At 42.0% G+C, this 288358-nt stretch overlaps 6 protein-coding genes and 1 long non-coding RNA gene across 16 annotated transcripts; 4 read left to right on the forward strand and 3 right to left on the reverse strand.

Annotated features, from left to right (window-relative positions):
• Window positions 1-3900: 3900 nt before the first annotated feature.
• On the reverse strand, window positions 3901-19905 carry SETD4 (SET domain containing 4). The gene is given in 12 exon segments (XM_084843727.1): window positions 3901-4047; window positions 4049-4162; window positions 6309-6432; window positions 6562-6642; window positions 8825-8906; window positions 9745-9919; window positions 10252-10681; window positions 14463-14551; window positions 16788-16825; window positions 17566-17661; window positions 18921-19026; window positions 19722-19905. Coding segments are annotated over 11 exon segments (1359 nt in total). The 5' UTR covers window positions 18994-19026; window positions 19722-19905; the 3' UTR covers window positions 3901-3990.
• Window positions 19906-20038: 133 nt separating this feature from the next.
• Window positions 20039-33343, forward strand: LOC146349879 (carbonyl reductase [NADPH] 1-like). The gene is made up of 4 exons (XM_084843728.1): window positions 20039-20104; window positions 21876-22166; window positions 26361-26468; window positions 31722-33343. The coding sequence occupies exons 2-4, from the start codon at window positions 21881-21883 to the stop codon at window positions 32156-32158; spliced, it is 831 nt and encodes a 276-aa protein (XP_084699854.1). The 5' UTR covers window positions 20039-20104; window positions 21876-21880; the 3' UTR covers window positions 32159-33343.
• A 20770-nt stretch (window positions 33344-54113) lies between these two features.
• Window positions 54114-147621, forward strand: DOP1B (DOP1 leucine zipper like protein B). 8 transcript variants are annotated; one of them, XM_084843729.1, is made up of 38 exons: window positions 54114-54330; window positions 61555-61725; window positions 75480-75661; window positions 76236-76406; window positions 77454-77643; window positions 78109-78177; window positions 81007-81105; window positions 82999-83122; window positions 85595-85704; window positions 86153-86267; window positions 92339-92459; window positions 93612-93731; window positions 94968-95073; window positions 95530-95721; window positions 97189-97879; window positions 98741-99012; window positions 100706-100858; window positions 101886-101986; window positions 102664-102854; window positions 107937-109563; window positions 110370-110481; window positions 111574-111759; window positions 113169-113294; window positions 114207-114341; window positions 116435-116490; window positions 118187-118291; window positions 118369-118435; window positions 119317-119461; window positions 122027-122109; window positions 122526-122635; window positions 123389-123535; window positions 125342-125403; window positions 125627-125755; window positions 130497-130633; window positions 130869-130924; window positions 137227-137382; window positions 139467-139596; window positions 144109-147621. In XM_084843729.1, exons 2-38 carry the CDS (start codon window positions 61588-61590, stop codon window positions 144364-144366), a joined length of 6972 nt encoding a protein of 2323 aa, XP_084699855.1. In that variant the 5' UTR covers window positions 54114-54330; window positions 61555-61587; the 3' UTR covers window positions 144367-147621. The 8 variants fall into 8 exon arrangements, with proteins under 8 accessions (XP_084699855.1, XP_084699858.1, XP_084699859.1 ...); XM_084843732.1 differs by having other exon boundaries at window positions 107940-109563; XM_084843730.1 differs by having other exon boundaries at window positions 54239-54327.
• Window positions 147622-148027: 406 nt separating this feature from the next.
• On the reverse strand, window positions 148028-159604 carry LOC146349881 (uncharacterized). The gene is made up of 3 exons (XR_014789122.1): window positions 159231-159604; window positions 157562-157636; window positions 148028-149187 (listed from the first exon to the last, which is right to left on the reverse strand). It is a non-coding gene; the product is annotated as an uncharacterized LOC146349881 (long non-coding RNA).
• Window positions 159591-199624, forward strand: MORC3 (MORC family CW-type zinc finger 3). Its single transcript, XM_084843739.1, has 17 exons — window positions 159591-159717; window positions 166312-166384; window positions 169124-169256; window positions 169898-170112; window positions 171768-171915; window positions 173068-173218; window positions 174788-174919; window positions 175303-175422; window positions 177377-177474; window positions 181430-181531; window positions 181639-181761; window positions 181863-181931; window positions 183203-183245; window positions 191938-192101; window positions 192250-193114; window positions 195826-195989; window positions 196665-199624. Exons 1-17 carry the CDS (start codon window positions 159676-159678, stop codon window positions 196816-196818), a joined length of 2796 nt encoding a protein of 931 aa, XP_084699865.1. The 5' UTR covers window positions 159591-159675; the 3' UTR covers window positions 196819-199624.
• A 2849-nt stretch (window positions 199625-202473) lies between these two features.
• CHAF1B (chromatin assembly factor 1 subunit B) lies at window positions 202474-216937 on the forward strand. 3 transcript variants are annotated; one of them, XM_084843740.1, is made up of 15 exons: window positions 202474-202578; window positions 203842-203946; window positions 204790-204915; window positions 205632-205764; window positions 206630-206747; window positions 208487-208590; window positions 209122-209218; window positions 209833-209917; window positions 210849-210942; window positions 211108-211177; window positions 211265-211356; window positions 212293-212449; window positions 213322-213738; window positions 215572-215666; window positions 216043-216937. In XM_084843740.1, the coding sequence occupies exons 3-15, from the start codon at window positions 204790-204792 to the stop codon at window positions 216123-216125; spliced, it is 1671 nt and encodes a 556-aa protein (XP_084699866.1). In that variant the 5' UTR covers window positions 202474-202578; window positions 203842-203946; the 3' UTR covers window positions 216126-216937. The 3 variants fall into 3 exon arrangements, with proteins under 3 accessions (XP_084699866.1, XP_084699868.1, XP_084699867.1); XM_084843742.1 differs by having other exon boundaries at window positions 212296-212449; XM_084843741.1 differs by lacking the exon at window positions 202474-202578 and adding an exon at window positions 202715-202895.
• Window positions 216938-232656: 15719 nt separating this feature from the next.
• On the reverse strand, window positions 232657-233364 carry CLDN14 (claudin 14). The gene has a single exon (XM_084841720.1). The coding sequence runs from the start codon at window positions 233362-233364 to the stop codon at window positions 232657-232659; it is 708 nt and encodes a 235-aa protein (XP_084697846.1).
• Between the last annotated feature and the right edge of the window lie 54994 nt (window positions 233365-288358).

Consider the following 288358-nt stretch of genomic DNA (forward strand, 5'->3'; position numbering starts at 1 on the left):
TTTAATAACAAACATGTAGGGATCCAGGCAGCGGAGCATGGTGGCTCTGATGTGAGTGGGGTGGTGAATCCACTCTGGGTTTCAATCAGAACCAGCTTCCACACCTTGGATAGTTCCTTTAGAGTTCTGACTGGTTCTGACTGAAAACCAGAGTGGATTCACCATCCCACTGACATCGCAGCCACCAGCCTCCATTGGTTCCAGGGGCCTTTACAATCATGAGTTCAAAGAAATCTTGGAGGTCATGTAGCCCAACCCCTGATCCACACAGGATCTGCAGTGCACGATGCAACTACAGCATCTCTGACATCCACCCTCTACTTAAATGCCTCCAGCCAAGGAGAACTCACCACCTCCTGAGGCAGCCTGTTCCACTCTCACACAGCTCTTACCATTAGGAAGTTTTTCCTAACATTTTCCTAAAATTTTCCAAAGTCTGCTTCCTTGCAACATCCATCCATGGGTTCTGATCCTGCCCTGTGGAGCAATGTGGAACAAGGGCAGGCCTCCAGATACTTGAAGGAGGTAGCAGTATTCTTTCCCTGTTAGAGGAGGGATGGGCAACTTGCAGTGCTCCAGATGTTTCACCCTATAACTTCCATCAGCTCTAGGAAGCATAACCAATGGTGAGGGATGATGGGCACATTGTAGGCCAAAACATCTGGAAGGCCACAGCCCAAGGCAGGTGGAAGAGCAAGTTTCTGCTCCCTGTAGGGGAAAATTAATTCTGCTCTCTGGTCAGACAGAGACATGCCCAATCCCATTGTATCAACCGATCGGATGACAAAGCACCGACTGCTACTAAGATGGACTTTTTGCCCAGAATCATGTAGCCTCAGTCCTGCTTATGTCTTGTTCTTCAGCCACCCAGTCTGACCTCGATGACAGTCTGGACAGACAGACACATACACATACACACACACACACACAAGCATTCATCTCTCTCCCCACCCCCCACCCCTACTCTCTAGAATTCCAATTTGACCAGCACTCTAAACCACTAACCAGGTCAGGGATTTTATTCAGTATATGACAAAATTCAGGCAGTCTACATTTAGCCTGCTTTTATGCTTATCAAACTATCTTAAGATTCTCTTGGCTGCACATTTCAACCATAAAATGCTAGGAATTTGTGTGCACTATTAGCACAAAAGCAAAAATCGCCCCAGGTGCTGTGAAGCATAGCCTATGTTTACAATCCTTGTAACAAGTCCGGCCTGCATTTATTTTGCAATTACATAAGCTCGGCATGTTTTACTTTGCCGCAATGCTAACATTTTCTTCCATTCTCCCTCTTTATCATCATCTCCATCTATGCTCGTAGATGCACCATGCTGGAAATTACTTCATATAATTCACGCTGTAAGGGAGTGCCTTTCTTCTACACAGCTTCATATTTCTAAGGAGTATTTCACTTCTAAGAACAGTGAATCCTTGAAGAAATCACTTACAGATCTTTCCCCTTAGTGAGTGTCATCTTTTGACATTTCATTCATAATGTACTTAAAAGCTTTAATTAACAGAGTTTGAAAGTTGATACTATCTTATCTTTTCCTGAATAGACAGGTCTAAAAGCACTAACCCATGATGAATGATTCCCACATTTTATAGCTGAAGCTGGGAAACTAAAAACCAGTCTAATGATAGCTGTAAAATGATATCAAGGGAGCTTCAGAGATCACTACATTCCACTTTTTTTTATGAGTACCTTACTATTAATAACTGGAAAAAATAAAACACAGCGTCCTCCATTGGCATTATAACAGTACAGAAGGCATATATTATCTTTCTTGCAACAGTATTACATCTAACACAATTGTTACTCTCTTACATTTTGCTTTAGTCCATGATTTAAAATTGACAACATTATATATAAGATCACTCCTCTCATACTTTTTTAAATAAAGCATGGTTGGTAGCAAAAGCTAAAACCCATAAAAATATTTAGCTTTGCAATATGCTAGAAGTTGCCCTCTGATATCCTTTCTAGATGTATATGGGCAAGGGAATTATAAAAAGACTAGAATTGGATTTTGTTGGGGGATTTAAGCAATTATTTGTTAAACCACCTAAACAGATGAGAGACAAATCAGGTTGATTTCTTTTATAGTAACACTGAGCACAGTTCTGAATGAACTCCAGTGGTCAACATGCAAATTGCAAACCTGAAGAAAACATGAAAGAAAAATTGCCATGTACTTAATGATGCCCCTTCCCCAAAATTACTAAGGGAGCAATCCTATGCAGATAGTCGACCACCTCCAAACTTGGAGGCAACCAATGCAGGGTGGGCAAAGCGCGGAGGGGAACCTCTCCTCCGTGCTCCAGCCACCCTGCATTCGCACCTAGACAGCCAATTTTGGCTGTCTAGCCATGGGACTTCGGGGGGGGGGGGTTGCGGGGGGGGAGGCCAGATGACATATAGGAAGCATTGTACCAGCATTTCCATGCTCCCTGTCCCCAGGAACGCCCCTTTTTGCCCCACTCCATGCTGCTTTTCCGAACACAGAGCCCAGGGTGAACCGTGCCTCTTATGAGGTGGCTATGGCCATCTAGCTGCTGTCTAGCAGCCAGATTGCACCCTAATTCAATCTTGCTGATGTGCTTTTGATTTGGTTGGGGGGGTGGGGATAAAGGTGCAAATACACAAGGATTGCAACTTAGTAAACAGCCTGAGATTTCCTTTCCTTAGATGCAGCAGAGGCACATGAGGTCATTGGTGGTATGCAGCTACAATTGTGCTACAAGTGGTGAAACAGATCTGGTGACTTAGGGTGCAATCCAATGCATGTTTAGAAAAAAGTCCTACAACTCTCAGCATCCTTCCAGCCAGCTATGCTGGTTGGGGTATGCTAGGAATTGTAGGACATTTTTCTGTCTAAACATGCATAGGATTCCAGCTTTACTTAGAACTGTGGGACTCAGGAAGGGGGCAGGATCTCACAAGGAAGAAATAAAATTATCTTTGATCAGCTTTCTCTAGCTTGTTTTATCTGAACTACTCAATCAATTTCTCAGTCATGGTCCCCACAGGTCTTTTCTGCTCTCTATTAGCAACACAAGGCAATGAAGGGACAAAGTCTCCTGATGGTGAAAAAAATAGTTTTATTCTCTGAAGTAGCCCAACGCGTTTCGGCCCTGTATCATACAACTGGGCTTTCTTCAGGGGCAAAAGGAAAGCAGAAGGGGACGATAAAACACATTTAAGTATACATTTTGAAGGAAAATAGTAAAGTGAAAAATAATTGCATTAGCTACACTGCAATAACGCCTGAGTATACTTAATTGTTCTAAAAAATACATGCAGAGATCTCTAAAAGGTTCGTCTTCAAGATGAATCCCACCACTGGTGACATGTTTAATATGCAGTAGTTTATATACATATATATCGAAATATTTGCTGACCTTTCTGATAGAAACATGTAGTAATATAAATAAGTCACATGCTGCATTCCTGTATTAAAATAGGGGGGATTGCAGGGAGGTGGGATATGCTTGAATATGAAGCCTCCCTCCCCTGACCAGTAGCATGCTAGACCAGAGGGTCCCTACAACACCATCCAGCTTTCCAGGGTTTCATGAGGTAAAATTATCAGGGATTCCAACACAAAAATTAACATACCTGCTCCCACAAGAACCAGCTTAGGATGTTGCTCAATCTCTGAGGTCTTTCTTGCTCCATCACTGTTCATAAAGGTTAAGCTGATGGGGACAAAAGGGCCTTCTCTGTTGAGGCATGGAGTGGCCTCTTCAGACAGGTACATCTGACCTCATCATTGCCACTATAAAACTGTCCTGTTCCAATAAGTATTTTCCCTTCAGTTAATTGGAACCTTTAGCTTTAGTTAAAGGACTTTTAGGATCGGTGGGTTTCTTTTTCCTGTCTCTGCTTTTACAGAGCTCCCTTACTCTAGAAAGGTAGGAGATAATTATTTTTAGTAAATAAATAAAGCTTGTGGCTTCTGCTATGAAGGATGCACTGCCTATCAGTTATTCTATTTCAAGATGCAATTCTGTTCCAAGGAGATCAATCTGTTGTGGAAGGTAAACACTGAAGAATCTCAGATGACAGTTGCAAGATTCTTAGATCTTCTGTACGCAATGCCTCTACCAAACTTAGCTGACTTACAAGATGCATGCAATTCCTTTTTAAGAGAGACACCTGAAGAGTAAAACAGTAAAGAGATATTAATACAATTCCCAGTCTATTAAAATACATTCACCCAAAAAAGCAGACCTTAATGAACATTGGTGAAAATGAAAATGAGGGCCATGCACTTAAAATAATTTTAAAAGCCAAAATTCTGAACACACATTCTGCATATTATGAAAATTAAACAAATCTGCATATGTTTGTTAATTTTACGTGACTTATTCTGTGCCACAGGTAGGGTCAAAGCCTAATCAAAGCCCATCTCCCTGACCACTGTAAACCCTGCTCAACTGCCCTCTAACTTCTTTACTTTCACCATGTGCTGGTCTTCCATTTTCAGTTTTCTGTTCATTGCCATTAGAAACTGCTTCCTTTGAAAAGCAAAATGAAAGCCGATATATGTTGCTGTCCACTGCTGTAGCAAAAGGCTGCCCAAAGTAAGCACAAAGAACGTGTACAAAGTCAGGCTGGCCCAGAATTCCCTGTGGAGGAAAATGCGATGTGAACCCTGTTGTAAGCCCAACTTAAAAAACGAAAGCTGTCAGTATCGCTTTGCCTTATCAGAGGGAGCTCTTTTTCTTCTATACCAAGTAAGCCTCAAGTGATCAATCTCTGCCTAGTTTCACCAAACCACCTAATTACTTTTTCTCTGGGCCCAGCTTCTGCTTCTACTGTACAGTTTTGATTGTCTAATCTCATATTTAAAGCTAAAATAGGTATACATTTTTGAATAAGTATACTATGTATTGTGTGTCTGCATTTGGATATTTACACAGGCAGGTGTTGGAAGAAAACTGACACATTTTACATTACTACTACACTTTCACCAGCTAATAGATATATACACTGTAGTGGGTATGCCACAACTTGACAAGTATGGAATTTGGAACTGGGCACAGAATGTAACATCTTGAGAATATCAGGTTTCCTTAATCCATGTTTCTAGTTCTTAAGAGATTACATAGCTAGGCTTGATATAGCCACTGACTAGTGAAATCTCAGAAGCAAAAAATAAAGTGGAGGCAGTTCCTTTGGTAATTGTCTATATATATATACTGGGGCTGGGCTTCACTGTCTTGCAAAGCTCTTTGTCTCCCTCCAGAACTGGCAAGAGAAGAAGAAATGTAAAGCAAGCAGGAATGTGCAGATCTGCTTAATTCGCACTACTTATTTGGATCATAATGTTTAGCTTTCCTCAGTACTGAATTTAGGTCAGCATGGATTTTTTAAAAATTTCAGTTCAGAACTGGGGTGGGGAACCTGTGGCCACATACAAGCCCTTCGCCCAGTATCATGTGGGGTGGGTTGCACAGACACAGAGAGGACGCAATGCAATCCTGCAAACTCTGTCCAGTTTAGGCTCCGGCTCCACCTACCATCTTCTCTGACCCCACCCACCACTGACTGCATCCAATTGATTTTCCTCATGGGTCAATGGTACATTCAGAGGGAAAAGGTTCCCCACCACTGATTCATACCTGGCACTAGACCTACCTCACCAAATTACAGCTTCTTCCAAATTCCTGTAAATAGGCACCAAACTTTCATAGGCCCTTTTTGGGCAGGGGCACAGCACTGGGGAACGTTGCCTTGTAGGGGACCACATCACCTTTAATATTCAACACTGATAGATAGACACTGCTGCATTGTTGCCAACCTTTTCATTTCAGCGTCCCAATAACTTGAGCTCCATGACATACTTTATTAGTTGTCAAGTTACTGAAAATAATCTTATCCACTTCATACTTCTAGCAAAAGTACCACAAACTGTCGACCTTCGCTTCATCTGACATCCCTGTCCCTGATGAAGGGCACACTTTCGAGTAGCCCATCTATGCCTCCCAACTTTATGGTAAGAGCACGGAGAAGCAAGATTTATGGCTGCTCTACAATTCTGGATTTCCTTCTTCTGGAAGACTTCACAATGCCAAGCATCTTCTTTACAAATCGAACCCTCTTCCTTCTGGGGACTGGCTTTCAGTGGCTAGAGTGAATCTGGTATAATTGATGCCACTTTCAGGATTGCTTTTCAAACTTTGGGGATCTTAATGCTCTTCAATCTTAGTACCTCCACATTTTTTTTATGTGGTTCTCAATATACTCTGAACCACCCTCAGACCTTGTGCTACAGCAGACTGAAAAGTAAAATAAATACCTTCCGAAGGGTGTGCTGAGTTTCCTCTATCAATGACACACATATTTTTGTTGCAAGGTCCAAACTCTTCTTTTCATTCCTCTTTGAAATTACCTCACCAAGTAGAACTTTCTTCCAGGAAGTACTACAACAAAGAGGGTTGAACACATTTGTATGTATCTCATTTTTGAACAGACAATCACACAACGCCAACAATGGCATTTAAAATGGTACTTCTGCGAACGGTCCTTTTTGGCAAACATTTGAAACTTACAATTGGTCTGCTTCAAGACATAATAGTTTGAGTGCTGTAAGAAGCCTCCATGATGGCCCATCCCAACCAAATGTCAGATCACTAGAAATGAAAAAGAGTGAATAATGTTTTTAAAAATCTAAAACCAGAATATTTCATATACTGCTCACGAAGAAACCACAGTCTCCTCCTATCTATTCACATATCCAATACTCAGCAGCAGTGTTTAAAAAAAAGATGCCCTTTGAAACATTAATGGAGGGTAGGTCTATCAATGGCTAATGGCATGCCAACTAAATAGAACCTCCACATTTAGAGGCAGTATGCCTTGGAATACCATATCCTAGCCACATACAATGGGGAGGGCTATTGACTTCATGCTCTGCTTGTGGGCTTCCCCAAGTCACTTGACTAGCCACTTGTGGAAATAGGTTGCTGGGTTACATTTACTATTGAGATGATCCCACAAGGCTCTTATAACTTTTGAAGTTCTTACTCTATTTTAGCTGCTACTGAAGCCCTCCCACCTTACTCAAATTCCAAGGCAGAGAGAATAGGGGCACTAATTCAGCAAGGAAGGGGGAAATTGCCTCCTCCCCTATTTCTATTTCTCTCAAGAATACCTATGTCTGTGATTAAGAGTATTTAAAAAATGAGCCACAACAAAGGCTCTTAACTTGTACTGCTTTTTTGCAACTGAATGTTGAATATATCCAAGCCATGGTGTGGTTTGCTGAAATCTGGCTTATTGCTGTGCCCGAACCCATCCCAGCAAATAAACCATGGTTTGCTAACCGGCTATAAACCACAAATAGAGCCCACGGTTTGTTGTTGGAATCACGAAGTCTGGCTTGTTTAAACCATGGCTCATTGTGAAGTCTGAACCCAGAACTGTGGCTTATTCCTGGCTTCTTTGTACTGCTGCCCACCCTGAAACAGTGGCACCCAGCAAGAGCAGCCTGAAAATGAAACCGCTCTGAAGGCTGACACAATATGCAGGACAGAAACAACCCTGAAACAGGGAAAATAAGTCATGGTTTGTCTGCAAGACAAGTTACGTCTAAAGCAACAAAACATGGTTAACAGGGTTTCACTGCTGGTTCCAGGTTTTTGAGTGCTCTTGGGCATGCCATCCTCAATGGGTCCCCTCCCTCAGTGAGTCTTCCTTCTCACTGCCATTGTTGCCATCTGCTGTTGCTCCTCTTCCTTATAATTGCTATCACTTACTTGCTTAGCAGGCAAATAGCCAGTGAGCAAGTAGGAAGTAGCATCTACTGCTCCTCCTTCTCATCACCACCATTGTTTGGGCCAGAGTGAAAGGCAGGTGAGGTTGCAATGATGAAAAGGAAAAGCAAGTCCAGGGAGCTCTTGTCAGTGGCTCCCTGCTGAGGTGTGGTCCCTCAGCAGGTGCCCAGCCAGGCCTACCCTTGGCGCTAGCCCTGCACGGGTTAGTGTTATGTGCAAATGCAGCCAACATGAGATGCAGTGAGCAGTAACCAGTAAAGCAGCTAACAATTTTATAAAGAGAGAGAGAGTGTGTGCGTGTGTCCGTGCATACATGAGATGCATACACACACACACATGCACACACACATACCATCCATCGTTTTAGTACAAAATATCCACCAGTTGTGGTTTGGCATCTGACAGGGTTACGAACATAGCACGCAAATATGCATATACCTCACCATGTAAATTACCATGGTCCTCTGACCTGAGGATATATTACAAGCATGGACCCTGGTCCTACCATGAGCTCCATGGAGTTAGCAGAATCCATCCAGTCACAATCCCCTTGCAAAAGCCACAAACACTGTGGGGGTGTTTGGATGATAGCTTGGGGAGGAGAAGCCACTGTAGCTTCTCCCGCCAGCCCCCCACCGCGTATGTGACCATCATTTGCATAATTACTCGTGCCACAGTGCGGGTTGGTTTGTCCTCTCACAGTGTGGCGGCTTCATACCCACCCTACAATCTCTACTGCGCGTCTACTGCACCCTGCGTTGTAGGGTGGGTACAAAGCCACCCCCACCGCACGCCGGGTTCAGACGACGCATCAACCCATGCTGCAGCGCAGGGGATTATGCAATTGGCAGTCACGTATGCAGCACGCACAGAGGCAGGGGAGAAGCCATGATGGCTTCTTCTCCCTACATAATCATCTGAACCCAGACTACATGTAATTATTTTGGCACTACCATTATTTTTACCACAAACAGTTCCTCCAGGGGGAAGAAATTTTGGGTTTAAAACCAATACCTTTTAAAACATACTTGGAACTTACTCTAGAAGTTTGTGTTCTTGTAAAATGGAAAGTTTCATCTGCCTCTGCTTATCTTCTGGAAAAAGATATTTAAGCAAGGTATCTAAAAAAAAGAAAAATGTTTACAGCAAACAACAGTTGTAGTAACAAAGAGGAGCATTTTAAATATTTTCTTCTAGCACATTAATTATTGGGTAAAATCCAAAGTAATTATTATTAGTTAGTATTCTTAATGAATTTATACCCCATCTTCTTAGAAAAGCATGCAGGGCAACTTATATTAACATAGTAAAATTCAAACTAAAAACAAAACTGATTTACAAAACCCAACAGGACATCAAAGCAAGCTGCAATTTTAAAAGCAAATCACACAATAAAAGATTGGGAGCCCATCTCTAGCCAGCCCTGACCAGGGTTCCCTCTTGACCAAGGTATGATGAGGCCAAAGTAACATGAAACTGTAATTAAGGTTGGTGGGGCAGGGGAATTCTCATCAGAGAGGGATGGGGCTAGGGAAAAGAAGCATGCAACCCCATGGCCTCCTCACAATCTTGTAGCCGTGGTTAAGATGATGGGGAACATCCCTGTCGTTCTCACAGTAGGATAAGCCAAGTGTGGAAGATGCATAAAAGTGAAAGGGCCAGCAAAACTGCCACTACCAGTAGTTATAAGTAATAGTCTTGCCATCTCACTGTAATCTTGTCACATTTTGCTTCACTACGCCTTGCCCAGCTCTCTTCTGAAAGATGCCCCCAGCCCAAGACATCATGTAAGCCAACAGTGCAGGCCATGACAGTGCAGGGCTAGTTGCAGTCGTAGGCGGAACCCTTAAAAAGCAGTGGAATTCAACGCTCCTCCCAGTGAATGGTTGGCTGTCCCTGTCCTAAGCTTCCAGTTATTTTGCATCACCCATCAATGCCCAGATCAAACCACAGCCTTACCTGTCCCAACATACACACTGCTGTGCGGGTTGCAGATGGCAACAAAGCCATATTCTAGAAGCAGACGCTGATTATCATGAGGGCCGTAAGAGATAAATACTTCTTTGTATTTTTGACAGCGTGAAACTGCTTTTATTTCATAAGCCTTTGTCTTTTCATTAAATGCAGCTTTCACCTTGGAGGAGGTGGAGAAAGTACAAGCACATGAGAGGAAAAGCCTAAAAGATGTTAAAGCTATTTGGGAACTACTATTGCTCCCATTACTCAGGGCACTGTGGCATGGGGCTCTCTTCCCACACCTGGTTTCTTCTATCAAGTTTCCTTTGAGTCAGGTGGCTCATTGGAATTGGGCCAAGAATTCTTCTCTTAATTAGCAACTAGCCCCTTTCTCATTCCAGCAAGGCATGGGGGGGGGGGGACTCCTTTGCCTTCCTCCTTTGGCTAGCACTTCTTCATTCCAATGTCACACCCATATATATTCCAGAAGCCTGGCTTGAATGTTCTTACCTGGACAGCTGGATTGTGATTTAGCAGATCCAAGTATGGGGCTAAGGCATACGTATCCGGCTCTCTAGAAAAACAATCCCTCTGTGAATGTTTCATATATACTGCTCTTGTATTAATGGTGCACCAAGCCCACTGGAAGGCAGTATAGTTAAAGACAGACTTCACATTTTGAGGAAACAAAGGCTGCAAGGAAATGAAAAAAGGCTGGGATGAAACAAACAGCTCCTGGACCAGTTTTCTTTGCTCGTGGGCCTTTCTTCTTAAAGGCTCGGGGAAAAGGTCCACTGTTTCTTGCACCAAACAAATAGGACAGGTATATGTGTCAGGTAGGAGATCCAGGTATGGCTTCCACAAAGATTTCTTGTGAGCACACTTCTCTGCTACTAAAAATGTACACAGTGCTATCAAAGGAGAAATGGAGGGCTTCCATCTATTTAAAAAGGTAAAAGAAAGCATTAGAAGTGTAAAAATATTACCAAACAATATTTTTCATTGAACACTTGGGGTTGGATCCAGATTTAAGTGTGTGCAACCTGGCTGGGGAAAGCAGAGTTCCCCATGCCCTCCTCTCCATGGCAGCCCCACTCCCAAATGCCACACAGAGGGTTAGAAGACCCCTAAAATTAGGTGGTGACACCGTCTGTGAGCAGAGGGCATGGTGAAATCTGCTTTAGCCAACCCAGTTGCACATGCCTAAATCTCAATCAAGCCCCTGATGTTTTAAATTATGTATACCATTGCTGTCAGGGATTAATACAGAAGTCTGCTCACATGGAACAAACCTTGTAATAAATGTATTTATTACATTTCTATCCTGCCCAAGGACGCATATATAATCCTCCTCTTCTCCATTTTATCCTCACAACAACCCTGTGAAGTAGGCTAGGCTGAGAGTCAGTGACTGACCCAAGTCACTCAGTGAGCTTCATAGCTGTGTGGGGACTAGAACCCGGGTCTCCTCAGTCCTAGTCCAGCACTCTAACCACTACACCACACTGGCTCACACATGTTAGTCACTGTCATCAAAGGCAAACGCTAAGGGCATACTCCAAAGGAAGTAAATCCAACTGGAAGCCTGAAAAATTGTTATATCAATATATGGCAGCCCTACCCTAAAATATACCCAAACTGTACATGCAATTAAATTTGATAAATTATAACATCCCCTTTACCCCATAAATATTTTGTTGAAATATATTAACGATCCAGCCATAGTAGTACTTCAAGCCTTAATCTGTGTGAACACAACAGAAATTTTACAAGTACAAGAACAGGGAAGAAAAAAGCCCACAAATTCTGAAGGATGCTGGTTACCCCTTCTTATGGATTGTGAATATTGATACAACCATGATGTAAATAGATATAGGTGCTTTATGTTGTATTAATATTGTTTCAGGTATTTGTTTTATTGATTTGGAAAATTTCAATTTTGCAGTAAATGAAGACATTAAAGGTGCAATCCTATGCATGCTTAGACAGAAAAAGTCCCATGCTGGCTGGGGAACGCTTGGAATTGTAGGACGTTTTTATGTCTAAGCATGCATAGGATTGTGCCCTAAAACAATATAAAATTGGACTGAAATCAATGGTACTTAAATAAGCCTCTCAGGGTGCCATCCTATGGCTGCTAGTCAGCAGCTAGACAGCCATAGGGTAGGCCAGTTCCCGGGAACTGACCTCGGAGCCCGGGAACCGACCTCGGAGCCCGGGAACCGAGGTCGGATCCCAGAGAACTGACATCCACCCCCTTCCACGCCACCTCGTAGGCAGCGCAGATCGGCCCGTAAAAGCAGTGAAAACAGGGCGTTCCTGGTGATGGGCTGGGGTGGTCAGAAATGCCAGTACGACACATCCTATGTGTTGTCCGGCTGCTGCTTCCCACGCTCCAATGTCCCATGGCTAGACACCCGAAATCGGCTGTCTAGCTGCAAAAGCTGGGTGGGGGGAGCGAGGAGGAGATCTGCTCCTCACCAATCCTCCCGCCCTGCACTGGATAGGCAGTCACCCCTGGGGTTGCAGGCAACCGTTGATCCAGATAGGATTGCTCCCTCAGTCTTATTCATCTATTTGGGGTTTAAGATAACTTGTAATGCAATCCTAATGCATGTCTACTCAGAAATAAGACCACTGGATTTAACAGGACTTACTCCCAGGAAAGCGTGCATAGGATTGCAGCCTTAATTTGTTCTGAACTGCTCCTACATAAAACGTTTTCTTCTGCTTCTATTAGTTTTTATTTTAAAAAAACGTTTAGCATGCATGCTGATCTGGAGTTCTAGATTTTTAAAAACTGATTTTGATATTTAAACTTATATTTTTCCTGCTTCTTTTTCTGTTTCTTTATTAGTCATTATTATAAATTATGTGTGCAGTGTATTTTATGCATGTTTATTTGAACATTAGTCCCATCTAGTTTTCAGGGCTTACTCCCAAGTAAGTGTGCTTCATATTACCGCCTAAGTGTTTGATTTTCCAGTGAACAAGTGCTATTATTCTCCTAAGGACAGGACAGGGTGGGAGGGGGACTCTCCTGTTGATTCTCCTGGACCTCTCAGTGGCTTTCGATACCGTCGACCATGGCATCTTTCTGGATAGGTTGCCTGGGTTGGGAGTTAGGAGGCACTGCACTGCAGTGGTTCTGCTCCTACTTGGATGGCCGATTCCAGAAAGTGGTGCTGGGGGATTATTGCTCTGTGCCTTGACAATTATGCCATGGGGTTCCACAAGGCTCTATTTTATCCCCTATGCTGTTTAACGTCTACATGAAACTGCTGGGGGAGGTTATCCAGAGGGGTGGGCTGAGGTGCCATCAATATGCGGATGACACCCAGCTCTACCACTCCTTTTCATCAAACCCAGGCAAAGAAGTGGCTGCTCTGTATCAGTGCCTGGCCACAGTAATGGACTGGATGAGGGCCAATAAACTAAAACTCAATCCAGACAAGATGGAGGTACCGTTAGTGGGTGGTTTGTCTGCCCGGCTAGGTGATATTCAACCTGTTCTGGAGGGGGTTGCACTCCCCCTAAAGGATCATGTTCATAGTTCGGGGGTGCTCTTGGACCCAGAACTGTCACTTGAGGCACAGGTGAACTCAGTGGCACAGAGCACTTTTTATCAGCTTAGGCTGGTATACCAACTACGCCCTTATCTGGACAGAGATAGCCTAGCTACAGATATCCATGCTCTGATAACTTATCTGGATTACTGCAATGCATTATATGTGGGGCTGCCTTTGAAAACAGTCCAGAAACTTCAGCTAGTCCAAAATAGGGCAGCAAGATTATTAACAGGGAATGGCCAATGAGTTCACATTACGCTAGTACTTTTCAAGCTGCACTGGCTGCCAGTCCATTTCCAGGCCCGATGCAAAATGCTGGTATTAACATTCAAAGCTCTAAATGGCTTGGGGCCAGGTTATCTGAAGAATTGCCTCTTCCCATACGTGCCTGCCCGGACCCTAAGATCATCCTCAGAGGTCCTTCTACCGGAGCACCTGCCAAAGGAAGTGAGGCAGGTAGCTACTAGGAGGGCCTTTTCTGTTGTGGCATCCCAGCTGTGGAATGAGCTCCCTAGAGAGGTTCGCCTGGCACCTACATTGTACTCCTTCCGATGCCAGGTGAAGACCATTTTATTCTCCCAGTATTTTAGCATTTTAGCTTCCTAATGTTTTAGCTCTAGCATTTTAAATCTGTATTTTAAATCTCTGCAATCCTATTAGGTTCTATTCTGGTTGTATTGTTATACTTTTAAGGTTTTAAGCTTTCATATGTTTTATGCTGCACTCTGTGGTTTTAATTTTTGTGAACCGCCCAGAAAGCTTCAGCTATTGAGTGGTACAGAAATGAAATTAAATAAATAAATAGATAGATATATTTACCTTCAACATGTCATCAAATAACTGGCAGCAACTAGGGAAGGGGTAAGCAACTTGTGGCCCTCTAGATGTTGTTGGACTACAATTCCCATCATCCTTCAACATTGGCTATGCTGTCTAGGACTGATGGGTGATGCAGTTCAACAACATCTGGAGGACAAGTTGCCCACCCCTGACCTAAAGTAAAGGATGCAACCTGTGCAAACTTCAATACAGCTCTGTTGAAAGCAATGGAAATCATTAAGGAAAGGTAACACATCATAACAGTAATTTAAATGAGAGTTCTATGAATTCTCAATAGACAAGACTCAAGATTTTAAGTGACTATCAACTTACTTTGCAATATATTCCCCAAGGTAGCTGTTAAGTACAGTTTTAGTGGTGAGTAAGCATTCTTCAGGCAATGAAATAATCAACTCTTCTGCCTATGGAATATTAAAAAAACAAAAATAAACCTCAGAGAGAATATATTGATCGACATGGAATTTGTTTCCTTTTTGGAACCTTAGGGGTGAGATACCATAATGATAGATTACCATAAAGGAGGTATTCCATATTTCCAAATTTAATTCAAAAATAAATTAAAGATGGTCTTTTCTTGTAGCCACGAGTGCTAAGTTTTGTTTATTGAATGCTAAATTGAGGATTGAACAACTCTCACATAACCCATGGTCTATTTTAAGCATTGTTTAGCCCTCGCATAATCCATTCTTTCTGGGTTCCCACAACACAACAACCCATGAGCAGGGCTTGCATGTGCAACCTGGCACCAGTGGGTGCCACAGCTCGTCATGAATTAAAGTAGACATTTATACTAATTTAAACTGTTAAAATTATTTTCAAATAATTTGTTCTGATGTAATCAAACTGACCTTTGCAGGACTGGTGTTCAGCGAGTGCAGAGTCGCATTTATTTGTCCTTTCAAGATCCTCAAAAAGACATCTTGATTAGTTTTAAACTATGCAAATGCATTTCAGTTTAAATTTATAGTTGAGTAAAACCCAGAAAGTTAATGAACTATACAGTCTTTAAGTGATTAATAGGTCCTAATTTTGCATGCTTCTCTAGTTGTTTAAAAGATAAACGATATCAATTCAGATTTGAATATATGACTCTAGGGCCCAAACTCCCACATTGGGGCTGCTCACATGACACAACAGTCCACTATGGTCTATTTAACCCATGGTGAGGCTGCAGCATGAGTGGGGTGCATGTGGCTGCCATTTCAAATATGCAACCCTCACTTGGGGGTTGTTGTGTCATGCGAATCCAAAGAGCATGGGTTATGCAAGGGTTAAACAATGGCCACATAATTCATAGTCTGTTTTATTTAAGTGTTATTTAACCCACATTTGCCAGGTTCGCACAGCACGATAATCCACAAGCAGGGGTTGCATGTGCAACCCGGCACCCATAGGTGCCACGGCTCGTTGTGAGTTATATGTAAACTAGACATTTATACTAATTTAAACCACCATTTGTTCTGATGTTTGTAGCCCTTTATAGGATTGGTGTTTAGTGAATGCAGAGTCACTTTTATTCACTTTATTTACATATTTCTATCCTGTTCAAACCCGGTCATTATGGAGGAGCAAAAACATTGTACCACATCAAAAAACTACATCCACACCAGCCTATTGTAATGTGCTCTACACGGGGCTGCCTTTGAAGAGCATTCAGAAACTTCAACTTGTAAGAAAGCAGCCTCCTGAAACACGTAATACCTATATTGTAACTGTTGCACCGGCTGTCAGTGTGTTTCCAAGAAATTTAAAGTACTGGTATTGGCCTCTAAATCCCTAAATGATTTGGGAACAGGTTATCCAAAAGACTGCCTACATCCATACAAACCTGCACAGGTCTTCATTTTGGCCTCAGAGGCCCTGGTAATAGCCTCACTATCAAGATCTATTACAGTCTTCCCCAAACTGGTGTCCTTCAGATGTTTGGGACTTCAACTCCCATCAGCCCCAGCCACCATGGCCAATGGTCAGGAATGCTGGGAGTTGTAGTCCAAAATATCTGGTGGGCACCAGGTTGGGGAAGGCTGATCTGTTAGATTGGAGGGCACTTGAGACAGGGCCTTTTCAGTGGTGTCCTTACAACTTTGGAACTCTCTCCCAAGGGATATATATATGGGCCCTTCTTTATTATCTTTTAAACTTCTTTATTCCAATCCATTTTAATTGTTGTGCTGGGTTTTTACATTAATGCTGGTTTTAGTGTAATTCGTTTTTATTAAAATGCCATGCTGCGTTTCTTTTTAAATGCTGTTAGTTAGTTCTATAATTATAGTTACGATTACTTTTATGAAATTGTTCTTTAATTGTTATTGTTTTAAAGGATATATGTGTATTGTTTTAAGGTTCACCTTAAAAACAGCATAGAAATATGTAAATAAATAAATGTGACTCTGCATTCACTAAACACCAATCCTACAAAGGTCAGTTTGATTACAGAACAAATTATTTGAAAATTGTGGTTTAAATTAGTATGAATGTCTAGTTTACCCACCAGTTCAGAATTTGATTTGGTGCATCTAATATATACTCTATGAAGCAAGTTTTAAGGCCACTACAAAAGTGTTAATAATATGCGTGAGAATACCACAAGAAAATATAAATTTCTCAGTCCATATGCTCCTCCCTAGCAATACAAACCTGAAGGGCTTTTGTGGTCATCAATCCTCTTCCAGTCTCTAGAAGACAAAAGAAAAGGGTGAAATGAAGTCTACTACCACCACCTTCCCCAGAATCCTACAACTGAATGCTTAGACTAAAAAGACAGGATGGGGGAGAATAAAGAAATGGTTTAGAAGATGTATGGTAATCCTCAACTGCTTTGCTGAAGCTTGACTATTACCGATGGTGTTCTAGAATCAAGGACCTTCTTTAAACTTACCAAGGGCCTGAAGTCTGCAGCTGGCCAGCAAACGATATGATACTTACATAAAAATGAGTAATTGTCATAAAGTCATAGACATCTTTCCAGCTGCACATTCAAGCCAGATGCTTTAGAAACATCTGAATATAAGAGCAGACCCGCTGGATCAGACAGAAGGTCCATCTAATTCAGAATTCCACTCCCAACAGTTGCCAGCTAAATGCATATGGGAAGCCCACAAGCAGAACTTGAGGGCAACAGCATTCCCCTGGTATCCCCTAGGAGTTGGTATTCAGAGGAGATTCCATTTAGTTGTTGTGGGTGATAGCTAAACTTACAGTGAATCTCATTTGCCATTTTCTTCCCCTAGTTCAGAGAAATCCCTTTAGAGCGCTACTTGAGTTTCCATTCACAAACGTGGCTACCTCACTGCTCACTCCAGATCATTTTGAACTTCTATACCCACTGCCTAGGCGGTAACATTCTATAGACCACGTGGACTTATTCTTCTGCTAGTCAAAACACACCGTTTGTCAGAAAACTAATAAACATTACCTGAAAATTGTGCTGGCCTTAATTTATTATTGTTATAGCCTCTTTCTTTCAGCCACTTCTTAAGTAGTATGTATTCATGTTTGTGGCCAAGATTTACTGAACAAGGGGAAAAAAACAATTAATTACACTGAAATCTATCACTTTAAGGCATAATTTGCATCCATATTGATTTACAAAAAGGTATTTCATAACAACATAACTAATACACATGGAGAACACACCACAAACCAGAGACACTGAAACAGATGGATGCAATCTAAGCCCTTTGACATAGCAGAATAAACTGAATAACATGACAGCAGAACTGAACTCTTCATTACTAAAAGTGCACTCATATCAATGTTGCCTTCTCTGAGGAGAAAATAGATGATATGAATTCCTCCTTCCTATTCATGCCAACATACAGTGTCTAGATGTACAGATTACTCACTCAATTGGTCGTATATATATTTATGCACATGCACTCAAAAGGCAATGCATATTGGGATTTTTGTTTTTAAAAGACCACTGATCATTTGGGCAGCAATCCTGAGCACACTTACAAGGGAGTAAATCCCACTGAACACGACAAGACTTAGTTCTGAGTGAATATGTCTCAGATTGCCTTGTTATACTGTGTTGGCCTGTTGGTTTTAATCATAGTAATAAGGGTGGATTAATCATCTGCTAATATCCCACTCTTACACCAGTGTGTACCAGGACACTGGTATAATATTTCTTCAGCAACAATATGGTATCCTGGTTTGTAGATGTTGGCATGCTACATCCCAAATAATTATACATTGTCTCAGCACCATGTTAAGACAGGACTTGGAGGGAGCAATCCTGTGTCCCCTAGACAGCGTCTGGGGGACATAGGATTTTTCAGTTTCCTGGGTCCAAGCTCGAAGACAGGGCTCTGAGCCAGGAAACCACAGTCCCTGCCCCCTCCCCCTCATAGCCAGCGCCAACAGAACTGTGACGGCTGCTTCTCCACACTCATCTAATGCAGCGCAGAGATGGGGGCACTCCAGAGGGAGAGGAGGGGAAGAGACCAGGGCGGCATTCCTACGATCTTTCCATGGCCGCCCCAGCCTCCTTCCCTGTCCCTCCCTGAAGCCTCTGCTAGATGGGTGAAATCACCCATCTGGCTAAAATGCAAAGAGGGAGGAGCGAGGCATAGGATACTCGTAAGCCTCTAAGTTCGGTAGCTTACAAGTACCCACAGTGCTATCCTATGCATGGAATTGCACCCTAAAGATTTCCTTAGCTTGGAGGGGGGGGGCAGGGGGAGAGACCAGCTGTTTCAATTAATCATAATGTTCTGGAACTAATGCTTTTTTTTTTTTGGTAATTGTTGTTTTAAATCACATTACCACCACATAAGGAAAAAGTTCCAACTTGTTTTCTTCGTCTCTTTCGGCATGTTCGGCCTCTGCTTTTCTTCATGTTAACCAAAAGCCTTCACATTCTGTAGGCAACCTGAGCATGGTGACAGGAGAAACAAACATATTCCTTACAAAAGTTCTTTCCACTGCTGTGGATACAAAAATGTTTTACCCCCCTATTTTACAAATACATTGGGAAGGAACTTGCATACTCAAACATGACATATACTTTATTTTATTTATCTTTTACAATGGGAAAACCAAACATGCAAAGAAAAATGGAACATTTCATCCAAGTGAGTTCCTCACTGTTCAGTCACTGAACAGACCTGTTTTGGGGCACCCCCAACAGGGTTTTGTCCAAAGGCAAACTGAGTACTAGTTTCTGGGAAGCAACAACAGAAGATGCCTGTTATCTGCTTCTTTTCAACCCGTCTGCCGGCTTCCTTGAAGCATGCGGTTGGCTACACTGGAAAGCAGAATGCTGGACAAGGGAAGGAGTACATACTCCCAGGTTCAATCCCCGTTATCTTCCGGTAGGGCTAGAAAGGAATCCTGCCTGAATCCCTGGAGAGCTGCTGCCAATCAGTGTCAGCAACATTGGGCTAGATGGTTTGACTCAATATAAGGCTCAGTGGAGAGTTCTCTTCTTATGTTGTTAATGGTGTTTATGGGGGGCGGCAGGACATAAATAGGAGCCTTTCTATGCCATATAAGTCTTCAGTGACTACTCTCCATCTGACGCAAATCCGAATGTACTCAATGGAGCTTACTCGTTAGTCAACTTACATGGGACTGCAGCCTCTCTAGGGAATAAATCTCACGGAAAACAGTAGTGAGACTCCTAACAGGGTTAGGAGCGCGCTGTGAAATCCGTCTTCTTACTAGCGGCCGAGCTCACTCTTCAGCCTCCCTTACTGCAGGCGCAGTTCTTTCTGCCGCCGTCGCCCCCAATCCGAGCAGCTCTTCCTCCCGGATTGCAAGGAACAGGAAGAGACGACGGCTGCGTCCGTACAGCTCGGCCAGCCGCCTGTCGGCAGGGGGAAGTGTTTAAGTGAGACCCGCGTCCCATTGGGTAGGCTTGCCACTCCCGCCGTGACATCGCCTCTTCGGGCTTGGGGTGTTGAAACACGCGCCGCAGCGGACTTGCAGGGCTGCAGGAGCTAAAGCAGGTTTGCAGCGTTATTTATTTCAAAATCTCTTTCCTCTCCCCCGCGTCGTTCTTACTAGGGCCCAAACAAACAAATATGTGTCTAGCAGCTGTGTCTTTTCTTTTTCGTTTTTATTCTAGAGGAGGCACAGAGGCCCTGATCCGGATCGGGACCATAGCCTGGGGGTTGCGGGGAGAAGCTTTTAAGATCTGGATGGAGACTCCTGTACCTACTCTAGCGTAAAAAATGCGGGGGGAGAGAGAAATAGCTGCTAAGCACACATTTAAAGTGATGTCTGTTTTGGCCCCCAATCCTGCATTATAAGATTTAGGGTGCAATCCTATGCATGTTTAAACAGAAAAATGTCCTACAGCATGGCTGGCTGGGGAATGCTGGAAATTGCAGGACTTTTTTCTGTCTAAACATGCATAGGACTGCACCCTTAATTTTCTAACATGCCACTAGCGAATTATGTTTTAAATGCAGATTGGCGTTTTAAAAATTCAAACCCCGCCTCTTGCGTATTATTATTAATAATGATGCTAATGAGAATCTTGCTGATATTTTTGAATCATATGTTGAACAAGCTACATGATGATTATATCCTCTGTGTGGTTACTGACATAAGTATAGCCTACAAACCGGGAGCTCTCTATACTGCTGTAGCATTGTGTCGCTCCATCGTTGGTTCTTTTTCCCGCTGGTTTGAGCGTGTCATGAGCTGTTGGGGATTGGCTAATGTATGTACCGTAAACTGAGGAATTTAATTTATCCTCAGCTTTCCTTATACGTTTAAACAAATACGCACACACTTTTACTTGACTGATTGACTGCTTAGATTCAGATAAATAGATGTGCTTTAAGTTGACAAGTGCAAAGTAACAATTCTGGACAATTTTAGCCCAGTCCATACCATACAATCCTTATGCATTGAACTTCCCACTCTTTATCTTTAGACTACACTTCGAGCGAAATGAAAAAAAACTGGAGATAATTCATTCCCCTCTACCCTTTTCATTCTTCCTGTTTGTCTTCCATATTCAAGTGTTGTAACTTTCCATTTAGCCTGCCCCCAGTGAAAGGCAGTGGCTGCATCATCATGTAAGGGTACAATCCTATGCATGCTTAGACAAAAAAAAAGTCCTACATACAACTGCTGGGAGTTGTTGGACATTTTCAGGCTACACATGCATAGGATTGTGCCCTAAGTGTAGGATGGCTTAATCTTGGCTTCCTGTTGCACATTTGACCAATATGTTCTGATCAATCTCATGGCTTGATTGTGCTTTGCCTGCTAACCACTGTTATGTAATGAGTTCATTACTACCAGTGCAATAGCTGTCTTGGACACTGCATAGCGTCCAAAGTTCTATGTTGTTCAAGATTTGCTTCCTGCTTTTTCTGTTTAAAAAACTCTGAAGCAGCGGATAAGGGTAAACAATACTATCAACATGAAAATTTAAAAAAACACAATACATTGAATTATAAAGCAGCAGCACTAAAGCATATCCATTTAAAAGCAGCAGTCCATAAAAACAGCAAACCACTGAACATTAAAAGCTTGTTGAAATGAGAGTCTTCAATAGACAGGTTAGGAGCCAGTATCACACTGTTGCGCTTTTTCAGATACAAAAATACCTCAGAAAAAACTTATTTCTACTTCCTGATCAGAGGCAATGGAACAAACAGGTTATACAGCTTTCTATCAAATAATACTGCTCTTGCAATAAACAAATTATCATGTGATCCTTTTGATATTTCCTATTGAGTTACTTTGGTCTTCACTTGGCAGGAAGGATGTCGAGCACTCCAGTTGCCGTGGTGACCGGCGCCAACAAAGGCATTGGGTTGGCAATTGTGCGGGCTCTATGCAAGCAGTTCCCCGGGGACGTGTACCTGACATCCCGCGACATTGAAAGAGGCAAGGCAGCAGTGGCAAAGCTGCAGGAGGAAGGGCTGAAGCCGCTCTTCCACCAGCTGGACATCAACGATCTGCAGAGTATCCAAACCCTCCGCAATTTCCTGAAGGAGACGTACGGAGGATTAAATGTGCTGGTCAACAATGCAGGGATTGCTTTCAAAGGTAAAATGCTGCTGAGGAAGCATCTTGGAAACCTAAATGTTACGTGCTATTTAAAATGTTATCTTAAATAAGGATCTGATTCACTGGACATGATCCAGATTGGTCCCATAGCAAGGGGGAAAGCCCCCTAAATCCCATACTAGGGTCCCAAGACCAGATTAGGCCTCCTGGGCTGCTCTAGGGTAAAAATGAAGACATGGCTACTGTAAAGTAACATCTGCTTTGTCCGTTAGGGCACAATCCTATGCATGTTTAGATAGAGAAAAAGTCCTACAACTCTCAGCATTCACCAGCCATGGTGGTTGTGGCATGCTGGGAGTCGTAGAACTTTTTTCTGTCTAAACATGCATGGAGTTGCAGCCTAAGTTAGTTCCAGATTGAAGCCTTGGCCATTTTTTTTTTCTTGGTAAGGTGGACATATGTCCCTTCTTGGTACTTTGTATTGGGCTGATTCCGTGCTAAACCCAATGGCGGCTGGTATTCACTGTGGCTGGTGAAGTGGAGGGCAGGTCATCAGAGGCAAGGCCAACTACATCTAGTGTGCTACACATGTATTCCATTGCAAGGTCTAAGCACACTTACCAAGCAATGCTGTGCAAATTTACATAGTAGTAAATCCCGCTGAACTCAGTGGGGCTTACATCTGAGTGGAGATGTATAGGCTTGCACTGTAAAGCACTTAGGTACACTTAGGTTGCAGTCCTATACCCACTTACCTGGGAGTAAGCCTCATCCCATAATGTAAAAAGATACATGTCAGCTATGTTTGGGTCTTATGAGTTCCTCCTGATTTTTACTAGATGCAACTTTTGCTCAGATTTTGCTCAGATTTTGCTCATGTGCTGACACCAAATTTCTAATAAAGATAAAGTATGGGATACTTCCAGCAGAAAATTCACATACAACACAGCATATGTTCACACGTTAAGCTTATTGATTCACTGGAACTTCAGTTGATCTATAATGTGCAAGCAAAACCCACATTAACTAGGTTTCTGTTGTGCATTCCATCTCACTTTAACAGTATTAACGCATAGCTCAGATACCACAAGAGATCCTCAGATTGCTGTTGAGGCAGCAATCTTAATCATAATTACTTGGAAATAAGTTACTAGAAGGATAGAGAGTATTATATAAGGCACCACATATGTAAGTGGGTGTTCGGACAGTTTAGTTGAATGACCCAAAAGTGTCCAGAGTCCAAACCCAGGGATGAAGGGTTGCTCGCCTCTGCAGCTCAGCACTTGGAAGGGAAGAAGCCACAATTGAACAAGCAAAACAAACAGAAGAAAAAGCTGCTGCGCTCTGCTACCTGCCTCTCTGTCTGTCTCTTGCCACTGTGCAAGCTCACCCACTGATTGGCTCGTACAACCCCCACAACGCCCAGCCAGCATAACAGAGGGATGAGGGAGGCTCTCTCAGTGATTCCTCTGGCTCACGGCCAGGGAATGCAAGTGAGCAGGGCAGGGTTTATAGTGGATAGTTTGACAGGATGCCCTCAGTTCCCCAGACAAGGAAAAAACAGTCACACTGGGCACATTTGTGCAATTTGAAGAAGAGCCAGGGGAATATCTAGCCACCCATTCTGCTGGCAGACCAGTGCCTTCTAGCCACTGGGGAAATGTTCTGAGAATGCTAAGCCACCCCCTAGCTTGATACAACGTGACAGGGAGTTAGAAGAAAACCAGGTATGTTGCCGCACTGCTGCTCTGCTTTAATTCCCACCCCCATACACCCATATTCAACAGATCAAGGTCGTGGTGGGGGACTGGGGAGGCAGGTCACCCTCCTTGCCCCTGTTGATGGGCTGTGCTTGCCTGAACCATGACTTAGCACAGGAGTGAAAAGAAGGGATCCACTGGTAGATCTCTGGGTAATCTGCCATAGATCAACAAGGATTTTCAACTCCCATTAGTTTAACAATAGCAAATAAAATTATAAGTTTTTCTAAATCTCTGCCATGGCTGGTCTTGTGCTAATTGTTTACCTCTTAGCCTCCATGTTCCTTACCTGTAAAGTGTGAGTATTAATTGGTTGCCTTTGGCCATGTCTTTGTACAACTCTACTGGCCACTTTGACAGAGACTTTAAAAAAAAATAGAATCCTGATCTGGATTCTAAGATGTAGTAAGATGTAGATTTGGATTTGTAAATACAGTGTAGAGCTCCTTTGGTCCAGTAAATAATTGACTCCACTGCTCACACCCCACTAATTTGCACCTGGCTTTGATTAGTGCACCTTGGGGTTCTAGTAAAAAAAAAAAAAAGTAGATCCCACAAGCCTGAGGTCTACTTGAGTTTAGCATGAAACTCGGTGAGCCCAAGTAAAGGTTTGAGCTCAAGCACCCTTCCCCACCACCCCTTCCATGCAGCTGGGAGGAGGAATAAGCCAGGATTCAGTTTTACTTTCCCCAGTTCCTTGCTTGTCGTTACATACAAACCAGGAATCATGGGTTGGTTTAAAATCAATTTGTTAAACAAGACAATTACATAACACATGGTTTGAAGTTGGTTTGTTTAGCAGTTTTCTAGAGCAGGGGCAGGTGGGCAGGCAACGTTCAGGTTGCATGCTGGCCACTTTTGTGACACACACGCATGCACACACACACACACACGCCGCCGCCACCAAATTTGCCACCGAAATTCAGCGGGGGGGAACCAAAAAGGACTGACTTTTCCATGAGATAAGGAAAATAAATTGTGGTTTGCAGCCAAATTTTGGTGGCATGGCAAAAACAAAATCAGCCCTTTTTTTGCTGCTGTACTGCTGAATGTCAGCAGCAAATTTGGCAGGGGGGCACAAAAACAGCCACCATGCAATCTGTGTGTTGTGCCCCCTGCCCCCCACTCTAGTAAATTAGAGGTTGCAGCCTCCAGTGGGTTTTGGAGGGGGGATTAGCCCCCACACCCCCAGAAGTTGCCCACCCCTGGTCTGCAGTCTATTTTACTCCACAATTTCAGTGGTACCACAACTACAAACCAGGAATCAGGGAAAGTGAAACTGAATCATGGTTTATTCTTCCTCCCAGCGGGGAGGAGAGGGAATGCTTGTGCTTGAGGCTTTGCAAGGACTCACAAAGGCTCAAGTACGTAACACTAAATTATGGTATAGCATTGCATGTAAAGCAGGCCATTGTCCTGTTTAATTTTTAATTTTACTTTATTTTTAGGCTGCCTTTAATAGTAAAACCAACAAAATGTTTCTCATTTTGATTGCTCAGTTATCAAAACTATGAATACAGACTTAATCAGTGGCTAGGAAGTCATGTCTAAAGGAATTTGTAGTTCGTCTTTCTTGAAATCTAGACTTCCTTATTGAAGGGCCTTCACTTGGTTGCTCTTCGAACAAATGGATTCAGTGAGGAAATTGGGCAGATGTTATGGTATACTGTCCAGGAGAGACAGTGTGTTCGTGGTAAGCCAGTTTTGGAGGTTTTGGCACATTATATCCTTGATTGTCAACTATACTGACATTAGAGACCGTTGTTTAAATCCCTTTTAAAAGAAAATGAAATTTTGCAACTATAAGAGGAAATTGGGTTTTCTGCTACAAGGAACTAACCAGTAAGTGGGCTGGAAGGTTGCTTCTTTTTCAGTAAAGGCTGCTAAATGTAGGGGAAAGTATGTAGATTCCATTGTGGTGTATTGCCTGGGGGATTTGAAAATATGAAAAATGTATTCTCATAAGTCTATAATGTCATGTATTTTATATGCAAAGATTGCTATTTTAAGGATATGTTTTAATTTTAATAATTTTAACTACTAATTTTAATTAGAGATAACTGTATTTTCTGTAAGTTTACCCAAGTTTTGCTATTTGGTTTTGTGCTGCTATGGTCTAAGGACTAATACAATAAATGTTATTCAGTTCAATACACTTTCTTGAGATCTTTCAAGTTGGCACATGAGGTTATTCTAGATTCCATTCTCTTAAATTGGTACATGGTATGATATTATGCATGTCTATTCAAAAGCAAGTCCCATTTAGTTCAGTAGGGATTATTCTGGGTATAGGAATGCAGTTTAAAGTCTCAGCAAATCATTTATTAAGAACCAATCACTGGAAGCCATAGTTTGGCATAATTTGTGTCATTGGATAGAGTAGTGTGTGTGTGTGTGTGTGTTTTCAAAGTTTGTATTTGCTCATTATCAGTCCTGACTTCTGTTTGCTTTTTCTTTCCCATCTGGAAAAAAGTTGCAGATACAGCACCATTTGCTATACAAGCAGAAGTCACGGTGAAAACTAATTTTTTTGCAACTAGGGATGCTTGCAGAGACTTGCTACCACTGTTGAAACCTAATGGTAAGTGCACCACAGTGAATCCAGGCAAATGTTATACTATTGGGAAGCTAATTGTGCTTTTAGCTTCCTTTCATCTGTCAGGCAGAAACATTATGAACGGCTAGTAGGCAAAACCATAAGACAAGAAATCTCTCAAGCCTAGTGTTTCAAATTCAATAATACATTATTTTTCCGCTTCTAAACTTAAACACACTTACACTTCTGATACTAACTACATTCCTTTGGGAGAAATTGAAATGAATGGGAACTAGTTCCAAGTAAACTAACAAAAAGCAAATATATTTAAGGGTGCAATCCTATGAGGCTAGTCAGCCGCCTCTGAACTCAGTGCAGGGCAGGCAGATCATGGGGGCATGTTCTCCTCCGCACTCCAAATGCCCTGCATTTGCAGCTAGATGGCCAGTTTCGACTGTCTAGCCAGGGCACCTTGGAGCAGGGGGACGGCCGGACAGGGCATAGGAAGCGGAAGCGTTGTAACGGCGCTTCCGCCGTCCCCTCCCCACTCCCAGGAACGCCCCCTTTTTGGCCATTCTGCACTGCTCTTAAATGCGCGGAGCCGGGGATGAACCATGCTGCCTACGAGGCGGTGGGAAAGGGGGCTGGGAGTCAGTTTTCTGGGAAGCACTGGCTCCGAGCTCAGTTCCCAGAAAACAAAACATCCTATGGCTATCTAGGCACTGTCTAGCAGTCATAGGATTGCGCCCTATGACCGTTCTAGGAAGAAGATAGTAGGTACCCTGGTATTAGCTGATGGTGTTTAAAACAAAAATATGAAGACACAGCTTATTTAATATTATTTATTTTATTTACTAAATTTATTAATCGCCCATCTGCCTGGTCACCCAGCCACTCTGGGTGATGTAGAAAGCATATAATAAAACAGTGTAAAACAAAGAAATTCTACAATAAAAACATTTTCTAAAATACCCTAACCCACCCCAAATGCCTGCCTGAGCAACCACGTTTTTAATCCACGGCGGAAGCTCATTAAAGAGGGCGCATGGCGGAGTTCCCTAGGGAGGGAGTTCCACAGAGTGGGGACCACCACAGAAAAGGCCCACTCCCTCGTCCCCACCAGTCTAGCTGTCCTGGCTTATGGGACAGAGAGAAGGCCATCTGAGGCTGATCTTGTTAAGCGGCCTGTCTGGTGTTGCTGGAGGCACTCCTTAAGATAGGCTGGGCCGGAACCATATAGGGTTTTAAAGGTCAAAATCAACATCTTGAATTTGGCCCGGAAAACAACTGGTAACCAGTGCAGCTCCTTCAGCACTGGAGTGATGTGATCTCATCAGCGGCTGCCTTTAATCAGGCGAGCCGCTGCGTTCTGTACCAGCTGCAGCTTCTGAACTGTCTTTAAGGGTAACCCCACGTAGAGCGCATTACAGTAGTCTAAAAGAGAGGAGACCAGGGCATGTACTACCGATGGGAGCAGATGGTCGAGAAGGAAGGGGCGCAGCCGCCGTATCAGATGGAGTTGATACAGCACTGTCCGGCTCACAGCTGACACCTGAGCCTCCATGGACAGCTAGGAGTCCAAAATGACCCCCAGGCCGCGGACCTGGTCTTTCAAGGGTAACCGTACCCCATTCAACACCAGGTCAACATCCCCCAGCCTCCTCTTGTCTCCCACCAAAAGTACCTCGGTCTTGTCAGGGTTCAGCTTCAGCTTATTCCTCCCCATCCAGCCACTCACTGTCTCCAGACATTTGGACAGAGATTCTACGGCCAACCTTGGTGAAGATTTGAACAAGAGGTAGAGCTGTGTGTCATCCACGTATTGATGACACCGCACCCCAAACCTCCTGATGATAGCCCCCAGCAGCTTCACATAGATGTTAAATCACATCGGGGAGAGGATGGAACCCTGTGGCACCCCACAAGTGAGCGGCCACGGGTCCGAAACCTCCTCTCCCAGTGCTACCCTCTGGTACCTGCCGGAGAGGAAGGACTGGAACCACCACGATACGGTGTCTCCAATGCCCAACTCCTCCAGGTGGTCCAGGATACCGTGGTCAACGGTATCAAAAGCCACTGAGAGGTCGGGGAGAACAAGGAAGGAGCATTCACTCCTATCCAGAGCCCTCCTCATATCATCCACCAAGGCCGTTTTTGTCCCATGCCCAAGCCTGACTGAAATGGGTCTAGATAATCGGTTTCTTCCAAGTGTGCCTTCAACTGCATCGCCACCACCCGCTCAATCACCTTGCCCCAAAATGGCAGATTCAAGACTGGGCGAAAGTTGTTCAGAACTTGGGGATCCAAGGAGGACTTCTTTAAGAGCGGTCTTATCACTGCCTCCTTGAGGGCTGATGGCATCACTTCCTCCTCAAGGGAGGCGTTCACCACCGCCCTGATCCCCTCACCCAGTCTCTCTCTGCAGCCCATAATGAGCCAAGATGGGCAAGGATCAAGTAAGCAGGTAGTTGGCCTTCCAGATGAAAGCACCTTGTCCACTTCATCAGAAGGAAGAAGCTGGAACCGATCCCACAAAACCGGTTTGCCACAGGCCGCCTCTTGCTCACTAACTGTATCCACAGCGCACGGAGTAACACTCCTAATCTGATAAATTTTATCTGCAAAGTGCCTTGCCAAGGCCTCACAGGAGGCCTTAGAATGCTCCAGTGGCACCAGAGCCACTGGGCCGACCAGGCTCCGGACCACTTGGAGCAGCCTCCTGGGACAGCACTCTGCAGACGCAATAGAGGCAGCATAATATTCCTTTTTTGCTGCCTTCACCGCCACGTGATAGGCTGAAGATACACCTCTAGCCCATGTCTGATCGTCTTTGGAGCGAGACTTCCACCACTGGCGCTCTAGCCGTCTCACCTCCTGTTTCAGAGCTCGTAACTGCGGATTGAACCATGGTGCAGTCTGAGCCCTGTTCAGGGAAAGAGGATATTTCGGAGCCACCCGATCTAATGCCCCAGTGATTGCGGCATTCCAGCCACCCACCAGGGTCTCGACCGAGTGGCCATTGGCGTGCTCCAGAGAATCCCCAAGTGTGTTCAGGAATCCATTTGGATCCATAAGTCGTCAGAACATACGTTACCAGTTGGGATGGCTTTCTGCTAGCAGAGGTGACTCCCTGCTGGGAGTAACCTCAGCCAGTATTTTCCTTCTATAGTTTTACACTTGAACATGATATGTGATGTGATTGGTTACTGTATTCTTTTACTCCCACCTCTTCGTCTGTCCGTACCTCCCCTTCACATCACTACTTCTCCCTAGTGACCCGTATCCACCAAATAACTCCCAGATTTCACTCTAGCTAAGTTTATGAACCCCAGTTTTAACCACAAGATGACATACCTTTGTGCTGTCCAGCATAACCTAATTTTGGAAACACTATAGCTTGGTGTTTACTGAGCTTTGTGCTAGTTACGAGTTCTGTGTTTTCTGTATCTTTTCCTGTCTCTTGTCCTCAGAGTCACTCTTCTTTTTTAATTAGCCTGTTTTTCCATGAGGTCTTTCATGTATAAAGGCCCCTAACTTTGTCTGGTGAACTGGTTGTATCTTATTTTAATTTTATAGATATACTAGTGAATGGCTTCAGCTTCGTAGGTTTTGGAATAGTTTGATACAGCGAAGCAAATTTACAGTGAAGCAAACATACCTTCAAGCAAACATACGCTGCTGTCAGAGTTGAGCATGTTGTGCATGCCCTGTCTGAGTGAAGGCAGGCCTGCTGACACCCCTGTAGCTCCCTGAGGTAGGGTTCTGTCCACTCCATTCCCCTGAGGGGGAGCTGCTCCTCTACAGGGGGCAGCTGTATAACTTTCCCTCGGCCTACTAATCTCCCCTGGCTTCAAACTGCACAGACTGCAAAATTATGTGCTGTTTAGGGCAATCTGCCCCTAGTGACTAAAGATCTTACTGCAGGCTTCAATCACAGGGACTCATTTAAATGAATTAAAATTAATTAATTTAAAGTCAAAATAACCCTGAGGTGCTCATCCCTAGGATCCCCTTAATATGCATGCCTAGTGTCAGGTGTCTAGGTTTCAGAGTGTTGGTGCTATGGCATGGACTGACTGACAGATGTCCTCTTTTATTATTATACATTGACTCCCCTACAGTAAATTGACTCCCCTCCCCTTCTCATTGAAGAAGAATATACAATCTCTAGAGCAGATGAGGGGGGCGTTTTGCAGTGGCGAGGAGAGAATGGGAAAGGTCATTACATGAACAGACGTCTGCTTGCACAACATTGGAACTACAACTCCCCATGTGTTCCAGCTAGCATGGTTGGCCTGGGCATGCTGGAAGTTGTAGGAATTTTTTCTGTGCATTGGATTGCACCCTAAGCCATTCATCATGTTTCATGTGGAAGCAAAATCCCTTCAAGGCTACTAGTCAACCTTGCAGTCCCTGAGAGAAAATTCATTCTGAACTTTATCTGAATGGGTAGTGGGGTAGAGCCAGTGTAGTGTAGTGGTGAGAGTGACGGACTGGGAGCCGGGAGATCCGGGTTCTAGTCCCCACTTGGCCATGGAAGCTCACTGGGTGACTTTGGGCCAGTCACAGACTCTCAGCCCAACCTACCTCACAGGGTTGTTGTTGTGAGGATACAACGGTGAGGAGGAGGATAATGTAAGCCGCCTTGAGTTCCTTGCGAGAGGGAGAAAGGCGGGGTATAAATGCAATAAATAAATAAATAAAATAGTGGGGTGAGGGTATAATAGCTCATATCCAGAGGAGAGCCTTTTTAGTGGTGGCCCTTTATTTATAGAACTCCTACTCAAAGGACATACTTTTAGCCCCATCAGTGCTGGCTTTTAAATGGACATTAAAAACCCATTTATTCCAAGCTGCTTCTGGTTATGATTCCATGTTGAACTTTTTAATGGCTTAGAATGCTGCTGCTTTTAAACTCTTGCTCCTTTACATTTTATATGACATTTCTCACCAAACATCTTTTTGGAATGTTTTAACTGCAATTTTTGTACAATTTATGTTATTGGAATTAAGTTTTATTTTTATGTAAGCTGCCTTGAGAGAGCTTGGTCCTAAAAGGCAGCCTAGGAGTATTTGAGAGAATATAAGGCAGGGCTAGGCAACCTGTGGCCCTCCAGATGTTGTTGGACTGCAGTTTCCATCGGCCCTTACCACTGGCTATGCTGGCTAGAGCTGATGGGAGTTGCAGTCCAGCAACATTTAGAGAGCCACAAGTTGCCCACCCATGATATATGGCAACAACTATCACTGAGGCCATAAAATAGTTTCTGTTCCTGTAACTTCTTCTTCTTCTAATAGGCCGAGTGGTGAACATATCTAGCATGTGTGCTATTTCAGCACTGGCTAGATGCAGCCAGGACCTGCAGCAGAAGTTTCGGAGCAACACAATCACTGAAGAGGAGCTGGTGAAACTCATGGAAAAATTTGTAGAAGACACCAAGAAGGGGGTGCATGAGAAGGAGGGTTGGCCAAATACTGCTTACGGGGTGTCCAAAATCGGAGTGACGGTTTTGTCCAGAATTCAAGCGAGGATGCTGAATGAGACGAGGAAAGCCGATGGTATTCTCCTGAATGCCTGTTGCCCTGGGTGGGTCAGAACCGACATGGCAGGCCCCAAAGCCACCAAATCTCCAGATGAGGGAGCCGAGACTCCAGTTTATTTGGCCCTTTTGCCACCTGGTGCTGATGGGCCTCATGGCCAGCATGTTAGTGAAAAGAAAGTACAGAAATGGTAACTGTCCCATCATTCTTCTAGATATACACACTGGAAATTTTAGATACCTGGCTTGATCAAAATGGAGAAGAGGCTTCTTGACAGGGATCTGCTGTAACAGTTGTGCAAGAGAAGAGAAGACTGCCTATAGCAGGGACGAGGAGCGTGTGATCCTTCAGGTGTTCTTGGACAGCAACTCCCATCACGGTTATGTTGCCTTCGGGTGGTGGGAGTTACAGTCCAACAGCAACTGGTGGGCCACATGTTCTCCAGCTCTGGCATACAGCAATGGGAGAAAGTGATGCAGGATTGCCTATGTTTAAAAACGGTGTCTTTAAAATCATTCACTCTTGGAGATTTACAAAATGTGTATGCCTAACTCTCTTTTTTGGTCAAGATTATTTTCTACGATGTATGGATTAAGCTATTACAATCTTTACAGAAAATCTGAATATATGACGACCTTAAATAAAAGTGATTGTTTAAAGAAATATAATTTTGTCTGCTGCTGGGGAAGGGTTTGTGTGGTCTGTAAGCCTATTCACCCTTTTACACACACAAGCCCTGGAGTTGTTCACTCCCAGCGCTGGCATGGTGAAGCACGCTTCTTTCAAGGTCAAGAAAATACAAATGTGTGTTATAACAAACCCATGCATACCAAATGCATGAATACGGCTAAATTGTGCCATAAATTCTGTTAACTTGTACAATCTTGCAACAGTTCATGCAGAAACAGGAACTGCAATTTCTAAAGACCTACGGCCAAGCTATGCCCTAGGCTTAAATTGGCTACTTTTGTTTTAGAGATAAACCAGCAGTGTTCCCCCAGTTTCTGCTGTAAATTGCTCCCTCCTGGCTGCTTTTTGCCTCTCAAAGTTCTGTTTACTGCAAACAGCAATGTTAGGGGCAAATAGCAGCCCCTTAGTGGATGATTTTTTTCAGTAGAAAACTGATGCAGGGCCCCAATCAGGAGTACGTTCTGGATTTGGGGGCCTACAGATGTGTTTTCTCTAAAATACAAGCAGCCAGGCCAAGAATGCTTGTTTAAACATGTAACTAATGTCATGTTTGGCCCCTAGATTCCTATAAAGTAGCTGATTCCACTGATGCAAAGTCAGCTCCAGGTTTTGTCAAATTAGGGCTAAAATGGCAACAGTTTATATAGTTACAGTATGACAAGCCAATATTAAATACAGACCCATAGACAACACATTACATTTTAGTAAGCTTCTATTTTATTCTGAAAATAATTATGAATTACTTCACCCTTGACTACATGGACTTTGTTAATTACTAGTTAGTATTTCACCACACACTTTGCCTACACAAGTCAAATTCACATTTTGTGCCATAGCTCTTAAGCATGATTATCCAGCAGAACAAAGTTCAGTGGGTTTTACTCCCTAAGGACACAGTCTTATGCATGTTTAGACAGAAAAGAGCCCCACAACTTCCAGCCTGCCCCAGCCAGCCATGCTGGGAGTTGTAGGACTTTTTTCTGTCTAAACATGCATAGGATTGTGCCCTGAGGGTACATAGATTTTAGACTGTGTCAACATGCTAGGCTATATTTTCTTCTACAGCTTATGGGCTACTTTATCCATTCCTGCAACCTTCAGCAGCAGGCAAGGTTCTCAATCTCTAGGTGCTAGTAGCACTGACTCACCCTTGATTCACAAACTAGCAATCCTATACTAAACTAATTTATTTGGAAATTACCAGAAAGTTACTTGAAACTCCCCAAATTATTTGAAAGGAATAGAGAGTAATGCTATTACTTAAATGTGCTCTGGGTAATTCTAAACATACTTACTAAGAAGTTAGCCCCACTGTATTCTGTGGGATTTACTTCTGATGAAGCGTATTGCAGCAGTTTGGGGATTTGGATAGGAGAGCGTTAATGGAGCCAGAAGGACTGCTAAAGTTCCTTAATAGCCAGTGACCAAGGTAAATGGACCCGAATGGCTAAGAAATAGCAGGAGACACTTCTAGAAAGTGAGAGATGTTTTAGCAATAACATCCTCTTTGCCCACTTCCCCTTCACTGAGGAGAGGGAATGATTGAGGTCTGTAAGATAGAACAAAAGCTAAGAAGCAGATTGTGGAACAGCGACTAAGAGAGAGCTATTATTATTGTATTAATATTTACTGGATTTATCAGTCTCCTTTCTCTTTAAAAAAGACCCAAGGTGCATTACAACAAAATTATTGAAAACATACAAACAAACAGCTAAACCCATTTTACTAAAATATCAAAACTTAAGACAACTAAAACATCAGAAGAACCATAATCAAACCAACAGATATGTAACAAGCATAACCAGGGCCAGCATCAAGGGTAGGCATGCTTGAGCACCCGCCAAGGGCCCGCTGACAAGAGCCCCTTCAAGTTGTTCCTCTTCACCATCACAAGCAGCTTGTTCAGCTGCCTCTTGCTCTGGACCAGGCCAACAGTGGTGGGCAGGAGCAGGAGATGCCACTGTCCACTTGCTCTCTTATCTGTCAAGCAAGCAAGTAGTAGCAATTATGGGAAAGAAGATGAGAAACAATAGCAGCTGGTGACAACGGCACATGAACGAAGACTCACTGAGCGAGGGGGACCCATTGAGGGTGTCTTGCCCAAGGGGTGTCCAAAACCTGGAGCTGGTGCTGAACATAACAAACATGCCTAGAATGAGTTTTTGAGCTCTGGAAAGCGCCTTTTGGTGCTGCTTCTCTGGGGGTCTGATTCAGAGCAGTGGATTCCATGCTTTGCAGGAGTTGTATTCTGTCTCCACCTACACTCAATGTGTATAATTGTGAACCCAGTTATTACAAAATATCTGTGAAATATGACCTCTCCTTCCAAAGAGAACCAAAACCAGGCATGTTCTGACCCTGGAATGTATCAATGCTCGGGGAAGTAGGGAGTATAAAATAATATTGTGATGGGTTTGAGGTTAGGCTAAATGACTTTTCAGGTATCCCTTAAAGCCCAATGGCTCTGGTTGTAAAATGAGTCAGGATTTTACTGGGAAATCTCTCCTTTCCCTCTATGGAATGTAGTTTTACCAGATCTTGTCCAGAGATGTCCTGGGAGTTACCCAAATTAAAGGTTTTATTTATTTCATTTCTATACTGCCCTACAGCCGAAGCTCTCCGGGTGGTTCACAAAAATTAAAACTACAGAGTGCAGCATAAAACAATATAAAATATGAAAGCTGAAAACCACAACATAATAGTACAACCACAATAAAATCTAGCAGCAATGCAGAGATTTAAAATACAGATTTAAAACACCCGCGCTAAAAGATTAGGAAGCTAAAATGCTAAAATCCTGGGAGAATAAAAAGGTCTTCACCTGGTGCAGGAAGGAGTGCAATGCAAGCACCAAGCGAACTTCTCTAGGGAGCTCATTCCACAGCGGGGTTGACGAAGCAGGAAAGGCCCACTTCATAGTAAGGACCCCTGAGGTCCAGGCAGGCACATATGGGAGGAGGCGATCCTTCAGATAACCTGGCCCCAGGCCGTTTAGGGCTTTGAATATTAATACTAGCACTTTGAATCGGGCCTGGAAATGGACTGGCAGCCAGTGCAGCTTGAAAAGTACTGGCATAATGTTATCCCATTGGCCAGTCCCTGTTAATAATCTTGCTGCCCTATTTCGGACTAGCTGAAGTTTCCAGACTGTTTTCAAAGGCAGCCCCACATATAACACATTGCAGTAATCCAGACGAGAAGTTATCAGAGCATGGATAACTTTAGCTAGGCTGTCTCTGTCCAGGTAAGGATGTAGTTGGTATATCAGCCTAAGCTGATAAAAAGTGCTCTGTGCCACTGAGTTCACCTGTGCCTCAAGTGACAGTTCTGCTTGCAAGAGCACCCCCAAACTACAAACTGGATCCTTTAGATTACTAATCTTTTTGGCATACTAAACCAGGAGTAGGCAACATTTTTGGGCTCATGGGCACATTGGACAATTTGAGAAACTCCCATGGACACCACCACAAAATGCCTGCCAGGCATGGCTAGTCACAAAGAACAAGTAAACTGCCCAAAAGACTGAGTTCAAAGACTCAAGTGGGGTCTGAGCCCACAGGTTTCAGTGTCAACTGAGACCTATTTCACAGAAGGCAAACTCTTTTTCTCTCCACACACACCCTTCGGCCAGCCAGCTCATTTTCCCCCAATCCCTTTTTCTCTGACACTCTGGATCACCACTCATACACATGTTGTCTCATCCTGGCTCACCACTCACAGACTCTCTCTCTCCCTCTCTCCCTCTCTCTCTCTCTCTCTCTCTCTCTCTTTTGCACACACACATGCAAGCATCCCATGTATGTATGCATGCACACACATCACTCCCTTCTCACTGCAGGCACATGAAAACCACCCTCTTTTCCAGGATCCCTCTAAAATTCCCCCTAAACCCTTTCTCTCTCGCTGACTCACACATGCAGCCCCCATCCATGCAGACATGCAAGCATACAGCCCTCCCCAACTCCCCAGGTTGCTCCCTGCTAGCTTCCTGCTGCTCTCCCTCCCCCACTCTCCGCTAGCTTCCCTGATCCCCCAGCTGGCCTCCTGCTGCCCTTCCCAGCCTTTCCCCTGCTCTACCCAGCCCCCAAGGGGCCACCCTAGACTATCACTCTAGGCAGTTGTGCTAGATCTGGGTCTGAACAGAGGCAGAGAGCAGAACTTGTCTCTCCACAGGAAATCCTATGGCACTACAGGTTCTCCTACTCCAGAGGCAGACAACCAGTATTCTCCAGACTCCAGATGTTTGGAACTACAACTATAATCCCTGACCATTGGCCATTCTAGCTGGACTGATGGGAGTTGTGGTGCAAAGCATATGGAGGGCACCAGGTTGCCTGCCCATGCAGACATTTGATGAGGAGCAGGAATCTGTTGGTGCATTAATGTTGTAAGCCCCCATCTGCCTATATGCCACAGTGCAGCTAGGCCTGGGCCTTGGTGCTGAGATCCAGAGCCCCCAATGACCACCCAGAAAGTGGCAGGTGATGGGGGCAGCAGCAAACACACCTGACATCAGCATCCGGGCTCGCATGACCATGTTGGGCCACACTGGGGCAGATGTTGGTGATCGCTGCATCCTTATTAATTTTTTAAAAAAGACATTTTATAGTCAGAGGGCAGCCAGCCAGGCATGTACATAGTTACAGATGCTCACTTATTATTTTTACTTTAAAAACATATTATCCTTTTCTGCAACAAAACAGTGCTTATTCCCAAGTAAATTTGTTAAGCATCAGGGCAGCAGAACCAAACTCCCATTTTATTCCTGAAGTCATGGAGGTGCTATGATTTAAGTGAGTTTCAAATGTGAAACTGTATGTGCTCAGAATATTATTTGTTTTTATTGTTATAATGGTTGGCAAACAGGTTTTGTTTAGTTTTTAGCCCTAACATATCAGGAATGTAGAAGCAGATGTAAAGCATGGATTGAGGTGGGGAGAATGAAGCGTTAATTGTGTGCTTCACAACCAGAGTAATACACATGGCCATCTAAAAAGGACCCCCGTACGATCGTTAAGTCCAGGGTCTAGAATTACCTAGCTGCACCACTGCCTGTATATCTGTGTAAATAAGCCTTATGTCACTCCCAGAAGCCCCTGCCAGCATAGCCAACGGTCAAGAATGCTGGGAGTTGAAGTCTAAAACATCTGAAGATCTATCCCATACTTTTAAAGAAGGTCCACAAACCCTCAGGAGCAGCTTTTTGGGGATGCAGGGGGATGCAGTTACATAAGGAGCTGTATCTACAAGTAGTTTACTCATCTGCTCACCCAAAGTTCTTTCAGACATTCCTCCCAGCAAAGGTAGAAGTAATCTTCTCTCACCCTTGTAAAGATTGTGCCACCTTCTAATTCCTGTTTGTTGAATGGTTCTAATGTCTTTATTAGCATCCTGCAAGTATAACCCATCTCTAATTTTAAACTTAGACTCAGGTGAAAGGAAGCCAATGAAAGAGAAAAATGGGCCAGTTTTTCAAAACAAGACGTCCAGCTACCCCTGTTCTTCTGCTCTAGATAAGACAATTTTGCCAAATGGTGGTCATATGAATGAACATAGTAAGAACTGTACTGGGAAAGTGCTTCCCCTCTTATACCCCACTGCACTTCAGTAAAAGCTTTATTGGCTAGAATGTACATTTGACCTGGGCTGCAGTCCTAGCTACATTTACCATTTCTTTGTGAGCTCACTAGGGCTTAGTTCTAAATTGACATGTATAGGATTGCACTGTTATTTTCCTGTCCTAAATAGGTAATATTCTTGAATGTGAATGTGTGGAACTTGTGTGGAACCTCCATTCAGACTGTTTCATAAGCAGACAAAGGTGCGGAGATAACACCCAGAGGAAGAGTGAGCAGTGCCAGACTACCAGGTGCTCTTTCTCTTGTCTTCAGCTCTGTTCTCTGTTGGTTTCAAGTTCTCCTATAGGCTAGAAGGCAGGAGAGGCTGGTCTCCAGATGGTTAATCAGAACGGCCCTTGCACAGTATGGAAGAAGTGCAACACAAGGGCACAGGCTCAACAGCAGACACTACATAGGCTCTGCAGAGTCAATTCTTGTTCTCTTCCTTTAGATGAGCTTGCTTGTTTCTTTTGACAGTCTCTCGAGGAAGCTGGGTGGGTTTTTCCTTATCACGATTCTTCTGCAAGTTGCTGTTATTTTCACAGATTGGGCACCAGTTCAAATGCACAGGAGAAAGGAGAGGCATTAGGAACAAGTCAAGTTATGGAGGCTCCAAAACAACACTATTTAAACTGCTTACTCCAGAGAAATTTGTGGTTTCTTCTTATCAGTGGCCAGGAGAGAGAAAGAGGCCATGGCAAAGCCAGTGTGATGTAGTGGTTAGATTGTTCGACTTGTACTGGGGAAACCCAGGTTCAAGTCTCCACTCAGCCATGAATGCCACTGGATGACTTGGGGCTAGTCAGTGACTCTCAGCCTAACCTACCTCACAGGGTTGTTGTGAGGTTAAAATGGAGAGAAGGAGGATCATGAATGCTGCCTTTGGCTCCTGGGAGGAAAAGTTGGGATATGCATGTAACAAACAAGCAAATTAATTAATGAATAAAACCTTATGCCCTAGTAACTGTGTTAGTCCTTAAAGTGGCACAATATTGTTGCTTTCACTGCAACAGACTAACATGGTTACCTATCAGGAATTATTTCAGAAACACATTTTGGAAGCTCCACAAATGTTAATGTGCTATTCCAGAGTAAGTGCTTTTGTGTAGCTTAATAATGCTGATATGATGTTCTAAATCCAAACATAATGAGGGGATGTTCTAAATCCAAACAAGTGTGTGTGTGGGGGGGGTGAGAAGGTGGTGGTGATGGGTCTTCCAGAAGTGTTTTCCTTGTCCAATTGGTCTTCACTTAGCAGGAAGGATGTCAAGCGCTCCAGTCACCATGGTGACCAGCTCCCACAAAGGTATTGGGTTGGCCATTGTGCGGGCTCTATGCAAGCAGTTCCCTGGGGACGTATACCTGACATCCCGGACATCGAAGAGGCAAGGCAGCAGTGGCAAAGCTGCAGGAGGAAGGGCTGAAGCCGCTCTTCCACCAGCTGGACATCAACGATCTGCAGAGTATCCAAACCCTCTGCAATTTCTTGAAGGAGACGTACGGAGGATTAAATGTGCTAGTCAACAATGCAGGGATTGCTTTCAAAGGTAAAAATTGTGTTTCATTCCTTGAAAAACAGTATTTACATGATCAAATTTGTCTGGAAACATTACTGCACCATCTGATCTCAGAATCATTCCCCAATCCCTGATGAATGGGGAGTCACTGGTACTCAGGGTTGGAAATTCCAGATCAGGAAAACTTTCATCCATCTTATTTCATATATTCTAGAACTGAACCTAGCATGATAAAAGATGCTGAGCCCAGGTCATGGTGAGCTTTGGTAATAATTAAACCCTGGTTGAAGTAGTGTTTCAACATCAGGACTGCACTTTGGATAGTCTGTCATTTTAACAGTATAAATTGGATACAGTAAGTTAATATTTGCTATGTAGCTTGTAACCTTGATGGATATTACGTTCTCTCCTGCTGCTCAGGGCCATTTAATATACTGTAGTTTTCCTACACAGAAAAGACTTAAGAGTAGGAAAAAGTATGAGATCTGCACATAGACGGTCAGTTGTAACAACCATGCACATGGGATCATCATTATGTGTATACATATGCAATGGTCACATCTGATGAGTCTGATGTTTCTTCCCATATGGAAAATCTTTCACAATAGTAAAAGCATAATGCATGAAGCATCCTAAAGGAATTTCCTTATCGGCTTGGTAAAATTCTGTGAATACATTACAGAACACAGATGATGAATAACACTGCGTGTGTGTAATGTAAATTTGGCTTTTGTTTCCAGTAGAAACTAGAATCAGATCCCAGAGATTATGACAGGCAGTAGATCAATCCATCCAAAAAGATTCTGTGCAGTGCATATTTTGATGACCCGTTAGTTGCAGAGACAGAGGCAGTTGCATTTTGTCAGGGATATCTCTCAGTTCAAGATGCATAAACGTCCTGTGCAAGAAGCAACCAGAACATCCTCTAAATTCAGCTGCTCTGAATTACGGTAAATGAAGTGAATCCAGAGAGCTTGAAGGCCTTTTTCTTCCCATCTTCATTTAAAAAACAAATTTATGGGCAAGTAATCACACTCTTTTGACATAGTGTTGACAATTTAGATTCTTGAATGCAACCTTTTTTGAGTTTGCAACTGTAATAACTGTTTTCTGTGGGTATCAGATAAGGGCATGCTTCTGTAAAATTTGGCAGAACTGATGAATACAAGAAAAGGAAGTTCTGCAGTGGGATGGTGAGGAGGAAAAGAGAGTTTATCTCATGACTATTACTTGTGTTCTTCCTAGTAAGTTATAGGGAAGTCTGCAGTAATACGACACTCACACAACAGAATTTCTACTTACCCAGATTGTAATTGGAGTATATTATGTGCCTTAGATGATGTGTGTGCTGAACATATGCAATGGTATATCAATGTCTTTTTGAGTAACCGCAGCATCTTTGTTTTAATTTACTTTGCTTTCTAAAAAGTGACTGATGCCACACCATTTCATATACAAGCAGAGCTGAGAAGAGAGCTTCGGCTATTGGGCGGTATAGAAATGAAATAAATAAATAAATAAATATGACCCTGAACACAAAATTTTTTGCAACCAGAAATATTTGCAACAAGTTATTACCACACATAAAACCACAAGGTAAGCTCTGCATTCTCATCCTGTAGTAACAAAGGGTGAATACAGGCAACCCTTTTACTGCACAGTACTTGGGGGAGGGGGAAGCGTGACCATTTCTTAAACATCGGTTTTCAACATTTTAGAATCATGGTTTCAGCCATGTAAAGTTGAATTAAGTTGCTTGAGTTCATTCTCTCTTAAGTCTGGGCCTGTATTGGATTGAGTGTCTCCATTTCTAATGGGCCAGGCTGCATATAGCTATAGATGGCTGACATTCTCCAGGCACATAAAGTCTGCGCTCTTTGTCCAGTGGGGGATCTTCATGACAACAGAATGAGAAGTGCATTGCAGTATTACCTGGATTTTCACAGAATCAGCTTTGGTGCATCAGGGACACACGAAGCAAGATAAGCTAAGCGTAACATACCTTTAAAATCTGGTTTTCAGGGGTCACACAGAGCTTGAAAGGAATATACTTTTGGGTGGGGTGAGGGGAGTAGAACTGAACATCATCAAACTGGCAGGGGCTGCTCAACCAATGAGAGGGGCTTGTTTCCCACCCCTGTCCAGGCTCCCCCTTGCTACTACATTATTGAGAATGGAGAGCAACTACTTTCCCCATGTGTGCAGATTTCCCTGAAGAAGACAAAATCCCTGGTTCTCAAGTGTGGCATCTGAAGGCTCCCCCTGAGAGCTTCCCCCCATCCCAATTTCTCCGCATTCCAGCAATCTGCCACAGAGTTATTGCTCCCACCCTGTTTTTCCCCATGTGCGCACTTTTGCCTTGAGAGGCCAAAATCCCTGATTCTTGAGTACAGCATCTGAAGACTCCCATTGAGAGCAGCCCAACCCCCCAATTTTGTCCCATTCCAGCACTCTGCTGTGGAGTTATTGTTTCCAACACCGCTTTCTCCTCCTCCCTGCCCTCAATGAGAAGCGGGGGAGGAGAAGGGACTTTACATAACAACAGATAAATGACTTTACATCAGAGAAACTACAGAACATCAAAGAAGCACAGCATCCCAATAGTGATTTAAGAGAGCATCAGAGAAGCGAAAAAGTTCTTTAGGGCAAGTTACTGAAGTTAGCCTTTAACCCTTTCACTGCAGGGGAGTGAAATTTATTTCTTACTTCTGAGTAAACATTCACAGAAGGGGGGGATATGTGAAAGATTAAAAGCAGGCTACCTAAGGTGTATGAGTGCCCCCACTGCTGCAGTAATGTGAGGGGCTGCTGCTGCACTCCTGGGGACAATGGAAAAACTAGTTCCGCTGGGGAAACAAGACGGAATGGGGTATCCCACCCCCTTGACCATGTCACTGCCAGGACACAGAGACATGCCCAGGATTTAATGTGTGTGTGTATGGGGGGGGGGGGAACATGGCACACTGTGGTAAAATTGCCAGGGAGACTCTTTCATTAAAAAAAGTCAGATTAAAAGGAGTTTCAGAAAATGTGGCTTTTCAAAAGGAAAGCGGCTGGTTGGCAGCAGATTGGTGTCGACGTCATCTGCTGCGAAGGAATGCAGACTGCTCTACCTTTGCACTAAATAACTTGTGAAGACAGCCACCAGGTCTCAAACGTTACGCTACTTTAAATTATAGCAGCTCCTTCTGAAGAGCTCACAGATTGCAAGTGATGGTCTTAGCATTTTAGGTCAAATATAACTTGTTCCTAGGAGACACATTGGCCAGTTCCCCTGCTAAAAAAGGTGGGAAGGATTATGGAGTTTACTCTAGCTTTGTCATGGAGCTAAGATGGTGACCACTGTCACATCTACACAATGCAGCACAAAATGCATGGGACCACCGTCACATCCAGGAGACATAAAATTGTGCTCTGGTCATTCTTCACCTGTCACAGGGACATCTTGCAATGACAAGGCCTCATTACATGCATTTTATTAAGGCACAACAACAGGAGCCCTGTTCAGATGAACATTACCAAATGCATGAAGGGGCCAGAGGGCGCACACAGGGCTATAACCCACAGTGGCCAACCAGAGGCCTATGGGAAGCCCACAAGCAGGACCTGAGTGCAATAACACTGTCCTGCTTCTGTTCCCCAGCAACTGGTTTGGAGAGGCATACTGCCTCTGAAATTGGAGGCAATATATAGCCATCATAACTAGAATCTGTTGATAGCCTTATCCTTCATGAATTTGTCTAATCCCCTCTGAAAGCCATCCAAGTTGGCAACCATCACTACATCTTATGGAAGACCATTCCATAGCTTAACTCTGTGCTGTGTACTTCCATTTTGTCTGTCCGGAATCTCCCACCACTCAGCTTTGCTGGATGAATCTGGGTTCTAGCGGAGAAGGAGAAAAACTTCTCCCTATCCACCTTCTACACACCATGAATAATTTTATATACTTCTATCATGTCCCTCCCCTCTTATTATTAAACACCAGAACGCTATACGATTATGTCATTTTAGATTTCTGAGGGATAGCTTTTTATTTAGAATTTCCATGAGGTAGTAGAAAGATATCTATTCAAAGCATGCCAGCCATTTACTTGCTCACGTGTTCTTCATGATTTGCTAGCAATGTGGCTACTTTCCACCTGCTCTTAATCCAGTACTTTGCAGAGCATTGTTGACTCTGGAATGCCTTGCTGTCATTTGTCACAGGAAGGGTAGTGAAGGTATCCAGCATCTGGAGTGTTGTAGCACTTGCCAAATGCAGCCAGGTCCTGCAGCAGAAGTTTCGGAGCAACACAATCACTGAAGAGGAGCTGGTGAAACTCATGGAAAAATTTGTAGAAGACACCAAGGAGGGGGTGCATGAGAAGGAGGGTTGGCCAAATACTGTTTACGGGGTGTCCAAAATTGGAGTGACGGTTTTGTCCAGAATTCAAGCGAGGATGCTGAATGAGACGAGGAAAGTGATAGTATTCTCCTGAATGCCTGTTGCCCTGGGTGGGTCAGAACCGACATGGCAGGCCCCAAAGCCACCAAATCTCCAGATGAGGGAGCCGAGACTCCAGTTTATTTGGCCCTTTTGCCATCTGGTGCTGATGGCCCTCATGGCCAGTATGCTAGTGAAAAAACAGTTCATCCTTGGTGAGCTTGTTCCTGAGATAACTGGGATTATCTGCCATATTGCAGCTGGCTCTGAATGAGGAGGCTTACTGATAACAGGAAGATGCATGGGGATATTGTGTTTGGCTTTCCCCACTGCTCAGTAATCAGCTACCATCACAATGTAATTTTAAGCACTGTGCTCTCCATTCTGTTACCACTCCCCCACGCTTCCTGTGATCACTCTCATCTTGTTTCTCATCCTATCTCTAGTGCTGCCTCCAGCCCTAAGCAAAGAGCCAGTATGGTGTAGTGGTTAGAGTGGACTAGGGCTCAGGAAACCTGGGTTCTAGTCCCCAGTCAGCCATGAAGCTCACTGGGTGACTTTGGGCCAATCACTGACTCTCAGCCTAACCTAGCTCACAGGAAAAAATGGAGAGGAGGAGGCCCTTGAAGGAAAGGCACAATATAAATTTAACAATCAATCGAGAGTTGCTGAATATTAACTTTCTCAGGAATACATGCTCCAAACCCTAGATGTATAGGGGTTGGCTGTAATTATTCAATGTGGAGGCGCATGCAGCTCCATGCTAATACAGCTAAAATATAAAGAAAACTACCATATGAGAGCCTATGTTGAAAATCAGCTGCTGGCTAAATTTACCTTTAAAATATGCCCTACATTAAGCTTCTAACTCCTACCATTTTTGTTGCATCCCATCTGTGGTGAGGAAGAACAGCAAAAAGCTCCTTTTGCATCTCCACATATTACACCTGTCAAACTAATTAACATGTCAAACTACTATGTATAAGGAATTAAAGAAATACAATGCATTGACTAATGCAGATTTGGCTAATGTATTATATATGTATGGATATTAATCAGACAAATAATTGTTTGCTTATAATGTTTTGAGATTTGAGCCAATTTTGTGTGGCTGCTGTTGTAACAGCTCATTTACTCTGAGATACTTACATCATGAGGATATGATAGGATTATCTTTTTATGATATTATCTTTTCAAATATTCTTTGTTTCAAGGCAATCTAAGGAAAGAAGAAATACAATACGCTATTGTGCATCCATAAACTACTTACACTGAATAATCTAAAGCATTGGCAAGTACTCATCTGAAATTTGGACTTGATCCACCTCTGGATAAACATAAGTAAGGCCTGCTCAAGGATATTTACAGCCTCACAGAATTAAAGTTTAAAGCTATATCTGTATTTTCAACAGATATTCATAAGCAATCTGTTGTGGCGTCCCCCCATCACCACCCCCACTATGAAACTGTGACATCTTAGAAAACTCTTTTTCTCAGTATCCACTAGTGGATTAGATGTTGGTCTATTTACTCAAGTTTTATGGATGGATCTGTAACCCTTCTACAACAGAGTAGCTGCCACCATTTATAGCAGCCTTCCACAACCTGGCTGGGGAGGTCTGATCTATATAGTGGGAACGCGGGAGAGGGCCTTCTCGGTGGCTGCCCCAAGGCTCTGGAACTCCCTTCCCAGGGAGGCGAGAGTGGCACCCTCCTTGATATGTTTTCGCAGGCATGCAAAAACTTTTTTGTTCCAGCAGGCCTTTGGGGATAACTAGTCTGGACCTGGGAAAATGCGACGTATGGATACCATTTTTGTTGTTCTGGTTGTCTTTTAATGTTTTAATATCTTTACAATTTTAATATTGATGATTTAATTATATTTTTAACTTTTATACAGTTGTACTTATATTTCTATTTATAGGTTTTAATTGTAGCAGTTTTAACGTTGTAAGGCCGCCTTGAGTCCCAGTATTGGGAAAAAGGCGGGATATAAACAAATATAATAATAATAATAATAATAATAATAATAGTGAGGAATGGAGACTCTTAACAACAGAACTTGCTTTAGTTAAGGGTGCAATCCTATGCAGATAGGCAGCCACCTCCAAACTCGGAGGCGACCACCTATCCAATGCAGGGCAGGAGAAGCACAGAGGGGATCATTCCCTCCGCGCTCCTCCTGCTCTCCATTTTCAGCTAGACAGCTGCTTTTGGCTGTCTAGCTGCAGGACGGCAGAACGGGGGAGGAAGCTGCCGTATGACACATAGGATGTGTCATACAGGCATTTCCGCCCTCCACACCCTGGAACACCCCCCCAGAATGCCTCATTTCAGCCGCTCCGCACTCCTTTTGCAAGCATGGGGCTTCTCCGTGCTGCCTGCGAGGCAGCACAGAAGGGGGGTGTATGCCCAGGCCGTGGGCTGCTAAGGTTTGGAGGTGCCGAGATAAATGATAAGCCAGATCCAGGTTTGCTTACAAGGAGACTTTATTGAGTACTTACAGCACACAGGCGTACCCAATGGTTGGATCAGACAGCTTCTCTGAATCCAGAGCCATGGGGTAAAATGGGTTTTGTACCATACATGTCAACAGTAAGGCAGCATGACAGCAGCAAGTGTTAATTAGCGTTCATCTGCAACTTTCCCAGCATAGACTAACAGTACTTGTTCAGAAGGAAAACAGTCAGAACTTTCCCAGCACAGACACCTGTAGCTCGGCATAAACAAAGCCTCACTTCTCAGGCACATCCTAGGCCCTGATAAGATACTAGCCTTCGTTAGCATGGAATGTGCTGAGGCCGCACTATTGACCTTTGACTCATCTCACATGCTCAGAGGCCCACTAGCAAGGAAATTGCATTTATAATGAACCTAAAGAGAGCACTAGAGATCTCAAAGCCCCTCTAAAACTACAGGTCACTTGGTTACAGGCCTGGGGCCATTACAGGGGGAAGGTCAGTTCTCCAGGAACCAACCTTGGAGCACGGACTCCGAGACTGGTTCCTGGAAAATAAGATATCCTATGGCCATCTAGCTGCTGACTAGCGGCCATAGGATTGCTCCCTAAGTGATCTAATGCATTACTGAGTTATAATACAAAAAAGTACACATATAGGAAGTGGAAAGAAGGCCAAGCAACAAAGGAAGAGTACAGGCAGGTAGCACAGAATTGCAGGGATGACATCAGGAAGGGTAAAGCTGAGAACGAGCTGAGGTTAGCGAGGGATGCTAAAAGCAACAAAAAGGCTTTCTTCAGACACGTGCATAGTAAAAGACAGAGGAAAGAAATGGGGGTTCAGCTATTAAATAAGGATGGCAAAATGATAGGTGACAAAGAAAAGGTAGAAGCGCTCAATTCCTACTTTGGCTCAGTCTTCTCCCAAAAGAGGGTCTATGCCCCCCCCGGCAAAGGTGAAGTACAGGATGAAGGGGCAGGATTGCAGCTTGAGATCGATAGGCATATGGTCAAGGAACACCTAATTACTTTGAATGAGTTCAAATCTCCAGGGCCAGATGAACTGCATCCTAGAGTAATAAAGGAACTGGCAGAAGAATTCTCAGAGCCACTGTCTATTATCATTGAGAAATCATGGAGGACGGTTGAAGTGCCAGATGACTGGAGGAGGGCTAATGTTGTTCCTATCTTCAAAAAGGGTAAAAAGGAGGAACCTGGGAACTACAGACCAGTCAGTCTGATATCAATCCCTGGGAAAATTCTGGAGCAGATTATAAAGCAATCCATCTGGAAGCACCTTGACAACAATGCAGTGATTACTTGAAGCCAACATGGATTTGTCAAGAACAAATCCTGCCAGACGAATCTGATCTCATTTTTTGATCAGGCAACCTCCCTTGTGGACTGTGGGAATGCTGTAGACATAATATACCTCGACTTCAGCAAAGCTTTCGACAAAGTGCCCCATGATATCCTGATGAGCAAACTAGCTCAAAGTGGGCTTTATGAAACAACAATCAGGTGGATCCAGAATCGGACTCAAAGATTGCTTATCAATGGGATCTTCTCAAACTGGGGAGAGGTAACGAGTGGGGTACCAGAGGGCTCAGTCCTGGGCCCAGTGCTCTTCAACATTTTTATTAATGACTTGGAGGAGGAGGTGCAGGGAATGCTGATCCAATTTGCAGATGATACAAAATTGGACGGGATAGCTAATACTTTGGAAGACAGAAACAAACTTCAAAGTGATCTTGATAGACTGGAGCGCTGGGCAGAAAACAACAGAATTGAAATTTAATAGGGATAAATGCCAAATTCTGCACCTAGGAAAAAGAAACCAAATGCACAGTTACAAGATGGGGGATATGTGGCTTAACCACACTACAAGCGAGAAGGATCTTGGAATTGTTACCTATCACAAGCTGAATATCAGCCAACAATGTGATGTGGCTGCAAAAAAGGCAAAGGCTCTTTTGGGCTGCATTAATAGAAGCATAGCTTCTAAATCCCAGGAAGTGCTAGTCCCCCTCTACTCAGCACTGGTTAGGCCTCATCTGGAGTACTGTGCCCAGTTCTGGGCACCACACTTTAAGAAGGATGCAGACAAGCTGGAGAGGGTTCAGAGGAGAGCAACAAAGATGATCATGGGACTGGAAACAAAGCCTTATGAAGTGAGACTGAAAGAACTGGGCATGTTTAGCCTTGAGAAGAGAAGACTGAGGGGAGATAGGATAGCGCTCAAATACTTGAAAGGTTGTCACAGAGAGGAAGGCCAGCATCTCTTCTCGATCATCCCAGAATGCAGGACATGGAATAATGGGCTCAAGTTACAGGAAGCCATATTCCGGCTGAACATCAGGAAAAACTTCCTGACTGTTAGAGCAATACAACAATGGAACCAATTCCCTAGGGAGGTGGTGGGCTCTCCCACACTGGAGGCATTCAAGACGAGGCTGGACAGCTATCTGTCGGGGATGCCCTGACTTGGATTCCTGCATTGAGCGGGGGGTTGGACTCAGTGGTGTTGTAGGGCCCTTCCAACCCTACTATTCTATGTTTCTATCATTCTGTGAATAACTCTTCCAGTTTCTAATCTCTAACCATCTAACTCCTCCAAAGAGTTATCACACACTTTCCTAGTAACATGACCAAAAAGAAACAGGCATTAATGTGAGCTAAGATAAACGTGGTAGAATCCCTCCAGGATCAGTACAGAAAGGTTCACTTGAAGAGGAATCCTAACTCTTGGAGACAGCTGTCTAAGAGGGGTTAGAATGGGGCAGAGCTCCCCCTCTGTTGACAGAGAGAAGCTCCCTGGAGGCCGGGTTATGTCCACAGAAATGTCCATGGGCATAAATCTACCACTGGCAGTAGGTCCCGAAACAGGATTTGGGATGGGGTGGGGATGACATCCTTGTCCAGCAGGAATATCCCAAGGTCAGCCCTCCCTCTTTGCTAGATTGGAGCTGGCATAAGGAATCCCCTAACATTTGAACCAATGATGATGGTGGGAAATCAAGGGGGAAAACAGACAGCAAAAAAGGTGAGTCTAATCCCCCAAATACACGCACACTCCTCTTATCTCCCCAACCACATTGTACTGTTGACTAAGAATAAGGTTCATTATTTAACATACATAAAAGATGAAACAAAATCAGTCAAAGAAATAAAAAGAAGAATGTTGTTTTGGGTTTAATACTTGCTCTAGATTACATAGGCAGGTAGCATGTAGCTTCTTTGATTACAAGAAATCCCCAGCAAGAAGGTTCCTAGGGTTAAAAAAATATTCCTTTCCCTCTGCCTCTGCAGCAGATGTGCAAAATGAGATTCAATTAGCAATGCAGAGTCTTTATTAGCTCCAGCTGAAGATAATTTATCATGAAGTTTGATAAGGGGAATCTTGTCTGTGAATTCCCCAAGGACACAACATGATCCAGGAAGGAAGAACAATAGGGGAGAGCAAGGTTAAGCTTGTCACCATGCCATTCTAGGCCCCTTTAGTAATGCTGAAGTGTTGCTTTTCTGTGGTCATCTGGAAACAGGCTGATTACTGTGGTTCTATGAAGTATGAATATCATTTGCTCATTTTTAAAAGTGTATTCTTTGCTAGTACACTTGTACATTAGTGCAAAAATGAAATGCAAATTAAAAAGAACGTCAATTGCCTGCAGTTGAATAGTAACAGGGAAAAAGACTGCATTGCAGGACGTATCATGGTAGAGGGTAAGCAGGCAGTGCAAATTAAACTCCTGTTTGACAAGGAAGGGGGAGGTGGGTGCTCTCCCAAACAGCTGATCTGCTGAATTTTAACCTTTTTGAATGGATTGGACTCCACGGGTACAAGACAAGTAGTAGTGGTGGCAGTACAATACAGGGCAAGTGATGTAGAAAGGGGAGAGGCTTCACTAGTCTTATCGCCAACTGCATCACCGCTTTGCCAGCCCTCATATGAAAGGCCGATGCTGCAAGTGTGTTGAAAATTCAGAAAAATCACCACAAACCATGTCTTTACTAAGACCAGAAGGCAATAGGAAAAACTCTGGAATGGAACTGGTTGGCAAATACATGATCTGGATTCTCTGAATACCTGAGAGTGAATGATCAGTTTTGGAGAAAAGGGCTAGTGTGGAAGCACTATTAGCAGTGGGGTAGTGGAGCCAACGCTCACAGGGATGCAGTACCAGTACTTTTTGACTAGCAGGGATGATGACATAATCTGACACACACAGAGAGGCTTTCTACATGAGGCTTTCATTGTGAGCTCATGATTGCTCTCTCACGGTAGTTTGTGAGTCCTTTACAGGACCCTGTCATCCTCCAGAGCCTTTCCCGTGCTTTGCAACCATTATCACATTTTTTTTCCTAACAAGAAAAGTCTGGTATTGTTTAGAAATGGCGGAATGAGAGTCTTGTGTAATTGCACAATTCCGCTGTATCACAGCATCATCTAATGGTTGTATAATGAAACATATGGAAAGGCAGAGAAAGAAAAACCCTGGGAAAAAAGTGCGTGTAAAAGAGCTGACCTTAATCCTGCAAAGAATCCGGAAGCAGAAGGCTCAATAAGAATGTGGGATAAAAGCCTCATGTAGAAATGCCCAAAGAGAGTTTCCTGTTCTCTGTGAGTTTAGGTGCAATCCTAACAGTAGCTGGAGGAAAAAGAATTTTCCCAGTAACAATATATTGTTCCCTACTGCAATGCAAAGTATTTTGGGGTGCCTTGGTTTTCAATAGGGAATGAAGACCCATTAGCTTCACAAAAGATCTGTTCCTAGAGATGAAAACTACTGGAACTGGTTTGCTGATATAGATCAACAACGCTGTCTGAATTTTTGGACTCTCCTTGGGGTGGATTCAGTTATGTATAGTGTGGCAAAAAGTGGATAGAAATAATATTTCTCCCTTTCTTGTAATAGAAAGGGGATTATCTGGGATTATCTAATGAAGCTGAATAGTGGGAGATTCAGACAAAAATAAGTACTACTTTACCAAGTGGACATAGTTAATCTATAGCATTTGCTAGCAAGATACAGAGATGACCACCAACAATGGTTTTCATAAGGGATTATACAAATTCACAGAGGATCAGCTATCAATGTCTCATAGTCATGATCAGCGGTGCAGCTAAATAATTTTAGATCCTGGATTCAATCGTCTTATGGTCGCACCTCTTTAGATGGGCATGTGTAATATTTCCATTGTGAAGCACACAACTAACATGCCTCTTCAGCCCTCCAACTGCCATTCCATGCTTTACAGCTGCTTCTATATTCCTGATACATCTGAAGAAGAGTGTTGCCAACCCTGATATAAAATAATAGTTATCATAATCATGAGCAGGTTCAGGTTTGCATTTTAAACACACTTACATTATAGCACCATCATGACTCCACAAATAAAATTGAGTCTGCTTCTGTAGCCCTTATGAACTGCCACTGTCTGGATGGTCATTTGGGTGGGCCCTGGGTAGCCCTGGACTTTGACCCCAAGTTCCAGTCCTAGCTGCACCACTGGTCATGATAGCTATATACTACCTCCAGTAGCAAAGGCAAGATGCTTCTGTATACCACTTGCTGGGGAACAACAGCTGCAGAAGGCTATTGCCGTCACACCCAGCTTGCGAACTTCCGATGGGCATCTGGTTGGCCACTGTGGAAAACAGCCTGCTGAACTAGATATGCCCTAGGTCTGATCCAGCAGGTACCTTCTTACGTTCTTAAGGTACAGATCCCTACTGCTCCACCTGTGATGTGCATATATTTGAATAACATGGCCAAGACAAATGATGAGCCTCTTTTCTACACAAACATTGCCAGGACCTCAGGAAGGATAATGGTCATGTCAGAAGGGACCACATCACTAGCTCCGCTAATGTGTTTTCAGCATGTTACTGGAATGGAATAGTACTGAACCACAGAAATGTGTGAATTAGGCCAGCCAGATAACTACCTCTCCATGAGATTGCTGCACATTTAAGCTTTTTTCAGCAATTATGACACAGAAACATGGCACTAAATTTGGGGTGCCAATCTCTGTTGGAAGAAAAAGCTGCACAAGGAAGATTATGAAATTGTTACATAGGAACATATGAATATTGAGCCTATGAATGAGCATGGGCAGGTTAATGCGCTACATCTTAAAGAACAAGGCTATATACAATAACAGGGTCCCCAACCTTTTTGGACCTGTGGGCATATTTGGGAATTTGAGAAACTGCTGTGGGCACCACCACAAAATGGCTCCTATGATGTGGCTAGTCACATAATGGCTGCTCCGGGGGCCTGGCTACTCAGAAGTGAGCTGGGGGGGGTGATAAATAGTGAGGCTAGAGGCTGGGAGGGGGGAGGAAATAGCAAGCCAAAGGGGTAGAGAAAGAGCAAGGCTAGAGGCTAGGAGGGGCAGAAACCGGGAGCTAAAGAGGTGGAGTGGGAATAGCGAGGCTAGAGGATGGGAGAGGGGGGAAACAGCAAGCCAAAGGGGTAGAGAAAGAGCAAGGCTAGAGGCTAGGAGGGGCAGAAACCAGGAGCTAAAGAGGTGGAGTGGGAATAGCGAGGCTAGAGGCTGGGAGAGGGGGGAAATAGCAAGGCAAAGGGGTAGAGGGGAGAGAAAGAACAAGGCTAGAGGCTAGGTGGAGGAGAAAGAAGACTGCCCTAACATTTTCCAAGCTTTTTCTTAAAAATATTTTTTTGAAGGGGGCAGGAAGGGGAGAGCTTCGTGGGCACCACTGGAGGTCCCTGCTGGCACCGTGTTGGGGACCCCTGTACTATACAGTCAGGGCTGACCTCAAGGGTAGGAATGGTCAGGTACCTGCTGAGGGCCCACAGCCCAGCAGAGGCCCACTGACAAGAGCTCCTTGGAGTTGGTCTTCTGTTCCACCATTGCAAGCTGCTTGTTCACCTGCCGTTTGCTCTACCTTGATCCCTCTGTACCGTGCCACATACATTGATAGTGCCATATTAATAACAACGTAATTATTATTTATATGCTCCAGAACCGATCGCCCTTCACAGTGGGCCCGGAGACTGAACCAGGTGAGTTCTGTCTCAAATCAAGCTTCACTTCTCGTTACGCGCGTTGACGCTGCTTCCGATCTGACTTCAGCGGCTTGACGCCCGAGGTGACGGCAGTAACTTCTTCCACAACAACTCCGCCGGTTTGGCTGTGCGATCGACGCTTTGGCCGCAAGGTGGAACTAGAAAGACGCTCACGCGTACGCCATTGGGATGTACTATGTCGCCAGGGTGGGGTGGGTATGTCTTTGTGTCTGAACTCCAAGTAGGCCCACGCCCAAGTCACCGAATTCGTGATGGTGTTGAGAGACGGGGGAGGGAGAATGACGGCAGGAGGAAGTCCCTTGCAGAGGAAACGGATCCGTTATCATTCTTTGTCACCCCCCCTTCGAAGTGGTATATCCCCAGCTGGCTCCGGGCGGGGAGGAGTGAGGAGAAGAGGAGTGAGCGACACCTCCTGGCCTGGCCACCATGGTTACGGGATATTCCATTCTTTGCTCCCCCCCTTCCCTTTAGCCCCTGGCGCCTGCCTCGGCCCCGCCCAGTCCTGGGACACGTCGTCGCAGGAAGGTGGCTGCTGCAGTGGCGCCGTTCGTCTCGGCGGGAGCAGCCAGCAGGGCGCTCAGCCCGACCGTCTTCCTCAGGTGGTAAGTGGGGAAGATGGAGGGACAACGGCAGCTCCTGCTGCACTGAGGAAGCCCGGTCGGCAGCGCCTCCTGCTTGCTCCGCTCCCCGCCCCCTTTTCTAGTGAGGAGGCTGTGGGGTTTGCTGAGGGGCGGCGGTTTCTCCCCTCCGTTCACGCCGGGGGCGCTTTGCCCCGCTGTCCCGTGAGACGAACCTGCCTCCCGCCTCCCCTTCGGGCGCATTTCGGAGCGCAAGGCGGGAGGGAGAAACGAAGCCGTCCCTCCCTTGGCGATATGCGCGCTTCTTCCCAGTTGTCCCTGGGGAGGAAAAAGTGGACAGGTGGGGAAAGTGCTGGCTTCCTCCTTCCTCAACCCCAGATATATGTATACGCCTGAGTGTATAATGTGTACACGTGTGTGTGTGTGTTTGTTTCACGGTTTCTGCAATTCCACCGATTGTCTCCTGTCCAAAGGTGCTTCTGCAAGCTTCGTGTTGTACCAGCTGTTACGCTGATAACTGCTGCCTTGGGTTGTGTTTGCCATGTGGGAGCAGCAGCCTGTCAAAGGCCAGGAGAAAAGGCTCTTAACTGCATAATCGAGGCGGTCTCTTTCTCCGCCTTGCCTTATTTACACAACGTCGTGCGCCTCTATTGTTTAGTACCGCTGAAACGAAAGTGTGTGGGGTGGATTGGGGGGCGGGGGGAAGAGAGAGCTGAGAGAAATTCTGTTTTCAGCCCCAGTAAACAGGCTGTCTAGAACTGGTCTGACTTCTGCAGGGCAGTGCATCGCTTCCACACGTTTTGGTCTTTCCTTGTCCATAAGCCAAATGGAGAGAAGATGGCAGTGAAAATGTATTAAATATTTGGATGAATATTAAATTGCCTGTCTACCAGTGTAAAAGTCCCTTGGAGCATCAACCGAAAGCTGTATTTTAAAAACAACAGCCGGGTATCTTTTTCTTTTAAGTGCAGTTTGTTTTATTTTGCACTACTTAAAAGCCCCTAATAATTCTATGTTTCTTGTTTACTTTCAGAGTTGCAACAATTTTATTTATTTGATACATTAATATCTCGCCTTTTCTCCAAGGAGCTCAAGGCAGCATACATGATTTGCATCTGCGTTTTATTCTCACAAAAACTCTGTGAGGTAGGTTAGGCTAAGAGTCAGTGACCCAGTTCACATGACACAGTGGGTTATCGTGGGTTAAATAACCCAAGATCACCTGTGATATGTACCGTGTGTGGTTGCCTTTTTGAATATGCAACCCCTGATTGGAGCTTATGCTGTGTTGTGCGAACCTGGCCACCATGGGTTATTTGAGGGTTACACATTTCTCACATAACCCTTGATTAGTAGGAGGGTTAATGGGATAAATTGGCTGCCACACTGCCCAGCAAGCATGGTGGCTCATTGTAGGTTAAATAATCCCTGATGACCTGGCCATGTTGTGTGAACCAGCCCAGTGACTGGCCCAAAATCAGTCAGTGAGCTTCAGGGCGGAGTGGGGACTAGAACCTGGGTCTCCCAAGTCCCAGTCCAACACTCTGACTGCTACACCAAACTGGCTCTCAGTTATATAACCAACCCCCAGGGCACCATGCATATAATGGGCTGGAAAAGCTGGAATTGTTGGATGAAACAAAACATGGTTCCTGTCCCTTTAATTGTCATAAGAAAGGAAGAATTCCAGTAGGTGCAGCTTCTCATGGCATAGTGTTTTAATCTGATTCAAGAACCTGCATCTGATGAACACTTTCCCTTCTCTTTTCCTGTTTGAGGCAGAGGAACCATATTGAAGATGTAATCTGGCAATGGGTGAATTCCCAGGCTGCCAGTGAGTATTTAGGACATTAGTAATTAAGATGGTGAATGTTTAGAGGTTTCAAAGAACCATCAAGTCCATCATATTTTCAGTGGAAGGATATTTATTTATATATTGATTTATGTAGGCTTTCCTTTAGGTGACCCAACCAATGTAGTTTAATTGTCGAGCATGGATTTATTTTGTTGTAATTTATTATGTTGTATATAATACTTTCTAATACAATTATTAAAACAACTGTGAAATAAATTTTAAAAAACATGGATTTAGGGGCAGTTCCCAACATTCTTCTGCACACTTTTAATGTGGGGGTTTGTCTGTCCAATTGCCTGTCCTCAGAGCCCTTTGCCAGGAGCTCTTCTGCCTGTTCACTGGAGATATTAATAAGAAAATAATTGTTCAGAATTGCCTCTACAGCAGGGGTGGGATTTATTTTGTTTTTTATTAGAACTCAGATCGATCAGTCATATCATGGTGCAAACGATCTATACTTAAATTAGACAGATTCATGGAGGATAAGTCTTATCAATGGCTACTAGTCATGATGATGGCTATATATTGCCTGCAATATCAGTGGCAGTATCAAAACGTGCTCGTGTTTTGTTTGTGGGCTTCCCATAGGCATCTGATTGGCTACTGTGTGAACAGAATGCTGGACTTGATAGGCCTTCTTATGTTTTTAAAGAATTCTGAGCCCAGGAATTTATTTTGAGTAGCAGAACTGAATGCACCTCACAGACCTTCAGCACAAAAATCCACTCGTGGTTACCCCAAGTTTTCTTCATTTCAGTCGTATAATTTAGGGTGGTGGAAGAGTCATTTTGTTGCTACTGGTGTTAAAACATTGGGTGTCAGAAATCGATTGCAGCCAATCTACTGCGAATTACCCAAAATCTACAGATAGATAAAGATTACCTTCTGCTCTACAGTGCTTTGGAGTTTGCATAGGTCACCTGGAGTGCTGCTACATTCCTTCTCAGTCTTCAATCTAGCTTCTGGGACATCAGTCGCTAGGACTTCCAAATAGCTTTTGAAGAAACAGAGTTGACCCCGACATTCCTGTCTGCATCCACCCTTCCTTATTTCTGTCTTGAATACTTTAACTTGTGTGTGTATGTGTATGTATTTGTGTGTGTGTATGCACACTCTCATTGAGAGGTGTGCACCTGAACTCACGGATGCAATCTTAGAAGATATTTGTCAGATGCACAAGATGGCAATATAACATTTAAAAACAATCAATTTTAAAATATACACTATATAAGCTCTTTTTTGTAAGGGCTGTATTACCTTGCTTTCAGAAGGCAGACCGTGGAAGTTCATTCCATCCCTCTTTAAAGCAGTGGAGCAAAACATATAATGTTATGTCAGTGTGACTGGACTATTGAATTTGAGTGGGATACATGTGCCTGGCTCTCTTTCACCAAAATGTTCCAGATGGTACTGTTGTGAGGATATTCTAAATAAGGATTGCAAATATTCCTAGAAATATATACTATCGAAACTGACTGTTAGAACAGGATTATGCAGTATATCCTATTACTCTGTAGTAAGGCAGAAATCCAAGCCTTTGGGAAATGCTTGCCATAGCTTTCTAGAAGTGCCCAGATAAGGCAATTCTTAATGTATACTCAAGTGGTTAGATAATAAATTATACATTGATAAAAATCATCTCTTAGTATCTTATCTCTAGCTTCAGTAAAAGAGCGAATCTAAACCAAAACCAAGACAAAGAATTTCAGACAGAATGTATTACAGTAAAAAATATAATAGTGTATATCACTCGAGAATGTTAAGGAATTTTAAATATTAAATAATGGCTGATTTATTACCTTTATCAGTTCTTTCTCTACAATGTTCTGAGGTATTATATCATACCACCTTGAGAGGGCTTCTGCCCTGAACAGCAGCCAAGAAATATTTTAAATAAATAAACATAATAATAATAGCAGTTATTTAAATGTTTATCCTCAGTTTCTGCACTAACGCTCAAGGTGGGTGACAACAGCAATACTATAACATTACAACATTAAACATGCACTAATAAAAGCAGTTATATAAAAACAGAATAAGCCAGTCAAGCAAAAACAAGATCAGATGAAAACAGCAGCCAGCGAAAAACCATCAAACAGCATCATATAAAACAAATTGGCTCCATAGGCCAAAGATTTTCTGGACTAACTGCAGTTTCCAAGCATTTTCAGAGAGCACATATCTCCCCAACATAGAGCACTTCATGGTAATCTAATTGAGATGTAGCTAAGACATGTGTCACCTTGGCCCGATCTGAACATCCAGGCTCAGGAATATGGAGCACACCCAAACTGTGAACTTGTATCTTAAAGAGTGTAACCCCATTCAAAACAGGTTGGACTCCATTCCCCGATTTTCCATTCTGCTGACCAAGAACTCCTCTATCTTGTCTGGATTAGGCTTCTGTTTATTCGTTCTCATCCAATCTAGTACCATCTTCCTTAAACTGAGATGGAAAAGGAGAGAGAGAGCTGAGTGGTGTCTGCATATTTGTGGCACTGAATGCCAGATCTCCAAACAATCCCTCCTGTTGGTATTATGTAGGTTTTAAACAGCAGGGGGGCAAACTAAAACCCTATGGGGTTCCATAGGCCAGCAGCCAAGATGTTGAACAGGATCCCCCCCTCCCCTGCACCACCTTCTGCAACCACCCCTCAAAGAAGGACCAAAACCAATGCAAAATGGTGACCCCAAGTCCCATCCTGGCCAGGCATTCCTGGCCAAGCCACTGAGATGTCCAGCAGACAGGTTTAATGACTACTAAAAGATATACTTGTAAAAACACATAATGAAGTTGGCCAATATGCTTCCATACAGCCTTCGACTAAATAAAACTTTATTGTTCTCTCTTAATCTAAGAAAGCAGCTCTTACTGTTTAGATTTGGTTATGTTTTCATTGAAAGTTAATTGTTAACTTGGTTGCTCAGGCTTGGGCAAAATGTTCTGTGTCTGTTTACATGTGCCTCCATGAATTCAAAACATTTCAGTTTAACAATTGGGTGTCTAAAGTAATTAATGCATTGGTTTTACTTAATTTTTACAAAATTAGAACATAGTGAGATAGGTAATATATGGAATTTCTGAAGTTAAGCAAGTGGAGTGATATCTTTATTGAACAAACTAGTATGGTATAATTTATGTACACATGAAAAGGTTTACCTAGAGGTTCATCCAGAGTCCATTGAAATAAATGGCAAAAATACATAATAACATAAGAAGAGCCATGCTGGATCAGACCAGGTGTCCATCTAGTCTAGCATTCTGTTCAAACAGTGGACAACCAGGAAACCCACAAGCAGGACATGAGTGCAACAGTGCCCTCCCACCCAAGTTCACCAGCAGCTGGTATACATAGGCATACTGCCTCTGATACTGGAGGTAGCTCATAGCCATCAGGACGAGTAGTCATTGATAGCCTTCTCCTCCATGAATTTGTCTAGTCCCCTTTTAAAGCAATCCAAATTGGTGGCCATCTTGTAGAAGTGAATTCCATAGTTTAACTATGTGCTGTGTGAAGAAGTACTTCCTTTTATCTGTCCTGAATCTCCTGCCCGTCAGCTTCATGGGATGACCCTGGGTTCTAGTATTTTGAAAGAGTGAGAAAAATGTCTCCCTGTCCACATTCTCCACACCTTGCATAATTTTGTATGCCTCTATGATGTCTCCCTTTACTTGCCTTTTTTCTAAGCTAAATAATCCCAGATGTTGTAATCTTAGGGGAGATGCTCCAGCCCCTTGATCATTTCAGTTGCCCTTTTCTGAACTTTTTCCAACTCTACAATATCCTTTTTTAGGTATGGTGACCAGAGCTGCACACAGTATTCTAAGTGTGGTTGCACCATAAATTTGTATGACAGCAGTTTGATATTGGCAGTTTTATTTTCAATTCTTTTCCTAATTACACCTAACATGGTGTTTGCCTTTTTCACTACAACCACACAATGAGTTGACATTTTTATTGAGCTGTCCACCACAACCCCAAGTTCTCTGTCTTGGTCACCCCTAGCTCAGATCCCATCAGCTTGTACTCGAAGTTGGGATTTTTTGTCCCAACATGCATCAGTTTACACTTGCTTACATTGAACTGCATTTGCCATTTTGATGCCCATTCTCCCAGTTCGGAGAGATCTTTTTGGAGCTCATTTGATTTTAATAGTGAAGTGTTGTAGCATTAGACACTAATGGTTGTCTTATGGAATATAATTATGGATGTCCTTCCATTGCTACTGATAGTTTAGAAAGCAGAAGGGGAGGTCACAGGGGGCTCCAGGGAAGGGGAATCCATTCTGCCAGCGGTGTCTGTTCAGCTGGTGAATGGACACCATTGGATACAACCCATTGTCCGTTGCAGTTTTTACAATGAATAAATAAAAACCTCTCGACTTACCACAACAGAAGTTGACATTCCTATTGTTGTAACTTTTTTTGCTTTAGTTTAATAACTAAGGGTCCCATCCTATGGAGATAGTTAGCAGGCTCTGAAGTCGGAGGCTGCCAAGTATCCAGTGCAGGGTGGTCAAAGCACAGAGGCAATCCTTGCCTCCGTGCTTGAGCTGCCCTGCATTTTTGCTAGATGGGTGATTTCGCTTGTCTAGCCTCAGCGCTTCCAGGCGGGAGGGAAGGAGGCTGGGGCGAGCATAGGAAGCTGCATAATGCAGCTTCCCAAGGCCCCCCCCCTGCCCCCAGGACTGCCCCATTTTCCTCATCTCTGCTCTCCATTTCCTAGCACGGAGATGTAGCCAGAACCACGCTGGCTACCGGACGTGGGGGGAGCGTGGTTTCTGGGCTCTGGGGTTGGAGCCCTGTTTCTGACCATGGATTTCAGAAACTGCACAATCCTGTCCCCCCCTCCCCCAGATGCTGTCTAAGGGGTATAGGATTGCTTTCTAAGAATGATTTTTAATTAAAGTTAAGTTTCAAAACAAATTTCACTTTTCCTTTAAAAAAACTAAATATATACATGTCTGTAGAATTACTTTTACAACAGCTTTAGTTATTAACTGGTATTTTGTTCTAGAAAGTAGGGCATCCAAGCTTATGAAAATGAGTGCATTTTCTGTGTTTAATACGCTTATCACTTGAGTATTTTCAGTAAAATAATTGTTGAGTAAATCTAGACTTCCATGATTCTGTATGAAAGTACAGTGAATGATTTTTGCAGTTTCAGAGCATTCTGAGCATTCTACAGCCCCAAAGCTTTCGTGCTGCAACTTTTTTGTAGAGTTTAACTTTTTATGCAGGATCTCAAAATAACATATTTCTTACTGTTGACTTAGCATTTACTGCCTCTCATTAGGGATTTTTACATACAGTTTTAACAAAAAAAATGAGTTCAGTATGTCAAATGTCATTGAGATTCTTATCACAGTTCTTGTTTGTTTATGTGTTTTAGTTCCCCAGAAGATTTTGGCTATGAAAATTTAAAATGGACCCTGAGGAGCAGGAGTTGCTTGGTGATTACAGATACAGAAATTATACTTCAGCGATTGATAAAGCTTTGAGGAACTTTGAATCTTCAAGTGAATGGGCAGATCTTATATCTTCTCTTGGTAAACTTAACAAGGTACCATATCTGATTTTTAAAAATTATTTAGAAATCAAGTCTGTACAGTATCTAGCTGCTACTAGATAGGTCTGTAGCTTACATATTATTCTGACAGGCTTTTATGAGCAGATTGTAGATGGTATCAAATATGAAAAAGTTAATTGTAAAATAAAACATCTAATACGCTAGACTAAGGATGGAAATGCTAAAGTTTTCCGAAAAATACAAAAAAAGTTACAAAAAGTTAACGAGGATAGTAAGTTTCTTTGTATAAAAATTGTTCCTGCTAATATATTGAAAGAGCATTCTATATTTGGTTAGCTTCTAAATGTTTTCTTTCTATGCGGAGCAGCAGGATCTTAGTGGTGTTCCTTGGACTAGAACAATGAGCAGCAGGATCTTAGTGGTGTTCCTTGGACTAGAACAATGAGAATTGGACTAGAACAGAGTCCCAGTGGGACTCTGCTTTTAACCTCTACTGAGTAGAGGAGCAGGCACAGGCTAGTCTAGAACAATCACAAAGCTAGACACAAAAAGGGAGAAGAGGCTATGGAAGGACAAGACTCTCCAGTGGTGGTGACCTGCAAGGTGTGTGCAATGTTTGTTTTCTTGCCTGAGAACAACATGGCCTACACCTGCAACAAGTGCAAGTTGATCACGCTGCTGGAGGAAAAAGTAAGTGGACTGGAGCGGCGACTGTCAACCCTCCGGGGAATAAGAGAACACGAAGAGTTCTTGGACAGAATGGGGGAACTACAGCAGCAAAGGGCAGACCAGAAGCTTGAAGAGCAACAGCAAGATGAGGCAGTGGGAAATGCTGAGGTGAAGAAAAATGGAGTAGAGGATACTCCTTGGAAAACGGTGACAGTTAGGAGAAGAAGAACTAGACGCCACTCTGCACCAGTGGAAGCGGTGGAGCTGTGGAACCGATTCCAGGTACTTGCAGATGAGACTGGAGGACAGCCTGCAGAGGAAGAATCACAGGGGAACCTGCATGAGAGTGAGCAAGAGGCTGAAGGTCAGTCAAACAGAGGCGATGAAACCCAGGCCTACAAGAAGAAGAAGAGAAGAGTGGTAGTAGTGGGAGACTCCTTGCTGCGTGGGATCGAGACCCAAGTATGTCGCGAAGACCCGTGGACTCGCCAGGTATGTTGTCTCCCGGGAGGACAGATTAGAGACGTGACTGAAAGGTTGCCTGCACTCATAAAGCCCACTGACAGGTATCCCTTTCTTCTCATCCATGTGGGAACAAATGATACCGCCAAGCGGAGCTACGAAGAGATCACGTCAGACTTTGAAGCTTTGGGAAGGAAACTCAAGAACTTTGGGGCCCAGATAGTTTTCTCATCCATCCTTCCAGTAGTTAGAAGAGGGATAGAAAGGGAATGAAAAATACTCCGGGTGAATGACTGGCTACGAAGGTGGTGCCGACGAGAGAGATTTGGATTCTGGGACCACGGGCTATACTTCCTGGAAGATGGGCTGTTGGCTAGGGATGGGTTGCACCTCACAAAGGCTGGGAAGAATGTGTTTGGCCACAGCATGAAGAACTTCATCAGGAGGGCTTTAAACTGAATCCTACGGGGAAGGGAGATGTAATGTTGGGGGTAACAATGGACGTAGGCGCATGCACTGCAATGGAGAGAACAGCGCTGATAGCGCCCAATAATAGTCTTCAGACACATGTAGGAAGAAAGCCAGACTATGAAGCACATGGTCTTCGATGTCTATATACTAATGCCCAGAGTATGGGAAACAAACAGAACGAACTTGAACTCTTAATACAGGAGGGAAATTATGACTTGATAGGTATAACTGAGACTTGGTGGGATGACTCTCATGACTGGAATACAGCAGTTGAAGGATATAACTTGTTCAAAAAGAACAGGAGGAACAGAAAGGGAGGCGGGGTTGCACTGTATGTGAAAAATACATATCTCTGCACAGAAATACAGGAGGAGGAGCTTGGTAGCCCCATCGAGAGCATCTGGGTTGAAATAAATGGAGCAAAGAATAAAAGGAACCTGGTGGTCGGAGTCTACTACCGGCCACCCAATCAAGGAGAAGCCAAGGATGAAACTTTTGAAAAGCAAATAGCCAATGTTTTAAGGAAGCATGATGTAGTAGTAATGGGGGACTTCAATTTCCCCGATATTTGTTGGGAGACAAATTCTGCAAAACATGGCCCCTCCAGGAAATTCCTGACTTGTGTGGCGGATAACTTCCTCCTACAGAAAGTAGAGGAAGGAACTAGAGGATCGGCTATCCTTGACTTGATCCTAACCAACAGAGATGACTTAGTGGATAAAGTAGCAGTTACAGGAACTCTGGGGGAAAGCGACCATGTTGTACTTGAGTTCTTGGTTCTAAGGGAAGCAAAAGCCGAGTGTACTCAAACGCGTACCCTGGATTTTAGGAAAGCTGATTTTAATAAACTCAGAACAATGATCAGTAAGGTCCCATGGCAAGCAATGCTAGCGAGAAAAGGAGTCCAAGATGGGTGGGAACTTTTAAAAAAGGAAATTCTCAAGGCACAATCACAAACAATTCCAACAAGAAGAAAAGGTGGAAGACAACAGAAGAAGCCAATGTGGCTTCACAAAAAGCTTAGGGATGACCTGAAAACAAAAAAGGACACATATAGGAAGTGGAAAGAAGGCCAAGTAACAAAGGAAGAGTACAGGCAGGTAGCACAGAATTGCAGGGATGGCGTCAGGAAGGCTAAAGCGGAGAACGAGGTGAGGTTAGCGAGGGATGCTAAAAACAACAAAAAGGCTTTCTTCAGCTACGTGCATAGTAAAAGGCAGAGGAAAGAAATGGTTGTTCAGCTATTAAATAAGGATGGCAAAATGATAACAGATGACAAAGAAAAGGCAGAGGTGCTCAATTCCTACTTTGGCTCAATCTTCTCCCAAAAGAGGGTCTTTGACCCCCCTGGCAAAGGCGAAGTACAGGCTGAAGGGGCAGGATTGCAGCTTGAGATCGACAGGCATATGGTCAAGGAACACCTCATTACTTTGAATGAGTTCAAATCTCCAGGGCCAGATGAACTGCATCCTAGAGTCATAAAGGAACTGGCAGAAGAGCTCTCAGAACCGCTGTCTATTCTCTTTGAGAAATCATGGAGGACCGGGGAAGTGCCAGATGACTGGAGGAGGGCTAACGTTGTCCCTATCTTCAAAAAGGGTAAAAAGGAGGAACCTGGGAACTACAGACCAGTCAGTCTGACATCAATCCCTGGGAAAATTCTGGAGCAGATCATAAAGCAATCCATCTGGAAGCACCTTGACAACAATGCAGTGATTACTCGAAGCCAACATGGATTTGTCAAAAACAAGTCCTGCCAGACAAATCTGATCTCATTTTTTGATCAAGTCACCTCCCTTGTAGACCGTGGGAATGCTGTAGACATCATATACCTCGACTTCAGCAAAGCTTTCGACAAAGTGCCCCATGATATCCTGATGAGCAAACTTGCTCGAAGTGGGCTAGATGAAACAACGATCATGTGGATCCACAGTTGGCTACAGAATCGGACTCAAAGAGTGCTTATCAATGGGACCTTCTCAAGCTGGGGAGAGGTAACGAGTGGGGTACCGCAGGGCTCAGTCCTGGGCCCAGTGCTCTTCAATATTTTTATTAATGACTTGGAGGAGGAGGTGCAGGGAATGCTGATCAAATTTGCAGATGACACAAAATTGGGAGGGATAGCTAATACTTTGGAAGACAGAAACAAAATTCAAAGTGATCTGGATAGACTGGAGTGCTGGGCAGAAAACAACAGAATGGCATTTAATAGGGACAAATGCCAAGTTCTGCACCTAGGAAAAAGAAACCAAATGCACAGTTACAAGATGGGGGATACGTGGCTCAACCACACTACGAGCGAGAAGGATCTTGGAATTGTCGTCGATCACAAGCTGAATATGAGCCAACAATGTGATGTGGCTGCAAAAAAGGCAAATGCTATTTTGGGCTGCATTCATAGAAGCATCGCTTCCAAATCCCGGGAAGTACTAGTTCCCCTCTACTCAGCACTGGTTAGGCCTCATCTGGAGTACTGTGTCCAGTTCTGGGCACCACACTTTAAGAAGGATGCAGACAAGCTGGAGAGGGTTCAAAGGAGGGCAACAAAGATGATCAGGGGACTGGAAACAAAGCCCTATGAAGAGAGACTGAAAGAACTGGGCATGTTTAGCCTTGAGAAGAGAAGACTGAGGGGAGATATGATAGCGCTCTTCAAGTACTTGAAAGGTTGTCACAGAGAAGAAGGCCAGGATCTCTTCTTGATTATCCCAGAGTGCAGGACACGGAATAATGGGCTCAAGTTACAGGAAGCCAGATTCCGACTGAACATCAGGAAAAACTTCCTGAGTGTCAGAGCAATACGGCAATGGAACCAATTACCTGGGGAGGTGGTGGGCTCTCCCACACTGGAGGCCTTCAAGACGAGGCTGGACAGCCATTTGTCAGGGATGCTCTGACTTGGATTCCTGCATTGAGCAGGGGGTTGGACTCGATGGCCTTGTAGGCCCCTTCCAACCCTACTATTCTATGATTCTATGAATGCAGTCCTTTTGTGCTGGTTCTAAGGATAGAACAGATGGTTATCTCTTTAACAATATCTTGGTGGCTGAAGAATGAGTGATACCAGGATAGACCTTTTTAAGTAATACATTAGACTTTGAAAGCCACCTTTAAGAAGCTATTTCCATGCAGAAAAAATAAATTAAAATTATATCTAGAATATAATGATCTGTAGTAATGTCTTCAGTGTTACAGAAAAACCAGCAACTCATTGATCTTACACCTACCAGGAAACACATCACCAGCTGTCTGTCCTGTGTCATAGCTTTGTGTGTGTTAGTTTCCTAAATTTAGGCCCAAATGGAGAAGTGGAGCTAGAAAATAAAACATGCATGTGGCAGGGGAGATAGTTCATGTTTGAAACACAAAATTGATGTTTCAGCTTCATTTTTTTGGATACATTGTTCAATAAATATAAATGTTTGACCATTAGAAAAGAAACTTTCAATCATGCTTTTGAGTAATTGTAGAATTAGCTTTTATTTATTGAAATTTTAAAATTTAGATTTATATTTACTATGAGAAACTACTCCTGTGTCACTCTCATAACTGTGGGATATGCTCCCTCAAGATCTACAATTAGCTCCCAATGCGTTGGCTTTTTAGAAAGGCTGTGAAGGTGCATTTTAAATTATGTCACTTTAATTTTCTAATGTTTACTGGTTTTAATATTCTTATTTTTATTGTTTTAAATTGCTGTGCACTGCCTTCATGGCTTTTTAGCAAATAAGATGTATATACATGTTAATAGTAAAATAAATTAGGTACTTCCAAAAGGATTCAGATGCTGATGAATTTGGTCTGGTAGGTATCTTCTGAAATATTTGTCTTTATCTCTGGGAATTCTGGGTTTTTTCACAACTTTTTTGGTACTTTTTGTGTTGCATTTTGTCTGCTGTTTTCTATAGAAAACAGTCGCACAATAAGAATGGTTGGTCAGAGCTTCATGTGTGTTTCCACAAAAGTCCTATTAAACCTAAAGAAAAAAACTGAAGTTTTCCTAATGAGAAGTTAACCTTACTGTGGCCTGTGAGAGGAATGGATTATACAAGACTTCGAAAGTATTTCAGATCACCAAATACAAAGAGATCTTCCCTCTTGTGAGTAAATTGAGAGCTCCTGCCTTCCTACCTCAATGAGCAACGGGGGCTATAGACTTGCTAGTTAAAGAAACTTGTTCTCATTTATAGGTTGTGAAATATGCAGCAACATAGTAGGACTAGGAATTAGATTCCAGACCCCAGCTTTTCTATTCCATCAGCCCATATGCTACAGGTTTTTTTTATTCCCTTAATCTTCTTAGGCTGTGTTCAGGCAAGCAGCCTTGTCGCATTTTATTTCAGGTTTGTCCTTCACTCCCCCAGAATAAATTGTGTTTTCCCATACATGTGTACTTCCTCCCACTAGAATTAGAAGGTTGAAGTTTTCTTTTATTTATTAATAAATGCCAAATGTGTGCAATTATGCTTATAGATCCTAACAAACTAACAAACTGGATCCACTTTTTCTAGAAAAGTGCAAATGAGCTGAAGACCTTTCAGATGGGGTTGTAATGAGGCAGGTTTAGTTTCTGTTAAAGGAAATTAACACATAGGGTTAACAAGAAAGTTAGATGAATGGGTGTTGTGGTATAATAGTTTACACACATTTATGCTATTAAAATTTGTGAATTTGTACACAAAGAGTGACAAATTCAAAGATGCGGTCTGGACTGCACACCCTTTGTGCTTCCTCCTTGCATGAATAGCAACAGCAGCAGATAGTAAATAAAAATCTGCCAGTCTGAAGGCACTCTTAGCCTCATAGGAACTGCAGTAGAATGTTTAGATCACTGGTTTCCAAACTTGAGTCCCCAGATGTTGTTGGACTATATCTACCCTTGACCACTGGGCATGCTGATTGAGGAGGATGGAAGTTGTAATCCAACAACATTTGGGGGCCCTAGGTGGGGAACCACTGCTAGATGATTGGTTTTACCAGGTGTTTTGTAGTAAGATATCAAAACCTCAACATTTCAAAACAAACAATTTGCATGTACCTTGCTTTGGTTCAAGCAGTACACTCATTTTACAATAGCATATTTTTATCGTCTCAGTTGTCTATCAGTTTGGAAAGTGTTACTCCATGCTAAGAAGGTATAATAGTGTAGATGTGAGTGAATAAATCATTAGGCAGTTAGTACACCAGTGCTCTCGATCATTTTGAATTACATTATATGTCTTCATGCTAGTACGAAAGCTGGCAACATACTTAAGAGATGCAAAAGCTTAGGGGCAAAAGCCCTCCAAAATTGGGGGGCAGGGGACATTTTCTCAAAAAAAATCCTGGTGAAAAATGGGTATTATTGGCTTCTTTAACGCCCTCTCCCCATTTTTTCTGCTTTTTTCCCAGGCCTTCACCTCTCTAAGTATGCCAGCAGTAACATAAATACTATTGTAATCCAAATCAATATAATGGGAGGAATAAAAGTGTACCCTGCTGCTTTTGAAAATAGAAATTTGTGGGTTGTATTGGTTAGTTGTTGTTGATTATGGCATTGTTATTGTATCCAACATCCCTTGAGAGGCTCCGTCATTTTGTGTCTTGTGAGTGGAGTTTGATGGATGTGGATAGAGCTGCACCAATGTCTGTTAGCCATACCTGTTTTAGTAGGATCTGGAGGGTACATGCTGTAGATGTTTTGCAAAGTGCACAGTAGTGTAGACATCTGTGCCTGAATAAATCTAGACAACTGACTTGAAATGGTAGCACTCTTGAAATTCACTACTCATAATGAGATCTGATGTGCCATGAGTTATGTTGTTACTCTCTGCTGTGACAGCTTTGAAGAACAGTTGATCATTGATTTTTTTAATACTTTGTGATTGGACAATTGCATATAATAGAGCAAAACTCTCTCTTTGTATTTCATTGTGGCATACAAATTTTTAAATGAATATAGTGGGTCACAAGAAGTAATCAAATTAACATTATTTTATTTATTGAAATAGCGAGCCCTTTAGCAGTAATGCATATAAATTACACCTAGTTCAAACAAATTATAAGCAACTTGGAATAAAAAAAGTTACACTTGGACAAATAGAACATGAGTTAATGCAGTATGACTCAACAGAGAATTTCTTTGAACAGCATTTTCATTGTTTATGTAAACACACTTAACTACTAATCAAATACTGTGTTGTTGCTGGTACCGATAGCCAGCATTTAGTAGCCTCTTTAGGTTTGTGCAGAGCTGGTAATAAAACCAAACCATTTCTGTAGTAGTCCTCTGATGTGCTAATGACAAAAGATTGTACAAGGCTATTATTTATCCAAGGCAATGGCAGAAATATGTGCAGGCTGAACAATACATACAGTTTTTGTAATATTGAATGTTTCTGGCTAAAATAAATGTTTATTCCAGCTTCTTCCAAAGCATTTACTGATGAGCAGTAATCATCCATGACTCAGATATTTTGGAACTGAGGGTTAGTGTATGACAGAGCATCTGCCTTTTACTATTGGGGTGAAGCCTGTCTGTGATGTTAATTGAAATGGTCTCAGGTCAGTTTCACTTAGAGGTAATGCCAGTAACAGGACTTCAGTTGAATGTAGTAAAGAGTAAACAATATACAGTTTGTGGAAGGAGGAAAGGGTGAGAAGGGGATGAGTGGGGAAGGCAGAAGGGGCTGCTTGCCACTTGCAATTTTTATAAGTAATAGCATGAAATTTAATGCATATTTTCTTTAACTTGGGCAGCATATTTTTTTAAATCAACTAAAGAGGTGTCCCCAAGTAAATGTCAGTCCAATTGATTACATCTTGCAGCCCTGCTTTGTTTGTGGTAAAACATAGGCCTCTCTTTCTGTTGCCTTTCACACTTCTGCCATCTCCAGTGAGAGTATGTGTATAAGCCAGTTCCTGGTGTTTTTTAAAACTTTCTGTAAAAGTTCTACTACTGCCTTCCTGGCTGTTCTTTACAAAGGGCCTATATATGCTGACTATCTGTATTGGTGTGAGAATTGTGGTATTTTCTTCCTTTCTTTTTTAGCAGACAAGCATTCAGAGAGGTTTGGCCCTGAATAACAACTATATTACACAGGAAATACATGTAACTCCAGGTGAGGCAGTTGGTATTCTAAATCAGTGACTGGGTGCAGTAATGGACTAGATGAAGGCCAATACGTTAAGACTCAGTCCAGATAAGACTGAGATCTAAGCACTATTCAGGCATTATAAAAAGTGATGAAACTCACCAGAAAGGGAGCTATGTTGAGTAGCCTTGTTCCCTGACATCATGTCACCTCATAGCCCTGCTCATAGGCATCCATGTATATAGCACAAACGCCTGCAGTGGGGAACTCTTCTTACATACAGCTGTGTGCTAGGCTTCCGTGGGATTTGGAACCCTCCTTGATTGGGGTATATCAGCCTATCTGGACAGAGACAGCCTTGCTATAGTGACCCATGCCCTGGTAACCTCTCATTTGGATTATTGCAATGAAATCGTCCAGCAACTTCATCTGGCACAAAATATGGCAGAAAAGTTATTGACTAGAACTGGGTGGTATGATCCTAGTATGACAGTGCTTATCAAGTCCATTTCTGGCCACAGTTCAAGATGCTGGTATTAACTTTTAAAGGCCTAAATGGCTTGGGATCAGCCAATCAGATTACCTGAAGGATCACTTCCTCCCAAAAATATCTGCCCGGACCTTGAGACTGTCTTCTCAAGACCGTTCTCCAGGTGCTCTTCCCAAATGAGGTGCGGTGGGTGGCTACGAGAGAGAGGGCCTTTTCAGTGGTGGCATCCTGGTTGTGGAATGCCCTCCGCAGTGAGGCTTGCCTGGTGCCCATATTGTAGTCCTTTTGGTGCCAGGTGAAGACCTCTTTATTTTCCCAGATTTTTCCATCTTAAAACTTTTTGCTGATTTTTTCTATTAGATCTTTGGGTATTCTTGGAGTTCTAAGATCTATGATATTTTAGTATTACTGTGCACTTTGTCCTTCTGATTTTATTTTCTGCTGGTGGTTTTAAGCTGTATTAGATATTATGGTTCTGTGATCTTGTTTTGTATTCTGATTTTTATTAGAAACTGCCAGAAAACTTGTGTTATTAGGTGACATATAAATATTTTAAGTTTTTGAAAAATACCTCTGGGAGGCTGCAGTTTGAGCAGAGGAATGGCAAGGTGAAGGGACTGCTTAATTTCTCCTCTCCCACCCCTCTAAAAACTACAATAATGGGAGACTTGTGCTTATCGTAATAAATCACATGCTGAGCTTCTGAAATGTCCTATTAGTATTTCAGACCATGATTGGTCTTAATTAGATTTAATGGCATTAACTAAAATGTCAACAGGATAGTGGGGATTATACAGTTGACAGTCTTGACTGTGTAGCAGAATTTGGCAAGACTAAACTGTTGTGGTGGTGATGAGCAATGTACGTACCTAACTTCCCTAGAACATTTTTGTTTGTAAAAGTTGAAATCAGAATGTGTACTTTGAGTCCTCCTTGTATAATTGTTGCTGAAAAGATTTGCTGGAACTGAAGTACTCTATACTTGGTACAGATTGTTACCTGCTAATTTGATACTTGGGTGTGATGAAGGCAGAAAGGGCCTTTCTGCATAGTGTGCCCCCATCCTATTTTGCCTTTAGTACAGTGCTCTTGCATATCTGTCTTTCTATACCAGTACCACATCCTCTTATCTGAAGCTTACAGTTGGAAGTGGGGTTAGCTATATTGTTTGCTGGCTCCTCTTTTGTTTTTAAGTCTGCCAAGATGTGCAGTACAGCATCAAAGCCAGAGCTGAATTCTTCCTGCAAGGGCTGGAAAATGTTCTGTTTTGTTTGGCAATCAACCTTTAGTTGTCCTTAAAAAAAGCACGTATTTCCTTCTCTTGCTTGGATCTCCTAATGGTCTCCCATCCTGATTGCTAAGCAGGTCCACACCCCCTTTAGTGCACATAAACCTGATCTTGCCAGACAATTCTGTGGGTCTTGTCAGTAGCCAAGGTTAAACAGGCGTGAGTGTAATCTTAATTTGTATAAAACAAGGAAGCCTTGTGGCACATAAATAACCAGTTGTATTGTGGCATAAGTTTTTGTGGGCCAGAGCCCACTTTGTCAGATGCCTGGAGATCTAATTGGGAAGATAAAGGTTAGATACATATGTGCACCCTCAGAGGAGGAGCAGGAGGAGGAAGAGGTTTGTTTCCCCTTCCCCAAAGTGAGTCCAAAAAGTCAAGCAATGCAAGAAGGAGCTGTAGATGTTGGTCAGCAGCGTGCAGATCTCTGTTTTATTTATTTGTCTGAATATTGTTTGCATTTTCACCCTTAAACTTTGTTAAGTTTGGGTTGGTCTCAGCATGACAGAATGGTATTGCTCAAAGGCAGGTCATGCTGTATCACCTCTGCATGATGGTCCTACCATAGACAGAATATGTAAAGCTGCTTTAGTTTTATTTTACTTTACAATAAAATGTTAATAAGTGTGTTTGCTGTAAAATGTAGAATTCATCATCAAGGGTGGGGGTTAGTCAGAGGTGGAAACTATTTGTTAAGGGTGTGTGAATTGCTTTGACTAGTTTGCTAAAGTAAACTGACTAAAGTCCAAACCACAGCAGCTAATAGTAGCTTAATTTATGAACCATAATGCAAAATAATATCACATAGGTATAATATTTGAAATTTCACTCAAACAAGGTTATCTCTTGGATTTAACTTGTAAAATAAAAATTCTGAAAATTTTCCTAAGCATCCTCATTTGTACACAGCAGTACTGTAGCTGGCTGTATCTGTGCAAGAGCTGTATAACGGTGGCCCTCAAACTTGCATATGAACTGAACACATGTCCACTCTGAACAGGCATGTGCCAACACACACACTCCAGCATACACATGTGTAAGGATATTTTAATGCTGGTTGCACTGTGTCTATGCAGATTTGTTCCAGTGAACACACACATGCAGGTCTGTTTCAAAACAGTGATATTTGGTGTTATTAAACAGAAATCAAAGTGTACGTATAATCAATCATGGGGAATTAGATTGTTGCAATAATCATAGTATGGCACTTGTGCAAATTCTAATATGGATTCAGTCAGTTGGTATAAAATGAACAGTCTAAGGCATATTTAAAAAGTAAAGCATAGAGCAAAGTAGATAAGATACCATCTGCATAGAATTTGAAACGTGGGGAAAATAGGTCCAAAGATCCACTCTGTGGCTGAACCAGGGCTGCCTATGCACAGAAAACTAGGCTATGGACATGTGTTATGAGACCAGATTTGGAATGGTTTAGGCTAAGTTTATGAGAAAGTTGCAAGAGTTGAGGCTATGTAAATTGGGGGCATAAAGCTAACGGACAGAGAGAAGAAAGAAAGAGGTCTCAGAAAGAGGCCTTGCCAGATAGGAGAGAGAAAAAGAGTTCAAGCAGGTTTGTTTCTGACTGTGTGTGGTACATCAAGGCAAATCCTTACTTGTAGTCACTATGGCAAGAGAGAGGGGCAAAACAAAGTTGATATCTATACAACACCATACTAATTTCCAGCATCATTGCATTGTTCACTTCCTCTTAGGGAAGAAGGGCACTTACAGCTCTGACCATGGCATCTCTTCCTGACCACTTCTGGACGAATTGGCTGACCTAGTGGGATTAAAGAGGGACCATGGGAAAGTGGAGAAAGGAAGCCTAGCCATGATCCTTTCCACTGGATGATCAGGGCAAGGTTGCACTAAGGTGGCCAGGCTTCCGACCAAAAGCTGGTTCCAAAAATAGACAGAATTTCTGCACACTAGCACAAGCAGATGATAGGAAAGAGTACACAGATGCAAGTATCAACTTCAATGCATTACAAGTATTGGATGGCAGTATAATCTAAATTAACAAAGACTACAAACCCAGTATCTAATATATTAATATATAATGTATGAATAAAACGTGAGAGAGAAAAGAAGTCTCTCTCTCTCTCTCTCTCTCTCTCTCTCTCTCTAATTACAAAGTGAACAACTCAGTTAACTTAGACTAAATTGCTTGAAAGTCCTCTTCCTTTCTTCTCCATTTAGAGAGAGCCAATTCAAATGTCAACAAAGAACACACAGCTATTCACTGTTGTAAGTCAGGAGTGGATTTGTCCTTCGAATGCTGTATTTTAATTCTCTTAGCCACACCCCATGCTCGAAATATCCATAGCTCTTGATATGGGCATAGATTCCATATGTTACGGATATAGCCTAAGAGAACCTCTGCATTTTTAACACACAGTGATCATTGTAGGATCATATTAATGATGCTGCGAGTGTCAGACCAAAATGTAACAATGATAGGACAAGCCAAGACCATATAAATGTTTCAGCTCCCGGATTACATCTCCAGCAACTAGCAGTCCATAACCAACCCTTAATAAACATTCACCGAGGTGTCCAATAAATTTGTAAAAAAACGTTTCTGTTGTATTTGTCACATCCTTATCAAGTAATACCTTGGTTATGTAAAAAGACAGTCACAAATCAGCCATCCAGAATCTTGTCTTGTGAATGTGATATTCATCAACAAACAAGGGCTCCTTACTTATTCTTTGTCTGCTGCTTCCAGTTGGCCCCTACCCTCACAGAGAAAGAAAGAAAGCAGATTTTTCTATCCTGTACACTCAACTTGCATCAGCACATCTAGGGGATTGTCTTAATCATAATGCACAGGCATCCCAGCATAGCCATTTTCTGAGGAGCAGGATGATACCTGAAGATGTTTCTCATTAAGGGTGCAATTCCATGCTGGCTGGGGAGTGCTGGGAGTTGTAGGAATTTTTTCTGTCTAAACATGCATAGGATTGTGCCCTAAATTGTTTCATTTACTCCCAGGCAAGTGTGTGGTGGATTGCATCCCTCTATTAGAGCAGTTGCTCTTTCTGATGAGATTAACTTACTGAAGTATTTGTTATTATTAAGGCTGCTGATCTTGTAACTGATTCTGAATGATGGGTCAGGATTTAATTGTATGAAGAAGTTGCATATTAATTTATCGTTGCTGCCAAGATATTCCTAGGTACTCGGGGAGAGTTTTTATAATAGGTTGTTGAGTTCTACAGATCTATGAAATTCTCATAAGTGTAGTTCTTTTAAGAAGAAGCTGTGCTTCAATTTGTTTGCTGACTAAAGTTGATGTAAGTTATAACATTTAATTCCCACCAATGTTTTACAGGCTCTTCAGAGTAACTTGAAGTACTCCCTTTTACCAAGACGTCTGATTATCAGCAAAAGATTGTCTCAGTGTTTACATCCAGCTTTACCTAGTGGAGTGCATCTAAAAGCACTAGAGACCTATGAAATAATATTTAAAATTATTGGGACAAAATGGCTTGCAAACGACTTATTTCTGTACAGGTAAGCTTCCTATTAAAAAAAGGCTAACATTTGACTGAGGCTGCAGTCTTATATTTACTTACCTGGGAGTAAACTGTATTGAATTCAGTGGAATTTACATAAAGTAGACTGTGGCTACATTTGCACATCATGCTAAACATTACCAGTACAAGGATGAGCTTCACTATGCCTTGGGCTTGCATGCTCTTCTCCCCTCCCTGTTGTGCAGCTATGAGGAGGAGACCAGAAGCTTCTACTTCCGTTTTAGATTAATCACAGTTCAGCATTGTGTCTGAACCCTAATCTGTAGTTACGTTAACTATGATTTGATTAAACAAATCAACTTCATGAACTATAGTTAAGTTATCCATAGTTTGTCTAGGCTTGGATATCACAACAAACTGTGGTTAACCTAAAATGGAAGTGAAAGCTTCCAAACTCCTCATGGCTATACTGGAAGGGGAGCACATGAGCCCAAGGTTCACTGTAGCTCAGCTCATACTAAACTGGTTTGGCATTACATGTGAGTACAGCCAACAATGCTCCCCTTTAAAAAAAAAAATTACAACACACAAATCTGTCTCTCCCTCCCCAGCTCTGGCTTGTTTCCCTTGCTGGCAAATGCAGCAATGTCAGTGAGGCCTGTTCTCCTTGGTCTGTACGAGAAGTATTTTCTCCCACTCCACAAGTCCCTTCTGCCAAGTCTTCAAGCCTTCTTAATTGGACTTCTGCCTGGATTGGAGGAAGGATCAGACATCTATGACAGGTAGGTATCTCTTGTTTTTAGAAGAAATGAAATTGTATTTTAACACTTCCCTATCTAGTAGGAATCCCCCACTTCTAAAAGTCGCTCATTGGTGTAGAGCTAGGGTGAGGCTTGTCTTTCCAAGGCTTTTAGCGGTATAGGGGAAGATTAGCTACTGAAAGAAAAACAGGAAGGGCAGGGTCATATGGACTTGGAATTAAGATATCGTTTTCTGCATTTGTCAAGGGACATAGTAATTCAGCAGGAAGTGCTTGTTGCTGCAGAATTATAAGTGCAAATAATCAGGTGCTTTCAGGTACAAACTGGAAGGAAACTTTCTATGGAAATATCCATGCACCAAATGGCACAGCACAGAGGGCCCCTTCCAGCTCAGTATTTACAAGCTTTCCGAACGAGTATTTTTTATTTAAAAAAACTAATACCCTGCCTTATTTTTTTAAAATGAACTGACTATAATAAAAGATTGTACCAGATATAAAAGCCTATGCATCAGCTCACATAAAACAAGGTTCATGGTGGAGCAGCACTAATATAGCAAGCCAAGAATTAAAGTGATTAGCAAAAACAGCAATATAAAACCACAGTCAAAAGGGAACAGCATTAACGTCACACAACCTGCACACGCACATACACACACTCAACTACTCAAGTTTAATGTCCTCTTAAACAGCTATGCTTTAACCAAGCACCTAAAAGCATACAGTGCAGGGACTTGACAAATCTCACCTAGAACGGCATTCCGCAAGGTAGGTGCCCCCATTGAGAAGGCCCTGCTCCTCGTGACTGCCTGCCATATCTCAGATAGCTGAAGAATCTGGAGCAAGACCTTAGATGGTGATTGGAACATGCAGGAAGGAACATATGGTAGAAGGCAATCCCTAAGGTACCCAGGTTCTAAGTCATTTAAGGCTTTAAATGTTAAAACCAGCACCTTGAGCTGGAAACCCATTGGAAGCCAGTGAAGATCAAATAAAATAAGTGTAATATGTTCTGAATGTCTAGCTCCAGTCCACTTACCTCTGTTTCCCTCTTCTTCTTTTTTTACAGAACAGATGCTTTGCTTGTGAAGCTGTCCCTAGTTATTGGAAAAGAAGTGTTCTATTCAGCACTGTGGGGAAGTGTTCTAGTTAGCCCTTCTATAAGACTACCTGCCTCCCTTTTTGTTGTTAGTCATATCAACAGAGAATTATCTGGAAAACAGCAGAAGTATATGCTGGGCACTGATGCTAAGCTCATGGTATGTTACACAGCTGATCATGTGGGTTTTTTGTATGGGTTTGTAAATAAACAATGGAAGAAACATGGACAAATGACAGATTTAATCATATACTCAGGGAAAAGAATATACAGTTTTACCCTTTTTCTGACTTAGTGTTGGTCAGCAGCCCCAAATCTATATGTAGTGGGGACCGTGTGAAATTGGGGGAGGGTGAACTGTGGTGGTAATACTTCCCCCTGTTGATTGCTTTGGCAGGAGGCCTTGCCTTCCTTTTGCTGACATGCCTCCATTGAAAGCAGGGAGAATTTCAAAAACTATAAATATAGGAAATGTTTACATTAAAATTAGTAAAATATAAATCAAAATAATGGGCCCAATTTGCAGTGCCCCAGTACTATGGGGTTCTGTGCAGATGTCCCCTACAACTCTAGACTAGGGGCGAGAGACTATCTGCTAATGTCCTCCTTAAACCACTTGATTCAGGGATTGCACACAAGACAAGGATATGGTGGAGAAACTTACGTCTTGGGGACTCATACAAATGACAGCGAAGTAAGTAGTGTTCAATATCCTCAGCTTCACCAGACTCACAGATTCAGAGTTGTAAATGTATTGGGGTATTGCCAAACCTCCCCTCCAGATTAGCAGAGTGCATGCACTGGAATTTTAAAGCTGTGAATGATTTTCTTAAAGGAGCCACAGTAAGTGTTGTAAAGTATTGATCCAGACCAAATTTTGTTTCATATAATGGATATCAAATTGAGTATGACATTTGGGTGACGGTATATAAGTCCCATGGACTTGAGCACGCTCCAGGAGAGAGCGCAGGACAGGAAGGCCTGGCGTGCTATGGTCCATGGGGTCGCGAAGAGTCAGACACGACTGAACGACTGAAAAACAACAATATAAGTCCCACCGCTGAGAATATAGATGGATTCTTTCTTTGAACAACTGTTTAACTCTCTTGGAAGAGTAGGCACGTAAGACTTCTGTACTAATCCCATAAGTATGTAGGATATGTTTTACAGAATTTACCTAAGAACTTTGCATTGGAATTTGCAGTTCCAAGAAACATGTTTTTGGCAGATGGGATTCAGCAAAAACTTTTGTTTCATGGCTATTGGACACGGCAATGTCTCTTTAATAAGAGGTTGTCTAATTTGGCTAATGGCTGGTGGTGTGATACAGCTAATGCTTCTTTTAAAGATATGTTTTGGCAATGTCCAGTAGTTGCTTCTTTGGGGGAGGAGGTTATTACACAGGTAAATTTTGTTCTTGAACAGTCTTTAATACTCACTGATGTACACGCTCTTTTAAATTATTAACCTGCTTCATGGAGATTAACAAATGGTATCTGCACCCTTTTGACAGCTAAAAGACTAATATTACAGCATTGGAAAGATAAACAATTAACTCCCATAATGCAGTGGATTGACAACCTTACAGTCATTTCAGTATTTGAATGGGTGGAATATAGACATCATCTTCAAATGGATACTTATTTGGATATTTGGTCCACTTCTGTTGAAACCTATGTATAATTGATAGAAGGTTGCATGCATTTCATACAAATCCATGTATGTTTATTTAAAAAATGGGGGAAAACTAAAAAAAAGTTTTAAAATTATTATTTTTTAAAAAATGCAGGTACCCGCAGACCCCACGTTGGGGACCCATTTGCGGGGTGCCATTGGAGGTGTCCCAGGGCACCATGGCACCTGTGGGCACTGTGTTGAGAACCCCTGATATACATAGTCTTGCACGATAACATAACTAAAGCAAGCCCCCTGTGAAAGAGGCTGGCAGAGAGAGAGAGTCATCTTGTTAGTTGTATCTTTGCAATCCTGTTCTTACTATCAAATATTAGGCACCTACATTTGTACCCATGCAGCTTGCTCTGTTGTGGCCCAAATGACTTAGATGAGTCATCCACAGTATGTTCCATCTCTGCTCAGTTGTGTGTCATTTTCGAGCTTTGCACAGCTGTGCTGCACTGCATCCAGGAGTAGTAGCTGTTCCAGTTTAGTGGCAATGACTTGTGCTGTTATGAAATGTCTTGGGTCAGCTCATGACAACAGCATATTACAGCAAGTTATGACATACACTCGCAAAGTGGCTGCTGCATTCATCCCAAGCATTTATTGCTAGAGTGAAGACATGGTGGCAGGCTGTTAAAATGTAAGGCTTTGCAGAGGTAACCTTATTTTTTCTGTTTTCTGTGTAATACGTAGGAAACATTCGGTACTTAATAGAATGTAACTACTTATTAGTTGCAGTTCCCAACTCATATATTCTTTAATTGTCTTTCTTCCTTAATTAACAACGGTTGCAATTCTAAATCATGCTGGACTAGTTCCACAGGCTGTATTCCAGGGCGCTGTGTCTGCAAGTTAACTCTTCTCTGCCAAGCCTTTGTGTAACATGGGGTATGCAGGGTGCAAACACATTCACATAGTGAACTGTAATCACAGAACAGGCTCTAGAGAGGCAGGCTGATGTGTTCTTGGGGCCTTATCCAAGCTGTTTGTGTGAGGAAAATAGTTGCTCCACTAGGGTGGAACAGATGCTCTGTATCGTGATGATTGTGCACTCTAGGACCACACTCAAAATAACGGCTCTCGAGAGTGTACCAGTAGTAGCATCATAAGCTAATGATTTAAGCTACGGGTGTACAACTTGTGACCCTCCAGATGTTGTGGTGTACAACTCTTAGCCACCATAGCCAGTGGTGAGGGATGGTGGGAATTGCAGGCCAAAACATCTGAAGGGTCTCAAGTTGCCCACTCCCAATTTAAACATTTAACCATACTCCTTCACAGTGCAGGAGTTCCAACTGATACCTTGGGCTGCAGCGTACGTAGGAACCCAGATTAAGTAGATTAAGTTTTGATTAAGAATAAATTTAAAGAACAACAACAGACACCCTAGATTACAGGAACTTGACTTCTTCCCCACTTATGTGCACTATTAAAAAAAGAACTGTCAACATTTTGTCATTTTGCATTTGCCATCTAATTATTTAACTTAGTGGTTATGTTTTGAAATCCTACCTGTTTTGACATAGTTATTGCAAAACTAAAACTGTGAACAAATGTCCAGGAAGACCACCATCTTCTCGTGTCTCAGACTGAGTGGGGGGGAGTTTCCTTCTTTTTCTTCACTCGGATAGCAGGTAGTCAGTGTTCTGACTGTAATGTGGAAACAGAGATCGATGATATAAAACTATTAAAGTTTGTTTCCTGCCATAGTAAAGCTAAAGGCATGGAACCTTTTGCAATTTATTGCAAAAGAAATACATTGGCCTACTACGGGGTGACAGATCAACTTTGTGGCTTCATTGTAGCATCAAATGCAATTCTGCTGGTTTTACTCTTGTTACAGATCAAAGCTTTTTGTGTGTCAATGCTGGATTCGAATGTTCTCGTACAAAGAAACACTTTGGAAGTGGTTCTGTTCTTCTTTCCATTTTACTCATCTTTGGTAAGCAAATGACCTAATTTTAATTATTCGCATGTCAATCCTAAGGCTTGCTACATTGACAAATAAATACTAGAAAAATGTTACGTCAGTGTACCATCACAAGGCATGTTAGTGCCCTTGCAGGATTGCTGCTGCGGGATTTAGGGCTGGGGGATTCTTTTTTTTAATTGAGAAAGCAGTTGTTTACAGCATATCACTAACCCTAGTCGGTTTACCCCTACGTATCTATATCTGTTGGTGAGCGAGAGTTTTGTCAGAGAGAACAAATTGGCCTGGACTCTACTTTCCAAATGTTGTTTTGAGGGTTTGAAGGAGCCAAAATACACCCCATGCATCCACCAACTCTCTGGTCCCAGATCTATTTATGCAGTCCAAATCACACTGGTACTACAAGTAGAGAGAAGGCTCTTAGTCGTCTGGAGTTACTTGCTCCCTGGCCTGAATAATCCAAACTCATTCTCCTGAGGAAGGCGATATTTCTCCAATGTCATTGGTCATTCTAATAGGGGAAGGGATGGGAGGGAATTGCTGCCTGACTCCAAATATGCCCGTCGTCAGAGATTGAGAAACATCTATTCATTGAATCATCACATGGAAACTTATTGGACATAGAATTTTGTTCAATGTTGGCCGCCAGCCTGTAGCCAGATGACATTCGCATAAGCACACACAGGCAATTTTATGTGCTGAGAGGGCCTCTTGGGCCTGTGCAATAATCAGTACTCTTCATTTGCAGGAAATCATGGAATATATTATTTAATACTGTTGCAGAACCCAGAGTCAGAGAGACCACGGAGTGAAGGAAAAAGAGATTCTTTATTTAACGCGCGGGCTTAAGGCTGGAATCATTTCCAAAGAGCCAGAAGCCCCGATTTACATCAGCACATTGTTTTTATAGATATTGTGACACATAGGAAACGGCTCCTCCTCTCCCTCCCATGTGGGGTTGCAGTCTTCAACATTTCTTCTCCTAGCACCATTATTTATAATACAAGAACTGGGTTATAGGGTAGCCATGATAAGGAGAGAACAGAAGAGAACAGCAGAGAACAAGATATACAATTGTATGACCTTTGACAAGATAAGGAATTCCTGTGTCTCGTCAGCTTACAACAATATATTCAAGGGAGAAAGAGCTCAGCAAGAACATGAAGCATGAGACTGCATGAGGCTACTTAGTCTGACCCCCGATATGGCTGCTACAATACTTGATCTAATTAGCACTACTTTTACTTGCATTAATTACATCAGTGCCTCATGGTGAATTTCTTCCCTTTGGTTATCCTTCTTTGTACCAGTGTCTAGGATTGTTTGTTTTAAATACCAGAACACCACCACCGCGCGCGTGCGCATGCACGCGCGCACACACACACACACACACACACACACATATCAAACAAGCCCTTGGTCTGAATATGTGTGTTCTAGCTTTAAGTTTTTAAAAGGGGGAGGACACAAAACAGTAGCATATAAGCAGCTCACTGCTACGCCTAGTGCCTGAAACAGCATTTTCCTTTACCTACACGTGGCTAAATTGTACTACTGAGTAGGTCCATGCATAAAGGAAAAAGATGGCAAATGGCAATGTTCTTTTCCTTTTTATTTTGCAGTGTCCAGTTGGGAATGTTTAATAAATATTAACTACTGACTTTTCTTCAAGGAGAATGTAAAATAAAGCACACATTAAGGGCAGCCCGGGATTGGGATAAGGTGCATGTGTCACTAGCATATATTTTACCATGTTTCTTTCAAGACTTGAACGAATTACGGTACTGTAGTGAGAGGATCCTTTTGTTAATGTTGTATTGCCTCAGTGGTTTTGTTTCTATATTTCCTATCTTGTTTTTGTTTAAGGAAGCTTGCCTACAACTGAATTGTTTGTCCTTTTTTTAGGATCCCAGTGAAAGTGCTATTCCACTATCTAGGTCTGATGTTGTCCATCTTCTGTCAGCAGCTGCCCAAACTCTCTTAAGAAGAGATATGTCATTAAACAGAAGGTTATATGCATGGTTACTAGGTACTGTACAAATTGTAGTCACATCACTTTTGTGTGCATTTTTGCTATTTGAATCAAGTGGGCTCGAATTTACACTCTTAAAATATAACTTTAAAGTGCTGCAGGTTTTATCTGAGTTAATGGACAGCCTATTATACCATGAAATATCTTTGCAAATTTCTTGCTGTATGTCAGGATTTTAAAGTAGCACACTGTCAACCTCAAACAGTGGTGTGTAGTATATCGCTGATGGAATTGCTTTTCGCAACTAAAGCAGAGAGATGCCCTGACAGTATGTTCACAAAACAATTTCTGTGTGTGCAAAGGCTTCCCCAATTACTTCAATGAAAGAGGAGTACCACATGAACAGCCCTCTGTGTGGACAGAGCTGTACTCTCCAGTGCCATGCATGGAGCACCTTGCTTACACAGTAATTCTATGGAGACAATGGAAATTTTTCACCAGGAGTACCAAGTATGAAATCATAAATGAAGTCTTGTGTCTATATGTTAGGAGTTCTGTGAAACATCGAATAAGGTATAATAGAACTGGATAATGGATTATTCAGTTCATAAGTGATTTGTGTGTGGCAGGGGGTAGCCTGGCTTCAGGCACATTCTACAGCCAATTAAGACAAAATCATTTGCGTTCCGCCAATTAACCCTTGACTTTGGGATTAAGGTCTATACTGCACGTATCAGGAACTGGCCATAGATCAGCCCGTAGAGCACCTGCTTTGCATGAGAAAGGTCCCAAGTTCATTATCTGGCATATCCAGGTAGAACTGGGGAAGATTCCTGTGTGAAACCCTAGAGAGCTGGTGCCGGACCATATAGACAGTATGGAGCTTGCTGGGGCTGGTGGTCTCACTCAGTGTAGGGCAGCTTCCTATGAATATTTTTCCTATACAGATATCGCTTCTATGTAAGAGGAAAAAGGTATCAGTTATCATGTGACTTTTTCATAGCATGTGCAGAAAATCTGACATTTTGTTCAGGACAAGTAGGCATTCACATGACACTGTACATACAGTGTACATGCTTTTTTCTTATGTAGAAGTTATGACTATACAGAATAAAAACACTTGTGTTGTTGGCCCTACGTTGTCTTAAATCCAAGAATTCCATTTCAGATAGATCATGAGTTGAAGCCTTGGTATTGATTAGTCTTAAATGCATTAAATGTTCTAGTTTTTTATGGCTGTTTTATCTTGTCCTGAGTACTTGATATTGTATTTTATTCTTTTAAATATTGTATTATATTTTATGTTTTAACTGTTTGCATTTTTATTGTTTTAATCCACCCAGAGAATGTTGGTTATTGGGCTGATTAAAAATGTAGTAAATAAATATCTGGGAGATGCGGTGGGGAGGGAGGAAACTGACTGAAATCAAATTAACATAGTTACTTATGAGTTTGCTTCGGATCATAATTGTAGTCATCTAGTGCTCTACTGAGGGACCGCGGTGGCTTAGTGGTTAAGACGCTGAACTGCAGACTGGAGGACAGCAGTTCGAGACCCGAGTGCCACGTGACGGAGTGAGCTCCCGTCTTCATCTCGGTGTTCAGTCATGCCGGCCACATGACCACGGAAGCTTTGGACAGCGCTGGCTCTTCAGCTTAGAAATGGAGATGAGCACCACCCCCTAGAGTCGGACACGACTGGCTGGGGACACCTTTACCTTTACCTTTAGTGCTCTAGTACCAAAGTTTTCTGGCATTTGGAATCACCATTAAGCCTGCATGTCTAGCTTCTATATGTTTTTAAACAACTGGCGGGCATCTAGCTGATATGTTAATCTCAGTTCAAGCATCTGACTCATAAGGGTGGGTCTACTGTAAATCGTTGTGTGCACTGGAATCCCAAGTGATACTTGCACGTCTTTCTTGATGGTGTGTATGCCAATAAGCATTTTCTTCATATAATTTGTATAGCTCACAGGAAGCTAGCTCAAGTTGGACCTGTCTAGTAGCAAGTCACATTATGGGTTTCCATCCCTTCCAGTATAAAACAAGGCATATATGTGATTCTAGAGAAGACCAGAGAAAATTAGAGATTCTGACATGCTTGCTTTTTATAGATGAGTCCTACTGCCAAATGGAGTAAAGGAGTAATACCCAACTGTGCTAAGAGTAAACCAACGCTTGTGCAACGTAACTAGCACTTGGGGAAAAGCAGTGGTAAATTGCCATTTTTTTCCATTGCCCTAGCAAGTGCTAGTTCCATTGCGCAAGCTTTGGTTTATGCTAGCTGAGTGTCATTAGTGCTAACGCTGGGGTGCAGTTGGATACTACCCAGCGATTCCAGTTCCACAGCGTACATAGCTGATAGAGCAATGATGGCAAGGAGTGCTGCTAAGGTGTCAAGAGGGAAAAAGCCATTCAACTTTTGCCATAATTCCTTATGCCATTAATGTGAAAACATGCGATATTACATTCAATATCATATATAAACTTTTAATATTTTCAGTATTTATTATGTTTAATTTTTAGGTTCTGATATCAAAGGAGGTACTTTGGTACCAGATTCGTCTATTTCCATGTCTTCAGAAGACCATGCCCTCTATTTTTTTGGAAAATATTCCAAAGGTCTTTTAGTTGAGGTAGGTATGTGCAATATTCCTTAAAGAATGCAACCTGTATTGTGATAAATTCTCTGGTAACTGCTCAGCCTGTATTAATATAGCTTTCAAGATCTTGGTTGATGTAGTATAACACACTCCCTATGCCAAGTAACCTGCATTTTCCTAAAAAAAACCCAACTCGGCAACAGACTAGATAACACTAGACCACGCTCCACAGCTGCTATATGCTACTCTCTCTTCCTCTTAGCAGTATGGGCATAACAACAATGGCTCATATAACCCATGTTGAGCTGTGGTGCCCCCCCCCCCCCACACACACACAACACATAGTGGACTTTATTTGGAATGGCAGAGTGAATTTTTAAATGTTTAAATAAAATCAATTGCTTTCTGTGGGCAGTAATCACTGCTTCACAGGGGGAGACCACAAAATGAGTTCGGTAAATATTTTCATGTTGTTTAACAGGGATTGATTGAAATACTACGTCAGAAACTTTCAGAATCTGACTTGGAAGAACAGCATCATGCATATTTGAAACCATTCCGCATTCTCATAAGCCTACTTGACAAACCTGAGATAGGTAAGAGAGAAATCTCTAAAAAGAACAAATACGTAAGTATACAGGGCTACAGTGTAGTGGAATTCATGGCATGTTGACCTGGTTTGCACATAACAACTAAGTATGGGTTAAACAACCCATAGTTAGTCGAAGTCATGCCAGAGTGAGCATGCTGCCTCCCATGCACTCACCACTTCTGCTTTACATCCGCTTTTGTAAACAATCCAGAAATGCCAGTTCCTGAGTTGTTCATCTTGATATGCGAACCCGGAAATCTGGGTTGTTGAGGGAGGAACCACACAGAATTTTAACCCAGCAACAAACCATGGGTTCAAACTCTGGATTGTTTGTCCCTCAACAAAAGAAGTTCTGGATTTGGTTGTCACATGAAACAACACAGGGTTGGAGCATTCCTAGGTTGTTTGATAAAGAGGACACAAAGCAGAAGCAGTGAGCACATGGGAGGCAGCTCCCTCACTCTGGCATGACCCCGACTAACTATGGGTTGTTTAACCCATAATGAGTCATTACATGCAAGTCAGGTCATTGTAGTTTACTGATTCAAACAGCTGATTTCTAACTCATTGATAGACTGTATCCAAAGCATGCTCAGCGTCCTAAACAGAAGTGAAAAGTAGGGTGCCACAGGATTCTGTCTTTGGCCCAAATTCAAATCTTTATGATAACTCCAGTGAGGGAGTAGAGATGATGCTCATCAAACTTGCAGATGATACAAAACTAGATGAGATATGTAATACGGCAGATTAAGAAGGATATCAACAAACTGGAACGTGTCCAGAGGAGGGTGACAAAACTCATGAGGGGCCTAGAGATCAATTCCTATGGGGAAAGGTTGCAGGTGTTTCTATGTTTAGCCTGAAAAGAGATGATTAAGAGGCAATACAATAGCCATCTTCAAATATTTTAAGGGCTGTCACATAGAAAATGGAGCACATTTATTTTCTATTGCTCTAGAGAGTAGGAGCCAACCCACTGGGTTGAAATTACAAGACAGAGGATTTCAACTAAACATTTGGAAGAACTTCCTGATGGTACAGGTTGTTCAGTACTCGAACAGGCTGCCCCTGAAATTGGTGGGTTCCCCTTCATTAGAGGCTTTTAAGAACAGGCTGGATGTTCACCTATCAGCGATGCTGTTAACAGTGAATTTGCTGCATCGGCAGGGGGTTGTACTAGATTACCTTTGATGCCCCTTCCAACTTCGTGATACTATGAGTCCAGATAAAATTTTCTGTCCAGATCACTAGCCATGTGCTTCAGTATACCTACAAGATATGTAGTGAACACTTTATTACTGAACAGACCTTTGTTTTGTCTACATCAGCTTTATGGCCACACCTGTCTTCATAATGATTTATTGAATGATTTTAGCACTGCATTATGTCTTGAATGCCTGCCAGCCTTGGCTTCTTGGGTTGTTCTTGTGGCTGTCTCCTGTAGTTCTCTAAACGTTTAGATGAAATTGCTGAGCTCATCTTGCATTTGCTGAGTCTCTTGTGGCTTAACTGTAAGGTGCTTCATAATCCTGCCTTTTGCTGTTCTCTCTAATGAAATAGGGAAGTGGATCCCATTGCTAAAAGTGAGATGCTGATAATTCATTTCTGAAAGCCTGCTATATATCACTCTAGAAAAATGCTACCATCGTTTCATACACCAGTACAACATTTTAGTTAAAGAGAACCTCAGTCAACATCTTGGTTTTTAGTATAGTTGAAATTCTGATGAAACCTTGTTTGAAAGTGGTGTATATGCTTTAGCAAGCAAGATTTTATCTTAATTTTTGAAAACATATCGTGAAAAAAATAGGTTAAAGTCTAATGAAGATGTAATCCTCTGTTGTTTTCATAGCCTGACTGTGGATTTTGTAGGGGTTTTTTTATGGACTAACACGGCTACCTTTTACTTTTCAATCAGTCTCAAATCAAAGCTTATGAATTACCTGCTCTGAAGGAAGTGCTCAAAGGTGTGGAAATTTCCAAGAGCAACAGTCATATGAAGATTGTGAACCTTTATATGAAGATTCATATTACAGTAGTCCAGAATTGTTTTGTGCTTTCAGTGCTTCTTGTTCCTTTTTTCTCCATTACAAATTCTCAAATTGTGACATGATTTTGTAAGCAATTAACTTGCATAGCCCCTTTCATGGATCACTGCCTTGTGGCGAAGGGGCTTGCGTAACTCAGTGAAGCCATAAGCTATGCCGTGCAGGGCCACCCAAGACGGACAGGTCATGGCAGAGAGTTCTGACAAAATGTGGTCCACTGAAGAAGGAAATGGCAACCCACTCCAGTATTCTTGCCAAGAAAACCCCATGGAACATATCACAAGGCTAAAAGAGATGGTGCCAGAAGATGAGCCCCTCAGGTTGGAAGATGTCCAATATACTACTGGGGAAGAGCAGAGGGAATTTCCAAGTAGCGCCAGAAAGAGTGAAGCGGCTGGGCCAAAGTCGAAAGGACACTCAGCTGTGGATGTGTCTGGTGGTGAAAAGAAAGTCCGATGCTGTAAAGAACAATATTGTTTAGGAACCTGGAATGTAAGATCAGTGAATCAAGGTAAGCTGGAGGTGGTCAAACATGAGATGGCAAGACTGAAGATCGACATCTTGGGAATCAGCGAACTAAAATGGACAAGCATGGGCGAATTTAATGCAGGTGACCATCATATCTACTACTGTGGGCAAGAATCCCTTAGAAGAAATGGAGTAGCACTCATAGTCAACAAAAGGGTGGGAAAAGCAGTACTGGGGTACAATCTCAAAAACAATAGAATGATCTCAGTACGAATCCAAGGCAAACCATTCAACATCACAGTAATTCAAGTCTATGCCCCAACCACTGATGCCGAAGAAGCTGAGGTTGATCAGTTCTATGAAGACCTACAACACCTTCTAGAACTAACACCAAAAAAAGATGTCCTCTTCATCATAGGGGATTGGAATGCTAAAGTAGGACGTCAAGAAATCACCGGGATAACAGGCAAGCATGGCCTTGGCGTACAAAATGAAGCAGGACAAAGGCTCATAGAGTTTTGCCAAGAGAACACGCTGATCATAGCAAACACTCTTTTCCAACAGCACAAGAGGCGACTCTACACATGGACATCACCAGATGGTCAATATCGAAATCAGATTGATTATATCCTTTGCAGCCAAAGATGGAGAAGCTCCATACAGTCAGTACAAACAAGACGTGGAGCTGACTGTGGCTCAGGTCATGAGCTGCTTCTTGCAAAATTTCAGCTGAAATTGAAGAACATAGGGAAAACCACTAAACCATTCAGGTATGACCTAAATCATATTCCTTATGAATATACAGTGGAGGTGAGGAATAGATTGAAGGGATTAGACCTGATAGACAGAGTGCCTGAGGAACTATGGACAGAGGTCCGTAACATTGTTCAGGAGGCCGCAACTAAATCCATCCCAAAGAAAAAGAAATGCAAGAAAGCCAAGTAGCTGTCTGATGAGGCTTTACAAGGAGCTGAGGAAAGAAGGGAAGCGAAAAGCAAGGGAGAAAGGGGAAGATATATCCAACTGAATGCAGAGTTCCAGAGAATAGCAAGGAGAGACAAGAAGGCCTTCTTAAATGAACAATGCAAAGAAATCGAGGAAAACAATAGAATGGGAAAGATTAGAGATCTCTTCAAGAAAATCGGAGATCTCACGGGTACGTTTTGTACAAAGACGGGCATGATAAAGGACAAAGAAGGCAGGGACCTAACAGAAGCAGATGAGATTAAGAAGAGGTGGAAAGAATACACAGAAGAACTATACAGGAAAGATCTTAATGTCCCTGATAACCATGATAGTGCAGTCACTGAACTTGAGCCGGACATCCTAGAGAGTGAAATCAAGTGGGCCTTAGGAAGCATTACTAACAACAAAGCTAGCAGATATGACAGTATTCTAGCTGAGCTATTTAAAATCCTAAAAGATGATGCTGTTAAAGAGCTGCACTCAATATGCCAACAAATTTGGAACACTCAACAGTGGCCACTAGACTGGAAAAGGTCAGTTTACATTCCAATTCCAAAGAAGGGCAATGCCAAAGAGTGTTCAAACTACCGTACAATTGCGCTCATTTCACATGCCAGCAAGGTTAGGCTCGAACTCCTACAAGCTAGGCTTCAGCAGCACGTGAACTGAGAACTACCGGAAGTACAAGGTGGGTTTCGAAGAGGCAGAGGACCTAGAGATCAAATCGCCAACATTCGCTGGATCATGGAGAAAGCAAGAGAATTCCAGAAAAACGTCTATTTCTGCTTCATTGACTACGCTAAAGCCTTTGATTGTGTGGATCACAGCAAACTGTGGCAAATTCTTAAAGAGATGGGAGTACCAGACCACCTTACCTGTCTCCTGAGAAACCTGTACGAGGGACAAGAAGCAACAGTAAGAACCGGACATGGAACAACCGATTGGTTCAAAATTGGGAAAGGAGTACGACAAAGCTGTATATTGTCGCCCTACTTATTTAACTTATATGCAGAGTACATCATGAGAAACGCCGGGTTGGATGAATCACAGGTCGGAATTAAGATTGCTGGGAGAATTATCAACAACCTCAGATACGCAGACGATACCACCCTAATGTCAGAAAGCGAAGAGGATCTCAAGAGCCTCTTGTTGAGGGTGAAAGAGGAAAGTGCAAAAGCTGGTTTGAAACTCAACATTAAAAAAACGAAGATCATGGCATCTGGCCCCATCACTTCCTGGCATATAGAAGGGGAAGAAATGGAAGCAGTGACAGATTTTATTTTCTTGCGCTCCAAGATCACCGCTGATGGTGACTGTAGCCATGAAATTAAAAGACTCTTGCTCCTTGGGAGGAAAGCTATGGCAAACCTAGACAGCATAGTAAGAAGCAGAGACATCACCTTGCCGACAAAGGTCCATATAATCAAAGCTATGGTTTTCCCAGTAGCAACGTATGGCTGTGAGAGCTGGACTATAAGGAAGGCTGAGCACCGAACAATTGGTGCCTTCGAACTGTGGTGCTGGAGAAGACTCTTATGAGTCCCGTGGACTGCAAGGAGGTCAAACCAGTCAATCCTAAAGGAAATCAACCCTGACTGCTCATTGGAAGGACAGATACTGAAGCTGAAGCTCCAATATTTTGGCCACCTAATGCGAAGAGAAAACTCCCTGGAAAAGACCCTGATGCTGGGAAAGATTGAAGGCAAAAGGAGAAGGGGACGGCAGAGGATGGGATGGCTAGATAGCATGACCGATGCAATGAATATGAATTTGAGCACACTCCGGGAGAGAGCGGAGGACAGGAAGGCCTGGCGTGCTATGGTCCATTGGTCCCGAAGAGTCGGACACGACTTAATGACTGAACAACAAAAACAACAACTTGCATAGCACTATACAAACAAGCAAGGGCACATACTCATTATTTCACTCTTTTGATCTTCATGAATGCCGTGGGAGCTTTTTTTATGATATTAAGTGGACGTAGGTGACTTGGCTGCTTCTGTGTTTGGACTCTGGATGCCAGTGGAGTGATGCTGATAAATTGGTGCAGGGGAATGGGGGTAGGTTATTATAATGGTTGAAAGTCTGTATTGGACCATATGAGTACTTGCAGTGTCCAGGAAAAAGTATTGAGCTTTCTAAAGCAATTACAGCAAGACTTTCTGACATATAACATCGAAGAATCCTTATGTTGTTAAAACGAAGTTCCAGAATAATTGTTGATGGTGGCAAAAACAATCTGTGGTAGCTTAAAGGTGAAGTAGTTTATCGCTATGAGGATTCTAGGCAAGACCCTACATCAGTTGATTAATGAATTGAGACCATTTCTCATTGAAATAACAACTAGTGTAAAACTGAGCAATACAGAGCATTGAAGTTTTGGGATGCAAATTCTGATCACATTGTCCAGTTCTAAATCACACCAGTGAAACTAGAATAATGCTTGAGAGTTATCTGAGTAATATGTGGAACCACTATGTTGTACCAATATGTTGGGTTTATATTCTCTGTACTTAAATTACACAATAAAATCTTGTATTAATTGTAATCAGACTGTAATTACTGGATTAATTTATTTTTCCTTTTATTGCAGGGCCACCAGTTGTTGCTGATTTGTTTATTGAAGTGATTAGAGCTTTCTACAGTTATTGCAAGGATACACTGGGTTCTGATCTTAAACTCAGCTATAGTCAAACTGGCAATGCCCTTACAAGGTAAGCTATAAGCCTTTTATGTTCAAACTATTATTCCTCTTGCTAGATAAATAAAATTATTTGTGTTTATGGGTATCTTTCTGCTGATTTTCTGCTGACCACAATTATTACATTACTGACCAGAATTCTCTGCTTTTGAGTGCCAAGTTCTTAAGTGCATTTACGTGAAAGTAAATTCTTCTTGGTCCTGAACTGAGCTCGGCCCCATTCCTAACTAAGGCCCTGCCAGGCTCTTACTGATGTCACAGGGAAGATTTGCTCCTGGGCCTCTGTTAGATCATTAGTTGTATCCCAGCTGCAAGAGTCCTTTGTAGACATAGTTCTTGTGGATCCTGATGGCCTACTGTGGTCATCAGGATTCATGGGAAGTATATTTCCCATGGACTCTTGTGCGTGGGATGCTGTTGTAAGCATGTGCACTTTAATTTTTGAACCCCTAGTTCCAAGCTTTGGCACCATCTCATCTGAAAATAGATTTGTCAGGGTTCCCCTTATGACCTGGACCCCTTGAGCAACTCCTTAAGGATCTTTTGCCTCCTTAAGTGTCCCACCTTCCTTCTTTTACCTTCCCCTTTCCAATAAGGTGGGATTTAGGCTGTAGACGTGATTGACACTCTAGACACACGGTTTAACCACAACAATTTACTGGTAAATTAAAGCAAGCAAGTCACAACTAAAGATATTTACACAATAGAGTTAAGTGATACAAAAGGCATTAAGAGAAAATGAAAGTTGTAATACGCAAATTCTTTTACCCTAGCCGTACTTAGACTTCTCCAGGCTGCTTCTTCCTGCTCCTTCTTCAGGCTCTAGTCTCCCCAACTCTCTCTTACTGGCTCTCTCGCTCTCTTTTTATACCCTCCTCCCTCAAAACCAAGAGTACTGTTTCAAACCTGAGGAAATGAAACTTAACTGGGGAAATGAAACGACTCCTCTTAGGGATACAGCCGCCCCCAGCAAAAAACTCCAGGCCTCTAAGCCTGACCTTTTTCCCCTTTGCCTCTGTAGGCTTCAAACCTTCACAGGATTCATTTGATGTTTTTCTTGCTAGAATTATATTTTTTCTTTACAATATGAGTTGAGTATTTGCTCTTAGAACACTGCTTAATAGTTCAAAAATATATTTGATATATGGTTACTTTTTTGTTTTAGTGCAATCAAAGAAAACAAGAATGCATCTGAGATAGTTAAAACAGTTAATCTGTTGATCACATCCTTAAGCACAGATTTTATCTGGGATTATATGACCAGATGTTTTGAAGACTGCTTCAGGTAGCTATACATTTTATACTGTTGCTTTGCAGAGATGGAGTTGAACTGGGGGAGACTGAAGTCTGATGAATTAGGAGACCAAAAGTAAATTAACACTTGGTTGCTTTCCTCATTTTTTTTAAACTGTGGAAGCTTTTCTCATAAACACATGTGATCTTTTATTATTTTTTAGTTGTCATAATATGCAGTTTATTATTTTAAAATTCTGTATTTGTCAACTTGTCTTGTTGGTTCAGTTAGAAGTTAACTTAGTGATAGGTAGCCTTGATTCTGAAGGGGAGACCAAGGAAAATCAACTGTTTTGCTCCTAGCCTGCTCTCCGCCAAAATTAAGAGGAAAGCTGGCCTTATATTAAAATGCGTAATTTGCATAAAATATATGCACGTTTACATATAAACAGGATTTTTGAAGGATATAGATTGGGGGGAGGAGGTACATGAATACTGTCATATTTATTCCACTTTATAATCCTTTTCACCGATGCAATGAATATGAACTTGAGCACGCTCCGGGAGAGAGCGGAGGACAGGAAGGCCTGGCGTGCTATGGTCCGTGGGGTCACAAAGAGTCGGACACGACTGAACGACTGAACAACAACAAATAATCCTTTTAAAGTCTCTCTTTCCTCCAGAAGTCTAGATTTTGTTTACCACAAAGATTTTTAATGATAGCTGAAATACTCAGGGTGTTCAAATCTGTGCCAGATTCTATGGTTGTTTGAGAGTCCCTCAGCCCTGACTGTAGTACTGAATGTTACAACTGATTTGTTGTGGAAGGAAAACTGTATGAAAAATATACCTTTTTGAATTCTTTGATTAGCTAGTTAAAATAAATGTGGAAGTGTCTACTGTCACCCAACCAGAATTCAAATATCAGCTGAAATCCATATTTGCCTACCTCCCATGTTAAATGCACTGAACATCCAGAGTATAGTATTTCTAGAAATTAGTGACAAGCTTATCTATCTAGCAAAGACGTTATCTGGACTGGAAAATATCTAGAAAGGTTTATTTTTAAGAGAGGTCCAGTTTTATATTTTTCATTTTTACATGAAAAATGTAACTTTCTTTTGGAGGAACTTAATTCTACTTCTAAATTGTCTGCATTCTGCTATAATGTATATACTTGTATTTTTAGCTGCATTTCTACTAAAAGTGGCAAGCAACATAAAACAATCAATATTGTCAATTACTGGTGAAAGGTGTCTCAGAAACATGCTTTCCTTTTCATTGGCAGAAACACGTCTATGCAGACACAACTTATGGCTAAGAATGTTGCTACTCTGGCAACAGTTTCAGAACTCTGCACGCTACTGGTATTTCTTCTAGATGTGATACCACTGGTAAGTGAATGTTTTTGGTTTTGCATCTATAGCCATGCAAAAAAAAAAAGCTTAAAAAAACCCACATTTTTAATTGCCAAGGGTCATGTGTTTGCGTTTCCTTACTGTTGAGCTTCACCCATCTATAACAAAATGTGAGAAAGGCTTTGGTCAGCTTATCACACTTTTATGAGGAGATTTTGTGCCAGGAGATGGGCAGTTCTGAAATATTAGAAACCTAGAACTTCAGATGGAATATTCTAGAAACTCGTTTTTATATCCTTGATTGATACTGCCTAACTTAGCCTAACTTGGACAATGTTCTTTTATCATGCTTTGGGCTGAAATAAAGCAACTTCTCTAGGGTTTCTCTAAATTTAGGGAAATCCATCTTTAAAAGTGCATAGGAATCAATTTCTAAATGAATTGTGCCACATCCTTAACTATTTACTTACTTGAAATGCCTTGTTGTTGTAGGAGCTTTATTCCGAAGTACAGTCTCTGTATCTGCCACAGATGCTCAGCTGCATGGTGCAATCTCTTCTTGAAAACATGGAAACTCTTAGTTTACCAGAGCTCACCCATGCCTTAAGGACATGCTTCAAAGTGCTTAGCAAAGTGCAGATGCCTCCTGCCTACCTAGGTACTGAAACAGGAAGCTCAGACACTGTACGTATTAAAACGTGTATTATGACTAATTTTTAACATATTTCGTAAATGGACTGATCAGATCTTTAATGTGTTGATTTATTGAGGCTGCTCTGTAGTTTCTTGTGCTGTAATGGGACATTTCACACTACTTTTTTCCTTCATAAGAATTAAACTGGATATCAGTACTGTCTTCTTCAAAAGCATGTTTCTTGTGAGGTGTGAATAGTGATGTGGACGTTCAGTATGACTTCATGTGATGGCAGGCTGATGCTTGTGGTGGCTTCCTGGCACTTGGCATAACATGGAACCTTTTCATTCAGCCTCATACATTAGAAGGCGTATTGGTGCTCCAACACAGCATTTAGGCTATAATAATATTTCAATATATCGGAAATTATATAGTGAACTGTTTAACAAAGTCTCCTAAGTGTAGGTAATGAACTTGCCCCAGAAAATACATTTCACTTGCCAGTTGCCTTCTTGTACACCAGAATGCTTTTCCATTTCGATACTTGTTTCTAAATAAATGTGTCTGCGTACTATAACGATTAGTGTCAGGTTTTTCTTGTTGATGTTTTTTCTTTCGTTTTTTTTCTTTGTTAGTGGTCTCATATATGAAGAGAATTGATTTCAGAGTTAGAAATTAGATGGAAACAAACTGAGTCAGGTGGTGCGATCGTGAAATGTCATAGCTGCTTATGTATTTTGTTATAATGCAATTTCAACAATATTTACTTTATTGATATTATGATGGCATCATATACAAATCCATTTTTTACCACTTCATCAGTCTCTGGGCCAAAAGTTAGATGTGGCATTGGTCATGTAGTTTGGCATTGCACAGCTGTTTTTTAAATAAATAACCAGTGCAGGGACTAAGCTGGCTCAAGACAGTGTGTTGGGAGAGGCAGGCTTTAACCCTTTGCCCCTGCTGCAGTCTCAGTCTGAATCAGTCACATACATGCACACATATCATTGCATGCTCTTCACAATGGGAGGAAATCTTCCATTGGTGCCAATGGAAAATTCCCTTCCATTGCGAATAGCAGGTGTGGTGCGGAGGGGCATTCTGCCTTTAAAACAAACAAATGCCTTCACAACACCAAACTACATGACAAATGTCAAGTTTAGTTTGACCCTCTGACTACTTGATATTTCTGCTGTGTAATGCTAGAAGCCAAATAGGCTTTGGATTTTGAATAGTAAAATGTTAGTTCAAGACAGATTTAAAATCCAACTCCTCTCTACCGCTGTTGCATTCAGCTCACATATATGTAATGTTCCACTTTATTTATTTATTTATTTATTTCATTTAAAATTATTTCTAGGCCCCCTTTAAGGGTGGAATCATTAATGTATTGTTAACTGCACAGGCATTAAGGTATCTTAATTTATTCTTGCTTATGTTGTTTTTAAACACTGATCTATAAAGTAAACCCCCAAATTCACATTTAGAACCACACATAACTTGTTGAATTATTTCAGAGCCCTGTAAAGGAAGAGAACCAGGAACTGAGTTTAGAATCCAAAGTGATTCAGAATGAAGAGGACACTCCTTTTCCTCCAATCAAGTCTGAAGACAGCGGTATCGCTCTTAGTGCTTCATCCCCAGAGCTGTCCGAGCATCTGAGAATGCCTAGGATAATCCCTGAGAAGGATGATGTCTGGAAAAAGGGTGGGAGCATGCAGAAGACCTTGCACTGTATCCAGGAGTTGGTTGCGAAGTTTGCCAGTAAATACGTATTTGGGATTCATTTACAAGATTCCAGTAATGGCAGTGTTCCGACAGCACATGTAAGACAAGGGGAGAACAAAGGAAACCATTACCGAGCCTCTGAAAATACTGGCAAAAAAAAGCACTCGTGGAACTCAAAGCAAATCACTGTGCCTCAGTTTAAGCAGATGCTGTCAGACTTATTCACTGCCCGGGGATCACCATTTAAACAGAAAGGTCTGGAGCATCCATCTCCCTTGGATGACCTTGGTAGTCAAAAGGGGAAAGAGGAGGAAGAATGGGACATTGACCAAGTCATGCTTGACTTGGGAGATTTAAAAGAGGACTGCAGAGAGGCCTTTGCAGCACTGTGCTACCTCTTACTGGATTGTACTACATTCCCTGTCTATCTTTCTGAAGAAGAAACTGATCACCTCTATTTGTGTCTCTTTCAAGTGCCTGGTAAGAGGGACATTCCCAATGATCTAAAATGCAGGAACCTCCCCTTGCAGAAAATGTGAAGTAAGCATGTTTGGGGCAATTAGGAGACTTTCATGAGAACTGTGCACAATGTGTTATGCACATTTTAACTGTGTTACGTGTTAGGCTGTAAATTTGATAGGAGATGTTAGGCAGATTGATAGGTAACAGATCAAGCAGATGATGTATAAAATGTATCAATATGCCATAAAGGGCCTATCCCTGAAAGTGCTAATATTCTTAGGCTGCAATCCAATGCACTCCTAAGTGAGTGTAGGTCTCATTCAGCATAGTGACTCTTTCTTCTGAGTATACAAGCATGGGATTGTACTGTTTAGATGTACATTACAAATAGGACGAAACAAAGGCATATTCAGGTATGGATGTGAGATCTCTCTAATCGGCACTTCCCGTGCACAATTTGTCAATGGCTGTTTCAGATGAAAGATATGCAGTTGAGAAGGTATCGGCATGCTTGGAGGAACCAAAACATTTGCAGAACTAGATATAGATATGTTTTAAAAAACCTGAGGGGGTAAAAAATGCACAAAAAAGCCCAGAGAGAATTTAGCATGTCCAGTAGCTATAGAATGTTAACTGTCAATTGGAAAAATGGGAAGACTGGTTGTGGGGAAGGAGAAGGAATAGGTGGCTGGGTAGAACCCTGAACAAGAGTACTTCTGTTAGAAGATGAGGATACACTGCAACATTTTGCTGCAGCTCCCACTTAGATGTATTAAATAGTCAATATTTAACATGGGGACATCATTTTTTAAGTATTTCAGGAAATCAATTGTTTATCATTGCAAGAATATAGCTACACTGTTTGACTGCTTTCCTCAGGAGGCTGTGAATCCAGTTTCCCCCTGTGGCTCAAGTCCTTGATGACAATATGCTGCTGTGAAAATGACCGCTACATTCAAAATGTGTCCATCTCTGTACTGCTAGAAGTAATCAACCATTCCCAATCATTGGCATTAGTTCTCGAAGACAGAATAAAGCGGTATAAATTTCCTGGACAAAACCCCTTCTTCGGAAGACTGCAGATGGTCACAGTTCCTCCTATTGCTCCTGGAGTTCTAAAACTAATTTCAGAAAAAACGGACTTCTATCAGGTTTTGTACTTGTTTTTTCAATAAAAAATGCATGCAAAGCCATAATATGATGAACTTTGTTCAGATCCACATTGTCTGTGGGACCAATACATTTGTCCTATTTACCAGCATTGCCATTACGTTTCTGGTTGAATAGTGTTGCTTGTTACTATCTAGCTATTGCAATATACTTTCCTCACACCTGCTAAATCCAACAAAATGGCAGCTAAGCTGCTGGAGGAGCAGCAGTAGTGGTGCTGTAGGTACAGTGGACAGTACCAAACTCTATCCAGGGTGCCCTACGACCTGGTGCACTAACATTCATACTATCAGTGAAGATAGCTAGGCATTCCAGTGCCCAACAATGATAACAGAGAGCCATTGCAACTAGCTGAGAAAGAAAAGAGAAACAGTACAGTTGGCGCCAGATTCCCTTGCCAATGTTAATTCTGAAAAGCACTTCAAGACTTAAAGAACCTCCTCTGAACCTTAGTAGCAATATTTCGTATCAGTGCACATGCACGTGCTTACACACACACGTATATCTCACCGCCTTCTTCACTCGCTGCTGCTTCACCAAGCAGGCACTGGTCCCTTCCTTCCCTTGCTGTTTTTGTTTACTATTCTAATGATAAATAGCCCCCCTCCTTCCCTATCCCTTATTCGTTGTGTGTCATGTTTTAAATTTAGATTATAAGCCTGAGGGCAGCTTATCTTTGAAAGGCACTCTGGGAGCCTTTTTGGCTAAAGGATGGGGTATAAGTGCTGTAAATAAATATATAAATAAATATATACACAAATCCGTAAGCCCTATGTGCAGTGGTAGAAAGCAGAAAGCACTTCCACTTGCACATATTGGGGCATCTGATGTTATTATTTGTTTATTAACGTATTAGATACTTTGTTTGTTTGTTTATTTATTTATTAACATTTACATACCACCTTACCTGCTAAAAAGCCATCAGGGTAGCGTACAACAATTTAAAACAATAAAACCATAACACAATCAAGAGCACTAAAAACAGTAACAAAAAAAAATTGAAAAGGCTAAATGAAAAAGATGTGTCTTTACACCCTTTCTAAAGGCCAAGAGAGTAGGGGCCAATCATAGTTCTTGAGGGAGTGCATTTCATAGCTCGGGGCCAACACAAACTATTTTCACCAATTTCCCCCTACCTCTGTGCCATATCTCGTTCTGTTCTGGGTTCCTCGACACAAACTATTTTCACCAATTTCCCCCTACCTCTGTGCCATATCTCGTTCTGTTCTGGGTTCCCCAGCCCTCAGGGGCAGCTTTTCAGGGGTGGGGGTGGGGGTAGAGAACTTAAGTGAGCTGGGAGGATTGGTGAAAACAGCAAGATCCTGACTTACGAGTGGAAGTGCTTCCCACCAAGGCAAAGCCACCATAGCAAAATACATTAATAAATTACTATCTCTCAACTGCCCTTAAAAAAATCTACTTTCCAATCGTATTCATCTCTTAAATTATTCTGCCATCTGCTTTCAGGTTTACATTAATGTGAAATGTAAATGTTATCTGCTGCATGGCATAATTTGACTCAAAGTTAGTGTTTCTATTTTCACCTTTATTGCATGTATAAAATGGTGCTGTGTGACAGTAGAAAACATAAAATAGTTTCATTAATACAGAGCTTTCTTTATTCTGTGTTAAACCTGCCTGAAATGGTTTACTTGATTTTTAATTTTACTACAGAGAGTTGCTCAAGTGCTTTGGGATCAGCTAAACAAAGAGACAAGAGAGCATCACAACACATGCGTAGAGCTGTTCTACCGTCTGCATTGTCTGGCTCCATCGGCTAATATTTGTGAAGACATTATCTGCCTTGCATTGCTAGATCATGATAAAGTAAGTTTTATTGTTCTGAGATCAGTACCTTATTAAAGGTTGCATAGATTAGATTGTAAATCTAATACAAACTTTAGATTTAGTCTAATACAGTGTACAAACTTTCGGGAGCCTTACATCAATCCTACGATTTATGTCTATTTACTATTCCTGGTAAGTATGCTGAGGATTGTAGCTGTAGTCCTGTATACCTCCCAGAGTGACTTGTGGTAGTCTCTGCCTTTTAAAGCTTCAACTCAGTCTCATTCCTTCCCATAGTTCAAGGGATCACTCAACAAATAATCGTAGGTGCCAAGTACTGAATTCCATTAAAAGCTGTAAGAATTTTTTTGATGGCTCATTTCTTAGGATGATTGACATTTGCCAAACTCTACTCTTCTAAAAACTTTTTTAGTTCTATTCTAGGGCCTGACTAAGATAAAACCACTGTTTTCTTTCCCTCTTGGATGAGTGACTCTTACTCAAGAGTGACAGAAGTGGCAGGAAATCTTCCCCCTTATATCACACAGGTATCCATGCCAATGGATTGACAAGAAGCAGCTTTGCAGAAGTTCAAAATTTGGTTTAACTTTAGGTTGCTCTTATGGCAAAGTTTGAGAAGCCTTTTCTCAAACCACAGATTAAATCTTATGCTTTTCTGCTGGGTTTTGAAATAAGAATAGACTGCAAGTACTTGGATAATTAGGATACAACCAGCCTGCTTTCTAGAATAATAATGTACTTATTCTTCCAGAAATGAAGAAACCTCCTATTCACAATCATCTCAAACCAGCAGCATTTTCCAGCTAGACTTCATATTTCTCAAACTAGAAGGAACTAACTAGCTCTGACTGCTCCCACTTTACAAGTGACCTTAAAAACCAATTTTCTACTGAGGACCAGAAGGCAGTTTACCAAAATCTTTTTGTCTTCCATAATTATCAGTATATGTAGGTTGCAATGATAACGTGGAAAACTGTGTGGTTGAATATACTGTGCTACATTATGTACTTTTGTTCTTAACTGTTTGGGGTTTCTTTCCTGCTAGGGGACAAGGCTGGAGGCACTGTTCCGATTCTCTATCATGTGGCATTTGACCAGAGAAATTCAAGGCAGCAGAGTCACCTCCCACAATCGATCTTTTGACAGGTAATGCTATTCTTAATTTGTATAGTTTGATAAACTATATTTACTTTAGTCAATTGAGCTAAAAAGACTAAGAGTGAAGTCTGGTTGTGTCCATCTGCTGATGGAACAGCATCCATCAACAGAGTGGAAAGCTGCTCTCCGTGCAGCTCTCCACACCCCCACAAATCTGCTCCAGAGGGTTGGAGGACCCTCCAAAACAGATTTTGGAGGTGTGCAAGGGGGAAGAAAGTTTGATACTTTGATTAGAAGTCTCCTCTCACAACACTGGATGTCACCCAGTACTTTCACATGTACCAAAAATATACCCAAACCAAAAATAATGTCTTTAGCTTGCTTTCCCCTACAGCTCCGTACATTCAAAACCCATGTATTTGCACAATGGCTTTCAGTCCATTATTGCAGGTCTGGATTAGCCTTCTCCCCACATGATGTTACGGGCCATCTCCACCCCACCCACTCACATATATACATATGTATATATATGTATATACACATATATACATATATAGCACCATTCCTCCCTGCTAGTCCTTGAGAGAGACATTCAAGATGGCAGAAAATTTTTACTATTGATGGGAAAAGCAGTCTAAAACTTTATGTCCCTTTTAAACAATGCTCTAGTTTTCTACTTCAGCTCTTCCCTCTTGTATTAATAGTACTGTAATTTTTCCATGCAGGTCCCTTTTTGTTGTATTGGACAGCCTTAATCATTCAGATGGAGCAATTGGTGCTGCAGCGCAGGGTTGGTTGATACGAGCACTCTCACTTAATGATGTTGCACGAATTCTTGAACCTGTTCTGCTGCTTCTGCTTCATCCCAAGACACAGCGTACCTCTATTCACTGTGTCAAACAGAAAAACTCAGCAGGTAAGTTTATATTTAATAAGAGTCCTTCTGGATCAGACCAAGGATCCATCTTGTCCAGCATTCTTTTTCTCACAGCGGCCAACCAAATGCCTCTAGGAAGCCCACAACTCAGCCTTCAAAGCAATGGCCTCACCTGCCGTTGCTTGCCCTTGCCTCACCAACTTGTGGTATTTGGTGGCATACTGCCTTTGAGCCTGGAGGTTTCTTTAACTGTCATGGGTAATAGTCATTGATAAACACTGGCAGTTGGTGCCCACTGGGGCTGGTGGGGTGGAAGTAAAATATGTTCAAACCCCGCCTTTGGCAGAAGCTTACACTTTTAAATGTGGATCATAAATTGCTCAGGAGAATCCAGGGGCTGTATGAGAATTCTATCTTGCGTGTGAGAGAGTCTTCAGGTGATCTTTCAGGCCCCATTATTGTTAACAAAGGAGTGCGCCAGGGGTGTTTGCTTGCACCTCTTTTATTCAATCGATATCTTAATGATATGGTTCCCTACTTATCTAATCCAGACTTCTTCCCACCTCTTTTAAAAGACAGGAATATTTCAGTGTTATTATATGCAGATGACGCTGTTCTCCTGTCATACACCGAGGTGGGGATGCATAGGCTTTTAAGAGCCCTAAGCTCATATTGTGTGAGAGAAGCCCTTTAGGTCAATTACGAAAAAACTAAAATCTTAGTCTTTGGCAAAAGGAGGAAAAAATACCGATGGCAGCTGGATAACCACCTGCTTGATCAGGTCAACAAATATAAATACCTAGGAGTGACATTTCAAAGTTCAGGATCTTGGTCGCAGCACTTGAAAGCAATAGCCCAGAAAACTAATGTAACTAGTAATGCCATTCTTTGTTTTGCTGCTGGACCAGGTGGTAAGATGGTGGCCCCTTTAATAGAGTTCTACAAGGGCAAATTACTTCCCCAAATATTATATGGGGCACCTGCCTGGACCCATGCTAACATTGCTTCATTGGAGTCAGTGCAGCATAAATTTCTATCCAGAGTACTCGGGGTTCCCAGATCCACTTCTAAGGCCATTGTCCGACTAGAAACAGCTTGTCACTCAGTGGGAATGCTTGTCCAAAAAGCTGCCACTTTCTTCTGGTTAAAGATAGTGTTCCAACTGGCCTCCCCCTTGGTCTTATTAGCATATGAAGCTATGGGAAGGGGCTCATGGGCAGACAAGATATCTCTGAGTTGGGCTTTTCACAATCATATTTGCTTGCGAGGGGCTATGATAGAGCTAGGGATGAGATTTCACAGAGGTTACAGGATGTTGATAGTCAAACAACAATGGCTGTTGCTGCTGAAAGTCGCTCTAACAAGATCTATAAAAGCATCATGACCTCTCCAAGGAAGGCTCCCCCGTATTTGATTTCCATCACCTCACATGAATTGAGGTGGCTCATGACTAGGTGTAGACTGAACTCACTCCAATTGATGGAGGTGAAGGCACGTTATAGGACCCATCATGGCATGAGTGCAGATTGCCCAGCTGGTTGCCCCAAGGTAGAGGACATGGTACACTTTCTAGCAGAATGCCCATTGTATATCGATTTGAGGAAGCAATACCTTGAAGCCCCTATTAGCTGTGCTTGAGGATACTTCTGGTGCAAGCATAACTCGATTATTATTAGCTGGAACAGATCATTATACATCATATAGGACTGCTAAGTTTGTCACTCGAGCTCTGGAGAGGCGAAAGTCATTGACTGTTATAAAAAAAAACTAAATCTGTAAACATGGTAATAACATTCTGGCAGATATTGTTTTAGGATTTTAAAATGTTTTTAACTTGCTCTTGTTAGTTATTTTATTAATAATTTGTACTTCTGTCTCCCTTTTGGGTTGATGTGAGAATTCTATTTGTTTTGTGTGCGGATGGCCTGATTGGCTAAAAAGCAATAAACTGTATGTATGTATATGTTCAAGCTGCTTATTAATGTTTCTTATCTAAAAAATTCTAAGGATGCACTTCTACCTTAAATCTTCATATGTCTAAGTAAGATTATTGAATTTCAAAGCTTCTTATCAAGGTAAATGACTGTATCAACATACTTATACAAATCTTAGTCTTCCTTGATATATTATGGGTGTGTTTGTGACACAGAAATGTTTCCTTCATTGCATCGTGCCTAGTGAGCTTGTTTTCTTATTACAAATCTGTTGTATTTTACGATGCCGGGTGAGCTTTCTGGTTACTTTATCTGATGGCCTACCTAGCTTTGTTATGAAGCTAATTGTTTTATAGTACCCTTTTTTTACAATGCTAAGAGGAAGATGTAGCTATAAATTCAACATGGGCCCCTCTTTTTCTGGGTTCCTTTCTTATCAGTAAAGGGTGCCAACATCAGGAGCACCGTAGCTGCCTCTTGCAGTCCCCTCCAATAGCCAACTCAGGACACAGATGATGAGGATTCTTTCCAAGGCCTTATTCCTTTATTCCTTCATGACTCTTTCAGATACGAATCACTAGCGACTAAGCAAGGAACAGCACTGGGGAAAGATAGCAGAGTAGCCTAAGCTCCAGGTAAGGGAGTTGGTCCCCATTTGAAGGAGAACTGCAGGAAGACTCTGAACTGATGGGCTAGGGAGAGATCCTCCCTCTTTCCCTTGGGTCCTCAGGACGCGACCATTGTTTGAGCGCCAAACAAGCGGAGCGCCTCCTTTTGGCGCCCTCCATCTGTCGTCGCTCCCTGCGTCTGCGCCGAGCGTCCAGCAAGCCCCCCCCCCAGCACTCTCTCACTGCCAGGGTCACTATCTCTCCCAGGAATGCTGCCAGGAGGAATCTCTGCCAGCTGCTGTGCTTGTGAGAGATGAGCAAGCTCCTCTCCCACGGATTGCTGTTCTTCCTCAGAAACAGAACTGCTCTGGGGCTCTATGGGCTCAGTTTCCACCCTGACAGCCAATGATCAATCTTTGATGGCCTGGCATTGCTGTTTCTCATCTGGCAAACCTCGGAGATGAGACATCCTTATTACTTGTGGGTCAGGAGGTCAAATTGTGTTGCGTTAGCCATTAGAATCCCATTTTTAATTCCAGAATTCTCTTGGAGGCATCTGGTTATAGAATTTCCTAATCGGGCACCAGGGGTTAGAGGATGTAAATATGACAGATTTGCGTGATCTGCCACATGAGGCAGGAAGCCATGCTGACTCTTCCTTTAGCAAATCTTTTTTTTTCTATATGAATGATAATTTCATGAATGAATGATATGAGGAGGGCTCTGGATAGGGGCGAATGCTCCTTCCTTGTTCTCTTCAACCTCTCAGCAGCTTTTGATACCATTGACCACAGTATCCTCTTGGACCGCCTGGAGGAGTTAGGCATTGGAGACACCATATTGCGGTGGTTCCGGTCCTTCCTTTCCAGCAGGTACCAGATGGTAGCACTGGGAGAGGAGGTTTCGGACCCGCGGCCACTCACTTGTGGGGCGCCACAGGGTTCCATCCTCTCCCCGATGCTATTTAACATCTATGTGAAGCCACTAGGGGCTATCATCAGGAGGTGAGGTGCGGTGTCATCAGTATGCGGATGACACGCAGCTCTACCTCTTGTTCAAATCTTCACCAAGGTTGGCCGTAGAATCCCTGTCCAAATGTCTGGAGACGGTGAGTGGCTGGATGGGGAGGAATAGGCTGAAGCTGAACCCTGACAAGACCGAGGTACTTTTGGTGGGAGACAAGAGGAGGCTGGGGGATGTTGACCTAGTGTTGAATGGGGTACGGCTACCCTTGAAAGACCAGGTCCACAGCCTGGGGGTCATTTTAGACTCCCAGCTGTCCATGGAGGCTCAGGTGTCAGCTGTGAGCCAGACAGCGCTGTACCAACTCCATCTGATACTGCGGCTGCGCCCCTTCCTTCCCGACCATCTGCTCCCATTGGTAGTACATGCCCTGGTCTCCTCTCGTTTAGACTACTGTAATGCACTCTACGTGGGGTTACCCTTGAAGACGGTTCGGAAGCTGCAGCTGGTACAGAACGCGGCGGCTCGCCTGATTACAGGCAGCCACCAGCGAGATCACATCACTCCAGTGCTGAAGGAGTTGCACTGGTTACCAGTTGTTTTCCGGGCCAAATTCAAGGTGTTGGTTTTGACCTTTAAAACCCTATATGGTTCCGGCCCAGCCTATCTTAAGGAGCGCCTCCAGCAACACCAGACAGGCCTCTTAACAAGATCAGCCTCGGATGGCCTTCTCTCTGTCCCATCAGCCAGGACAGCTAGGCTGGTGAGGACGAGGGAGAGGGCCTTCTCTGTGGTGGCCACCACTTTGTGGAACTCCCTCCCTAGGGAACTCCGCCATGCCCCCTCTTTAATGAGCTTCTGCCGCGCGTTAAAAACGTGGTTGTTCAGGCAGGCATTTGGGGTGTGTTAGGGTATTTTATATGATGTTTTTAATGTAGAATTTTATTGTTTTAACTGTTTTGTCGTTGTACGTCGCCCAGAGTGGCTGGGTGACCAGGCAGATGGGTGATTAATAAAATAAATAAATAAATAAATTTTGCCTTTTATAATTTTTCCAGCAATTTCCTGGGACAGATTTTACGTTAACTGGCCTGTCATTTCTTAGCTCCTGCTTGGATTATTTTAATAAAGCATTATGTTCAAGAAGAGGAAATAGCCTCTTGAATGTAACATTTACTAATGCTGCTCTACTTTACTTTTTTAAGATTAAAAATTAACAACACACTATTTAATGTTTTTAAAGTCTTACCTGGTATTTTTATGAAGACCATGGTTTTTACTTCTATCCTGAAGGTACAAGGCAGGTGGCAATATAAAAACAAAAGCCCATCATGTACCTGTGCTATAATCAAAAGATTAAAACATGCAAACAACCACAGTGGATACTCAGAGCAGATGGCATACTTGAAAAGGAAAAGCAACCCTCCCCAACCTAGTGCCCTACAGATATTTTTGACTACAACTCCATCAGTCTCAGACAGCATTTCCAATCTGGGATTATGGGAGTTATAGTCCAAAAAATCTGGAGGGCACCAGGTTGGGAAGGCTGAGGAAGAGGGTCCCCTACTCTCATGGTCCAGTGATATTTTTTAAAAAACTGGTTGTGTTTTTTTCAGAAGACATGCATCTCTGGTATAAAAAGAAAAAAAACTCCTTCCGGGAGTCCTTGGGAGCTCCTGAACTACATGAAAGCAGTTCTGAAGAAAGTTTGCCAATGAGCCAGTTTACAGCTGTGGACAGGGAAGCTATATGGGCTGAAGTTGAAAAAGATCCAGAGAAATGTCTGCTAAAGAATGAACTGTCCGAAAATTATCCTTCTCAGTGTATGGAAACTCCACGAAAGATAGGTGAGGAGGATAACAGTGAACATACAGAGTCTGCCGATACCAGCACTGGGCCTGTTGACAGTGATAATACATCGTCCTTTTCTCCTTCTCTGGACCAGCAAGATATGAGCAATGAGGAGAACTATAGTGCCTCAACAGATGGCAAAGAAAACATGAAACATGTTAGTTCTTCTAATGTTTATCCTCCTGACAGTTCCAAATCCAGTACCATGCTAAACCTGGTTCGTGCGGATTCTGAGAAAACGCAAGCATCGGAATCTCTTTCAAGTGATGAGGAGGTAGATTTGGAGCTTCAAGCACTTACCACATCTAGGTTGCTAAAACAGCAGAAGGAAAAACAGGAGATAGTCGAGGCTCTATTTAAACACATTCTCTTGTACTTGCAACCATACGATTCCAAAAGGGTCCTGTATGCTTTCTCTGTACTTGAGGCAGCGCTCAAAACAAATCCTAGAGAGTTTATTGAAGCTGTAGCCACCACTAGTATGGATACCAGCTCCACAGCTCATCTGAATCTCATCTACAACCTTCTAGCTCGCCACCAGGAAGCTCTTGTGGGGCAGAGTTTCTATGGAAAGCTTCAAACTCAGTCACCAACTGTGTGTCCCCATTCGTTATTAATAGAATTGCTGACATACCTCTGTCTGAGTTTCCTGCGCTCTTATTATCCTTGCTACTTAAAGGTGACCCACAAAGATGTGCTTGGCAATAGGGATGTCCAAGTCAAAAGCGTTGAAGTTTTGATCAGAATGATGACCCAGCTGACTACAATGGCCAAATCGGCAGAGAGCAAAAACATAGAATTTATATGCAACTTGCTTGGGAGATGCAAAGTTCAAGAGTTTGTCCTTCTTTCTCTGTCTGCATCTATGTATGTTAGTCAGAAATGCTATGAACATATGATGGCTGATAAGACTAATGGTTTCAGTGAACACTGTGTCGTTGAGGAGAGCCTCATCAACTTTGGTCGTGATCAGATCTGGAGTGAGCACCCTTTACAGATTGAGCTGCTTAAACTTCTGCAAGTGTTGATAGTCTTGGAGCATCATCTTGGACAGACTCAGGAGGAAATGGAGAATCAACCAGTCCTATCAAAGGAATGGCAAAGAGCTCTTAACTTCCAGGAGGCAATTGGTGCTATGCAGTATGTGCATCCACACCCTATAACTTCACAAGGATTATTTGTGTCTGCTGTAGTCCGAGGCTTGCAGCCTGAGTATGGGTATGGCATGCATCCAGCTTGGGTGAGCTTGGTTGCATATTCCTTGCCATACTTCGGGAAATCTTTAGGGTGGACAGTGGCACCATTTGTTGTACAGATATGCAAGAACCTGGATGAACTTGTCAAACAATATGAACATGAAACTCTGAAGATGTCAACAAAAGTGTCTGTGAGGTAGGGAAATGCCTATTTGTGTTGTGTTTCACGTCTTGCTAATTTAGCTTCTGGTCAGCATGTCATTCCTTATTTGCATGTTTTCTTAGAAAATTAATTTCAGAGTATTCTGAATTATAGTCTGGAAGAGGATGATAGAGGAACATGGGAAGATGACATTATACCAGGTCAGACTATTGCCTGTCTAGCCCAGGACTGTGTACTGTGACTTGCAGCAGCTCACCAGGGTCTCAGGTGGAGGTCTTTCTCATCACTTGCTCTCTGTTCCTTTTAACTGGAGATGCCAGGGTTTGAACCTTCGAGACCTTCAGCAGGCAAAGCATGTGTACTTCCAGTGAGCCATGGTCCCTCCCCTGGACTGGATAGTTCCTCCCATCAGAATCCATAGACAGGGTTTATTTCAACTCCCTGACTCCACCAGAAGAGAAAGCCTTCCCCAGTTCTTCTCCTGCCTTGGACAGGAGAATAGGGTTTTGCTGTCCTTTTTAAAATTAGGCCTCGCTTTCTTCCTCTTTCAAGGTTTGTTCTGTTATTTTCTCCCTGCTCTGTTCCTCTTCCTTTCCCCCTTAGGAAGCTCTCCTGGCTTTCTTCTTGCTTTTAAGAGTTAGCCAGTGGGGGTATCCCTGGGTAGATTTATCCCTGGGTAGATCTGTCCCTGGGTAGATCTGCAGCAGGTAGTTTGCTGGGTGAAAGAAAAGGAGTAGCAGAGTGTGGAGAAAAGATTCAGATTAATAGAGCTAGGTGGGGTCATCCCCTAAATTCTGACTGAAATAGTGTATTGAATTATTAACTTTCTTCCTCCAAAGCATACATTCTAAAAGGGAGAACATTACACCAGATTATCCTCTAACTCTTTTGGAAGGACTAACAACTATTGGCCATTTTTGTCTTTTGGATCATCCTAACCAAACCAAAAAGGTAATAATGCTTGTTTTTCTTTTTTTCTTTTGTCACAAGGAGCCTAGTACATGCTTTTAGTAGTTAATGGTTCCAATTATGGAAGTATATCAAATCAAATAACTATATGTGATCTTTAGGGTGTCAGTGGATGGGTATTACGTGATTCTCATGTCAGGAAAAGACGGGCTTAGCAGATGATGGCCGAGATAAGGGATTATTTATTTATTTATTTATTTATATCCCACCATTTTCCTCCAAAGAACCCAAGGTGGCTTAAATGATCATCCTCTCTATTTTATCTTCACAACAATCCTGTGAGGAAGGTTAGGCTGAGAGTCAGTGACTGGCCCACAGTCACCCCATGAGCTTCATGGCCAAGTGGGGATTAGAACTGAGATCTCCTGAATCCCAGTCCAGTACTCTGACTGCTACACCACACTGACTCTCTAGTGTCTTTGCCTATGGATGCACCTTAAAAGCGTTCTACCATCCCAGTTTGCATGTCTTAAGTAGTTGTATGTGTGGTGTTAAAATGGAGCCGGAGGAGGTGGGCGGGGGAAAATCTTGTCCATGTATTTAGTTTAAAGGATGCTGATTTAGTTTGTGTATTAGTATATTTTGAGAAGTGAAGTGTTATTGGGTATTTTAACAAGTATTTCAAAATAGTTGAAATTTTTTGCACTTGCACAGGATTTTCTTTAAAATATCAAGTGAAGGATATGAGTCAATTTGAGTTGAAATTTAAAAACATTAATGCCAGCACATTTCATTTTGTGGTTAATTGAAGTCTGATTGCAAACCCAAGACTGTCATTAATAGAACCAGCAATATTAATGATGTGAATTCTGAATTAGAACACTTTTTTTGCAAATTATGGGAATGGATTAAAATTGGATTAAAATTGTTGCCCTCTATATGCATAAATAAGACTTTCCCGCAAACTATTGTATTATTTTTATGAAAATATGGTAAAAGCGGGCCTGATTTACAGTGTTTTTATTCTGAAGGACAACCTTGCTTAATTTTTTAACAACATTGTTTAGGATTTTGAATATGGTAATTTTTTCTGGCATATCTGTAATGTGGATTTTTTTTTTTTTATCTTCCCAGTCTCCTTTGAATGCTGACCCTACAAGTCTAAGAAACGCCAGGAATGCCATTTTGGAAGAGCTTCCCCGAATTATTAACACCATGTCTCTCCTTTGGAGTGTTATAAAAAAGGAAGATTGTCAGAAAAGACCAGCTGACTTCCTTGGAACAAAAGGCTCTTCTTCAGTGTACTTTAAGGCAACCAAAGTAAGAATGCTTCAGTAAGCTTGGGTGACATGTAGGCAAGGTGCTCCACTGCTAGAATAATCCTAAAGGTTCTGAATGTTTCTAATCTGAAAGGTTTGGAATAGACATTGATCTGGTCGGACATCGCTGTAAGCTTCTGCTCAAGCAGCGTGCTCCTGCACTGTGCCCTATCGCTCCTGCTTGGCTCCTCCTAAAAGTGGGAGCCGAAAAATGAAACACAGATCTTCTGTCCTTGGTTTGTTTATTGGTATGTGTGAACCAGGAACTCTGGATTATCTCTCACCAGGCAAATCAAACTGGAATTCCCAGTTTGCTCATAACAATAAAAAAAATTATGAATGGGAAGGTCCATGGCTTGTTTAGCTGCTCCTACTTTCAGGGGAAGAGCCAAGTGGAAGGGATCAGGCAGTGTGCACAAGCACACTACCCATAAACAATAAACCAGAGCTCTGTGACAATCCTGGCTTCTTATTATGTCTGAACCAGGCTATTATTGAAATTATTGGCAGTGTTTTCTATTGGTCAATTGCAAAGGCTTACATTTCCAGTCTTGAACATAATAGTGTAAACAGAGGGCTGTCTTAGGGTTTGGAATAATATAATGCCAGTTCTGCTTTTTTCCTCATACTTCCTCCAAGCATTTCCTTTACTCTTCTTAGAAAAAGAAGATCATATATTTGTACCTATGTCCATGCAAGTTAGTTGTTTGCTTGTTGGCTGAGGAGGTTGCTTGCCTTGTTAAACATCTGGAAAGGCCATAATACTCATTTTAACTTAATTTTTTGCTGGCTCTCTTCCATTTCTCAGAAGACTACCTGGAAAATAGCATTTCCTATACTAAGCATTTTATTTTAATAATAATTATACAAATGTACAATGTGAACAAAGAATCCCATTTTGCAATAGCCGTAGAGCTAAAGTTGGGCCATCTACATCGTTTTAATCTCCCACCCACCCTCACTGTGGCTAACAGTCCAGTACCAACATATGTGATAAATTACTTTTAGCATAGCTCTAAACATCCTTATTCAAGAGTCCCACTGAATACTGAATGGGCTAAGTAGGCCTAGATTTAGTGAGTGGAGTTATGGCAAAGTGTATTTTGCATACATGCCATAGGATTCTTTTAACATTCTCAATAGCAACTGGAACATGTAGTTTTAACCTCCAATTGGTTAAAACCAATGGAGAAACTGCAATTGCTCAAAATTCCCACTGTTCATGTAACTCTTGTTGTGGGAATCAGAATCACAGGAAATTACAAGCAAGGATTTATCAACATGAGAACAAAAAGTATGATTAGAAGTGTGATCTTGCTTACTCCATTTTATCAGGGTGCACAGCAGTTGGGGGGGGAATTCCATCAGAACCCATTCTACAAGAAATATTTGATATTTTGTTTTTAATAGACGTTAAAGAATAAAATCCTAGACTTCTTGAATCCCCTCACTGGACATCTTGGAGTGCAACTTATAGCTGCAGTAGCAGCAGTGTGGAACAGTAAAAAATCACATAAGCGTCAAAGCAAAACAAAGGTAAAGAAGAAAAGTATCACAAATAGTTTGTTCTACTCCCAAGGTTAAAGCAGATAATTGTCTACCAGATAGAAATGGGGGCTGTGTAAAGGAACTGTTCAGTGGACTTGGCTCTATGCAGCTAAGTAAAAGGGAGCCTCAAATTCTCATGAGCAAGACTCCAGCTTTAAGTGCTGAAAGCAGTTCAGATGCATTACCTGAATAATCAATGAGTTTGCATTTGACTCAGTCAGCCAGTACTCATGATCACCGCAGCCCAACATGGATCTTTAAATTCATTTTTATTGTGAAATATCAACTGAAAAAAAGAAGAAAGAAAAGAAGGAAAAAGAGGGAAAAGATTATATACATAAATAGATTTGTATATATCCATATGAATGAATACATATGAAATGTATATATGAAAATACAACTCTCTAGTAATATACATAAGCTTCAGCAAAAGTGGACCAGATATCCAAATAAGTATCCCTTCAAAAGTGCTGTCTGTATGCCACCTGTTCAGATACTGAAAATGTTGTAAGGTCTTCAGTTCACTGCATTATAGGAAGTGAGTGCTTATCCCTCCAATGTTGTAATATCAGTCTTCTAGCTGTCACAAGAGTGCGGGAAAATCCATTTATGCTGACCATTTCCTCTTCACTTTTAATTGTAGTAGCAGAACTAAAATCTCCTTTAAAAAAAAACAGAAGTGTGCACTTAACTCATGGCCTTTCTGATTTAAAATTTGTCTTCTCTGATCAACTAAAGTTTTAGGTGGTTAAACAATCTAACAATTGAACTGATTAAAGCTTGCAACTCTAACTGCAATGCAGAATTTCTTCAGAATGAGCCTTTGATACTCCAGAAAATGCAATACACAGTTCTGCGTATGAGGGGGTGGTTCTTTCCTAATGCCATTTTTTATTTCAGATTTCTCCTGTAGCTAGTACATCTCAGCTTATACTGCTTGACCTAGTTTGTGCACTCAGTACTCTGAAGACTGACACTATATTACAGCTAGTAAAAGAAGTTGTAAAGAAACCATCCCAAATCAAAGGTGAAGAGGTAACTGTTCATTTTACTAATCTTTGTTAAGTGATGAGCTGCAGATGCTGATCAGCCTTCTATTATCTAGGCTGACAAAAGTTTTTAAAATGTCTCTAAAAGAGCTACAGTACATGCCTAGAGAACTTCAGTTATTGGGCTGTTTAAAAGTACAGTAAATACAGATACAGTAAAATTATCCTAATATTTTTTTCTGACACCTTTCATGGCAGGAAAAGCCTTTTCATGATGGCTCACAAAAACAACATAAATACGGTTTAAAAATATAGAACACACAGATAAGATATTAAAACTAAATCAGCAGCATAAAACTCAGACCCAGACCAACAATCTGCATAACACATAATATAGAATAATAAACAGTGGCAGTTTAAAGACTCTCACCAAAGACTCCTGAAAAAACTTAGCAGTAATGGAATAAGAGGACAGGTCCTCTTATGGATCAGTAACTGGTTAAAGAACAGAAAGCAGAGAGTAGGAATAAATGGTAAATGCTCCCAATGGAGGGGAGTAAATAGTAGGGTCCCACAGGGATCTGTATTAGGACCAGTGCTTTTCAACCTGTTCATAAATGATCTGGAATTCAGAGTGAGCAGTGAAGTGGCCATGTTTGTGGATGACACCAAATTATTTAGGGTGGTTAAAACAAAAAGTGATTGTGAAGAACTCCAAAAGAATCTCTCTAAACTGGGAGAATGGGCATCCAAATAGCAAATGCAGTTCAGTGTAAGCAAGTGTAAAGTGATGCACGTTGGGGCAAAAAAATCCCAACTGATGGGATCTGAGCTAGCGGTGACTGACCAGGAAAGAGATCTTGGGGTTGTGGTGGACAGCTCGATGAAGATGTCAACCCAGCGTGTGGCTGCTGTAAAAAAGGCAAACTCCATGTTAGGCATAATTAGAAAAGGGATTGAGAATAAAACTGCCAATATCATACTGCCCCTATACAAATCTATGGTGCAGCCACACTTGGAATACTGTGTACAGTTCTGGTCACCACACCTAAAAAAAGAAATTGTAGAACTGGAAAAGGTGCAGAAAAGAGCAACTAAAATGATCAAGGGGCTGGAGCAACCATGAGAGAAGGTTACAACAACTGGGATTGTTTAGCTTGGAAAAAAGGAGGGTAAGGGGAGACATGATAGAGGTCTACAAAATTATGCATGGTGTGGAGAATGTGGATAGGGAGACATTTTTCGCCCTCTCTCAAAATACTAGAACCTGGGGTGATCCTATGAAGCTGATTGGTAGGAGATTCAGGACAGATAAAGGGTAGTACTTCTTCACACAGCACATAGTTAAAACTATGGAATTCACCACCACAGGAAGTAGTGATAGCCACCACTTTGGATGGCTTTAAAAGGGGGTTAGACAATTTCCTGGAGGAAAAGGCTATCAATGGCTACTAGTTTTGATGACTATGTGCTACCTCCAGTACCAGAGACAGTGAGCCTATATACACCAGTTGCTGGGGAACATGGGTGGGAGGGCGCTGTTGCACTCATGCCCTGCTTGTGGGTTCTGGTCGACAGCTGGTTGGCCACTGTGCGAACAGAATGCTGGACTAGATGGACCCTTGGTTTGATCCAGCATGGCTCTTCTTATATTCTTAAAAATCCAGTTGAAGGATTAGTGAAAGGCAGGAATAGAGTAGGGGCTCTAGGTTTTGCCTCTTAATCACTTTTTAAATGATTATGTGCCATATATACAGAGCTGAGTAGTATTCACAATTTTGTACAAATTCCATAGTCACTTGAGAGTTGTCCATGATAGTAAGCAAGAGGGTGTAACTAAAACAATCTGGGATAAAGTGGCTAATTTTGGATAGCCTTCCTGAGCATAATGGTCTTTGAGACAACTTCAGGTGTTCCTGATTTTTATTTTTGTGAACTATCTCTGAGAAATAAAACTGAAAGAATACAGTTTTTTCTCTACACAATCACAACCTAAGCAAGCTTGCTTAGAAGCAAGTCACCACCGAGTAAATGTGTTTAGGATTTAGCCTAAATATGTGTAATACCTAATGAATCTGCATAATTTTTGGTAATTGGATATATAGGAATTAATACTGGAGGGGTTTCTTTCTTTCCCAGAAATCTTCCCTAGTGGATATCCCTGTGCTCCAATTCTGCTATGCTTTCATACAAAGGTAAATGGCTGATACTTTTAAGCTTTTCTCCCTCCTTTTGGAATGCATTCTAGTAATTGATTCTGTTCTTACAAAAATATATCTGGGCAGATATTTTTGTGTCTGGTGCTGCAGGAGAACAGAGCTGCTTTGATCAAATAGCAGCCAGCTGCAAAAGGTTAATACAAATTTCCCCAAAGTCCTTCTATTGTTATGACATGATATCACAAGCCAGAACAGCAGTTTAATCCATGTTACCATCAGGACATTGTCTGGCTAATTATTTTATAAAGGCGATGATCCATATATGAGCTGTGATGTCAGTTCCTGACCAGTTTGGAGTTTTGCAAATTGAACGACTACTGGATAGGAACAGGCCTTTCTTGAACAAAGGAATTATAAAGACAGATATCAGTGCAAAATTGCTGAAGTGGAATTCATTCAACTCTGTTTCCTGTTGTTTGGATAGGGTCAAAGGTTTTTGTTTTGTTTTTAAAAATCACTATATATGTTAATCAGCTCACCATTGCAGTGCTGCCTGTGTTATTCCCCCAACACTTTGGTGAATGGCAACTGTTAAGGTAATGATCACTGTCCTTTTTGCATTTCAATTCCCTCTGACAACACAGTTTACATCTCCATCCCTCCCTGGAGCATGTTATATAAATCTACCAATTTGAGGTTAATGCTTGATCTAATGAGTGGACAGTGTCAGAATAACCAGGATAATGCCAGAAAACATTTGTTAGCCTTTAAGGTGCCACACAATTCATTGTTGGTTTTGCTATAACAGACTTAACACAACTGCCTCTCTGGATAGGGACTGTCATTTGTATAATGTACCTGTCACATACATTAATAAATACACAATAAATGCTGAGTGGGAACAGGGGGATGCTTTTTTTCCTCCTCCACCTTGCATTGCATACTTTTATTTGGACATATTAAATATATTGGTATATATCTAGCGTCATGCTAGTGGGGAAATGATGGGGTTTCCGCAAGTGGTAAAAACTTTGTGTTGGTGGAATGAGACCATTGAATACAAGCCATTATACATATGTACACATGTGTGTGACATGCATGCGCGCACACACGTGCGCACACGTATTATATGAATGCAGAAAATATCTCACATGGGTACAATTCTCTAGGAGCTGGAATTAACCATAGCTCCCTGGCTCCCTGTTCAGCATTACCTGTTTGCAACCACTTAATGGTGGATGCAACTCTACATTTCTATGGCAGCAATATTTTACCTGCTCTGGTGACAAGAAAGTCACGGTCCTTCTGTTGTCCTTCAGTGCTCTTGGTGACTATAGTATTTGTACTGAAATAGTCTTTAAGGCCATTCTTTTTAAATTCTTTCATAAAACGTGCTGTTCTGGATGGATCAGATTCTATCAATTTCTAAACTACATTTTCACCAGTGTGCTCGGGGTAGTGTGCAGTTAATGGGACTATGACATCATCAAATGTATTTACTTAGTGGGCTTTGTTATTCCCCACTTCATCACAAAGACTCCAGGTAAATTGCAACATTTAGCTGTCCACTAAGGAACTTGCCACTACACTGATCAGTTGCCCCATAGCAACAATAGGTAGGCATAGTTAGCCTCAACTAGAATAGCCTTATCTGTAAACCTCTATCTTGCACTTCCTGTTGGTGTGGCTTCACTATTTTCTAAAAATGGATTTGATGGCTTTTTCCCCCCAGACTTCCTGTCTTAGCCTTGCAAGAGAATTTCCAGTCATTGTTAGGAGTGCTGAAGGAATCTGTCCAACTGAATTTGGTGCCACCTGGATATTTTTTGCTTCTCAGGTATGACAATAGCAATTACTTTAATATATGCACTAATAAATATAGTATTTTGCTAAGTTGAGTTTATTCTTCTACAGCATCCTGAATGATTTTGTGACTCGAACTCCAAACCAGGAAAATAAGAAGGATCAGAAAGACCTTCAGGTACTCCATAACATGTCTTCAGTTCATATAGTTGGATCTTATGTTTTACCAGTAGTGCAACAAACCTGACAACTAACTTAATAGTATATGGAACCTGTATTTAATAGCCTCAGTCTGTGAATTGACTGAATCTACTTTCCTTGGGCAGAGTTCCAAGCATATCATTGGTTGCACCCAGGGCTGGCAGAGAGAGGTGGCTGCCTCATGCAGCTGATTTTGTGTGTTATGAAAGGGCAGCAATTTCTTAGTTATTTAATTTATTATTGTTGTATTACTACATGGAGGAGGAGAGGTGCTTGTGATGTTTTCTGGCTCAGGTGTCAAAGTAGCTTGGATGGCCTTGGATACTATGCACCTTGACTTTTGGGGAGGGAGGCATTTACTGTTCAGGCAGCAAAATGTCTCGCCCTGTTTATCAGGAAAAAAGGGGAAGAAACCAGATACTGAAAGAATATTTATTGATAGGCCCAATGTATTTCATAAATCCTCCCTCAGGGACATGTTTTCAGCAATGGCCCACCAATGCAGGGGACACTCCAGTGAATCCTATTGCAGTCTTCTTTCAGCATCTGGAGTTCCCTCCCCTTTTTTCCTGTTTGTGGTGTGTGTGCGTGCAGGTGCGTGCGTGCGTTTTTGCCCTGTTTATCACCAACAAGAGATTACTAACTTTGGTTTTCTATGCCAAATAAATAAATAAATAAATAAATATTTATTCTAGGTTGTTTAGACTTCTTGGAAGACAATTTGAGTAGTGATTAGTTTTGTTTTGCCGCTTTGGCTCCTTTATTACAATAAAACAAAACTACGTTCACAAAACAAAACTTCCTGTGTATCTGCATGTACGAATTGCTTTTCTTTCTTACTCTGTTTGAACTTTTCAGGAGATAACCCAGAAAATACTGGAAGCTGTAGGGAACGTTGCTGGTTCCTCCCTAGAACAAACTAGCTGGCTGAGCAGAAATCTGGAGGTGAAAGCCCAGCCTCAGATCTCTTTAGATGAATCCAGTGTTGAAGATGATTTGTGTGGTAAGACAAACAGAAGAAAGTTACTTGGATCAGTTAGTGAACAAAATGCAGCAATGCAAGCGTTTTAGTCATACGCAGCTCTTTTTCAGCTGAATGTTTGATAAAATAAAGGGGTGGGGCAGTAAGAGATGGTTTCAGTGGTAGTCTATGTTGTGCTTGGTTTAATTTATTAACTGCAGACTTTTTTTAGTATAAAGATGGAGCAGAGGAATGTGAGCAAATAATTACATCAGCCGTATATTGGCCGTGTTCACATGTAACACTAAGTGATGGTTTATGTTGACCATAGTTTGCTTGTCTGCTCCTGGCTAAAAGCAACAATAAAATCACAGCGTGTTTTCCCTATATCCAGTTTGTTTCTCTCCTGCCCATTTTGCTAGCCTTAAGAGAGATTTTGTTTACAGTCTGCTCTTACTGGATGCCTCTCTCTCTCTGTCAGCGTAAACAAGCCAGGGATAAGCCATGGTTCTTGGTTCAGACACCATGACAAGCCATGGTTTAACACGTCAGACTTCATAGGACAACAACAAACCATGGGTTCTATTTGTGGTTTGTATGTGGTTAAGAAACCATGGTTTGTTTGCAGGGATTTGTTCAGGCACAACAAGATAGATTTCATCAACCCATACCATGGCTTAGCTTTCTTTATGTGTGCACTCAAGCCAATGAGATTCATAATATGCCTTCCTACTAGAAGGGGCCGTAACTTAGTGTTAGAGCACATGCTTTGCATGCAGAAGGTCCCGGGTTCAGTTCCCAATATCTCCAGGTAGGGTTAGGAAAGAATCCTGCTTGTAACCCTGGAGAGCGCCTGTCACTCAGTGTGAACAATACTGGTTTAAATGGACCAATGGTCTGACTCGGTATAAGGCAGCTTCCTATATTCCTATGTACTGCATTTTGGAGCACAAATCAATTAAGCTAGATGTAAAGCATATCTGCATGTACCCTGAATACTAATCAAAACACAGATTCCTTGGAATGTAAGGAAGCAGAAAAAAGCAAAATTTTAATACTTATTGGATTAGTGAAGCTGAAGATAAGTTTTTGTTCTGTTTGTTTTTTAAGGCTAATTAGGAATGGCATCAGAAGCCACATTGGGTGATATTAGTGGTTGAAATGCTTTCCTCTAAGAGGGAAGGTTTCTTCATAGAGTTGTACAGATTATAGATGGCACAACTATTCAAAAACTTCTTCTGCCTTCTAAAACTTCTCTTTTATATTATTTACTTGATTACTTAGCTACTCTTCAGCCAAAGCTCTCGAGCAACTTACAGAAATAAAGCCATAAAACAGTTCACTGAGAGCAAATACAAATTTCAAGATAAAAGAAACTAACTAAATGTGCAATCCTATACCAATTCATGGGATTGACATCTGAGTAGACATGTATAGGATTGTACTGTATAAGGCCTAAGCAAATAAACAGGTTTTCACTTGGGGCTGAAAAGAAAATGGGAATGATGCAGGATGCCAGGCAAACCTATTTGGGAAGGCAATTTAAAACACTGAATCAAGGGATTAACAAGCGTTCAATGCGTTGGATCCTGGACCTGCCTGATACAGGACCTTTGCCTGAATTTGGGGGTTCCCACTCCCCATACATACACATCACAGCTCACCCCATTCAGCAGGGTCTCCTGACTTTTGTGTAGCATTTTCAAACGGCTTGAAGGGCTGCCATGGGAAAGAGCTGGGTGGGAAAGTCCTCTTCTGTCAGCACAGTTGATCCAGCATAAATCTAGATCCAACCCAACATACATAGCAGACCTCCAACAGCCATTTTTTTCCTGAGGAAAGCAGCTTTGGGAGGGATAATTTGAAGCAGAGGATACTTAACCCTTTCCCTGACAGCCACTTCTTGCGCCACATCTCTCCCCCTCTACACACCCCAGCAGAGATCCACATATTTCCATACTTCTACTAGACCCAAGTCTTTGTAGGTGTGTTGGTTCCAGAAATCAAAAACGAGTGGGAGGATACTTTGCATTGGACCATCTACTGTTCTCAAAGTGCAGAATACAAGCTTTTGAATTGTAAAGAACTCTTCCTCAAGGTCATAACTGTGTATTAAATGTGAACATGTATATTGGAGAACAGTGCCCCAGGACCTTTTTTTTTTTAAAAGTCCAGGACAGTGAAATTTAGATCAGCAGAGCAGTGGGGAGGGAGAAGTACTTAGCTCTTTCCTTACCCACTGCTTCTCAAAAGGGGCCTCCATGTGGCACTCACAGCACTGTTTTCAAATGCACATTTTCCTGTGTTGGTTAAGGGAAAGGTTAAGCACGCTTCCTCCCCCGCTGCTTCTCTGCTCTTTTCCTTCCCAAGGTAGCTGTGCTTTTATTTTGTTAAGAGGCATCGGACATGAGGCTACACAGTCAGACTAGATGTTTACTAGATGTTTACAACAACAAAAAGGCTTGTTGTGCCTTCCTTACTCCACATCTGCAGGACAACTTTTCCTCAACACTTTTTATGCTTTTGCTGTTTTTTCAAAGCTACTACTATTTTGGTAAAAATGTCAGCCTCATTCTAAAAAAGAAAAATTAAATTTCACTTCTACAGATAATTCAGCAGTACCTTCTTCAATGGTTTCTGCCTCTGCTCCATCAATGTACAGTGTTCAAGCCCTCTCTCTCCTTGCGGAGGTGAGTCCTTATTCCGTTTTTCTTTGAGAAGGCAGTAGTCCTGTAGCAGCTCTTGTTCATATATGTGTCACAGTTGCAACTTCTCCATGCTCACAGAGCTTCCCCTGCCTGATGGAGCTCCTTGAGCATACACCACTTTGCACTTTTCCATAGTTTGCAATGTGGATGCATCATTTGCATGCAAAGCTACATCACAGCCATAGTAGTTGATCTATTGATAGAACTAAAGAAGACACTGCCCAGTTTTCAGACCTTTCTGAAGTGCTATTCCTTTTTAATGTGGAGCATTGTTTCTCTATGAACTTAAGCACACTCCGGGAGAGAGCGGAGGACAGGAAGGCCTGGCGTGCTATGCTCCATGGGGTCACGAAGAGTCAGATGTGACTTAACGACTGAACAACAAATTGTTTCTCTAGGTTCTTGCTTCCCTCTTGGATATGGTTTATCGAAGTGATGAAAAAGAGAAAGCAGTGCCTTTAATCTCACGTTTGCTGTATTATGTGTTTCCTTACATACGCAATCACAGGTAAATAATATTTTCCTTACATCATGTAACATTTTCCTTACATACATGTAACTTTTATAGTCCACATAATGTAACAGGGGACCATGCTCAGGCAGGATTAAGGTCTACACCACTCTGTTATGCATGTTACAGATTAAGACTGTTAATCTGTAACATGCTTAGCACATCAACTGAAATTAAGTGACCACACACAAGTTGTATTACTGAAACCTGAGAGTCAAGTGCATAATAATTATGTTCTTTTACATTTTCTGATTATGGGAAAACAAGCATTTGGTCAGCAGTGTAGGACCTTGTATGTGGGAATTTGGTAATATGCAATATGAGAATTCAGGGTAATCTATCAAATGAGACATTCCTTTCTCATCAGAGCCAACAGCACTGAATTAAGATAAGACACAGTATAAAGTTGGCTCCTTGTATAAGTTAGCAAAGCAGCATTTTTATTTTCAGAAGTCTGAAGTCTAGGAACATTAGAAGAGGAACAAAATCATTCCCTGTCATGTTAGATCTGCTTGCTTGGGGATGCAACTGGCTCGAGCTCTGAGTTTAGGAAAGACAATGCATTAATCTTCCATGCAGCTAGCCTATAGGTAATCTCTTTTATTTATTTTATTTTTATTTATTAAATTTATTTTATATCAACAAAATAAAGTGGGTAATGTTCTGCAAGGTCTGGAATTCCTGGGTTGTGTGGCATACATATTGCAGAAGTGAGTGATCTGTATTCGTATATGTTGTGTGTGTTTACAGTGCCTACAACCTTCCTAGCTTCCGTGCTAGTACTCAGTTGCTCAGTTCCCTAAGTGGCTACGCCTATACCAAGCGAGCATGGAAGAAAGATGTTCTAGAACTATATATGGATCCAGCTTTTTTCCAGATGGACACTTCATGCATTCAGTAAGGCATATGATAGGGGCAACCTTGTGGTTGTTTTCTGAATGAACAAACTGGCAACTTCGGTGGATTATGATGAAGTTGTAATTCTAATTTACATTGAAAAACTATTTAGCAGTTAAATTGCGAACTATCCCATTGGCTGGGTTCAGACAATACAATAACCCACATTCAAGGGTTGAGTATGGGTCGAGCGTGGGTTCTCGGTGAACTCTGAGTTGTTGTTGAAATGTGGGTAATGATGTTGTCTGAACCCAGCCGCCATAGCAAACCATGGTTTGTTAGCCGCCGTAACAAACCATAGTTTTTTTTAACCACGAACAACCCACAATTCACAACCCAACAACAAACCATGGGTTCTCTTTCCAGAGCAGTTACTGCTGTAGTTACTGCACTTCAGCAGATGTGAACAAATCTCCCTGACAATTTAAAAAAAAACCTGAGAAGGCAGATGGTTGGGACAGAGTAAATGGGGCCCCAGGGGGATGTAAATACGGCTGGTGTGGGTGCCCCCTTTGCTCCGTCTCATTCAACCATCCTCTAAGGGTTCTTTTTTTAAAAAAAAAACCCTGTCAGGACTATTTGAGCAAATTTAAAGGCTGGGAAGTAAGTGGAGGGGAAACTTGTTCACCTGCAGTAACTGTGAAAGGAGCACCGAAAAGGAGGGGGGAGTTAATATCTCCCCTTTCTGGAGTAGCTGGAGACCCGGGGAAGTGTTGAAAAGGTGAAGGACGCTGAGCAGTGTCAGTTCAACTATTAAAAGCGACAGGATCACATTGCCAAGATATTGTCCCACACACACACTTTTGGTGCACTTACTCCATTTGCCTTTCCCTCTCATTTTCTAAGCTTCTGAATTATTCTACTAGGTCCCTCTTTTCTCTTACTGTTATTTCCCCCAGGCCTTCACAACTGTATGTAAATTAGCCTGTATCCACCCTTGTCTTGTCAATTTCTTTACAATTTCTCTACTCCACTTTCCTGCCCCTTTGACAGCTGAAACACAAAGGACATTGACTGGGCAAGACTACACATATCGGACAGGCAAAAGTACACTCTTGAGCACTTGCAAAGTACCAACACAAAAAAAAAATTAAAAAATTATGAACACATTTGCACTGATTTTTTTTTTTAAGGTGGCGAACGGAAGGGGGTAGCAGTCGGAGTGCATAGGGGTCCGGGGTGAGGAGACAAGATGGCTTCTGCCGCAAAGGCACCTGGGATATGTGCCAGAGCTGGCTGGAGGACTGAGGGGGAAGGAGGGGGAGAACAAGCCACAGCAAGCCCAGTTGTCTGTTGGGCATACTGTGGGTTGTGCACAGGGTAGCTTACCATGACATGCAAAAAAACCCCATGAGAAAAGCATTGGGCTTTATTAAAGGAGTATTAAAAGAGTTCCATCACTGTGCAAAGAAAGTATTTTTCTTCAAAACTGGGGTCAATTCTTTCCTAATCTGCATCTATTTTTTCTGAGGCATAATTTTAAAGAAATTTAAGGCTTTGTATGCAACATTAAACTAAAAATTGTATCTCAGTACTCTTTTAACACAAGATGAAATTTCCTAAAGAGAAGTCACTTCTACATTGTGCAGGTAATTGTGTGAATTTTTTGTGTAGCTTGCCATATGACAAACATGCAGGTGTCTGTTTTGCCACGTATGCATTCATCACAGACTAGCTACACAAAGAATTTGCACTATGTCTGTGCACAGCACATGTGTTTGTCATCTTCCTTTATGCTTGCTTCACATAAGATGATAGAAAGTTTACACTTAAATTACGCTAATCTTTATTTGTCTTTCTTTTCAGTTGGCGAGCCATTATTGACCATCTTCTTACACATGAGAAAACTATGTTTAAAGATTTGATGAGTAAGTATTTTCCCATAATTGATTTTTTTCCATTACTTTAATACAAAGTTTAAATCAACAAGAAGAAATCAAGAAATTAAACATGTTGCTTAATTATTTACACCTAGGCTACTGATAGGTAATACTTCTATTATTATTTTGTTCCTTTATTAACCTGTTAATGCAGCAACTGTATGTTTCATAAATGGTTCCATATTACTACCAATTATGATCTTGTTTACAGATATGCAGAGCAGTTCCTTAAAACTTTTCCCAAGTTTTGAGCAAAAGGCAATGTTGTTAAAGCGCCAAGCCTTTGCAATTTTCAGTGGAGAAATTGATCAATATCACCTTTATCTTCCTTTAATACAAGGTGAGTGTTAACTTTGCAATTTGTTCACAAATGTTCAGTGATGTCAATGTTAAAGCTATCCAAAATTAATGTACAATTTTTAGAGTTCAGAGATTCACACAGTCCAATAGTTTGTAGCATGAGATGATGTGTATTTGGAGTCCAGAGTTGTGCTCAGGCACATCCATTTTTTTCCAGCTTACTAGAATCCATATGCAGTTTATATGTGTTGGTGGCTGGTCTTCCTTTTGGAGTAGCAATTCCCAGCCTCTTAAAGTTCAACCTTCGTGGAAACAAACTCATGAAGACATAGGCTCAGTTCAGGTGTAATGCCAAACCATAGTCTGGAGTTAAAATAATAAGCCTTGGGCTTGCACCATCCCTCACTTCCTCTTTTGCAGCAAACCATAATTTGCCTCTACATTTGAAGTGACAAGTTATAGTTTGTGCTTGCTCTACAACCCAGAATTGCAAATCAGGATAAAACTGGTTTATAATTCTGATTTGGAAGGCAACCATACGTTTATTCATTTTATTAATTGAATTTATATCATTTTCCCACTAAAATAGTGCTCAAGGCAGCTAATAAAATATATAAAATAACAAAGTTAAAATTAAAACATAAAAACTCATCAGATAAAAACATCCAATAAAAACATACAATAAGAAAGAAATAAGAGTGTCCACCAGGTTAAACCTATTTCAGTAACTAGTTTATTTCTTTTAACCATAAAGCATAGTTTTGCCATATCAGATGTAAAAACAGTAATTTTATTTTATTTATTTCATTTCTATACCGCCCAATAGCCGAAGCTCTCTGGGCGGTTCACAAAAATTAAAACCAAACAACACACAATAAAACAATTTAAGATATATAGAACATTAAAACCACAATATAACAATACAACCACAATAAAACCTAGCAGCAGTGCAGGAGTTTAAAATACAGACTTAAAACAGCAAAGCTAAAAATTTAGAAAGCTAAAATGCTAAAATGCCTGGGAAAATAAAAAGGTCTTCACCTGGCGCCAAAAGGAATACAATGTAGGTGCCAGGCGAACCTCACTAGGGAGCTCATTCCAGAGCCGGGGTGCCACAGCAGAAAAAGCCCTCCTTTTAGTAGCCACCCACCTCACTTCCTTTGGCAGGGGCTCACGGAGAAGGGCCGCTGACGATGATCTTAAGGTCCAGGCAGGCACATGTGGGAGGAGGCGATCCTTCAGGTAACCTGGTAATTTCCCACAAAAGGGAGGGAATTGGAATGTGCAAGAGAAGGGGAAGTGTAGGAGGGTACACATGAGCCTGATGCTTGCTCACATAAACAACAAAGTACGATTCGGCATTACAAGTGAACTAGGTCAAACAGAGGTTCCAGACTGACAGTGAGATGCATTGCTCATAAGAATAGAGTTCTATCAAGAGTTAACTTTATCAGAACTGAGGAATGCAATGTCTTTTTTCATGCTGATTGTTTGTATAGTCTGGCAGTTAACCATTGTTAGGGATCCACAAATTTTGGTTCGTCTTTGGTGGCCAACCAAAACCCCCAAGGGATGATGTCTTGTTCTTTGTCTGAAACGCAGTGTCAGGTCCGTGGAAATTCCCTTTCTAACCCTCCAGCCCCATGCTTGAAGCTGGGCAGAGGGTGGGGGAATCTGTGCAAGGCAAAAACAAGCCCAGGCCCCCTTCCCCTCCAGCTTGATCCTGGAGCGTGGCTGGAGGCTTTATTTGACCATGTGCTTGCTCAGTGCTCAGAGTGCCCAGCAAGCACAGACAAGTCCACATGCCTCTGCTTCCTTTTCCAGCTCAAAGTTGGGCAAGGGAAGCTGAGACATGTTGCCTGGTTTTGTCTCTGAGTCTGCTGGGCTCTCCAAGCACCTAGGAGGTGCAGAGACAAGCTAATGTGTGTGCCTTCCCCCTCCACCCTAGAACCTGGGAGGGGAGGCAGAGGCTTGTTTTGTCTCCGCACTGGTGCCAGCTAGCACAGAACAAAAGCAAATATCATAGTGGAATTCCTCCCACACTCCTTCCATTCTTCAGTGCTTCTCCTTGCTGAGAGATTGCACACCAAGCTAATTAGAATGGGCAGAGCTAACCTAGAGGTCTTTCTGCTGACCTTGGGATCCATTCACTGAGTATTCCAGAGATCTTGCTAGATCAACAGTACAGCCTGAAAAATATAAAACTATATGCATATATTAAACCTTGTAATTTCATCCCACAACTTCCCTCTGTAGTTTACTTCCACTATCAAAAGTTTTCACCATGCTATGCCTTGTCAATTATTGGTCCATAACTTGCTTTATTGACATGGGGGGTAGGGAACCTTCTTCCAGGTGAGGTCTACATTAGCTTGGCCAAAAGCTGTCATGATCCATATTTCAGTAGCAGGCATGGACAGAGCCAAACTGGGTGGCTAATGAAAATAGGCTGAGATCTGCATGTGGCCCTCAGGCTGCAGGGTCCACACCCCAGATTGCCATGTATCACACTGATTTTTATTGTCTTTTAGATTTTGTTTCCTGCTTATCTTGCGCGCGCGCGCGCGCGTGTGTGTGTGTGTGTGTGTCTATCTATCATCTATCTATCTATCTATCTATCTATCTATCTAATCAATGTTTATTCTTTATTAGTACAAATTTAAAGGGGAAATTTCCAGCCATCCACCCAATGTTAGAGCTGGGGAAGGGGGTTGAATCCTCTTTCCTCCATCTATAGTTCTAGGCTTGGGAGGAAGTCTCTTGCTCATCATGCACACTAGATTGGCTGATGACTCCTCATGGCATGCATGGTTAACAAAATGGTGGGGCACTAGCCATTACTCAGTTGATGTCACAATTTTGCTCTGTGCAGCATGTGACAGCAAGAGGTCTGGCCTCCTGGGTTTGTCTTTCTGCTTCAACAAGTGAATCTCCTCCTAGTCCTCATTACTAGGAACCATCCATGAAAAAGGTCCCATGTTACAGTATTGCTTGCACAGCTCTGCATGTTTCTGCATTTTCATCTTCTGCATCAACTGACAGTTTTATCACTGGGGAAAAAAACACCTTAAGTGAACCTTCTGTTAACAACCAATTTTAAGAACATAAGAAGAGCTGTGCTTGAACTGACCAAAGGCTTATCTGATCCAGCATTCTATTCCCACACTGCCCAACCGGAAGCCCATAGCAGGACATAAGTGTGATAGCACCCTCCTGCTCTTGTTCCCTAGCAACTGGTATTCACTGCTGAATTATTCACTGGAACCCAGTTTTCTGGATTCCCATAGGATTTCCATCATATCTATCATGATTTTTTTTCAGTTTGCCATCCATTGAGGTGTGTTCTTTGATACAACAAAATGATACTAATTCAGATCTCCAGCCTACATTGCTATCTCTCACCATCCAAGAGAAGTAGTGATATTAATATCCCTACCTCTCTTGAGTTTGCAAGACATTGTGATGAGAGAGAGAGAATATTAACTGAAGGAGGTTGTGAAGGGAGAATTAGGGTTACCCCAGACTCCCTGCAAGGTAGGTAAGGATCTCCAAAAGTCCATAGGCTGCCACCACCCCTGACTCTTCTAATCCAGTCCAAGTCAGGGGACTATCAGACCTTTGAGTATGTTTGGGGTCCACTAAAACAAGGGCTCAAGCTGACACCCTTTATTGTAGCCCCCAAGCCCAAATGTTACAGGGTAGCCAGTCACCTCAGCCAAGAGGCACTAAAATTAGCACTGAGGCTTACCCAGAAGGAAGCACACTCAGCTCTAGAGATAGATAAGTAGTTTATTAGGATGGGGAAAAGGGGAAACGAAATAAATGTTATGCAAAAAGTTACAGAGAACTTGTGATACAGTATCCCAAGCAAAACAACAGAATGCTAACTGAACTATCCTATACATTACTGGGGTAAGGGTCTCCCCTGATAGGGTCCCAGCCAGGGTTCAAGAACTCACCAGCTCACAACAACCCATTCATCCCAATTAGCAGAGCCTAGCCATGGCCTTGAGCACAGGACCTGCCTGAGCTGCCTTGAGATAGCACATTTCTAGGTGGTTACATCAGTATGTGCTAACTGGGCTGAGCCCAATGTCTGAGGCAACCAGAGGCGAAACTGGTAAAAATTAATTAAAATAATAGAGGTTATTTTTTCACCAAAAATGGCAACTCAACGTTACTTGAGCTATAATTCATTGTAGTTCAAAAAGGTGTAGTAACTTACCAGTATTGACAACAGAGTCTTGTTCAAGCATTTGCCTGAACATGTAAGAGCTAAAAGTGGGGATGGGGTGCATAGATACACATGCTAGCTCTGCCCTCAACATCCCCATCTGTTCCACCCTGACCTTCACGTGTTTAGCACAGAGTTTGGAAAGGGGGCTTGTACTTTCAGAGAGTACACAGAGAGTCTCCTAAGTGCATTTCAGTTCAGGTGAATGCACTTAGGAGACTCTCTGTGATCAGGAACCCTTATCAAGCAGGGTTGTTGATTTCAGGAGAGTTCTAAGCATGTTTAAATGTGCATAGAAGCCCCCTTCAAACCTTCTCAATAAACATGTGAAGGTCAGGAGTAGAGTGGATGGGGAGAGCACATGCAGGGATGCTGGGGTTGGGGTGAGCATCCATTCCTCTGCCTCACACGTTCAGGCTAATGCCTGAACAGGGTTTTGATCAATTCAGGATGATATGACTAAGCCAGTTACATTTTGGTGCTTTTGATTTATTATATTTCAATATATGTGTATTAATACTTCTTTTTGTGGTAACTTTTATTCTAGAACGATTGACTGACAACCTGCGTGTTGGACGGACTTCTGTAGTAGCTGCCCAGATGTTTCTGTTTTTCAGGGTTCTGTTACTAAGAATTTCCCCTCAACACCTAACTTCATTATGGCCAATCATGGTGACAGAACTGGTAAGTAATTATTAGTAACTAAACAGTAAGCTTCAGCAAAAATATTCTTCTTTTGAGCTGAAGCTTACTCTTTAATAGAATGTTACTGACGGTTAAGCCTTGTGATCTTTTTCCCTCAAATACATAAAGATGTACATTCATGTGTACATAATACAATGTAGAGCATAATTTATTAGTGAACTGCATATACTAATAAAATTTTTGTTTGTTTTCCTCCATTACTTCCACCACCCAGATTCAAACATTTATACAACTAGAGGATGATTTAGCTGAGGAAGAGGAACCAGCAAAGTAAGGATTTTTTAGTGTACATAATAAACATAAAAACAAAAGTAAATAAGATGAACAATCTTAGTGAGACTATTTGATATGGTGATTGTGGTTGTTGTCATCAACTATGTGACCTGTTTCATAAGTCCCCCTGCTTTGAGAGTGAACCATAACTCAGAGGTAGACCATATGCTGTACATACAGAAGGTCCCAGTTTCAGTCTCTGGCATCTCCAGTCAGAAGGAGCTGGTAGAAGTTGGTGATGGGAAAGTCCTTGTGTTGCAGAACTCAGAGTCAGAGAGACCACGGAGTGAAGGAAAAAGAGTTTTTCTTTATTTAACGTGCAGGCTTATGGCTGGAATCACTTCCAAAGAGCCAAAAGCCATGATTTACATCAGCAAATTGTTTTTATAGACATTATGACACATATGCAAAATCTCCCCCGCCCCTTTCTGTGTGGGTTTGCAGTATTCAGCATTTCCTCTCCTAGCACCATTGTTTATATCCCAGGAAATGGGTTATAGGGCATGATAAGTAAAAAACAGGAACATGGTATGCAATAAGCAAAGAACAGGAGCATGATATGCAATTTGACTTAACCTTAGCCTTGCTGATAAGTCAGGAAATTTCCACATTGTTATTTTGCTAAGCAATAGTAGCTCAGCAAGAACATGAGGCTACTTAGTCTGACCCCCGATATGGCTACTACATTCCCCCCTTAAATGCATAATTTTACTACAATTATAGCATTTTTCTTTTTCTCTTTTGTTAAGCAAATGGACATTATAGTTCGCGAGGCACAACACAGGACTCTTATGGCAACCCTCTACTTAATGTCCTGCTGAGCTATTAGAGCGTAGAGGGCAGCCGTTTTTGTGGCTGAAGCGGTAAATAAATTGTTTAAGCAACGCATAATTCAGGAGTGCAGAAGCATAACAGTACCCCTATTAATACCACTGGTAAGATCAGAACAAACAATGCTTTGAGCCAGCTGAGATCTGGAAGCCAAGAGGTCAACCAATCGAGCCAATCATGTTGTCTTATTTTAATATCAGCCACTATATGGTGCAGATTGTTAATCTGTTCATCTACAGCATTACTATTATCAGTTAAATTAAAACAGCAAAGCGTTTGGTGTACTTCACAGCCTAAATGATGGAGGAGAAAAAGATAAAAAAAACCTGTTTGCAGGTATATCTCTTGGCAAACAAAAATGTTTTACTCCCGTGATGTTAGCCAGGTGAAGCCAGTAATTATCAGCAAATCGCTGGGACAGATTTCCTCCTCCAGGGGCAAACCCCCCTTTTTCTCACCTTATTAAGGAAACACAATACAACACCACTAACACTACAACATGCATATTTGATCTTCTTTGGGATCTGACTGTACACCGGGCAGCTATTCACCTGGCTAGGGTCTAGTCCCCTTCTTCAGTTCTCTCCAGTTGCAGGTCTGATCGTACGCTGGGTGGGCGGTCTCCAGGTGTGCCCACAGTAGGGTCTAGCCTGAGTTTTCTTACTGTTTCTTTAGAATGACTTTTAAAGGATTTTTAGCTACAGTCTACCCCCCCCCCCTTTCTTGACTCGTGTCTAATGTATTCAGGGTTTAATTCCAGCTATCTTCACGGCTGTGGGGGTGGAAAGAATGACAGTTTTTGGCCGTCTCCATCTGGGAGTCAAAGGGTCATTTTTCCACTCTTTAACCCATACTTCATCTCTTGGTTGGAAAAGATGAACTTCTGTGATGGGAATTGGGGCCTATTTTCTAAGACAAAATGATGCTGGGCTTGAAGAATTTTGCCCAGTGCTTGGACTTCTTGTTTAAGGCTAACATTTGCTCGCTCTTGATGCCGCTTCAGTGTCAATTATGAAGTCAATGTCATGGCCCCTCACAGTCAATGTCACAGCCCCTCTCAAGCTGTCTTCTTTCTTGCCCGTTCTGGCTCCTTTGGTTTTCTTCTTTGTGTATTTGATTCATTTCATTTGGGCATTCACGCCACCAATGTCTATCTTGTCGGCGCTGGGCACACTGGTTCTTTCTTAAGAATCCTCTGCTTTTGCTGGGTCTTCTTCTATTTCCTCGTCCACGTCTTCTTGGGCCTCTGGGTCGAGGGGGGTATATTGGCGATAGGCATCTAAAAGACGTTCCAAGTACGCTGTGGGGCCTCGGTGGCACCTTGCAGCACTTTAGACTCCTTGGTCATATTAACTGACTTCTTTATACCTGCCCTCATGGCTTCTAACAGCAGGGTTTGATACTGGGTGAGGCGCTCTAGCCCCGCTTGTGTTTTGGGATTCCAGCGGGGGGGGGGGGTTACTTACAAGGAGACTTCATTGGGTAACTTACAGCACACAGGCGTACCTAATGGGTGGATCAGACAGCTTTTCTGAACCACGAGCCATTGGGCTAAATGGGTTTCATACCATACATGTTACCCATGAGGCAGCACAACACTAGCAAGCACCTCTAGTGCTCATTTTCAGCATAGGCTAGAAGTGTTTGGTTCTCAGGCACAGCCTCCTGTAAACAAACTTCGCTTCTCAGGCAGAGTGCCTGATAACACCTTCACTTATTAGTATGGAATGTGCTAGACCACGCTATCTGCCTTTTGAATCATTTTCATATGCTCAGAAGGCTTAGGGGCTTACTAGCAAGGGAATTGCAACAATAATGAACTTAAGCCAGCACTGTGGAACTCTAACTCTTACACTGCAAATGACTTGGCTATACTCCTGGGGCCAATACATTCTACCCTTAGATGATTAAAGGCTGCTAGCAGTCTTGCCCAGAGGGCTGGATCTTTTTGCCCTGCTGTTTTATCACTAGGGGATTTACTTTACTTTATAATGTACACTTTAAATGCGATAGCCATATAAGTAAGCACACAAAGTTATAAAGCAGCCAATAACAGTAAGAATTATTGCAACTAGTTTGAAATCAGGTCGAAGAGGGACTCCCCTCTTAGAAATATCTCTCTCTCTCTCTTGCTTTCTCTTTTTTGCTGATCTGCCTGTATTGCAGATCATGTTTCAAACTTTCTATATAAAACTCTCCGCTCCATGCACCAGCCTTGTCTCTTTGTCTTTTTTGCAAGTTAAACTCACTTACTTAAACCTTTCTGCCCTACACTAGTCCCAAAGACGCACATTTGGGATAGGCTCTTCTTCTCTTTCTAGCTACATTTTCTTATTTTAAAGAACTATTACATTATTGTGGCTACTTTACCCCCAGGTAATAAGCTCTAGGCATAATCAGCTGCTTCCAATTCACCCTGGGGGCAACTATGGCCACGCTTCTTCTCTACAAATGTTCTTTCTCTTTGCCTCTTGCCTCCTCTTTCTTCTTTTTTTTCCTTTATCTGTCTGCCACTTTCTCTATTTCTCTGTCTTTTTCTACTTGTCTCTATCTTTCTCTACTTGTCTCTGTCTTTTCTCTTGTCAACCATTGGGAACCACACTCAGTATCATTTGGAGTTGCAACTAACAGTAAAAACATCTGCAAATATCACTTATATTTTATGACATCTAAGAAATCATAAAATATACACAACAAACTTTTTTGCAATTTAACACAATGAATGGAAAACACTTCTTGCATGGTAAGGCATGATGGAGCAGATCTAGCAATCATACTGCTCCTCTGGCTGCATGCTCAGGGCCCATCAAAATCAAGGGATGGGCATACTCACACACGCAGATAGTTCTAGGTCACCATTTTTGCATCAGCAACTCTATGCTGCATGAGTTCTAGCAGAAGGAAATCTAAAAGTCATAGATCAACTCAGCCTGTTGTACACTGAGCTGACTACAAACACAGACACACAGTCTACAGCAATGAGAGTTCAAGTTTTTGAAAAGCCTCACAGCACTGTGGAAAGGGGGGAAGCTCTTGGGGCTATCTATCACTAGACAAGCTAGCCGGGGATTTACAATATTACACACACACACACACACACTTTTTTTCTCTTCTTCTACTTGGTACATGAAAGCAAAGTGCCGAAACTCCGGACCCTGGGGGGTGATGGGCACCGCCTTATACTTGCATTTTTCAGGCAGCCATTAATCTTCTTCGGGGAGGCGGTGGGGTGATTTGCAGGACTTCAAAGGCAAGCTTCTCAGTTTGTTTGTATTTGTAAATCCCAAGCTTAAAACAGGACACGAGGTACAGGGCAGCCAAATCTTTGCTTTGGCACTGGCAACAAATAACTCAGGTCAGCTTCCTTCGCTGGGGTCTCAAACAGGAAAACAGTCTTAATTTAAAGTTGTAACATCACTGACAGCGTCAGCCAGTCAGCTACACAGATTTCACTGTTTTTTTAAGACAGTTACTCGAATATCTTCTTTTCTTCTCAATCAGGTTGGGTCTCCCAGCTTACACAGTTTATTGCAGCTTCCAGGAGCATGGTAGTAGCGTGATTTTGGCTTGGCCAGGAGCATGCTGTCTAGTTTCTCGGTCTCTTCAGCACACACACTCAGGCAGTCCAACACTGGACACTTAAATCAGTGAGATTTCTTCATTGCAGGGAATCCCACGGCAAAAGCTTAATGGTTACGCTCCTCAGAAATCATATAGCTGATGGTCTACAGGCTCTGTGAAGTTCTAGGACAGTTCAAAGCTAAACACGGTTACCTTGGCAGAGATCTTCATCGTGGTTTGCAAATGATACAATTTGCATCCAGGCACCGCTTCAGGTTGTGTATGGCCACATCTGATTCAGATGTAATAGAGAAACAGAACTGGTTATCTTCTGCATACTGATGACACCTCATCCCAAATCTCCTAATGGCCATGCCCATCACATACAATAGATGTTAAAAAGCATTTGTGGTACCCCACAGTACAGTTGCCAAGGGGCCAAGACACAATCCCTAGTACCACTCTCTGAAACCAACTCTTCAGGTAAGAGAAGAACCACTGCAATATGGTGCCACCTGTTCCAACCTCATGGAGCGGGTCCAGGAGAATAACATGTTTGATGATATCAAAAGCTCCTGAGAGATCAAGAAGAAGCAATAGGGTCTCACTTCCTATGCCCCTCTCCCGATAAAGGTCATCCGTCAGGGCAACCAAGGCCGAGTGCATCCCACAACTGGCCTGAACCCAGACTAGAATGAGTCCAGATATTGCATATCCTCTACAGCTGTGTCACCGCCATCTTCTCAAGCACCTTGACCAAAAAGGGTTTTTTGTAACCAGATGGTAGTTGTCATAAACATCTGGGTCTAGGGAGGGCCTTTTCAGGAGTGGTGGTAGAATTGCTTCTTTAAAGTCAGCCAGTACCAGTCCTTCACATTAACCACTCTCTGGATACACCTAGCCAAACTACCCTGGCTAGTCCTAATGAACCAAGATAGGCAAAGGTTGAGAAGGAACATAGTTGGCCATGTCACTGCAGGTGTCTTGTCCACATCCTCAGGCTGCATCAACTGAAATTTGTGGGGAGGAAAGGTTGCAGATATGCAAAAGTGTTAGTGGAACAATTCTAATTTGGATCTGTGATTGAAAGTTGTAATAATATTGAAAAAGTAAAATAATGGATAAGAATATAATGTGCTCATTTTTTGTGGGATGGGTCAAAGTATTTGGAGAAAGGAGGACAAAATTAGAATTTTTTTTTTTTAATGGATACTGGTATTAACAAGAGACAGTTTTACCTGCACTGCAGTAGTGTTGCTAAATGCAGCATCTTACTCTTTCCCATGAGAATGAACAGCAACCATTTGCTTATATGGGAGAAAGTAAAGGTATGTACTTGAGAATATTGTTAGGACAGTGACAAAACCACCATGGGGGGGGGGGGTGCCTACCTTCCAAAGGCTTGCTACCTTTAGCTCATTTAATTTGTCAGTATCATTTGCAATAGCTGTTGGCTCTAAGTCAGCCTGTCCCAATTGACCATGCTGGCTGGGGATGATGGGAGTCGTATTCTGACACAGCTGGTGGGCACCAGGTTGGGGAATCCTGCTCTAACTCTTAGAAATAAGCTACAGGTTACACACAAATGCATGTAATGAAGCCCCAACATAACAAAAGAAAAACAGCTGTAGAATCTGTGACTTTGAATAGGGGGTGGGGGTGGTCCTTAGCTCTTTGCCCATTTGCTGCTTTCCCCCTCAAAATTACCTCTCAGCTGCTTTTCTCCTATGGAGCTTCAAATGCAGACCTACCTGTATGTCAGGGTTTTGTGATATGCATTTGTATATAGTTTGTGGTTTGGTCCTTTTTCAGTGTCTACATTCTTAAAAAAAAATCTCCAGGAGTAAAAACATAGCTTGCTAGGTTTGCCTTTCAATCCTTGATTTCTGTTTTTATGAATGTCACAGAAACAGCAGCAAAATAAGCAAACAGAAAACATCAGATGGCAATGGTCCATTACTTGGTGATATACAGCAGAATGAACTGACCTTGTATTTATCAGCCTGTAAATTCTTGGACACAGCACTTTCCTTTCCACCTGACAAGATGCAGTTATTTCAAATGTAAGTGCTAATTTTTATTTTTATGGCAGCCGAATTTTGAGATAGGAAAGAATGTGAAAATCACCCTTTTTCACATCCCTTTGCTGCAGGGACATGTGAGGGCCTTTTCTGTCATGGCACCCAGTATGTAGAACTCCCTGCTCCAGGATATCAAGCTGTCTCCTTCTTTACTAGTGTGTCATTCATACCAGAACACTTTTTCCCCAGCACATCCTTGATCTTTCTGCTGCATGGATTTGTTTTGTTTAGTTCTGGCTCTTCTTAGGTTTGTTAGTTTAAAGTGTAGTTGATGCTTTCTCTTTTTTTAGTGGATTGTTGTATGTAGTGATGTTTGGTTTTTGTTTTTAGCTGCTTTGGGGTGCACCTCCATTTTATTGATCATGGGATATACTCTTCATCTATAAGATATGAAGCAGTCCCAGTATTCTTCTGTAATTAGAAAGTGTAGTGTGTACCTTTTTGGCTTAAGGCAGGGGTAGGCCACCTGGTGCCCTTCATATGTTTTGGACTATAACTCCCATCAGCCCCAGCCAGGATGGCCAGTGGTCCAGGTTTGTGGAAACTGTAGTCCCAAACATCTAGGGGGGTTGCGCACCCCTGGCTTATGTTGTTAGCCATAAAACCCATAGGAATGAGCTTCCCACTGAGGTGCTGTGCATGACATACTGCCATGCCTACAGCGGTTGCTTCCACCATAGCAGCGTGCAGCTTAGGAACAGAGATATTAAGAGCTATGCCTGTTTGATCATACAAACATACATACAGGGGGCAGGAATAGGTTCCCACTACAGCAGGGACTACAAGTAAAAACAAGGGGCAGCAGTGGCTTAGTGGTTAAGACGCTGAACTGCAGACTGGAAGGTCGGCAGGTCAGCAGTTCAAGACCCGAGTGCTGTGTGACGGAGTGAGCTCCCGTCTTCAGTCCCAGCTTCTGCCAACCTAGCAGTTCGAAAGCAAGAAATTGCAAGTAGATAAATAGGTACCGCCTCGGCGGGAAAGGTAACAGCGTTCCGTGCGCCTCGGTGTTCAGTCATGCCGGCCACATGACCACGGAAGCGTCTTCGGACAGCGCTCGCTCTTCAGCTTAGAAACGGGGATGAGCACCGCACCCTAGAGTCGGACACACGACTGGTTGGGGACACCTTTACCTTTACCTTTTTACAGCAGGGATAGGCAACCTGGTGCCCTCCTGATGTTTTGTACCACAACTTCCATAATCCCTGATGACTGACCATGCTGGTTGGGGCTGATGGGAGTTGTAATCCAAACCATCTGGGCCGCCATCAGGTTGCCTACCCTGCATTACAGGCACACAGGGTGAAATAGCTAGACATCTCTATATAGTTCTTTGTATGCAATAGCTTGCATAATTTCCTTCATAGAAGTGGCTTCCTAGAACAACCTTTGGTTTGTGTGAAGGGGCTGTATGGAGCAATGGCAAACTGGCATAGCCTTATTGATAGGGCTTTCCTACAAGTGAGTAGCACAGAGAGAGGAGGGCTGTTATATTAAAGTAACTACTGCCGTCCAAAACTAGTTTCTCATTATGTTTCTATTCGGTGTGTTAAGACAGCAGATATGCTGGTGTTGTCAACGCGGTGGTGCAGAGTTTCTGACTTTGGGAAGTGAAGGGCCAACAACATAATGCATGTAAATGCCATATGGCAGGAATATGCAGAAAGTCCCATTTTTCCTGACCATTGGCCATGCTGGCAAGGGCTTCTGGTAGTTCAACTCCAGAACTTCTGGAAATCTACCTTCTGCCCACCCCTGCCATATGGTGTCAAAATGACATCGCAAACAAGCATATCTGGATGAAATTGGTGAAAATGTAGCTGTGTGTATTATGTTCTGTATGCCAAATGAATACATTTATCAAGTTAATATCATGGTGGAGGGGGCCAACAGGGTATAGGATGCCTTACTTTCACTCATCTTCATAGTGGTCAGCTATTTGGCCTCTTCATATTAAACAACTCAGCTTGCTAGAACAACTGGAAAGGAGTGTTTCCTCTTCTGTCTCTATTAACCAAGGTTCTCAGGAGAGTGCTGGATTTCTTATCTCAAAATGCCTCTGTTTTCAGGTACAGATGGGCATTTGTTCCAGAGGTGGACACACAGGCTTACGACATGACCTCAGATCTAATGGAAAATCACCAGGAATACAAACCACATATTGTAAGAATCATGGATCTATTGAAGCTGAAATTTGAGGTAAACACTAAATTTCAAGTGACTTTCACAGTTTAATAATTTCATAGTTTGTTTAGAGAGCAGGGCTGGGGGACCTTTTTCAGACCAGGGACCAGATTGCCACCCACAAAACCTTCTGGGTCTAGCCACCTCACATTCACACAGACATGCATACACAATTCACATCCTATATGCATGTGTGTATACACACATATTATCTCTCTTCTCTCATCTCTGCATGTACATGCTCTTCCCAGCCCCAGCTCCTCAGCTGATCCGTGCAGTTGGGGGGGAGGGGATTTTCCTTGCCCAGTCCTGTGAGAGGCTCCCTTTCTCAGCGTTGAGCAAGGAAAAGGTCTTATCTCTAATTAGCTGCTGATTGGAGATGACATTGTTTTCCTGGGTGAGGGGCCAGGGAGAGGGTGCTTGGTCTGAGGAAGAAGCTGGCGGGCTGGATGGGAAACCCCTATTGGTCATGCCTGGTTTAGAAGAATCATCTAGCTATATTTTGAAGCTTAAGCCCGGACTTGATTTCATTTGTTACATTTATATCCTGCTGTTCTTCCATGATGGAACTCAAGGCAGTATAGATAGGATTCTCAGGCGCTGACTGGTCCTGCTTAGCTTCAGCAAGGTTATGTGCCTCAGACCAGACCCTGGAGCTAGATGCGTGTGCTGCTGGGCACACAGCAATATGTGCAGCCATTCTGTTCAATGGGAGGACTGTGTGTCCAGAGTTCCAGCAGCCCTGCTTCTCAGAAACACTCCTCTGTTTGTGTGTATCTGGGAGAGAATCTGCTGGATCCTTTTGTGGGCTGTGCACATGGATCCCATTCAGAATAATGGCCTAGCACATTGTGTAGTCAGCACAATGCATGCCTAAGCTCAGGGCAGTGGGGGAAGTGGTTTATAATGGCATGCAGGGATACCCTTTTGATAACTGCTGCGTATTCCGGAGGGAATGGATTGTGCTACTTACTTGTCTTCAGAGTAAAGCATTTTAGCAGGGCACAGGTACAGATCACTGATGGGTGATGCATTAGGAGACATAGACCCGGTTCTCGCGTAACAGGGGCAAATTGTGGGTTAATCTACAATTTGCCACAGTGTTTGCTGGGCAATGTTACATGGCCATTTTCAGTATTCAGCCTCTGATTGCAGTGGATCCTACTTGTGGAACGGAATCAGAGCAACTCACTGCTTGCGCAACAGGATTGGTGGGTGTTTTGCCAAGAGGCAAAAGTTCTTTTTAGGATTCAGAGGCAACAAGCACACAAGTGGGTAGAAGTCAAAGATTTATTCCATAGCAGGCAAAAAGATACAAGGAAACAAATCATACTAAGCAAGATAGCTTACTTCTCTTTTCTGTTGTCGGGGAACCCAGGAGCAACTACGGAGAGAACCCAGTCAGTGGCTTTGCACACAGCACCTTCTGCAATCCAGGTCTGAGGCGAAGTCTACTGTGAGCAAGTTTCTGTGGAAACTTATATACTTATATACTTGAAGGCTGCCTGGACTACATGCTGGGTGGCCATGCCAGCAACCTTCAGCACACCTGGTGTGCTGGTCAACTCCCATGTTTTTACTTATTCCATCAAGGTCATAAGCCTGAGCTGGTGGCCATCAGCCAACACAGATAACTCTGATGGCCATCCTTCACTCCTTAATTAATATCACACGGTGCAGACAACTGACAGAAAATACAAATGAATAATATGAAGCACTTTTAAAGGAACCAGACTCTCAAATAGAAATTCAGGCATAGAAGGGCAATGGCTGTATACCAACTTATGCACCTCGATATACAAAGGTCTTCTGGTTTTATTTTCCCATACACTGGGATATAAGAGACTTGGTGTGGTGTAAATGCCCCAGTTACTTCCCAGTACCTCCTGCATCCGTAGTGTGAGTTTAGTACAATATAGGGTATCGTTGCTGAGGGGGAATCAACAGTTCACTCCTTGTTTGGTTATTCATTTATTTAATAAATACTACTTAAAAAAGGGATTTACCAAAGCAGTGTACAATACAAAAACCACAGTTAACAATACAATACAACAGAAAATGTAACACGTCCACTTTAACATACACATATCTAAAAGAGTAACTAGCAGCATAATTGACCAACAAAAATTAAGCTGAAAAAGCTTGGGTGAAAAGAAATGTTTTTAGCATGCACCTAAAGCTCACCATCATTGGTGCATGCCTTAATTCCAGGGGCAGGGTATTCCAGAGGGCAGGGGCAACTACACTGAATGCCCTCTTTTTAGCGGCTGTCACATCCTGGGAGTGTGCAGAACTATCACGCTCTTTCATGTTTAAAAGCAGGAGATGTGTATTCTATGTTGGAGAGGGCAAGTATATACAGTCAGGGCCAGAAATATTGGAACAAGGATAACTGTTTTGGCAGTTGGCCTCTGCACACCACCACATTGAAGTTGAAAGGAAACACACCCAGATGGGAGCAAAGTCAGGACTTTCAGCTGTAATTCAAGGGGTTTGACAAAAGTGGGGCACTAACCATTCAGGAAGTAAGGCCAGTGGCATACACACACACCCATCGTTGGTGGCTCATAAGTAATGGAATGAATGGCTGACAAGCAGCTGCATGGCCAGGTGTAGCCTGTTTCCTGGGAACCCCATGACCAATCAAGCAGATAAAAGGCCTGGTGGTGGTTCTGAGTGTTACATTGGCATTTGGTAGCTGTTCACTGGAACTCCCAACATGAGGTCCAAAGAGGTGTCCATGTGAGTGAAGGAGGCCATCATTAGGCTGAGGAAACAAAATAAACCCATCAGAGAGATAGCAAAAACAGTAGGAGTGGCCAATACAACAGTTTGGAACATCCTGAAAAAGAAGGAATTAACTGGCAAGCTCAGCAACAACAAAAGGCTTGGAAGATCACAGAAGACAACTAAAGTGGATGACCGCAGAATTCTGCTCATGGTGAAGAGGAACCCTTTCATAACATCTAGCCAGGTCGAGAATGCTCTTGTGGAGGTAGGCATGTCACTGTCAACATCTACAGTCAAGAGACGGCTGTATGAATGTAAATACAGAGGCTTCACAACAAGGTGCAAACCACTGGTAACGCTCAAGAAGAGACAGGCCAGATTGGCCTTTGCCAGCAAACACCTAAAAAAGCCTGCACAGTTCTGGAATAAGATTCTTTGGACTGATAAAACCAAGATTAACTTGTACCAGAATGATGGGAAGAGAAAAGTATGGAGAAGGAAAGGAACAGCTCATGATCCAAAGCATACCACATCATCTGTCAAACATGGTGGAGGCAGTGTTACAGCATGGGCATGTATGGCTGCCAATGGAACCGGGTCATTGGTGTTTATTGATGACCTGACTGCTGATCAAAGCAGCAGGATGAATTCTGAAGTGTATAGGGGTATACTTTCTGCTCAGATTCAGCCGAATGCTGCCAAACTGATAGGATGCCACTTCATATTGCAGATGGATCATGACCCAAAACATACAGCAAAAGCTCCCCAAGAGTTTCTCAAGGCAAAGAAGTGGGATGTTCTTCAATGGCCAAGTCAGTCACCTGATCTCAACCCAACAAAGCATGCTTTTTACTTACTGAAGACAAGACTGAAGGCAGAAAGACCCACAAACCAGCAGCAGCTGAAGGCCTGACAAAGCATCTCGAGGGAGGAAACTCAGCATTTGGTCATGTCCATGGGTTCCAGACTTCAGGCAGTCATTGACTGCAAAGGATTTTCATCTAGGTATTAAAGGCGATCCTTCAGTTTGAAATGATGTTGGTTTGTTCCATTACTTATGAGCCACCAACGATGGGGGTGTGTGTATGCCACTGGCCTTACTTCCTGAATGGTTAGTGCCCCACTTTTGTCCAACCCCTTGAATTACAGCTGAAAGTCCTGACTTGGCTCCCATCTGGGTGTGTTTCCTTTCAACTTCAATGTGGTGGTGTACGGAGGCCAATTGCCAAAACAGTTATCCTTGTTCCAATATTTCTGGCCCTGACTGTATCTTTCAAGGAAAGAAGAATAAAGGGGGAGTGTTCTTAAATGGCAGGGGACTTTTGCACAAGAGGCAGAAACTCTGCTCATCTTCGCCACTTTAAGAGGAGAAATAAAGGGCTATTTGAGCATAGAACAACAGGGAAGTACTTGGGGCGGTGTGGCAGTGGGAGGTCTTTCAAAATTTTTCCATTTGTGTAAACTGGGAGGATGTTGACATTATCCTGCGACAGTTGCACAGAGCACATGTCTCTGCTACACATGTCTGTCTCAGCAGTAATAGTGAAAATAGCAAGGAGGAAGTAATAACATTTGACCAAGTACACTGAACTGAAGCTCCATTGGCGGTAATTTTTGAGTTTGTAGGGGGAAAAATGGTTGTTTACGTCCTAGTAGAGTAAGCTAATTATATAAGGTTAAAAATTGTGGTCTTCAGATGGAAAACTGTATCGAATACATAGTTCTGCTTATATTGTATACTTTAAAAAAATCCCTGCAAATGTGTATTAACAATTTTCATTTTCTGTGTCTTCGCAGGAACAAAATACCAATGAGAAAGCAACAAAAAACTATGACTTTCCTCTTTTGGACCTTGGTTCTATATCAAGTATCACAGAGCTAATGCCATTCTTCAGGATACTAAGCTGTGCTTTTAAAACTGAAAGCAACAGATCACTAAGCACATACAGCTCAAAGTATCTCAAAACAGACTGTCTCATTGGCAGCGGCACAAGGACCTTGAAACTACTGGAAGAGTGTGTAGAACGTGATTTTATAGAAAATATGGAAAGTTAGTCATGTTTAAAAAGAGAGTTCCATCGTATGAGCCTTTTAGTCATCACCAGGTTTCAGCTTTATTAAAAAGAAGATGTAAATACTAGGATGAAACACTTTAAAGTTTACAGACCTCAGCTCATGTTTACTTTTCCTACCGATGCAGTCTACACTGGTTTTATTTTTGTTGATTAGTGATATGTTGCCCTCATGTTCTGTGGGAGCAAATTAGCATAAGAACTTGCACGTTTCTTAAAATAACAGATTTTTACTTCCGAAGTAAAACGGAACCATACTTGAGTTGTTCATATAATGAAGGCGGTAGATTTGCTGTTTATCTGATCAAGGCTGTTTTAAGAGACATTCAGATTTGTAGGACTCTCTTAAAGGCAACCTCTCCCCCCAAAGAAATAGATTGGCAGATGGAGACATTCTTCTTTTTTTAGTTCTGTCTGTAAACATCTCTGTACTAAGCTGGGAAAAACATAGTACGCTGTACAGATAGATATCTGTATTCTTCTAACAAAATGTATGTGTAACCTTTCTAACATAACTTTAACAGCATAAGGCTGCAAGTATAATAAGCATACTTACTAGCAAGCAGACCTCACTGAACTAAGTGGGGCTTACTTTTTAGTAAATATCTTTAGGATTGGGCTTTAAGTTTATATGTTTGCATAGGATTTATGGAAGAACAACTCTTCTAAAACTAAGGAAACATTTTACTTGGAAGCTTTTTAGACTAGTTTTAAAGTCATGATTGCCTCTTACAATTTGCCGATTCGGAATTTAATTGTAGTAGGCCTAAAAAATTTTAAATAATGTGTATAAGGTCTGTACAGTTCTTGAAAGGTGTGTGCATGTGTGTTCTATGCTGCAAGAGAAGTACTTAATTTCTAAGCAAATAGTTCATAATTCTGTGCTAAAACATCTGTGTAGATATGGATATTTACTCAAAATGTGCATAAGATTGGGACAACTCTTCATATTGTGACTTAATTTGAGGAGGGAGAGGCTCTTGTTTCCAGCTCTTTGTTTACTACGATATTTGTAATACACAAGTAGAATCTTGGGAGCAGGAAGTTGTTAGATGGGTGCGATGCCAATAGCTACAAATGGAAAAATTGTCAAGAAAATAAATCTATGTATTAAATATAATTGCTAGCCTGATCTTTAAATGCATTGGATATTATACTTGCCTATTTTTATATGTTCTTGTACAGAATACTGTTTCTTTAGCAGATCTTCTCTCTCTCTCTCTCTCTCTCTCTCCCCCCCTCCGCCCCCCAAATGCTGACTACTTCTGGTAGATCTAGCACCTTCACTTTCCAAAAACACAGATTGGACAAAATCCAGCTAAACTTAAACGTTTCCCATTTATTTCAGTTAGGCATCTGGTTAAATTTCTCATTTAAAATCAGTGGGGCTTTTCAAGTGCTTAAGTTTGGTTAGATTGAGCCCAACATTTTTTGTGCAATATTCTTGCAAATATTTAAATATTAAATTTAAATATTTAATGCCAAGAGTTGCTTTTGTGTTTTGTTTTTAAATTCGTCATTGTCACTCTTTGTCTTAGTGCCCACTAGTACCACAAACATCTGGTGTATGGTGCAAAAAGTTCTGACAATATGGACAGAGTTACTTCAACATTTTATATAGTCGGCTATCTGTGTATTCTTATTTACTGATTAGTGATGGGGTTTCTGTATTCATTTTGATACTGATTAAATGCTGAACACATTATATGCTTTTGAAAGGACTAAAATGAAATATTATTCACTTGTTAATAATTTTGTAAAGTTATGCAATCAAGCTCAAAAAGTAAATGGTCTTTTTCATTATGAATGTGAAATTCAACTCTTTTGAATGTAAATTATTTCACACATTGTTTTAATCATAGGTATAAAGATGTAGTATCCATTATAAAACATAAAATGCTGCTCAATATTGTGTATTCCTTACTATCTGGAATTTTAAACATTTTCAAAATAAATGTAAGCCAATGTTGGTAACACTCAGGGGAACCGGATATTCTTCATTTGCAATGCCGGTTTTATGACGGAAGCTCTCCATGTATCAGCTTTGCTCTTCCCTACTAATACTGGTGAAATGCAGCTAATATCAGATATTTCACCATGCAGTTAATTCCAGGATCCCATTTTAACCTATATGCATAGTGTATGTAACATACCGTTCCACTCAAGATGATATGCACCATTATGTTTTCTTCTTCATCTTCCCTTCTGTTTGCTTCCCCGCACCCCCATCTCATTTGAAACTATCCTGAGGACTATTTTAATATCAGTTTATACTGCTTAAATGTTTTTTAAAAATTCTACCAAACTAGATCAACCTCTTTACCAGACAAGGCACTGTGGGTTAATTAACCTACGGGGCTTAACGATGCACTCTGTCCGCCATTTTTAATATGGAAGCCATGGTGGGTGGGTGCCATGGCTTGTGTTGTGAGAACCTGGGCAGCGTGGGTTGTTATCCGAGTGTTGTTTAACCCTTGCATAACCCACGTTGCCTGAATTCACATGACATGACAAGCCGCAGTGCGTGCCCACGGTGCCATGCATATTCAAAATGGCGGCCAGCATACATCGCAAAGCCCCATGGGTTAATTAATTCATGGCTTAGTGTGACGTGCGAAGCAGGTTATACTATTGCTTGATGTCTGTGGATAATTCTCTATCGCATACTGTAAATCCCCATTCAACTTTACAAACAGCATCCTATCTTTTGTTTCCCTAAGGCCACTCTTCTACATTTTATCTCACACTATGCATTTTATGAATGGGAATTATACCTGGGAAGATGGACTCGAAATCTTTTGGTCCCCCATAATTCTGAGGGCTTGCTGTACATGGCTTATAGATGCACAATAACTGCACAAGAATATTAGTCAATTATTTTGATTTAAATACTGATATTTGCTTCTAAAACTTGAAAACAGTATAGCTTGGTTTGAGGGAATAACTTTTCATACTGCTATTGACACTTCTGTTTTCCAAGTAGTGATACAACAGTAAGAACAATACAAATTTGATTGTTGCTTTTAATGGATACTGTTACTTTAAAATTACAGATTAAGTGATACCACTTCAGAAAATTACTCTTTATGACAAAAAAGAAACTGAGGATATGTTTGTGGTATTTAAAATGATTGCCAAAGAAGAGTCGAGGTTAATTTGTAAACGAGATAATGGCTGCTGTGTAAGGTTGTTGTGTGTTTTTGAATGTAACTTTCACATTAAATATTTTGTTGAAGTACCTATTGAAATATCAAGTGTTTATTAATTCTGCTTAAGTTGGATTGCATTTTGTGATTTATTGTTTCTAATACTTGTATCCCACATAAAGCAGCTTAAAATAAACAATAAAACAGATTAAAACAAATCTAAAAACAAAGTTACAACCTAGTTTTAAAACCAAGATGCTCAGAATAATTGCAAATGTAAGTGGACAGCATATTTCATTATTCTTGGTTTCGTTTTAAATCTATGTGTAACAGAACAAATGACTGACAGCAAGGGAGTGTGATGGGATGGTGGGTGGAGTTAGAGAGTGACAGAAGGGGAGTAAGAGACAGAAGAATATGAGAGGAGTTGGATTCGAACCGTTAGGAGAAAGAAAGAGAGGGCATTTTTCAGACTAATGTGAGTCCTTTTTTTTTTTTCAGTTGATTGGAGTCTAGTGCTTGATTCCAAGTGGCCTGTCCACCATTAAGGAGATGTTGCCCTTGTCACATCCAGGACGTCATGCTGTGTTAATCGTTTGATCTTATGACACAGAATGTTATATAATAATTATGAGATTCCCAGAAAAAGAAACAGGCTGAAAGACAACAGAATTAGAAAAGCAGAAAAACCACTACCAAAGAAGGCAGAAGGTGAAAAAATTAATATATAGGGAATACACTTGATGCAGCGAGTGTCAGGTGGAGTGTCAGCATCACACCAACTCTTCAGGCATTTGATGTGTGTTTAAGTTGTACATGTGAGGGGGGAGCATACTAACTGTCACCCTTCCACTGTCATTCTCATCACACTTGGAGGGTGACTGTGTGCAAGGGAGAGCCGCCTCTATCCATGAAGGCTCTCCCTGTGATTTAATGTCCTGATTTTCTCCTCACATGTAGAGCTTACTTGTGTGCCAAATGTCTGAAAGAGGGCTTTAGTCTGTATAGGCTCTCAGTTATTTGGCAGATTAGCTTCATTTCCTCCTGCAATAACTCAGAACTTTTTATATGCATCTTGTATTCCAACACTTTAAACAATCTCTTATCTAGGGATTGTTGGTATTGCAATTCTGTTAAACTGCCTTGATTGAGTTGATGGGATTGGACTTCCCAGTTTAGAAACTGAATGAAGTGTACATCTGTAGAAAGGTTCTTTGACATACTTCACTTGTTGTCGCTCCATTGTGCTGATACACAAATGGAACGCCATCCAGGAACAGGCTAGTGCATGATTGAAGAGGGTGTATACTCTTCAGTTACTGAACTTTTGTTTTGGTTTGGGGTTTGTGACTCATGTGATAGTCTGGGCAGCAGCCCTAATTGTTTTCTTATGGAGTCTTCTGGATATTCATAGGATTTACAAATGTACAACCTCATCAAAATGCACTGACAATTGCTTTTAGATATCACTTAAAACAGATTTACTCTTCACACACATGAACTACTACTTCACACAATTTATGTCTCAGTAAAGATACTGGAGATGGAAGCTGATCAATATTCCAGAGGTTTCTTTCTGCTTAACCATAGTTCATGCTGATCCCAATGAACAGATCTTCAGGAATGACCAGCATCGGCTTGGACTCTGACAAAAGACCCTAGCAAGAAAAGGGTTGACAAAAAAAGTTTAGTCTGATTTAGTTCAACAAAGTTGAATGGATAATCTTACTATTTTTGCCTAGTAGTCTCTTGACAGAAAGTAGATCTCCAGATGTTTTGGACTACACCCCCCAGCATTACTATTGGCCATGCTGGCAGAGGCTTCTGGGAGTTGAAGTTCAAAACATCTGGAGAGTTACCTTCTGCCCAGCCCTGCCCTAGACTAACCTTAGATTGCTCATGAAACTGAAGGTGTTACTTCCTATGAGGAGAATACAGAGGTACTGTATTGCCAATTAGTTTATTCCAAAGACCTGAAAGACAACAATTCTTAACTATTTTACTTTCCTTTAGACATAAAAGTGCAATGTCTGCTCCTAAGGGACTTGAAATGCAAGCTGTGAAAGGGCGGGAGGGGCATGGAATGGAGAGAAAAGAGCTGGTTGTTAGTTTTTTGTTCAAGCTGGGCAGGCTGAGGAGCAAACAGGAGATACACTAAGACTGTATTTGTACTTAACTCTGATTTAACACTAGAGTTATTTGTATTTGGCCTGTATAGTTATTTTTGTCATTCGTGTTGTACTCATTGGAAATCTGAATAACTCAATATTTATGTATATATTTATTTGACTCCTGAGTAATTACTAATCTGCTCCTCCAAATTCTGAATATAGAATCCTGAGATAATTACATCTGGGGTCATGAGCAAGATACTGTAGTCCAAATAAGAATAATAATTGTAGAGGCACCATGAACCCATTTGTACTGAAGCAGAAAGCGTCCGAGTCCAATAGACAGGGGTATAAACTCCTTTGACATTACCCTATTTCTTTGGAGCACCCTGGCTGCCTAAATTCTCAGGGGAGTATTTGGAGGAGAATGGTGGGGAATGTTAAAGTCACACTGCAGTCCTTGTTTAAATTGCCCAAATTGCCTGAGTGGCAGAAAATTGAGATATTGCCAAGTGGAAGAGGTAGGAAAGCAGGAAGTGGTCACTTGGGCATAAAATGGAAAGGAGATGGGAACACATTTTAGGAGACTAGGGTGCATGTCTAATACATGCACGCCATCTGAATTGATACAGATTTTATTCCAGAATTAAAGAACCTAGTTTAGGATAATATGCTCTGGGGCTTCAAGAAGCTTTAATGGAGATTGAAAAGTTGGAATCATGTGAGGACCAGGACATATACCATATACTTGAGGAGGTTTGTGGAAGGGTTATATGATGTTTTGCCAAAAGGGCTTAAAATTGCTTCTTTGGCAAAATGGAGAAGCACTTTTCTAGGACTTAATGAGAATGTTATAAGACTAATGGGGAATCATAAACAGGATAGGGCAGCCTTCCCTAACCTGGTGCCTTCCAGATGTGTTGGACTACAACCCCCAGCATTCCCCAGCCAACCAGGTAATCTGCCCAGGGAACATTGGTTATTGGACAGATTTAAAATATAATTAATAACTAAAACAATCTGGAGGGCACCAGGTTGGGGAAGGCTGAGACAGGGCTTTTGTGAAGCAATCTTGTCAGGAGTATGATTGAATCATTGCTTTGTAGGCAAGGTCCAATGAAGCTAATCCTGCACAAATAGGAAGGAGAATGGCAGTTTGTATCTCAAAGAAGAGCTGAAGGAAATGGAGCTGAAGAAAATGGAGAAAATCAAGAAAATGCTGGAAAAGGTACAGAGTAGATGCAAAAGGTGAAAGATCTGAAGCAAGAGTTTATGAGGACTGCAGGATGGATTCACAAAACACCATATGGTGGAAACGGCAGCAGATCACAGGATAAATTGGATGGGCATAGCATATCTATCTCATCGAAGATGTGGTAAACAGCACATTTCCAGAAGATGGATAGTGGAGAAGGATGATGTTGACAAGAGTGTTCATGAACTGGAACAGTCCAAACAAGCCCTGGAAGAACAGGTGGAAGAAATGAAGACCTAGAAAAGAATTTGAGGATAAGATGCCAAGCTGCATCTGGAAGTGAACCAGCAAGACATGAAGGTAATGTCTGAGCAGAGTCTCTAGGCCCAAGATGAGCAAAATGAAAGAAAAAGGAAGCAGCTGATGAGATGTGTGAGAGATGGAACTTGAAGATGAGAAGAAATACCACTCCATTGTTCTGGATGAGAGAAAGAAGCTGGAAATGGACATAAAGGACCTGAAGGCCCACTCAGACTTTGCTAAAAGAATAAAGATAAAGCAAACAGCTCTGGAAGTTGCAGGCTATTTCTATTTCTCAAAAGTTCTATTTGAGATTTGAAGTTCAAATCTCAAATAGAAGATTTGAGTCCTGAAATGCCATTTAGAAATCTACAAATAAATAAATAAGGCCTTGTGCCTATCCATCTGTAATTTGACAGGGTGTTTTTTGTTTGTTTGTTTTACTAAGGGACACCTCTGCAGCGTCTGCTGTTTTCATACAAATTGCCCACAAAATCTTTCCACAAAAATCCCTGTAGCTATTTGTCTGAAATTTGAAAAGCTTCATCCCCTCAGAAGGGTCTATTATGCCTGCTAATTAAATCCAATACAATTTCATGGAGAGGCCATAGCTCAGTGGCAGGGCACATGCTTTGCATGCAAAAGGTCCCAGGTGCAATCCCTGGTGTCACCAGGTAAGGCTGGAAAAACTCCTATCTGAAACCCTGGAGAACCATTGCCAGTCAGCATTGACAGCACTGGGCTAGATGGACCAATGGTCTGACTCTGGTATAAGGCAGCTCCCTACGTTCCTGTTAAAAGGTTTAAAGTTATAGCTATTTGTTGTTTTCCAATGATAGTCAATGAAAGGCACTAAACTTTGGATTTCCAAATTTTACTGCAGATCCAGCCCTGAGGTGAATCAAGTGTTTGGCCACAGCATGAAGAAATTAATCAGGAGGGCTTTAAACTGAATCCTATGGGGGAGGGAGACTTAAAGTTGGGGGTAACAATGGATGAAGGATTATGCACCACAACGGAGATAACAGCTCTAACAGCAACCAATAATAGTCTTCAAAAAATGTAGAAAGAAAGGCAGACTATAAAACGCATGGACTTCGATGTCTATATACTAATGCCCAGAGTATGGGAAATAAACAGAATGAACTCGAACTCTTAATAGAGGAGGGAAATTATGACTTGATAGGTGTAGCTGAAACTTGGTGGGATGGCTCCTATGACTGGAATACAGCAATTGAAAGGTATAACTTGTTCAAAAAGAACAGAAGGAACAGAAAGGGAGGTGGAGTCGCACTATATGTTAAAAAATACATATCTCTGCACAGAAACACAGGAGGATGAGCTTTGTAGCCCCATCAAGAGCATCTGGGTTAAAATAAATGAAGCAAAGAATAAAAGGAACATGGTGATCGGAGTCTACTACCAGCCACACAATCAAGGAGAAGACAAGGATGAAACTTTTGAAAAGCAAATTGCTAATGTTTCAAGGAAGCATGATGTAGTAGTAATGGGGGACTTCAATTTCCACGATATCTGTTGGGAGACAAATTCTGCAAAACATGGCCCCTCCAGGAAATTCCTGACTTGTGTGGCGGATAACTTCCTCCCACAGAAACTGGATGAAGGAACTAGAGATAGGCTATCCTTGACTTGATCCTAACCAACAGAGATTTACGACTTAGTGTAGCAGTTACAGGAACTCTGGGGGGAAGTGACCATGTTATGCTTGAGTTCTTGGTTGTAAAGGAAGCAAAAGCTGAGTGTAGCCAAATGCATACCCTGGATTTTAGGAAAGCCAATTTTAATAAACTCAGAACGATGATAAGTAAGGTCCCATGGCAAGCCACTCTAATGAGAAAAGAAGTCCAAGATGGGTGGGAGTTTAAAAAAAAAAAAAATCTAAAGGCACAATTACAAACAATTCCAACAAGAAAAAAGGGTGGAAGACAACAGAAGAAGCCAATGTGGCTTCACAAAAAGCTAACAGATGACCTGAAAACAAAAAGAAGGACACACATAGGAAGTGGAAGGAAGGCCAAGCTACAAAGGAAGAGTACAGGCAGGTAACACAGAATTGCAGGGATGGTGTCAGGAAGGCTAAAGCTGAGAATGAGCTGAGGTTAGTGAGGGATGCTAAAAGCAACAAAAAGGCTTTCTTCAGATACGTGCATAGTAAAAGACAGAGGGAAGAAATGGTGGTTCAGCTATTCAGTGAGGATGGCAAAATAACAGATGACAAAGAAAAGACAGAAGTGCTCAGTTCCTACTTTGGCTCAGTCTTCTCCCAAAAGAGGGTCTATGACCCCCTGGCAAAGGTGAAGTACAGGCTGAAGGAGCAGGATTGCAGCTTGAGACTGATAGGCATATGGTCAAAGAACACCTAATTACTTTGAATGAGTTCAAATCTCCCGGGCCAGATGAACTGCATCCTAGAGTAATACAGGAACTGGCAGAAGAACTCTCAGAACCACTGCCTATTATCTTTGAAAAATCATGGAGAATGGGTGAAGTGCCAGAAGACTGGAGGAGGGCTAATGTTGTCCCTATCTTTAAAAAGGGCAAAAAGGAGGAACCTGAGAACTACAGACCAGTCAGTCTGATATCAATCCCTGGGAAAATTCTGGAGTAGATTATAAAGCAATCCATCTGTAAGCACCTTGAAAACAATGCAGTGATTACTTGAAGCCAACATGGATTTGTCAAGAACAAATCCTGCCAGACGAATCTGATCTCATTTTTTGATCAGGCAACCTCCCTTGTGGACTATGGGAATGCTGTAGACATAATATATCTCGACTTCAGCAAAGCTGTCGACAAAGTACCCCATGATATCCTGATTAGCAAACTAGCTCCAAGTGAGCTAGGTAGATCCACAGTTGGCTACGGAATTGGACTCAAAGAGTGCTTATCAATGCAATCTTCTCAAATTGGGGAGAGGTAATGAGCAGGGTACGGCAGGGCTCAGTCCTGGGCACAATGCTCTTCAACATTTTTATTAATGTCTTGGAGGAGGAGGTGCAGGGAATGCTGATCAGATTTGCAGATGACACAAAATTGGGTTGGATAGCTAATAACCTGGAAGACAGAAAGAAAATTCAAAGTGATCTTGATAGGCTGGAGTACTGTGCAGAAAACAACAGAATGAAATTTAATAGGGATAAATGCCAAGTTATGCACCTAGGAAAAAGAAACCAAATGCACAGTTACAAGATGGGGGACACGTGGCTCAACAATACTACAAGCGAGAAGGATCTTGGAACTGTTGTTGATCACAACCTGAATATGAGCCAACAATGTGATGTGGCTGCAAAAAAGGCAAATGCTCTTTTGGGTTGCATTAATAGAAGCATAGCTTCCAAATCACGTGAAGTACTAGTTCCCCTCTACTCAGCACTGCTTAGGCCTCATCTGGAATACTGTGTCCAGTTCTGGGCACCACACTTTAAGAGGGATGCAGACAAATTGGAGATGGTTCAGAGGAGGGCAACGAAGATGATCAGGGGACTGGAAACAAAGCCCTATAAGGAGAGACTGAAAGAACTGGGCATGTTTAGCCTTGAGAAGAGAAGACTGAGGGGAGATATGATAGTGCTCTTCAAGTACTTGAAAAGTTGTCACAGAGAGGAAGGCCAGGATCTCTTCTTGATCATCCCAGAGTGCAGGACACGGAATAATGGACTCAAGTTACAGGATGCCAGATTCCGGCTGAACATCAGGAAAAGCTTCCTGACTGTTAGAGCAATACGACAATGGAACCAATTACCTAGGGAGGTAGTGGGCTCTCCCACACTGGAGGCATTCATGATGAAGCTGGACAGCCATCTTTCAGGGATGCTTTGACTTGGATTCGTGCTTTGGGCAGGGGGTTGGACTTGATGGTCTTATGGGCCCCTTCCAACCCTACTATTCCATGATTCTATAACTGTATAAGTGATGTCAGGGGTATTTCTGGGCGCAGGGAGTTGGATAGCAGTTCAGATTCTGAAGGAGAACCATCAGACATGGGGGAGGTGTCTTCCCAGGCTAGTCTAGATATGAGTAGGCCTGCTTCTCAGGTTACAAATGTACAGATGGCTGAGCTTGAGGGCCCCTCCTCACCCCCTCACCCCCGCCCCTCCCGTGAGAGGCAGCGAACAGGAGGTTGACCTAATAGATGCCAGGCACAAACGCAGAGCAAAGAGAGAGAAGGCGGGGGCAGAACTTAAGACGGTCTACCCGATTGGCCTTGTGTGAGAAGCTGTGCTTAGAGGCCTCACGAGAAGAGAGGGACCTGCCCCTCTTATGGTAGGCTAGTGGGACCGCCTCCCTCTTCAAATGGCAGGCAACTCTCGTAAATTCCATTTGGATCCCCCAAAGGCATTCCTTGTAGACAGAAAGTTTCTCTGAGAATTTGCATCTGTATGACCCTGTGAATTAATGGATTAAAAGCTGTAGACTGAAGCCTCTCGTCTGTGTATTTTGGGGCAGTGAAGTGAAGTGGGCACTAAGGGAATTGTGACAAGTGGCCTCTGAATCAGTCCAAGTCTAATTGGAATGTTTTCTGAATCAGAGTCCAAACCAGATCTTGCAGTTGGTACACACCCCTAGTAGCAGCAGATGCCCTGTGTACACCCGTTGGTTCCTGAGTTCACCAAATGGTTAAGAAAACCTTTATCTTCTACAATGAGTAGGGATATACTAATCTCACTTACCGGTCCGCTGCCTGGGTCCGCTGGCAGGGGGGGGGGGAAGCGATCCATCCCTCCCCCCCGGAATCCTCTCCAGCCGGCTCTACTCTGCGGCAAGGCCACAGAGCCGCTGGCTGGAGCTGGCCACAGCCGGACTGCCAGCCGCTGCTGGGCTGCTGCAGCCACAAATGGCAGCTGTCGTAGCAGCCGCCATTTACGTCCTTGCATTAGGCCATGATAGGCTACGTAAGTATTTATGTAGCCTATCATGGCAAAGAGCAGGGCTGCAAATGGCTGTCAGGAGCGCCTTGGTGGCCTCTCTCAGTAGATTCCAATAGCCAACTCAAGACACAGACGAAAGGATTTCTTTTCAAAGCTTTAATCCTTTTACAACTTAATGACTCTTTCAGATGCTAATCACCAGCGACTAAAGCAAGGAACAGCAGAGTGGCCAGTTTGAAAGAGAGTCACTTGAAGACCCAGAACTTATGGGCTAGGGAGAGATCCTCCCTCTTTCCCTTGAGTCCATGGGAGGCAGCCGTTGCTTGAATGCCAAACGGGCGCTACGCCTCCTTTCCACGCCCTCCATCGCTCGTCGCTCTTTGCGTCTGCATCGAGCATCTAAGAAGCCCCCCTCCCGCACTCCCTCACTACCAGGTTCACTATCTACCTCAGGAATGCCGGCAGGAGGAATCTCTGCCAGGTGCTGAGCCTGTGAGGGATGAGCTGGCTCCTCTCCCACGGATTGTTCCTCCTCCTCAGAATCAGAACTGCTCTGGGGCTCTCTGGGCTCAGTTTCCACCCTGTCAATGGCATAGCGGCCGCCATTTGCACCCCTGCTCTTTGCCGTGATAGGCTACGTAAGTATGTACGTAGCCTATCATGGCCTAATGCAGGGACGCAAATGGTGGCCGCAGCAGCCCAGCAGCAGTCGGAAGACGACCAGGAGCCACCGCCGCTGGAGCCAGGTAGGTCTGTTCCGGGGGGGGATTTTGGGGGGTGGCAGGGGGGTAGTCCATTCCGCCATGGACTCCGGGGGGGCAGATTTTAAAGAATCTGGCCTCACTGGAGTCCGTGGCAGAATTTGCCAACATCCCTAAAAATGAGAGTCACTAGGTTGTAAGGGATCTCTGAAAGCACATTTAGACCAACTCCAATCATAATATCATATGGCTTGCTTTGTTTTAGCATGCTGAATGCTCATTGTTTGAATGCTCATTGTGGATGTGGTAGGATCACAGCACCCTGCAGACCTGGAAAACTGATATTCTGGGTACAGCTGGAAAGTGAATTGCGTGTTGTCACCTTGTGTTTGTAGGATCAGAGCATTCAGGCCACTAGCTCCCATGCCAGAAGTATCCTCCTGTATGGTCTGCTTCACTGTGAATCTCAACAACCACTTTCGGTCACTGGCTCTCTTCACACCTGGCATTTTATCCCATTATTCTGGCTTCCCAACAATCCTGTAAGGTGGGCTAGGAGAAGAGATAGTGGCTCTCTCCCCCCCCCCCCCGGTGCTATTGTTACTCTTTACCCTTATCCTGGTTTCCCAAGGACCCTGCAAGGTGGGCTAAGAGATGAGATACTGGCTGGCTAGGTGGGAGGGAGTACTATGGAAAACCACCTCAGCATTACTGCCTTATCTAAAAGAACTCCACACCCCTAAAGGAAACTATTAAAAATTACCATTCCAAGCTCTGCATGATGAATTTATTCTGGAGAGGAGAAAGGGCACTTTTAATACCCATTGAAATCCTACCTGTCAAGCCTTTCTCCTGCGTGGCTGAGAAGGGAGACTCCCCCATCCACCCTGGGAGGAAAAAAGGCCATCAATCTGGGGAGCAAAAGGGAGAAGAAACAGTCAGTGAAGTCAATGGGAGGGGGAGGTTCCAAGTCAATGCACTGAATGGTATGGGAGACCTTAAGACTGCTACTCTGACCTTCAGTGCACCCCTATGCATGCCTACTCAGAAGCGAGCCACACAGATTTCAGTGGCACTTATTCCCAGGAGAGGAAAGCCTTATAGCCAATGAGTTTACTCAGAAGTAAACATTGCTGTGTTTAGGGGGATCTCGAAGAAGCATTTGGGATGGTTAACCACTTTACTGTTCAAGTGCCCATAGTGGAATGGGAGAGAGGCAGAAACGGTCATTGGAAGCGTGGTCAGTGACCTCCCCCCGCCCCCGATTTGTTGTCATGACATTGTTATTCAACACTGTGGAGCAACACCCCCTAGCACAAGCCCATACAAAGTGGGACAAAGTGCTAAAGGGGAAATACACAGGGGGAAATGGCAATTTCAATCACAAACAGAGAATGCCGGGTTTTCCCCCTTCTCAGATAACATGGGAAGAGGGAGGGGAAGTTGTGAGATAACAGCAGGAGAACAGCGGCGCCATTTAAAGCTCCTGTGAATACCAGTGATTAAAGAATAACGATCCTGCTAAAAAACCAAGGTGTGAAGAGAGCCACTATGTCATACGGGAGTAGATGAGGCGGTGAGTTTGTATTTGACTGAGCCAAAATAGTGCTGCCATGCTTGAGCAGGAATTTGAAGCTGGGTTTGGGCTTGCAAAACAACAATTTTTAGACAGGATCCCTGTTGCAACAGAAATAATAAATAAAAATGTTGGGGTACTTTCAAGACATTGGGTTAGGGCCAGTCATGCTTAAAGTTGAAATCAGTGGAGAAAGTAATGGACGAACTTCAGTCCCAATAGAACATAAGGACCATACTGGATCAGATCAAAGATCTATCCAGTGCAGCATTCCGTTCACACAGTGGCCAATCAGCTGCATGTGGAAAACCCACAAGCAGGACAAGGGCTATAGTACTCTCCTGCTCATGTTCTGCCTCTGATACTGAAAGTAGCATATAGCTGTCAGGACTAGTAGCCATTGATAGCCTTATCCACCATGAATTTGTCCAATCCCCTTTTAAAGCTATCCAAATTGGTGGCCCTCTTGTGGAAGTGAATTCCATAGTTTAACTATGCACTGTATGAAGAAGTACTTCCTTTTATCTGTCCTGAATCTGCCACCAGTCAGCTTCATGAGATGGCTGTGGGTTGTAGTATGTCTCCGTGTCCATTTTCTCCACACCATGCATAATTTTATACATCTGTATCATGTCTCCTCCTTACTCCCCTTTTCTCTTAAGCTAAACAGTCCCAGACCTTTCTTCATAGGGGAGTTTCTCATTTCTGCACTTTTTCCAACTCCACAATGTCCTTTTTTAGGTGCAGTGAACTGTACACAATATTCTAAGTGTGGTCGTACCATAGATTTGTATAAGGGTGGTATGATATTGGCAGTTTTGTTTGAATCCTTTCATAAAAGGAATATTTGCCTTTTTCCACAACAGCGTCGACATTTTCAATGGGTCTACTGACTCTGCAGCTCCTGCTGCAATCCTAGCCTCGCTTACCTAGGAGTAAGCCCCACTGAAAACGATTAAGTAGTTTTCTGAGTATACAGGTATAGGATTGCACACTGCACCGGATTTATTGTGGTAAAATCTTCTGTGCAGTAGAGTACCCTTTGTCAGACCCATGAAGGGTTATCCTCGTCACATTATACATTCTCCATTATGCACAGAGAGAGAGAGCGCGCTGGGGCAGGTAACGGGGGTCCCAAAGGCCCCGCAAAGCGAGGGGTAGGAGCGCGTCTGTGACGTTTCTTGAGACCAGCTGCACTCGAAGAAGTAGTAGCGTGACGCCCTATGCGACAGCCGCAACGCACAGAAGGAAAGCGAAGGAAAACATCAATTTGCCTCTCTCCAGGCTCCGCCCCGGAAGTACCTCGAATTAGAGAAGAGGGGCTTGGGAAAGAGGAAGCTTGATTCCAGCTGCGGCTTTTGTACTGGAGCTAAAATGGCGGCGGCGCAAACCCAGAGCGGGATTCTTCTCAGTGCGGTGAGAGTGGATGAAGGCGCGCGGGGACGGGAGAGGGTTCTTGCACAGCGCGGAGGAGGTTGCGCTCATGTAGCCTGTGAAGGGAAGGACGAGGCAAGACTTCGGGGGCAGCCATAAATGCGTTTCGCCCCGTACAGCGCTTGCACGGGGAGGGGGGTGGACAGGTTTGCTTTTGCTCCCTACAATTCCCGCCTCCTCCTCCTCTCGCGTTCTCACGGTTCCCTGTTGAAAATCCACGTTGGCTGTGAAGTTAGAAGGTCCCGTTTCTTTCTGCGGACTTCCGCCGCGGCGGTGTGGTTTCTTTCCATCTCTTGTTTTTGTTGTACAGAGCTGAAGAGCTCTGCGGTTTGTCGTTACGATCCATCTTCCGTCCTTAAAAGGTGACTTCTCAAGACTCTGAGAGGGTTTCTGCACCTTTAAGAATTGTGTAAAGGGGAAAACTATGCCTGGTGTGGACTATCCCGTTATTGCAGGGCGATGCGTGGAAAAGAGGCGCCTTGTGAAATTCACTTATCTGTGTAGCGTTTAAAGGGTGCAAGAGCTTCCTGGGGATCTGAAGCGAGGGGAACTGTTGGTGCTTCATAATGGTTTAGGCCACAGTCACCTATAAAACATTGCTCTTTTTTGTGTTGTAATACTGTCTGCTGCTTTTGAGCGCTTAAATGGGGGTCTTCTCTCACATAATATGGTGGCTTTGCAAGGAAGGGCAGTGAGAATCTCAAGGAAGCAGGCTTGATGTTGAACTAGCTTTCGTTAGTTGGAACTAGATGTTTAGCTTTCGTTTTTCTGGAAGAGGAGGAGCCAGTGTAAGGGTGATTTTATTAGCAGGCTTTGCCCGCTGAATACCAATAGCGTACTTTGCCTATTAGGAACATTTGCTGCTGCCTTTTTTTATTTTAATGGACACTGGACAGTATTACTGTTTGTTTTATGTTTGATTATGTATACGTGTGTGAATATTGTTACAAGCGGCAATGCCATTGGCTTGGTACAAATAAAATTTGATTTGATTTGCTACCTTATTAAGGAAGGGTGCAATCCTATGCATGTTTAGACATTAAAAAAAAGTCCTACAACCCAACATGGCTGGCTGGGGTATGCTGGGAGGTGTAGGACTTTTCTATGTATAAACATGCATAGGATTGTGCCCTAAACCACCTAGTCTAGGGCTTCCTGAGATCCTTCTGACATGAAAATCCAGGGATTGAGCCTGGGATCTGAAACATTAAAGGCATTTGCTTTTCGAAATGCATATACCATATGCATTTCAGCATACTGTTCACAGGAAGCTTATAAGTACTTTAAAACAATAAAAACCCACCAACAAATCAATCAGCAACATAACAATAAAAGTAAAAAAACAGTGTATGGACACTATCACAACAGCAGGATAAAAACCTAGTCAAAGTTTTAAAAGCCCAGGAAAATAGAAAGGCCTTTACCTATGCCCAAACAGCATCTAAGTAGGCATTAGCCTAGTTCTCACATAACACTAAGTCATTGTGTGGTTTGTTGAAATCTGGCTAACCCATCCCTGCCAACAAACCATGGTTTGTTAACCAATTACAAACCACAAATAGAAGCCTTTGTTTGTTGTTGGCTTACGAAATCTGGCTTGTTTAAATCATGGCTTGTTATGTCTGAACCCAGAACCATAGCTTATCCCTGGCTTGCTTGTGCTGCTGTCCATTCTGAAACAAAGGCACCTGGCAAGAGCAGCCTGCAAATGAACATTGGTAAGAAACAATCCAGAAATAGGAAAAAGAAACTGCTGTTTGTTAGCTCATCTGCAAGACAGCCCGTGGCTTAAGCAACAAATCATGGTTAACAAACCATAGGTTAGTGTTACATGTGAATGTAGCTGGATGGCATTCCAGAGGTGGGGCTTCACAACTGAAAGTCTTTTCCTGATTCCTACCTACCAGATCTCAGAAGGTGGGGTCACCAAGAGAAGGACCTCCAAGGAAGACCTTAGTGTACAGTGAGACTTGTGTTGGAGGAGGCTCTCTTTCAGGTACCCAAGTTCCAAGCCATGTAGGCTTGGGATTACCCAAGCACTAGCATGTTGAATTGTCCTTGGAAGTGTAAGCTTTTAAAGAACCAGCAGTTTACGTTCCCATTGGCTGACCACAATTAGTAGCTGTACTGTGAACTTCCTGTAGTTTCTGGATCATCTTTAAAGGCAGCCTGCATACAACAAACTTCAGTATTGAATCTGGAGGTTGCCAAAGCATGTGGCCAGGCTATCTCTGTCCAGGAGGGACTGCATCTGGTGCACCAGCCTCAGTTCATAAAAGACACTCTGGGCCTTGGGCACAACTTGGGATTGCGAGGGCGAAGCAGAATGCTTCCACTGTCTTATCTGAATTTGATGAAAAGGAGATATAGACCTCACTCAGCAGTTTCATGTGTATTAGGAGTGGGTAGCCCAAGGGCTACATGTGACCCTCAGATGCTGCCGCAGGCGCCCAGTATTGCCATCACCCCCTCCCCAGATTCCTCATGTACACCACCAAGAGCGTATGTAAGAAGTGTCATCCCTTTTTTTCCAAGTGTGATCGGGCTCCCAGCAGCCCACCAGTCCGACTGCTGGGTGCCTGATCATGTTGAGAAAGAGGGTGTACAGGGAAAGTTTTCTCTGCACACCATTTTTCCCAGCAGAATAGCTTGGAGGAGTGTGAGATTAAAGCCTCTCCCTCCTCTCAGCAATCCCGATCAAGATTGCTGGATGTGGGGGGGGGGGGGAGGCTTAAACTCATCCCCATCAGAGCGATTGCTGGAGAAGGGGAAGTTTCCCCCACTGCCAAATTCCCTCACCGAGTGATCCTGATACAGATTGCTCTTTTCTTGCTGGCAGCAGCAGTGAGAAAAAAGCAATATGTATCAGGATTACTTGGGGGGGGGGTGGAGAGAAGACTCTTTGTTCTTTCATTGCAGTATGTTTGTGTATATGTGTGCATACATGCACATGCATATGTGTGTGCATGTGACGCTGCCTTGGGGTCATGGGCTGCACGCACGTGGTCCTTGAGGTTGGAAAGGCTGTGAATCCCTTGTCTAGGGCTTCAACAGGAGTGCCACCTTGAAACTCCCTTGGGACCTTCCATTTGCTCCCACCAGTTTCTTGGGATGGACCTAGTTTAATAGCCCCACCACCCCAGCAGAATGGAATGGTCACTGAATCTACTACAAAGAAAGTGGTACTCCAAGTCTTACAGAATTTTACTGCATACCCAGAACAGATCCAAAGCAATATCTTCCCATCAGATCTCAAAGAACAGAGAGGTTCATAAGCAATTGCATCCATTCTGCATTTACTCATTATCTTGACATCTTTGAAATGTAAAAGGGTCCCATTCTGCGCTTTCCCTGTTAGGCTGAAGTAATGGGCTAGACTGTAAATTAGATGGAGAGTGATTTGCTTTCCCCTTTGAGATTTATAGCTAAGCAGGGATTTTAATCTGGGTTTCCCACATCCAAACTCCACACCCAAACCACTACACCATAGTTATAGGGGAAGACTGTAACTTCTGTTCCAGCACTCCACTGATGATGAAGTTGCTACTTAGACTCTTCAACTATTACATGTTCATTTGGAGAACCAGAGTTGCACAGTGGCATAACGATTAGAGAGTGAAGTCAAGTGGGCCTTAGGAAGCATTAGTAACAACAAAGCTAGCGGAGATGACAGTATTCCAGCCGAGCTATTTAAAATCCTAAAAGATGATGCTGTTAAAGTACTGCACTCAATATGCCAACAAATCTGGAACACTCAACAGTGGCCACAAGACTGGAAAAGGTCAGTTTACATTCCAATTCCAAAGAAGGGCAACGCCAAAGAGTGCTCAAACTACCGCACCATTGCGCTCATTTCACATGCCAGCAAGGTGATGCTCAAAATCCTACAAGCTAGGCTTCAGCAGTATGCGAACCGAGAACTACCGGAAGTACAAGCTGGGTTTAGAAGAGGCAGAGGAACTAGAGATCAAATTGCCAACACTCGCTGCATCATGGAGAAAGCAAGAGAATTCCAGAAAAGCATCTATTTCTGCTTCATTGACTACGCTAAAGCCTTTGATTGTGTGGATCACAACAAACTCTGGCAAATTCTTAACGAGATGGGAGTGCCAGACCACCTTACCTGTCTCCTGAGAAACCTGTACAAGGGTCAAGAAGCAACAGTAAGAACCAGACATGGAACAACCGATTGGTTCAAAATTGGGAAAGGAGTACGACAAGGCTGCATATTGTCACCCTGCTTATTTAACTTATATGCAGAGTACATCATGAGAAATGCCGGGTTGGATGAATCAGAGGTCGGAATTAAGATTGCCGGGAGAATTATCAACAACCTCCGATATGCAGACGATACCACCCTAATGGCAGAAAGCGAAGAGGATCTAAAGAGCCTCTTGGTGAGGGTGAAAGAGGAGAGCGCAAAAGCTGGTTTGAAACTCAACATTAAAAAAACGAAGATCATGGCATCTGGCCCCATCACTTCCTGGCATATAGAAGGGGAAGAAATGGAAGCAGTGACAGATTTTACTTTCTTGGGCTCCAAGATCACCGCAGACGGTGACTGTAGCCATGAAATTAAAAGACGCTTGCTCCTTGGGAGGAAAGCTATGGCCAACCTAGACAGCATAGTAAGAAGCAGAGACATCACCTTGCCGACAAAGGTCCGTCTAATCAAAGCTATGGTTTTCCCAGTAGTAATGTATGGCTGTGAGAGCTGGACTATAAGGAAGGCTGAGCGCCGAAGAATTGATGCTTTCGAACTGTGGTGCTGGAGAAGACTCTTACGAGTCCCCTGGACTGCAAGGAGGTCAAATCAGTCCATCCTAAAGGAAATCAACCCTGAGTGCTCATTGGAAGGACAGATAATGAAGCTGAAGCTCCAATATTTTGGCCACCTAATGCCAAGAGAAAACTCCCTGGAAAAGACCCTGATGCTGGGAAAGACTGAAGGCAAAAGGAGAAGGGGACGGCAGAGGATGAGATGGCTAGATAGCATCACGGATGCAATGAATATGAACTTAAGCATGCTCCGGGAAAGAGCACAGGACAGGAAGGCCTGGCGTGCTATGGTCCATGGGGTCACGAATAGTCGGACACGACTGAACGACTGAACAACAACAACATAACGATTCTCCCTTTAGTAAAGTAGATAGCTAGCATGCAGATGCACTGTGCTGCAAAACAGAAAGAGTAGAAATGGCCCCCTATACCTGGGGGAGGATCACTGAGACATGCAAGAAGATACTGGTTTATTTTAAAACTGCTTCTTCCTAACCTGCAAATCATAGGAGAGCCATGGGCTTTGTGTATGCAGTACCCTTATGCTGCCTGCAAACATTGGAAGCAGGGAATAGCATGCAGCTATGAGTCCTTGGCTGCCAGAGCTAGGAGTTAATGCCTTCCTTCCCAAAAGATCCCTGAAGCACTAAGGAGAATTGCCCCTTTGCAGTTTAAAGGATCCCTGGGGAGCAGGCTTTAATCAGCAAGAGCACATTCCCCAAGCTCAATTGTCTCCACCCCCAGGAGCCTTTCATTAGAAAGAGGGAATGCTCTTAGCAGGGAAAGAACCATAAAGGAGAATTGGTTCATTACTCCCCTGTGTATGGGATGCAGTTCCTCTGAGCCCCGTCTACCTGCACCCCACCAAATAGACATGCCTCTTTGTGTGGTGGGTACTTCCTGGCTTGAGCAGAAGACCAGCTACAACAGCTATTCCTGTCCTTAGTCCTGGCTCCATAGAGCCAAGCCTTGGTAAACCCACAGCAGTTCTTTTGCTCAACCCATGCACTTTCCCAGCTGAAGCATGAGAACTGTAGTAAGAACATAAGGACAGCACTGTTGGAAACTAAAGGCCTATCTAGAGTAAAATCCTGTTTCCCATAGTGACCAGCTGTGGAAAGCTCACAAGCAGCATATGCAGGCAACAGCCTTCCTCCACTGTTATTCCCCAGTCACTGGTAATTCAGAGTAGGGATGAGTGAGAATTTCATTCAGTTCATTTTTTAAAATAAGAATTTTACCAAGATTCACAAATTTATTTATAAATGAGATGGAAAGAGCTTGAGATTTATTTATTTTTTAAAAAACTGAATGTAGGAGAAAGCAAAATGGGCATATTCATCCATCCACGCAGAGCAGTTTGAGTGCTTAGCTCTTCTGAGATTGAGTATCTGTATGTTCAACCTCTGAAATTGGAGGTAACATAGTCATGCCTTGTAGCCATTGATAGACTTATCCTACATGAATTTGTCTAATCCCCTTTTAAAAAGATCTAAGGTAGTGTGGCTGTCACCACATCTTGTGGCAATGCGTTCCACAGGTTTACTATGCACTAGCTACTAGTAGCTGCTGTCCCCAAACCCAGTTCCATGAAGGTGGGAACCTTAAAGCTATTGCAACTTTCTGCATATTTTCTTCCTTTCTTAGAGTATGTTTTTGACTGATAACTTACAAAATCTAGCTAGTGTATTCATTACAAATAAGTCTTTATAACCTCTAAGCATCGGTGCATCTGTTTATATTGTGGAGCGAGTTGCAAGTACAGTTCTGATTTTAACACTTTTTCTTCTGTTTCAGCTGTGTCCAAAGTTTTTGCACACAAACTCAACCAGTCACACCTGGCCTTTCAGTGCTGTGGCCGAACTTATAGGTATGTGAACATTTTAGTTGTTCAGTCCAAGCCACACATGTATGGTGTATATGTGGGCACAGTGTTCCTAATGGTTCTTCTTTACAGCTTTAATAATCTGTGCTCTTATACCCAATTGCATGGGAGGGAACCCCGAAGAACTCAGTGGGACTTAGGTAGTAGACATATATCGGATTGTACTGTGAGAACCTGAGGTGCGATTTTAAAAAATATTCTTAGGTCATGTTGCTTCATCTCTCTGAAGTAACTCACACCTATACAGTAGGGTTTATTTGAGGCTGTTGAATTAGAATTGTTATCTTCTGAATTAATCCTCTTTGTTATACTCATAACAACAAAGTATATACAAAGCATAACAAACTTGTTATACTCATTGGCAGCTGTTATGAGATTCTTCTTTTTTACCATTACTACAGCACTAAATTGAGAAAAGATGCACCTGGAGAAATTACACTCTTTGACCTGGTTCACACATAATGGGCGGGTTCACATGCCACGCTAAGCCACCTTTTGAATAAGCCACTGTGGGTTGTTTGAGGATCAACCTACAGTGCACCTGAAAGATGATCAGGCTTGCTGTGGCTTGTTCTCCCCCTCAGTCCCCCAACCAGCTCCAGCACATATCCCAGGTTCCTTTGTGGCAGAACCTACTTTGTCTCCTCGCCCCAGCCCCCTTCCTGGTCTGACTGCTACCCCTTTTCGTTCACCACCTTTTAAAAATTATTTGTTGGTGCTTTGGGAGTACACAAGTGCTTATAACTTTTTAAATTATTACTATTTTTTTCTTGCTCTTTGGCAAGTGCACAAGAGCACACTTTCACCTGTCAGATAGGTGTAGCCTTGCCTGGTCAATGTCCTTGTATGTTACAGCTGTGAAAGGGAGCTAACCTACAGGGAAATTTACAAGACAAGACTGCAGATAGGCTAATTTCTACACAATTGATAAGGAGGGGGGGATAATACTAAGGGACAGGCGGAACCCAGTTGCTCACTCAAGAAGTCCTGAAAACGGGAAAATGCGAAAGCAGTACGTCTACCATAAGGTGTGTGTGTGTGTGGGCGGGGACAATACCTCCCCCTTGGTAATGTAATCCTTTCACTTCTAAGCGTTGAAATGACACTTGTCGGTGTCCTCCACCCATTCAACATTTCCCTGAGTCTCCAGCAAGTCCAGAAAGGAAAGGTACTGGCACCCCCGCTCTTTTTGTGGCTCTTTTTCAGAGCAGTTAGTGTAGGTGTGCAGATTTCCCCTCTGTTTACTTCCCAGGCTTTAAATTTGTGCAAATATTCCAAACAGTTAAAAAGGGGGGGGGGAACCCCTTGGATGGAGCAAATCGGGCACCCACACCAGCAGTACTTACACATGCCCTGCCCCCCGATGGTGTCCCATTTTCTCCATCCCATGCAGCTGCCTTCTCAGGGTTTAAAAATAAACTGTCAGGGAGATTTGGATGCATCCACTGAAGCGCAGTAACCACAGTGAAAACTGCTCTGAAAAGAAGCCATGAAAAGGGAGGTAGTTAATAACTCCCATTTCTGGACTAGCTAGAGACCCAGGGAAGTGTTGAAAAGGCAGAGGACACTGAGAACACACAAAACTGCTTCTTAGCATTATTTTCTTGTTTGTTGCATATTCAACTTTGCTGAGTTCTATAATTGAATGCCCTCTTTTGGAAAGGTGGCATGTTCTTTTGATCTAGGTTCCTTGGGTTACCTGTCTTAGAGACACATGTTTATCCTTCTGTGAATAATTAGTTATGAAACAGCAAGTACACAGACAGACAGACATTCAGATGTATGTACAGATGAACCTAGTTAATTTATTCAGAGGAGTTCATCTCAGAATAAAAATGAGGTAAAAATTAGCAGTTCCTTACAGTTCCAACAACATCACACACTTGCACAGGTCAACGTTGCAAATTCCACAGGATTATGGTTCATTGGTAATAAAGTGTTGAACTCCTGCCTTTTAATCCATAGGTTATAATGTGTGTAATAACCTGTTCATCTCCGTCAACCGTACAATAGGCCTAGACGCAGTGACTCCAATCAAACGTCTACATTCTGGATTCGTATCAAGCAGTTTATTTTTACTGACCTGAGGTCATCAATCTAAGATTTTGTCAGAACTGCAGCATGTCTTCATATACTGTAAAATGACAGGCTGCCATCAAACTCAGATCCATATAAGATACTTGATATTTCTAAAAGGTCATGCCAATCAATATCATCCCTGTGCATTTCTCACTCCTCTGAGCTGTACCCTAACAATCAAAACAAAGTATCAGTTAAGTTCTCGGCTTTTAGGCTGCTCTTCTAAAATTCAAGTCCCCTGTTATTGCTAATTTTAAAATATGTTGATAACCAATTAACTGACTTTAACTGTAAGTCAGTAAATTGGTTATCAACAAACATTAACTGACTAATAGGTATGATTGGATCATTTACTCTGTGGTGTTTAAGGATACCCAGTTGGAACCAAAATAGTTCAGATAATACCATTTGAGTTGGTAAGCTATAATGCCTTTGAACTTCACAGGACTGTGCTTCATTTAGAATTAAGAAAGAAGAGGAGTAGTTGAATTTAAATTCTTGAAGGTCTCCAACGTTACAATGAATTGGTGTGCATTTGGAGTTGAGTGCAACCAAAGAGATAGAACTGTTGCATAGAACTTCATAGGGTAATTAGAGGGTAATTCTAATAATAATAGTTACTTTTGCACTATTCTTTATTCTCAGATAATGCTTATGATCCGGATGTGAATGCAAAACAAATGTGGATTGACAAAACAATTATAAATGAGAACATATGTTTAACATTCATGGACAATGGAAATGGTATGAATGCAGACAAGTTACATAAGATGTTGAGGTGAGTAAGATTTTAATGGTATCTACCAGTCTATACTGAATCACTTGCGGTTCTTCTTAGGGTTAAACTATATGCTACATTAAATATGTAGCAATTTTTTTTAGTCCTGTTGGTTGGGGGAGGGGGATTTGTGGAGGGGAGAGGTTGGGTGGAAAGCTTTTAAACCTACTCTCCCTGTGTGCTGTGGTGTGTGGTCCCAATCCAATTCAGGGCTCCACGCCCTTACGCTAAGATAAAAAGAAATGACGATAATCTTCTGCATGCTATGTATTTAATGTAGTATGCAGTTTAGCTCACAGTCTTTCTTGAAAAGTGTCCAGAAAATATCACAAAAGAAGAGAAGGGTTTGGGGAGAGCATATATTGAGGGGGAGATTGTCTACAACAGCACTACTGAAGTACACTTGGGGGATGTTGCTTATACCAAAGAGGGGTTCTAATATGTGTCTATCCATGAATTAATTGGGCAGGAATAAAATTATACTCTATTTCAAGTTACAAGAAGAATACTCTCTTGGAACAGCAACACGCATATTTACTCCACTAGATCTGGTTTTAAAAGTTGCTAAATTTAAATCAAGTCTTACTATTAAGTGATATGGTACTTTTCCTCTTTCATCTTTCCAAATACATGTGTTTCAGCTTTGGCTTCAGTGACAAAGTTACACTGAATGGTCGTGTTCCAGTTGGATTGTATGGAAATGGATTTAAATCAGGATCTATGCGCTTGGGGAAGGATGCAATTGTTTTCACCAAGAATGGAGAAATTATGAGTGTGGGCCTGTTGTCACAGACCTTTTTGGAAGTCACAAAAGCAGAACATGTAATTGTTCCTATAATATCATTCAACAAGAAACATATCCTTTTGGTAATTTTTCAAGCAAAAATCCAAGGTCACATCTGCGCACTTCACAGTGGGATATTAGTTTCTCAAGATGATGCCTTATGTCTTACGCTAACATTACTTGCTAAAATATAGGCAGTAGGTGTATATAGGTATTCCTGAAGAAATTTGATTCTCTCCTCAAGAAAATTCACCTGATGCCTATGCTGATGTCTTTGGTGCCAGACAAATAACTGGTTTTGTTTTCCCAGACTTTTAACTCAAGGAGATTGTGTTCATGCTGCTAGTTTATCTGCTCTTTTGTTGGTCTTGTTTTTGTCTTTTGATTTTATAGTTCTTATATCCTATACATACCAATAGCAAACTCATGTGCTGAGTTATGATCGCTATGTAGTCAGAACAGGTAGACTGAAAAACAAGAGGGAGGTTTCAGCATTCTTTGGAAAATTCCAAGGCTTACAGAAGTAGAAAAAAATCCTAAGTCGGAGGGGAAACCCACAACCATCTGATGTGAACTCTGCATGCTTAGTGGCCATAGAATGCTGAGCACTGGTTTTGGCAGGGGACAGAAAACGGGGGTGGCATTGCTGGATGGAATGCTGAGCAGAAGCACTTCATGCTGCATCATTTTGTTGCAGCTCCCACTTAAAGCATATGTATGCCTTCATAAGTTGCAACACACATGCATACCTTTCATTACTTTTTAAAACATTTCTCCCTTCTTCCAGAGAGAATACCACACTTAATGCATATACATCCTGCTGCTGTCATCTTAGCCCCTTTTCTTGATGGGCACCTAAGTAATGGAAGGCAGCAGTAGAAACTCGATTTATTTCAGGCTTGGACCAGAAAAGTATTCTCCAGTTCTCCTAACTTGGATATTAAATAGGAGCATACAGCATGAAAGGAGATTAAAATTACTAAACTGACAATAGATGTATTGCATTAAATTGTATAGTTTGTGGTGAAAACACCATATTGCCACAGCCGATTATTGTTCACCACTTTAGATATTCCTCTGTGGTAATATTAATTTCTCAGAGCTGGGGATCTTTGTAGGACCAAGTCTTGTGGTGAGCCAACGATTACTATACCATTAGATTTCCAAATTGCTGCAGCAGCATGGCAATTGTCTGCTGCCACATAGTCACAGACAAAGGTAACTAGTTGTTAATTGATTAGGAGAGCAATCCTGTAGTCCCCCCACCTCGGAAGGGGGAGTCAAAGATCCACTCCCCTTCCCTGCCCCCTTGCAGCTAGTGCACAGAAGTACCGCACTGGTTCCCCTCTGAGATTGGAAAAGCGACCTCAGAGGAAGAGGAAAGGGGGCGCTCGAGTGGGCAGGAAGGAGACCTCAGAGGCCAGGATATGATTTATCCTGAGCCTCCCCCCCCCCCCCGATTCACTTGATCAGCCCTTCAGCCCAGCAGAGCATAGGAATCTTGGAAGCTCCCACATTTGGGGGCTTCTGAGCAGCAAGGGTGTAATCAATGGAATTGTGCTCTAAAGCTGTAAAACAGTGAGTGGGTGGAGTTTTTAAATTGGCAACCATACAGAAAGTGGTCATCAGCTTCTGTCTTAATTCAGGAAAGATTTGGGTAAAAGGCTATAGCTGGCTGAACAAAACTTGAAAATGCTGAAATGTGCTAAGTCCTTAATATAATTTACGGCAAGTAATGAATCCAGATGAATCAGCAGCCAGCTTAAGGGCTATCCTGGAACATTCCTTATTTCCTACTGAAGAAGAGCTGCTTGCAGAACTTGAGGCCATTATAGGGAAAAAAGGAACAAGAATTATTATTTGGAACCTTCGAAGGTGAGATGAAATCGTGGTGCTGGTAATACAGTTTTACTCCGTGTTGATTTGATAAAGTTTTACAAAATAGCTAAGGTTGGGCTATTGTAAGCAAAGCATTGAAGTTCACTGCTTTTTCTTGATATTTCGCTTGATATTTGATTTCCTTTACCACATCTATTTTGCATCATATTTTAACAGTAATCCCATTCTGATGCATTGGGATGAGATTATTCCCAAGAAGATCACTCCCTTTCTGATTCTCAGGCCCAGTTGCTTTTGGTGTGGTAAGGGATTGCGAGATTACTCGTTGTGAGTAAATCTCCTGTGCTGAATATTTCCTATTCACCGTGTCAGGGTAAACATGAACTGTGACATTTGCTGCCAGGGCCCAGAAGCCTGCCACACATATCCTCACCAATCCCTGTAGTAATATCTTGTGTGCATTTTAATTGTAAGCCACTTCAGGAGCCAGTCTTCCCTGAAAAGTGAGGTAGGGATTAAGGATGCTTGAGGAATTCAGTTTTTGGAAATTCCAATACAAGCTGACCTGATGTATACCTCCCAAACTAATATGCAGATTGGAATGCATTTATCCTCTGGATTTTGCACTTCTCCAAATTTGCAATTCAGTAAAAATCGCATTCGTGTAGGAATAGGACAGAGCAGACTTATGAATGAGCAAATTCAAAACTGACGCAGTCTGGAAATACCTGATACCACCACATTGACCCGGTTCATACATAATAGGAACAAAGCACGGGTTAATTAACCCATGATTTAGTGGGCCTGTTCTGCAGCCATTTTGAATATTCGACCCCCAAAAGCTGAGGAAGACTCCCGGAACACACCACAGCAAATCGTGGATTAATTCTCCCAAGATTTGCCATCACTATGTGCAAACAGCCCCAATGTCATGGATTCACAAGGAATTTTAACCACCTGTAAAGGAAATAAAACAATCTCAAAATGATTTCGCCTTACCAAAGTGCACGTACTGCCTAGCAAATTCAAATCTGCCTAGCAGATTCAATAAGTAGCTCCTGCACATGGTTAGGATTTCAAGATGGAGCACATATATTCTGTGTATTTGTATAGAAATATATAATAAAACTTAAGATACTGATTACTCAGGATTCAATAATACACTTTATTGTGAATTTCCTTCCACAGAGAGAAAAATGAACAAACAGAATTTGATTTTGATACAGATAAATATGATATTAGGATTCCTGCAGATTTAGATGAAGTAACAGGAAAAAGAGGCTATAAAAAACAAGAGAGACAAGACCAGATTGTTCCTGAAAGTGATTACTCATTACGGGTAGGAATGCCATTCACTTTATTTTTTACTATTATTGGTTTCAGCGTTATGCTCCACTATATATTTGTAAGTCCTAACTGTACACAGAATTGTGGCTATTGAGTGAAATCCAACTAGTGTTCCTCCACCAGTGGAAGGCTTCTGTGAGCAGAATAGAGAGGTAATGATTCCCCCTCCCCCATGCAGGCCCTGTGCCCCCCTCCAAAATCTGCTGCTGAGGATTGGGTGACCATCCAGAGCAGAAGTGGAGGGGAAGTAGGAGAAGGGAACTTTCCAATGCATGAGTGGAAGTCCGCTTGCACGGTGTTGGATGCAACCCATTGTGACTTATCACCTAAACACTGAAAAGTCAGTTAAATATTTCTATATTAATAGCTTATTCTATTTCATAATCTTTGGCTATAGGACTTTAAAAATCCTTTCATTTGCGCTGTGAAAATTGATTTTTTGCTTCCACTGCTAGTGATTTGAAGAAAGGAGGACTAAATAGTTTGCTGTTTAAAAGTATCAGAATAAACACCTGGCCTACAATGCTTGGCCAGCTCCAGTTTCAAATGTTTATTATTCTTGTCCATTTCTTTAGTATTTCTTAGTATACAATGTGCCTTACCCTTCTTATTTGCCTTCTCAATTAACGTGATTTAGTATAGGTTAGGAAATAGGGGGCCTGTTTGCACATCACAACAGCCCACATTGGCTGGGTTCAGGCAACACAATAACTCACACTCAAGGGTTGAGTGTGGGTTGTTGTTGAAACGTGGGTTATGAAGCTGTCTGAACCCATCCGAGTTAACAAACCATGGTTTGTTAACCATGAACAACCCATTAAGAGAACCCATGGTTTGTTGTTGGGCTGTGAACTGTGAGTTGTTAACAAACCATGGGTCGTTCTCACGGCTGGGTTGAGACTACATGATAACCCACTGTTCAACAACAACCCACACTCAAGGGTTGAGTGAGGGTTATCGTGTTGTCTGAACTCAGTCTGTGGGTTAATTTACCTGTGGCAGCTCTTGTATCATGCTGGCCATCCAGCTTGCCTTGTGTCATGCGGACCCAGGCAACAATAGTTGTTTGAGGGTTAGACAACCCTCAAATAACCCTAAAACAAGCCATGGGTTATTTGAGGGTCATCTAACCCTCAAAGAACCCATACTGCCTGGATTCACATGACACAAGCCATGGCAAGCTGGGTGCCATGCAAAAATGGTGCCCGTGTTGTGCCGGGCCCCCACGACAGCCCCTGGGGGTCATGTCATGTCATGTAAACCAGGTCAGCGAGTTGCCAAAGGCCATGAAGTTAAATTTCATAGATGACAAGGCTTTAGATGTCATCCTATGTCTAAATTTAACTAATTCAGTTCCAAAAATCCTGTGCATCTATAAGGTGGATGCATGTTTTAAGTGTCTTGTAGTTCCAGTTTCTTTCTTACAAGTACAAATTTAGACATAATCCCAATTACATATTTTACCAGCTTTATAATTATGGATGGTTTATTGCAAATTGTTTAGATTTCCTTCAGCTTACAATGTATGAAAAGTAACCATAACCTTTCATTTGCTTTTCAGGCCTATTGCAGTATTCTGTATTTAAAGCCAAGAATGCAAATCATTATAAGGGGACAAAAAGTGCAAACACAACTGGTTTCCAAAAGCCTTGCCTACATAGCACGTGATGTTTACAAGCCAAAATTTTTGGCTGTATCCTTTGTTACTGTGGGCTGCTGCAGGTTGACTAAGAATGGGTGGCCAACTATATCAAAAACCTGAGCTGTTTTTTCTTAGGCCACATCCACCACCAGATCTAGCAGAAAGCGTTGTCAACCTTTGTGTGATAGTGCAGGGTTTGCACACAATGACAACCCACGATTCAGTGACAACCCATACTCAACCCATACTCTGGGTTGTCATTATGTGCAAACCAGGCCAATATTTTGGGTGTTTAAAATTTGTATTATGAGTTAAACTCCTTTAACATGCCTATAGGTTGACAGAATTGTTCATTTAGAAAACTCAGTTTAGAACGAATATTCAGTGTGAAGAAAGCCATATTGGAATATTTTTCCCTAATATGTATAAACAAGCCGAAAACTGTAAGAATTACCTTTGGATTCAACTGCCGAAATAAAGATCACTATGGAATGATGATGTACCACCGAAACAGACTAATCAAAGCTTATGAAAGAGTTGGCTATCAGCTAAAAGTGAGAACAAGTGCATATAGCATGATATTATCTTTGTAAATTTTCATTGAAATTTCTTACGATAACTGATGGGATGCATGCTGCATCATTTTAGTATTATGTTAAATCCATTTATTTTGTAGTTTCAAAGTAATGTGGATTGAATTTAAATTAAGGCTATCTTAAATCCGCAGTTTAAATCAATGATTTAAATTTTCCCATTGCTACTTCATTTATTTCCTAAACAATGATGCATACTAATTAGTTAATCTAACCACTAACATATGTACATTTATTACTAAATAAGCTGCATTTACACTAGTAGGGCTGCTTTCTGTTGCACCTGCTTCTGTATTGCATAACTTTCCTGCCTTGCCCCAATCTCATTCTCATCCAAAGAATTCAATGTCACTGAGCCTCTGCTATTTCTCTTGTGCCTGCGAGACCCACAGGAAGCACAACAGAAAGCTAGCGCTTCCTAAAATAAGCCTGGAAACGAGCTGAAACACTTGTTTCCAGAATAGGACAGGCCAGCAGAGCTCCCTTCTAAGAGCTCCACTGACCTCCCCAGTTCTGGAAACGAGCATTTTGGTTTGTGTCTGATCATTTTCAGAACCGCTAGTTTCTTATTGCAATAGTGGTGGGTCCTGCTAGTGCACAGGCAGCATTGGACACTGACTATAGTTGCTAACAGTCCAAAACATTTGCTCGCTGCAGCCCATGCATCCTTTGCAGATGCCTGTTTCAAGATAACAAAAAGCCCAGAACTTTCCAGAAGTGAGAGCTTGTGGGTAGTTACTGTATAAAGTAGTTTATAAAAAGAAAGGTACTTTTTTGTTGGTTACAGCAGGGACGGGCAATATGTGGCCCTTCAGAAATGGTTGGATGGCAACTATCATCAGCCCTAGCTAGTACAGTGAGAGATGATGGAAGTTGCCATCCATCAGCATCTGGAGGGCCACACGTTCCCCATGCCTGGTTTCGAGAAAAGAAATATTCATAATCATAATTCAAGAACTGAGCTCAGGTAGTTAAAGAGCCTAAGAATAGTGGTATACAGGATCAGCCAGGTGGGCATATGGATGATTCTCATTAGTATGATACACAGCATGGCACCTCCTGGAGCCCAGGGATTAGATGCCAGGGCCTATGATAACTTGTCAGTCTCTGGACCCCAGTATCCACCCATAACAGCAATGTAGAATATGACCTGCTTTGCCATATTTTTAATGTCTGCCCTCAACAAAGGTCTTTTTCACATTTTTTTAACTTGGTGTGTTCAATAGAAAGCCATAGGTTTAAGTTATAAAAGAATATAGGCATTTAACATGTTCATATTCAGATTAATTTTAAGCAAGCTATTAAAAAAAGAGAGAAAAATCACATTTGTATCTAAACCTTTTCAAGCTTGTTACTGAGAATTTTTGAATATTCTTTTGCCATTCTCTGAGGAGTTAATAATTGTAAACTTTCTGTGACATAGCAGCTCACTTGATAGTTGAGAAGGTACTCTTTTCTCTGCAGCCACACTCTGCAAATAATTGCTGCCTTCCACAACTCTGGTCTTTCAGATGAGAGAAGTATACCGGTGCCACTTTAATTCTGTACAACTGCTTCACATGGAATGGTAGCAGGCAGAGTAAATGTTCCTGTTTTTGCTAACATGTCAGAATCTTTTAAAAAGATCTCTCAATTTTTCTACTATGGTTTCAAAATCTAATAGTTTGCTCAATCTCCCATTTACTATTGAGTTTTCCAATTGAAAATCCCCGAGTCGTGATGCTTACAAATTACGGTTTATTTTCAAGAAGTACTTTAAGCAAGCAATTATACTTCATAAAAGAATTCTTTTGGCATCTTTTGGGAAAGATTTGAATTACATTTGTATAAGTATTTGTTTAAAATATTGCTCATTTGCATTCTTGTCAACAATGTTGATATATGCACATTTGCCTTTTCTTTTTTTCTTGTGCAGGCAAACAATATGGGTGTAGGTGTAGTTGGGATTATTGAATGCAACTTCCTAAAGCCAACCCACAATAAACAAGATTTTGATTATACTAATGAATACAGGTAATTCAACAATGCACATTTAAAATACTCTTTGCATAGGAGTAGTTACTCCTGAATAATTAACAGAGCTTACAGGAATTGTTGCAAATATATGCCTAAAATTATAAACTCCGTTCCATACGATACAAGTCAGCAACTGACATCCTCCACACAAAAACATGCCACTTTGAAGGAGGCTTCCTGACTCTCCATTTGCCAATCCAGAAACAAGGGAGATATAGATGGATGCACATGTCATTGTGGATCTTGCAACCAACTGTGGCAGGGGAGGGGGGGATCTTTTACCCCCCCCCCCATTTTCAGAGTGTCTTTCCAGTAACATTAGCTGTTGATTAGGATTCTGCATGTACTTTGCAGCCAAAGATGGAGAAGCTCCATACAGTCAGTAAAAACAAGACCTGGAGCTGACTGTGGCTCAGATCATGAGCTGCTTCTTGCAAAATTTAGGCTTAAATTGAAGAACGTAGGGAAAACCACTAAACCATTCAGGTATGACCTAAATCATATCCCTTATGAATACACAGTGGAGGTGAGGAATAGATTTCAGGGATTAGACCTGATAGACAGAGTGCCTGAGGAACTATGGACGGAGGTCCGTAACATTGTTCAGGAGGCCGCAACTCAATCCATCCCAAAGAAAAAGAAATGCAAGAAAGCCAAGTGGCTGTCTGATGAGGCTTTACAAGTAGCTGAGGAAAGAAGGGAAGAGAAAAGCAAGGGAGAAAGGGGAAGATATATCCAACTGAATGCAGAGTTCCAGAGGATAGCAAGGAGAGACAAGAAGGCCTTCTTAAATGAACAATGCAAAGAAATTGAGGAAAACAATAGAATGGGAAAGACTAGAGATATCAAGGGAACGTTTTGTGCAAAGACGGGCATGATAAAGGACAAAGAAGGCAGGGACCTAACAGAAGCAGATGAGATTAAGAAGAGGTGGAAAGAATACACAGAAGAACTATACAGGAAAGATCTGAATGTCCCAGATAGCCATGATAGTGCGGTCACTGAACTTGAGCCGGACATCCTAGAAAGTGAAGTCAAGTGGGCCTTAGGAAGCATTACTAACAACAAAGCTAGCGGAGACGACAGTATTCCAGCTGAGCTATTTAAAATCCTAAAAGATGATGCTGTTAAAGTGCTGCACTCAATATGCCAACAAATTTAGAACACTCAGCAGTGGCCACAAGACTGGAAAAGGTCAGTTTACATTCCAGTTCCAAAGAAGGGCAATGCCAAAGAGTATTCAAACTACCGCACAATTGCGCTCATTTCACATGCCAGCAAGGTTATGCTCAAAATCCTACAAGCTAGGCTTCAGCAGCATGTGAACCGAGAACTACCGGAAGTACAAGGTGGGTTTCGAAGAGGCAGAGGAACTAGAGATCAAATCGCCAACATTCGCTGCATCATGGAGAAAGCAAGAGAATTCCAGAAAAGCGTTTATTTCTGCTTCATTGACTACACTAAAGCCTTTGATTGTGTGGATCACAACAAACTCTGGCAAATTCTTAAAGAGATGGGAGTACCAGACCACCTTACCTGTCTCTTGAGAAACCTGTAGAAGGGACAAGAAGCAACAGTAAGAACCGGATATGGAACAACCGATTGGTTCCAAATTGGGAAAGGAGTATGACACGGCTGTATATTGTCGCCCTGCTTATTTAACTTATATGCAGAGTACATCATGAGAAACACTGGGTTGGATGAATCACAGGTCGGAATTAAGATTGCCGGGAGAATTATCAACAACCTCAGATACGCAGATGATACCACCCTAATGGCAGAAAGCGAAGAGGATCTCAAGAGCCTCTTGGTGAGGGTGAAAGAGGAGAGCGCAAAAGCTGGTTTGAAACTCAACATTAAAAAAACTAAGATAATGGCATCTGGTCCCATCACTTCCTGGAATATAGAAGGGGAAGAAATGGAAGCAGTGACAGATTTTATTTTCTTGTGCTCCAAGATCACCGCCGACGGTGACTGTAGCCATGAAATTAAAAGACACTTGCTCCTTGGGAGGAAAGCTATGGCAAACCCAGATAGCGTAGTAAGAAGCAGAGACATCACCTTGCCGACAAAGATCTGTATAATCAAAGCTATGGTTTTCCCAGTAGCAACGTATGGCTATGAGAGCTGGACTGTAAGGAAGGCCGAGCGCTGAAGAATTGATGTCTTCGAACTGTGGTGCTGGAGAAGACTCTTATGAGTCCCCTGGACTGCAAGGAGGTCAAATCAGTCCATCCTAAAGGAAATCAACCCCAAGTGCTCATTGGAAGGACAGATCCTGAAGCTGAAGCTCAAATATTTTGGCCACCTAATGCGAAGAGAAAACTCCCTGGAAAAGACCCTGATGCTGGGAAAGATTGATGGCCAAAGGAGAAGGGGACGGCAGGGGATGAGATGGCTAGATAGCGTCACCGATGCAATGAATATGAATTTGAGCACACTCCGGGAGAGAGTGGAGGACAGGAAGGCCTGGCGTGCTATGGTCCATAGGGTTACCCAGAGTCACACACGACTTAACGACTGAACAACAAGGGTTCTGCTACGTAATTGCATAACAGAGAGATACAAATATGTATATAGGCCCCCAATTATACAGAGGCTGCATCTGTGTTCAAATGATCAGGAGATCTAGACAGGAGGTCATGCCCTTTCCACTCCAGCTATTTAACTAAAGTTTGTCACTTTCATCCTGAACCCCCACATCTGGACATGTTGCACTTACAGTAAAATCAGTGAGACTTACAATACAATCCCATATGTTTCTACTCAGAAATAAGTTCCATTGAGTTCAATGGAGCTTACTCCCAGGGAAGGGGATATAGGATTGTAAACCTAATGTGTACATAATGTGCTTAGCTGTGATCCTAAGCATACTTGCCCAGAAAAAAATTGAAATCAGTGAGGTTTCCTTCTGCCTGTTCATGCTTAAGACAGAGGGGTTCAATGACTCCATCCATATTTTCTAAGCATTTTTTTTCAATAGACATCCTCTTTGTTTAAAGTTGCCATTCATCCCTTGGATTGGGTTTATGTGCTCCATCATCTGTCTTCCCCAACCCCTTCCACTAGGATCTCAGTGTATCACACCATTTGTGTGTAGTTCACTCCTATGGGACTGTTCACACATAACAACAACCCATCAGTTTAAAAACTAATGGGCTGTTGCGCATGAGCAGGCGTATTCCCTGCAACATGCTTGCCTCTTCCACTTTAGTGCACAACCCACAATAGGCTACTTAATTAAATTACTTAACCCTTGTTTCTTGCTCTTAGCTTTATTTACATAAACATATTTTTTCATTTTTTAGAATATCTTCTTGAAAATATATTTTAGAAAATTAACTAGTTCTTCACCTAATTGATTTTGCCCTTATTTGTACCATTAATGCGAAGACTTTCCTGTAATTTGAACCATAACCAGAATTGAATCCACAGACTTACATTATGTTGTAACTTGCCCTGAGTTTATTTTTTGGAAGGAAAAACATTTGCATTGGTGCATTTCTACAATATTTCACATAAATGCATAAGAGATTTTTATGCTTGTTGGGCTGGATCCAGACTTGCACTTTTGCAAATAGAAGGATTCCTTCCATTTGTGGACGAGACTAAAATCCAGCAGAGGTTCCCACTGGAGGGGAGGGGATTTCCACCAATTCCCTCTTCCCCCTGCAACCCCCATGGTGCCACCTCAGACAGTGTTATGGAGGGTCTCCCAGCCCTCCAGAGCAGATTTTTGTGAAGTGCGGGGGGAAGGAAGAATTGGTGAAAAATGTCTCTCTTATATGGATGGGAGCATCTCATGAGCACAGTTCCACTCATAGGAAGTCTTTTCTATTCATACTTCTTTTCTATTAGTATTTGCTTTCTGTAATAACTGATAAATTTATGTTTATTATTAAAATGCTTGTTTATGAGTCACAGCATAGTATTTTTTCTGTTTGTTTTTTAGACTTACAATACATGCACTTGGTGAAAAGCTTAATGATTACTGGAATGAGATGCAAGCAAAGAAAACGGAATATCCTCTAGAAGTGCTATTTGAAGACACCCAGTAAGTTTTTTAAAAAATCCCACCCCATACCTCTGCACTTGGCTCGAATAATCCTAAACTTCAGACTGTGCTTGCCTAGTTTTCATGTCACCAATACTCTGTTATAGAAAGCGGCCTGATCAGACCTGGGTTCAGTGTGATTCATGTCTAAAATGGAGGAAGCTTCCAGATGGAATTGATCACTTACCAGAGAAGTGGTATTGTTCATACAACCCTGATCCTCAGTTCAGGTAAAATTGGAAAAAATAAAGCAGCTGATTTCTCAGATTGTATTTACATTAGCTGGATTAAAGTCGATGATTATTTATCACTTTTTTTTAAAAAAAAATAGAAATTGCAATGTGCCTGAAGAACCTGAAGATGATGATTTAATACCATATGAGAAAACACATAAGAAAAAGTGAGTATTAAATAAAAACTGGAACTTGAAATTATGAGTACCTTCACGTATTCTAGCAAAAGTAGTTTTGAGGATAGCTAGCGGAAGACAACATCAGTCCAAAGTTTGTTTAACCTGTTGTGTTTTAAGTTGATAATATGGTTCCTTTTGGCATGCTGAAAATGTAATGGTCTGGTATAATTAATCCAAAAATCCTCAAAATAGTACACTAGACCAAAACATATATTGATTTGATGACAGAAAATTTAATTTGATTGCTTTAACTTGTAAGCAGTTGGCATTAACTCAAGGCTGTTTTGAATGAATATGGTCTGAGTAGATGTGAATGAGAAAAGAGAAGCTATGTTGGCTGAACATTTTTTAAAACTGAGTGTTAACATTAGTTGGCATTTCTTAGGCAATTTTATCACATTGGACTTCTTCACATGCAGTGCTAAACCATAGATTAGCGTTATGCATGCAAGCCTTGGGCTCAAGTGACTCCCTCCTCTTCTTGTGTGGCCTTGAGGAAGAGGTCAGAAATCAGAAGCTTTAGCTTCCGTTTTCAATTAACCATGGTTTTTTGTTACGTTTGAACCTAGACAAACTGTGGCTTACATTAACTATGGTTTATCAAACAAGTCAAGGTCATTAACCATAGTTTGAAGTTTATTTGTCTTATGTCCAGATTCAGACATAACAAGAAACTGTAGTTAGTTGATAATGAAAATGAAAGCCTCTGATCTCCTCTTCATGGCTGTGTCAAGAGAGGGGAGGTGCATGACCCCAAGCTATATACTATGGCTTAGCATCGTGTATGAATGCAGCTCTGCTGTGAGATTACTTTTTTATTAAATATTTTGCTATGAAGTTATCTTGAAAAGCAACTATTCACAATTGCTGATCTGGCCAGTAATTATATTACTGTTAGAGATTAAAAACCAATAAGGGTCTGATCAGATCTGTCAAGCACACATAGTACAGTAGCCTATGCGTGTTTATACTAGGCAATAAAGAGATTGGATCCAGATTGGGTTGACTCGAGAAATGAGTTGAGACAGTAATTGTCATCCTTTGTATGAGACTTCTAGCTGGAAGTTTTCACAAATCAATGTTTTGTCCAACCTACAGTTCTGATGATGGTGAGGAGTAGATGGTGAGAAGCCAGGTAGCTGTATAACCAAAATAATCAGCTAAAGCAGTTAATAAACACCATTTCCTTCATAAATTAATGTTAGAAATCATATATATTTAATGAGTATACAATGTAATAATTCTCCCTCTCAATACAGAGACAGGGAGAAATTAAAGAAAAGACTGGAGTTAAGTCAACAGGTAAGTAACTATGTTTGTTTTATACAGTGCCATCAGTGTACATAATGATTACACAGTAACAACAAAAACAGCTTGTAATGTAAAATTCAGCACAGGGAAGGCAATAAAGAGAGGGAAAGAAGGAGGAGGCGAGTGTAAATGGAAAAAAATGTTCAGTTTGGTTACACATACTTTAGGCCAGGGATGGTGAACTTTTTTCAGCTCGGGGGTAAATTCGAATGTGGAATGTAAATTTGAATAATCAACTTTTATTTAACCATTATGGTCATATTAACTTGTCATATGAAATACATTTTACACATAACATTTTTAAGACATATATTAAATCAATGTATCTTAAAAATACAATCAATAATACAAAAAGTAATCATTAATAAAAAATTAAACAACATCTTCACAATTCATTACATTAGATTCAGCAGAACTCCTCCTCAGTTTTTGGGCAGCCATTGCAAACCTTGTGACTCTTATCTGTCAGAAACTTATCAAAAGAGACAACAAATACACAATCTTAACTTGATCATCACCAGACATATCCTTCACCAAATTCAAAATAAATTTTCCCTTTGTTCAGAATAAAGAGAACAATATAACACATAATGTTAAAGGTCTTCTACTACCTCAGCACCAAATATACAAAGATGCTGCTCTATTGATATGTTATGATAGTGTCCGTCTAGATAGTTGGAATCGCAGTGCCATGAATGCCTTTCTAAATGAACTAACAGACAATACATGAAAATAATTTTAAAAACGGTGAGAATTTTAAAAAACACAATTGTGGAGAAAACCTTGATTTCTGGATTGCCTCTCAATCTTGTTGGGCATATAAATCCCTCAATTTATTTTTTATAGATCCTTGAATCTGATCTAAGGTCCTGGTCTTCAGAATCTGAGGTATTATATCAAGTGCTAACGTTTGCTCTTCACAGTTAGATACCCAAGAATTTTGCCTATCAGAATGCAATTGTTCTAAAAAACATTTCTTAGGAATCCCAGTACCGTCCATATTACAATTTAAAATAATACATAAACATAGCTTTAAAAAAAACATAAAATTGTATCAGCATTGCTCCACTTTCTGCCCTAATACTAAATGCTGGCATGGCAGATGGCAAGCCAAGTAGTGCTTTAAAAAAATTATTTTGAGCAGTTTCTAACCGATTTATTTTTGCCAAACCCATAAGTCATTTGTGGGAGCACTTTTCCTCAATATACTCTTAAGGCAGAAGTAATCATTTTACCATCTTTGGTTCTAGTAAAACCTAAGACTGCTTGCAATGATCTAGAGACCTTCAGTACTGCGGAGGTCAAATGATGAGTCCAATTGCTCCTATCAGTGAACCATAAAGCAAGATAGTTAAAGTGTCTCACTTGTTCAATTACTTGCCCATCCAGAAGCCATCTATGCTTACAAGGACATGCTCCAAATACTAGAACTTTCGTCTTGGTATAATTTACATTAAGTTGTTGTTTATGGCAAAGTGCACCAAAATCTTTTAGCAAATGTCTCATCCCAGTTTGGGTGTGTGAAACCAAAACCATATCATCAGCATATGGTAAAACTGATGACTTATGGGACAAAACTGAAACAGGAAAATATTCTGGTTGCTTAAGTTCCAAAATTACATAATTTACATATTAATTGAAGAGAAGTGGAGCTAACAAACAGACCTGATGTACTCGTACTCCATGTACTTCAGGGGACTCGTAAGAGTCTTCTCCAGCACCACAGTTCGAAAGCATGAATTCTTCGGCGCTCAGTCTTCCTTATAGTCCAGCTCTCACAGCCATACATTACTACTGGGAAAACCATAGCTTTGATTAGACGGACCTTTGTTGGCAAGGTGATGTCTCTGCTTCTTACTATGCTGTCTAGGTTGGCCATAGCTTTCCTCCCAAGGAGCAAGCGTCTTTTAATTTCATGGCTACAGTCACCGTCGGCGGTGATCTTGGAGCCCAAGAAAGTAAAATCTGTCACTGCTTCCATTTCTTCCCCTTCTATATGCCAGGAAGTGATAGGGCCAGATGCCATGATCTTAGTTTTTTTAATGTTGAGTTTCAAACCAGCTTTTGCACTCTCCACTTTCACCCTCAACAAGAGGCTCTTGAGATCCTCTTCGCTTTCTGCCATTAGGGTGGTATCGTCTGCATATCAGAGGTTGTTGATAATTCTCCCGGCAATCTTAATTCCGACCTCTGATTCATGCAACCCGGCATTTCTCATGATGTACTCTGCATATAAGTTAAATAAGCAGGGTGACAATACGCAGCCTTGTCGTACTCCTTTCCCAATTTTGAACCACTCGGTTGTTCCATGTTCGGTTCTTACTGTTGTTTCTTGACCCTCGTACAGGTTTCTCAGGAGACAGGTAAGGTGGTCTGGTACTCCCATCACTTTAAGAATTTGCCACAGTTTGTTGTGATCCACACAATCAAAGGCTTTAGCATAGTCAATGAAGCAGAAATAGACGTTTTTCTGGAATTCTCTTGCTTTCTCCATGATGCAGTGAATGTTGGCGATTTGATCTCTAGTTCCTCTGCCTCTTCGAAACCCAGCTTGTACTTCCGGTAGTTCTCGGTTCGCATACTGCTGAAACCTAGCTTGTAGGATTTTGAGCATCACCTTGCTGGCATGTGAAATGAGCGCAATTGTGCGGTAGTTTGAACACTCTTTGGCGTTGCCCTTCTTTGGAATTGGAATGTAAACTGACCTTTTCCAGTCTTGCGGCCATTGCTGAGTGTTCCAGATTTGTTGGCATATTGAGTGCAGTACTTTAACAGCATCATCTTTTAGGATTTTAAATAGCTCGGCTGGAATACTGTCATCTCCGCTAGCTTTGTTACTAATGCTTCCTAAGGCCCACTTGACTTCACTCTCGAGGATGTCCCGCTCAAGTTCAGTGACCGCACTATCATGGCTATCAAGGACATTACTATCATGGCTATCAAGGAAACTTTAAATTAAAAGCTTGTGTAAATTTTTTCCTCATTTTCAGCCAGAATATGAGCATCAACTCCAACTCTCAATTGCTTAGATTTTTGAGCCACCAACGACCAGAATTTTGCTGAGTCATTCCCAACTTCAGCCTGCTCTAACTCCGGCCAAAGATGTATGCAGTGAAGCATTTTCTTTTTCTTTAGGAGTTGCTTGTATCTTCTTCATTGATGCTCCACGTCAGATAGTGTAAAACTACTATTGCTCTGTTTTGTTTTCCTTGATGAGATAATTAGTTCTTGCTTCCTTTTTGTACACTCTCCGTCAAACCATTCTGCACCAGACTTAAATTTGCTCTCAGTACCACATGATTTACTTAGTAAAGGTTTTAACTTTTGGATAAGATAATTATAAGTATCCCACACCTCAGCCTCTTCCTTCAAAAACTCTTTCCTCCAAATTATATCAGAGCTAACTAGCACATTCTGGACCTTACTTTGGACATTCAAATCCCATTTAAGCTGGCACTGGCCACATTGAACATAAACTGGAGTTCTTCTAAAATAACTGAAGTGCTAAAATTATCCGTTTCTATCAATAGGGGTTGATGGTCACTTTCTTGTTTTCCACCCACATAAAAGTTCCCCCCAAAAGGGTTTGCTTTGGGTGATAACAGAATATAATCAATTACACATCCGCCTCTACAAGAAGAATATGTAAACTGGCCCTCAGATCACTTAGCCTCCTTGACCCATTGCAAATGGTGAGATGATATTTATAAATATGGTTAAACAACCTAATACCTGATTCACTAATGATCTTTAGATTGTCTGGGAACTACATCCTCCAGATCCTCATTGAGTAAACGAATTCTATCTGCCATGACTGTGTTGCTACTTCCTGATCTGGCATTAAAATCACCCATCACAATGAGAGGTATCTGTGGGTATTCTTCCATAATTTTCCCAAACTACATATCTAACAATGCCCATATTTTACTCCCAGAGTTCCTACAATTTGCAGGTGGAATGTAAATGTTTATACAGACTAAACTGAAGATCCCAGGGCTACATAGGTAAATTACTTGAAAATGAGGAGAAACTGTTGTAAGTTCTTCTACCACATTTAAGCTGGTTGAAACACATAATGCCAGTCCTCCCTTACTCCTGCCTTTATTTTTTTCTCTAATAGCAGGTTGAGAATAGGAAGCAAACCCCTCTAAAGAGATTTCTTTGGCCCATGTTTCTTAAAGGCATATTATATGGAATTGTTTGATATAATCTACAAAACTATTATCAACCAGTTTATTAAACCAGCCTGCTATATTCCAGTATATACATTTAATAATCTTATTCCTGGAGTCTTTTACACTCAATTCATTTCAGTGACCATATTGTAACCAATGCCTATTTCCAGAGTCTTGTCTACCCACCCACCCCCAATTTACCATCATGTCTCCTATTCCAAAACTGCTGCTGACTCCTCCGGGGAGTAGGAATCATGTTTAGATTTGCATAACTATTCCAAACTGGGCCATTATTCCTTCTGTGTCTCATATTCTTAGCCCTGGATGTCATGAATCAAAACAGAGATCGCATAAACCTGGGAAACACCCTCATTGGAGTCTATATTCAAATTAAACTTTCCCTGTTTTGAATCAGGTTTTATCAGCCTCCTACTATCAGATAATTTCATCCTTTCCACTGTTTCTGATTTACTGTGAACACAATCCTGTCCTGGAGGTACTTCAATATTGTTGAAATAAATGGGTTCAAAGGCCGTTTCCCTATCTACCATATCTTTACTCCCTGATTTCTCTTTTCCTTTAGAGGGGTCTTTATCTGTTTCTTTCTTCTGTTTACCTTTGCCACAAGTGCTCTTACCAACAGCATCCATTTTATCTATAATCTTAAAAAGAGGGTTAAAATTAAAACTTGTATCCTTAGTACTTTGATATTTTTGCACTTTATCCTTACATCTATTGCAACCACGCACAGCTGGGGAGGGTTCTGAAAGAGATTTCTTCACAGCTCTTACTCCTTCCCCAAACCCTGGGATTTCTTTTTCTCGTTCTTAACACCTTCCTTCAACCCTTTTGGGACCTGCTCACCTACCAATGGTTTAGTTGTAAAATCTCTATTTTTTATAATCTGTTCAGGAACTGGGGCAGAAGCTAAATCAGAGGGGTTCTGACCCACACACAACAATTCCTCAAGAGTGAGGCCATCAATTCTAGCAACAGTAGTAGGTGCTAGATTATGTCCTTCTACCTGGTCAGCCCAGAACAGAGGGTCAGCTTTCTTCTGTTTGGTAAGGAGATTATCTGACTGAGATTTAAACCATTCTTTCATCATTCCAGCTATTAATCCTAACACATCCTTTATTACTCCCACTAGATCTTTAATTTCCAAAATAGCATCGCTTATAGAATTATTACAAAAATTGTGTGTGGCCTGGACTTTATCAACACATTGATTAGAGGATTTCCCTCCAACACCCTCCTTGTTAACCACACTAGATACAGGTGACTCTCCAACAGGGAGGTATCCTGTACCTTCCTTTTTTCTCTGTATTTAATAGTTTGTTGTAATTTTGAGAGGATTCCCTCTCTACTGGAGTAGACAAAAAATCTTCCATTCTCATTTTACCAAATTCCACACTAAAAAAGCTATTTAAGCATGTACTTCCCAAGACCTGCTATTGGATCAGTAATTAACATATCAATTGGACAAGTGTCTAATACACCCAAGGGTAATAAAAAGCTATGCTCAGAGCCAGCAACAGTGTTACCATATGATGGAATAAAGTCTGTCATCTTTGTCTGTATCATCCTTCCCCCTGTTCTACCATTACTTCTCATACTTAGTTCTCCATTTCCCTCTGTCTGCATCAGGAGGGATGGAGGAACACTAACCTCCTCAACTCCTCCCAAGGGTAAAACATTCCCAGACTGATCATCTTTCTTTTTAAAATCTGAGATCAGAGTAATAACTAAAGGAACACTTCTTTGTAACTGGTGGATTACTGGAGGAGATAAGGTAAACTCCAACACCACCTCATAATCTTCCACAATTGGCTGCTCCATTTCATAAGATAAAAAACAGATATATAACCCACTAAAACCACAATACAAATTAACAATTAAAAACAATAAAATAATTATACTATAGCAACCAAGACTTTTCAGTACTTAAAACTACACAACCCTTAAAACACCCAGTGCTATGCCAAGTGCGACGCTGAGTGCACACTTAGCATCGCACTTGGTGCATCATCGAGGCGCTGCCTCTGGCGGCCCTGCATTATATACCTGTTAGGGAGCAGAAGACACTGAATTGAGCCTTGAGCGGCAGGCAGAAGGTTCAACAGACACAGCTCAGCCACTCTTCTCCAAACTGTTGCCCTCTCCCAATTTGAAAAGTGACTTGGGGGCTGCATTCCAGCAGTGGGAGGGGCTAAGGGCACGGTGCAGAACCAAGGATGGATATAATGCTTCCCAATTTGGACATTTTCCCACCAAATGGTTTCCCACCATACAAAACACAATTCAATTCTATGCATGTCTGCTCAAGAGTAAGCCCCAGTCAACAGCTTTCAGGCCTGCAAAAGCACAGGGAATACATGGAGGAGGTGGGCCGTGGCTGAAAATTATAGGGACAAACAGAAGTGAGGACAGGGACGAGCTAAAAGTGCAGACTGCAGAGTTTAAGGAGTAGGCTGAAGCAGTAGATGAGAAAAAGGAGATAAGGTGATAGATGGAGAATGATAGAGCACAGACATCAGAGAGATAGCAGTTGACAAGATCGAGTGAGTGCTCAAGGCAGTGGCCTGGTTTGCACGTAATAAGGCATCAATGAATTTTCCTGCAGGGTTTCTTATTGCGGTGACTGTTGCCATTTTGAATATTTGAGCTGTGCCAGGGGCTTGCCATTGCTTGTTGTTGCATATGAAACCAGCAAGGGAGGGTTGTTGGGTTCATACGCTTGTTTGTCAACCACCCACAATCCATGGGCTGTTTTAGGGATGCAGGTGCCTTGTCAACCACCCCAGCAAACCACCCTTGCTGGGTTCGTATGTAACGAGAAGCTATGGTGCACCCCTGCAGTGCCCTGAATATTAAAAATGGCAGTGGACACCACAACGAGAAGCCCTACAGGGAAATTCTCCCACTGTGCTTCTTTTTCACTGTGGTGAACCAGGCCATAAAGTGATGGCGTTAGTCCAATGGAGCAATCAAATGAGAAGACTAGAGAAAAGAGGTAAGGCAAAGAGGTTATCAATATGAATGCTGAGATCAGTGAAGAGCAAGGTGGGAATGTTGTCAGTGCTTATAACTCACCTTGTTCCACTCTGACACCTAAGATGAAAGTTGAGAGAGGGCTGGGTTGTCATGGAGGTAAAGTAGAGAGGTGCAGAGTCACATAATAAACAAAGATGGAGAAGTGGGATTTGATGGTATGGGGATGAAATGGGAAGAAGACCAAAGCTACTTCCACAGCCATCAGATTTTGGTGTGTGGGAGGAAAAAACCTCCAAAGAGGAAGACAATGTGCCAGGGTCAAAGTAGGAGGAGCCAAAATTTGGTGAGGACAAGTAGTTGGAAGAATGAGACAAAATTCACGCAGAGCAACAGCTGTTTTCTGGGTGAGGGAGCAGCAATTTGAGAGGGGGAGAGGGAAGGGGGTGGCAGTTAATTATGAGATTGAAAGAGCGAGAACAGATGGGTACCAAGATGCTAGAGATAAGTCACCAGTAGTCTGATATGCAAGGGTGGATAGACTATAAGATCTTGGGAATAAGAAGGGGCTCTGAAAAATGCAGTAAGTTGACCTTGGCAGAACTGTGGGAGTATTCTGGAGTTTCTAAGGTAATCTGTGAGTAATAGCTTTCAGGATAGCTGTAGGATAATATTTTGTGATGTTGCCTCTGAATAAAAAGTAGCCTTTAAATAAATGAAGATATGCATAGGCCTAGTTCTCATGTAATGCTAACCCATGATTTATTTAAACCATTGTTTGTTGCCCTACCCAAGGTTTGTCTGGCAGATGGTCAAACAAACCATGGCTTGTTTTCTCAGTCCCTGAGTTGTTTCTTTCCCTCTTCCTTCACATGCTCCCTCCCTGTATCCAAGCTGCCTTTGTGGCACTGGAGCGCTTGCATGTGAAGAGGCTGGGTTTGTTGACCACTTTGGCCCTGCCTCTGTAGCCTAGCGAAAGAACCCATGAACAACCCACAATTCTCAGCTTGCACGTAATGACAACCCATGGTTTAAACAACCCACAGTTCACAACCCAACAACAAACCATGGGATTACTTTGTGGGTTGTTCATGGTTAACAGCCCATAGTTAACTCATAGTTTTTGGTTCTCACATAACCCATGATTCATCAACCCATGGTTAATTAACGTTATGTGCAAACCAGGTCATAGTATGCATAGAATGAATATGTTTTTGTTAGAGATACATTCCTCTTCAAAATCTATTTGAAATTATTGTTCCAAAAGTGAAGGATGATGGGAAATTGAAGTTGTTCAAAGTACAGAAGTGTATTTGATGAACATATTTATATTCTGGTTCAAATCTAATGTTGATACAGTCGTTGAAATTGGTACAGACAGTAAGAGGCTGTACCTGTAACTAAGCTGTCAAGGCTGTTTCTTCAGCTCACTTAGCCCCATATTCAAGGGAAAAGTCTTAGTGATGGAAGTAAAAGTTGTTTTCTCTAATTGTAACGAAATTATGCATTTTCTACAGATTTATAATGAAATGTATTTACAAACGTCATCTGCCTTGTCCAGTACACCCTCAGTGAGGAATGAAAGTGTCTCAAGACTGCATGTAGAAGTTTCAAATACAAGGTCTCTAAGCACATCAGATAACACATCAGTATCTTCTCCTCATTCTGATCCTGAAAACAGGTTAGTAAATGTATTGCAAGAAATTTCCATTTACTCTCCCTGATTAAATGAACTTTGCTTGTACACTTTTCTACTAAAATAAAGTTTATGTACCGTAGTCTTTTACAGAAAAAAAGTTAGTTATTTCTGTTCCTTTTCATTTCTCTAGGTTTAAACGAAAATCGTCTAATTCTGAGGCACCACTGCCGTTTAAGATCACACGGGTGACTAGTCAAGCATTTGAAAATAAAAAGGATGATGATGATGATGTCATCATCTTAGAAGAGAGCAGTACTCCAAAGCCTGCAGAAACAGATTGTGACATCAAAATAGTAAAAGTTGAAGGTGGTGCTGATATGGATTATAATGGTGTTGAGACAGAATACTCCAAGAACAAAGATGCTTATTCAGAAACGAAATGTTCAAAAGGCACTGCAGCGACACAAACTGAAATAGAGCACCTTGTAGTAAAGAAGGAAGAAATGGAGGACAATGCAGATAATAGGCTATCCAGATTAGAACCTGAAGTAACCCTACTAGATCCTAGTATAACCCTACTTGAACCTGCTCACGTTTCAGAGACTGCTTTTGTGGATGCAAATATCAAAATAAATGAACTAAGCAATGAGCTGCAGTTAGCCAACAGTGAAAAAGAAAAATACCAAAAGCAGTGTGATACGTTGTTCAAAGAGGTAAAGATGTTAGAGCAAAAGGTAGTGGAAATGAATGATAAGCATATGAAAAAGGAAATGTGCCATCAGTCAACAGAAACAAATAGTATACTATCAGAAGAAGAACTAGAAAAAGTTAAAGACAGACGTCCAGAAGAGGTACTGATTCTCTACGAACAGGCATTGATTGAGATGAAGAGGCTGAAAAAACAATGTGACACTCTGCAGAAATTAAAATCTGAATGTGGTAAATGTAGAAACAGTGAGAGTAAAAGTGAAGTAGATGATATGGCTGTGCAACTTGATGATGTTTTCAGACAGCTGGACAAGTGCAGCATTGAAAGAGACCAATATAAAAATGAGGTAAGTTTCATAAATCAGTATATAGAAAGCCAGGTCAGTGTAAGTGAAGGAATGTAATTCCGCTAATCAGTTTTACAGCTATTGCAACATTAAATTCTTAGACTTTGAGACTTTGATCCTGCAAACATTTGTTTATGAGTAAGTTTGCAGCTAAATTGCAATTTAGCATTGTAGCTAAATTTTGTGCAAGATATCTGTGAACTAGATCTAGCATTTCAACCTGGCACCTCATCTTAAACACATTTACTTATATGCAAATTCCATTAATTTTAATAGAACGTATATATGTATGTTCAGGTTTACAGTATTCAAACATTCCCTTGGAATTTAAATACCTGTGAAATAACTGGGGCTTAAATCTAAATAAAAATGCATTGGAATTGAGACAGTCCATAGGACCATCTTTTAGCTAGCGGGACTTTCTCTGTAAATCACCCTATTTGGTGGAAACGGAGGGCTACATGTATGAATGCTGTAGCAAGTGTAGAAATTAACTTCAAAGAACCTAATATAATGTTCAGTTTACTGATTTATACTAAGCAAAATAGTGTGAAATCAGACATTCAGTTGCATTTGTTACTTCCTAAACAGGATTGTTGACATTAGTACATATCCTAGGTATTGGATTTAAATGGTTATTTCTTAGTCCATCAACTCCTTGCTAGATTCTTTCAAAGATTAAGTACCAGCAAAGGCTTCAAGAATTGAACTAGCAGTGTGCCAGTGGTCCATCGCGCACACATGTGCAATCCTAAGCGTGTTTCCTCAAAAATCATATAATGTTAGTAATGCTGCAGGCAGATATCCAGGTCAGGATCCAAAAAGCTTTGTTAGGCTTTGCCCTAACAAAGATTCCTGCTTACCCCTGCCGCCTTTAAACAGCGAATCCCCATGCCATGACACAAACTGTGTTTGAGCAGCACCAGAGCTTCAAAAGCCATGTGGCATGAGGCCTGTTTCGAGACCCATCCTGGATATGGATCCTGTTCTTAGGCTTGAAATAGTGAGGTCGATTTTAATATATCATTTATATTGTTTACCGTCTGATACATGCACACTGGATAGCACCAACATGACTTTCCCCAACTGCTGGCTGACAACTGTGGATTATTAGTATATATACTATCGGTGGCTCTTAGAAATTCACCTGAATTAACCATGAAAAAGTTTGATAGAATAATGCAGTACTGCAGACTCATTTACGGTCTTCCACAAATGCAGAATTCAGAACTTCCTTCAAAGAGATCATTTAATTAAATACATCTATAATAATAAAAAGGCATGTGTGTCCTTCCATCAGTGCCATAGCGCTAAGAATGTGAAACCTAGACACCTGAAAATTTGCATGCATACTAAGGGAGCCATGGAGGTATGCAACTCAGGGTTATTTTTTTAAAAACAGTGTTAATTTTGATTAATGTAAATGTGTCCAAGTAGTTGAAGCCTGCGGTAACATCTTCTGCCACTAGGGGCAGATTTCCCTAACCAGCACATAGCTTTGCATTCAATACAGTTTGAAGACAGGGGAGATTAGTAGACCAAGGAACAGAGTTAATATGGCTTCCCCTATCCCCTGTTGTGGGGTAGCCCCCTGCCCCAAAGCTTTAAGGGTACACCATGGCAGTGGCTGTGCCTAGGGGTGCCTGCAGCCATGGCTTCACTCAGACAGGGTAGGCACAATATGTCCAGTTCTGATAGCTGTGTAAGCTTGCTTGAAGGCTTTGCTGTATCAAAGTAAGCAACTCATGGGAAGTCAGGTCCTTTCACCAATTTTAAAATAATTTAGATAAAGTTCAGTATATGTGGCGCATGTGGAAAACGTGCTTGAAGTTTTATTCTCATTATCCTACATTTAGGCCTCTTTGCTTCTCTCACATTTGAAGATAGTCTTCCAGAAAAAAACTTTGTTTAGTTTTTCTTTACATGTCAGTCGCAGAAGACAATACAGACAGCTATGAGAAAGAAGAAAGGCATGTTAAAAATCCAGACCTTGTGGGTTTTCTGTATTCCTTTCCACTAATATAACGCATTCGGTGTCCAGCTATTCTGTGCATGGTTAACTCAGCCAGTGGTTGGGAGGAATTTGTATCAAAAACTTGAAGCCAGTGAGTGGTCTGACAGTTCTGATCTCCAGACTTTTACATATACATATACTCACACAAACATACAATTTATTTATTTTACTGTTTAAACCAGTCAAAGATACCTGTAAATAAAGTCTCTTGAAACTGACAGCAATATCAAAATTGTTAGGGTATATCCATGCTACTTGGAAACTTGAAACTTGATACACATGTAGTCCAACACCCTAAATATGGAACCTTTATGCATCTCTCTTTAAAAAGGAGGGACAAAGTATGTACTCAAATGGTACTGCTGTACTTGCTATACAAACAGTCAAAAGAACCTATGGACTGGGAAGTTGGGCTATGTGAGTTCTGTTGCCCCTTCACATACTTAATTAAGGCTTAAATTGGGGGAGGGCGATTTCCGGAACAAATGCTGTAAATGAAATATCTAATATGAGTGAGTTAAAAAAAAAAATCCATTTAAGAGTTATAGCATTATACAACATTTTGATATTTTTTTAATTATTTTTTTTTGCTTAATGGGAATGGAGCTGTTAACACTGTTAAGTGTGTTGCAACAAGTACTGCGGTTTTGCTCCGTTTCAGAAATAGTTATAGGAAGCTTTAATTTACCCCTTTCAGATTGAACTACTGGAAATGGAAAAAAATCAACTGCGTTTTCAGTGTGAAGAGCTGAAAGCCGAAAATGCACAGTTAAAAGCTTCGATTCCACAAATGGTTGCACATGCAAACAATTCTGTGCCTAGTAATCTTGAAGACCCTGTAAATTATTCTGATGGGGAAAGGTACACCTTCCTTACTATTAGACCAGATATGTGCATGGAGAAGCATGTTGGGACCCCATCTATCAGACACTCCTACCTACTCCGTTATTACTTTTATCAGAAGGTTTTCAAACTTCCTATCTACAGGGAATCCCTTTCACTTTGATATGTAACAAATGAAATGACAGCACATTGCAGGGAATTCTGGGCATGTTCTCATGCACACACTCAGTTCAGGCAGAGCAGTTCCCAGGCGTGTTAGATCTCACCATTGCCCAGTGTGAATGGAGAGTGTAACCTAGAGCACACCTAACACACCGTTGTGGCAGTGTAAAGGATTACATTGTATAAAGGATGCTTAACTAGATGGGCCCTTGCTCTGATCAAGCAGAACCTCTCAAGTTCTTACCCACAAAATGGGTTACATTTGAGTTCCCAAGTAACTGAAATTTGCAGTTATTGAAGTTGTATTGCTGGTTCTGCATCCTAGCAAAACTCGTCTTTTCAAGCCCCTGAACTGACAAGCTGACAAGTTGGGCTCTAAAATAGCAAACTTTTTGTTATAATATTATAATACAGTAATAAAGGTAGGAATGGAACAGGAAAAAATAAGGGTTCAGGGTGATTTAAAATACTGAACTTTTATGCATGGTACATAGAATTCTAACTAATGTGTTCAACATTATCTTTCTGTAGCCTGAAGCTGCGATCCCTGCGAGTTAATGTGGGACTACTACTAGCAACAATAATGCCTGATCTTGATTTGCAACAAATGAATTATGATGTTGATGTAGTTGATGAAATTCTAGGACAAGTTGTAGAACATATGAATGAAATCAGTAGTGCTTAATTTTTCCCTGCAATCATAATATACTTTGCTTAATCTTCTGTTTTATTGTGGAGTTTCCAACCTGTAAAGATTAGTAATTTTAGGACCAAACTAGATGGAATGCTAAATGCTTCACTTAATGGACTGATGAGTTGTTTTTTTAAGTGTTAATAGCTGCTGCAAGGGATGGTTCTTTTATTGGGACTGCAGTGTGCAAAGAGAAGAATCAACCCTATCCTCTGTGCTGTAGCTGTGACAAGAATTAGAAGACATCTATGCGCAGGGTTCCCCAAACTTTTTCGGCCTGTGGGTGCATTTGGAATCCTGAGAAAGTGCCATGGGCACTAGTGACAAAACAGCCACCATGTAGGCGTGGTACTCACAAAATGGCTGCCATAGAAGGGTGTGTGGCCACTTACAAGATGGGCATCATGGGGTGCCAGTGGGGGTCAGGTCAGAAAGATGACAAGATTGCAAAATTGTTCAAATATGAAATAATGTAACAAAACAAATACAGACATCAAAACACTATCAACAAGTAATTATAACAGAAACGCAAACATCCTTGGCAGAGAAATACAAACATCCAAACTTGCCAGCACAACCATAGCATGCATAGAAGGATCAGAGCCATGGACCACCATGATTTTTTATGGGATCTCCCTCAAACCAACCTGAAGTTGCAGATCTGTGATTTTAAGGTGGTTGAGGGGCAGGATCACATGTAGAAATTATGAGTAAAAGAGTGCCCCTTAATCCTGCTGGGAAACTCAACTTCAAAAACAATAATGGGGCTTGTGTGGCACCATAAAAAAAAGACAACTACCATGTTAATACTAACTGGCACAAGCTTTCATGGGCTATAACTATCTTCAGTCACACACAGAGCCACTCCATATCACATAAGCATGAGCACGTGCGCGCACACACACACAGAGAAATGTGCCATTGAGGAGTGGAAGGACAGAGCTGAAGCAGGGATGCCTTTCTCACTGGAAAAGACTTGGGAGGGGGCAGAGGAGAGCCAGGAAAACTGGGGTGGTTAGAAACAAAATTGAGGGAAGAGCAGGGAAATGCCCTAGCTTTGCCCATGCCACCTCCCCACTGCATGAAGTGCCAGTCCTGATGGCCACCACCAACAGAAAGCGTTTGGGTGGGCAAGCAAGCAGAGAAAGGCTCTGGCTTTCCCCCTCCCCCCTAAAAGGCCTCTGCCACCATGCAACACAAAACAAACACGGCTAGGTAGAGCATCCAGTGAGTACAGAAATGAACAAAAACAGCACAGCTGTAAAATCCTTAACTTTGCATGTGCTTCCCCACATGCACCAAACATCCTGAGTGCCACAGCAAATACAAGGCAGGCAGCCATGGGGGAGAATGGGAAATGCCCCTGCATCACCACCATCCCAAACACAAAAAGCAATGCAGGCACATAAGTGGAGAGGCTAGTTATTCCATGGCTTTACACACACACCCCTCCCTGGGCAAACAGAAGGGCACAGAGCGTAAGCACCACACTTCCCAGCACAACAACAAAGGGTTGGAGACCAAGCATCATCCCCTTCACTCTCAAAATGCTGACAGGAGAAAATGCCTTCTCTCTGCCTGTGCTCCCGTCTGGAAAAGACCCTGGCTCACTTCGTCCCATTCCTGTACTGTTGGTTTGCATTCAAGGGGAACACTTTTCCCTTCCAAAACTGCCACCCACCCCTCAAGTCTGCACCTAATAGGTACAGAATGGGAGTAAGGACGAGGCAACCTATTACTTTGGCCAATCCGAGAGCAAGGGGATGGGTCAAAACTGCCAGTAAAAGTCCATAGACTTAAAATATAGAGCAACCAGTTCCATAGACTTAAAAATCAGCAACCAGGAAGTTTGCAGACATGCCTTGTATACATATAAATCACCTTGAGTGCACCATTAAAGGCCTCACAGGCACACCTGTGCCCATGGGAACCCTGTTGAGGATCCCTGGTCTATGGGACCTTGCCTGCAGGTGCCAAGGTCTGCCATTGGGGGGGGGGGGGAGATTTTTGTCACAACCACAGCAGGGGGAGGAAAAGGTTAAATACTGTACATGATTTAAAGGGGGGGGGCACAGCTATTAACAAAAAGGGCACACTTAGCATCATGTCTAGTTTCACCCTAATTTAAAGCATAATGTTTATGCATCATGTCACTACAGATGCGTTGTATTACCACTTTGGAATTTTCAATGTTACTTTGGATGCTTAATTTTTAAAGTGCATTCAGAAGTTAACTACAGATGCTGTAAATGCTGTCCTATACTTTTTAATTTTCTTTTTAAAGGAACACTGGCAATATTGGCAAGTAACATTTCCCCCAATTACTAGCATTTTTTAGTGGCCTATGAGTATTTCTTAACTTTGATACCTGATCAAGTATTATATACTGATTGAGTATTGCAAAGCAATTGTTATATCAGGTTTTGTTTTTAATTAAAAGTTACAGACGCTTTATCAACTTCATGGCTTTTCAGGTATTTTTCCATACTTTTCCCCTAACCTTATATTTTTAATGTTTTTAATTTCTCACCGTATCCTTCAATAGCTGAATGTACTGTAAAGTCTGGGTAAAAGAAATCTTGTCTGTATGGAGAATATTATTTAAATTTATACTGTACATTTACACTTTAAAGAAAAGTGAATAAATGGAAATAAGTTTTTATTTACATGAAATAAATTGAAAGATGTATATTTTGTACTAAATGGGGGGAAACACATTCTGTTCTTCTGAGTGACAGGGAAAAAAACTAAATGGGCAAATGCCAATTTTCCTAATAATAAACACCACTTGCTTGTTTTTTCCTTCTGTTTGTTTCCTTGTAATTATAAACACTTAGCTGTGAGAACTGCATCACTAGCTCCACTTGGCTAGGAATGTGTTTCTCAACAGTCACTTTCCAATCTGTAGATAGAATATTGTTAAAACTTGGGGAGAGTTTCAAAATCAGGTTTTGATAAGTTAAGAGCCCTGCCACTTAAGCACAAATGGATGGACATGCCTAAAGTAGCTTGCTGAAATGAGATGGTAATTCTATCTTAAGATTTGTTACATAACAATATATAAATATGTTCAGCATATTTTCCATCTATTATACAATTTCCTGTCTGAAACGAAACAAAAAATGCGAAGGAGCAAAGAAGTTGGTTTCCTTTTACTGAGTTCTTGTTATGAAAATGAAAAGGACTTATTTCTTTGCACTGAGGTTGTTTGTCTTATTTTGTTAAATTTACATACTGCCCTTCTAAGGAGCTCAGAGCAGTTTACATGGTGGGTGGTTGCGTTCCCAATGTTATCCGCACAACAACCCTGTGAGGTAGTTTGGGCTGGAATGGTGACTGATCCAAGAACACCCAGTGAGCTGCAGGACTGAACGGGAACTACAAACGGGGGTTCCCCAGTGATAGCCTGATGTGAAGCACTACACTACACTCTTTGGTCAACTGCCTTAAGGCACTATCTGTTTGGGAACTCTGTTGTAAACCAGTCTGTTTCCCTTAGTCCTGCATTTCTTATGTGGCTTGGAATATTACCGAGTTAATTTTATAACCATTGCCAATTGGCAAGAATAGCCGGGCTAGCCATCAAATTGCAGGGATTGAGGCAATGCCTATTCCCATTTACCCTTGACCCCATCTGCTTTGGCTGCTTCCCCTCTGTCGAATTTTAGATTGTGGAAAGGATCTATTTATCTTGCGACCACTCCATAAAAGGGAAGTGCACGCTAGTTAAATAAAATATTTCCATACCAAATTTAAGGCTGTAATACTGTGTTTATTTGTAAATTCACACACACACACCCCCAGACACACAGCTATTTCAATGCAGTTTGTTTCCAAATGAGCATAATTAGGTGACAGTTCTAGTCTTTCACAAATCTTCAAAGATATGGAACAACTGAATAAAAGTTGCTACTTGCTTGCCATGACCAAAGCTGGAACAATGACATTCCATTCAGATACATGTACTTGGGCTTAGTTTATCGCATTTTTATACTACCCAATAGCTGAATCTCTTGGTGATTAGGTAGGGGATAAGCACTTTAAGACCTTTTAATGTTGCTAGCCAAGATTAAACTTTGAAAGGTATGGATTTTAGGGTTGTTGTTGTTGTTGTTGTTCAGTCGTTCAGTCGTGTCCGACTCTTCGTGACCCCATGGACCATAGCACGCCAGGCCTTCCTGTCCTGCGCTCTCTCCCGGAGCGTGCTCAAGTTCATATTCATTGCATCCGTGATGCTATCTAGCCATCTCATCCCCTGCCGTCCCCTTCTCCTTTTGCCTTCAGTCTTTCCCAGCATCAGGGTCTTTTCCAGGGAGTTTTCTCTTCGCAGATTTTAGGGTATATTGTGCTTAATTTGGCTTGGTTATAGATAAAATTACCTAAATCATAATGTGCCTGACCCCTGGGGTGGCTCAATCTAGGAATTAGATAAATTTTTGTTCCATAAAATAGGACATTCTTAGTACCCAAATACCCTGGCAACATACCTGTTTTTCTAGAAACTTGTAGATGGATGTAGGGCACAATAAAGTGGATTAAAATGTATTCATTTAATTCAGGAATGGGCAACTTGTGGCCCTCAAGAAGTTTTGGTCTATAACTCCCATCATCCCTCCCCATTGGCTATGCTGGCTAGTGATGATAGGAGTTGTAGGTCAAAATATCTGGAGAGCCACAAGTGGCTCACCCCTGATTGGGAGGAGCAATCCTATGGGGATAGGCAGCCGCCTATCCAATGCAGGGCAGGAGAAGCGCGGAGGGGATCGTCTCCTCCGCGCTTTTGCCCTGCATTTGCGGCTGGACAGGCAATTTTGGAAGTTGGAGCAGCGGTCGCCAGACTACACATACCAGCATTTCCGGCCTCCCGCCCCGCCCCTGAGAACGCCCCTTTTACGCCACTCCGTGCTGCTCTTACAAGCTGCCTATGAGGCAGCGCAGGGGGGTGGGGGGCGGTTCTCCGGCAACCAACCTATTCTATGGCTGCGGAGCGGCGCTGGATTGTGCCCTAACTCAATTCATTTAGGGTGCATGCTGGGTGGGGAATGCTGGGGGCCGTAGGGCCTTCCTCTGTCTCAAACATGCATTGCGCCTTTAAAGTAGTTATGCTTTGCCTTTTAGGGCATGGCCCTCATAAGGCGGCATACAACGATGGTCAAAACAGCCTTTGCTTTCGCTATGCGTCTGGCAGCTATGTCGAGTTTTCATTATTCCTCTCGAGCAGCTGCAGGGGACTTCAAAAGTCCCCCTACCGTCCATGCTACGACCCCAGCGGGCAGAGACAGTCTTGTATTTTTCTGATTGTACGTAAGCAGCATTCCCTGGGCGCCTTTTTGGGGGGCTGAAGCGCGGGGTCAAGAATCCTTTGAACAAATGAAAACCCCGAGACCAAAGTACTGCTCCCGAACGAAGCGCTGTCGCCTTAGGCGGGTCTCGCTGAGGCAACCGCCTGCAAGCAATGGGGCATTCTACTACATTTGCTCGTCTGTAAGAGGCCACAAGGCCGCCGTTTCTCCCGCGACCCCCTCTGGAAAGACGGCGATGTGAAAGCGCGGGGCGCGAGGCGGAGAGGCGCAGCCCGGCAGGCGGCGGCTCTCCGCCACGACCGGCGGAGGAAGCGAGCTGGTGACGGGCTCCTCCTCCGGGACGCCTGGGGTCTCCAGTGCGCAGGCGCGAGCGCGGGAACCGGGAATTGGGTCTGCGCTCCTCCCGAACTTCGCCAGTGCCGCTGTGCGCGCCTCTTGGGTCTTTTTGCAGGTATGGGGGGTGAGAACGGGAAAAAACCAAACGGGGAGATGTCTGTCCCAGGTTGGCGGGCAAGGAAGGAGTGAGTGGGGCTCCTTCTAGGGCGGGGAAGGGGCGGGAAGGCGGCTTCTGCGTAGCGGGAGGGGAAATCTTAGTGTGGAAGCTGTCACGGAAGGAGGGCGAGCGCCCCCTTGTCCGTCGTCTCCTGGGTGCGTTTCCCCCCTTGAATGTAGCAGGGCGAGGTGGGGACAGCGACGGCCGCTTCCTTCAGCGGCAAGTGGGGAACCACTCTGGAAACCTACGCATGCACGGGGTTCTTCTATTGTGTGGTAGGTCGTCTTTCCAGTAAGTGGCGCGAGAAAGTAATGCCTAGACAGGGAGTGCTCTTGGGCTTCTCTGTGGCGCAGGATAAAATGTGTGTGTGTGTGTAGCGTATATGTTGCCACATCAGGGGCCCCTGGCTTTAGAAGTCGAGGGAGGGTGTCTGCACCAGGGGTGGGCAGAAAATAGATCTCCAGATGTTTTGGACTTCAGCTCCCAGCATTCCGGACCACTGGCCCTGCTGGCAGGGGCTTTTGGGAGCTGCAGGCAAGAACATCTGAAACTCTACCTTCGCCCACCTCTAGTACACAACCGGAGGTGGGGGTGGGTGGCATTGAGTTATGTATGAAAGTCTTGCTGGTATAGTCGTTAAGAGAATAAAGGCACAATCCTGTGCATGTTTAGACAGAAAAAAGGCCTACAACTGCCAGCATGCCCAGTCCAGACCTTTTTTCTGTCCAAACATGCATAGGCTTGTGCCCTACAGTTTGGAAGTCTTTGGCTTGACTCTCAACTCAGCCATGAAAGGGAGTGGGGGTGCGGGGTTTCTAGGTAATATATATCTCACCCAATAGTGCCTCTGTCAACCCCAGTTGCCATATTGGGATAATATTTGCCTGCCTTATAGGATTTTAACGTGCTGAGATAACATACATGAAGTGCTTTGAGTACCTTGGGAAAGTGGTGCTTATTAATTGCTGCAGTTATTAGTTCAGGTTTGCTTCCATTATTGTCTTGCATTCTGCGAGGATCCCCTTACAGTTTCAGCAGTCTCTCAACGTTGCTTGTTTCTGTTGTTGTTGTTTACAATATATAGTTAATATGAATTATTTAAGCTTCATGCCACAGCCTCTATAAAGTTATCTCAGGTCTCTCAGGGTGCTTCCAGATGGAAGACTTCTAGTATTACTGATTAGAAGGCATTGTGCAGCTATTCCGTCTTTTCCTTAACAGATTTTCTGCTGCAGTAAGAAAAAAGACGGAAGAAGTGGTGGCAAAACACACAAGGGTTATGAGTAGATGGCAGTATCTGACCGCCCATAAAATTCCGTGAATAAGGTAGGGCGATGATGCAAAAAATCCTGGGAAGTGGTTATTTCACACACACACACGCTTTGCGTCATTACATCATCTTCTGCAAATGTATCAGCAGCTGCATTAATAATGTGTGCATACATGGGGATAAAAGAACAAAAACCTATTTCTACCTATGTTCTCAACCACTATATTTATAGTTGCACTGTGTTATAATAGCTCACAATTGTATTACGTTATATCTCTTAGTTCAGGGTGTCTAAGGGCACAATCCTATCCAGATAGGTAGCCGCCTCCGAACTCCGAGGTGACCACCTATCCAAAGATAGGCAGGAGGAGCATGGAGGGGATCGTTCGCGTTCCTCCTGCTCTCCTTTTTCTGCTAGACAACGATTGCAGCTGCCTAGCTGCAGGAGCACGGAGCGGGGAAGGAGGCTACTGTATGACACATAGGATGTGTCGTACAGGGATTTTCGCCGTCCCCAGCCCAGAACACCCCAAGACACACCCCTTTTCGGCCACTGCACTCCTCTTGCAAGCACAGAGGATGGGGCTGTTCCGCACTACTTCTGAGACAGCACTGAAGTGGGGGGAGATTGGTTCTCTGGGAACCAACCTCGGAGTGTGGGCTCCGAGGTTGGTTCCTGGAAAACAAGATATCCTATGGCTGTCTAGCTGCTGTCTAGCGGCCCTAGGATTGCTCCCTCCAATATTTTGACTGCTGTAAACCATAATTCTTGAAGATTTGTCTTCTGTTGCTTTTGAAAAGTATTTCGCCTATTATAACTGGAAATTATGTGTCAGCTTTGAGTTTCATCAAAGTAAAAGGCAAAATGTACCCAAAGCTCTGTGTTTGCTTTGGAAAAGATGAAGGTAATCACTTGTGAAATCGCATGGCACAATAAGGAGCCAGTGTACAGCTTAGACTTCCAACATGGAACTGATGGGAAAATCAACAGACTGGCCTCTGCTGGAGTGGACACTACTGTTCGTGTGAGTTATATACATTAATCTATGCTAATATTCCTCAGTCTTCTACTTGGATAAAGGTTTATGACAAGAAGGATGCTAATTCTAGGATGTGAAGAGTTTTGAATGTTAAAATAAGTTTTCTTTTAAAAGCAGCCTGTGAAGAAATTATTTATTTAAAAGTATGTCTAGGGTGTATTTATTTTATTTATTTTTTATTTGTTACATTGTTATACCACCCAACAGCCAAAGCTCTCTGTGTAGTGAGCAATAGAAGAATAATTCTTGTTTCTGTAGACATTTCAAGCAAACCTTGATTATGAAATTATTATTATAAACCTTTGTAGATTTTGTGCTTCAAATGTACTTTAATTACAGTATAAAAATAATAGTAGATTGGATATTATATTAGATATTGGAATATAGTAAATGAAGCAGTGGGAATCTGAGATATTGCATTCTGTTTAAGGAAGGATTGTTTGCATTGCTGTAAAATGGGTTCATAGAATCATAGAATAGTAGGGTTGGAAGGGGCCTACAAGGCCATCGAGTCCAACCCCCTGTCAATGCAGACCCCCTGCTCAATGCAGTTGTCTGAAGTTAATGGCTTTATGCTAGTTGTTGTGACGATCATGACCACAATTATGGGTATGTCAATTCTCAGATAAATGTGCATACAATTTCACTAGGTTTTTAGGTGTGTCTGTGTATTTTCTTTGACTGTCATCTTTTATTACTAGGTATGGAAAGTAGAAAAAGGACCAGATGGGAAAGCAATTGTCGAATTCCTGTCCAATTTAGCTCGCCATACCAAAGCTGTGAATGTTGTACGTTTTGCTCCCAGTGGTGAGATTCTAGCGTCTGGTGGAGATGGTGAGTGTATATAAAATCACCACTGAACTCTTCTAATTTAAAATTTGTTAATATTTTGTAAGAAAATAAGTGGGTATATTATATCCATTCATATCCATTCACAAAGGAACAGATAGAGTTCAATACCATTTCAGAAAAGGTATAAAAAACAAAAATTAGCTGGCAAGAGGATACAGGATTCAATAGTAGGGGTGAAGGTAGATATTCTTAACCTTAGAAATTAGCTATCTTTTAAAAAGATGAAAAATACTGTCTACATTAATGTATAAAAGTTACCAAATCATACAGACAGAAAAGGACATTAGAGTAATATATCATTATATCCTTAATAGTTACTTAATAGTTTAAGTAACTTCAAATAATTCGAATGTACTGTCAAACATTCTTCTGTGGTTTGATCTGTTCCAATAGTTCAAAAAAGCTTGCTAAGAGACTCTTGATTTAAATTCTCAAATTGTGCGTATTTTCTCCTGTATATCCATCATATGAGGCGAGATAATGTTGTTGTTTTGAAAATGGAGCAAGTGAAACCCAGTGATTATTCTACTGCAGTCTTTACAGTGATTGTGCAATGGGAAACATTTCAGCAGTCTGAAGATCACAGACAAAGCAACTTGACCAGAATCATAAAAACATCCAACTACAAAAATCACTTTCTACCTTTTTTTAGCTCTGCTGCTAGGGTTAAAAATACTTTAGGGTCATGTCTGTATGTTATACAGCCCAATCCTATGCATGTCTACTCCAAAATAAGTCCAATTTAATTCAATGGGTCTTATTCCCAGATGAGTGTGTATAGGGTTGTAGCCCAACTCCAACCTTTATTGCGGCCAAAAAGTGTTTTCAGTGAAATTAATTTTCACAGATGCTGCGATTTTGTTGTGGAAGTTAAATGACAACAAAGAGTTAGAGCCAAGTGCATTTCAAGATGATGATGATAACCAGCTGAATAAAGAAAACTGGACAGTAATTAAAACGTTAAGGTAAATTTTCTTAGATTTTGGTTGAATTTCATTGAATACTTTGTTACATTTCATTAGTCTCCTCAAAGATTGTCTGAATACTATGTTCTTCTTTCTGATGTGTTACAGAAATTTTAGCTAAATATTTGCTGAGAGCAATGACAATATAGGCTAAAATATTATCTAACTGACTAATTTTAGGGTTTTTTTGTACTGATAGAGATATCTGACCCATGTTTTAGGGTTTTACTTTTGTAAGTTAAGTGACAGCTTTGTATTTTGTTCTCCTGTGTCAATTGTATAGGTTTTATTGTGACTGGATCAATAAACTGACTGAAACATTAGTAGCTGCTGATGCCATCGTACTTCATAAAAACTTTTATTTTTATTATAGCTATAAACACTTATTTGAGTATATAGAAGTATGTGGTTTATCTTCAGGACTTTCTAGGCTCCAGGAACCATAATAATTCAAAAGTAAAAAAAATTCTAGAGCCAGAATAACCCTCTTTTATGCATCAGAGTGACCTATTTCTGTATATCAGTTTTCCTAGTATTTCTGTACAGCAAATTCTGGGTCAATGAGAAGTGATTGCATGTTGCCTGTAGCTTCTTTGTTGTAGCCTCTTTGTGTGAATCTCTTCCCAAAACATTTACTGAAGCATCTCAGAATAGATTTTCCTGTTGCCGCAAGAACATTAAAGCCCTGCTGAATTAGACCAAATATTGAATAAGTCTAGAAACCTGTCCCCAACTCTTCCAGGGGCCAGCCAATGGGGAACCCACAAGTGGGGCATGAAGGCAACAGCCCTTTCCCACTGCTGCCCTGCAGCAACTGGTATCCAGTAGTATTCTGTCTCTCAGCATGAAGGTTCCGTATGCCCATCATTCTGAATAGCCATTAACAGACCTATTCTCCACAAATTTGTCTAATTCCCTTTGTAAAGCCAACTAATCTAGTGAAAGTTACCACAACTTGTGGCAGTGAATTCTATAAGTTGCATTTTGTGAAGAAGTACTTGACTGTCCTTAATCTACTGCCAATCCATTTCATGAAATGATAGTCAGTTCTAGTATAAGAATTATTATTATTATTATTATTTCTTGATTCCTCCACACCATACATAATTTGATAGACCTTTACCATGTCTCCCTTTACTACACCTTTTTTCTAAACTAAAAAGCCCCAAACATTTGAGCCCTTTCTTTTAGAAAAGGTCCTCCAGTCCCCTGATAATTTTGTTTGCACCCTCTAGGAGTCAGCAATGACTCGGTGCTTGCACAGGAGGAACCTTTCCTTTCCTTTCCAGCTCTACAATATCCTTCTTGAGACAATATTTTCTTACCTTCCGTAATCTCTCCGCTAGTATTGATACAATCAGTACCGCACTATGGTAGCTGCTGGTCTCTCCCCTTCCCACAAAGCGCTTGTCCTGTGTGTTGTCCTCCGTCATTAAGTCCAGGAAAAGGTGGTGAGACTGGAAGTTGTTGTAGCACAGGTTACCTATGCTAGGTTTCCCTAATGGGTGAAATGAGGCTCTGTCCTATAGGAATACACTGGGGATGGAGGGAAATTCACCTAACTTGGAGCATTCTTACTACAGGTGACCAAGCAACTATAAGGCTGGCTGGCTGGCGAGACAGCTCTCAATTTTAATAATGGAAAGTATTCAGATGGAACCTTTATCAACACTTTTGTGCCTTTTATATTCATAACTGTCTTCTATTTGTCAGTCCTTGTCTACTATGCTTAATTCCAGAGGTCACTTAGAAGATGTATATGATATTTGCTGGACCCCTGATGGAAACTACATGGCATCTGCATCAGTTGATAACACAGCTATAATGTGGGATGTCTGCAAAGGTAATTATTAAGTTTATGTTTTTATGTAAAAGCACCTTTCCTCCATTTTGTGAGCTTTCTCTAAGTTTCAGACCTTAGGACTGCCTCAGGATGTGTGCAGTCCTGAGCTCTGAAACTAAAGGAAGCTCAGCTATTAACATTCCTGTCATCTTTAAATTTGTGCTCAAACCTACGTACACTTTTCAGTGTCACTGAATCCTATTTCAGCACAGTCCAAAAGGCAGCATACGCAAAAGGGCAGGGGGAGGCGGCTGAGAGTGGTATGCTAATTTGTGTGTACACAGTGTGGAAAGCATGAAGTGATGCATTACTAGGGTGGTCTGGTGCTGTTGTGCTCATTGTGTGGCCTTACACAAGGCTCTGGGCTCTGAAGACTTAGTGTACTAGTTGTAATATTGGAAGAATTGGGGTCTGCTTGAAAGTGGAAATGAGAGAAAATGTGACGCACTGGTCAGATTAAAACTGCTATAGAAATAATATTGGTTTGGTTTGTTATTCTGAAAAGCAATTAATTCTAAGTGTTATTTCTAGGGCAAAAGGTTTCCATTTTTAATGAACACAAAAGTTACGTGCAAGGAGTAACATGGGATCCTATAGGACAGTATATTGCAACTCTTAGTTGTGATAGGTAAGTTACTACTGCTTGGAATATGAGACACTCCATTGGAATATTTCATTTTTTGGAATTGCTTTCTTTTAGATTAAAATAATTATTTCATTGTTTAAATCAGAGGCGACAAGTTCTGGCTGTCCAAATGCTGTTGGACTGCAACTCCCATTGGTCCTAGCCAGCACAGCCAAGGCTGAAGGAAGATGATGGTTGTAGTCCAACAAGTTGCCCACCCCTGATTTAAATGCTATCTTTCAAGAATAGAATTAATGTAGATACTTCAGAGTGCAATCTACACTCTGTCTATACATGTCTATTCAAAGTCCTGTTGATTTCAATGGAGCTAGCTCCCAGGTAAATGGGTATAGGATTGCAGCCTTAAGCATCCATGTCCCTTAAACACAGCTGCTGTTCCCAGACAAAACTGCTATGAATTCCATTCAAATCAGTGCTATAGTGCTGCCTTGTTGCTGTTCTATACCTTAAAAAGAGTGGGAAATTGTCTTTTTCAAAAATGGCTTCCTATCCTTCAATCAGAAAAATCTAGCTTGAGAAGGCAGATGCCATGGTAGCCATAGGACATGGGATGGAAAAGTCTTTGTTTGTAGTTAACAGCTTCGTTCTTATTGTAGGGTACTGAGAGTATATAACACACAGACGAAGCGCGTGGCATTTAATGTTACCAAAATGCCATCGGGCGGAGGATCTGAAGGAGAGGTGAGAAATCTGGTTTCTTTAAAGGGGTTTTGTCTCAAATTTTAGTGGGGGAATCATGTTTGGAAATGGAATCTCTCTGGCTACAGTGCTGAAGTAATTATCAGGATATACATGCCCATATCATTGGGAATGTATACTCCAGCACATCATTTTAATCCTTGTTTATAATGTAAGCAACTTCTGTCTGCCTGTACTTCATTCTGCTGTTCTCTTCAGTCTTCTCTGCCCCTACAGACTGGTAAGGGAGTGGAAGTGGGAAGACTTGAGAGGGGAAGAAACTTTTCAGACACTGAGTCTACTCTTCCTTGCGTGGTGCATTGCTTGTCATTTGTGATGACAGACATACCAACTGTTGGGGGCAAGAATAAGTCCCATCTCCTCTCCCCTACACACCTTATGGCTAAGATCATTACTTGTGCAAAGGAAGGTACAGGATAGGCACTGTGTTAAAGGGGGTGTGGAGGAAGACAACAGGACTTAAAATTAAACCATTTTAATTCAGGGTTGCTTCACACATTCTAAATTTTCTGTGATGACATAATCAGTGTGCTCATAGCATAAAAATATCTTGCATCAGCACTTTGAATGTTATGGTGAACAACTTCTTACAGATGGCTAGCTTCATGTTGGAAAATTGTAGTATGTGAAGTAGTCCATAGAGCTGAATCAACCAAAACAATGAAACCTAGTTCAGAAACTATTAGGCCCAGTTAAGCCTTTCATGGCTATGTAAGAGGAGCATACTGTGCCTCACCTGCATAGCTCCAAGACACCTGGGAATATTTATAATCACTTAAATGATGGGAAATAAATAGAGACTACCTATAGAGAGTGCTGTGGCCTCTTGAATAAAAGGACCAATAAATGGATATATGTATTTAGCTGTACAGTAACTGGTAGCAAGTGGAATTTTTATTGTCGAATTCTTCAGGTGAAAAGCTATCGAATGTTTCATGATGACAGCATGAAGTCATTCTTCCGGAGACTGACTTTTACTCCTGATGGCTCTCTGCTTCTTGCTCCCGGTAAGTGCAGATATTTTAGTTCCTTCATAGGTTTCTACTGCAGATCTAGATGGTCACAATACTAGGGAACTCTGGGTTTTTAGGTTTTTTTGGAACTTCTAAATAAGCTATAGCCTGAAGAATTAAGTGCAAACCTAACATTTTGTACTGCTTTCTCTTTTTCAGCAGGCTGTGTGGAATCGGGAGAAAATGTAACAAACACTACTTATGTTTTTTCCAGAAAAAATCTGAAAAGGTAGGTTCTTATTGGATGTGTATTTGCTCATATTTTAAATGTATATTGCAAATACTATTTGAGTAAACAGTTAATGTTTCTTCTTAGACCTATAGCTCACCTACCTTGTCCTGGGAAGACAACCTTAGCTGTTCGTTGCTGCCCGGTCTACTTTGAGCTGAGATCAGCACTTAATGAAGGTATTGTAAATCTTGTGTAGGGTATATTGTATTGCAAGTCTATTAAAAGTATATTAAACCTAGCTATGCCAGAGGGTATGGTACTTTATGTCTTCATTTTTTTAATGGTTTGAGTAACATTGTATAGTGCTACATCACATCCTATTTGCTTAATCTGTAAGGCCTCTGATTCTCTTTCACATGCCATTATAGTGTTTTGGTACAGGTGGAAAAAACATTCTCTTTAGCATAGTATAACTATGTAAGACTCGGCTCAGTATTAAAGCACTATCTGTAGCAACCCACATTGAAGATACAGTACAAAGAATGTAGTAGGTGTTCAGGATCAAAATGATGATGAAGAAGATTGTACAAGCAAACTGCATATGTTTAGTAAAACCTTTAAGCAAATGTGTATGAGGTCTTGCTAAAAGTCACCAATTTTCTGAAGTTTATGAGGGAGCTTTGTATCCTTTTTGTATTGCTGCAACATATTCTATTTTTAACTGTCTTGTTTGAAAGTTAGACTTTACAGTTAAACTGTCTTCTGGGTATGTTTGAATATTTACAAAATGAGAGCTTGAACTTGAATGAAGTACTTCAAAAATTATTTTGAAGGAAAATATAGTTTCCAAATCTGTGCGTGAAGGAATAGTGGGCCAGATCTTTCCTCCCAACCATATGCTTCATTCTGAAAGTGCTGGGAATTATTACCCCAAAAGCATCCTTTCTTACCTTTTCTGCAATGGGAATATGTTGGACTTATTCCTGTATACCTGTGGAAAACATTGTTATTATTCAATATTCTCACAGCTTCACAGTTCCAATGGAACTACAGTAGCATTCAAGAGAGGTCCTCAAGATTTTTAATCTTGTTTAAATTACTGGAGAGAGCATAGCTTTAAAAGGCTTGTAGTCTAAGCAATGTTTTTAATATGAAAACTTTTCATATTTTAGAAGATGCTTCCCCGAAGACTGGTCTGATAAATCTGCCCTATCGGTTGGTTTTTGCGGTTGCTTCTGAAGATTCTGTGCTTTTCTATGATACACAGCAATCCTTTCCTTTTGGTTATGTATCTAATATACATTACCACACTCTGAGTGACATTTCATGGTAGGTTATTCACATACTTGTGATTGCTTGTCCCAACTGTCTGAATTATCTTCAGTATACAGACAAAGGCATATAGTAAAGATTCTTCTAACTGTCTTAGTCTGCATTCTCAGCACTCTCAAGCTTGTATATTGTCTCTTTCCAGAGGATCAAAAAATATAAGTCTAATTTCAGGGTCTGTCAGAACTTAATATCAGCAAGGCAATATAGTGTAAAACAAAATACTACGTTCATATTACTTGACTGAACATTTCTGTACAGAGAAAGTAATTTATGGATTTCTGTTAACTTGTTTTTAAATATTACAGCAACCCTTTTCTTTTGCATAATTTTGGACACTTGCTACAATAATTTTTGGCACTATTCTGACAACAGTCACTGTGTTCAGCAGCCACATAATTCATCCAAACAATAAGAAATTGCTTCCTTTGAATACAGACCTAGGACTTGAGACTACTTTTTGTATTTGAGAAATTTCCTGTCTCCATTCATTTAGCAATGTCATTTTTGACCTGCGTTCCAAACACAGTAATTTCTATGATTATATGATGTTCCAAAATGTTTCATTGCAATCACAGAAATTGCTCTGACTGAGATCAGTGGCCTCTGACTCATGGGTTCCAGCACATTCAGAATATCCGCTGAAAGTGCTGGTAATCCGAAATTACAGCTGACCACCATGCTTTTGGTATTCAGCAGCATTAAATATAACCCACTTACCCCATGCCCATCCTGTGTCTTGTATGAATCATTTTTGGAAGTACCAACAAGGGCCAGTGACTTTTTCATGCAAGTTTTACATGCAGATTTTTATTTTTGGAGAGTAACAAGGACAATTAAATGGCTTTTCTATTTCCATAAATAAACACCAGGTCTAGTGATGGATCCTTCCTTGCTATTTCTTCTACGGATGGATATTGTTCTTTTGTGACTTTTGAAGAAGGTGAACTTGGAATACCACTGAAAGAGAAGCCAGTTATAAGTGTCAGGACCCCCAGCACAGTAGAGAAGAAACTGAAAAGGGGTCAGTCTTCCAGTGTTGTCTCCCTGGCTCCCAAACCAGTGGATAGCATGCCTAATAGAACCATGGATACAAGCTGTCCAACTGTGCAATGCAAGACTCCAGTACACAGTAAAGACTTGCCATCAACACCTGTTGCTGTTAGAAACATCCCAATGTCTTCCTCAGAAGAGAAGAAACCCATGCAGCCATCAAGCCATAGTTCAAAAATAAACCAACCCAGAAGGATTACACTCAATACATTACAAGCATGGAGTAAGACACCAAGGTAAGCTTAATTATACGGTTTCCAGCAAAGAAATAAACAGCCCACCCAGGCCCTTCTGATAGTTCAGTTCAATTCAGTTCATTGCTCAATAGCCAACCAGGCTTTTGCATATGCATCAAACTCAAAACAAGAAAGAATACAAACTAAGCATAATAAGAAAATTAGAGAAAATGTAACAAACCATTGACAAGTGATTTGTATACTAAAATTATTAAATTAATTAAAATAGCTTAATGTCCTCTGTTATCATCAGTCAAAATAAATTACTTCCTCTTCCCTAGAGCTAGCTTAACAAATTTAACACTGAAATATGTCACAAAATAATCTGTCCCACCCAATAGGAATAACATTTTGTTTAAAGGGAAGTTATCTCTAATACCAGCTGTAAGAGGGATAAGATACGGAATCCTCAAATCTAAGTATAATGGACACTCCAAAAGAAAGTGAACCAAATCATCTGTCTTCTGGCATCCAGCTCGACAACATCTATCCAAAGATGGCCACTACAGCATCCTCTAACCTCCATTAATTGCAGGATGTTTAATCTGCATTTAGTTAAGAGCCATCTAAAGCCATATGGGCAGATAAAAAAATAAATATGGGAACAGTTTCCTGAGAGGAGCTGCAAAATCTTTGTACAGGATGCACTAGTATGGTAGTCTGAAAATCAACGAGACGGGCAGTGTCGTAGCCCCTTGCAATCAAATAGTCCATAGAAAAGCCCAGTTTAGAGTTGATTTCACATATTTTGGTGGCCATGATTCTGCCTCCATGTCTTCATATGCCAGTGGGGAAAAAGAGAGGCCCTATTGAAAAATGAAGCCAGAAATATGTAGCCACCTTCTGAGCTAAAGTTTCCATGAACAATAGGCTGTCTCCCTTTGGACAATTGTCTTGGAGGTGAGTCTAGGCACACCAAGGGCTCAAGACAGATGTTTATGCTGTTCCAATTCCAGGGCCGCATTATCTGAATGAACCCATACAGGGGCCCCATATAAAAGCTGGGACAAAAAGGCTCAAGCAAGGGCATCTCTAACGTTCCACCTGATCCAGCTGAGAAATGAAAAATAGCATTAGCCGCGAATGCAGCGGTTTTCAAATGAGCAGACCAGGATTTGAGTACTGTTTTTAAGCAACACTTAAATATCTATATGAATCAACTTGCTCCAGCAACTGATTAACCAGTTTCCACTGATGTTTCTTCCTCCTTTTCCCAAACACCAGTATTTTAGTTTTAGAATAAATAACTTGTAAAAGTTCCCTAATACAATATGAGCTTAAGCCTTGCAGAAGTCTGTGCATTCCCAACTGTGCATTCCCAGCATCATCAGCATACAATAAAATAGAAATACTTTATCTCTTAATTGGAGAGGGAAAAAATACACCAGAATGAGAGGAAACAACATCATTAAGATACATATTAAATAAAATCAGTGCTAACAGACACCCTGTCGCACTCCCTTATTCACTGTAATGGTTTCCAATAAACTGTCCCCTGTAGTAACTCTGACACACTAGAATTCTCATACAACCCCTGAATTCTCCTTAACCTTCTAATAGCTTTGAGGTGGCCTTCCATAGGAATCAAACTTTCTATCAAATGTAGTGCCAGGAGGCTTCCTAGATTTCTAAGGATGCCTCTACTCAGAACATCTGATCTAAGCCCCAGCAAGGAGTCAAGGGAGTGAAGGGTAAGAAGAAGCAAAGAGCCGAGGGAAGGAGATGAGGAGAAGACGTGGGACTGAAGAAAGTGGGGATGGGGAAAACTAGATGTTTTGGGAGGAGTCATGATTTCCAAAGTGGTCTTAATTTTTATTTCTGGTTCTTATTTAGGAGAGTTGCCTTGATTCCTCTAAAACCAGATACTCCAGACCCAGCACCTTCAAGCTTAGTCTCTACAGCTTCTTCCACAGAAACTATTCAACATGGTAAAATACCTCACTATTGATAGTTTATCAAATGGTATCAGTTGAGTGGTGTTTAACTGATTTTTACCTCCATAGCTCATGTTCCAATGTTACCTATCCACTAAGTCAGCACTCCAGCATGGCCAGTGGTCAGGGATGATGGGAGATGTAGTTCAACAATAACTGGAGGGCCACAGGTTCCCCAGCCCTGCACCAAGTCATGATTGCATTTTGGGTTGGTAGTCTGTGCGTGGACAACATAATAAAAGTGCCTCACCTATTTTCATAAATTTGGTGGGAAAACTTTCTATTACTCTGAAAGAATTGAGGCATCATTGTCATCCCGGTATTTTTAACTTTCACAAAAACTAAATGTTGGTTTTCTTCAATATTTCAGAGAGACCCTCACCACCTGAGGACCCTTTGCAAAATCCACCATCACCTAAACGTCTTAGAACTGATGAAGCTCCCACTTTTTAATTACCTGGGGGGGGGGGGGGGAGATGTAAAACCACTGGACTGTAATGGAGGCCTTGCCTGCAACACACCCAGTTTTCCAAATAATACTCTTGGAAAAAACATCTGAAATACATGTTGCTGCATAGAATCACATCTGCATAAAACACTGCTTGTGACATGGAAGTAGCTGTAGTACTCTTTGCCCAAGCATTCTAAGCAAATGTTGGCTATGTGATAGGCCACTGAGAGTTTGGGGTCTAAAAGTGCGACATGGTTTCATGTGTGTCTTATTTCAAAAGTGTTAATTTTTTTCCTAGGTCCTTTTCAAAGAGTGGTTGTATTTGTTTCATACTTTTTCTTCACAAGCTAATTTGCACAATGCAATCCCAGAGAGGTTCGTAAATCAAATACATTCCTTCTGCCTTCCAGATCATTCATATGGGCAGAGGTTACATGTAAATGTGAATATCAGAAAATCCAAGGTTTTCACCTGCATGCAAGTGAAAAGGTGTCAGAGTTTAGGCAAGTCTTCAACGGACAGTTATAGAAGCTGGATTAAAAATAAAATTGAAAAGCATATGCTGCTTAATTTCTCTACGTTAAATGTAGCCAAGTTCATTAAAGGTCTGCCATGGGGTTTCTTTGGTGCTAATACAGCTGGTCACACTTCCTCTCTGTGTATAATATGTGTGCTTCAGGTTTTTTTTTAAAGGGGTTACAATGTTAAAAATAGATTAAAAGTTTTTATCATTTGCAAGGGTTTTTATGTTTAATGTTAAGAATACCAATATGTTGTAGATGCAGTGTACAGAATAAAAAGTTCAGCATTCATATTTTCTGCCCATGTTTTCTATTTCTTGGTTTCACTCAGTTATTTTTAAAACATTTTAAAATTACGTCTCGTATCTCAAATAGGCTGAATTCAAAATGAAGCAAGTTGGAGTGAGAAGTCATGTGGAAGAACAGTTACCATTTAAATAATACATGCAAATATTGTTCACATGAATTCTGTTGTAGTCTGAAGAAGATCTTGAATCAGCTTATTTGGACAAATTTTAAAAGCAATTGCTGTGGTGATCTGTGTTGCAGCAAAAAAAAAAGTGCTGCGACACTTTAGACTGAGACATTGAGCCAATTCTATGCATATGTATGTGGAAATAAATCTGTTGCAGTATTAGCTGAGAAGATAAATGCAGGTAGATGGAAGCAGGAAGCCATCTTGTGCAGGGTGGTAAATACGATTTGTCCACTGGATGTCACTATTTTATAGGAATATTGCTTGGGAACAGATGTTGTGGCTGACTGGTATAAAGTTGCTTGCATCCTAGACATAGCAAACAGGAAAGCTTAGCATGTAGTTCTTCAATGTATTTTTAAATATAATATTGCCACTTGCTGCAAGTTCAACTTGAAGTCTAGCAAAAGGACATCTTAACCCTTTCTCTTTGCACTGCTGCAAAAAGCCTGTCCAGTAACAAATGTCTACCTTACAGTATTGTTGTTCAAACAAACAATTCATAATTGCTCTCTCCCACCATGATCTTTAATTTTTATTAGACAATTGCTTTGTAGTCAGATCTATAGTCTTTGGTTCCCTAGCCAGTAACTGATGTCCAGGCCGAATGTTTTGAAGGCTGTGGTCTACATGGTTGCTAGAAAAGCAATTGCATGTTGGAAGCGTTCACAAAACAAGGAAGCAATAATCACTCCCATGTAGACATGACCAGAATCATAGATTGTGTGAATTTTGAAATATGTAAGTCTTGACCCACTTCGTATGCTGCAAAGACATTTTCCTCCTAGGTGGATTTCATAGTTGTCACAACACATGTATTGCTAATTCACATGCTTTTCCCCATGGTGCATGGAAAGCATGTATAAAGCATCGCTAAGAAACAATTCACTTGCGCAGAAAGCCTTTATCCTTTGTTGTGCTTTTGCCTGTTCATGCTATAGTGTCTTTTACAACAGAACCCTAGGTATATCTGCTCAGGACTAAGTCCTAGTAAGTTGAAGTCCGTATAGGATTGCAGCCTTAGATATCTAAGGATAAGCAAGTTAAGGATATGTATTCTAAAGCTTAATGCCTCCAATCTAATTTCTCCTGTACAGTTCCTAAGGTTCACATCCTTGAAAAATCTAGGTCAGTTGTATGAAACTCAATACTTTACTGCACATCTGGCCATTGCTACATCTTAATCTTTGAGATCAAGTTGTTGGACGACCTATGATGCCTGGATTAACATTGGCCAGTCTATAACTCCTGGATTTATTTTGAAGTAATAGACATAGCATTAAAGCATGAACCTGGTATGAATGTGTGCTAGACATTCAATACATTTTTGTTCTCCCCAGTCATCTCTTCTAGCATACGCATGACATGGTCAAAAGAGTCTGGCATGTATAGGATTGTGCTATAAGTTCTTTACATGTCTGCTCAAAACTAAATCTCACTGTGTTCAAGAAACCTTCGTCCCAGAACAATGAGGAGCAGCCTTAGAGCTTGGGTGGGAATGAACCAACACTGCAATGTACAGATAGTCAAAGTGAGGGGAGGTCCTCAAATGATTATGGAACGGGCTTGAGCAAGAAAAACTACTGTTCTGGCCAGAGGCTTCGGCCTGAAACCTTTACTTTAAATCAGTATCTAGCAACTACATCTTGTTTTCATTTTTACTCTAGAGTAGGCACAGGAGACCTGATCTAGATCTCAAAAGCAGTTCTACCTCCCATTCTCTAGACCCACTCTGTGCCTACTCTAGAGTAAAAATGAAAAAAGACATAGCTGCTAGATACAGATTTAAAGCAATGTTTGTTTTAGTGTATGGTTTATAAACCTTGGTGTATAGTTTGCTGAAGAGGGTCTAGGGCCAGCTGGGGATCCAAGGTGAGAAACTGAAGTGATGGAGCACAAGTAGCAGCCATATTATCATATTATATTATCATAAGCAGCTCTTAATTTTGTCCACCCTGGACCTTATATAAATGCCTTGATTAGCTGTGCTGTGTGCTCTCAGTTCATATGATGATGCCATCTGTGTACATCAGATTGGATCTAGTATTAGTTAATTACACTTGGGTCCCACAGAAATCAGTATAAAAAGTTACTTATAATTTAATCCCCATTGATTTCGATGGGAACAAAAGAACTAATGTAGCTTGCAATCATTTACCTGGAAGCAAGCCTCATTAACCTCCATGAGGCATACTTCTGAGTAGACATGCATAGATTGCTCTGTTAGACTGCAATCCTGTACCCATTTACCTGGGAATAAGTCCCATTGAATGGGATTTTCTTTTGAGGAGACATGTACAGGAATGCATGGTTAGTCTGGATTCCCACCCAAAGTGCTTTACAGAGCACAGATCTGGTAGGTCCCTACCCCAAGGGGCAGTTGAAACAAAAATCAAACCCGTAAAATGTTTAAAGAATGGACTGGCTGATCTTTCAGCCTGCCTAGAATGGAAGAGTGCAATCATTATTCCTTCATAGACTAAGGTATGCCCTGCAGAAATGGAGGGCCTTGAGGGAACCAGATAATTTGCCAGGCAGTTGAACCGTAACTATTAAAAATAGGAACCAGCAACATTTACGTATCACAGTCCATTTCAAGCAAGGCTCTCTCAAGCAAGGCTGGTAAACGAGGGCCATTTTTGATGGATGCCAGGCAAGGGGGCATTCTTTTTTGCCAAAGTAATTATCATCTTGACAAATTTTATGCAGGGCTATTTTCTCAATGAGCACATTTAATATGAAACATGCAACTTTGCTCCAATAAGGGCACATTCATATTTTTAACACGCTAGTCTTGTCCAAAATGTACTTGGCTCAGCTCCTGAGCAAGGAATACTTTAAGGAGGAAATGTCAAGCTGCAATTACAGTTGGCTAACGTATACCGGACAACATGAACAGCTGTGGGATGCCTGTTCCTCGGCAGTAAGGAAGGTTGTTAAAATTTTGACATTACTTTGATACTTTTAATTTTCTTTCTACAGCAAGCCCAAATATTCTGTTAATGACTTTTCATACAGTTATTTATTTTAAGAATAAGATCAGCCAAGCACAGCAAGGAGCTAGTACTCTATCCAGATTATTTGCCTGCTGTGTTGAAATAGGGAAGTAGTGATTGGCTATACATTTTGGGGATTCTGTGACTAACCTACTTGTTGATCTGTGATTAACCTACTGTGAATGTTAACTACTGCTTGGAATAAATGTATGATTAAAAAGAAATCCCAGATAATTTAGCTCTCCTGAAGAAATGACTGCCTTCATATAACGATGTAATGATCCTTCTAAAAATATTTACAGTCATTTATCACAAGGTGAACCCAGAGATGAGGCAAGCGGCCTTGAATGCCCAGGGGCTTCATTTTTTATCCTTTAAGTCAGGGGTGAAGAACCTCCTTTAGCCCAAGGGCCAAATTCAATTTCGGAGCACCTTGGGGTAGGGGTGAGGGAACGTTCTAGTAGTAGGTGGGGCTAAAAATACCCAAAATACCAGCATATTGTAGCTTAAAGCTCTTACTGCCGGTAGCCTAAGCTTTAGGAGAGGCATTTCAACCTTTCAGAATGGGGGGGGGGGTGTGTGTGTGCACAAAACTGACCAAAATAATTGGTGGTTGGCGGAAAGGGGGTTGGGCCATGGAAGGCAGCGTGACCATTTGGGGAACTCAAGAGGACTGGATTTGGACCCTGCCCCACCTCTGCTTTAAATGTACAATTAGCTTTAGAATAATTGTAGAATCAGAACAAAGGGCTGAATCCAGACTTCGTCCTGCTTAGAACAGACCTATGGAAATCGATGGGACAAGTTAAGGCTAACAAGTCCCACTGATTTCAATGGGTCTACTCTAAGCAGGGCTACAAAGGTTGAAGCTCAGTTACCAAGTTAATTGATTTTCTAAGTAAATTATCAGAAGCTAGAAGGCATGCTCTATATGGTCTAATCAATGGAAAGTTGCTCTACTTTCTATATGTACTACTGTAGATTTAACATTGAAACTGATTCAACAAAAAATGTTTCACATATATTAGACACCAAAGAGGCTTGTTAAGAAGAAGCTGGCTGGCTCTGCCAGATGCTGGCAATGTAATGAGGACAATCCCTCACTGAGGCATGTGATGTGAGCATGTGCTGTAATAGCTTCTTTTTGGTTGGAAGGCATTGCTCGTATAAATTTTGTTCTTGAAAAATCTGTGATAATAGCGGATGTCCATGCGCTTTTAAATTACATCCCTATGATGTGGGGATTAACAGATGGACAGAAGAAGTGGATACTGAGAGCCCTTAGTTGCAAAGAGACTTGTGCTTCAAGCTTGGAAGGATAAACACCCACCACCTACCATTCAATGGACTGAAGATCCTTCTACTCTTGCTACATTTGAGCGTATCTCCTACAGCTGTCAATTTCATATGGATGCTTATTTAGATTTATGGACTGCTTATATTAACATATATATTTGAAATGGTAATGCTCAATCTTTCTTTTCCCCTCTTTTCCTTTTTTATACTAAGGGTGATGTAAATTATTACTGTGTATGGATTTGTTTTATGATACATTCTTTTCTCTCTTTTTTGTGATTCTCCCCCCCCCCCTTTTGTTTTGGTAATGTGTATGTGTTACTGTTGTATTTGCAAATTTTACAAAAGAAGCTAGAAGGTGACAGGCAGGAACTAAATCATGTTCTTCCAGTATAGTACTGTGTTTTACAAAATTTAAATATTGGCTGTAGCAAAGACTAATGGCAGTGGCAGTATTCATGTATTTTGCAAGCCCACAGTGACCTGGGATGCTCTACCTGTGCAGGGGACAACTTTCATTTCCATTGTAGCCAGATTTGTTGTCCATTAAAACATGGCTTGGAGTTCCAAATAAAAGTAGATCTCCTTTACACAAATGAAGTTATCTGTAAATATGTAGCCAGGTACATAAACCAAAAGCAGGGGAGGGAGTTGGCTAGGAGGTAATAGATTTTCCCTGCTCACTGTGACTTCTGTTTCTTGGGCTTCTCTACATGCAGCTTTTATCTTGCTATTGAGATTGATTACTCACGGAAGTTTGCAGGTCCTTTACATGACGTCGTCAACATCCAGGATGTCTCTCGCGCTAAATGACCTTTATCCCATTTTTTAAAAAAATCGGAGATAATGAGTTATCAAATTGCATCATGTTGAGTTCCCTCGTGAAACAAGGAAATCCCAAAATAAGAGGCGCTAGACCACAGCGTCATCTAGTGGCTATATAATGAAACATATGGAACAACGCAGATAAGGGGGGGAAGGGCGGGGAGCGAGAAACACTCGTGTAAAGGGAGCCTGTTGTGATCCTGCATTTAAAACGGAAGCAAAAAGCCCTGGTAAAGTTGTGGGATTTTAGCCTGGTGTAGAAATGCTCTTGGTCCCCTTAAGTGGATTTGCATCTTGAGCATAGTTAAAAGACCAGAACTTTACTAGTTAATTTTAACTGTACATGTTAACAGTAAAAGCTATAATGTGTATTTTAACCAGCATGACAAGGAAGACTAAACAAGAGGTTTGGTGGGGGCTCAGACATGAGCTCAGTTTTCGTTTTTGCCAGCTAAGATTTAATTCTAGGGCAGTGGTGTTGAGGCTCTTTTGGCCTGAGGGTCAAATTCGATTTTAGAGAAGCTCTTGGGGCCCACATTGCAGGAGTGGGCAGGGCTGAAGGCAAAAGTGTGTAGGATCAAAAATGGCAGCATGTTTTAGCAGAAAGCTCTTCCTGCCAGTAACTAAGCCTTAGGAGAGGCATTTCAACTTTTTAAAATGGAGGAAAAAATGATTGGTGGTGAAGGAAAAGGGGGAGGAGCCATGGCCATCTGGGGAACCCGGGAGGGCTGAACTGGGTCCCCAGGCAAGTCAGATTTAGGACCCCGGGCCTGAGATTTCTGCAGCCATGTTCTAGGGAATCATGCAACTGCAGGGAACTATGGTGGTGTTCGGAACGTATATATGAGAGCCTCCCCATCCCCATGTACTATCATGTTGTCTGCTATCTGCCAGATCTCTTTTTGATGCATCTGAAGAAAGATAAGTGGCCCCTGAGGGAGGAAATTTCCAAAATGCATTGGGCAAAATAAAAAAATTCAGGCACCTGAGAATGTTTTTTCTCTTTTGTTTTGCGATGCATATCTTCCAAGTGACAACTTCCTGGTAGTGCCTCCTCACTGACCAACTTAAAAGCTCTAAGAATGTAGAGGCATATTCTTAGTGGCCACTTTCCCACTTTAGAGCATCCTGCACCTTGCGTTGAAAATTTTCATTCAGGAAAGGATGGGGTGTTCTGCAGTGGACTATTTTCTTACTCCTTATGTGTGTGCTTCTGTGTGTGCGTGTGCGTGCGTGTATACACACTCAAATCAATCAACTGATGATAAAACAATAAAATGATAAATAATAGGTGACACTAATATTGGCATGCTGGTCAATGGCCAAATATTGTCAATGGCCACCTATTATTTGAATGTGGTCAAATATTCCATTAAGCCAAGATGCCACTGTGTAAGCCTAATTAACACAGCTGCCTTTAAAAACGGGCTTTTGTTTTTTAATAGTTGCTGTTACATTGCTTTCTATTTTAATGTCATTTAAAAAAAAATTAAAACAGGATGACCCTGTTATTCTAGGATAAAAGCCAAGCAGAGCAATTGTTCAATGAACCACTCACATTGGTATAAACATTTCATACAGGTGATAACTGACTACATTTTTTTAAATGTAAAATTTTTTGCATTGGTTTACAGTAACAATTAACAAAGGCTTACTTTTAAGTGGATATGTGTATGTTTGAATTGCAACGTGTTTATGGTAATTAGCATACATATATGTTGATGATTCTAACAAAGTTAGTTCTAACAAAATTAAACTTTAAAAACTACTTTACCATTATTTGTCAATACTTTGTCAGTTTTTGTTACCGATCAAATGCCCAACTGTAAATGAGGTTGCTTACTCTGACAGCCCATTTTGAACGTATTAATCCAGGGCTGCATCAACTGGTTCCCAGTCAGTTTCCAGGCCCGATTTGAAGTGTTGATGTTGACCTTGAAAGCCCTAAATAGCTTAGGACCAGTCTACCTGCAGGAGCACCTTCTCCCATAGGTTCCTGCCCAGTTGCTAAGATCGCCTTCGAAGGCTCTTCCCTGGGTACCACCATCCACAATGGTGTGATGGGTGGCTACCAGGGAAAAAGCCTTCTCTGTAGTGCCCCCCCCCCCCCGCCCATGTGTGGAATGACCTTTCAGGGAGATCCTCCTGGCTTCTTCACCATATACATTTAGACGCCAGGTTAAGACCTTCCTCTTTGAGTAGTCATTTAACCTTTAATTTGTTGCTTTATTCGTTTTACTGCTGGCTCCTCAATGTTTTAAATGTTTTTAAAGTCTAATGTGGTATTATTTTGAGTTTTGTATTATGCTTTTAATTGTTATTTTGGTTTATTTTGCTATTGTTTAGTTTTATGATAGGAAACCACCCCAAGGGCATTTACAAGTTGGCCAGTATACACATCTAATAAACAAACAAAAAATACTCTTATGCAAAAGGAAGGAATCCTCCCATTTGCAGAAGGGATCCATTAGCTACAACTCAATATTTATATCTTATTCAATGTCATAACAATCCTTTGAGGCAGGTTATTATCATTGCCATATTACTTTCCTGCAATCGAGTGTTCAGAATCTGATGATAAACTGACAAAAAAGTGGCAGCAGGGGAGTTGCAGGAAGATATCCAATGGTGCATTGTGTCTGGTATTTCACGATACTTTCAGATAGAACACATTCATCATCATGAAATATCAAATACCATCTGCTTGCAGGCATTGAAATCCCCAAAGTTAGCATTGCTTGTAACTTCTGTGGGGACCATTTCCCACATTCAGCTCTTTGATATCTGAGGAGTGTGAAGTAAGCACAATCAGAAACAAATACTGCTATTAACCCAGAGGCAGTTTGAATATCTGTTCCTTTCACCAGTGCTTATTTTACATCGATTCTCTTACTCTCAAGTTTTATTAGAAATTTACCAGCGTAGCCTGGGAATTGTTTCTCTTGATCAAATAGACCAAACTAGCAATTCCAGGAGGAACAGACATCCCCCCCACTTTTTCATTTTATAGGCATTTCCCATTTTCTTCCCATAACCGTTACATGTTAGGGTTCACAGTGCATGTGCTCTGTGTGAGGTGCAGTGAGACAGCTTGGGAATTTTAGGGTGCAAACCTAGGCACGTTTAGACAGAAAAAAGTCCTACAACTCCCAGCATTCCCCAGCACTGCCCCACTTTAGATGCCCATGTATATTACCTCAGATATGAAGCACACAACTAACTTCGCTCCACACCCCACACTGCCTCCGCCAACTGCCATTCCACGCTTTACAGCTGCTTCTACATTCCTGATGTGTTAGACAAACAACAACAAAATGTCATGAACCCTGGTTTTAAAAAAACGGAAAGCCAAGCATGTGCAGGTTTGTATTTTAAACGCACTTGTATCATAGCATCATAATGACTACAAGAATCAAATGGAGTTGGCTTCTGGTGCCCTCATTACCTGCCGCGTTCTGGGTGGTCATTTGGGGGCCCCAGACCCTGGCCCCAAGGTCCAACCCTAGCTGCACGGCTGGTGAGACGCAATGTTGGAGAATTGTCAAAGCAGCATGGCTGCCCCAAAGTGTCTTGCAGTTGGGCCTGCTCGACCTGATAAACCTATCATTACACGGGGGCATTTCCTCAAAGTTTTAATAGATGGGATCAGTGGCTCTGATTTCAGTGGGGCTGTGAATCCATTCTGGGTTCCAGTCAGACCCAGCCAGAACTCTAAAGGAGCTATCCAAGGCCCTGAACCTATTTGGGGGATTGGGTTAAGCACCTCAGATAACTCCTTTAGAGATCTCTTTGGTTCTGACTGAAACCCAGAGCAGATTCTGAGCCCCAGAAAAATTGGAGCCATCAGTCTCCACTGGGTGAGATACCCATGAAAGTATAGTAGGAAATGGCTTTCTAAATGCCATTCCACCCTTCACTCTGACCACAGCCACAAGCATGACATAACACTCACTCACTGGCCATTACTTTACTCAGCCTATTTCCCCCATGTTACCACATTCAAACTGAGCATTCGTTTTTTTTCCTGTACATTTATTTTCAGGCACTGGCAAGCCTACGTAACAGCCCCATCATCACGCACTGTTGCATAGCTTTTTAATTTGTTTGGAGAAGTAAATGGCTTTTTGCGGAGACTGTTGCCCTGCCATGCAAAGGAAACACTTTTACAAGTGTTGTCAGGACTGCTCAAATCTCTTTTCCAGACTTACTGCGTTCATGATGGATTAGATCTCAGTCACAACGGGACTTAATTCCAAGTAAACACGCATAGGGTTATGCTATACTTCTATCAAAGGCACTGGGTTTTTTCTAGATTCATTTTAGAAGGGGGCAGAGTCAAACCCTCACCACTCTGAGCTTCTTGGAAGAAGGTAAGGTACAAAAGTAACAAACAAACAAACAAATAAATAAAGATAGCTTATGGCCTCCTGATACCAAGGAGAGAAAGCTCTGAATGCCACCAAATCCCCTAAGATATTTGTGTGGTTTTATCCTATCTTAATTCTTTAGACCTATATTCTTCTGTGGGGTTTTACCCCTTTCTCTTGTCCTTTATTCATCTGTACTAAGCCAAATTCAAAGGTAAGGGGTACTGCTTTTCCGCAAGCAGAGTCTTTGCAAAGGGCAAGTCTTCTGCAGGAACAATATTGGTGGACTGCTGGGTCTGGGTGTCTCAGAAATGCCTGGGAACTTTTCTCATTTTCAGTTCAGCACTACCTACAGAACTAAGCCAAAATTATCAGAGAGGACCTGTGAAGGAAGCTACTCTGTCTGTCCTGCAGTGCAGACCTGACTGGAACACAATCCCTATTTATTTGATACTGCCCCACTGTATGTGTTCCTAGCCTCGGGCTGAGACAAAGCCAAGACTTGTGGAGTCATTTCCTGAGAGGAGGGGAAGCAATGTCTTAGAAAACTTTCCTGGTCACCACCAGATAGAGCCTTGCCTCTTACTTCCATCACCTCCCTTTCAGCCAAGCATGTAGTATGGACACAAGCAGTCTGGAACACAGGTAAGACTGTGCAAATTATCCAGGTTCCAATTTTTTAAAATGCTCAAAATCCTACAAGCTAGGCTTCAGCAGTATATGAACCGAGAACTACCGGAAGTACAAGCTGGGTTTCAAAGAGGCAGAGGAACTAGAGATCAAATCGCTAACATTCGCTGCATCAAGGAGAAAGCAAGAGAATTCCAGAAAAACGTCTATTTCTGCTTCATTGACTATGCTAAAGCCTTTGATTGTGTGGATCACAACCAACTGTGGCAAATTCTTAAAGAGATGGGAGTACCAGACCACCTTACCTGTCTCCTGAGAAACCTGTATGAGGGTCAAGAAGCAACAGTAAGACATGGAACAACCGATTGGTTCAAAATTGGGAAAGGAGTATGACACGGCTGTATATTGTCACCCTGCTTATTTAACTTATATGCAGAGTACATCATGAGAAATGCCGGGTTGGATGAATCACAGGTCGGAGTAAAGATTGCCTGGAGAATTATCAACAACCTCAGATACGCAGACGATACCACCCTAATGGCAGAAAGCGAAGAGGATCTCAAGAGCCTCTTGGTGAGGGTGAAAGTGGAGAGTGCAAAAGCTGGTTTGAAACTCAACATTAAAAAAACGAAGATCATGGCATCTGGCCCCATCACTTCCTGGCATATAGAAGGGGAAGAAATGGAAGCAGTGACAGATGTTATTTTCTTGGGCTCCAAGATCACCGCAGACGGTGACTGTAGCCATGAAATTAAAAGACGCTTGCTCCTTGGGAGGCAAACCTAGACAGCATAGTAAGAAGCAGAGACATCACCTTGCCAACAAAGGTCCATATAATCAAAGCTATGGTTTTCCCAGTAGTAATGTATGGCTGTGAGAGCTGGACTATAAGGAAGGCTGAGCGCTGAAGAATTGATGCTTTCGAACCATGGTGCTGGACAAGACTCTTACGAGTCCCCTGGACTGCAGGGAGGTCAAATCAGTCAATCCTAAAGGAAATCAACCCTGAGTGCTCATTGGAAGGACACATACTGAAGCTGAAGCTCAAATATTTTGGCCGCCTAATGCAAAGAGAAAACTCCCTGGAAAAGGCCCTGATGCTGGGAAAGATTGAAGGCAAAAGGAGAAGGGGACGGCAGAGGATGAGATGGCTAGATAGCATCACCGATGCGATGAATATGAACTTGAGCACACTCCGGGAGAGAGCAGAGGACAGGAAGGCCTGGCATGCTATGGTCCATGGGGTCACGAAGAGTCGGACACAACTCAACGACTGAACAACAACAACAACAAAAGACAGGGTTGGAGAACATGTGGCCCCATGTTGGTGGACTGTAGCTCCCATCAATCCCATTCTGAACAGCTAATGGTCAGGAATTATGAGACTTGTAGTCCAACAACATCTAGAGGGCCACAGGGTCCCCATCCCTAGTTTAAGTTGAGGTGGGAGAACTAAGTGTGACTAACCTAGGGGTATTTAGAATGGGGCTAGGTAACCTAGTGCTCTCCAAATATTTTGGACTAAAAAAAGTAATAAAACAATTCACTCTATATCAGGGATATACCACATAGTGCCCACCAAATTACTAGACTACAAAGCCATAATTCCTGACCATTAGCCGTCCCAACTGGGCCTTAAGGAAGTTGCAGTCGAATATATCTGGAGAGCACCAGGTTGCCTAGCCCCACTCTAAACACCCCTAGGTTTGGCAAACTGACTTGCAAGGTGCAAGGGTCCCACCAGATGTTCAATGGTAGATGACATTCATCTCCCTCAAACCGGGGGAGGGGGGGGTAAGGGATATTGCCTCACAGAAGGAAATCCTCCAGTCAGGATTGAGCCTGGTGTCTTGCCATGTCCAGCACTAGGCATGGAGATCAGCTATTAACACATTTGAAAACCCAGGGAAGTAGAAGTAGAGAGCTTCGGCTATTGGGCGGTATAGAAATGAAATAAATAAAATAAAATAATAAATAAATAAAATTAAAAGGTGATAAACTGACGGGATAGTTCTCATCCCTTCCAGTTAGAATGTGTGTATTTTGATGGACAGTTAGGATGACAAAGACAGGTCTGCCAGTGGGAAATGGAGTGACTAATCCTTTGGCAGTTGTAGGGATTCTTAAAGAACCTGCAGATCAGGGATGTAATAAATCTGCTTCAGTTTAATGCTCCTATATGATTCGTGTAGATAAGCCAAAAATATATCCTTTCTGCTTAAAACACCTTGCATGCAAATCTTCTCCTTGGGACTTTGTCACCTGGGCCCCATGCTGGCTCATGACGGTGAAGTATCTTTCCCACCTCATTGATCGGGGCTGTCTCACAGTTAATTTTTTGGTAAATGTTTTTTGGGTTCACGTTTAGCGGATTACCTGATACTTCCTCACCACACAATAATGACACTCACTGTGTGAGCAAATGTTTTTACAAGTGGGCCACATTTACCAGAGCATTCCTTCACCCCTAGGATTTCATCAGCTACGTCCATGTGTGTATTTATTATGCTAATAACCCATTTCAGCTACATTTGAAATATATAGTATTAGCTATAGTGTTTCCGTCATGTGGCCCATAGGTACAGGCAATAATGTTCCTTAAATTATGAATTTTCTTTTCACTTCAAAAAAAATAGCTGTGCAATGTAACTTTTAAACCTGCAATCTACCAAAAACAGCTGAAGTTAAAACGAATGAGAAATTGCAGTCCCTCTGTATGATTTTAATGTGAGGAGAATTAAAAGTAGAAACTTCCTGTTGCACCTTAATTGTTTGTACCTGTGAATATTACCAGGGTAGGGGTTCCCCCAAACTTTCTCAGAGTCCTTCTGTCCACCCAAGAGAGAAAAACCACTTCCTGCCTCAAAAGGAGAGCGGAAGAGAACTCTGGGATATCTACATTACATGACTTTCCTAAACACAATCCTCACTGAGCAAGCAGTATAAAAGGAACATCCACTTGAATAACACAAGTCTATAATGCTGCTTCCCTCTTGAATGAATGAATGGAACTGGCAGGAACTGGCAAACCAGTTAAGTTGAGCATAATTACCTATATGGTAAAGCTATGGGAAGGAACTTGGTCCTATAGTTCTGTATAGCGAGTCATAAGTTGGAACAGATATTAGGGCTGGATGTAATGACTGTTTTAGTGAATCTCACATGGCTTATTTCCTTCTAGGCACTGGCACCACTGCATAATTAAATATTTGGTTCTGGATTAATTTCTATAGGACACCATAAGAATTCTTCCTAATAATACTCTTATTCTCAGATATTGCATGTGAAGAGAGTACAGGATTCACATTAAAGTTAATGAGATATTCTGATTTTTTCACCAGTTAAGCCTAATACATCCAGCCACAGCTTCTTGTATCTTTGGGAAGGCAAGTGAAGAAAGGCAAACTGGATGTGCCTGATCTCATCTGATCTCAGAAGCTAAGCAGGGTCAGCCCTGGTTAGTACTTGGATGGGACACTGCCTGGGAATCAGGCTTCCTGCACTGAGCAGGGGGTTGAACTCGATGGTCTTGTAGGCCCCTTCCAACCCTATGGTTCTATGATTCTACGATATTCATTTCAAAGTGATGCTTCAGATAACACTCACCCACACACCAAATAAAGCCCTCAAATCTCAAAATGTTCATCAGATATGAACATATTGCTTTAATGCTGTTACTGTGTTTCCACCATCAGTTTCCTGTCTCATTCTTTATTTTTGCCTGATGGCATTTTAATCAACTCACCATCATCCTTAAGGACATCTGAACTGAAGTTAAACAAATATGATCTGAAGAGAAACCAGAATATATAAGTTAAACAAATAGAATTTGCTCCCATCAATTCAGCTAGGCCAAAAAGTCAAGCAGAACTGTAACTGTAAAATTGATTGTAAATTCCAGTGCACACCTCCCCACCCCCAAACTAATCAGATATAAATATATCTGTAGAATATATATAATAAATAAATGTGTACAATAGGGAAATCTTACAACTAGCTGGAAATCTAAGCACAAAGAATGGTACTACTATTTTATATTTTTATTTATTTTATTTATTTCATTTCTATACTGCCCAATAGCCAAAGCTCTCTACAATTCTATTCCTGTTGCCTAAATGTCTTGTAGACAGAAGAATGTATCTATCTATCTATAATGGTGAGCTTAACATTTACAGTGCAATTTTATATTTACAAGATCAAGCCCCTTGTTTGAGACTAATTAAATACAACAGATAGATAATACATGGCACTTCTTTGCCATGGCAGAGGGCAAATGATGGCTGCTGCTATGCTGGGACCAGATCTAGGTCTCATCACCATCAACTGTGCCTTCATGCCAAAACTAAAACCCTTATGCCCAGAAGCATGTGCCCCAGCAGTCTATATTTATGGAATAAAACCACAGGGCAACATTGCAGTAAATAAAGCAGACACTGAGCGAGGCTTGTATTGTGCACTTGTGACTGGTCACTCACTTTTTTTGTGGGCCCTTTGCATGACGTTGTCAACCTCCAGGCCCCCCCCCCCTGCTTTCTGGCCATTATAGCGGCTTTATTCTCAATGGGGAAAATGCGATAAGAAATTTTATCATGCTTTAAAGCATGATAAATTTCCGGTGAATTTCCAGAAACCCAGTGTATCACAGCTATACCACATCACCATCCAGTGGCTGTATAATGAAACATATTACCCTTGCCCAGAAAGAAACCCCCCAGAAATAAACACATGTAAAGGAGCTGATCTTAATCCCACAAGGAATCCAGAAGCAGAAGTCCCGGTAAGGGTGTGAGATTTTAGCCTAATGTAGAGAAGCACACTACATTTTCCATTTGCTTTTGCAAAAAACAAACAATTCACCAAATTTACAAGTAAACAAGGTTGCTGATGGTACAACTTATTCATTAAATATGATTTAGAGAAGGAAGGAAAATTAGGAATTTATTCTTAATCTTTTAGAATTAAAAGATTTGGAAAAAAAAGTAACCAGGAAGCTGTTATAGTACTGATTCTTTTCATGGGAGATGCTTTATAAAGACTATGTATGTTTTTTTTCTTATTATTTGTATGTGTATGGAAAATGTTTAAATGTGTGTTATTTTTTTTTAAGAAAAAGAAATGTAAATAGAACTATATTTGACAGAAGTTACCTGTTTGTATACTGACCTTAATTTCACATATGCAGAAGATTGGATGCTCTGGAATACTCCACTCCCTATTTTAATTTCAAGTTTCAAAGCACCCTTTTTCAAAATTACATGCATTCTTCACATGAAAAGTAGACCATTAGTAAACATTGTATGAACATTACTGTACATTAATAACACCTTCTTTAGCCTTCTTTGCTATCTGTCATACATACATACATACATACATATATTTTTTTTAAAAAACTAGTAGCAACATACAAGTAAATCCCAGAGAACTCAGACATAGTCATTTAACCTGTAACCACTATGTGAAGCAGATGTTAGTGATGAAGTGTGGTTTCCCTTGTAGGCCATTGGTGGTCTGTAGGATGGAGCTGCCCTTGTACTCCTTGGTTGTGGGTGGTAGGTTATGTTGTTCCCAGTACGTTGGCACGAGGTACACAGGATAACTCCACCAATTATACTCAACGAAGCACAGACAAAGCCGAGGTAAAGGGCTTGCCCAATCTCATATTTCATCCCACTGGGCAGCATTGGGTTGTAAAAATCCATCACTACATCATTGGTTGACCAAGAAACAGGGATGAGGCATGTGAGCCCAGCCAGTATGAAAAGAACTCCACCCAAGACAGTAAATACATTTTTGGCAGAGGATCCCTTGGCACACCGGGTGCACTTCATGCCAACGACAGCAACCACACACGCCAGAGTGGACAGAACACAGGAGATCACCATCATGGCACGGGCTGCTTGAAGGTCACGAGGCAACGCGAGTGGAGAGTGGTGGAGCTGACACTGGTAGATCCCAGCGCTGTGCCAAACACATTCCATCCAGAGACCCTTCATGTACGCTACGGCTGTGATGATGTTGGTTCCCACATGTGCCGTTTTCCACCAGTGAGGCAGGATGGTAGCAGTGATTGTTCCAACTAGACCAAGAAGACTCAGGAAGAAACCCAGTAACTGAACAGCCATACTAGCCATGTTAATGTTTGTCCTGGTTATTCTTGCTTAATACAGTATCTTTGCCGGGGCTCCTTCTGAAAACACAGCCTCTGCCGGGAGATATATGGCAGGTTTGCTTTGACACCTTCCGGATGCCTAATAAAGAAGTAATTGCGGAACAAGAAGTTAAACATTATCGAAGTGTATTACTCCAGTGACCAGTGAGGCGCATTCCAGAGGCAGTTAGGGTGATTATTAGCATATTTAACCTACTTTAATGCCCTCTGTGAAAACTGTGGGAAAGTAATTGCTCCTTGTTATATACACTAACCTTGTCAGCTCCAAAAGGAAGGGCAATGTAAACAAATGACACTTTAAAAATGTTTAAAAATCACATTTTTGTATTCCTAGGAGTATTTGTAAAACACTTATTTCCTTTTATCATCATCAACAACAAAACAATTATAACAGTCACAAGCATTAACACATGAAACAGAAAAAAGATTTATGAAATAGGTGCCTGAAATCTACTTTGCAGGATAAAAATGCTTCCAAAAGGTCACAGCAGGATTACAAAAACAATGATACTGTGTTTGAGCAAACTGAAAAGCAACTAGAGTGATTTTATAATAATAATTTTTAAAAACTTCCAGAAGAGGGTAACACACAGTGGATCAAAGTTGCCTTTCTCACTTGCCAATATTTCTGGAGGTGTTGTTTTAATAAAGCAACTTAAAGGGGAATCATTTTCATTAGCCCCCATGGAAACTTGGGTTATGGCTTTCATCTAGATGACAGCCTGTGAAACCAGATGTGTAGCTTGCAGTTTCTGAGGGGTGGTACTGTCACAGTTATAGAAAGCATCCTATCATAAATTCAAGCTGAAACACCATGAAAGAAACAGAGACCCTTCCACCTCTGTAAATCTTTGTTTCAGTGATCTCTGCTGATGGTTGCTTTGCAACCAGCTATTGCAGCCAGGTGCTTGCAATAGCTGTGTGTGTGTATGCGTGTGAGTGTACCCACATGAGTGTGGTTAAGAAGCTTCAGAATTAAATCATGAAGTAACAGTGGAGTAAAAAATCCAAATACATTCCAAGGAAAAAGAAACAAAATTAGCCTGTGCAAATAATACTTATGCACACAAAGAACTCATGAGGTTAAAATGGCACGAAAAACAAGGAGTTAACCTGGAAGGAAATTGTCTCATCTTAAGCCCTTGTTTTCACTATCAATAACAGTTCTTTAAAGTCTTTCTCTCAGACCTGTTTCAAAATCAAGAAGTAAATCTGAGACTGAAGTAAATTAGAAGGTTGTAGTTAGGGGGTTGGTTCCAGGTCTTCTGTTGATGGAAGGGCTCTGATCACAGAAAGTGCCTCCACCTGATTTGGGGGGATCCTCTCCTTTGCACCACAGCTCTCCCCATTCAGCAGGGACACCTGACCCTTGTGTAGCATTTTCAGGGAGCTGGAGAGACTGCCAGGGGTTGGGGGTGTGAAGATGCTGGAAAGTTGTTGCAAGCACCTAAATCTGGATCCAACCCAGAGTCTCTTGACTTTACTTCTATTGATAATTACCTCAGGACAAACAGTACAATACAGCACGCAGGTTGTAGGTGGAACCTGCATTTCAAGATGTATGGAATCTAGAAGCATAATAAGCATCTCCATTTGCAGGAGAATGGGGTGCCATATTTAGGAAAACAAAGTGAAATTCTGTAGAACAAATCTACTCTTACATTTATAGATATGGTAGGTCCAGCTAGACTGAGATGGGAGGTTTTAATTCACGCAACTCAGCAGGAAAGACATATCTGAAGATTGTTTCACAAGTCTTACTGTTTCTTCAGTCTGGATGATTGTAAATAGAGTTGTATATCACACTGTTTGTAATGTTTAATGATAGTATGTTAGCAAGTAGCAGTTCAGCTAGAGTCATGCTAGATTATTCTAAGAGCATTATTATTTATAATGTAGTAAAAAAATGATATTTCAAGTTGTAATCCAAGAACTGTGAATTTGTCAAAGAAGACTGTGATGGGAGGCTTCACCACAGGGCTCACCACAGAGACTTATTTAAGGGCCCCTCACTTTACATTTGTATACATCAGGTATGGATATTTGTATGCAAGGTAAGAAGGTATATAACCTTGCATCAGTTTAAAATGGTGCATAAGCTTTAAGCTGCCAGTGAAATAGGCAGATGTAGCAAATAGAAAAGCTGCTGCTTCTGTCCATTTTCTGTGCACTTGTACTAATTTTTTCTTTTTTCTTAAAAAATTATTACATATTATAAAAACACAAATACATCTTGATATTTTTTTGTAAGTTCAATAATGTTTTACAAGATTGGTAAATACTCCAGTTAGTAATATGACTAGTGCTTCCACATAATGCTTTAAAAAATACTGTAAGTACTATTTAACTACTATCAGTACATAGATTTAGTCCTATTTTAACCATACATCTAATCTTTACATCTCACCATTCCTTAATTTGTCTTATATTTACCAATATCCAAATTGCATTTTTGTCTCATAAATTCTAAAAAAGTTTCCAATTTTTGAAGAAAAAACCCCTTTCCTTCTTTTTCTTTTCTCTTATCTCTACATATTCTGTTAATTTTACCATTTTTGAAATTTCCCATACATTCAATGACCAGCTTTTAACAGTGGGTACCTTGTTATTTCTCCATTTAGTGGCTATTAATACTTTGGCTGCCATAAATAAATTCCAAGCTAACTGTTGATGTTTACTTAACACTACCTCCTTCACATATCCTAATAATATAACAACTGGGTCTGATGGCATCTCATAACCTAACAGTGCTCACTATTTATTCCCAATTTGTTTTTCTCTTCCCCCTTCTGAGTGCAACACTTGTGTCCCTTTTTCTCATTTATCATCATGGGCTTCAGTCTCAAAAGCTGATCATAGGCTGCAATCCTAAACATACTTACTAGGGACTTCACTCCATTGGACAAAGTGGGTCTTAACTTCTGAGTAAACATTCATAAAATTGCACTGTTAGGTAGTACATAAGACTACTTTAGTTATCCCTTGAATGCACCAAACCAGCAAATTTAATCCAAAAGTAACATAAGGAGAATAGGTTTTAATATATATATATATATATATCTAATGAAATATATACTAAGGGATACAGATAAGATTTCTTTAAAAACTTCAGCTGCTCTGAAATAATGAGTAACATGCTAAGTGTGTTTGATGAAACATATTACATTTCATTACAAATCTGATGCTTACGATATTCCTGGTGTCCTTAAAGAAAAACAGGATTAATTTCATTACAGTGTTTTCATGTTAAATCAATTGCCTAGTTTGTCCCCATTATGCAGACTTTGTTATTTTTATTATTTTAAGTTCATTTTTGTGAAACCTTTAAGTTTTTAAGAAATGACATTTTATAAAGGTTTTGTCATTGTTAAATGGATTGCGTGTTTTGCTCTGATACCTGACGCTGAAGAAGACACACGACTTGGAACACGTTTAGCCAAATAAATTACTCTTCATGGACCTTTGAGGTCTCCTCTCCCTGATGACCTTCCTTGGGCAGACTAGCAGCAGCATTTGTCAAATAGTCTGACATATCCCTGATATTGATTATTTCGTTGTCCATTCCACACGGGCTCCAGTTCACAGAAAAAATAACCATGCACAGCAGTACTTATTCAGAATGCGTTCTTATCAGCAACACCACTGTCAGAGTAACTACAGAGCAAGCTTTATTCAAAGCTATCATAGCATGAAAATATAGTGATGGCAAAGCAATCACGTTACATTGAGATAGTTAATAAAAATTCAAAATGTTATTCCAGAAGCTCATGTCACTCGTGCTTCTGTTGCAAATCTGAATTATGGCTGTCTTCACACCTGAGTTTTTTAGCAGGATTGTTCTTCTTTAATCACTGGTTTTCATGGGATCTTTAAATGATGCCGCTGCTCTCCTGCTGCTATCCCACAGCTTCCCCTCCCTCTTCCCAGGTTATCTTAGAACGGGGAAAACCCAGCATTTTCTGTGCTTGCAATTGAAATCATCATTTCCCTCCTGTGTATTTCCCCTTTAGCGCTTTGTCCCGCTTTGTGTGGACATGTGCTAGGGTGTGTTGCTGGGTAGTGTTGAATATTTGTTCAATGTTCATTGTCATGACAACAAATTGGTGGGAAGGGGGGTGTCAGGTCACTGACCGAGCTTCCAGTGACCATTTTTGCCTCTCTTCCATTCCACTGCAAACTCTGAGATCCCCTTGAACACAGCAATGCTTACTTCTGAGTAAACTCATTGGCTGTAAGGCTTTCCTTTCCTGGGAATAAGTGCCACTGAAATCTGTGTGGCTCGCTTCTGAGTAGGCATGCATAGGGGTGCATTGTATGTCTTCTTAGAGTAGCAGTCTTAAGGTCTCCCATCCCCTTCAGTGCATTGACTTGGAACCTCCCCCTCCCACGGACTTCATGGACTGTTTCTTCTCCCTTTTGCTCACCAGATTGATGGGCTTTTTTCCTCCCAGGGTGGATGGGGGAATCTCCCTTCTCAGCCATGCAGGAGAAAGGCTTGAGAGTTAGGATTTCAGTGGGTATTAAAAATGCCTTTTCTCCTCTCCTGAATAAATTCATCATGCAGAGTTGGAATGGTCATTTTTAATAGTTTCCTTTTAGAGTGCGGAGTTGTTTAGTAATGCTGAGGTGGTTTTCCATAGTACTCCCTCCCACCTAGCCAGCCACTATCTCATCTCTTAGCCCAACTTGCAGGGTCGTTAGGAAGCCAGAATAAGGGGGAAGAGCAACATCACGTGGCGTGGGGGAGTAAGTCAGATCTAATGAAGAAGGTGTCCCTGTGAAGCGGTTGCCGGGGGGGGGGGAGTGCTGCTGCTAGGGATGGCTTGGTTTATTGACTGTATACAAGTCCATTTGTGGATTTCTAACTTCTGTAGTTGGGAACCCAGAAATTGTTATACCCTTTGAACTCAGTAGTGAAAGCAATATACTGCATTTAATTCTGTCACACACTGACATATTTAGCAGAGAAGGACTAGCAGCACCAGCAACTTCAGGGTAAGCCACCAAGAAAACTCTCTCTCCATCGGAGGAAGGAGGGGACCAGCTCCCATAGCCCCCTATCCAGGCCACCAGAAGTGCTTCGGACTTCCCTCCTGCTGTGGAGGAGTGGAGGGATGGGGCGGAGCCATCAATCATGTTACAGGAACCAATGATCAGGGGAGGGGAGAGGAGGGGAGGGGTCATGGGGCCAGCAGCCCCCTTCTGTCCTGATTGTTCCGTGCAGCTCGGCCCAGCCATGAAAAGCTATAATGAGGAGGGACGCGCTATGAGAGATGCCAGTGTTACACAGGGCCAGTGTAAATCCCGGAAAGGGTCTGGAATCAAAAGGACCGGTTTGTAGTGGGATATAATGCCAGGTGTGAAGAGAGCCTGTCTGTACATCCCATTCCTAAGATGTAGCATACCTCATGACTCAGGTGGGGTTAGAATCCAGATCTCCCAAATCTAATCTGGTTTTAGAGTGGACCACTGTATCAGGTAAAACCATGTCACATGGCACATTTGGCTTTCTGTGTTATAGCAGATGTGAAATAATATGACGTTTAAAAGTCATGATTCATCAATAAAATGGAAACACCAAAGTCAAATATATTACTGGATATTATGATGTATATACATGTGAAATGAAATTTCCCAGCTGATGGCTTTGCTTTTTGTATAGCATATTTGATGTAATTGAAGCATAACATTTGCGAGTTTGAGAAAGTATTGTATTTTATATACATTCTTTGCATTCCTATGATATTTTTAGAATTGTATGTAGACATTCTAATTCTGGGCTCCTTCACACCGGGCTTTTATCCAGTGATTGAGAATGCTTCTTCACGGAAGTTCACAGGCTCTTTATATGATGCAGTGACCCTGCCGAGACCCTCCTGCACTAAATGCCCTTTGTTCCATTTTTAAATAGATCGCAGATAATGAGCTATCAAATTACCCTGTTGTGTTCCATGTCAGTATCCTCAACAAAAAGAGTTAAAGCAGCAAGAAGAGGACTGAGATCAATGACAGATAATGGAAGACTCAGATAAGGTGCGGGAGAGGGGGAAAGGAAGCACATGTAAAGGGAGTTAGTTGTGATCCTACATTTAAAAAAGAAGCAGAAAGCCCCATTTTAAATGCAGGATTTTAGGCTGGTGTAGAAATGCCCTCCGGCTCTTCTGCTTTTGGTTCCAGTTTCTTCAGCCTCTCAGGTGCTTCTTTACCTTATAACAGAAAAAAATCACACCTGTCTGTCTGTCTATGCTACCCATATTCTAGTGCACAGTTAGGCACACTTAAGTCCTGTTGGTTCCCATTCTTTATCCCACCTCCATCTGCACTTGTTGTTGTTCAGTCATTAAGTCGTGTCCGACTCTTCGTGACCCCATGGACCATAGCACGCCAGGCCTCCCTGTCCTCCGCTCTTTCCTGTAGTGTGCTCAAATTCATATTCATTGCATCGATGATGCTATCTAGCCATCTCATCCTCTGCTGTCCCCTTCTCCTTTTGCCTTCAATCTTTCCCAGCATCAGGGTGTTTTTCAGGGAGTTTTCACTTTGCATTAGGTGGCCAAAATATTTGAGCTTCAGCTTCACTACCTGTCCTTCCAATGAGCACTCAGGGTTGATTTCCTTGAGGATGGACTGATTTGACCTCCTTGCAGTCCAGGGGACTCGTAAGAGACTTCTCCAGCACCACAGTTCGAAGGCATCAATTCGTCGGCGCTCAGCCTTCCTTATAGTCCAGCTCTCACAGCCATACGTTGCTACTGGGAAAACCATAGCTTTGATTATACGAATCTTTGTCGGCAAGGTGATGTCTCTGCTTCTTACTATGCTGTCTAGGTTTGCCATAGCTTTCCTCCCAAGGAGCAAGCATCTTTTAATTTCATGGCTACAGTCACCGTCGGCAGTGATCTTGGAGCCCAAGAAAATAAAATCTGTCACTGCTTCCATTTCTTCCCCTTCTATATGCCAGGAAGTGATGGGGCCAGATGCCATGATCTTCGTTTTTTTAATGTTGAGTTTCAAACCAGCTTTTACACTCTCCACTTTCACCCTTTCTGCCATTAGGGTGGTATCATCTGCGTATCTGAGGTTCTTGATAATTCTCCCGGCAATCTTAACTCCGACCTGTGATTCATCCAACCTGGCATTTCCCATGATGTACTCTGCATATAAATTAAATAAGCAGGGCGACAATATACAGCCGTGTCATACTCCTTTCCCAATTTAGAACCAATCGGTTGTTCCATGTCCGGTTCTTACTGTTGCTTCTTGTCCCTCGTACAGGTTTCTCAGGAGACAGGTAAGGTGGTCTGGTACCCCCATCTCTTTAAGAATTTGCCACAGTTTGTTGTGATCCACACAATCAAAGGCTTTAGCGTAGTCAATTAAGCAGAAATAGACGTTTTTCTGGAATTCTCTTGCTTTCTCCATGATCCAGCGAATGTTGGCGATTTGATCTCTAGTTCCTCTGCCTCTTCGAAACCCACCTTGTACTTCCGGTAGTTCTCGGTTCACATGCTGCTGAAGCCTAGCTTGTAGGATTACCTTGCTGGCATGTGAAATGAGTGCAATTGTACAGTAGTTTGAACACTCTTTGGCATTGCCCTTCTTTGGAATTGGAATGTAAACTGACCTTTTCCAGTCTTGTGGCCATTGTTGAGTGTTCCAAATTTGTTGGCATATTGAGTGCAGCACTTTAACAGCATCATCTTTGAGGATCTTAAATAGCTCAGCTGGAATACTGTCATCTCCGCTAGCTTTGTTGTTAGTAATGCTTCCTAAGGCCCACTTGACTTCACTCTCTAGGATGTCCGGCTCAAGTTCAGTGACTGCACTATCATGGCTATCTGGGACATTCAGATCTTTCCTGTATAGTTCTTCTGTGTATTCTTTCCACCTCTTCTTAATCTCATCTGCTTCTGTTAGGTCCCTGCCTTCTTTGTCCTTTATCATGCCCGTCTTTGCACAAAATGTTCCCTTGAGATCTCCAATTTTCTTGAAGAGATCTCTAGTCTTTCCCATTCTGTTGTTTTCGTTGATTTCTTTGCATTGTTCATTTAAGAAGGCCTTCTTGTCTCTCCTTGCTATTCTCTGGAACTCTGCATTGAGTTGGATATATCTTCCCCTTTCTCCCTTGCTTTTTGCTTCCCTTCTTTCCTCAGCTACTTGTAAAGCCACATCAGACAGCCACTTGGCTTTCTTGCATTTCTTTTTCTTTGGGATGGATTGAGTTGCGGCCTCCTGAACAATGTTACGGACCTCCGTCCATAGTTCCTCAGGCACTCTGTCTATCAGGTCTAATCCCTTCAAACTATTCCTCACCTCTGCTGTATATTCCTAAGGGATATGATTTAAGTCATACCTGAATGGTTTAGTGGTTTTCCCTACGTTCTTCAAATTAAGCCAAAATTTTGCAAGAAGCAGCTCATGATCTGAGCCACAGTCAGCTCCAGGTCTTGTTTTTACTGACTGTATGGAGCTTCTCCATCTTTGGCTGCAAAGGACATAATCAATCTGATTTCGATATTGACCATCTGGTGATGTCCATGTGTAGAGTCGCCTCTTGTGCTGTTGGAAAAGAGTGTTTGCTATGATCAGCGTGTTCTCTTGGCAAAACTCTATTAGCCTTTGTTCTGCTTCATTTTGTACGCCAAGGCCATGCTTGCCTGTTATCCCGGTGATTTCTTGACTTCCTATTTTAGCATTCCAATCCCCTATGATGAAGAGGACATCTTTTTTTGGTGTTAGTTCTAGAAGGTGTTGTAGGTCTTCTTAGAACCGATCAACCTCGGCTTCTTCAGCCTCAGTGGTTGGGGCACAGACTTGGATTACTGTGATGTTGAATGGTTTGCCTTGGATTCGTACTGAAATCATTCTGTCGTTTTTGAGATTGGACCCCAGTACTGCTTTTCCCACCCTTTTATTTACTATGAGTGCTACTCCATTTCTTCTAAGGGATTCTTGCCCACAGTAGTAGATATGATGGTCACCTGAATTAAATTCGCCCATGCTTGCCCATTTTAGTTCGCTGATTCCCAAGATGTCGATGTTCAGTCTTGCCATCTCATGTTTGACCACCTCCAGCTTACCTTGATTCATTGATCTGACATTCCAGGTTCCTAAACAATATTGTTCTTTACAGCATCGGATTTTCTTTTCCCCGCCAGACACATCCACAGCTGAGTGTCCTTTCGGCTTTGGCCCAGCTGCTTCACTCTTTCTGGCACTACTTGGAAATACCCTCCGCTCTTCCCCAGTAGTATATTGGACACCTTCCGACCTGAGGGGCTCATCTTCCGGCGTCATCTCTTTTAGCCTTGTGATATGTTCCATGGGGTTTTCTTGGCAAGAATACTGGAGTTGGTTGCCACTTCCTTCTCTAGTGGACCACATTTTGTCAGAACTCTCCACCATGACCTGTCCATCTTGGGTAGCCCTGCACGGCATAGCTTATGGCTTCACTGAGTTACGCAAGCCCCTTCGCCACAACAAGGCAGTGATCCATGAGGGGGTCCATCTGCACACCATTCATCTAAAACAGTGGTGGGCAGAAGGTGGATCTCCAGATGTTTGGGACTTCAGACCCCAGAAGCCCCTACCAGCATAGCTAATGGCCAGGAATGCTGGGAGTTAAAGTCCAAAAGATCTGGAGATCTACATTCTGCCCACCCCTGATCTAAAATATCAATTAAAAACAACAACAACAACAACAGCAACAACAACAACAACAACACTGGACTCAGATGAAAATGTACAAATGCAAATACAATTGAATAAATATAAATAATTATATAGGAGAACTGTTAACTCTATTTCCTAACCCTTGAAGAATTAGCTGACTTACCCACTTTTACACAAGAAACTTAAGCAGGACTTGGGGGTTTTGTTTTGTGTCCTACTCCAGAGTCTTAACTGCCAAATCATCCTTCTTGCCTTTCAGTCTCATTTCCTCAATGCTCTGTTCTTTCCTTAGCCTTTAATCATGTAAGCTGACCATGGTACACTTCTCATTTTCAGATCTCCTAATTAATAAATCAAACATATCATACCTGTGCACTGCGTGTGATGTACAATTTGAGAGCTCATCTCAGGTCCCTATGAGAAGGCCTTTCAAGGTCAGGCCTTAATCCCAAAGAGAATAGAGTCTAAAAGCCAAATGCGATTTACACCATTAGTCACAGGAAACAGGCTCCAAGTTTAATGGAGGTCATGATACTCCATGGCTAGGCACTGACTATTTTTAGAAATCATTAAGGTGTTATTTTTACATTCTAGCTATTGAGGTCTTTCTAATTTGGGAAACTGGTGTTAATTAGCCTGACTTGTTTGACGTCATGTTTTCCACAGTCCCTTCCTTATAGACCCTGCCAGCTGCTATGGGCATTAAGAATGGCTTTGACTGCTGAGGAATGGCTTTTCACCTTCTGTTTAAGTGTCAAAATAACTGTAAATTAACACATGTATCTCAAAGAACATCAGTGCCTTGTAAAAGCATTGCCATGTGCACATTTCTTTTCAGCCACCCATGTTCCCAACATGGCTGCCAGAGTTACTGCAGTGTAGTGGTGTTCATGGCTAAAAACATGGAGCAGTAAAGCAGCTTATCAGTGTTAACAGAGAGCAGATCTACACAGGAGATAAGGAATTGACAGAGAAATAATTTATTTGTTCAGAGTCAACCATAGCTTATTAAAAACATAATTTAATATGCAACATACAGAACACCAAAACTGGTGCAGTGCAGTCAATGATTATTAAAACAATCCACTGAATGCACAGAAAATAATGTCTTACACATCCACTGCAAAGGCACATATAGCCATATTTTCAGTTATCCATCTGTTAGCAAGAATTCAGTTTGACCTCCCCCCAAAACCTCAAACCAGTGCCAGCAAGAAAGTGTTCCAGCCATCTATGTATTATCTCCTTGTAAGTATAATAAGTCAGCTTAACAGATAACAGGATAAATGTTGCACAGCATGCTCCACACATGTACACAATTTGAAACTGAACAGACTGCCCCCGTGTAACACTGGATCTTAAAGAACATAGCTGGCTACCAATCCATTTTTGAGCACTGGCACTTACCTATAAAGTCTGATATGGTTCATGACCCTGGAACCAGTGTACTGAAGTCATCTCTGAAGACTTTACTCAAAGTATTCCCACCATCTGATCTAAGACACGTGGCAACCAGAGAAAGGACCATCTTGGTTATGACATCCTGTTTATGGAATTTCTTCCCCAGAGAAATTCATCTGATGCCACATTGCAATTTTTTCAGTGCCAGGCAAAGATGTCTTTATTTTCCCTGGTTTTTTCATATACTGTTGTTTTAACATGCCACTTCTCCGTGGTGTACCCACTTTGTGGAATGCCTTCCCCCTTGGTGTGCGGGAGGCGCCGACTGCAGCAAGTTTTAGGCAGCAGTTGACGACCTGTCTTTCAGCTGGGCCTTCCTTGACTGAGTACATTGCCCATTTTGTTGATTGTTACTTCTCTGATTTTCAATTTCTAAATTGAGAATGGTGCTTTGTTTTGTTTCAAATGTTTCAAACTGAGACACATTATATTCTCTATTCTTAAATAATTTAACTGTGGACATTTTGCATTTTAAACTTTTATGTTGTAAATCACTTCGAGATGTTGTTTTAGATATAGTCAAGTGATCTATAAATTGATTACATAAACATCATCGTCATCGATTTTATCATGCTTTTGTAAACTGCCCAAGGAGCATTGCTGAAGGGTGGTGCTATATAAATCTTGTAAATCAATTCATTAATGGAAATTAATGACAGTCTAAAACTTCAGAGGGCATCTGTTGGAACTGTTAAAGGATCAGAACCTTCCTGTTTGGAATCTTCATAAAGTTTATGTAATCATTATTAAATTTAATCATGTCATACCATGTTTTGACTTTAGTTGTTGCTTTGACTTTGGGGAGTGTAAATAGATACATCACAACAGCTTCCATTCTGTTTTAAATATATTTCACACACTGCCATTTGACCCCCACCCTACCCCCCCAAAAAGCAGGGGAAGACTTGTGAAAAGCAATACAACTGCAGAAGCCATTCAATCCAATACAAGCAAGGAGCTCCTTCCACAAAAATTACCAAATGTTTTGTATGACAAGCTCAGAAGTCCTGACCAGGAAAACATAGTTAGTAAAATTATTTGCCTTAACTGCTATTTTTGTAATGCTATACAAAATGATAAAATGGCAACACTGGAGGGCTGGAACTTCTTTCCCTGGCTTTAACTGTCTTTGGTTCCCCCAATGCTTTGTGTTTTGCTCATTTGTCATAATGTCAGATATGTGTGAATAATTTTTTTAATGATGTTTTATGTTAGAGGGTGCCAGGATCTGGGGTTATGGGATGCTGGTACTTTTGTATATATCTTAAACATTTAATACAACAAAACCATCTATTCATTCTGTAAGAATTTTATTCTTAACATTCAGATGAAAACAATTAATAAATGAAGAAATATTTGCTTTAATTTCTCTCTGTCTCTCCTCTGATCCTGTTTGGAACCAGTCTGATAAACAGAAATTAAGCAAGTGACACTTTTTGGGTAAGGTGATGGGGAAAAGTGGCAACCCTACTTAGAGAATTCTTGTATAAGTTCCATTCCTTTTCCACCATTACACAAATATTTGAAGTAAACTGTTTTGAAAGTCAGCAGAATGTTCAAAGGTATCCATACTTTAAATAAAGCTCCACAGTTTGAGCTGAGCATGGTTAAGTGATAGATAACACTGTGGCAGAGGACGAATGGCTTTTGTTGGTGGTGGTTTTTTAAAAGACTAGACCATGGAAACAATTTGAGTAGCATTTTACCCTACTAAAAGGGGTAAAGTAGTACCCAAGTATTTGAAGACCCAAGTATTTAGAATGGCCATCAAAGCCATTATTTTCCTAAGGGATTATGAACATCAGACAGATTTTCATTTCACACGGAGATGCCATTTAAATTTGGTCCTTTCAAAGCAGCTTGGATTAAACCTCATGACCAGACAGAGACCTTCAGTATGTCTTTATGGTTTGTCTGCTTTTCACATGGTTTTGGTAAACATCTTACAAGGCTGAAAGAAGCTCACAGAGTAGTTTTGCACATTATGGCATTATGTCTGTTCATGAGAAGAGCAGACACACAGCTGATGACAAAATGCTAAGAATGTGCATGGACAAAGGGCTGTCAAGCACATACGGGAACTACATTCCCTATCCAGTTGTGCTGAACTGAAAGAGAAAATGTGCCAAAATAGATACGTTACTATGGATTAAATTATTATTGTTTTTGGTTATCTAACCTTTTCTTCAAGGAAAAGGTCCAATAGCAACAGTTGAGGATGTTTAATATTTTATTAGTTTATATCTTATCATACTATATTTTATTATTATGTATGATGATGTATATCTGATTTTCATCTATTTTGTATCTTCTGCGTATCTGAGGTTGTTGATAATTCTCCCGGCAATCTTAATTCCGACCTGTGATTCATCCAACCCGGCGTTTCTCATGATGTACTCTGCATATAAGTTAAATAAGCAGGGCCTTGCAGCCTTGTCGTACTCCTTTCCCAATTTTGAACCAATCAGTTGTTCCATGTCTGGTTCTTACTGTTGCTTCTTGACCCTCATACAGGTTTCTCAGGAGACAGGTAAGGTGGTCTGGTACTCCCATCTCTTTAAGAATTTGCCACAGTTTGTTGTGATCCACACAATCAAAGGCTTTAGCGTAGTCAGTGAAGCAGAAATAAACGCTTTTCTGGAATTTTCTTGCTTTCTCCATGATCCAGCGAAAGTTGGCGATTTGATCTCTAGTTCCTCTGCCTCTTCGAAACCCACCTTGTACTTCCGGTAGTTCTCGGTTCACATACTGCTGAAGCCTAGCTTGTAGGATTTTGAGAATAACCTTGCTGGCATGTGAAATGAGCACAATTGTACAGTAGTTTGAACACTCTTTGGCATTGCCCTTCTTTGGAATTGGAATGTAAGACCAATTGGAATGGAAGACCTTTTCCAGTCTTGTGGCCACTGCTGAGTATTCCAAATTTGTTGGCATATTGAATGCAGCACTTTAACAGCATTGTCTTTTAGGATTTTAAATAGCTCAGCTGGAATGCTGTCATCTCCACTAGCTTTGTTGTTAGTAATGCTTCCTAAGGCCCACTTGACTTCACTCTCTAGGATGTCTGGCTCAAGTTCAGTGACCGCACTATCATGGTTATCAGGGACATTCAGATCTTTCCTGTATAGTTCTTCTGTGTATTCTTTCCACCTCTTCTTAATCTCATCTGCTTCTGTTAGGTCCCTGCCTTCTTTGTCCTTTATCATGCCCATCTTTGCACAAAATGTTCCCTTGAGATTTCCGATTTTCTTGAAGAGATCTCTAGTCTTTCCCATTCTGTTGTTTTCTTCGATTTCTTTGCATTGTTCATTTAAAAAGGCCTTCTTGTCTCTCCTTGCTATTCTCTGGAACGCTGCATTGAGTTGGATATATCTTCCCCTTTCTCCCTTGCTTTTTGCTTCCCTTCTTTCCTCAGCTACTTGTAAAGCCTCATCAGACAGCCACTTGGCTTTCTTGCATTTCTTTTTCTTTGGGATGGATTGAGTTGCTGCCTCCTGAACAATGTTATGGACCTCTGTCCATAGTTCCTCAGGCACTCTGTCTATCAGGTCTAATCCCTGAAATCTATTCCTCACCTCCACTGTATATTCATCAGGGATATGATTTAGGTCATACCTGAACGGTTTAGTGGTTTTCCCTACGTTCTTCAATTTAAGCCAAAATTTTGCAAGAAGCAGCTCATGACCTGAGCCACAGTCAGCTCCAGGTCTTGTTTTTACTGACTGTATAGAGCTTCTCCATCTTTGGCTGCAAAGGACATAATCAATCTGATTTCGATATTGGCCATCTGGTGATGTCCATGTGTAGAGTCGCCTCTTGTGCTGTTGGAAAAGAGTGTTTGCTATGATCAGCGTGTTCTCTTGGCAAAACTCTATTAGCCTTTGTCCTGCTTCATTTTGTACGCCAAGGCCATGCTTGCCTGTTATCCCGGTGATTTCTTGACTTCCTACTTTAGCATTCCAATCCCCTGTGATGAAGAGGACATCTTTTTTTGGTGTTAGTTCTAGAAGGTGTTGTAGGTCTTCATAGAACCTATCAACCTCAGCTTCTTCGGCATCAGTGGTTGGGGCACAGACTTGGATTACTGTGATGTTGAATGGTTTGCCTTGGATTCGTACTGAGATCATTCTATCGTTTTTGAGATTGTACCCCAGTACTGCTTTTCCCACTCTTTTGCTGACTATGAGTGCTACTCCATTTCTTCTAAGGGATTCTTGCCCACAGTAGTAGATATGATGGTCACCTGAATTAAATTCGCCCATGCTTGCCCATTTTAGTTCGCTGATTCCCAAGATGTCGATGTTCAATCTTGCCATCTCATGTTTGACCATCTCCAGCTTACCTTGATTCATTGATCTGACATTCCAGGTTCCTAAACAATATTGTTCTTTACAGCATCAGATTTTCTTTTCCCCACCAGACACATCCACAGCTGAGTGTCCTTTCGGCTTTGGCCCAGCCGCTTCACTCTTTCTGGCGCTACTTGGAAATTCCCTCTGCTCTTCCCCAGTAGTATATTGGACACCTTCTGACCTGAGGGGCTCATCTTCCGGCATCATCTCTTTTAGCCTTGTGATACGTTCCATGGGGTTTTCTTGGCAAGAATACTGGAGTGGGTTGCCATGACCTGTCCATCTTAGGTGGCCCTGTACGACATAGCTTATGGCTTCACTGAGTTACGCAAGCCCCTTTGCCACAACAAGGCAGTGATCCATGAAGGGGCAAGTTCAGGCTAGGTCTATTTTTTTCCATGGCCAGTTGGTGATCCTGCTTAGGTTGGGGAGTAAGCTAAAAGATTCCATTTTACTACATCAATAAACACTTTCAAAAAGAACTATTAATACATTATACATTAGCCTTGTCTCAAAAATTCCACAAGGTGCAATATATAGGGACAGGGAAGGGCTGTGGCTCAGTGGCAGAATGTGACTTGCATACAAAAGGTCCCAAATTCAAATCCTGACATCTCTAAGGCAGGGAAAGACCATGAAAAGTTACAGCCACTTAGGGAGCAATCCTATGGCCGCTAGACAGTGGCTAGACGGCCATAGGATATCTCGTTTTCCGGGAACCGACCTCAGAGCCCACACTCCTTCTGTTGTTTTGGAAACACAGCCTCTGATGGCACTGGTACCAAGAAAAGGGCCTCCCCTGGAGATCTGAAAATCCAGGCAGGCTCAGATGGGAAAAGGTGGTCTTCCAGGTAGGTTGGTCCCAAGCCGTATAGGGCTTTATAAATCATAACCAGCACTTTTAATTGTGCCTGGAAACAGACCAGTAGCTAGTGAAGCTGTTGTAACAAGGGAGTAATGTGTTCCCTGTAACTGGCCCCAGTCAACGGTCTGGCCACAGCATTTTGGACCAGCTGAAGTTTCCAAACAGTTTTCCAAGGCAGCCCCATGTGGAGCACATTACAGTACTCTAAACGGGATGTGACTAAGGCATGCATGAATGTAGCCAGATCAGACATCTCTAGGAATGGGAGCAGTTGGTGCACTAGCCTCAGCTGTACAACCACACTCCTGGCCACTGCCAGAACCTCGGTATCCATGTTCAAGGCTGAATCCTGAACAATCAAACAAAACAATCTAGCCATGAAAAGGCATTGTGCAGCTATTCCATCTTTTTTGGTTAGAAAAAAGACAGAATAAGTGGTGGGAAAACACAGGATGGTTACAAATGGAAGACTACGACATCTGGCCTCCCCCCACTCCCTCCCCATAAAATTTTGTGAATGAGGCAGTGCAATTGCACAATAAAAGCCTTAGCTTGATTGTTGATTGTTTCTGGCTGGCTGTCAAGGGGGTAGCCAACCTGGTGCCCTCTAGATGTTTTGGATGACAACACCCATAATCCCTGATCATTGGCCATGCTGGCAGGGGCTTATGAGAGTTGTAGTCCAAAGCTCCTGGAGAGCACAAGGTTGCCTACCGTTTCCCAATCGGATGGCCGAGTTCTGGACTCCTTGTTCCGTTATTCGACAGGTTGTACCACTGGTAGGCAATTAGAAGATGGTTTTGCAGAAATGGAAAGAGATGAGGGCTGCAGTCAAAGCTTCATCAGGTATGAATCACTGTAGCCTTATTTTAATAACAAAACTGAATGATGGGGATGGGGTGTTATTTACCCCAGGCGAAAAAGATGTCAGATCGTGCCTTTTGGTTAAAAGTGGTTATTTATTACATACATATTAGGAATTGGGCTCTAACCACTGGTAACGTGGCTGTGTAGCTTATCTAATCAAAGCTACTAGGCAGAGTTCTGTATGGCAAAAATGTATGTAATATCACGGAGATCAGGTTGTTATTTCATAAGCTGAGCTAGTAAAAAGGTAGAAGCAGCTGCCTGTGGTGCAGGAAACAAGGTCATGCATGTCCTATACCAGATGCTGTATTATTGCCTGTCCATACCAGGTCATATGATCTTTGGTGTTCTCCTTAGCACTCATCATCCCAAATCCCCACCATTTCGCTCAGGGTCCTTTTAATGCTCCTCACCTTTCTCTGTTACGAAAAGCAGCTGGTTCCTATGTGGCCCCTGCAGAACTGGGTGTTGGGTCAAATGTCACATTTTCCCATTGGGCTGCCCAATCCCGTGCATGGTTTGTTTGCTACCATTGCAACTAATGTGGTGAGCATAAGCAGCTGTCCTTCGCCACCTGTGCTTGAATCCTAGAGCCAAGACAGTCAGATCTTTTACTTACTGCTTTTAGGTACCCCGATTGCTTTATTTTTTTTGCTGGCTTGAAACTCAACATTAAAAAAACGAAGATCATGGCATCTGGCCCCATCACTTCCTGGCATATAGAAGGGGAAGAAATGGAAGCAGTGACAGATTTTATTTTCTTGGGCTCCAAGATCACCACCGATGGTGACTGTAGCCATGAAATTAAAAGATGCTTGCTCCTTGGGAGGAAAGCTATGGCAAACCTAGACAGCATAGTAAGAAGCAGAGACATCACCTTGCCGACAAAGGTCCGTATAATCAAAGCTATGGTTTTCCCCGTAGTAAGGTAGGGCTGTGAGAGCTGGACTATAAGGAAGGCTGAGCACCGAAGAATTGATGCTTTCGAACTGTGGTGCTGGAGAAGACTCTTATGAGTCCCCTGGACTGCAAGGAGGTCAAATCAGTCCATACTAAAGGAAATCAACCCTGAGTGCTCATTGGAAGGACAGATACTGAAGCTGAAGCTCAAATATTTTGGCCACCTAATGCGAAGAGAAAACTCTCTGGAAAAGACCCTGATGCTGGGAAAGATTGAAGGCAAAAGGAGAAGGGGACGGCAGAGGATGAGATGGCTAGATAGCATCACCGATGCAATGAATATGAACTTGAGCACACTCCGGGAGAGAGCGGAGGACAGGAAGGCCTGGCATGCTATGGTCCGTGGGGTTACGAAGAGTCGGACACGACTTAACGACCGAACAACAACAATTGCTTTATTTTACTGACAGATTCTGGAGTCAAGAAGCTAAACAAAAGGTACACAGCATGCACTAAGTGTCCTTCTAAAAGCAATTCTACAGGAGTGTGAACAAGCTTGGGGTTTACCCACATGTCCACATAAAGTACTGTACATTTCATAGCACTATTATTGTGATATACATCTTAATGGTAAAATCTCTGTTAAGTACATATTCAAGGTACAGGGTCAGGGCAAATGACCTGGATGTGAAATGCCTCTAAGCTCTTGTGCCATATCATCCCATCTCCCATTGCTGGCATCCTTGCAACCTCCCACTGTCCTCGAAGCTTACAAAATCCTCTGCTGGCAATCTGCAGATATTTTTCATTGCCATCCTTAATTCGTTCAATACCGCCAGTGTGACTGCCTAACCTCCATATACTTTTACTTGTTTTATGTCTCTGTTTCCTCCCATGGAGGAAAAGGTTGTATTGAAATCAGATTACATTTGGCCCCATATTTCATTTATCTTTCTCTGCAGAGATAAAATATACCTTTATGTCATCTGTCACAAATTCATTCATCTTTCCCATAATGTTTACCGAGTGCTGCCATTATTTAACTACTTAAAACTTTCACACTCTTATAATTCTTGATATTTTAGACCCAGCTGTGATGATTTAATCTAGTTTAGGTTTTTCAAAAACCAGACAGGAAAAAAAATCCCATCAAGCAATACAGCTCATTTATAAGGAGTGGCATTTTTACAATACTGATACAGCATTGCTCCATGCTTATCTAAACACTGCCTATTTAAGTTTTTCATGGTAAGTGAAACCATAGCATGTTTATTTGACAAAGACATACATCTGGCTTAGAAGCATCACCTAGTATGTTAAACATTTTATGAAACAGCACTATATTCTTAATTCAAGTAGATCACTTTTTCTTTCCTTTTAACGGTGGTTGATTTGGCAGAAACGAAAGCATTAAGGGGGTTGTTCGCCACAAAAGTTTCTATTTCTCCAAACTGAAAAACAGAGTGGACATTTACTAACCAAACACATCAGATACACTAACAAACACCATGTACAGATTTGATATGAGTTTTGTGGTTTAAAATTCAATTATTCTCCCATTTTCAGAGGGAAGGTTCCTGTCTATATCTACTTCGTGCTTGCATGCCATGCAAAGCAAAATTTAAAAATGAATGTGAAAGTGACAGTCTCCTACAATTCTGTCCTGCCCTTATTATTGTGAGAGAAAGGTTTTGAAATCATACTTTCTAGTATCAAATGATGGGTATGATTTTCAAAAGCAGCTAAGGAGAGTCAAAGGGATCAAAGACAGAATCATTCCAACCATTTACTCCAAACCAGTTCCACTGAATTCAATTAGACCATGTCTGAATTTTCCAATTTGCAGATGAAACAATGGGAGTCTACAGATACTGGATATAGTGATGACATATTGTTGATGCAGATTTTTGATCTGCCCCAGGGCCACCTCTGTAGGTATGGAGGTTTATATTAACTTCAGAGCTCATAAGTGCATCAGAGCCCTGGATTATGGCCACTATGTTTGTGATCTTTTCCCTAAGCAACAAAACATTGGGAAGTCATTGTCCTTCCCTACAGGTAAAGGAAGCTGTCTTCAGAGACTAAGGGCAACTTTGTGCATACATGTTGGGCTTATCCTCTCTTTGCATGGTGACCCCCACTTGGTAGAGAGGCACCTGTGCAAAGAGAGAGAGCGCATCCATAGCAACGGCCTCCACAAATGGCAAAAAGCATCTATATAACTGGCTCATAATCTAATTTCATCCTTATTGGTATGGCTAAGAGTGAGTAAATATGCTGTTTTGGATATGATATAGCAGGATCGTTGAACTTCTTTCAGCCTGAGGGCCAAATTCAGTGTCGGAGAAGCTCTCCGGGATCGTATTCAAGTGGTGGGTGGGCGGGGCCAAAGGGGAAAGGGATGGAGCCAAAATACTCAGGTACCATCCTATTTTAGCTTAAAGCTCTTTCTGTCAGCAACTAAGAGCTTCTCTACACGGGTGATTTATTGCACGCTTGTGATTGGTCACTCACAGAAGTTTGCGGGTCCTTTACATGACATCGTCAACCTCCAGGACATCTCCCACACTTTCCTCCCTTCCTTTTATCCCACTTTCAAAAAGATCAGAGATAAGCTTTAATAAAAGGAAATGCCGTGATAACAGCAGTGTGTAAAGCCAGTGTAGCACTATAATTTAGCCACTAGATGGCACTGTTTCATTGAACATATAGAGCACTGCTGAGAAGGAAAGTTTTCCATTCCAAATCATGTGCTTGCCGTCTAAAGGAGGCCATCGAAAACCCAGAAAGACTCCAGAAGAAGAAAGCCCTGGTAAGGATGCGGGATTTTGCTTAATGTAGAAAAGCTATCAGGAGAGGCATTTCAACCTTTTAGAATGGGGAAAAAACAGACAAAAGCCAAGAAACCACCAAACAACTGGCATTCAGGGAGGAAAGGGAGGAGCAGGGGATGGGGATAGGGCCATCTGGTGAGCCCCGAAAGGCCAGATTGGGACCCACATGGACTGGATTTGCCCCACAGGCCTAAGATTCAATGTCCCTGTGATATGGATTAAGGTTGTTCTGTTGTTATGACTGTATTTCTCTGAATCAAAGTGAAGCCAACTTGGAGGAATGTTGACCAGGGGTAGCGCTTTACTTTTTTTTTTTTTTTTAATACTTTTTATTCTATTTTTTATAAATGAAATAAACAGTACCAACAACATAATCAGTAACTAAAATTTCCCAACAATACAGTATTCTTAGGAGGACACAGCAACAATGAAAAAGAGAAGAAAAAGAAGAAGAAAAAAGAAAACAGAAGAAGGAGAAGGAAGAAGAAAGCATGAAAAAAATATAAAAAGTTATTTAAAAGGATTAAATTTAAACTCCATTACACAGAAACTTCAAATCCCATTCTACTTAAAAATTATACCTATAACATTGGCAATATTACAATTCAATACAGCATAAATAATCAACCTTACATTTCAATATCATATCATCAGTCTTATAACAAGGAAGCAGGCCTACAATTCATTTCCAGTAACCACATATTGCCCTTCAGTTAACATGTAATAGTAAGGCTTAACAATTTAACCAGCCAAAAATCTTACTAACCAGTCTCATAATAATGATAATAACAGTAATAAAAAAGGAAGGAGATTAAAAAGGATAAATAATAATAACAAATCACTAATAAATTTTATAATGTTATATAATAATAAAGCTTAAAAGCAACCTTACAGCAATCACTAATGTATTTTGTACTAGATACATAAATGAGTGTGTGCATTTATATACACCCTCAAACAGTAGATTTAAGTACAGTATATCATATCCATTTTAAAAAGAAAGGATTTAAAGAAAAGAGAGAAAAAAAGAAAAAATGAGAGAAAGAAAAAAAAAAAGGATGGATATGAGCAATTATCTCTGGCCTAGCTTGAATCTGACAGACTAAACGTATTTGTAGATTCCAGTTCATGGGGCTGGAACAGAAATCTCAAGCGATTTTCCATTTAGCCATTTCGTGGTTTAGAAACTTCTTCATCTGACCTTCAGAAAAAATGCAAAATGTAGCAGGATATTTTAAGTGATATTGTAAGTTCATTTGTTTTGCCAGATTTTCCGCCTTGCTAAATTGCCTTCTTTTATCAGCAACTTCTTTGGTGTAATCTGGAAATAGCATAACTTTATCTTGTTTCCAAAGAAGATTTCTGTCATCTCTTGCCAAACACGGGATGTAATTTTTTGTGGAGATTCTTGCAAATTGGACTATAATCGTATAACCAGTCCCTTTGGCATTTGACACACGGAATGCCTGCTTAATATCAAATGAATAATCAGATGGCACAGAAAATATCTCATGCAAAAGCTTATCTACAAAAGTAGACAAATTTACATCAGTAGGTAAAACTTTAATACGTAAATCAATGATACGTACATTTGCCCTGTGCGCAAAAGCCTCCAGCTGAGAAATTCTGACAGAAAAATTGTTGAAAAAACTTGTGACGGAGTCTCGTTCACTACCACCCGATCTTGCAGCTCGTTAACCTTCACCTCCATTTTTTGCCAAGAAGTGTTGATTAAATCCACAGCCCCTTGCAGGGCGGTGATGGAATTTTGAATTGTACCCAGCCTCTTAGCCTGTTCAGCAAATTGAGAAGACAAAGTTTTTATCAGAGCAAGTAACTCCCCTGTATCTTCGGTTTTCGGAGCCTTTGCCAAGAGAGGTATTGGGGGGGGGGGGTAGGCAGAGATCCTTTTTTTCTCCTTGATGTAGCCATCCTTCTCTTCAAACAGATCTTGCAGGTCCTCAAATATTGTTGGTATTTCTTAATCCATGAACTACAATGGAGCATGTCAGCCCTGATTTCTCCTAATTAGATAGGAGGTTCAAAACAACTTTGGGCAATGATTAAGCTCTGGCAGGCTAGTCTCAGAGCCCAGCTAATTCGCACAGAGGACTATTCTTCCAAAACTTCATCCAGATGCTGCTCCTGCCTCCCCTTTTAATTCCAGGGGAGATATGAAAAGGTTTTTCAACCTTTTAAAAAGCTGTTTGAGATGGCGTCCTGTGGAGGCTCCGCGGAATGCTGCCAGGGCGACACTGGCTCCGACCGGAAGTCCAGGGGTAGCTCTTTACTGATGCTGTAAGCAAAGATCATCACCTTGCACACAGCCCCACCTGCTCAATGTGAGCTTTTATCTTACGTGCAAGGCCCAATGCAGAAAGCAATTCCCCCACCAAGAGCCACAATACACACAACCCAGCTGCATATTATGCCCTAGAAGCATATTATCAGCCAGTTCGCCTGTCCCTGGCCACCACATTTATTTCCTTGTACTGCCCAAAGGCAAATATGGCTTATACTTGTAAAAGCAACTCTACAAAACTTGTAAGGCTGTAATCCTATCCATACTTACTTGTGTAAGACCCCAGTGAACACATTGGTGCTGACTTCTAAGTAAATATGCTTTGGGTTGCATTACACATGTTGCTATTAAGGAATATTTCTACAACATAGTTGTCAATGCTACTAGATGACTATAAGAATGAAAACAATGTATAGAACTGCTAGCAGGTATTGGTGATGCCATACTGAAGAAGTCAATTTCCTACATATATGGTGGAAAAGTAAAATTATGAGAGATTAGTGGAAGGAAGTTATAGAAATCATATGGAACATAACCAGTAATAAATGGTCATTTACAGCAAAAATGAGTTTTCTTAAATTTCTCTAGGAGTTGTGTAATAAAATAAAATAGAAAAAGCTAGTAGGAAAGATGTTAAGAGCAGCCAAAATGCTTTTAGCAAGAATTGGGAAAATAGTAACAAATAATGTCTTGAAGAATGGCTTTGGAAAGTTTGGGGTGTGATCTTAATGTGCAAAATTACAGCAATTATATAATACACATGTGTATCTAGGGGAGGGAAAATCTATGTAGATATTTATAGCAAATTACTAATGGAATAGAAAAATGTTCAGCAGATATGGTGCGTTCACAGTCAATGGAATGAAAAAATTAAACGTTTATACAGAAGTAGCAACAGGTGTGGGGCCGCGGTGGCTTAGTGGTTAAGACGCTGAACTGCAGACTGGAAGGTCAGCAGGACAGCAGTTCGAGACCCGAATGCTGCGTGACGGAGTGAGCTCCCGTCTTCAGTCCCAGCTCTTGCCAACCTAGCAGTTCGAAAGCAAGAAATTGCAAGTAGATAAATAGGTACCGCTTCGGCGGGAAAGGTAACAGCGTTCCGTGCACCTCAGTGTTGAGTCATGCCGGCCACATGACCACGGAAGCGTCTTCGGACAGTGCTGGCTCTTCGGCTTAGACATGGAGATGAGCACCGCACCCTAGAGTCGGACACGACTGGCTGGGGACACCTTCACCTTTTCACACCTTTTTTAGCAACAGGTGTACATTTAATATAATGGATAATATGTGGTGAATATTGTAAATTGTTGTTCTTTGTCTTGTCCCTATTTTTGTGTAGTGTTAAACAATGTAATTAGATGATGGTGATCATAACCATCATACAGAAAATATGCTTCATAATCTACAGTTTGATCCACCCAAGAGTTAGCAATGTGCCATTTTATATATAATACATTAAGTTTGTTCTGGCAATATCCTTCTGAATCAAAGTGAATTCAACTTACAGGATTGAAGATACTGGCCAGTGTTAGTGAGCTGTGCAATGTGGGCATATGATGAGGAAATGTCAGGCAACCTTGACAGAAGAAGAGATGGATTGAAAGTGGAATCAAGGAAAGCATTTATGTTTTGTGTGAAGCAACAGTTTTAGCTCTGCAGAGGACAGTGGGAAGGAATGTTCAATGGAAACATATAAGATCGATTCTGGCCCGCTTGCACTGGCTGCCTATATGCTTCCTAGCCCAATTTAAAGTGCTGGTTTTGACCTGTGAAGCCTTACATGGCTCAGGACCTCAGTACCTGATGGAACATCTCTCCTGGCATGAACCAACCCGTACATTACACTCTGCATCTAAGGCCATCCTCTGGGAGCCTCCTCCGAGGGAGGCTCGGGGGGCAGCACCAAGGAAGAGTGCTTTCTCGGTGGTGGCCCCCCATTTACAGAATAAGTTCCTGATGAGGCCCGCCTGGCACCTTTTAGCGCTAGGTTAAAACCGCCCTCTTTTCTCAGGCATTTGGCAGCATATAATGAGTCTCTTTGATTGTCTCTGGCTGACTGTTTTACATTGTTTTAGATATATGTTGTTGTGTGTGCTATTTGTTCTATGTCATTATGTGAATGGTTTTATACTTTATATAATGTATTTTAATGGCTTTTTAAAAAAATTGTGAACCACCCAGAGAACTTCGGCTGTGGGGTGCTATAGAAATATAATAAATGAAATGAAAACGAAATGAAAGATAAATGTGGAGTAGGATAAGGGAGAAATAATCTGGGGAGGTGGGTTTTTTTTTACTTTTATACTTTATATATCAATGTTTGTATTCTGTCTTCCTCTTGGAAGCCAAGATATGATGAGCTCAACCCATCTTCCTTCTATCTATTTATTGTCAATCACCCTGAGATAGGGTATGTTATGTTCAGAGGTCTGGGACTCTTTGAAACAAGAATCTGGATTCTGACTAAGCTTAAGAGATGAAGAGTTTTATTTTATAGTTCCTTCCTTTCAAACTGCCACATAGGGTGGCTATGTGTCCTATCTTACAGAGGACAGTCCGTTATTTGGAGGTGTCTTCTATTTGAAGTGCATGTCCATTTTCGACTTGGTAGAGCAGTGAGAACCTGGTCAACAGATTGAACAGGTATGCAGGTCACCTGCTCACAGTCTACCACTCTATGTTGAGACAGATTATATTTCTATTTAAATTATGATAATTCTTTCTAAATTGTAATATATACACATAAATTAGCATATGCAAATATAATGCAAAGCAGTATCCACTTTTGTTCTCTGTTTAGATGATGCATAAGTGACCACCCTAGCCACAAGCAGACTCTTCTACTTCTTTCCAGAATCACACTTGCCTTGCTAGTCCAGTTTAATTCCTAGGGTGGATTAGTCTGTGATTAACCAGGAACATTCTGAAATCCAGGCCTGATTGAAGGAATGGTTTTGCCATGAATAATCCAGGCTCATCTATAAATACAAGTATATGTGATGCTCCAGTTGTAAAACACTCTCTGAAGAAAGGTTAATCTGGTGCTAACTTTATCATCTTTTCAGCCTTAGGCAAGGACCTTTTTTATTTTCCGAATTTCCGGGAATTTTATTGGTGGTCCAGATGTTGACATCTTCCATTCCTTACCCTTCTGTGTTTTCCCATCACTCCTTCTACTTGTTTTCCTATTTGTATCTGTTTCTATCTGTTTCCACAGAAAATCTGTTAAGAAGGAATAAAACTGATCAGCCATCCAATATCTTTTGATTGGTAGCACTAGATAGCGTTTTACCTTGGTTTCATTGTGTGCTGATTTTATTCATTGTTTTATGGTTTGTATTTTATGTTTTTAATATATTGTACACCATCCAGAGAACTTCAGTTATTGGGTGGTTTAAAAGTATAATAAAATAAACAAAAAATTGGAGCTGTCCATCTGGAAGCACCCTAAGTAAACATGCATAGAATTGAGCTGCAAACCTATCCTCACTTACCTGGGACTGGAGAAAGCCATCATGGAGTACAGCAGGACATACTTCCAAGTAAACACACATAGGATCAGGTTATAAGAGTTACTCTTCATGTTACATTATCCCCATAGGAAGCCACTTCCACATGGAAACTCTCTATGCTCTGGCATCCTCTTGTCTCATGCAGCTAGCCACATGGGTGCTCCTAATTGCATGGAGAGGTTCCAGCCTTAACCCACAAAGATAAAGTAACATGTAGAGTTCTGGCCCTGAGTTCAATAGTGCAGCTGGTGAGCTTGGGCCCTCTCAGCCCCGCCAAACTAACAATGGGGGAGAAACCTTACCTTTCTAAATTTCCTGACTTTTATGAGGGCTTGCTGCTACAAACCATGACGTTACCTTTAGTACTTGCTAATGCTTTTTTATTTAATACTGAGGTTTGCTTTGCCTGACAGAAAGATCAGTGAATTATACATGCACGAAGAAAAGGAAAAAAAGCCTGCACAAATATGTTTTTAATACCAGGAGTAGTGCTGTCCTGGCTTTTTATATTCACAGGGTATACTTACTCAGAAGTTCAATGACTTAGCTGTTATGTATTATGGCCCTGATCCAGGAAAGCACTTAACTATGTGCTTCACTTTCACAATGACATCACTTGGACTACTCCTCTGCTTAAAGTGCAGTATGTTATATTAACTGTTTTTCTGGATTGGGGCCTAGGCTAGGTTCCCCCACCCCCGCGTTCCTTCACAGATATTTGAGCTTGAAAGGCAACTAGATTTATTCTACCACTCCTCCATGTGGGATTTAAACAGGTGTCTAATTAAACCTAATCACAGCCAGCATTTTAATCTCCTGGGTCTGAATAAGAGTAGAAATCTCAGGGACTGTGAAGACAGCCTGACAGGAAAAAAGAAGGTGAATAAGAGTAGAAATCTCAGGGACTGTAAAGACAGCCTGTCAGGGAAAAAGGCATGGAAGGGCTTTGCCCAGCCAAGGAAAAATACAGAGCACGCTCGGATGTTTGTAAAAGAGAATTGCTGTCGGGGCTTTGTTAAATGTTAACCTCAGTAGGCCACTCTGGGTCAAGTTAGGACCTGCAAGTAGGTGGAGAATATTTTTCACCTGCCCTTGAGTGGGCTTCATTCATTCCTCTGCTGAGGTGTTGCCTATGTATGCTTGGCTTTACGTGATGTCCTCTGCTTACCTCAAGCAGGAAATTCTAATGGATGTCACTGATACGTGGGATTTCTAATTCTCATCACTACTGTTAGCAGGGGCCAGCCCACAGCATTTTGCTACCTGAGGTGAGGCCAGAGGTAAATATTTGCCATGCAGTACAATATAACCTATGGGTTTATACATGCTTCCCTTCCCCCTTCTGCTACATTTACACAGGAGGAATTACTTGTGCAGCCTGATTTCATCCATATTGTGGATAGGATCTTACCCCCACTCCACCCCACCCCCAAACACACACACCAGCAACTGCTGCCTAAGGTGGCTTCCTCACTTTGCCTAATGATAGAGCCAGCCCTGACTGTTGCAACAAAAATAACAGAGTCCTGTGGTACCTGAAAGACTAATAGTTTATTTTGGAAGTATAAACTTTCAATGCCACAGTCTTGAAAGGCAGCTAAGAAATGCACTAAATAAATGAATAGCCTACAAAAGCTTAAAGCACATTAAATTTGTTACAGACATTAAGATGTCACGGGACAATTTGTTGTCATCATTGCTATATTCTTCCCTTGGAACATACCTTCTCAATTCGATTAGGAAGTGGTCCATGAACAGACATGAAGTATGTTCCTTTTGCCCTGGGCCTCTTGGATAATAGAATCCTTTACCTTCATTGTTCTATATCAAGAAAAATTCTAGTCCTCATGTTTCTGAAGGAAATATAAATTTAGTGTTTACTAAAAGCTTATGATCTCAAATTCAGCAAACTGGCAATGATTTCCAGTAAATATATAGTTGGCAAACTCTCGATGACGGTAGCTGGCTGAAAAGCCTAGCTGGTGAGAGGGGCCATGTCACAATTCCCAATATGTTAATGGTCACACATCCCAGTTATGCTAATAGACATATGCAGAGTAGAACAAACTACTCTGACAAAGCAGCCCTTTAGTGCTCAGAAATTTTCCCATCCCTTCTGTACAACTGCAGCTGAGGAAACCCATCAAGCGCTAAACCTGCATATCCTGTAATCATTTGTTAAACTTAAATGACACACAATCCTTCCCCTCTAAGCAAATTTGTTAACTCTATTAAATCACCTGTGCAGACACAAATGGAGTCGGTTGCCATGGGAAACCAATAACATTTTAAATGATTCTGTATCAAATAAAAGGAAGTGTTTGGTGCTATAAAAAGAACTGGCCCTCATGAAAGCAGGGGTCTTCCAAAGGACTTAGTACAGTACATGAGAAAAATTATTCATCCAGCTTCCACCTTAGGCTTCAAAAATATATACAGTGACAGGGGTATTTATTTAATTTGGAAAGTATTGGGTAACATAGGCCCATTTCCTTTGAATGCACGTCTCCTCAAACCATATGCCAATGCCTTTTCATGAGCTGATGAATGTATCTAGTTTAGGTGCTGAAAGGAACAGGAGACACTTTTACTGTGTTCCACAGAATGGGAAAAATATGGTTTCATACGTTTATTTTTCATTCATTTAAGTGCAGTCCGGTTGACTGCCACGGATGCTTCTGTAAATATCTGCAAAGGAGGAACCTTTCGGGAAACTACTGATATGCCAGGACTGGCAGACCAAGCCAATAGCAACACACCCGGTGTCCTGTATCTCTGTTTTCTTTTCCTTCTTCTTCCAGTGATGTGGTGGGGTTTGTTAAAGGTTAGTAGTAAGAAAATGCCAATCCTTGGTGTGCATTTCACTTTTACAGGACCCTGCCCTGTTGTCTTCCCCACTTTTTTTGGAAAGGAAATTTAAGATTCAAAGCCACTTCCTACCCTCATGAAATATGAAAGGGAAGTACTTCTCTTCCTTGTCTTCTTCCTAGATTCCACCTCCTCCAAAACCACCCCATGAAAGTGCTGGAGGCAAAGTCTCAACTGACTTTTTGTTTGGGTCCAAGGCAGGAACAATTAAAACAACCCCCCTTCCCTCAAGTCAACTATGGAAAATGTTCCACCTTCCAGTTGCTGTTGGCTGACAGTAGATGCTCATGGCACTGGCGGTTCCTGAAAGGAGGAACTTGGTGCCCATGTAGGATGGAATGTGAAGGTCAGCTAAAAGGGAAGATTACTTTGATCCAGTTTGCCAAAGTGGCAGAAAATACTAGCTTTATTTCCCCCCCTCTCCTGTATTTAAAAATAAAAAGGGGTGGATCTCTTTCAGTATTATATGAAAGGTTGGAACATGTGATCTACAGTAAAGATAAGCAAGGGAAGTATTGGGAGACCAGTGGAGGCTGGTGGCTCCAATGTCAGTGGGACAGTGAATCTGCTCCGGGTTCCAGTCAGAACTTTAAACGAGCTATCCAGGGTAGCTCCTTTAGAGTTCTGACTAGTTCTGACTGAAACCCGGAGCAAACCCACTGCCTCACTGACATCGGAGCCACCAGCCACCACTGTGGGAGACCATAATCAGTGGTGTAATGGAGCCAGGGCTCACAGAAGCACCAAGACATTTTGATTGGCAGGGACTATTACATCATCTGCCACCCCCCTCAGGCTTCCCTGTTCGCTCTGAGCTTAATTGCAATATTTACAGTAGCTGGGGGGAAATAGATTTCCTCAGCAAAAATATACTGCTGTGAGCTGTCCCTGTTGTAATGCAGTTTTGCAAATGCAATGTTGGGGTGGCTTAGGCTGGAATAATTAAGATCCATTGGATTTACAAAACACACACAACACAGAGAGAGAACTTGATCAACACAAAATGCCTGCATTTGGGGGGCATGGCTATGGGGCCTTTCCCTGGGGACATGACTATGGGGATTGTCATGATGAATGCCTGAACTTCAAACTTTACCACTATACCTCTGAACGCAATGTGCCGTGCCGACCAGACTGAGCCAAATGCAACAGACCTGCTGTCATGTATTCTCTGTATCGTTCTGTTGCATGACTGAATTAACCTCTAATCCTATCATTGGCTCACAGGTGTGTGGCCTGGACTTCAGCTCTTCACATGTTGGTTCAATCTGCCATTCTCTGGCACTGTGCAGCCTCTATACATACAACTTGTGTGAGAGCCCCATACACACCCAACTGAAAAAACAGAGGATGCCCAGAAAGAGTGCTTTATGAAGTAACCCCGTTGTCTCCTGATATTACAGTTCAGCATTGTAGTTTTTATGCAGTAAATGGATCTTCCAAGCACCTTCCTGCTGCTTATTAAATTAGCAGGAAAAGCCCCATGTCGTACATATCCCATTTTTACGAAATGGGACTAAAGCTTGCATTGCCACAGCAATTAGCCTATTGGAGATACCCTGGCACAACCAAGTACAGATGCTGAAAAGCTCTAGACTATCTGGCTCCAAGGAGTTACAACAACTGTATCAACTTTTTGCATACAGCCACATGAGAAACGCAACCTATCACTGCACCAACAGGTTTCATAAAGCAAAAGACTTCTCAGTCCGACGGATGTGATTAAGGAAAATAAGGAATGAAATCATTTAATTGGAATGTGAAACATACAAAAGAATCAATAAATGTTTCCCAGAAGTTACCAAGGATTGTTTAATACTTTTTGGGCCTAAATGATCTAATCCCCCTACCCTTTCTGGTTTATACACCCTCAAGTCTATCACATCTTGTGAAGATCACAACAGCTGCTCAATCCTGGGGTTCAAGGTACAATAAAAGGATCAAGTTTTCTGTATGTTATATATCAGATTCTTTATGAGAACACTTTTGTTTTCCCCAGAACTAGTTATTCCCTTTCTGCAAACTATGAAAGCCAACCCATTCCACAAAAATGAAAAATTATCTTCCTTTTTAGTGGCTTGATATGGGAACAATATCAAATGCTCATCTGGTGAAGCTAACCAGTTAGAGCACTGCAAATTGATGCTATTTGCTAAAACAAGAAGATATTGATAAACAAGTGGTAAATGTTTCTAAGGAGAATAACACATAGAAAAGTGGGAGATGTGAAAATCTACAACTTTTTTTTTTTGCTCTCTGTTGCTATTGTGAACCTCAGTATAACTCAATTTGGAAGTACATTCTGCTGTAACTTAGGGCGCAATCCTAAGGGGATAGGCGGCTGCCTCTGAACTTGGAGGCAACCACCTATCCAATGCAGGGCAGGAGAAGCATGGAGGGGATTGTTCCCTCCATGTTTCTCCTGCCTGCATTTGCGGCTAGACAGCTGATTTCGGCTGTCTAGATGCGGGAAGGCAGAGCGAGGGAGGAGGCTGCCAGACGATACATAGGATGTGTCGTACTGGCATTTCCATCTTCCCCGCCCTGGAATGCCCCCCGGAACACCCTGTTTTGGCTACTCCATGCTCCTATTCCAAGTGCAGAGCTCGGGGCCATGCCGTGCTGCCTGTGAAGCATCGCAGAAGCGGGGGAAGGTTGGTTCTGTGGGACCTGACCTCAGAACACAGGCTCTGAGGTTGGATCCTGGAAAACCACTTATTCTATGGCCGTCTAGCCGCTGACTAGCTGCCATAGGATTGCTCCTTCCAAGGACACTTCCAAATTTAACTAGTTTCCATCTAAGTGAACACAGATATTGAAGCTTGAATTCTGAGCATAATAATTTTTATGCATTATTTGAACCACCTTGTATGCTACTGGTAAACCTAAATAACATTATGGATGCATGGTATGTTATTCAACTAAAATTTTATCTTAGAAAATGTTGTGGCCCATGTCTCATATCAGCTGATGCGAAGCAAATATAACTTCATCAGTTGAAACTAGGTGAGTATTCCAAATAAGTCATAAATAAAACAAGTTTGTCCACTTCATAAATCAAATCCAAAGATCCATTAAACAAATGTAAAACATTTTAAATGATTACATGGATTTGGGCTCTATGAAGCCTACAGTTATTTTTTAAGTTTAAAATTAAAATGTTTTATTAGATTACCCAGATGTTGGCTGTGCATTAGTTCAATTATTAGTTCAATTATTTTATTGGATAATAAAGCTGATAAAACTTGGGGGTTGTTGTGTCATGCAAACCAAGTGAGCATGGTTATTGTCAGGAGGCGCCCTAGCGGCATCTTTCAGTAGACTCCAATAGCCAACTCAAGACACAGATGAAAGGATTCTTTTCAAGGCTTTAATCCTTTTACAACTTAATGACTCTTTCAGATGCTAATCACCAGTGACTAAGCAAGGAACAACAGAGTGGCCTATGCGCCGAGTAGGCAGTTGATCCCCGTTTGAAGGAGAGGCACTTGAAGACCCTGAACTTATGGGCTAGGGAGAGATCCTCCCTCTTTCCCTTGGGTCCATGGGAGGCGGCCAGGAGGCGGCCATTGCTTGCGCACCAAACGGGCGCTACGCCTCCTTTCTGCGCCCTCCATCGCTCGTCGCTCTTTGCATCTGCGTTGCGCATCCAGCAAGCCCCCCTCCCACACTTTCTGACTGCTAGGATCACTATCTCAGGAATGCCGGCAGGAGGAATCTCTGCAGCTGCTGTGCCTGTGAGGGATGAGCTGGCTCCTCTCCCACGGATTGCTGATCCTTCTCAGAATCAGAACTGCTCTGGGGCTCTATTGGCTCAGTTTCCACCCTGACAGTTATGCGAGGGCTAAATAACATTCACATAACCCCTGGTCTGTTTTAGGGTTAACTCTTGCACAACCCATGCCTGCTAGGTTCACACAAGGCAACAACCCTCGAGCAGGGGCTGGATATGCAACATGGTGCCCATGGGTGCTGCAACTCATCATGGGTTAAATAACCCATGACAAGTCACAGCATGTCATCTGAACCCAGTCAATGAGAGAGAATGCCAGTATCCTCAGAGCCACACAGAAAAGCATCCAAAATTCACTGAGCATCTTCACAGTCACCCCTTTCCATTGCTTTTCAGAAGTAACAGTACAAAAATCCAGTTTCTGTATCTCTACTCACAAGTAAGGAAAACTAGATTACTCAGAAGTAAGCATGGTCAGCAAGTTCTGAGCATTGAAATTTTCATCTCTTTGCTTGAGCATCCCCACAGCCACTCCTCTCCAAAACTCTTCAGAAGTAACAGCAAGAAGCAGCACAGTACAACAATCCATAATATTTATCACTACTAGCAAGTAAGAAGGACTGGATTATTGAGGACTAATTCCCCAAGCAACAAACAGAGTTTAAATATCCCCTTCCCCCACAAAAAGGGAATGAATTAAAAAAATATATACAATAAAATAGGAATGCAACATTCCTGCCTTCTGGCTGCTGCTTTAGCTTTACTGCCAGCTTTTATGGGGTGGGGGTGAGGGCTGGGCCAGAGGCTCTTTTCCCCTCCTCCACCTTTGCTGCCCTGCTATTTCCCCGCCCCAGCCAGGTCAGTCAGTCAGTCACTTGCTCCCATCCCCACCCCCAACCATGTAGCAGCAGGAAGGAGACAAATGAGTCCCTTTCTTTACAGAAAGATTTTACAGATGATTTTGGGCCAAAGCTCCAGCACATCCAACAATCTCTGAACAATTTGCAGGGGGGGGAGTTGGGGGAAATTAGTAAACAGGACCTGTTTGTTCCCTCTCAAGTCTTCCCTCCAAAATCTTCTGCCCCCTTACCAGCAGCAGCAGGAACAGGCATTGGGGGGGGGGTGCGGGCAGGGGGGGGCAAATGACCCCTAGGCAGGTAGTAATAATGGCTGGGCAAGACTTGACAAACAGTAAGGCCGCATTGGCCAGTCCAGGCTGCAGCCACGCATCATTTTAAATCGTAATATTTTCTCAAGTATGAAAGTGGCAGCGAGCTGAACCAAACAGCTTTGGGGACACACAGCCAATGCAGGCTCTGGAGCAGCAAGGAGGCAGACCACAAACCATTAGAGTGCCCTCATTGGCTGCACATACACCCAAAATTAGTGAGCTGATTGGTTCAACTCGCTGCTTCTCACATGAGGGAAAATAATATTTTGATTCAAAATGGTATGCAGCTGCAATCTGTACTGGCCAATGCAATGCTTTCCTTTACTTCATGCCAAGTCCTGCACAGGCATTATTGCTGCTATCTGTCTAGTGGTGTCGGTTAGCACCCTGGATCTCTTGGTGCCCCAGGCAACCACCCACTTTGTGTGTCCCCCAAATCAGCCCAACACACCTCTGTATTTGCATTGCGCGGAAACCCTGTGTTTCCTTTTAAAATCTAGCTCTTCCCTAGCAGCCTATATGCATGGCACCTTTAACTGACAGTGGCTTTATTCAAGTATGTGGGCAGGGTGGGGTCAGATACATGCTCTGACTCATGCAGATATCAGTGTTATGTTATTTTTGATGGGATTATTTAGTAATGATGCCTCCTGATAGAAAGGCAATTAGCAAAGAAAAAGAAAAAGGCAAAGCAGAATGAGCATTTACCAGTCTCACATGCACAGTCTCCTTATAACAATAAAAGGAGACCACAGCTTTCTTTGGTGATGATAAGGTGAAATGGTTTACTCACAATATTCTTGCATATAAAATGCAGGCACAGTGTAGAATTTCAACAAGAGTTTGTTTAGTCTTTTTTATGGTCCATTACACCGGCAAGAGAGCAAATACATGTGCTCCTAGCAATGGAGGAAGTCAAGAGGTGTGTTGGGGGGGAAGGAAGTGGAGGAAGAAATAACAGGAAATGACATTGTAGGCTATAGAGATCCTGAGGCTAGCTGTGGCCAAAACTCCCATGAATTAACTAACTGCAACTCTGCCCCCTTCCAGTAACTTGCAGACAAGGTTGCAATATTCCCAACAATTATTTCGCTGAAAGGTAGGTTGAGCACTGGTGTGATAATCCTCATCTGGTTGTTCAAGACCTCAGCATGGACTCAAATCTCAGCATGGGCTAGGATACATCATCCTGGATTTCTCTGATGACCCTTAAGTGTTTCTTTTTGCTGCACTGGCTACTGACTGAGATGTTATGCATTCTGGGATAATATGAGAGATTTTGACCATCACTCTTTCCACAGATGTATGTCAGTGATATAGACGGAAGAGTATCCATTTTGAATGCAAAATGCAGTAGAGTAGTCATGCAACTCTGCTGAACACATACGCAAATCATAACCCACTGTGTGTGTGTTACTTGGTTTGTTAAACCGATTTATATTGCACTTTCCACCATCTTCAAGGCCGTTTTCCAAACATGTTTGAATAAAGCTATTTACAATCTCAGCAGGAGTGTTCTTCCACGTTCATCAGCTTTTAAAGTGTGATCTGTTGTTTTAATTTATTAACCCTAGTTTTATGCTGCTATTTGTTTTAATATTTCAATTATTGCTATATTTTTATGATTGATTTGTTGCTTTTAATTTTGTTTTTATATATTTTGCTATACTTGTAGGACTACTTCAGTTGTTCCACAGAAAAATAAGGTATACGTATTAAAGTAAGCTGCATTATATAGATTGTCCATTCTACAACAAAGAAACTGTTGGAGGGACTCGGGCCATGAGTCACTTAACCTGAACTTGAAGGGTTAATATGTACCTGAGTCCAGTGGGAGGGGATCTCTGGGAGATCTATTGCCTTTTCCTTGTCTCCTTCTCTCTATTCTTTTTCCTACTTCCTCCTGCAAGGGATGCTGACCATGTGGCTGACCTCAGCCAACTTATATGTAAGCTTGTTATATCTCAAGTAAAGTCTGTTCTTAAACCACCACTTAAGTGTGTTTTGTCTACATCCGTGGCTACTGACGAGGGGCTGATTCGGACTTCAGAAACAGCCTTCTACACCTTGGGTTCTGGCCATCTTGACCTTGCCAGCAGGACAAAGAGCCCCAGCTCCAAAGAAATGCCCATCCCCTGGACTAGACTCATGAGCAGAGCAGATAACAATGTCCAGGTCAGCATCCCACAGCTGTTCCTGCCACACACGTTTTTCCATGGAGAGGGTCACCAAATCACCATGGACAAATGCCAGGTCAACTGAAAGAGATACATTGCCACCATTCTGGTGGATCCGTTCTATCTGGCATTCCACCAGCATAATGGAGCTTGAAGTATAAGGTTGGGCCAGTCATTATATTAAATATGTAGTTATATGGAGGGAATGATCCTATAACCCCTAGACAGCATCTGAGGGGCCATAAGATAGTTCAGATTGCCAGATCCAAGGTCGGAGACAGCACTCCAACCTCGGAGCTGGCAATCGGAGTTCCGTCCCCCTCCCCCACCCCCTCACGCCCTGAGCAAGGAAAGAACTACACTCGCTGCCTCTCCAAGGTCGGGAATGTGACCTTGGAGAGAGGGGAAAGGGGATGTTTCAGTGGGTGGGGAGAGGAGGAGACTGGAGAGGCTGGGATACGAGCTATCCTGACACCTCTCCAGCCTCCTTCCCTCCCCCTCTGAGACTCCCCAGCTAAATAGGCAAAAAAGCTCCGAGTTCAGAGGCTTACAGTCATCTCAATAGGATTGCACCCTAAATGTAATTAACGTTTGTAATTAACACAATTTGTAATTAACACAAATTCAAAAATGTTACTTAAATAAAATTTGCTTTTTATTTATTTTATTTATTTATTGCATTTATATCCCGCCTTTTTTCCTCTTGCAAGGAACCCAAGGCAGCTTACATTGTCCTCCTCCTCCTCTCCATTTTATCCTCACAACAACAACCCTGTGAGGTAGGTTGGGCTGAGAGTCTGTGACTGGCCCAAAGTCACCCAGTGAGCTTCCATGGCCGAGTGGGGACTAGAACCTGGATCTCCCAGCTCCCAGTCCAACACTCTTGCCACTACACCACACTGCTTTGGAAATTACATATTATAATGTTCAAAATAGAAGTCAATTGCTAATTCAGATCTGAAGAATTACTCAACTTCCATGGAATTAATAACCTTGAAACCTGACCAGGCACATCTGTAGAACATGCCATTCGGTGAGTACTGTTTTTATTACACTACATGTTGTTTTGGCTTACACTAAATTGTTCAGAAGGAAAAAAATATTTATGGGCAGCAAATGAAACTGGGAACAGGGAGGGCGGAGGGGGGGGAAGGTAAAACAAAATAAAGAGGAATCCAGCAATAATTATAAAGGTAATGCTTATTTCCATAAATACCACAAAAGCAATCTGAAGCCCAAACTCCTGTCATTACATTACTCTGTTTCCACATGAATAAAGAATTGTGTAGTAAACTTTAAAGATTTCTGGGTTTGCCAGAAACAGAAACTACTGGGGTGGGAGACAAATACTGAGCAACAGCCCAAGGAGGAAGAAGATTTTAGCTTGAGTGGAACACACCCTCAAATACAAGACAGGAAAGAAAAACAACTGCATGAAAGACAGAAACTTAAATCTTCCTGTACAGTCAATACCGTGTGTTGCTACAGTTATGCCCATTAGTTAATTGGTCAGTTAATTAAATATTTGTACCCTACCTTTTGATGAAGAAAAAAATCTCCAAGGTGGAAAGCAATAACTTGAGAGAAACCAAAAGAACAATTATACATCAAATCACATAAAAATACAACAGCAGTAAAGGCTAATGGAAGCAGCAGAAGCCAACAGCGTAGCGTAGTGCTTAGAGTGTTGGACTGGGACTTGGGAGCTCAGGAAGCTCACTGGGTGACTTGAGGCCAGTCACTGACTCTCAGCCTAACCGACCTCACTGGGTTGTTGTGAGGCTGAAATAGAGAGGAGGAAGACGGTCATGTATGCTGCCTTGGGCTCCTTGGAGGAAAGGCGGGATATAGATGTAACTGCTAAATCAAATAAATACAGAAATAAATAAACTGTATTATTTATTTATTTTATTTATTTACAATATTTATATACTGCTCCATATCAAAGATTTTGGAGCCGTGAACAACAAGATAAAAGAATAAAACACCATATTAAAAGAATTAAAACATTTTAAAAGAAACAGATTCTGAAATCAAGGAAGGCCTCTTGAAATAACAATGTCTTCGGGAGGCACCAAAAGCAACACAATGTTGGCACCTGCCTGATCTCCAAAGGCAGGGAGTTCCACAGGAAGGGGGCCACTACACTGAAGGCTCTTTTCCTGGTGGACTCCAACTGGGCCATAGGTCCATGCAGAACCACCAGGGACATGCTCTCTGATGACCTCAGTGACCGGGCAGGTTGATAAGGGAGAAGGTGCTCTCTCAGGTATCCTGGTCCCAAGTTGTTTAGGGATTTGTACACTAGTACTAAAACCTTAAACCTGGCCTGGTAGCGAATAGGCAGCCAGTGCAGTTCCCTCAGCAAAGAGTTACATGCTGGAAAGGGGCAGCTCCTGACAACAGCCGAGCTGCTGCATTCTGCACTAGCTCCAGCTTCCAGACCAGCTTCAAGGGCAGCCCCACATACAGCGCATTGCAGTAATCCAGTCTTGAGGTTACTAATACCTGTACCACCGTGCCCAAGCAATCCTGTCCAGGAGAGGCCGTAGTTGGCAAACCAGCCAAAGCTGGTCAAAGGCACCCCGAGCCACAGTGGCCACGTGGGCCTCTAGCGACAATGATGGATCTAGGAGTGCCCCCAGACTACGGACCTGATCTTTCAGAGGGAATGCAAACAGTACAAACAAAATGAAATAGATCTAAAATAGTGGGACTACCCATGCCTAGCACTTATGCCTGGCTGGGCTTTCCACAGCCAGGCCAGTATTTTGCCAGGCCATGGAGCACTACTAGTGGATTGCATTCTGTTTTGCATGAAATACAGCAGCCACTCCACTTCAAACAAAAGAGAAAGTGAGCCACAGCAACTCCCAAGCCAGGCTCTCCATGGCTACCAGATCTGGTAGGCCAGGGGCTAGGTTCCCCTCTGCTTGTACTGTGCTGATTGGCTGGCACCTGTGATGTCAGCAAGACACCACACATATTTTTGTACCCAAACTCTGGAACAAGTCATGGGGGCTAGAATACAATGGCTCCATTGCAAAGTGGGTTGAGAATGCAAGGCAATTAATTAATCACTTAACATGAGGTAGACCTATTGAGCCCCCAGTAGGATTAAGTAGTCAGCATCTCCTAAAGAGAAAACTTTGGAGTTTTGGACTGGTGATCTAATTCCATACCCACTTTTACAAGTGCCTGCTTTCAAGCCACCATCTCTTACCAGATTTGTGAGAACTAGCTCAACCCTTTCCTGACTTCCCCTTGTGCTTCCTTTCCAAGAACTAGCCAGCAGGCCCGCTTGAGCTCAGTGCTTGAATCAACGTTTTGATTTTGAAATGAAGACCGTGGAAAATGTATAGCATGATCTTACTGAGTGACATCAACTTTGTAGCTTGCTTACATCTCCTGCAGCAAGTGAGCAATGGAGTCATTCAAAAGCTTTTAGCATCACTGGATTTTTAACGTGTGTGTGTGTTGTTTAACGTAGTCTGCCAGGTGAACAGGAATCTTTGTTTGTATGAGAGGAAAGAGCAAATAGTTTATTGCTGTCCAGCATATCTGGGCACACTTGATAATGAACAGTAAGAGAGATTCCTAAATGAGAGACAGAGATTTCTTCAGTGGACAGTGTTGACGCTATATAAATAAATAATGTATATATTGGACAGTAATGGCATTATGTAATGTATACATTGCCCTTCAGTGTAACGTTGCAACAGAACAGTTCTTCATGCTCTCGCACAACTCCTGCTTATTCCAATGGGCCTCCTTCTACAGGAGAGTTTCCCAGTGGACTCTGCTCTATATTAATGAGCATGCCTGGATATTCTGCCTCAGTCTTGGCCTGACCCTGATTATACCCAGATCTCAAAGCACTTTATGAAAGAAACCAGATGCTGATACTGACAATTAAACTGTAAAATTTGCCCAGGGTAACAGCAGGTCAGTGGGCTTCCAGCTGATATGGGACTTTCCAGTTGATGACTTACCGTGCAATCCTAAACAGACTAAGGGTGTGAAGGGGCAGATTGACTGCCACTTCCAAAGCCCTGCTGCCTTGCACTGCCCAGAGCAGGAGGTAGACTTACCTTATCTTTATTCCCCACCACCACCATTGGAACCAATGGGTGGGGGGAATAAGTTGGCTGGCATGGAGGGGGGCAATCTTGCAGCCTCCCCAAGAGACTTGGGATCCAGCAGCAGATCCAACAGATCTAAAGCCACCTCCATTCTCCCCCCTGCCCCTGCTCCTGGGAATGCCCTGCTTCAGGGCTTTCTGCTGCCTACCACCAGCAGGAACACCACTGGCAGAAGATTTCTGGCTGCATAGCTTTCCAGGGGAGTGACTGGGCGCCTCTGAGATGGACTCTTTCTCGCCACTTCATTTTAACCCCCCTCAGACTCTGAGGGGATTAAGATTGCTCTGCCCATTGTGCAATAAATTTGCTGTCAGTGGTGTGTGTGATCCAGATGCCTTCCTTCAGGTTAGTGTTTCTATTGGAGGGAAATCAAGAATGTAAGAACAGCCCTACTGGATCAGATAAAAGGTCCATCTAGTCCAGCATCCTGCTTTCCATAGTGTGGTCAAACAGTTGTCTCTGGGAAACCCACAAGTAGGGTTTGAAGGCAACGGTCCTCTACCACTGTTGCTCCCCAGCAACCAGGGACAGCTTGAGACATTTTGCTGTTTGAAGCAAAGGACAAGATGTCACCCCCTTCCATTCCATATACAGAAGCCAGCTAGACTACCTGTTGAATCTTATTTCCAACACTGGCAATGGAATAATGGCATCGACCGTGCCCGAGGGCAGCAGGCTAGCTTAGAGGGAGCAAGACAGGGCATGCGGCACACAGAGCTCTGTCCTCCAAGAGAAGGGAATGGTTGGGGGACTAAGGTGGAATAGTCAGGGAGTTGCTGCCCCTCAGCAGCTGTCACTTGAGGCAGTTACCTTACTTGGCCTAATGGTAGGCCTGGCCTTGGCTTGCCAGCAACTGGTATTGTGGCCTCTCAGCATGGACATTCCATACAGCCATCATGACTAATAGCCACTGATGGTGCCCTTCTGCAGTACTCACGCCACAATATGTTGTCATTGAGAAAAGTCAGGCTTGCTTACAATGAACAGTGTATCAATTTCTTGTGAGATAGCAAACACTGTAAAACAATACAGAAGTGGAAGATCATGAATTTCCCCCAATTTTCTGTCATTTCCTTTCCCATTGTAGTGATGGAAAAGTTAAATAACTTTGGTCTGCAAAACCACCTTATAGTGGCTGTTGCCAGGTACCAAAAAGAACACACAGAAGAACATTAAGGACCCACAAAGACAGGAAACATTTCTTTCTTGGGTTTGTGACAGGAAATATTTATTGAGACTTTCTCAGGAAGGTGTGTTTTGATCGCTCACCTGTATAAACACATGAGATGGATTTTCAAACCAAAAGAAGAAAGAAATATAATCTGTCTCATTGCCATTCCTAATCCCTCTTAGATAAGGCTGGTATAGAATCTAACAGTACTGCATAGATTAAATTAACATTCCTTCTTCCCCATCCTGTTTGGTTAGGACTCTTCTCATTATTCATGACTCCTCTCGAGGTGCAAAGGGCACGTCAGCAATGTCTTTGAAATAATTTTAAGGAATCAGTGCTTAAACAAGTCTTCCTTTCTTTAAAAGAGAGAGAGAGAGAGAAAATCACACTTCCTGCTGTTCTGTACATGATCAATGGAGTTTGCTGCTGTGAGCAAGGCAAATAGAACTTGGTTTTTTAAGGTCAACACTGCACCTTCTAAATTTCAAATCAATGGTACTAATTTATTATAATTCTATTAAGGGTACATATATACCCTTTATAGATAGGACACATGAACACCAAGAATGTATGCCTTCAAGAATATCTTGTATTTTGTTAACTGCAGTAGATACAACTCACAATTATCATTTAAATTAATCTTTTTCATTGTCTTGGCTTCCATTTGGTTGGGGATGTATTCTGAATAAACCTACATATACAGCTACGTATAAGCATGTTGTATCCTTTTGTAGATTTGGGGAATTCTTATGGTGTGAAATGAGCAAGAAATTTAGAACATTCCTGGATGTCTATTCCCCACCACCGCCCCATCCCAAATCGTATTCAACATTTTGCAGAGGTTTGAGTAATTCTGCAACTGTCCACTAGATGCCACTGTGATCTTAGCTCAATTATCTTTGGTGCCTGTATGGTGGCCCATATGTAAAAAAAAAAACCACACACACAAGAAAAAGTTGTTTTATTATACTTTCCTATTCTGTAATAATGATGTTCCTCTCTAATGAATTGTTATGATTTATTCTTCTGCCTGTCAGAAAATGTGGAGATGCAAAGAGCTGGGAATTGTCGCTAAGTATTTTATATATCTCAGAAGAGCCTCATTTGTTTTCTCCCTTTTAGCCAGGGGAGCGGAAGAAATTTAGAAAGTGTTACTTGATGTCTAAAATGAGAGCTGTTGCTACTGAAACCTACTTTGAAGTCACACTTCGATGTTCCTAACTAGTAGCCATTGATAGCCTTATCCTCTGTGAGGTTATCCATGAGGATAACATACAAATTGAATAACAAGGGTGCTAAGCAAGAGACTCTGTCTCACCCCTCTGAAAGAACTTACTGGGTCTGTTAAAAACCATTCAGGTCCATCCTCATCCCAATAATAGGATCCTCAGAAAGATCCCAAATTAATAAAAGTAAGCATCAATCCATATTCAGCAAAGCAAGTTTCTGCCACGATTTATCTCAATTTATATGGTCAAAAGCTGTTGACAGATCTATGAATGCTCATATAAACACTGACATTTGATATTCAAATATTTATGTTCTACATGGTTAAGGACATAACAATGATCAGTGGTGTACTAGTGAGCACTAAAGCCAGCTTGTTTGTCCACCAATATTATTCAGATCAACCCATGATTCTAATCTACCCAGTGTTACTCAGTAGCATAAACCTCTGTGGTGAGTCTGAGGCTAACAGACTGAGGTAATTAGAGGCTAGCAGATTAAGAATTAGCAGGCAGTGTCTCTTTTTTTGTAGATGGGAGCCACTATGATGGTTTCCCAACCCTTTGGGAAATTCCTCTTAGTACTGATTTGCATTAATAAAGTTGCTAACATCCTGGGCCACCCATCAGATTCCAATTTTAGTGGTTCAGCAGTTATGATGTCATCTTTTGGTGCTTTTATTATTTTAAGGCTTGCCAAAAAGTCTTGCTAACAGTGCTGACTGGGAGCCAATCTTGAACATTTTCAAATGTTAAATCTTGTACAATTAAGTGCTATGCATGTTTATTCAGAAGTAAGTGTCTCTGAGTTCAATGGGATTTACTCCCAAATAAGTTTGCATAGGAATGTAGTCCTAGACAACAAGTGGGTCAATATTTGAAGAAACAGTAATAAAGAACAGAAAGATATGATTTCCTCAGTCAACCTTGGAAATAGCCAGTGACCTGCAGTCATTCTCCCTGCCAGTGACATGTTTCCAAAACTGTGAAGTTCTTTTTTAGAACAGGGTTTATCACTGTTTGGGCCTCATAAGCATATTTGGAATTTTGAAAGTGTCCTGGGTTCTATTACAAGATGGTTGTTCTGAGGGGTCTTGCAACCTGCACAAAATCTCATGAGATCTCATGACTAGCACAAAATCTTGGAAGACCTCACAACTGGCATGAAGTCTCATGAGATCTCATGGTTACTGTGAGATCTTGTCAGATGTCACGGGGCCTGCTTCCTTACTCAAAATTATGGGGAGACAGAGAAGAGAGGACTCCGGGGTCTCACAGGCACCATGGGACGTTTCCCGGCACCCGCAAATGCTGCACTGGGGATAGCAGATCTACACCACTCTTAGACTCTTAAACGAGAAGAGAAGACTGAGGGGAGATATGATAGCACTCTTCAACTACTTGAAAGGTTGTCACAGAGAGGAAGACCAGGATCTCTTCTCGATCATCCCAGAGTGCAGGACGTGGAATAATGGCCTCAAGTTACAGGAAGCCAGATTCCGACTGAACATCAGGAAAAACTTCCTGACTGTTAGAGCAATACGACAATGGAACCAATTACCTAGGGAGGTGGTGGGCTCTCCCACACTGGAGGCATTCAAGATCAGGCTGGACAGCCATCTGTTGGGGATGCTCTGACTTGGATTTCTGCATTGAGCAGGGAGTTGGACTTGATGGTCTTGTACATCCCTTCCAACCCTACTATATTATGATTCTATGATCCTAATTTGTTATTAAGAGTTAATTTGTTATTTAAAAATTGTTATTAATTTGTTATTAAATTAATTAATTTGTTATTAAAAGCTCCAATCAGCCTTTTGTAGACGTTTGATTGGGTAGCATCTGTTTTGAAGGGGATGTTTTTAAATGCTTAGGTAATGTATTTAGTGAAGTTTTGACCTGCCTCTACTCCCTCTTAAACCATCCTGGCGTGTATGTGGGTGTGTGGGGGGGATGGAGTGGTTAATGGATTGCATAATGTGGCTGCATTCTTGCAAATTATCAAAGCTGATCTTTATGTATGTTTTTAAAAGCCTGTTTGAATGAAGGTGGGTCGAGATGGCATATGCACCAGAAGGTAACCATTTTACTCTCCAGCATGTAACTGCTTCAGTGTCCTCTAAAGTGTAAATGTATATGGTAAATGTGTAAACAGTAAGGTGTAATGTAATTTAAATGGTAAAGTGTAAATGCAAATGGTTCAGTGTCCCCCAAAGAAACTCTGTGCACAATAAAAAGGAGTCTCAAATGACAAATCAAGACCCATTCCACAACTGGCATTACCAGGAGACAGCAGTTACTGACAGCCCAAGCCCTTGAGAGGGCACGCCACTGATTCCAGTCACCAGCTGCAGGTGCCCAGGCCCAACACACCTCTCAGCACTGGGCAGCCACCAGTTTTCCTTTGCCCAGAACTCTAGCTGCTACCCACCACTTTGACCTTATATGCACAATGCTTCTGAATACCAATGTAGCATCACTCCACACTACATCAAGGCCCAAAGTCATTGTGGGGGGATTAAAATGGTGAGCACCAGCAGCACCACTTGCTGGCTAGACTGTAGGGCAGCCACTTATGCATCGCCAAAAAAGAAATGCATCGCCAAAAATGCTGTCCAGGTGCTGGGCAGCTTCGAGGCCCAACTCTTCCTTCTGATGGTTCCTTGTATTTAAATCAGACTTGGGATGGAGATCCCTTCAAATAGAAGATACTTTCAAAGTAGAGGGCAGTTCTCTGGCAGCCCTTCAAACAATGGACTGTCCTCTGTAAAGGGGTTGGACTCAATGGTCTTATAGGCCCCTTCCAACCCTACTATTCTATGATTCTATGACACATGACCGCTCTGCTAGATTGCATTTTGCTGTTGCTGCACCTACTGCGATCATCAGAGGGCTTTTGTTACAGGGCAGCATCCCTATCAAGCCAGCCTATTGTGCTGAAAAGAAATAAAGGAATTGGCTGCTTCAGTTATATATATAAAATCAACCCTCCAATGCAACTCCCCGCTATCTCCACTGCAACAGCAACACACACCGGCAGACACCAAGGTAAGAGGAGGGCTCCTACTATACCGGAGTGAGGACTATCTGGAGGACCTATCAAGGGTCCTGCAAAACCTGGTGGTGGCACTGGCTTATTCTCAATAGCTCACAATCTGGTTCTAAAGTAATCCTAAAAACTAATTATGATGATCCCGAAGAATGGGGAAATTGTTTCATAATCTATAACACTATGGCCCCTAGTTACAAAAAAGTGAAATTCCCCCCTCATAACCTTCAGGGAATTTCCCACTGAGTAACTTGTCATCACATCTGGAAATCAGTTTGCAGAAGGTGATACCTGTTGCATTTGCCACAGAGTCCATAGGTTTCCTTGGAGATATTCATGAAGAATGTCCAGCTTTGCCTGAATTTATATTTATTTATCTAAAAGATTTCTACGGAGCCTTTAATCAAATCAGATTCCAACGTGGTGTGCAATTTCTCTCAATAATGAATTATTTTAAATCTAATACAGTGCAATAAATGCAAACATCAGGCAACCATAATAAAATACAGGAAATAAAAATTATGAAGCAGACTGAGGGATTATATACAAATTAAAATGAGAGGGTACATAAAAACATCTTAATGTGGCACTGAAAAGATTGTAAAGAAGGTACCATGTATACTTCTTTAGGAGAGCATTCCAAAGCCAGGGCGCTACCCCTAATACCAGCTACTAATAAATCAGTTTGCTCATTCTCTCCTATTTGAACATTATAAGTTTCCTGGCAATATACCCTGACATCTGGGTACTTTCTAAGGGAGAAATCCTATGCTCCCCAGAGAGTGTCTGGGGGAACATAAGATTGTTTGGTTTATGGGCTCTGAGGTTGGAAGCAGGGCTCTGACCTTGGAGGCCAGAAATCATGCTCCACGCCCCCTCCCCATTGTAGCTCTCTCTGCACCGGCTACATCTCTGCACTTGGAAACAAAGCATGGAGATGGGAAAAGGTGTTCTCAGAGAAGGGCAGCAGACTGGGCATTGAACATAGGAGGAATCCTATGGCCACCCCAGCCTCCTCCCCTCCCCATCCCCGAAGCCTCCACTACATGGGCAAAATTGCCCATCCAGCCTAAATGCAGAGCAGCAAGCACAATGCATCTGCCACTCTACATAGATCATATAGGATTGTGTGCTGAAGATTTTTTTTAAGGCAAGTAGATCTGCCAAGAATAATAGGAATTTAGCTATCTCTGCTTGAATAGGAGTGGACCCAATTGTACATGAGTGAACCTACACAGTTTGAGTTGGGGCTCATACCTCACCACCATTTGCAACCAGAAACTGTTGGATTCACCAGGAGAGGTCCTCATTCCCCAGGGGACATTGGCATTATACTGAAATGTAAAAGCAATAAACCTATATTTAGGGCCAAGCTAGATGTGATGGTATGAGGCCCCCCGGCTCTGATCTGGATTGGGACTGCAATGCTGGAATAGAGAGGAAGGGTAACCCTTTCCCTTGTACCATTTTCCTGAACTGACCCACCCTCTAGGATAAGGATGGTGAACCTCTGGCCCAGGTGGTAGACACGTCCCTCTTCTTAATTTCATCTGACCCTTGAAATAACCCCATTTAGGAGGAAATGAGATAGTGTCTGCCTGAGGAAGATGCTTTGGACCAGGACCAGCCCACCAATAAGGGCAGCAAAATGAAAAAAGGGTGAAGAAGGGTGAGAAGGAGGTTGAGAAGCCACAGCTCTTGTGGGGGTGAAGGTATGGAAACAAGATGGGATGCCTGAAGTTTGCAGAGCCACCAAAGCTACCCATCCTGTGTCAGGCAATGTCACAACCATCTCATTCCCTCCCATGCAACACTGTCACTGACACCTGTCACCAACCAGGCGCTCTGCTGCTCCACCCACCATGAGGTGTGGGCCGTGACAGGTTGTTGCTTCCCTCCCTCAGTTCAATGGCCTGTCTTCTCCAATTGACTCTGCCATTGTATGAGGTGATTGGAGAGGGTATGTCCCATTTGAATGCAATAAAATAACTTCTGGGTAAGCATGCATAGGGTTAGAGTGCTAAACAGTAATCCCAACCCAATTTAACTGGAACTAAATCCTACTAAAAAGTAAAAGGCCAACAACTTGCTTGCATAGAGTCCACTCTGTGGAACTCCCTCCCTAGGGAACTCCGCCATGCCCCCTCTTTAATGAGCTTCTGCCATGCATTAAAAATGTGGTTGTTCAGGCAGGCATTTGGGGTGGGTTAGGGTATTTTAGAAAATGTTTTTATTGTAGAATTTTTTTGTTTTATTATATGGTTGTACATCGCCCAGAGTGGCTGGGTGACCAGCAAGATGGGTGAGTAATAAATTTAATAAATAATAAGTTACAGGAAGCCAGATTCCAGCTGAACATCAGGAAAAACTTCAGGAGCAATACGACATTGGAACCAATTACCTAGGGAGGTGGTGGGCTCTCCCACACTGGAGGCATTCAAGACAAGGCTGGACAGCCATCTGTCAGAGATGCTCTGACTTGGATTCCTGCATTGAGCAGGAGGTTGGACTCAATGGTCTTATAGGCCCCTTCCAACCCTACTATTCTATGATTCTATGAGTAGTTATCACATGGTTCCTGTTAGTCAGTGGATCCTAACCTTAGCCAGAGCTCAAGCATAGACAGTTGTGAGATTCATGCAGTGTACTTAACTTCTGTTCTTTCAGACCTTTTTATTCTTCTCCCCCAGGGATGAAAGTGAGAGTTATCCATAGAAAATAATGGAGAAATACAGGATGTAGGCATAACTATGTTTGGGAAGCAGTGTCTCTCCCCCCCCCCATAAAGGTAGCAACAAGGATTGCTTTCCATATGAATCCAGGAGTTCCCTCTCCAGACAATGATACAAGTTACTCTAGAGTTTTCTTATCTGCATGCCTTCAGCATGCTAGCTCCTGAGGGGTATCTCCATGAGTGATTTACTCTGAGCCAGCTGCACATCGAGCTTGTTAGGGATACATGACGTTGTGGCCATCCAGCTAGGGATGTATGAAAGTTTCGCTACGGATCTCAGGGAGGCCGAATGCCAGCGCATTCGGGCCCCCGAAATCGGTGGCGGAACGGCCTGCCCCCCCCCCAGGATGAGACTTACCTTGGGCGGATCTTCCTGGCGGCGGCGGCTCCGGTGGCGGCTCCGGCGGCGGTTCGGCGGTGGCAGCTGCGGCGGCCGGTCTTCTGACCGGCTGCCACCACTGCCATTTCCAGTTAAAAAACAAAACAAAACGTGATAGGCTACGTAAAGATTTACGTAGCCTATCATGGCTAGGTTTTAAAAAAAACCCGTGATAGGCTATGTAAATGTTTACGTAGCCTATCACGGCTGACTTTTTTTAAAAAAACAAAAAACGCGCATACGCAAATGGCGGCGGCCATGGCCGCCGCCATTTGCGTTCCTTATTTTGGCACGTCTTAGTCTACGTAAACATTTACGTAGACTAAGACGGCAAAAATAAGGGGAACGCAAATAGCGTAGCATCTACGCTATTTGTGTTCCCCTTATTTTCACTGTCTTAGCCTACGTAAATGTTTACGTAGACTAAGACGTGCCAAAATAAGGAACGCAAATGGCGGCGGCTGTGGCCGCCGCCATTTGCATATCCGTGTTTTTTGTTTGTTTGTTTTAAGTCAGCCGTGATAGACTACATAAACATTTACGTAGCCTATCATGGCTGACCGCAGGGACGCAAACGGCGGCGGCTATGGCTGCCGCCATTTGCGTCCCTGCTAGCCAGCGGCCGGATGTCCAAGGGGAGGGACGGAACGCCTCTCCCCCAACCATAAACATAATTCGCGAAAGGTAAGTACCTTTCGTACATCCCTACATCTAGCAACCATCCCGGAACTTATCAGAGAAAAACTGGATTTTCTGAGACTGCTTAAAGTCCGATTCTTTTCCTTAAGTCAGGTACTCCATGGTATAGCTGTTGTGTGCACCAACCCCTGCATTTACCTTGGGTATGCTAGCCCTGCCCAGGGGTATGCCATTCACCATGATCCCTGCCAAAGGGTGTTTCCTGTCCCCTGTGTTTCCCAGCACAAACCAATTAGTGTCTACTCAGAAGTAACTCTCATTGTGTAACATGAAGCAGGGCACACCCTTGATTTGGTTTTTGCTCCAAGTTGTGAGATGGGTAGTCTGAAGACTGGGGGGCTCCAAGTAACCCCATTGTCATGGTCAGACCATTTCCTGGTGAGATTTGAACTTACGGCATTACTCTCCTCCTGCTGGGGTGGGGGGCCTATTCGGATGGTCTGCCCTAGGAGACTGATGGAATCCAATGGATTTCTGAATGCTCTTGAGGATTTTCCAGTGGAGAGAGCTGGTGATCCAGCCAAGACCCTAGCCTCACTGTGGAACAGTGAGATGCGGAGGGCCATCGACATGATCGCACCTGAGTGCCCTCTCCGGCACTGTGGAGCCCGTTCTGCTCCCTGGTATACTGGGGAGCTGCCATCTATGAAACAGGCTGGACATTGGCTGGAGTGCAAATGGCACAAGAATCAAAGTGAAGACGACCGAGCACGCTCTAGAGTACATAATCGTGCCTATTGCGTGGCAGTGCAGGCAGCAAAGAAGGTTTATTTTGCTGCCTCCATTGCATCCTCAAGTAGCCATCCAGCGGAGCTCTTCCAGGTGGTCCGACGGTTGTTAACATCTTCCCCAGTAAATGGGGCCCTGGCCCCGTTAAGGACCCGCTGTGACCTTTTTGCATCACACTTTGAGGACAAAATTGCTTGTCTCCGCAGCGACCTTGATGCTGTTGTTAGTACAGTACCAGTCGAGATGTCTGATGCCACCATCTGCCCAATTTTGTGGGAGCAGTTCCAGTTGTTACGGCCTGATGATGTCGACAAGATGCTTGCAATAATGCGACTGACCACATGCTCTCTTGATCCCTGTCCCTCCTGGCTAATAAAAGCTAGCTGAAGGGGTATGACTGGGTGGGTCCAGGGAGTGATAAATGCTTCCCTACGGGAAGGGGTGGTCCCTGCTGTCCTTAAGGAGGCAGTAGTGCGGCCACTCCTGAAGAAGCCCACCCTGGACCGAATAGTATTAGACAACTACCGCCCAGTTGCAAATACCCCTTTTCTAGGGAAGGTACTTGAGAGGGTTGTGGCGAACCAATTGTAGGCACACTTGGAGGATACTGATTATCTAGACCCATTTCAGTCTGGGTTTTGTTCTGGTTATGGGACTGAATCAGCCTTGGTTGCCCTGATGGATGACCTTCATCGAAAGAGGGACAGGGGGAGTGCAACCCTGTTAATTCTGCTCCATCTCTCATCGGCTTTTGATACCATTGACTATGATATCCTCCTGGATCAACTCCATGGGATGGGTATTGGAGGCACTGTGCTACAATGGTTCCAGTCCTACCTACGGGGCCGATTTCAGAGAGTAACATTGGGTGACTATTCATTGGACCCTTGGCAATTGAACTATGGGGTGCCGCAGGGTACCATCCTGTCCCCAGTGTTATTTAACATCTATATGAAGCTGCTGGGAGAGGTCATTAGGGGATTTGGAGCTAAATGCCATCAGTGTGCTGATGACACACAGCTCTATCTCCCTGTGACATCTGAATCAGGAGAGGCTGTGCAAGTCCTGAATCAGTGCCTAGACTCAGTGATGGGCTGGATGAGGGCCAATAAACTGAAGCTGAATCCTGGCAAGACGGAAGCCCTGTGGGTGAGTGGTTCCCGGGTCCAGGAGATAGGCTCATTGCCTGTTCTGGATGGGGTTGCACCCCCTCTGAAAGATCAGGTCCATAGTCTGGGGGTACTCCTAGATACATCGTTGTTGCTGGAGGCCCAAGTGGTCGCAGCAGCTCGGAGTGCCTCTTAACAGCTTTGGCTGGTTCGCCAGCTACGGCCTCTCCTGGACAGGGATAGCTTGACCACGGTGGTACAGGCATTAGTAACCTCAAGACTGGATTACTGCAATGCACTCTATGTGGGGCTGCCCTTAAGGCTGGTCCGGAAGCTGGAGCTAGTGCAGAATGCAGCAGCTCGACTGTTGTCGGGAGCTGCCCCTTTTCAGCGTGTAACTCCTCTGCTGAGGGAAATGCACTGGCTGCCTATGCGCTACCGGGCCAAGTTTAAGGTATTAGTATTAGTGTACAAAGCCCTAAACAACTTGGGACCAGGATACCTGAGACAGCGCCTCCTTCCCTACCAACCTGCCCGGTCACTGAGGTTATCAGAGGTAGGGGTGGACGAAAGTCGCTTACCTGTCGTTGAAGGACGTTCGCAGTGGGGGGGAGGTGCTTCGCTGCTCCCCCCGCGAAGTTCCGGCCGGGGGGGAGGCTTCCCGCCTCGCCCCGGCCAAAATTCAGGCCGGGGAGTAGGTTTCCCACCTCGCCCGGCCGCGAACGCGAAAGTTTTTTTTTTTTTTTTTAAATGCCCCCTGATAGGCTACGTGACGATTCACGTAGCCTATCACGGCTAGATCTGCAAAGTCAGCCGTGATAGGCTACGTCAATCGTCACGTAGCCTATCACAGGTGACTTTAAAAAAAAAAAAAGCGCGTACGCTAATGGCGGCCCCCATAGGGAGCCGCCATTCGCGTTCCTTATTTAGTTGCTGTAGTCTACGTAAAGGTTTACGTAGACTACAGCGACCAAATAAGGAACGGGAATGGCGGCTCCCTATGGGGGCCGCCATTATCCGTACGCGCTTTTTTTTTTTTTAAAGTCACCCGTGATAGGCTACGTGACGATTGACGTAGCCTATCACGGCTGACTTTGCAAATCTAGCCGTGATAGGCTACGTGAATCGTCACGTAGCCTATCAGGGGGCGTGTTTTTTTTTCTTTGATTGCAATGGCGGCGGCGGCAGCCGGTCAAAAGACCGGCTTCCGCTTCCGCCCCGCTCGAACACCCGCCGAACCGCCGGCCGGACCCGCCACCGGGAGAGACATTCGGTGAAGGTAAGTCCCGTCCCAGGGGGGGCGGGGGGGTTTGGAGGATTTCTCCCCGAAACTTGTTCAGGGGCCGAACATGTTGGTGCTCGGCCCCCCGAAGTTTCGGGGAGAAATTCTCCGCCATCCCTAATCAGAGGGCATGTTCCTGGTGGTTCCACATGGACCTATGGCCCGGTTGGAGTCTACCAGGAGAAGAGCCTTCAGTGTGGTGGCCCCCTTCCTGTGGAATTCCCTGCCTTTAGAGGTCAGGCAGGTGCCAACATTGTGTTCTTTTTGGCGCCTCCTGAAGACGTTGTTCTTTCAAGAGGCCTTCCTTGCATGACCAGCCGTGGGTTGTTGAATTCCACTTCGATGGGATTTGTCTTTTTAAAAACGTTTTAACTTTTTTAACTCTTTTAACCATTGTTTTATTCTTATGTTGTTCCACTCCGAAATCTTCTGATGAGGAGCGGTATATAAATATTGTAAATAAATAAAATAAATTCTGCTCAATGAGGCTTGCATACATCAGAATTTATAGAGATCCCCCTGAATTGAAATACAGATTTTAAAGCACTGATCCCCTGAAGGCTGTAAAGTGCTTTACCATACCTGCGATTCTCAATGGCTTGGTTTATTCCCTTCAGAAGTAACTAAATAACACCTCTGTTACAGTGATCCTGCGCAGCGCTGCATTACAATGGGGGCTGGTTTCCCCATTCCTGTATTTACTGTTCTCTTTCCCAGAATGAACCCATTAGTGTCTCCTCAGAAGTAACTCCCATTGTATTGAATGAGGCTTGCCCTCTGAATGACCATATCAGAATTTACAGCGATCCCTGTGAACTGAATACAGAGTTTCACTTTCCCTGAAGCTTGTAAAGCACTTTACCAAACCTGAGATTCTCCGTGGCTTGATTTCTTGCCTTAGGAAGTCAGACCTTCGTTATAGAGATCCTGCGGTTAGAAAGGGGGCTGGTTTCCCATCCCTGTGTCCCCCTCTTTCCCAGCACAAGCATATGTGTGTCTACTCAGAAGTAACTCCCATTGTGCTCAATGAGGCTTGCTCCTGAAATGCACGTGCATCTGGATTTTCAGGGGAAAGGAGAAGGGGGGGAGGGGGAAGCCTCTCTTATTGGTTGAGCAGCCCCTGCCAGTCAGATGATGTTCGCTCCAACCCCCACCCCCACCAGGAAGTATGTTCTGTGAAGTGATTTCTATTGGTGCGGAGCACTCCCTTGTGGTGCTCTGCATGGACCAAAGCCCAGCAAAGCTGATTCCTTTTTTAAAAAACCCGGTACTCCTCCGGTACACTTCATTTATAAAGTTATAACTTTTTGCTTACCTAGGGAATCTCTCAAGTAGTAGAAACTGCTACCTTATTTTCAGGTGGCACTACTTTGCTTCCAACTGATAGGCACTCAACCCTCCAAATTCGCTATTAGAGAGAATGATCATGATAATTATGAGATAATTATGAGCCTGTTGTAATATCTCAGACAGAGGATAATTGGGTTACAGAAAGGTGCAAGGTTATGTACTTCTAGAAATAATATACATTTTGGCTTTCACTTCCATGCAATTCCTCTGGAAAGAATCTACTTTAAGAATAAACTTCGCCCTACAATATCATCCACAGCAATTGAATCTGTGGATGAACTTGTAATAACTATTTTGTCTGTCTCTAATGGACAGATGTCCAAAACACTGTTTACAGGGTCCACAGAATTCCTCTCTCTAGAACAGGGG

The sequence above is a fragment of the Heloderma suspectum genome, chromosome 3 (assembly GCF_057233095.1).
Source record: "Heloderma suspectum isolate Gila_16-S chromosome 3, 16-S_ref, whole genome shotgun sequence".
NCBI lineage: Eukaryota > Metazoa > Chordata > Lepidosauria > Squamata > Helodermatidae > Heloderma > Heloderma suspectum.

Excerpts from the sequence above, each read along its gene's own strand:
- LOC146349879 (XM_084843728.1), top strand. The coding sequence starts at position 21,881 with ATGTCGAGCACTCCAGTTGCCGTGGTGACCGGCGCCAACAAAGGCATT. Across the intron at positions 22,167-26,360 it reads TGCAGGGATTGCTTTCAAAG|TTGCAGATACAGCACCATTT; the intron begins GTAAAATGCTGC and ends TCTGGAAAAAAG. Across the intron at positions 26,469-31,721 it reads ACCACTGTTGAAACCTAATG|GCCGAGTGGTGAACATATCT; the intron begins GTAAGTGCACCA and ends TTCTTCTAATAG.
- CHAF1B (XM_084843740.1), top strand. The coding sequence starts at position 204,790 with ATGAAGGTAATCACTTGTGAAATCGCATGGCACAATAAGGAGCCAGTG. Across the intron at positions 204,916-205,631 it reads GAGTGGACACTACTGTTCGT|GTATGGAAAGTAGAAAAAGG; the intron begins GTGAGTTATATA and ends TTTTATTACTAG. Across the intron at positions 205,765-206,629 it reads TCTAGCGTCTGGTGGAGATG|ATGCTGCGATTTTGTTGTGG; the intron begins GTGAGTGTATAT and ends TAATTTTCACAG.
- MORC3 (XM_084843739.1), top strand. The coding sequence starts at position 159,676 with ATGGCGGCGGCGCAAACCCAGAGCGGGATTCTTCTCAGTGCG. Across the intron at positions 171,916-173,067 it reads ATTATTTGGAACCTTCGAAG|AGAGAAAAATGAACAAACAG; the intron begins GTGAGATGAAAT and ends TTCCTTCCACAG. Across the intron at positions 183,246-191,937 it reads GACTGGAGTTAAGTCAACAG|ATTTATAATGAAATGTATTT; the intron begins GTAAGTAACTAT and ends CATTTTCTACAG.
- CLDN14 (XM_084841720.1), bottom strand. The coding sequence starts at position 233,364 with ATGGCTAGTATGGCTGTTCAGTTACTGGGTTTCTTCCTGAGTCTTCTT.
- DOP1B (XM_084843729.1), top strand. The coding sequence starts at position 61,588 with ATGGACCCTGAGGAGCAGGAGTTGCTTGGTGATTACAGATACAGAAAT. Across the intron at positions 114,342-116,434 it reads CCCAAATCAAAGGTGAAGAG|AAATCTTCCCTAGTGGATAT; the intron begins GTAACTGTTCAT and ends TTTCTTTCCCAG. Across the intron at positions 118,292-118,368 it reads GGATATTTTTTGCTTCTCAG|CATCCTGAATGATTTTGTGA; the intron begins GTATGACAATAG and ends ATTCTTCTACAG.